The following is a 288,358-nucleotide window of genomic DNA, read 5'->3' on the forward strand; positions in this document are numbered from 1 at the left end:
TCTGGTGGTCAGATTTGGTGGATCGGAACCATAACTATGAGTGTGCATGCCCTCACGTTGCCATGCATTTCAATATTGGGCCACTGTCACATGCGCCTCCCGCTCAGATCGAGATATCGCACGATTCGACCAAATAGCCCAATGGAGACCGTCAATTGAGCCCCTTTGAAACTCTGTCGGGTGCTGATAACATTGTCTCACAGAAGTACGATTCTTCACAGTGATCACTTAAAACATGAAGCCCCTTGTATACCCTACCAGGCCTGTTAACAGCACTGTTAACGACACTAATGCACACTGGAGTCTGTTCTGTCTGTCATCGAGATTGTAATTCTAACCATTTTACATACCCGCCGATGGAGTGTACTTGGACGAAGTGACATTGACATACGACGATGTCTTTTGGGTGCTTCACTTTTTTTTTGTCGGAAACTGTATTTTAAGCACAAATACCGTGCTTCTTGCGAATTCTGTTTAAATTTTTCCATAAATGGAGGTTTCAAAACACTGGTCATTTCTGATGGGTTTATCAGGTCACGAAGATAGTAGAGAACGTCTTAAACAATTCCAACCATTTGGCATTGATTGTAAGAAAATGAAATACCTACAGCCGTCCTTATGGTCTTAGTTATTGTGTAACTACCAGTTTCGGCGCTTCAACGCCCCATAGTTGATGCAGGAGTTGTTATCACGATCCAGAAATACGCTGCTTCAATGGCCAAAATAACTGGTTAACGCAGACTGTGTAACTGTGTCAGCACTTGATGGTTGGAGTGCTGATATCACAGTTTCGAATGGTCTGCGTAACGCAGTTACGTTGGCCACTGCGTAATAACTCCTTCAGCATTAACTAAGGCCTGAGGATGCCGCACTGAAGCGCCGAAACTGGCAACTACACAATAGATAAGATCATAAGCTCAGCTGTAGGTGTTTACAATAGTGAGCGATCGTGGTCCCAAAGACCTCCAGTCAAAACGATGGACATAAAAAAAAATTGGCATTGAGACTGATGCTGTTACCGACGAGTCGGTGAACAAGATACCAGGATGGCTTTCAGGATAAAAGTCAATTTATTGCCAGCCTGAGTACGTCCTGGTGGATGGGCAGTTCGGGGTTATTCATGATTTTCTTGTATGAGTGCCTTCCATCTTCTGCGCTGTGAGGGTAGAATTAGGTGGTTGAGTTTTGGAAGTACTCTCAAGTCTAGCAAAGATAGAGTCATACACACATTTTAGATCCTGTGCACAAGCACAGGTCAGGAACGATGGGTATGAGAAGAGACTGAAAATCGAACTCCAAACTTCCGGATTTGCGGTGTGGTAGTTACTGGCGAATCATGCAATCTGTGTGCAAGTCGCATTAGACTGTTCCGTTTTCCCGGACTTAACGCTGCTTGGGTTGCAGCAGCGACTAGCACACAGACGTACCTCCCCCTGCAGGGTGTCGGCTTGCTAGCTCGTACAGTGAGCATGGGCCAAGCCGTACAGGTGAGCCAGGCCACAGACTGGAAGTCGGCGTTGCGAGAGCCCAGCGCTCATTACGGCAGGAAAGTTTTAATTACTGGCCGAGTTCCGCACTGTGGAAACACTGCCCCATCTCGGAGAGAGTCGGTTCTACGCCCGCTGCGTACAACGCGCTGCTATAGCGGCTACCGCACGCCTACTGTGCGCTTCCTCTGCGTGCGCCACAGGTTTCTCTTCTTCATACTTGTGGCGGACAACTGTCCCAACCCACAGGCCGTCAGTTTCGTGTGTCACAGATCTGAATCAACAAAATCTTCTCGGACTTTCAGTCGTGCCAGATGCTTACAACACCTGCGCTTTTTTCCAGTCGCTCGTGACTTTGCGCTGGGCAAGAGATTCGCGATAAATGAAAGCTAAGTAAGTAGCCAATGCAGTAGAGTACTCTCTGTAAAACCGAATTGGAATCCCATCAGGACCTGGCGATTTATTTATTTTCAACCCATTCAGCTGCTTCACAACCCCAGGGATGTCTATCACTATGTCCTCCATACGTGAATCTGTACGAGACTCAAACGGCGGTATGTTTGTACGATCCTCCTGCGTGAAAGATTTCGTGCTTTGACACTGGGAGTCAGTGTCCAAGTTACGTAATGTTTTAATATCAATTTTTTTGTTACGAGAGTTACTCTATTTTTAGGAAATGAATTGATACTGGCTTTTGCATCATTCCGTTTCTGTCATTATCCATACTACAGCCAAAAAGTTCATTATTACGTGTTTTTCGAAAAGTTGGAAAAGTTTTATTCTGATAATCTAATAAATTAATGTTCACTACATTTTTAGGTTCATTTTCTGATTATCTCGGTTCATACAAAGGGATAGGATGGATACTGCTTGTATAATGACGGAGGAAAATTATATACCTGACAATGGTATTCAAACAATAAAATTCTAGCTACGCTGGTCAGTCTATTACAGTTCTAGTTATAAAAAGTATAGAACTTACTTCATTTCATGATGCCGTTGGCTTGTCGAGTGGCTTCAGTTAGCAGTAAATAGGGCACAGGTTGATCTTCTTGCCATACCATAGCCAATAACAAGGTCCCACAGTACTCTTGAAGTTTTGTGAATTACTCTTGCTATATTTGTACTGTGCCCAGTAAATGCCATAGCTTGTCCACATTAAACATCCGCCGAAACAACCATTTCAGTTTTCACTGCTCAGCACTTCGGAAACAGACTTTTTGTCTCCGCACTTTCGCATAGCCACACCGGCGAATAAACGCAACCAACGACACCAACCGTCTTCTCGCAACTTCTCACTGCTACTTTTTTGGCGCGCTTGCACGCCCAGCGATAATGCATTTACAATTTATGACACACTTTGACAACAGCTTTTTCCTGACTAGGCCAGCGTGTCTACTTACGAAATGTTAACATTCCATGCGTATTCTCTTTCTTAAATAACAAATAGCATATGTAACTTGACAACATATTTACACGAATAATACAGGGTGAGTCACTTAACATTACCGCTGGATATATTTCGTAAACCACATCAAATACTGACGAATTGATTCCACAGACCGAACGTGAGGAGAGGGGCTAGTGTAATTGGTTAATACAAACCATAAAAAATGCACGGAAGTATGTTTTTAACACAAACCTACGTTTTTTTAAATGGAACCCCGTTAGTTTTGTTAGCACATGTGAACATATAAACAAATACGTAATCAGTGCGGTTTTTTGTATTGTAAAATGTTGACTACATCCGGAGATATTGTAACCTAAAGTTGACACTTGAGTACCACTCCTCCGCTGTTCGATCGTGTGTATCGGAGAGCACCGAATTACGTAGGGATCCAAAGGGAACGGTGATGGACCTTAGGTACAGAAGAGACTGGAACAGCACATTACGTCCACATGCTAACACCTTTTTATTGGTCTTTTTCACTGACGCACATGTACTTTACCATGAGGGGTACACGTACACACGTGGTTTCCGTTTTCAATTACGGAGTGGAATAGAGTGTGTCCCGACATGTCAGGCCAATAGATGTTCAATGTGTGGCCATCATTTGCTGCACACAACTGCAATCTCTGGCGTAATGAATGTCGTACACGCCGCAGTACATCTGGTGTAACGTCGCCGCAGGCTGCCACAATGCGTTGTTTCATATCCTCTGGGGTTGTAGGCACATCACGGTACACGTTCTCCTTTAACGTACCCCACAGAAAGAAGTCCAGAGGTGTAAGATCAGGAGAACGGGCTGGCCAATTTATGCGTCCTCCACGTCCTATGAAACGCCCATCGAACATCCTGTCAAGGGTCAGCCTAGTGTTAATTGCGGAATGTGCAGGTGCACCATCATGCTGATACCACATACGTCGACGCAACGTTGGGAGATCATTCCGTAGAAACGCGATGTATGTTGCAGCTGTTTGTTACAACACGCAACTGAACGTCGGAGGTTTCAAGCGTCAACTTCAGGTTACAATATCTCCGGATGTAATTAACATTTTACAATGCAACAAACGGCACTGATTACGTATTTGTTTATATGTTCAGATGTGCTAACAAAACTAACGTGGTCCCATTTAAAAAAACGTAGGTTTGTATTAAAAAACATACTTCCGTGCATTTTTGTATGGTTTGTATTAACCAATTACACTAGCCCCTCTTCTCACGTTCGGTCTGTGGAATCGGTTCGTCAGTATTTGATGTGGTTTACGAAATATATCCAGCGGTAACGTTAGGTGACTCACCCTGTATTCAGCACGACTAATAAGGCAGACTTCGCAAAACACATAGAAAATGTATGACCATCCACAGAGTTGTGGGGTTACACCCCCCATCGCGGCAAGCTCCACGGTTCGTGAGTCAGCAATGTGAATGCGTGTCTAGAAATAAACTTGTGTGTTAAACCTACTTATTACATGTGTGGCAAACGAAGGTGATGTCGCATTTAAAGAAATATATTTTTTTTCGCAAAGTAATCAAGGTTTAAATGCTACAAATAGTTTCATTCGCTTGAAGTGGAGGTAAAACGTAACGTTAACAAAAATCGTTTTAAATTTTGTTATTTGACGATATTGCTATATTTGTCATTAGCAGTGGGTGTTTTAAAAAGAATAAGAGATAATTTAATAACTAATGGATCTAAACTAAATTTTCTAATTGGTATTCTGAGAGGGGGGAGTTAATGTAGATAGCATAGACGTTAACATCAATTCACCCGCGCTGTTTATCTGGTGTAATAATAAACTCGCTCATGTGATAGCTTACTCACTCCTAGCGTTCTGAGTTCTACAATGCACGTTTACCTAAAACTCAAGATAGTAGCAACCGAGCGAAACATCGCAATAAACATGATACTAATCAAGTTTACAACGAACGGGGTTGATGTGCTTGACAGGTACTTCTGGTCGGCGTTCTTCGTCGTTTCCTCCAACCTCTACATGTGGATGCTAGGATGATTAGTTCAACACATCACGGTCAATTCTTTCCCAACCGCTATGTAATTGTTTGTTAGCTTTTTGCTTGGCAGTCACTCCGTGTAAGTGTGTAGAGGGGAGTGTTTCCACCTTGTTCCTTGTCTGGGGGGAACTAATTATGACTTCTCGTCTCTATCTTGACTGCGTAAGGCAGTCTAATTCGTACCTACTTTCAAGAGACTCTGAATTGGTTAATTTGAAACTGACGTTGTGGACACAACACATGAAGGAAAAGGTATCATTAAAATATTCATATAGTAGAACCAGAAAGTTTCACATTGGCCTGAACATCCTACTCAAGGGTCCAGTTGCAGCCAAAAATTCCCTAAGGACAACCACAGGTAAAGAGAAACAGGCATTGTTAGCAAATAATAAAACAAGTAGTGGTTATAAAGTGATGGACAACTTGCCGTTACTCTGTAAGCTAAATTTAACTCTCCACTGCATATATTACCGGAGTAAAGTTTCAGATATAAATAAGTAATCGCTCTCAAGAGAGTTTGGTCGCTTTATTGTGAGCGTCATTTCCAGTCTGTGTTCAAAATAATGAACTGCAAAACTGTGACGCGACTGCTTGCTTCATATGCCTGCATCGGAATGCGATAATCGTCGGTGTGTTCAGAACGTGCCTTCTCATTGCAATCGCTGATGTCCGAACAAGTAGAATAGGGCGGACGACGGTTGCCAGGATTCCTATGACATCGGAATGACCGGTCCTCAAGCCCGTTGTACAAGAGCGACATTCTGGTCAAAATCGACTACTCAAAGTGCATGAACCTTTTTTGCCTTCGTGTACATTAGCAACCAACCACGAGGCGAGTGTGTGTACGACGTCGATGGTGTATAGGCCGTGCCGAGTGTGGAGCTCTAAATTTACGACTGTGCTGCACTGCGCATGCGCAGAGACAACTTGCTGTTACTCCAGAAGCTAACATCGGGAGTTATAAACTATTCTGCTCGAGCAATTGCAAGTATGGACTACTATCAGCTGTATAATGGAATGATGACAATGAAAATTTCTGCCTCATCGAGACTCGAACCCGGATTTCCCAGTTATGACTAGCGGTCGCCTTACCATTTGGCTAACGGAGTACAACTCACGGCTCCATCCGAACTTCCGTATGTCGTCAAGTGCCTCTCCACACCCGTAATCGTACATCCATTATGTGTATTCCCATACAGGAGAAACAGTTTACTTGAAAATCTCTTGCCTGCTATCAGTGTATAAATATGATACTACAGTGCCCGTGTTATTCCGTATTACGATGCAAGGTTCCTTCGGACATGCGTGAAATACCGTATTAACCTGCAGACCCCGGGCAAGCGACTTTAAAGTAAAATGCCTCCACTGTACGGGAATATACATAATGTATGTACCAGTACAGATGTGGACACGTGATTAACGACACATGGAAGAGAGTCTGGCCGTAGTTCGTACTTGGATAGGCAAAAAGAAGTCAGCAAGGTAGTTCAGCGTGTTCGGTTAGAGGCTAGCACAAAAACTGAGTGAATGGATCAACGAAGAACCTAAACAGGTGTCATCGGACGTCCGCCCCGAACAAATTCAACGAACAATATAGAACAAAATGAGATTTAAAAAAAAAATGGAAAGGCAGCCGCTCGCGAGAAGCGGGAAATCGGGGTTCGAGTCCCTATCCGACACAAATTTTCATTGTCATCATTCCATTATACAGCCAATGGTAGTACACATTCGCAATTGCGATTAAGTTTCATGTCGTTAATAAGTTTTTATAATTCGGAATAACACAGGCACTGCAATATCGTATCGCGTTATAGGAATGGATTTTGTGGTTTCATATCTTTTTATTCTTTTCATGCTGTTTGTTTTGTTTTCGTGGCATATTGAGAGGTTACACAAGGTCCTGGTATGTTTTCCTACTAGTGTTTTCCTACAAGAGAGACGAAATATCTGAAAGCAAAAAATATTTACGTTTTACAGAGAAAATAATTACACTTTGCATGAATTAGAAAGTAAATAGATAAACATGTTTTAACAAAAATTATTTCAACAGTGGAAAAATGATAATGATTGGATAAGAAAAATAATTTTCCTTGTTACTTCTCACTTAGCAAGAAAACAAAATACAAAGGCTGAAACAAAAAGATACTGTTTACTGTGTCCTACATTTTGTCTGGTGTGTTGGCAGGTACATATTTCCTCGAGCAGATAAATGTGTATGTTCTGAAATGTTTGAATGACACTATTTCTATTCTTTCCCTTCTCAGCAGTGTGAATACCTAACCACACGACCTTTGACAAGATCTTCCACTACGAATTCTGCTTTGCTCATTAATAAACACTATTATCATTGCTTGTCTCTAAATTTTGTTACTATATTTCGATTTTTCCGTAAAACGGATAGTCCCTCATAACCTCGCTTTCACTATTTAAATGCTAAACTGCAAAGCAGACAGCTCTCACAACACCGGCTATTTTGGCGCTGACGAGTAAACGGAAATGACCACTCAAAACAGACAACTCAGTACGGGAATAAAACGCCAGGGGCGCTGCAGTAGACGCATTTGTCTCGAGAAGTCAATTGAGACAAGAAGGTCGGTCGTGCAAAAGGGGCTTCAGTAAGCGTCCGATGTCAAAAAACACGTCTCCTGCCAACTGCTGAAAAACGCAGCAGTTCTACCTCCTGAGACATAGAAAGCAGATAATTACTTCGTTCCTCAGAAGTTTCCCTACCTGCCTACCCGCCAGTCAACGCAAAGGAGAACATCTTCTGTATCAAAACGCCGCTTTGAGGAATAAGAAGATAATGATGAAGAAGAAGGAGCCTTTCAAATTTTCAGCTGTTGTGGGTATTTTGAGAAATTGCTGAGTTCTATGACGATAGCACCATTGTAGCTCAGATTTTGGGGTACTACTCTGCACTACCTAAGGACTTTGGTAGCTATTTTCTCTTTACTCTCCGATTTTTCTTTGAGGGGGAAATCTGCACGCTAGAGTTTTACCGACATTGAAATAAAATTAGTATTAGAAACCGGATTCGCATTCTGAAGTTTTCGTACGAACTCAACCCTGCATTCAGATGGTGATTCTAATGGTTTCGTGCGACCCAAAGGTGGGGCGCATGTCTGCCTGTTGGGTGTCACTTGGTCGACTTGCGTATACCTAACCCACACCACTTATCCAACCAGGGAAAGGGAGCCTACAGTTTAACGTGGAATCCGAACCACGTGTCGTTTAACTCCCCACAACGCTGAAAGGCGAAGGTTAGGTTAAAATGAAGGCTGAAAAACACGTGGCCCGATATTTCATCTAATGATGAACGTCGGCCGAAGAACCCGAGACAGAAGCCAATAGGCAGTTTGTCATCAAAATATCTGACATAATCGGCCGTATGTTTTGATTTCGTTGACTTAGAAGCTTAAATTTTTCACACCGTCAAGGGTCTGTAGACCTTAGTACCTGACATCAATTTCAATTGGTACCACCACGCGCTCCTAAGGAACACGGGACTTGACTTGGCAGACGGACAAAAAGAAAAAAGGCAAAAAATATTGTTGTGTGTGATAGAATTACAATTTAACGATTTTACGATTTTTTCCTTTACTTGTACTATGTAATCTATTTTTCTAACAAATATCTAGATCAACGGGAAGTACCCTATAAGTTTTTATGAGTGATTTGCGGGTATCAAATTGTGTGACATAAATGGCCATATGTTTCGACTCCACTGACTTTCACGCTTAACCTTTTCGCACCCCTTGGTATGTGACACAAATTTCAGCTGCCTACTTCTACTTATTCCCGAGACAAAAGGGTCTTAACAAACGGACGGAGAAGACGGAAGGACAACAAACGGCAAAAAAATATTTTTGCATGATATAATTGGAAATTAACGATTCCTAAACTTTTTCCTTTAATTGTTCAAATGGTTCAAATGGTTCAAATGGCTCTGAGCACTATGGGACTCAACTGCTGAGGTCATTAGTCCCCTAGAACTTATATCTAGTTAAACCTAACTAACCTAAGGACATCACAAACATCCATGCCCGAGGCAGGATTCGAACCTGCGACCGTAGCGGTCTTGCGGTTCCAGACTGCAGCGCCTTTAGCCGCACGGCCACTTCGGCCGGCCCTTTAATTGTACTGTGAAACTTTGCTTCTTATCAAATTTCATAATTTTAAACCAATGAGAGGTACACTATAGGTTTTGATGAATGAGTTTGCGAGTTTAAAATGTGTGACGTAAATGACAGTGTCTTTTGACTGCATTGACTTAGAAGCTTAAATTTTTCACACCGTTAAGGGACTGTAGTTCTTAGAAAGTGACATAAATTTCAAGTTGATATCTGTAACCGTTCCTTAGACAAAGGGGTCTTAACAAGCGGACAGACAATCGGACGAACCACTAAAAACGGAATACATCATATATGATACGTGTTCTATTGGACATCTCTGGAAGAACAGAAACCACACAGGTAATAGTAACATCCACCGAAGCCCCAAAGACGTATAGGCATACGTATTCAAATACAGATGTATCTAAACAGGCAGAATAGGGCGCTGCTGTCGGCAACGCCTATATAAAACAACAAGTGCCACTCACAGTTATGAGACCGGTTACTGCTGCTACAATGCCAGGTTATCAAGATTTAAATGAGTTTTAACTTGGTGTTATAGTCGGCGCACGAGCAATGGGACACATCATCCCCGAGGTAGCGATGAAGTGGGGATTTTCCCGTAAGATGATTCAACGAGTGTACTGTGAATATCAGGAATACGGTAAGACATCGAATCTCCGACATCGCTGCGGCTGGAAACAGATCCTGCTAGAGCGGGACCGACGACGATTGAAGAGAAGCGTTCAGCGTGACAGAAATGCAACCCTATCGGAAATTGCTGCAAATTTCAATGCTGGGCCATCAACAAGTGTCAGCGTGCGAATAATTCCACGAAACATCATCGACATGGGCTTTCAGAGCTGAAGGCCCACTCGTGTACCGTTGATGACTGCGTGACACAAAGCTTTACGCCTCGCCTGGGCCCGTCAACACCGACATTGGACTGTTGATGTCTAGAAACATGTTGACTGGTCGGACGAGTCTCGTTTCAAATTCTATCGAGCTTATGTACGTGTGCGGGTATGGAGAAAATCTCATGAATCTATGGACCCTGCATGTCAGCAGGGGACTGTTCAGGCTGGTGTAGGCTCTGTGATGGTGTGTGTTGTGTCTAGACAAGACAGCCTAGACACAATGAGAGGAAGCCGAAAGGCACGCGCTAAGGTAAAGCAGGATGGTGTGAGGTCTGAAACAGGATACGTAATGAATGCTATAAAAAAAAGTACGTAGCTTCTGGAATATTTAACTTTAATCCATCCTTCTGGTACATCTGGAGATTGTGGCGATACAAGTGAGACTCTTTAGATACATGCAATGTTACTAATGGCGCCTTGCTAGGTCGTAGCCATTCTAACTATCTGCTCGGCAAAGGAGCGAGGCTTCGTCAGTGTAGTCGCTAGCTACGTCGTCCGTACAACTGGGGCGAGTGCTAGTCCGTATCTCGAGACCTGCCTTGTGGTGGCGCTCCGTCTGCGATCCCTGACAGTGGCGACACGCGGGTCCGACATGTTCTAGTGGACCGTGGCCGATTTAAAGCTACCACCTAGCAAGTGTGGTGTCTGGCGATGACACCACAGTGTGGAGGACGTGCAATTGGAGTGATATGGGACCCCTGATATGTCTGGATACGGCTCTGACATGCAACACATACGTAAGCATCCTCTTTGATCATCTGCATCCGTTCTGTCCATGGTGCATTTCCGACGGACTTGGGCAATTCCAGCAGGATAATGCGACACCCCACACGTCCAGAATTGGTACAGTTTAAACAGTTCCGCTGGCCATGGACATGGACATTATGGAGCATATCTGGGATGCCTTGCAATGTGCTGTTCAGAAGAGATCTCCACCCCTTCGTACTCTTACGGATTTATTTACAGATCTGCAGGATTCATGGTGTCAATTTCCTCCCGCACTGCTTCAGACATTAGTCAAGTATGTACCACATCGATTTGCGGCATTTCTGCGTGCTCGCGAGAGGCCTACACGGTATTAGGCAGGCGTACCAGTTTCTTTGGCTCTCCAGTGTGTAATCCTTGACGGTATTTCATGATATCTTCAATGTGGATGCACCACAGGTCTGACCTCTTGCGGGAATCGTGCGAGATGCTGCGAGCAATGAGGAAAATGGACAGGGGGCGCATTGGAAGTAATGTACGAAAAGTTAGGAATTTGGGTTTGACGGGAAGCGTGCTCTGATAGCCGAAGCAGTTAAGGCGCCCGCTTGCGTAAAGCGGGAAATCCGGGTACGAGTCCCGATCCGGCACAAATTTTCACTTGTCGCCACTGAATTATTCAGTACTCTCACGCGTCTGACGTCGGTATTTCTCTTTCTTCGCGTATATATCAGAGTACTAGCTGTAACGTGGGCTTTACTACTCAGTGGGAATATAAATCTGTCTTTGCTACTTGACCTCGTGGGACCGCCCACATGCGCGGGGCTTGGCACGTGGCGAACGGACCTTGTCTTGTAGTGCCACAAGTCTTGTCTGCTCTAGCTAGAGTCTAGCATTAATGTCCTGGACGTGGACGGGGCAAATTCTAACGTTGCTTTACCTAATAAGCACCCTAAGTGTATTGCACCCACTACATGACAAGTATGATACTACATTCAAATTTCTTTGCCGTAGTTTCCTTTCATGCTGTTCAAACTATACTAATTTCCGAGGTGGCGTGAGGTAAATTGTTGCAGCGCCGTAGACACCAGATAGCAAGCGCGAAGCAACAGAGAAGTGGCGCCAGCAATCGCGGGCCCTCGAACGACGTCGCCAGCTATCCAGTGTGTGCGAATGCTTCCACGTAAATCGAGCGGAGCAATTTTCGCTTCCGCGAATGGAAATTGCCGCAGCAGAGGCCGTATATAGCGGCCGGAGCGAGGAGTCTCGTTGCAGCCCCTCCCCCCAGCTATTGGATTCGTTCGCTCTGCAGCATTACGACGTCGCCACGTTGTTATTGCCAATCTGAAAACTCTCCACAGCAGCAACCAGAGAGACTGGCAAGATGTACGCCTAGCTACTCAGTACGTATTCGTGCGTTTGAAGAGGAATGATTTGAGGCACATAAGTTTATAGCTTTGAGTGAGTCATTTGAATGTAAGGTAATACTAAAAAAAAAAAATCCATGTATCTGATAAGACATTTTGTCTATTTGTCCATGACAGATATTTTTAATAAGATTCTGGCTCAAACTAAAAAACAGCTTTTATTAATAGGAGTTTAGAATATTTACTGTGTTCCAATCTTATGGAAGGTCTCGAAGAAAACGACCTAATGACACATAATTAGCTCGGATACAGAAAATATCGTTATTGTGAAACACAACTGGCTCTTTGTTCACGCGAAGTAATGAGTGATATCGGCAGGAGAGCTCAAGTTGATTCCATATTTCTAGGCGTTCGACCCCGTTCCTTATAAACAGCTTCTAATCAGATTCCATAGAATATCGTCTCGGTTGTGGACTACTGGATTCGCAATTTCCTGTGGCAAAGGGAAGAGTTCGTAGTAACACGGGGGGGGGGGGGGGGGGGGGGGGGGTGGCGTGTAGTGAAACAGCAGCATATCTGGGGTGCCAAAAGCAGGTGCCATAGTCTCTCTGCTGTTCTTAATCTATGTAAACGATTTAGGAGACCGTCTGAGCTATCACAGTACGTACACACCTACTATAAAGTCGCGCTGCACTGCATGCAGATAGTCGCGAAATACTGAGGTGACAAACGTCATGAGACGCCTCCTACAATGAAGAGATAAAGAATCTGATACACTTGCCTAATATCTTGTAGGGTCCCTACGAGTACCCAGAAGTGCCGCAACACGATGCGGCATGGACTCAACTAATGTCTGAAATAGCGCTGCAAGGAATTGACACCATGAGTCCTGCAGGGCTGTCCATAAATCCGTAAGAGTACGAGGGAGTGGAATCTCTTCTCAACTGTTGCAAGGCATCACAGATATGCCCAATAATGTTCATGTCTGGGGAGTTTGGTGGCCAGCGGAAGTGTTTAGACTCAGAAGAGTGTTCCTGGAGCCACTTTATTAGCAATTGTGGACGTGTGGGGCCTTGTCCTGCTGGAATCGACCAAGTCCGTCGGAATGCACAGTGGACAGAATGGATGCAGATGATCAAAGAGGATGCTTACGCATGTGTTACCTGTCATAGTCGTATCTAGGCACACGCCCCACACCATTACAGAGTCTCCACCAGCTTGAACAGTCCACTGCTGACATGCAGGGTCCATGGATTCATGAGGTTGTCTCCACACCAGTACACGTCCATCCCCTCGATACAATTTGGAACGAGACTCGTCCGACCAGGCAGCATGTTTTCAGTCATCAACAGTCCAATGTAGATGTCGACGGGCCCAGGGAGGAATGAAGTTCCGCGTCGTGTAATCACTAAGGCTACACGAGTGGGCCTTCGGCTCCGAAAGCCCATATCAATGATGTTTCTCTGAATGGTTCGCAGCCTGACACTTTTTGGTGGTCTAGCATTGAAATCTGCAGCAATTTGCGGAAGGTTTGCATTTGTGTCACTTTGAAAAATTCTCTTCAGTCGTCGTTGGTACCGTTCTTGAAGGACCTTTTTCCAGCCCGCAATGTCGGAGATTTGATGTTTTGCCGGATTACCGATATTCACGGTACACTCTTGAAATGGTCGTACGGGGGAAGTCCCACTTCATCACTACCTCGGAGATGCTGTGTCCCATGGCTCCTGCACCGACTATAGCACCACGTTCAAACTCATTTAAATCTTGATAACCTGCCACTGTAGCAGCAGTAACCGATCTGACAACTGCGCCAGACTTGTTGTCTGATATAGGCGTTGCCGACCGTAGCGCCGTGTTCTGCCCGTTTACATATCTCTTTGTTTGCATACGCATGCGTACATCAGTTTCTTTGGCGCTTCAGTGCAATATCGACGTGGCATGGACTCAACAAGTCTTTGGAAGTCCGCTGCAGGAATACTGAGTCATGCTCCCGCTATAGCCGTCCATAATTGCGTAAGTGTTACCGGTGCAGTATGTTGCGCACGAACTGACCTCTCGGTTATGTCCCATAAATGTTAGATGGAATTCATGGCGGACGATCTGTATGGCGAAACTATTCACTCGAAATGTTCAGAATTTTCTTCAAACAAATTGCGAACAACTGTGGCCTAGTGATGTGAGTTCGTTGTTTGGAAACGTTAAGTCCTCGAATGGCTTCAAATTGTCCCCGGACAGCCATTTCCAGTCAATGATCAGTTCGGTTGGATTAGAGGACCAGTCCATTCCATGTTGTCATAACCTATACCATTATGGAGCCGCCACCAGCCTTTATAGTGCCTTCTTCACCACCTGGATCCACGGCTGCGTGTGTCAGTGCCCCACTCGATCCCTACCATCAGCTCTTACCAACTGAAATCGGAACTCATCTGACCAGGCCACTGTTTTCCATTCGTCTAGGGTCCGCTGATACGGTCACGAGCCCAGGAGGGACGCTGGTGGCGTCTGTCTCCACTGCCATTTCGCATTCAAAGTCTTTTAATTCCCGTCGTGCGGCCATAATACGAGGGCTGTCTAGAAAGTAAGTTAAGATTGATCGCGAAATGAAAATCACAGTGAAAATCAGAAATGTTTCATTTGTAACAGTTAGCTACACCTTTCAGCTACTTCTCTACGTAGTCGCCGTTCTGACTCAGACATTCGTCGTAGCGTTGTACCAACTTTCCAATACCCTCATTGCAGAAGGCAGCCGCCAGTGCTTTCCGCCAATTCTCTACGCTGGCCTAAAGCTCGTTGTCTGTGCCAAAATGTTGTCTTCATAGCCAGCGGTTCGTTTGAGCAGAGATGAAACTCAGTGGGAGACAATTACGGGCTGTATTGTGGGTAACCAAACATTTCCAATTGAAACGATGCAGGAACATCTTCATTGCCCCTGCAGAATGAGGCTGAGAATTGTCTTGAAGAAGAAACCGCACGACACTTATGTAATGTTGGTTGCATAGCTTCAGGCGAAAATTCTCACCAGGCCCTCGTACTTGGTGGGAGACACTATTTTCTATAACATTTTTAAGCGCTCACTGAGAGCTCAGGAATGAAAAGAGCGACATAATTCTACCTAGAGTCATACTAGAGACACTGCCCAACACATCTTTGCAAAGCTTTATCGGATTTTCACAGTCGTTTCCATTTCGCGACCGATCGTAACTTACTTTCTGGACAGCCCTCGTAATTTGAAATGGGTCACCAGAGTACGAATGACAGCTCCGTCAATGCACTGCCCTTTTGTATCTCGTGTAAGCGATACTACTGTCATCTGTATATGTGCATATCGCTGTCACATGACTACTGTCGCCTCAGTGTATTGTACTGTATCAGCCGCTATGTTATTTAAAAAAAATAACAAAGTAATCGTAAACGTTACTTGAGGAGATCTTTATTTTCGGGACGCATTACTGTTGGTGTGAAACTTTTCGAGAAATTGTAAATCGCTCTATACGTGGTTGAAGGAAAGATTCCGAAAGGTTCCACTGTATTACGGGAAAAAATTCCAGTATCTATTAGGTTAGTTGTAACACTCCGATTTCCTGCCAGTGCTGGTTCTTTCACCAGCCCTATGGATACACATAAATGAATTAGTTATTCTTTAATTTATTAAATGTAAGAAAGTATCGCGGATATTTAACATACAATGTAATAGGAAGTCTCAACGAATACTAACGCGGCTGTGCAAATGCAGGCGGCACATGTCAACTGACGTTTGTGTATTATCGGCCGTTTTTTAATTTCGTTCACGAGTAAACATAGCCGACCGCTGCGGCCGGGTGGTTCTAGGGGCTACAGTCCGGAACTGCGCTACTGCTGCGGTCGCAGGTTCGAATCCTGCCTGGGGCATGGATGTGTGTGATGTCCTTAGGTTAGTTAGTTTTAAGTAGTTCTTAGTTCTAGGGGACTGATGACCTCAGATGTTAAGTCCCATAGCGCTCAGAGCCATTTGAACCATTATTTGAGTAAACATAGTTTCCCATTCTGTCATGTGCAAATGTTAAAAGAATCAGGTTATAACTGGGGTGAAGAGGCAAAGGACGCATGAAAGACATTTACATTGGCGTGCAAAAATAAGGGCCAGCCGGAGTGGCCGCGCGGTTAAAGGCGCTTCAGTCTGGAACCGCACGACCGCTACGGTCGCAGGTTCGAATCCTGCCTCGGGCATGGATGTGTGTGATGTCCTTAGGTTAGTTAGATTTAAGTAGTTCTAAGTTCTAGGGGACTTATGACCACAGCAGTTGAGTCCCATAGTGCTCCGAGCCATTTGAACCATTTTTTTTTTTTTTTTTTGCAAAAATAAGGACAATATTAACTTTCACAAGAGGTGTCACCGCCAAATATCCTAGTTAAATGAAACTTGGACGCTACTTTGAAAGAACTACTACAGTATGATACAGTAGGTACCTGAAAGAAATACGAAACGAAAATAACAGAAATGACTTTTTTGCTCAAAGACAAACGTTACACTGAAGTCACTGCTATTAATAATTGTCACCTGGACATAACATAAGGCGTGACACGGTTTTTAATAGTGTGTGACCACCACAGACAGCAACGCATGCTCTGCAGCGTGTTCCGATACTCACCATAACGCACTACCATTCATAAAAATGAAGGCAGGGTGAATGTACCCCTGAAAAGACGCCCATGGGGAAGAGTCACTCTATCACACTGATGTTGACTGGTGCGTATACTGTGTTGAAAGATCTGGAGGTCAGTACACCCATGCATCACCACGCCTCCCCACCGTCCGCAGCTCGTGGTCGTGCGGTAGCGTTCTCGCTTCCCGCGCCCGGGTTCCCGGGTTCGATTCCCGGCGGGGTCAGGTTAGTCCTTAGGTTAGGTTAGGTTTAAGTAGTTCTAAGTTCTAGGGGACTGATGACCATAGATGTTAAGTCCCATAGTTCTCAGAGCCATTTGAACCATTTGAGCCTCCCCACCCCATAATATCTGGACCACCAAAACGAAATGCTGGACATACCCTCATGTGGCAGGAGCTCGGAAAGCGTAATGCATCCAGAAAAATGACGAACATGATCGTTTTGATGGTTCGGCTGTTATGCTGTGGGGACACATAATGTTGAAGTGCGTACTGACCTCCAAATCTTTCAACACAGTATACTCACTGGCCAGTCTCATTGTGACTTTGTACTTCTCCACCCTGCGCTTCTCTTCAGGAATGCGTTCTCTCCTGGTTTCATTTTTATGGCTGACCGTGCATGGCCGCCTCCAACAGCGCAGGTGGAAGAACCCTTGGAATGAGAGGACATTCTGCGAATGAAATGACCTGTCCATACCCTCGGCTTACTCCCATCGAGCACTTGTGGAATACTTAGGGTAGACATATTGCAGCACGTCCACATTCATCGACGACCATCTAGCACTTGTGAACTGCTCATCCTGTCACAACAACTCCTCGTTGTCAGCATGGGAGCGCCTTGCAGAGCATGCACTGCCATCCGTGGTGATCACACACTATATTAAGAACCTTGTCCCGTCCGTTTTAATGCGAGGGAACCACACAAACCGCGGTGGCATCAGTGTAATTATTGTCTTTGAACAGAAGTGTCATTTCTATTCGTCTCATTGAGTATTTATTTCAGTTACCCGCGCCCTTAAGTTTTGCGAGGGAATACTAATTTACTGAATATGTATGCATATAATTTTTAGTCAGAATTAGAAATAATACTCACATATTTATACACACATAATTCGAATTTCTCATAAAAAAAGGTAAGTCAGTGTACTGCACTACATAAATTCTGAAATAAAACAAAATGTACTTACTTCATTGAGAGCCTATTTTCGTCGTATGCACTGCAATCTTTACGACGACTTCCCATTGATTCCACACCTTACAGTAAGCACTGTAATTGGTAGTAACCAAACCAGTTCGACCTTCTTGAAGAAGCAGCGTGAGCCGTGCTCTCTCCCAACTATGCGTTTTCGTGAACTTCGCTGTCCATCTGTGTTTGGTTTCCTGCCCTTGGTGCGGTTACGTCGTGGTTCTTCTTCCTTCTACGTGTGGCAGCAGTGATGTGTGTCGATATTTGCACCGTGTACCATCTTTGGTTTGGTGCATATAGTTTCCGGCAAAGGGTTCAAAAAATGGTTCAAATGGCTCTGAGCACTATGGGGCTCAACATCTGTGGTCATCAGTCCCCTAGAACTTAGAACTACTTAAACCTAACTAACCTAAGGACATCACACACATCCATGCCCGAGGCAGGATTCGAACCTGCGACCGTACGGTCGCGCGGTTCCAGACTGAAGCGCCTAGAACCGCTCGGCCACACCGGCCGGCTCCGGCAAAGGGGTCTGAGTGAATCGGTCGGTTGTTGTGGACAAGGGAAGTTCTCCTCGCGGTGCAGTCGGTTGGGGCCGCTGGCAGCTCCTGTGCAGTGTCGGAGCGTGTGTGGAGCTGTCCGATCGCTACGAGCTTCGTCGTTCGCCGACTCAGGACGTCAAAGTTGAGTGGTGGTTTCAACCACGCAAACCACTTCTATTCATGTTGTGGTGGTTCGCTTCGGTGGTTTGCTATTGCGGAGGTTTTCTTGTGAGCACCACCGAGTGGTTCTACTGCTGAGATGTAGCCGCCATGCGATGCAATTAACTATTTTGGTCTACTACGATGTGAGTGCACCTGTGAATCTTCTGTCTTGTGGCCGTTAGTGTTCTGGTTATCTGCCCTGGGCACTGACGTAAATTCAGGCAGTGTTCTTTGAGCGAAGTTAACTATTACCGTGTTTCAAATTCAAGTGTACCAGCGGAATTTTCTGCCTAGTGGCCGTTAGTGTTCCGGTTACCTGCCCTGGCCACTATCGTAGTTTCAGGCAGCGTCCTTTCCTCACCTGTTGTCGCTGTCCAACATGGTGTGTAATTTTGACAGCTAATACATACTCGATTGTGGATTATCACGTTTGTAGCATTGCCGGTTTGAGTTCTCATGTACTGATTAACGGGAAGCAAGTCGTTCTGTCGGTCGGTCCGTGGCTGTCCCCTTGCTGGGTTCCGACGGATCAAGTATAGCTCGGCTCACCACCTGTCTCAACTAAGTGAATGAGGGCAGACCGACCTCCCTGGAGACCTTCTGAGTGCCACCGGTGTTTATCTGTTGTCAGCTATTTTAAATTTTAGGCTTATGGTTATTGTTTGTTTCTTAAAATTTTGCAAATTAATTTAAATTTATCTTTCAAGCTTAAACACTGCGGCCTTCTGCCTTTAAAGATTATGGTAATATATTTTGAACTTTTGAAGTTCGATTGTGGCCCTCAGCCATTCGTATTGCCCATGGCATATGTTGTTTCTTTAAATTATTTTATTGCTATCTTAATTGAATTTTGATTTTATTAAAGATTTCTTGTTGGCCTTCTGCCTTTGACGGTCTATGGTAATACATTCTAAAATTTTAGAAATTAATTGTGGCCCTCAGCCAATTGTATTTCACTTTGCGTATGTTGTTTTTTGAATTATTTTATTGCTATCTTAATTGGATTTTTATCTTGTTAAGATTGTTGGAGGCCTTCAGCCGTGAAAGAGTTGCTAAATTATAATAAATGACAATTAGAAGCAGAAACTGACTTCAACCCTTGGCCCTTTCCACAATCTTATTACCTGTTCTGCCCAGCGGGTTTAGTGGGCGTTTCTCACCGCCTTTTTTTTACTTTCGTGGGCTCGTGTTCTCCCCTGAACTGTGATTTTAAATTGCGTACTTTTTCGGTCTCGTGTTGTGTCATCTCGTATTTTTTGGCGAAATTCTCCACAGCGTCTCTCGTTTTGCTTCTATTTTTGTAGTCTTGGGACGTCACATCTAAAGCACGTGGGAGGACTTGAAAATCTCCGGTCATTTTCAGTGTTGCCTCTATAGCGGGCAAGCAGAAACTGGCTCGGAAACTGTAGTGATTACAAGAAGTCGTGCAAGATTGTCGCGTGTTTCCAGCTTCGATGGAGACTGTGAGATATGCGACTTTCATGTTGTAGTGCCGTAACATACCAGAAAAATGTCGCGGAACAGCCCTGAAACTTCTCCCCGCGACTTGTGTTCCGCGACTTTGTCGCTCGGTGTGTACGCGGCTTTAAATTGCTTGCAGACGATGCTGTCGCTTACCGTCTAGTACAGTCATCAGAAGAGCGAAATGAAAAGGAAAATGATTTAGTCACGGTATCTGTATGATGCATTAAGTGGCGACTGACTCTAAACAATATAAATAGTGAGATCCTCATCAAGAGTACTAAAAAATTCCGTTGAATTTCGATTACACGAAAAATGACGCATATTTAAAGCCTGTCGATTCAGTCAAATAATGGAGGTTACAGTTACGAACAAGGTGAATGGAAACCGCCACAAACATAATTTTGTGGGGAAGGTGAACCGAAGACTGCGTTTTATCCGTGGAATACTGTTAAACAGAATGCTTACAATACATTTGTAGGTCCTCTTCTGTAATACTGCTACGCGGTATGGGATCCTTACCAGAAAGTACTGACGGAGGAAATCGAAACAGTTTAAAGGAGGTCAACTCGTTTTCTGTTATGGTGAAACAGGAGAGATATGCTAAGCGAGTTGGTGTGCAAATCGTGAAAACAAAGGCATTTTTCCCTACAGTGAGATTTTTCACGAAATTTCAACCGACTTCCTGTTCCAAGTACGAAAATATTTTATCCTCACACACGTTCAAAAGGAGAAGCGATGATTAAAAAAAGAGTGAAATAAGAACCGGGACAGAAATATGTACATGTTCATTTTTCTAAATGCTGTTTAAGAAGGAAATGGTCAAGAAGTAGACCGAAATTGGTTCTATGAAAGCTTCGCCGAACAAGTGTGAATCACACAGTCGTCATGTAGGTGTATATGAAAGACAAAACATTGACTCACCATACACATTCATATTTCTTCTCCGATGATGATGCTGTCAAGGACGATGTTGAAGGGCAAATGTATAAGTCTGAGGTAGGTAACCCACTTAAGAAACGACAGAGTTGAGACTTACAGCCGAAAACTTCAAAGTCACTGCAATAATGTTAACTGTAAAACATGTACGGGTGCTGTATTCAATACAGTACAACTCCAGTTATGTTTGGGGGACACCACAGGCAACGAAATTTCTTGCTAGGATGTGTGCTTCTGTCTCGACATGTATGTCGTACACAAGACATTTAATATGACCACACAAGAAGAAACGGAGTCAAATCAGATGAACGATCTTGTCTTTCAGCAGTACCTCACCTTCCTATCCATCTACAGAGGAACGTATGATGCGGGTGGTCACGGGCGAAGTGAAGGTTCAAATGGCTCTAAGCACTATGGGATTTAACATCTGTGGTCATCAGTCCGCTAGACTTAGAACTACTTAAACCTAACTAAGGACATCACACACATCCATGCCCGATTCAGGATTCGAATCTGCGACCGTAGCAGCAGCGCGGTTCCGGACTGAAGCGCCTAGAACCGCTCGGCCACAGCGGCCGGGGGGCGAAGTGAACTGAGGCTCAGTTTGCACTATCACGTAGGATAGCTTCTGACAAAGCGAGGAAACACTCTTAAGCACCCTGTACACTGGTACAGTGAAGTTGGAAGGAGCCGGATACAGCTTGTAAACAATTTGACTATGCCGAAGCACAGCTCCACAGAAAATATGTCTTGATGGCTCTCTACAGCTGTTTGTATTGTGCTTTACAGATACATGAATTATGTGGCTACTAAGAATTCCATCTCTGACGAAACGCTCTCGATCTCTGAGGTAAGTAGTATTCTGGTTGTACATGAGTAGATCTGAATCCGGAAAACAAAGCATTTAGCCGGACAGTGATGTTCCATGTGGTTCCAAGCCACTTTATGTGAAACAGGGGTTTTCCCCGGAGCGGCATTTTTCCTGTACGTCAGAAGGTTAGCCCGCAGTGTGGGAAGCAATCAAAGATACCTAGAAAGATGTACGACTCACCAGGAGCAGTATTTCCAGATTCTGGGATGGGCATCCTCAAGGCATTATTTTTAAATGGCTTTAGAATGAACACATACGGGTGTGCGAAACAGAAGGACGAAAGTAACTTTCGCGTGATGTGCCAATGACGAGTAACATAATTTTCCATTGTTTGACAAGTAACATAGCTCGATGGGAGTTGAACCACACATAGAAAGAACTACTACAGTACACTGAGGTGACAAAAGTCATGTTGAGCCATGCCACCGCTATAGCCGTCTGTAATTTTTTTGTAAAGGTCTTATTTTGACCAAACTGCGGAGGTCATTGGTCCCTAAGCCTACACACTATTTAATCTAATTTAAACTAACTTACGCTATGGACAACACACACACCCATGCCCGAGGGACGACTCGAAGCTCCGACGGGGGGAGCCGTACGGACCGTGACAAGTCGCCATAGACCGCGCGGCTACCCAGCGCGGCCGTCTATAATTGTGAAAGTGTTTCAGTGAAGGATTTTGTGCACGAATAACTTCTCGATTATGTCCCCAAAATATATTGTATTCATGTCGGATGATTGGCCAAATCAGGCTCTACAGGCGATGTCATATTGTTAGCAAAGGCACTCGCGTCGGTCGTCTTCTGCCACAGACCATTAACGCCGAATTTCGTCGCACATACGTTCGTGGTACGTCCCACACCTATTTCTGCGATTATTTCACGCAGTGTTGCTTGGATGGTAAAACTCACAGCTCTATGTAAAGACCACTCCTCTCATGTACATCTACGTCTACATCGATACTCTGCAAATCACATTTAAGTGCCTGGCAGAGGGTTCATCGAACCACCTTCACAATAATTCTCTATTTTTCCAATCTTGTACAGAGCGCGTAAAAATGAGCACCTACGAGTATCTTTTGTTGCGAAGTCTGATTTCCCTTATTTTATTATGATGATCGTTTCTTCCTATATAAGGTCAGCATCAGCAAAATAGTTTTGCATTCGGAGGAAAAAATTGGTGGTTGAAATTTCGTAAGAAGACTCTGCCGCAACGAAATACGCCTTTGTTTTAATGGCGTCCACCCCAAATCCTGTATCAAATCCTTGACGTTCCCTCCCCTGTTTCGCCATAATACAAAACGTGCTGTCCTTCTTTGAACTTTCTCGCTGTAGTTCTTTAATCCTATCTGGTAAGGATCACACATCACGCAGCAGTATTCTAAAAGAGGACAGACAGCGTAGTGTAGGAAGTCTCTTTGGCAGATCTATTACATTTTCTAAGTGTCCTGCCAATAAAACACAGCCTTTGGTTAGCTTTTTACGCAACATTTTCTGTGTGTTCCTTCCGATTTAAGTTGTTCATATTTGTAATTCCTAGATATTTAGTTGAATTTACCGCCTTTCGATTTGACTGATTTATCGTGTAACCGAAGTTTAACGGATTCCTTTTAGCACTCATGTGTATGGCCTTACACTTTTCGTTACCTAGGGTCAACTGCCAATTTTTGTACCATACAGATATCTCTTCTAAATCGTTTTGCAGTTTGTTTTCATCTTCTGATGACTTTACTAGACGATAAACGACTGAAACAAATTAAGATGGATACTCAGATTTTCTCCCAAATCGTTTATATAGGTCAGGAACAGGGGAACGCCAGAAATCACATCTATTTTCTCGATGACTTTCCGACAGTTACTACGAACTGTGACCTCTCTGACAGGAAATCACGAATCCAGTAGCATAACTGAGACTGTATTCCATGAGCACGAAACTTCACTACAATCCACTTGTGTGGCAAAGTGTCAAAAGCCTTCTGAAAATCTAGAAATACGGAATCAATTTGAAATCCCTTTTCAATAGCATTACCCAACACTTCATGTGAGTAAAGAGCTTATTGTGTTCACACGAACGATGTAGTCTAAATCCGTGCTGACTGTGTGTCAATAGACCGTTCTCTTCGAGTTAATTCATAATGCTCGAACACAATATACGTTCCAAAATCCTGCTGCATATCGACGTTAATGATATGGGTCTGTAATTTGGTGGATTACTCGTACTGACGTTCCTGAATAGTGGAGTGACCTGTACCACTTTCCAGTCTTTGGGTACGGATGTTTCGTCGAGCGAACGTTTGTATATGATTGTTAAGTATGGAGTTATTGAATGAGTAGACTCGGAAAGGAACTTAACTGGTATACAATCTGTACCGGAAGACTTTCTTTTGTCAAATGATTTAAGTTGCTTCACTACTCCGAGGACATTTGCTTCTACGTTACTGATGTTGGCAGCTATTCTTGATTCGAATTATGGAAATTTTACTTCATCTTTTTTTGGTAATGGAATGTCGGAGGGCTGTGTTTAGTAAGTCTGCTTTGGCTTTGGCCTCGCGTCGTCTGTATTGAAAAATAATACCTGAAATTTGGTATTCTCGACACACTCTTGACTCTGTGGATCTCAGAATTCTGAATTCCCTAACGATTGGAATGTCGCATGCGCCTAGCTCCAACTATCATCCCGCGTTAATTCTCGTCTTGCGGCCATAATCAAGTCGGAAACCTTTTCACAGGAATCACCTGACAAGGGAACCTCCCCATCGCACCCCCCTCAGATTTAGTTATAAGTTGGCCCAGGCATAGGCCTAGAAAAACTGAACACAGATCAATCGAGAAAACAGGAAGAAGTTGTGGGGAACTATGAAAAAATAAGCAAAATATACAAACTGTGTAGTCCATGAGCAACATAAGCAACATTATGGACAATTTGAACCGAGGGGCGCCGTGGTCCCGTGGTTAGCGTGAACAGCTGCGGAACGAGAGGTCCTTGGTACAAACCTTCTCTCGAGTGAAAAGTTTAATTTTTTATTTTCAGACAATTATCATAGTTCAGGCACTCACACATAATCAACTTCGCTCTCCAAAATTCCAGGACATGTTCAGATTTGCTTGGACATATGCAGGATTTGACGCTCTACACACGGAAACATTTGAAAACGTAAAAAAACTTGTTTTGACAGAGCACAAGGAAAACTGTGCGACTGTGAAACTGTTGCATTTATTTCTTGCAGTTTGTGTGACAAACTCTTATGTTTTCATCACTTGTTTGGGAGTGTTTATCACATCCACAAGAAAACCTAAATCGGGCAAGGTAGAAGAATCTTTTTACCCATTCGCCAAGTGTGCAAGTTAGGTGGGTCGACAACATATTCCTGTCATGTGACGCACATGCCGTCACCAGTGTCATATAGAATATATCAGACGTGTTTTCCTGTGGAGGAATCGGTTGACCTATGACCTTGCGATCAAATGTTTTCGGTTCCTATTGGAGAGGCACGTCCTTTCGTCTACTAATCGCACGGTTTTGCGGTGCGGTCGCAAAACACAGACAGTAAACTTATTACAGTGAACAGAGACGTCAATGAATGAACAGACAGATCGTAACTTTGCGAAAATAAAGAAAGTAAAATTTTCACTCGAGGGAAGACTCGGACCAAGGACCTCTGGCTCCGCAGCTGCTCACTCTAACCACGGGACCACGGCGCCCCTCGGTTCAAATTGTCCATAATGTTGCTTATGTTGCTCATGGACTACACAGTTTGTATATTTTGCTTATTTTTTCATAGTTCCCCACAACGTCTTCCTATTTTCTTGATTGATCTGTGTTCAGTTTTTCAAGCCTATCCACTGTGTCAATTTATAACTAAATCTGAGGGGGGTGCGATGGGGAGGTTCCCTTGTGAGTAGTAATGACGGCTCCACCAATGCGCTGCCGTTTTATACCTCGTGAATGCGATACAATCACCATCTGTATATGTAGATATCGGTATCCCATATCGGAGTATAGAAGAAAAGGTAGAGGAATCAGAAGAATAGAATCATACTTTTATTCAAAGATAATAATAACTACACTGCAGTCACCGCGATTTGTGGTAGTCCCCTGAACAGTAGAAAAGTCAGGACATGGTTCTTAATAACGACGGACGATAATGCATGCTCTGCAAACTGCTCACTTGTCGGCTGCAAAGTTACTAAGAAGCGCTTATGGTAGGAGGTACCAAGCATGCCACACGCGCTCGGTGGGATTCAATTCGGGAGAACGGACAAGCAAGTCCTTCGATATTCTACCGTTCCAGGAGTTCCACCAACTGCTCTATTCGATACCATCTCACACTGCCATCCACAAAAATGAAATGAGGGACGCACTTGGGAAAGGGGTACAGTGCCAGGACCGAGTGTTCCGTGTTCAAAGATTTTGAGGTCAGTAAACCCATGCAACATTACGCGTCCCTACACCATAACGCCTAAACTGTACAAACGGTCATGTTCGAAAATATTCCTGGGTGCTCTGGTCATATGAGAGTATGTCAAGAATCACTAAGCAAACTGCTCTCATCCTACAAGAGCACACAACAGAGCCGTTTTTGGGCCAGTCTCTACGCTCTTGGAGCCATTGCAAATCTTTTGTTTCAAAGTCATTAGTATAATGCACTGCTACCTTATTAGATGCCTACATTTTTCACTGAGATTGTTTTATTGTTCCTTGTAATCTCAAAAATGGCGACGTGTGGTAAATAAGTATTTCGTTTTAATTGCAGAATCATCTCAAGTGTTGGTCCTTCTGCAACTGTAACTACTCTGCAATGCTTCCAGAATAAATTACGTAGCAAATTTTCAGTTGTACGCGTGAGTATAAGAAAACCTTAATGAATTATTAGACATGCGACTGAAGACGGATATGACCATTCGTACGTTAACAAACCTACACCGTTGTTTCCTACATATTTGTTGTACTCATTGGCTCATTATACCGAGAAATATGTGCAAACTCGATTGGCTTGTACACAACTCATTCGTTTACGGTTTGACAAGTGGATGAGGGTGAATCGGTTCTGTCCTCTTTTTATCATTGACTTCCGAAGTGCGTGCTGTATGCCATGGTTATATCTCTCACGGAGATTGTAATTTTACAGAGTCCCTCGTTGATAAAAAAGTTTTATTGTGGTTAACACACCTATAGCTCAACTTAAGCCATTCGTTTGGAAAAGTGTGACAAGTACACAGCTACTTGCTTTATCTGAACATTTCGTCGAGGAAAAGTGTGCGACCCAGTTTCTTTCTCGGCAAAGTAACGGCCGTAGAATTGCAACGTTCTGCGCAGTGGTAGCTATCCTTCTCGCGTGACCATCGCATCGTGTGCTTCCGTGTCTGCCAGACACTGTGTGTGTGTGTGTGTGTGTGTTACGTCACATTCTCCGTGTTCGTCACGGTCCCATTGTGGCCACCACGGCAAGTTGTGCAAAGCGAAGAGAATGCATCAGCTTTTGCAAGAAGCGCTGCAATACGTAGAGCAAAACACTTCGAAAGGTGCAAGAGGCATGTAGATGCCTCGAGGCGATATCAAGGTTAGAAAAATAGTCAGCCAAAATCAGCGCAAAGCACGTATAAAGAAGACCATCTTTTGCTATCTTGTGATGGTCGTTTCATCCCTACGAAATTGTTAAACTTTATTTTCTCGGAAACTGACGTTTGAGACCGTGGCTGCGTAAAAAATGCAAACTGATTCTTGCAAAGAAGAAAACAGCAATACGCAGCTGTTAATAATGCTATGTATTTATAGAAATAACGCTGTTAGCAGTTTCTAACAGATAAGTTCATTTTCAAATGGCTGTCACGTTTCTATTACAAGTAACGTAAACAATAATAAATATGATATAAACGTAACAACTGTCTATAGATGACCCTGTCGATTCGAAATAGGTAGCGGTATTGTTTGTGTAAATAAATACAATTATTAACAGTGGCAGGTTGCTGTATTCTTCTTTGCAAGAATAAAATGCTGCACCCAAAATCTTGCATAATCATTGCTTGGTTTTTAAACTTTAGCAGACGCTGTGTTTGCCGGCTAAGTTTTAGGAAATCAGGTGCGCCTATTATGCAGACAACTGTTGTTTATGAACGCCCAAATTTGGTGCCAGACATACGAAAATAAGTGAGAATCAATAGGCACTAGACAAGTAGCAGCAACATATTGAGTTTCGCCGAGGACACAAGTTTGACTTTCTAGTAAAATTTTTCAAAAAGATGTATCGTGTTTTTGCGTGCATTTCCAGAAAAGATGAGCATGCAGATGAGGACGGATACTTCAAAAACAACTGTAAGTAACCACAAGATATGGTTGCGAAATATTCTCGGGCAGCAAAATTATGTTTATAGATATAGTGATTCGTTAACTCGCCAAAAAAACGGATAATATTAGCATCATTTAGTTGAAGATGGCAAGATACCGGCACAGAATAATGTCAAGAGGATCTTCCTGAATCCAGTAATGTAAAAAACCACAACGACGTCAGCTGTTTTTTAGCCTACTTGCATTAGAATAATTGGCACTTAAAAGTGTTTGCATTTTACAGAACTGAATATAAGTGCCCATTGATGATGGCACAAACATTCTCAGACATCTTTGAGCATTTGTAAACAACAGTTGTTTGCATAATAGGCGGACCTGAATTTACATAATCCTCCACAATGTGTTTCCATCCTTTTGTGTCTACTATTTTCCCTCTCTGCTACTCCTTAAGCGTCATGTTAACTATTCTTGGATGCTGTGGCAGATTTCACATTAATTTGGGCCTTCGTTGCACGTTTATTTTTTCTGTTGCTTTATTTAATGTTATTTAGGTGATGTTAAGTCAGCAAATTTTACATGTATGTAAATGTTGTACATTTACTGGGAAGCAAAATAAAAATGGCTCGGAAAATTTTTCATGCATTTTCAGACAGGCAATCGAGTTTGCAACATCTACCCTAGATGCGGGTAATGTAAGTTGGGTTGCTTACCTTAAAGTGCATGAAAAATTTTCCGGGCCAGTTTCATCTTGTCCACCCAGTAAATGTATGCCACTTACAATAGAAGACATTAAAAACTAACAACTTTTGTGAAAGCTTGTTTAAAGCTTGCATAGATTGCAGCAATTCAAAGGAAACGTTTAAAAGAGACTTGTACAAAGTGTGTCTATGTGGTGTGAAGTGTCATTTATGCAAATAGTGTTATGGAAAGAATAACATGTACATGTAGTGAAATCGCGAGGATACAGTATGTATAACTGGGTCTGATTGTTAATCAGTAGATGAGCGTCCATTTTATTCCAATAAAAATTGAATATGCGATTCCATACAAATGAAACTGGTGTCCATTTGTATTCTATATCCAGCCCGACTAAACATCCTGCCATAAACAACACAACATACATTTTATTTTCAGAAACTGCCAAATTACAGCAATTCATGACTCATTTACATGGCATTAACAATTTTAATGACATTAGGAACGAAAAGTCTCCGTACAGGACTCAGCGACGCGGAAGCACTGGTAGCGAGGCCAGAGATGGCAGTATACTCCACCTCCTACATATGACGTCAGGCAGGAGAAGCTTACTTGCATACATCTTTGCCCTCCACAGATACTGGTAGTAAACCTAGGCGAATAAAATAAATTCTTTCACATGTACTTTCAGAGAATAACAAACATTTGAACTAGCATATAGTTTAAAGACTAACGATTTTTGTCTGGTGTAACAACCTACTTATCCAGACACATCCTCACATTATACGAACATTTCGTGTATTTAGTAGTTCTCTGTGCACTTCACATATCGACCAAATCATCGACTTTACTCTGAATACAAATAAATAAATACACTTTCACACACTTTAGAGTTCCAGTTTTCATTTTCAGGAGATGGTGCCCCACAGCTCCTACATATTTAAAAAAAAAAAAAAATGCCATACTGCTGCCTTGAGCTGCTGGTAAAATACACTACTGCCCATTAAAATTACTACACCAAGAAGAAATGCAGATGATAAACGGGTATTCATTGGACGAATTTATTATACTAGAACTGACATGTGATTACATTTTCACGCAGTATGGGTGCATAGATCCAGAGAAATCAGTACCCAGAACAACCACCTCTGACCGTAATAACGGCATTGAGACAAACAGAGCTTAGATGGCGTGTACAGATACAGCTGCCCATGCAGCTTCAACACGATGCCACAGTTCATCAAGAGAAGTGACTGGCGAATTGTGACGAGCCAGTTGTTCGGCCACCATTGACCAGACGTTTTCAATTGGTGAGAGATCTGGAGAATGTGTTGGCCAGGGTAGCAGTCGAACATTTTCTGTATCCAGAAAGGCCCGTACAGGACCTGCAACATGCGGTCGTGCATTATCCTGCTGAAATGTAGGGTTTCGCAGGGATCGAATGAAGGGTAGAACCACGGGTCGTAACACATCTGAAATGTAACGTCCACTGTTCAAAGTGCCGTCAATGCGAACAAGAGGTGACGGAGATGTGTAACCAATGGCACCCCATACCATCACACAGGGTGATACCCAGTATGGCGATGACGAATACACGCTTCCAATGTGCGTTCACCGCGATGTCGTCAAACACGAATGCGATCATCATGATGCTGTAAACAGAACCTGGTTTCATCCGGAAAAAAGACGTTTTGCCATTCGTGCACCCAGGTTCGTCGTTGAGTACACCATCGCAGGCGCTCCTGTCTGTGAAGCAGCGTCTAGGGTAACCGCAGCCGTGGTCTCCGAGCTGATAGTCCATGCTGCTGCAAACGTCGTCAAACTGTTCGTGCAGATGGTTTTTGTCTTGCAAACGTCCCCATCTGTTGACTCATGGATCGAGACGTGGCGGCACGATCCGTTACAGCCATGCGGATAAGATGCCTGTTATCTCGACTGCTAGTGATACGAGGCCTTTGGGATGCAGCACGGCGTTCCGTATTACCCTCCTGAACCCACCGATTCCATATTCTGCTAACAGTCATTGGATCTCGACCAACGCGAGCAGCAATGTCGCGATACGATAAATCGCAATCGCGATAGGCTACAATCCGACCTTTATCAAAGTCGGAAACGTGATGGTACACATTTCTCCTCCTTAAACGAGGCACCACAACAACGTTCCACCAGGCAACGCCGGTCAGCTGCTTTTTGTGTTTGAGAAATCGGTTGGAAACGTTCCTGATGTCAGCACGTTATAGGTGTCGCCACCGGCGCCATCCTTGTGTGAATGCTCTGAAAAGCGAATCATTTGCATATCACACCATCTTCTTCCCGTCGGTTAAATTTCGCTTCTGTAGCACCTCATCTTCGTGGTGTAGCAATTTTAATGGCCAGTAGTGTACTTTATTTGTACAACCAGTTACGTCACCTGACCATCGTCAGTTCATGGAGAATTCACAGCATCTTGTTACGACAAATACAAATGTCGTTATCGTCAGGTGATAAAACCATCGAAATATAAATTACGTCGTCAATCTATAAAAACTGTTCTAGGGAGTGATAACGTTGAAGTTAAAATTATAATCGGCGTTAACCCTGTGATCACGTTGGTACCACACCACAGGCGCCAAATGCCGACACGTCACTGAATTTTCCCTGTATACTGAAGCAAATACACATTCACATAATAGACCCTCATTTTTTGTCTGAGATAGTGTCCTTCAGGTGAATTAAAAATAATTCCCAACCTCCAGTCCTGACAAAATTCAGGAGATTTCCTTGGTTATGAGCCAATGCTGGAACTAGAAAACCCGTCCCAAGTATTGTCAAATGGGACTCCCTATGCCTCAATATTAGCCTGCCTAGCATTTGACTGAGAAATCACTGACTCTGCATGGGTCACTATTTGAACAGCGCACGGTAACTAGAGAATGAAAACTATTTAAAAAGATACGAGTGCATAAACTTAAAACTACGTTGTACACGTTTCCTTCCTTCATGTAATACGAACGCTGGCTGTAAGTCAATGACAGAGTTTCAGTAATCAGCCACATACTCATTAATTTACAGAGAGAAATTGTTTCCTATTATGTGAATTTTAGGTGTGTACATATCATGTATTTGGATGAATTTTTACACATTCCGTGAATTCAGTTTTGCTATCGAAAATATCATAATATCGGTACGAGTACCGTAAAAAAGAAAATTAAAATTAGAAGTCCTCCATAGAAACCTTTCTTCGTCTATTCTTTTTAGTGCTTACTCATTTTTTACTTTATCTGTACATTTAATTTTCAAGATTCTTCGATACTGTAAATGTAGGGCCTACCCACTGGGTGAGGCCCAAAACTTTTGCCACCTCAGATTATTTTTATTGCTGACATTCGGCTTTGGGCATTTGGCTGTGGACCAAGACGTAATTCTCTGTATTATAACATTTCGTCCTCCATTCCTGGAGGCTTTAACGACTCAGAAAGCAGTTACGGTTTAAAACAAGCTCAGCAAGCTTATCTGTTTATATGTATTCAGGCAACGGTCGGTTCGTGACATCATCAGACTGCTGACTAATATTTCGGAATCGCGCCGATGTTAATGGAGCTTGTAGTGGGAAAGAGTTGACCCTGTTCCCTTTTATTTTTTTTTGAAAAAAAGCACTAGGGCCCGCAGCTTGTGTCTTTTCTGTTCTTCTTCTGTAATGCTAATGTTGTTTTTGTCCTTTGAATTTCTATGACCTATTGCACATCCCAGCATAGTAAGGATTGTAGATCTTGCTACAACCACAGAACTAGTCAGAAAAATAAAAATGAATTTGGTGGTTCCATGGTCCCAGTGCATGATCTGCTACTGTTGATTTGCTTAAGGCGGGTGTTAATGCTTCATTTTGTAGTTCCTACGTACACTTGCTGCAGGAGCGACGGATTTTGTATACTCCTTCTGTGGCAAGCAGCGGGCTAAGTCCTTTGCAGAGAGACATATTCACGCATCTTTCTTCTTGATTTAAATACTGTGTCAATACCATGTTTTCTGAGTTCTCTGCTGATGAGATCTGTGACATCTTGTACAAATCAAAGGAAAACATTGCCTTCAGTTGTTTTCCTTTTTTTTTTTTCGTTAGAACCTCTAAACCTAACGGGAGTGTCGTGTCCTATTACCTCTTTGTCAGAGTAGCTATTTCTTCTGAAGGTATTTCTTAAATGATCGATCTCGTTCTCCAAGAACTGTGATTCACAGATTCGCTTAGCCTGGTCCATCAAAGAAGTCTTCTTTTCTGCTTTGTACGGTGAACTTTAAGGCGTAAAGTCTACAGAAAGCCCACTCACATAGATAGATACTTTCACAGAAATTTTAGTCGTCGTTCTAAGTGATGGTACTGATCCCCCATGCTACATGAAACTGGGCAGATCGCTTTTGCAGAAGCAACGAGAAAAGGCGCGCAAAATTTAAAAGAATGCAAAATCCCCAAGACAGGCAAAGTTTTGCACAAGTTGAAAGTATAGCGTGTGCTTCAATGCGAGATGCTTTTACTAATTTCCACAACGAAACTCTGTCTCGGAAACTGGCAGAAAACCCAAAGAGAATCTAATCATACATAAAGCACATCAGTGGCAAGACGCAATCGATAGCTTCATTGCGAGATAACAACGGTAAAGTCACTGATGACAGTGACACTAAAGCAGAGTTATTAAACACGGTTTTCCGTAACTCCTTCACCAAAGTAGACGAAGTAAATATTTCTGAATTCCAATCAAGAACAACGGCCAAGATGAGAAACGTAGAAGTACATACCCTCCGTGTACCAAAGCTGCTTAAATTACTTAATAAAGGCAAGGCCTCCGGTCCAGATTGTATACCAGCCAGGTTTCTTTCAGAGTATGCTGGTACAATAACTCCATATTTAGCAATTATATACAACCTCTCGCTGGAAAATTGCTCGAGTCACACCAAAGGGAAATAGGAGTAATCTGTAATCTGCTGAATTTCAGCCCCATATAAATATCGTCGATTTGCAGCAGGTTTTTGGAACATACACTGTGTCCGAACACTATGAATTACCTCTAAGAAAACGATTTATTGACACATAGTTAGCACGGATCCAGAAAATATCAGAAAATATGAAGCATAACTAGCTCTTTATACCCTTGGAGTAATGATTGCTATCGACAGGGGACGTGAAATCGATTCCATATTTTTAGATTTACAGAAGGCTTTCGACACGGTTCCTGACAAGCGTCTTCTGACATGACAGTAGGATCCATCAAACTGTTAACTATCAACCGCGCAGTGCACTACAATAACTGGTCGTGTCGAGCTCTTGTGCAGCGGCTTGCCGATGGAATACACAAACGATGAATACATCTATTTCTGGTGCTGGGTGCATCCGATAACCAAGCAGTTGCTGCTGCTCGTTCGTATGTTGCACGGCACCCTCAAAGGCGCCAGCCTGATAAAAATGTCACCTGGAGCAACGCCTTCGGGAAACCGGTGACCTTCGTCCACAAGTAATGAACAGAGGTCGTCCAAGGACTAGACGTACTCCACAAACAGAGGACGCGATTCTTCGAACCTCGGCCAAATGCCCGTTATATTGCAAGTCAGTTCCAGATATCTAAGAGGCTTGTGGATGAAGTTTCGCAAGAGGAAAAACTAAATCCATATCATTCCACCTTAACACCAGCGGTCAGTAGACCGCATTCGACAGGTACAATTTTGTGAGTGACTTTCGCACCAAGTGGAAGATCACGAGTATTTTATAAGTAACGTGATACGCACTGACGAAACTACCTTCACTTGGGAAGGTATTTTCAACCTCCGCAACAGCCAGTATTGCTCGGAAAACAACCCTATGTGGCTTTCATTCAAGCTTGGGCATAAACCTGTTGGCTTGATCGCTGGAGGGGAGCTTTAGGGCCCTTATCTACTGCCAGACAAGTTGAATGTTTCTCAGTATCGTACGTTTCTTTGCAATATTTTGCCTGACGCATTAGGAAACGTTCCACTTGGTGTTCGACGACAACGATGGCTTCAGCGTGTTGGTGCACCGCCACACTTTGGAATGAATGTGCGTAACTATTTAAATTAAGCTATTCCAAGGAAGTGGACTGGACGTGGAGGTCAAATGTTCTGGTCTCCACGTTCTGCGGAACTTAATACCCTAGAGTTTTATTTGTGGGGACAGTTAAAGAAACAAGTTTATATTACTCCACCCATGGATGTACACGACCTAACAGCTCGCGCGCATGCCACTTCAGCAATAGAGGACGCAGGTCTCTTGTGTAAGGCCCAACACAGTATGATCCAGTGAGTGGCGAAGTGTTTGCAAATGCGAGCTAGTGGCTTTGATGATCTTCTCTAAAGTGAGGTTTGCTCGTAAGTTTATATCACGGCTCTGTGGAGATAATATAAAACGAGTGAAAAACAGTCTAGATCGCAATGGTTATTTTATTTAAAATGACAGGTTTCGGCTTAGTCTTAAGCCGTCTTCAGAATAGCATGTGAAGGATAGAAATCGTTCTAGTTTCATAAAGAAATCAGTGACTTAAAATAAAGTAATACATAAAATCGAAGAGTCGTTACCCATCACCTGAAGTTGACGATGTCCAGAGCATACAGTTGACGTAAGTCCCTGAAACTGCTACTGTTGGCTACTCAGTATTGCACTATATAGATCTGGTGAGGGCGTTTTTGTGCTGTAAGTCGTCAACTTTAGCCAATGAGGAACGATTTAGATAAATTAAGTACCATTTGAAGAAGCAGTTTATCTAAAAGTGAATAATTTTAAAAAACGTAGTGCCTATAGGACAGAACAGATTGTTAAAAACAGAGAGTAATTGTAATAAGACTATTTAAAATTAGTCTCTCTTATTTCTTGTAGTACCATCTGGTGGAAATGATTTATTTAATCAGCATCGGCTATTTAATCAATAGAATGTATGTGTAGAATAAACAAATGTATTTATGCAAAATAATTATCATGGATGGTAATTATACAGTAGTTACACTATGTTCTGAATAATACCGCATTTAGTAGAACATTGGCGCACTCTTCTGGCCTGAACTTTCTATCTACGGGCGCCGTTGCCATGGAGACGTCGTAGTAAGATGGCTAGCAAGTACCAAAGATGCATATCATGGACGCATGTGTTAGCATAACGACTGAGGTCGATCGCAGCTGTCAAATATAATCAGGATGATGCCTTCTGAAGTGGAGCCAGTACAAATTTTTCTGTAAGCTGCCAATAAAAAGCTAGTAGTACTCGTAATACGGATCTGTTTTACAAAAGAACGATACTACTTGGAAGCCAATAAACCGTTATTTGTGGTGAAATTATGTCAACGTATAAAATCCGATCATAAAATAGCGTCCGATCATATAACAAAACTGGAATGCTGGTCATATTGCTATTTTATCAAAAACTGGTATTTTGATCCCGTGGCCGTGTACAAAATATAGGTTGACTCTTACACAGAAGGTTGCTGTAACCTTCTGTGTAACCAGACACTTTTTACAATGCTATTTATTTAAACAGCGCCGTTACCGGTTTCGAACCGACAGGTTCATTTTCAGACTGCTAGTTCTCGTTTTACATTTGATTTCGCCTTTTGTTTCCCCACCTGACGAAATTTCCTTGGCGTGGTGGTGCCCTACAACCAAAACAAGATGTGCGACAAGGTCTTTTTAACTGTAATTGTGCCTCACAACGATTTTTAAGTCATGTAAACAAATTATTATTATCAAAGGGAAAATGATTCGGTTACTTACGACGAAGAATCCGCGCCATGATGTTGCAGTGCAGGTTGCTCATCGTCTTGCAGCCGTGAAAACTGTATAATTCACGTTTTTGTCTATATATATGCACATAATGTAAGGCAACACTCACACACTAAGAAGATTCATCACATGGAGGTATATATACAAATATGGCGACATTAAAAACATAACAATCCCAAAGCCTTCCGCTTTCAGAGATATTTCATTATGTTCATGTATTGATGGTACAAACTTACAAAGTGCTAATGTTAAATTACTTACTATTTACAGTGAAGGAGAACTGATTAAAATTAAGATAAACAAATAAAGTAGTCAGTTATAAAGTGTTACTGCAGTGATATTACGTAAATATTATGGTATGCATTGGAACAAAAGTAAATGATAAGGGACAGATGTACATAAATAAATATCACAACTATGGACATTTTATGACATACATTGAAATCATAGTAAATGGGTTGGGATGAATGTGCATAATATAAATATTACAACAGTGTGCTTTTTTTTACTTTAAATTGGAAGGCAGGTGAATGAAACTTCTTCCCTTTAATAATAATAATTTGTTTATACCACTTAAAATCGTTGTGAGGCACAATTGCAGTTCAAAAGACCATGTCTCACATCATGTTTTGGTTGTAGGGCACCACAACCTCAAGAAAACTTCGGTAGGTGGGGAAACAAAAGGCGAAATCCAGACTGTTCGGCAGGTGGGGAAACAAAAGGCGAAATCTAGACTGTTCTTCACTAATTTTATATAGCTTACAAGATCGCTGTTCTCCGAAAATGTTACCATAAATTTTGTCTGTGAGGATAAGGCTTTACGTCAAACGTACCGAATGAAATTATTATTCGTAGCATAATGTGCACTGTATTGTAGCCCACATATTGCGTTTTTTTAACCTTATTGAAAGCAGACGATGTTTCTGTTTTCACTGCTACTTCTTGTTGGTTTTATTTGTATCATGGATGAAACAAAGTGGCCGTTTACGTCTGTAAGAAGTTAACGTTGTATCTTAATGTTTAAATAAAGCTAATAATAACAGAAAGAAAAGCACAAGATACCCCATTGTGGAGGTGTAAATTGGATAGTGTTTGATGCTTTAACTGAAAAAAAGAGAGTTTGGCACCAACGCGAGTCGAAATTCGGCAAGTCTGCATATATGTTCCCCAAGGCATTGCCTCGTGTCAAGCCCCAAAAGAAATGCTCCATCATTTTAGGCGTTGGCCCCTATCAAGAAAGAACCCAGTAACAAAAAAGTCATGAATGAAACTATCTCCGTCGCACCAGCATGTCCTAGCAAAGACTGGCGGTCGCTTTTGACGTAAGCGGGAAAGAAAATCCTGCGTGCTGACGACACATCAGTAGATCATCGAAGCACGTTTTTTCGAAAGTATGTATGAATAACCGTTGAGGGGACTGAATGTGTAAAGTGGAAGAAGCGACGTATGTCAACTGCTCCTTGCATGGATGGTCCAACTGCGAGGGGGGGTGGGGGGTGGGGGGGGGGGGGGGTTAGGAAGGCGATCCGGAGAAAGTTCGAGGAATATTGTTGGTACTATGGGTTCGTGAGAACTGCGCAATGTCGGACGTTAAGGTATTGCCAGAAATCGAGGGCTGATTTGTCTCCACCACTACCAAACAGGTAGCGGACTGCTAATCCGAGTCACCGAATAGGTCTTGGCACGCGGAAAATAGCCCATGTCCTGGAAGACAATCATTGTGGGGTAATGCTGTCAGGAGTCGTGCGTGTGATGAACGCCAACATCTGGCGGACCATATGCCAAACATTACTCGACTCGCCGCACACTAGTCGACGGCTATTGTCATGTTGCACGCCACACGTAGGACATAATGGTGATGGCGCCAAGTGGATCCGGTAGAGACGCGATTGGCAGACCTGCTTCACTGAGCTAATGGCACAGCTTCGGCAGAATGTAGAGTCCATGCTACCTGTTCTTGACCGCGTCGCACGCGTTTACAGCATTGACAGAGCCTCGCTTTTAGAGGGTTGGGTTGGGTTGTTTGTGGTAAGAGACCAAACTGCGAGGTCATCGGTCTCGTCGGATCAGGGAAGCACGGGGAAGGAATTCGGCCGTGCCCTTTCAGAGGAACCATCCCGGCATTTGCCTAGAGCGATTTAGGGAAATCACGGAAAACCTAAATCAGGATGGCTGGACGCGGGAGTGAACCGTCGTCCTCCCGAATGCGAGTCCAGTGTGCTGACCACTGCGCCACCTCGCTCGGTTCGCCTTTAGACCGCATTTCTATTAAACCTATTGGAGGGATTAGGTTTTGACACATACACTTCTATCTTGAGATGGGATAAGGAATCGTATGCCGACCACACGGGTGCATTTTTTCTTCATCCTGTATAACCAAAATAAATATTATCACCGTGCAGTTCTACCTGATTTTCCTCTCATGTGACGTCACACGCTGCAACACCACGGGTCAGAACCAATCTGCGATATCGTCATGTTGAACCTACCCGCTCGCTTTTCCACAGCGAAACGCGACGGCCTTGTGGCAAGTGGAAGACCCGCGGAGGAGCTAAAGCAGGATCTTGACAAATGGTGGGGGTAGTTCGGCGCCTCCAGAGACAAAAGAACACCCACGCTACAGCAAGCGCATTTTTGTTCCCCTCCCATCGGGAATGAGCGAGCGAGAGAGAGAGAGAGAGAGACGAAAAATAAAGGAGTAATAGTAACAGGGTGACTGTTTTCCAGATCGAGAAACGAGCCACAATTTTGAGAAACGAAAAAGGACGACAGAAGGGGAGACCGCCCGTGTAGCCGGCTGGTGGCGTGGGGTGGGTAAGTGGCGGCCCCTCCTAATTAGCGTGTATTGTCGCGCGGCCCTCTACTTTCGGCACATATTTACCCGCGGCGTCGTCGCCTTCCTGTTGGGGAATTAGAGACGCCGTCTTCATCGCTCCGCTGCGCGCGTCTGCGGCCGGCCAGGGATTACCGGCTACTCCGCTACCTGGCTGCCTACCGCCGCTTGCTTATTGATTCCGAGCGTCGGCAGTCACACGGCGAGCGACAGAGCGTGAAATGAGGCCGGGCCAGCGCGCTCTGTTTATCTTCGGTAACCACCGCCCTCGCTCAGATTACGCGCCGGGTAATTTGGCCGGCGTGCTTAGCCCGGATCTCGGCCGCCGCGGCTTCTCCCAGGTCTGCTCGATGAGCCGTGGAGACCCGCAGCCTCTCTGATTGTGCCGGTCGCTGGCTGTCCTTGCGTCCCATTACACAGAAACGTCCGGCGTCCGTTTTACTTTCGTCGTACGAAAGCCAACCGCAAGGATCATGTGTGACGAGCAATCACGCCCGTAAAATACGTGCTCGGCGTAAGCGATACTGCTAGTGTAAGCGATACGGCTAACACTAGCAGTTACACGTAACTGAAGGAACGAAAAAGGAATACGGCAATGACGTCTTTCGTGAAGGAGACAGGGGTCGGCAAACGATACTGAAGTTCGAAAGAGCTCGGGGTCGTTCGATGTGCCGCAGAGTTCGATACTGCATCGAGTGTTGCTCGAAAATTCACGTGACGTTTGACTCACGTGGTGTAAGAGCAACTGATCGCGAGAGACTTAAAAACTAAAACAAGAAAGTAAAATTGAAAACAAGCTGCAAAGATCAACATTTACATAGAGGTGACAAAAGTCACTGAATACCTCCTAACATCGTGTCGGACCTCCTTCAGACCCTGTAGTGCTGCAAGTCGACGTGGCATGGGCTCCACAAGTCACAGGAAGTCCACTGCAGAATCACTGAGCCACGCTGCCGCTATAGCCGTCCATAATTGCGAAAGTGTTGCCGGTGCAGGATTTTGTGCACGAAGTGACCTCTCGATTATGTCCCATACATGTTCGATGGGAAAGATGTCGGGGGATCTGGGTGGCCAAACCAGTCGATCGAATTATCTAGAATGTTCGTCAAACCAATTGTGAACAATTGTGGACCGGTGACACGCCACATTGTCATCCATAAAAATTCCATCGTTGTTTGGGAACATAAAAGCCACGAATGGCTGCAAATGGTCTCCAAGTAGCCGAACATAACCATTTCCAGTCAATAGTCGGTTCAGTTGGACAAGAGGACCCAGTCCATTCTATGTCAACAAAGACGACACCATCACTGAGCCACCACCAGCTTGCACAGTGCCTTGTTGACAACTTGTGTGCATGGCTTCGTGCGGTCTGCGCTGCACTTGAATCCTACCATTCGTTCTTATCAACTGAAATCGGGACTCATCTGACCAGGTTACTGTTTTCCAGTCGTCTAGGGTCCTACGAGAGGCCTCAAGTGAAGGGTATCGGCCACTTCATTTCCGTCTTCGTACATCCATAGTTGAAATGGAGGACAGTGGGACGTCAGCTGGTATAAATTTATATTAAACATGAAGAAATTCCTCCAGCTGTATTTAAGGTGTCGATTTTATTTTGGCAAGTAGTTTGAACGTTGTAACAACGTCATCTTCAGGCCCATACACTTGTTGACGTCAACTGTGTGCGGCTGATACTAGCAGTCGGTGGTGAGATATGGACGTGCTTTATTCATTCTGTCATTTTGTTTGAGGAATTCGAGTGGTGTAGATGGAAGCCTTTTGCAGGTGTCTTGATGAGAATTGTTGAAGGTAGGCCAGTAACAGTGAATGTTAAAAATTAACCCGACCTAACAATTACTCATTCGGGGCTCGTTATATTTGTGTCCAATGAAATGGCTATTGGTCATGAGGCACTGTTGTCTCGATTAAATATTGTCCATGCTAATTGCCATATTGGGCATTATTTGTCTGTGAAGGAGGAGATGGACACTTCGTCGTCCCCGTTTAGTCCGGAGACGACGGTATGAGAAATATCGTCCCCTGAAGCGTCGTGTCATCCGCAGGCGTCCTCGTATGGCACACGGATCACGTCCATATCTCACCACTGACTTCTAGTATCAGCCGCACGCAGGTGACTTCAACAAGTGTATGGGCCTGAAGATGACGTTGTTGCAACGTTGAAACTAGTTGCCAAAATAAAATCGACACCTTAAATACAGCTGTAGGAATTTCTTCATTTTTAATATAAACTTCGTTTCCGTGGTGAGAGGTAATGCTTCAAATTTAGTAATCTCGGCACACTCTTGGCACACGTTAAACAATACCACGCTGACTCGCCCTGCTCTTGCTTGGATGCTCTGAATCTCCTGTCCAACTGCTTTTACACTAATATTCGAGAATCTGTGGATTGGTTATCCTGTCCCGCACGGATTGCCGCACGCATTAGCACGTCACTTCCGTCATTCAGGGAGGCGGGCCGCCCTGGTTCGAATACGTCCGGCGCACGAAGGTTAGTGTACCAATCAGTCTCGATATTGTTGTTTGGCGGTTTCCGACGTCCGACGATAAGTATCCTCTTCGATAAACTTTCTCGTATGAGGTAACACTAAATGCAGAGAGGTGGGGTGCACGAATTCCGTCTTTGGGGGAAGGGGTGGCGACAGGAAACGTATGCAGCCAGCATATACAATGAAGAACCAAAGAAACTGGTACACCTGCCTAATATCGTGTAGGACTCCCGCGAGCACGCATAAGGGCGCAACACGACGTGGCATGGAGTCGACTAATGTCTGAAGTAGTGCTGGAGGGGACTGCCACCATGAATTCTGCAGGGCTGTCCATAGATCCGTAAGAGTACGAGGGGGTGGAGATCTCTTCTGAATAGCAGGTTGCAAGACATTCCACATACGTTCAGTAATGTTCATGTCTGGGGAGTTTGGTGGCCAGTGGAAGTCTTTAAACTCAGAAGAGTGATACTGGAGCCGCTCTGTAGCAATTCTGGACGTATGGAGTGTCGCACTGTCCTGCTGGAATTGCCCAAGTCCGTCGGAATGCACAATGGACATGAATGGATGCAGATGATCAGAGATGATGCTTACGCACGTGTCACCTGTCAGAGTCGTATCTAGAAGTATCAGGGGTCCCATATCACTCCAACTACACACGCCCCACACTATTACAGAGCCTCCACCAGCTTGACAGTCCCCTGCTGACATCCAGGGTCCACGGATTCATGAGGTTGTCTCCCTACTCGTCCATCCACTCCATACAATTTGAAACGAGCAGGAAACATGTTTCCACTCATCAATAGTCCATTGTCGGTGTTGACGGACCCAGGCTAGGCGTAAAGCTTCGTGACGTGCAGTCATCAAGGATACACGAGCGGGCCTTCGGCTCCGAAAGCCCATATCGATGATGTTTCGTTGAATGGTTCGCACGCTGACACTTGTTGATGATCCAGCATTGAAATCTGCAGCAATTTGCGGAAGGGTTGCACTTTTGTGACGTTGAACGATTCTCTTCAGTCATCTTTGGTGCCGTTCTTGCAGGACCTTTTTTCGCCGCAGTGATGTCTGAGATTTAATGGTTTACCGGATTCCTGATATTCACCGTACACTCGTGGAATGATCGTACTGAAAAATCGCCACTTCATCGCTGCCTCGGAGATGCTGTGCCCCGTCGCTCGTGTGCTGACTATAACACCACGTTCAAACCCACTTAAATCTTGATAACCTGCCATCGTAGCAGCAGTAACAGATCTAAGAATTTCGCCGGACACTTGTTGCCTTTATATAGGCATTGCCCACCGCAGCGCCGTTCACACATCTCTGCATTTGGATTCGCATGCGTGCATCAGCTTCTTTGGTCTGTATTTGGATACGCATGCTTCAGTGTACAAATGGTTCAAATGGCTCTGAGCACTATGGGACTTAACAGCTGTGGTCATCAGTCCCCTAGAACTTAGAACTACTTAAACCTAACTAACCTAAGGACATCACACACATCCATGCCCGAGGTAGGATTCGAACCTGCGATCGTAGCAGTCGCGCGGTTCCGGGCTGCGCGCCTAGAACCGCGAGATCACCGCAGCCGGCTTCAGTGTACAACTAAGCTTTAGTGTACAACTAACATTGCCAGATCCATGATAATAACATGTCGACCCTTTGAAGACATGAGTAAGTCTTCGAAAAAGAACGAGATCAATTGATGATTTTGCGAGGTACCTCTTTTGTGGATAAATTACAGCCTTGACATGTAACGAACTTGTTTTAGTTATGTTAGTACACTAAAGAATTTATAGAACGGTGCTACGGCCTACGTTAAATTAATCAAGATTGTGAAAATCTCAGAATTGGGAGAGTAGTTAGAAATGGAGATTGCATATTATCAAAGCTCCCAGCAGGCCGTAAACTGAATGACTGAGGAGAAGAAACCTCACAAAAGCATGGTGCGATCGACCAAGGCTCTAACCAGCAGATTAATAGGTACAGAAGCAGATTAGGGTGCTGTGTCAGGGGCTCGTGTAGTAATCTCGAGAGTGTTTCAGGATCGCTCCTCCAACTCCAGGGGTAGAAGCAACAAGTGGGGCATTGTGCGTCTCGAAGAGGTTTTACTGTAAATTTCAGGGAGCTTATATTGCAAGAGAAGTCAAGCAACATATCAATTCCTTCCTCAAAGACTGCGTGAAATTATCGTGTTGGTAAAGCAAAAAGTATTAGAGCTGGTAAGGTAGCATACCAAGTTTCATTCTTGCCATTTACCATTCGCGAATGGAACAGTAAAGATGGAAATTATGGAAGTGCACGCAAAAACCTGCACTGTAAAATGTCTGTTAGAGTGAAAATGTAGATGTAGATTTCATTATCCTATAAACCCACCTGTTGCAAATACGGCATAAATTGTAACCAGGTCTCGGAAGAAACACTCTTTGATAATGGCTCTGATTCAAAAAGATGGAGTAAAAATCCTGCTTCCTACTGGGAGCACTCTGTAGACGTTACTTCCATCTGAGACTTGCCAGGAGACACTTCAGCCGAGAGAAGGACTTCGACTCCAATCTCTGAGGCAGAGCAGCGTTCGGTGCAGGCCAGATGACAGAATTTTACAGCCACTAACAGCTAGCACTCTTGGGCAACGGTAATACTGTAAGTACAGTGAGCAACTGCAGTATTCGCAAATTGAAGTATAGAATGTGGACAAAGATTTCCGATTGATTTTACCACTTTCATCTTTTTAATTCAAGAACATTTATGAACAATCCCGAGCTCAACATGTGTGCAAATTGGATAGTAAGTACATGGGTGTTTCTTTCTCGCACTTCTGCCGAAGTGGGGGAGCACCTTGCTACCGTATTGGTCAGCCGCATTTCAGGCGCTCAAAGCTCAGATAAATTTCATCTCTTTGGTTCCACCAATGGTGACCAAAGGACCGTCTCAAAGATGATCATATATTGCACATTCACTATCTGTGGTTAGCAGACGACCATACATTCATTCATTTCGCAGATCTCACCAAATTGGATGTAGGGATTTATTTTGTGGGAGTGCACATGTGATGAATTAAATAAATAAATTGTCATTCTTTCCTACACTGGTATCCGGCTTCGGTGTATTAAGTGAAATTGAGTTATTATTAAAAAAATATGTTGTTATGACAAGAATAACGAAGAATGTTGTACCTATTTTCAATGTCGGGCGGTGCTGTACCCTTTCAACTTTTATATCCCACCTGGATAGGCGACTCCTGGGTCTGCTCCTGGGAAGTGCTTCTGTAATATAGGCCGGGAGTGATGGAAGCGAGTAGGAGCAGGAGAGGCGAAGCACTTCGGTACTGCATGTAACTTTAACGCTTTTAATAGAGTCAAAAACACAAGTAAATATCAAATGCATATATAACTTTGGCTAGGATGAGCACGTAGGTGTGAGGCCGTTGTGAATACCGAGCTAGTAATCTATTTCTGCCTCACCGAACACGACTCGCAGACACTTCGTTAACAGTTCTCAGAATCTCACACGAGATAACGCCAAATTCAGAGAGCTGGGGTGCACAGAAACCGTCCTGGGGTGAAGCGGTGGAAACAGGAAAGGCACGCAGCCATCCTCTAGCACCTACATTGCCAAATACAGCGTAATAGCATGCCGACGCTGTGAAGGTACGGGGAAGGCTGTATGCACGTAATATGCATGTATATACACTCCTGGAAATTGAAATAAGAACACCGTGAATTCATTGTCCCAGGAAGGGGAAACTTTATTGACACATTCCTGGGGTCAGATACATCACATGATCACACTGACAGAACCACAGGCACATAGACACAGGCAACAGAGCATGCACAATGTCGGCACTAGTACAGTGTATATCCACCTTTCGCAGCAATGCAGGCTGCTATTCTCCCATGGAGACGATCGTAGAGATGCTGGATGTAGTCCTGTGGAACGGCTTGCCATGCCATTTCCACCTGGCGCCTCAGTTGGACCAGCGTTCGTGCTGGACATGCAGACCGCGTGAGACGACGCTTCATCCAGTGCCAAACATGCTCAATGGGGGACAGATCCGGAGATCTTGCTGGCCAGGGTAGTTGACTTACACCTTCTAGAGCACGTTGGGTGGCACGGGATACATGCGGACGTGCATTGTCCTGTTGGAACAGCAAGTTCCCTTGCCGGTGTTGGAATGGTAGAACGATGGGTTCGATGACGGTTTGGATGTACCGTGCACTATTCAGTGTCCCCTCGACGATCACCAGTGGTGTACGGCCAGTGTAGGAGATCGCTCCCCACACCATGATGCCGGGTGTTGGCCCTGTGTGCCTCGGTCGTAGGCAGTCCTGATTGTGGCGCTCACCTGCACGGCGCCAAACACGCATACGACCATCATTGGCACCAAGGCAGAAGCGACTCTCATCGCTGAAGAGGACACGTCTCCATTCGTCCCTCCATTCACGCCTGTCGCGACACCACTGGAGGCGGGCTGCACGATGTTGGGGCGTGAGCGGAAGACGGCCTAACGGTGTGCGGGACCGTAGCCCAGCTTCATGGAGACGGTTGCGAATGGTCCTCGCCGATACCCCAGGAGCAACAGTGTCCCTAATTTGCTGGGAAGTGGCGGTGCGGTCCCCTACGGCACTGCGTAGGATCCTACGGTCTTGGCGTGCATCCGTGCGTCGCTGCGGTCCGGTCCCAGGTCGACGGGCACGTGCACCTTCCGCCGACCACTGGCGACAACATCGATGTACTGTGGAGACATCACGCCCCACGTGTTGAGCTATTCGGCGGTACGTCCACCCGGCCTCCCGCATGCCCACTATCCGCCCTCGCTCAAAGTCCGTCAACTGCACATACGGTTCACGTCCACGCTGTCGTGGCATGCTACCAGTGTTAAAGACTGCGATGGAGCTCCGTATGCCACGGCAAACTGGCTGACACTGACGGCGGCGTTGCACAAATGCTGCGCAGCTAGCGCCATTCGACGGCCAACACCGCGGTTCCTGGTGTGTCCGCTGTGCCGTGCGTGTGATCATTGCTTGTACAGCCCTCTCGCAGTGTCCGGAGCAAGTATGGTGGGTCTGACACACCGGTGTCAATGTGTTCTTTTTTCCATTTCCAGGAGTGTATGTTTGTATGTAATGCTTTCATGTATGCAAGGATGAGTTTCATACAGTTTACATGTTTTGTAGACATGTAAATGATTTGCATGTGTAGGATGTTCTGGATAATGGAGGAGGGGCAACACCTGTAAACAGGCGAACAAAAATACCATTTCTAGCATTGGAATTTGAAAACACTCAAAGATTCATTTTGTCCAATTTTCCGATTGCAGTCTAACCTCAAAAAGACGCAAGCGAGGCAGAAAAATCACATATGCAAAAATTACCAAACATATTCATACTAACAAATGCACATATGCACTTGAAAAGGGGAATAAATTCTCGAGACACGTTGTGCTAAGCATCAAAACATAAGTAACCGGAGCAGTTTTCGTTACTTAAATCCTAAATGACACTGTTGCAGACTTAAGTGAAACATCTAATATGATGCACGAAATTAAAATATTTAACATATTAACTAATTTGTAACGTAACTGAGGCGTGCGTGGCTCGTGTTCGTGCCATCCCGTATTTAACATCCCGTTATTGCTGTACATGTTAGTTTCAATTATTTGTGTCACTGAGTTGCTGGTTTGCCTGGGCGTGCGCGGCAGCAGCAGCGCTTGTGGCCGTCAACGTCCCTGTTACCTGCCCTGGCCGTTGATGTAAATTTCAGGCAGTGGAGTTTCCTCTTCGAGTCGTTGCTGTCCAGCACTGTGTGTCGTTTGACAGCTCTATTATGATTGGTTGTGGGCGCCAGTATCTTCTACGTTGTTCCATTGAACTCACTGTTGTGCCCTGGTCGGGTGAGGTGGAAGTTATCTTGTGGGTGGGTCCGTTGACTGTCGGTCGGTTGGGTTGTCGTCGGATCGTGAATGGTTGGCCCGACTGCCTGTCTCACGTAAGCGAGCGTTAATGTTTGAATTACAGGCCGACCCTCGAACATCTGAGTGCCCTTGGGTGTACTGCCCTACTTTTTTTAAATTTGTTCTTGTTGTTTGTACTTGTATGGCTTCTAGCCGATTTTTTAAAAATTAGAGTTCTTTTCCTCTTAAGGTCTTCAGCCTAAATTAAAGAACTGTTTCACGTAAGGCCTTTGGTATTTAAAAAAAATAATGTTATGGAGTTTTAAGTGTTAGACCTTCAGCCGATTTGAATTTAACTTGTTTACTTCAGCCTTACTAAAGAACTGTTTCTGATTATGCTTGCGTTTGAAGTTATTGGCCTTCAGCCGTTTTTAAATTAAAGTGGCTTTCAGCCGTAATTAATTCCCAAGGATTAAAGCTGTTGTGGCGTAACAAGACAGCTACGCCACACTGAAGTAGCCGAAAGGCACGCGTAATCTCACGTAGGCTAGATAGAGGTCTGAAACAGGATACGTAATGAATGGTAGCAAGAAAAGTACGTAGCTGCTATAATACTTAACTTTTAATCCGTCATTGGTTTACAACGTTCTTGATGAGACATTTCATACGATAACTATCAAACTATGTAAGGCTAATGGCGCCTTGCTAGGTCGTAGCCATTGACTTAGCTGAAGGCTATTCTGTCTCTCGGCAAATGAGAGAAAGGCTTCGTCAGTGTAGTCGCTAGCAAAGTCGTCGTACAACTGGGGCGAGTGCTATTCCGTAACTCGAGACCTGCCTTGTGGTGGCGCTCGGTCTGCGATCTCACAGTGGCGACACGCGGGTCCGACATGTACTAAATGGACCGCGGCCGATTTAAGCTACCACCTAGCAAGTGTGGTGTCTGGCGGTGACACCACAAAAGCTGTCTGTTTATTTTTAATTTTTTGTGATCTTGTAATGTTTGATCAAATAATAAAGTTGTATGTTCGAGTGTAACTGACAGCCCTTATTTTGGCCCCTTACCACAATTTATACTATCTGTCCTGTCCTGTGGGATTAGCAGGGCGTTTCAGTAATCAGTCTTAGAAGCTGTTTTATGATGGGGAAATGAATTCTTTAAAGAATCGGGGTTGGAGAATTACTATTTAGATACTATTGTGACATAGTTTTTCGCAAAGGAGTTGCAGTCGTAACGAGATGGTGATTTAAAATCTGGAACTCCTTGTGAACGTGTGACAACCAAGCAAGCCTGTAACAGTAATCTTTTCTCTTTGAACTAAGCGATCATTAGCCGAAAATAAGGTTAGGAGTACTGGGAAGGGGCTAAACGGAGCACGTTTGCTTTCCTGAGATGTAAAGAAGGGTGTTTACAGCAGCGGCGTTTCACTTTGCAAGGGGCTTATGCGCGCCGCGCGTTGAAGACAGGAGCGGCCTTCTCGAGCGGTACCTGTTCGCAGCGGCCAGGGTGAGGAACTGAGGCGTAACTCAGCGCCGCTCACAACACGCGGGGCCGGTCGTAAAGCCGTCCTCGCCGCTACGCGATACACGGCTCGCTACAAGCGGCGCACTGTGCCGCGTAGGTCAGCTCACAGCTACCGCGAAACACTGTCGGAGTGGGTCGTCAAGGGCATCACGCAGGCACTAGGCGGGTGAAAACTGGACGCTCTCAACACCGACTGGGCGAGGATTGTCCCATTTAAAGACGCGCCGTGTATGACGCTCGAATGCATCAACTAGATGCAGCCTATGCGACGAGTGTAGTCGCGATATCTGAGCACCCTGTTGTAAGACGTGTATATTTCTATTGTCAGACCACAATATTTTATTAATACGATTAAGTAGAAATAATTAATATTTGTCATTTTGGAGATAATTATGGTAGCAGAGAATGTCTGCACCAGAAAGCATTGTTGGCGGGAGAGACCGCACATTGATATAATTTTAAAAAGGGCGGGGGAGACCGCGCATTGATGCATTTTGTAATGGTAGCAGGGACTGTCTGCACCAGAAAGCATTGTTGGCAGGAGAGACCGCACTTTAGCGTTCGTAGGAAGTCAGCAGTAAGCGAAATGTGAAGCGAGTCGGTAGCAGGTCTAACGCGAGAGGTTGAAAGGAGCGGTGTGCCTGCCAGCCACCAGCTGTGATTTACAGGAGATTATACACGGATGTACAGAGACATCAGCTAACTACTATCATAAGAGGAACTAATATTATTGACCTTTTTTTCGAGAAACTCAAGACTACTGGAGGTATTTTTGCGCAATGCTAGTTGGAATATTATTGTAAAAAGTAAGTCCCATTTGAACGTTTGTAAAATCATTTCATTACCAGTAGTAAATATTTGAAGAAACGTTTTGAGAATATAATTAATCTTTGCCAGCAATATTGCATTACTGATTATAATCCATTCCAAAAACCATCAACGTAAAACTTTGCAAAATTTTATTGTTGTCAAGAAAAAGTTTAACTATGAATTACGTAACTTCAGTCAAATTAATTAAAGAATGACGTCAGCTTTGCTATTAAAGAATAACGTCAGCTTTGGTAATAAATACAGCCATTTATTATGACAGCCCACCAGCAGCTAATAGAGCATAGTAAAACAGGGTAAGTATATTCATGTCGCAGTTCGATGTAGCAGTCAGATGGCGATCCAGTAACAGTAAAAAACGTAAGGAACAGTTTTGGGTTATTGCAGGTAACGACTGAGGGCCACGACAACGGCACATTCTATGTTTCGTCGAAATAATCAGTAAATCACTTTTAATAAGCAGCATTTAAATTTGTATGCGAAGATTGCACTTTTTATTATTGAGAAAGAGAACTAATTTCAAAGGGAAGATTTCATTTGTGATTATTAAGCAAGAGATAGAAATCCTAAGGGAAGGTTTCATAGGTTATTGTAGAAGGGAAGGTTGCATAAAAAAAACAGATATAGAGGAGACGGGAAGATTTCACTGTTACAGACGGATTATAATGTGTGCTTTTTTATTATTATTGTAGCTGCAGTTTTTTTTTATTTTACCAGCTGGCTAACGATGTAGTACTGGGTCAAATGCTTACCGGAAATCGAGAAATCCTACATCTAACTATAAAAATCTGCGTCTACCCGTATGTACAGTGTGCTGTTTTTTGGGTCATCAATCTCGATGAGCGCGCCACGAATTCCTCTCCTCTGCCAGCTTCTTCATCTCAGAGTAACACTAGCAACCAACGTACTCAATGATTTGCTGGATATATTCCAATCTCTCTCTTCCTCTACAACTCCCTCTAGTACCATGGAAGTCACTCACCGATGTCTTAACAGATGTCCTGTCATCCTCTCACTTCTTCTTGTCCGTGTCTTTTATACATTACTTTCCTCTCCGATTCTGCGCAGAACCTTCTCATTCCTCACCTTATCAGTCCCCCTAACTTTCAACATTCTCATTACTTTCGTCTTTCTTCGATTTACTCTCAGCCCATATTTTTTACTCATTTCCCTGTAATTCTCCTCCACTTTCACTCAGGAAATCAGCGTCGTCATCGAATCTTATCATTGATATCCTTTCACCTTGAATTTTAAATCCACTCTTGAACCTTTCATTTCCGTCATTGCTTCTTCGTGTGCAGGTTGAACAGTAGGGGTGAAAAACTACATCCCTGTCTTACACATTTTTTGATCCGGATACTTCGTTCTTGGTATTTGTGGCGTCGATAGTTAGGATGCCACAACGTAGGTGCACGCTCTCATAAGTTGGCACTACGAGAGAAGACTAACTACGCCGACCACAGCGCCCTCTGGCCGACGCTGTGGAGCTCAGCGAGTGCCATCTTGACTTCGGTCCATTTGATCAAGAGCAGACGGCCTGGAAATATCGCTTCTACTATCGAGTGGGCTAGCTTGCTATTGAGACTTTGTATTAGTTACGTTCAGCTAAAGTTTGGACAGCAACGAGTATTTGTTAGCTTTGAGATTATACAGAACGGCCATCCTAACTTCACAGGATTAGACATTGACTACGGCTTCACACGTATGTGCTCATCCTAGCCAAAGTTACATATCCATTTGATATTTACTTGTGTTTTCGACTCTATTAAAAGTGTTGAAGTTACATGCAGTACCGAAGTGCTTCACCTCTCCTGCTCCTACTCGCTTCCTTCACTTCCGGCCTATATTACAGAAGCAGTTCCCAGGAGCAGACCCACGCGCCACCTATCCACGTGGGATACAAAAGTCTTCCACTCCTATTATTCCCTTTTGGCTCTCGTACATGTTGTATATCACCAGTCTCTCTCTATAGCTTACCCCTATTTTTCTTAGAATTTCGAACGATTTGCACCATTTTACACTGTCGAACGCTTTGTCCAGGTTGATAGATCCTATGAACGTGTCTTGATTTTTCATTTGTCTCGCTTCCATCATAAACCGCATCAGAATAGCTTCTCTGGTGTCTTTACCTTTTCTAAAGCGAAACTGATCGTCATCTAACACATCCTCAGTTTTCTTTTCCGTTCTTCCGTATATTATTCTTGACAGCAACTTGGATACATGACCTTTTAAGCTGATTGTGCGATAATTGGCACACTTGTCGGCTCTTGCTATATTCGTAATTGTGTGGATGACGTTTTTCCGAAAGTCGGCTCGTATACCGCCAGACACATGCATTCTACACGCCAACACGAATAGTCGTTTTGTTGCCACTTTTCCCAACCATTTTAGATATTCTGATGGAATGTTATCTACCCCTTCTGGCTTATTTGATCTTAACTCGTCCAAAGGTATTTTAAATTCTGATTCTAATACTAATCCGCTATCTCTTCTAAGTCGACTTCTGTTCTTCTTCTATCACATCAGACAACCCTTGCCCCCTCGTAGAGGTCGTCAAGGCACTCTTTCCATCTATCCGCTCTCTCCTCTGCATTTAACAGCGGAATTCCCGTTGCACTCTTAATGTTAACACCCTTGCTTTTAATTTCACCGAAGGTATTATAGATCAGAATCGGAGCGAGTAAGAGCCGAATGTTGCAGGTTGCACATTTTACAAATCAAGGCGCCGCTGTTACATTAGTGCTAACTGACTGTTATATATTGCAATAAAAAAGCGCGCTGTTTCTGTATTAATTTGCCCATGGCAACTTGCGTTTAAGGTCTAACATGGAATAGTATAGCTTATCATTCATTTTTGTAATTTATTTCAATAGTTAATCACCATTTAGAGACTACACACTACATCTTCATCACATGTTTTCTGATGCCGTCATTACAGACTCGGTAACGCATCGAAAGTGAGTATAGGTCAACGCAGTTTTTAGTCATTCTCTGAACAGATATTAAATATTAAAATAAATTTACAGACGTCTTCGAAAAAGAATTATCTGCGTAAATATATGTATAAACAGAACAACTTTCACTTCTGACCTGTCTTTATATTGCTGTATAATCTGCTTGACTGGAACGCTCTCTTTCAAATTCTAAAGGTAGGAGGAGTAAAATACAAGGAGGGAAAGGCTATTTACAAATTGCCCACGGACCAAAGAAAAATTTTGAGAAAGAATTAAAGTTCAGGGAGAAGAAATAAAAGCTTTGAGGTTTGCCAATTATATTGTAATTTTGTCACAAACAGCAAATGACTGGAAAGAGTAGTTGAATGGAAAAGATAGTGTTTTGAAAGGTGGGTATAACATCAGCATCAGCAAAACAAAAGAAAGGATAGTTGAGTGTAGTCGAATTAAGTTAGGTGATACTGAGGGAAGTAGATTAGGAAATGCGACACTTAAAGCAGTAGACGAGTTTTGCTATTTGGGCAGCAAAATAACTGATGATGGCCCAAGTAGAGAGGGTATAAAGAGTAGGCCGAAAAATGGAAAGAAAAGCGTTTCTGAAGAAAAGAAATTTGTTTACATCGTATATACCGTAGATTTAAGTGTTACGAATCTTTTCAGAAAGTATTCGTATGAAGTGAAGCCATATAAGGAGACATCGGCGGTAAACGGTTTAGACAAGAAAGGAATAAAAGCTTTTGAAATGTGGTTCTACAGAAGAATGCTGGAGATTAGGTGAGTATATCACATAACTAATGAGGAGGTACTGAACAGAGTGGGGAGAAAAGAAATTTGTAGCAGAATCTGACTAGAAGAAGGGATCAGCTGATAGGACGCCTCTGAGACAGCAAGGGATCACCAGTTTAGTATTCGATGGAGGAAAACGTGTGTGAGGGGGTGGGGGGGGGGGGGGGAAGCGACGGGGGTTGTAAAATTCATAGAGGGAGACCAAGAGATGAATATAGTAAGCATATTCAGAAAGACGTTTGTTGCAGTAGTTATTCGGAAATGAAGAGGCTCGACCAGGATAGAGTAGCATGGAGGGCTGCATCAAACAAGTCATTAGGCACGTCGGACATTTTGGGACATTGCAACTTGCACTTGAAAATGGCTGTAAAGCCAGAATCATGACGGTGCGAAATAAATGAATAGTAATTTACAGTTTAGTAGCGAAAATTTCATTCAAAACGACTGCATAGTAGCGGGAATGTCGCGAGTCCGCGATTGTACTTGCAAACTAGTCTACTGGCTCCCCTTTGTGGGCGAGTCGAGTCCCCTAGCACCCGACAACAGACTCAGGTGAGGAGTGGCCTGCGGCGGAGACTCAGGAGTTGAGTCCACGAGCACACGGAGACAATCGACATCGCGAGGCCCACGATAAAAGGCAGGCCGCGACAAGTACGTCACAGCACGGGACACGTGGCCCACGAGAAAGGGCCTCGATGCGACACTGTAGGTCTTACGAGTGCCAGCAACCATCTCTGGCGGGGAGCGAGTAACTATTTCAGACGAGTTTAATAACTCTTGACAGCATGTTTAAATACATGCAAGTTCTCTAAAGCATACGACAAAATTAAGATCTTTAGTGAGTACCTTTCATTTAAATATTGATTTCGTGTGGACCCTGCACGGAGCCGATCATTTACGAAGTGTGGCGGACAAGCCGACTAGTGTGACGTCACAAGTTCGTTGCAGGGTCCTTATACGAGGGTTGGATCTTTAATAATGGCAACTATTTATTTACAGCTCATACAAAATAGATATGTGTTTCAAAGTTTTGCTGACCTTCAAGGTAGTCACCAGCATTGTGTATAACCCGTTGCCAGCGATGTGGAATACAACCTACGACCAGCTTAGAGATAGAAGTGATGACACTTTCTGTAGGACCTGATCATCATTTTGCAGGACAATGCTCAAGCACGTACAGTGCAAGCTGTTATTCATTTGTTTGACTAATGGGACTGCTAAATGCTATACCACCTACTGCACTCCCCTGACTTAAGTCTTCATGATTTCAACTCGATTTTTGAACTGAAGGAAACGCTTCACGGCATTCGCTTCAAAACTGCTACAAATTTGTCGGGCAATAGACCGCACCGCTCGAACTGTCAACACAATTGGCACTGCTACGAGTATCCTACGACTTCCACATCGCTGGCAACGGGTTATACACAATGCTGGTGACTACTTTGAAGGTCAGTAAGACTTTGAAACACGTATCTGCTTTGTTCAAAAAATGTTCAAATGTGTGTGAAATCTTATAAGACTTAACTGCTAAGATCATCAGTCCCCGTGCTTACACACTACTTAACCTAAATTATACTAAGGACAAACACGCACACCCATGCCCGAGGGAGGACTCGAACCTCCGCCGGGACCAGCCGCACAGCCCATGATTGCAGCGCCTTAAAAACGGTTCAAGTGGCTCTGAGTACTATGGGACTTAACATCTGAGGTCATCAGTCCCCTAGAACTTAGAACTACTTAAACCTAACTAACCTAAAGACATCACACACATCCATGCCCGAGGCAGGATTCGAACCTGCGATTGTAGCGGTCGCTCGGTTGCAGACTGAAGCGCCTAGAACCGCTCAGCCACTCCGGCCTGCGCAGTCCCCTCAGACCGCTCGGCTAATCCCGCGCGGCGTCTATTTTGTACGGGCTGTAAATAAATAGTAGCCACTATTAAAGTTTCAACCCTTGTATCTCGTTGGCTTCACGGTTTCGGAGATGACGTCACAGAACTCGCTGGCGAGTTTAAAGCGAATGTACTGACGTCTGCTGTGTCCCCTACTCAAGCCATCACCTAGCACGCGGTCTTCAGTCCCAAATAGGCGTGTCAAATTGAGTACATGATATATCTCTTTGGGAAACTAACTTGGCTTCTGCTTACGAAGGGACAGCCTGAGAACGCTAATGTGTACCGAAACCGGTAGCCAGCGGGCGAAACAAAAATTCTGCGGCTATAAACTAAAACAAATACTGTTTCCTTTTTATTATTATTAGCATTATTATCTTTTTGTTGGTTGGTCGATTTGGGGGAAGGGGACGAAACAGAGAGCTCATCGATCCCATCGGATAAGGAAGGAAATCGGTCATGCCCTTTTTAAAGGAGCCATCCCAGCATTTGCCTGAAGCGATTTGGGTAAATTACGGAAAACCTAAATCACGATGGTTGGACGTGGATCTAAATCGTCGTTCTAACGAGTACGAGTCCAGTCTGCTAACCACTTCGCCATCTCACTCGGTATCTTCTTGGAGATGTGGTCCGTCAATGCAACTAAATAAAATGAAAAGTGCAAGCGATATATGCGATGTGTCGAATGCGGGTGAAAGAACGCCAGAAATCGGAGGGCTGGAGCATGGAAACTAACGAATACATCTCCAGGATCACATGCATGAGTTAACAGCGCTGGAAATCGCCCCTGAATATGGTTTCTTTCCCAAATACAAGAAGCGAAACGCGTATGCCAATAAACAAACTGCTTTCAATTAGTTATATAGACGAAACATACCTCCTCGAATTTAAAGCAACTAAGGGAAAGACGGAAAACAGAAAAATGACGATAAATAAAAGACTGTTCTCCGTTCTATGCCCGTTTCGCTTACTTTTATTTGGGAAGCATCCTCATTGTCCCAAAATACGTGTTTGTTGTAAGTAGACGCAGTTTGTTGTGGGATTTCCGATAAGCATTTGGCTCGGTACCACACCTACGCTTATTACCAAAGGTGCGATCGTATGGGGCACCGAGCGAGATTCGTGACGGGCTTGAGGATTTTTTTGATAGAGATGTAGAAGTAACTTCAGATGTGACGGCACCCACGCTGTTAATGTTGTATATTAATGACCTTGCACACAATATTAACAGTGACCTCAGACTTTTCGCAGGTGATGCAGTTATCTACAAGAAAGTACTGTCTGAAAGAAGCCACACGAATATTCAGCTGGATCGACAAGATCTCAGAGTGGTGCAGAGACTGGCATCTTGCTTTAAATGTTCAAAAATGCAATATTATGGACTTCACAAAACAAAAAACGCAGTATGCAGTCAGAAATGGAATCGGTTAACACATACAAACGCCCGAATGTAACCCTTTGTAGCGATATGAAATGGAGCGATGTCATAGACTCAGTCGTAGGCAAAGTAGGTGGCAGACTGAGGTTTATAGGTAGAATATTAGGGAAATGTAATCTATCTACAAAGGACACTGCTTAAAAAGTCAATCGCGCAACCCAGCCTAGAATATTACTCAAGTACGTGGGAGCCGTGGTAAACAGGATTAACAGGGGATGTTAGGATGGACAGCATGGATGGTCACAGGTTTATCTGAGCAGTGGGATTGTGTCACGGAGATGCTGATGAAACTGAACTGGCTGACACTTGAAACAGACGCAAACTACCCCGAGAAAAACATTTTAGTTTCAAAAACCAGATTTAAGTTGAAACTTCCTGGCAGATTAACACTGTGTGCCGGACGGAGACTCGAACTCGGGAACAGATTTAAGTTGGTCAGTTGATTTGGGGGAGGGGACCAAACAGCGACGTCATCGGTACCTATCGGATCAGGGAAGCATGGGGAAAGAAGCCGGTCGTGCCGTTTCGAAGGAACCAACCCGGCATTGGCCTGAAGCGATTTAGCGAAATCACGGGAAACCTAAATCAGGATGGCCGGACACGGGTTTGAACCGTCGTCCTCCCGAATGCGAGTTCAGTGTGCTAACCACTGCACCGGTTCTCTCGGTGAGGTTTAAGTCATGAATCCCTTAATAACCGTTCGCGTACGGGCCGCGAGCAGAAGATTAGACTAGTTACTGAGTGCACCGAGGCGTTTAAAAATTTTTCCCCCGCGCCATACGTAAATGAAACGGTAAGGAGCCGTAATAACTGGTACAATGTCAGCTACCCCGCACGTCTCCAAGACCGATCAAAACTTCACGGACTGCGTGACGTACGGAGGTTTTGGACGGTCCTGAAAGCGTTCTTGGATAGTGTAAGTAGTTATGGCAACCGCTCGCGACAACCGGGAAATCAGGGTTCGAGCCCCGATCCGGCACAAATTTTTATTTTTCACAAACACCTGACGTCAATCCGGATTCGTAAAATGCGAATCCATTTCGGTAAAGCACCTGGTCTCGCCTGGTTTTCTACACACATGACAAAATTCCCAGACCTATCTCCAGGAAAAAAACTGTGTTAAGGACTAACATTTCATTACTGTCTTAGTTAACGTTTAAGATAAGCGAATCCAGTACAAGAAACTCACCGCACCTATCATAAATGTAATACTTTTGAAAATAGAAAAGAAAGTAGTTAACAATGTTTCTTATTAATGGCGTTAACTGCATGTATGAACAGTTTCTCCTTTGTCGCTGAATGTGGATATCTGACGTGACACGGTTCCCTTTAATTCCTGAATGAATCGCTTCCGTGCAGCTTTTGACGATTTCTAAATCATAATGCTTAGCGTTTAATAATGTGTGTCAAATAGCGAACTGTTCAAGGTGTCATTAAGGTTGTAACCCCCCTGCGCCCTCTTCTACTTAACTAGGAAAAACGCCGATGATCACAACTATCAACGAATATTTTCAATCGATAACGGTGCATTTTTGTTTTCTTGAGCAAGGTGTCCTTACATTAAAGGAAGGCTGGAACTGGCAACACATCACCTCTGCGTATTTGAACCTATTATTAATATATTTCTTCTGCATGCATCACTTGAAAAAGAGATTTCTTGACGCCTCATATCGCCCTCATCATCAGACGCTAAGAGCAACGCCCTGTTGATGTAGTCACCTTTGCCTCTCCCACGCCATCTGTATCATTTGGTTGTATTTAATGCAATTACTTCCACTGAGAACATTTTACAATACGAATGTTCTGGGATTGCTTTTTGGTTTTTAAGGTTCCCTACCTCAGTCGGTAGAACCGGGACCCTATAGGATCACTTTGTTGTGCGTCTGTCTGTCCAACTGTTAGAAACCATTTTTCTCTGAAACGGGTAGACGGGTCAAGTTGACATTTATGTCGCATACTGAGCATACGGTCAGTGGCGGTGTAAAAACTTAGAGCTTCTCAGCCAATCCTCTCAAAAGATACGGCAATTTACGTCACTTTTGTAACATATTTTGATGCTCACGAACTCTCATCAAGACCTGTAGTATACTTCTCGTAGGTCCAGAACCATGAAATTTGGCAAGAAGCAAGGTTTCACTGTACAAGTAAAGGAAAAAGTGTGAAAGTAGTTAATTTGTATTTATATCACACCGAAAACACTTTTTTTTTTTTTTCCCACGGTCTGCCTGTCCGTCCGTTTATTAAGTTCCAATTTATGGCACATACTACGCTCTATGGTCCTTTGGTGGTGTAACAACCGTTACATTCTACGTCAATGTAGTCAAAAGATACGACCATTTATGTCACACATTTTGATACTCAGAAACTCACTCATTAAAATCTATAGGGTACTTCCCCTTGACGAAGAATCATGGAATTTGGCAAGAAGAAATGTTTCACAGTAAAAGTGAAGGAAAAAAAAATCAGAAAATTGTTAATTTATGAGTATACCGCACGAAAAGTATATTTATTTTGTCAATTGTTGTCCAGCCTCAAACTTGAAATTAAAACAATGTCCAGTTAATTTACTTTTCCTTCTCTGTGCCATGTTAATGTGTGTCCTTTTCTCTTTGATTTCCTATCCTATTTGTTCATTAGCTTTTCTTTCAGTCCAGTATTTTTTCTTTTGTTTCATATTCACATCTCTGTTGCCTCTTTATCTTTTCCTGTTTTCCCACAAGCCACCCCTCATAACCGTAGCATAAAATGCTCCAAATATATGTCTTGAGGAATTTAATTCTTCCTTACATCTTATGGCTGTTAATAAAAAGCTCTTATATCTAAATGTGTTTTGTGAGTGCAGTGATCATTTTTATTAAAAACAGTCAAGTGCATAATTTCTGTACAACCGTGATAATAACAAAAAAGGAAAGCAAAATTTTGATAGATCTACGATGTATGTCTCGCAGAAATATTACGTACACGTCATTATCCTTGTGCAGTAGTTACGATGTAATTATGAACTAATAACGAATAGCCATAATAGAGTGTATTCGCTCACTTGGAGTCTGTATATTTCTCCTCCGCCCAAAAAGGTAAAAATAAATCTCCATGTTCTGGACTGACAGGCACTATACTCCGTTTATAATAAGAATAAACCTCATGTAAACATTACACTATGTATTCTTCCGCGTTTGTTGGAACCTCATTGGACTTAATTTCATGTGGAGCGGAAGCCATGTTGTCTCGTGTACTGTCAAGCATGATAATGACAATACGTTTTATGCTGTGCATCACCCGTACGTAGACTCAACGATGATACGGGGCAACAGTTTTACCGGTGCATTTAACTTGGACAGCACTGATCCAACTAATCTCTAATATTGTGAACAGTTGTACTATAGACTTAAAAAGAGACGAACCGAGACACAACATAGCTTCGAATTTCATTTAATTTTTAAACAGAAGGAAATAATATTGGCAAAACTCAAGCAATACTCTTCTTAGATGTACAGACGGAAAACATAATATGCTCTCGATCTTAGCTAACATCGTGTTGTAATCAAAAACAACTGATGAAAATTCCTGACATTAACAAGAGTAATTTTTCCTCACGAGCTATGTGTGGCGTAAAAGCGCATTGCTGATTTCCCATATATGTAAATATTGAAGCCACTGAAGGTATTACAGTAACTCGTTTGGTAATCTCTGAACTCCTTTCATATCGGACTCCGCGGAATACGGCACATTTCTGTTCTGCCGCCCTGATAACGGGGCGATCAGCAACAGAATCCGAAGCTACCAAAAAGTCAAGACCTCTTTCATGACGTGCATTTCTGCATTTCGCCTCCGTTCTGCAGTGACGTGTCAGGAAGCTTTGTGCATTAATTCCAGTACGTTTGGAAGTTTAATGTCTTGTTATTTCTCGCGACAAATCCCTTAACTTGGCTCCAGATCAGTTCTATTGGGTTTAGATTGCAGTGTTACGGTGACACCTGTAAAAAATGCGGCATTTATACAGTGTGCTCGACGCCACGAAAATTATTGTTTTCCATTTTTCTACGATGCCTATCTCTCTGGCTTGTGTGAGACCACATCTTTCCTACAAAATAATGGGAATATTCAAATGAACAGAATTTGATTTTTCATTTTACTCCAAAAAATTTAATTCTGTAATTTTTCTGAACTTGAACAATCTTTAACAATCTTTTATAAAATGTCGATAATTAAGAATGTATATTTGCAATGAAAACCAGAATTTTGCATGCAATATGTAATCAGGAACTACAAGACATTCATTTTTCTTAAAAATTATTGTTCAGTATGTGAAAATTAACATATATTTTATGAATTTCATATTTAAATGATTTAAGTATTCAAACCGAACAAAAAAAGATTACAGATCACGTTGAATTTCGAACCGCTGCCCGCCAGCATACACGATTATCATTCTACCATGCTACTGTTCACGCCACGCATGTAACTGAAATACCTTCCCTTATGTTTACTGCTCAGTGTTTATCTAAAAACGCCAAAGCCGATTTTTCTCTGTAATCTTGTGAAAAACATCAACAACAATTTTTTTCTCTCCGGTGTTCCGAGCGCGTGTTTCACTACGAAGCAGGAAGCAATGTCATCCGTTCTCACTGTATGTACGAAGAGCGAGAGAATCAGAGCACAGGCAGCGTTTACAGACACTGTGACTGCACACGATTTTTGAAATAAAAATTATGTAGCTAAAGCATAATTAAGATAGACGTTAAAGGGCGCTAACACATCAGAACGTCTTAAAGGTTCTTTTACGGTGACACAGTAATAAGATATCTAATTCACAAATTGGACCTACTTCCAAGAGCATAACAACACCAGTGCACGAAAGCTACGGATGCTGACGAATCATCGCTTTTGTGTTTGTTTACATCAGGTTTATTCTTGTGATGAACGAAGTGCAGTACAATGAAGAGCGCGCTGAGAGACTTGAGACGGTGGTGGGAGTAGCGCTGTGGCGCCAGAAGGCTAAACGGCTATTAACTTCAGCTGGCGCCTTACACCGTGGCGCCAGCCGGATCGTGCCAGCAAAATTAGGGGATTTCCACGTACAAATTGATTGGCGCCAGACGTCTGGGCTCATTGTGAAGTGCTTGTTTCAACTACCAGGACAATGACCTCGGACAACGATCATGCCGCCGTGCAGGCTGGATTCGGTCCATCACTGGTAGGCAAGAGCGAAAGTTTGTGACGGATCTCTACTACTGTTACTGACAAAACCTCTGATCGGAAACCAGCTAACGGCGCTGAGAAAAACCTTGGTAGAATTGGCGACAAACTTATCAAAATTTCGGTCTTTGAAGTAGACGAAATTCTTCTACTTCGGAAGCAAAATAACGCATGACGGACGATGCTAGAAGAATATAAAAAAGAGGGGCAAAAAAAGCATTCCTGACATAAAGAAGTCTGCTTGCACCAAGCATCATCTTTGATTTGAGGAAGTAATTTCTGGGAGTGTCAGTCTGGAATCGAATTTTGTATGGACGTTATAACACTAACCTATATTTACAGTTCTGCAACTTAATCGTCATAGGTATTGAAATCCAAGTAATTTTATCCTTCTGCCGGATTTATTTACCGTGATTGTGCATCTAATGGATTAAAGTAACCGGACTATGTCCATCGTTTCCCGACAGATCAATGTATCGCAAGGAATACTACAACAACAGCGATTTTTAAACCAATGTTCCTCAGACTATAGTAACTATATGTGACAAGAATAACGCAAACTGTCGCCCGCTCAAATCGAACAAATAATTTCAAAGCAAACTTTAGTAATTATAGCATTTCGAGAATGGAACTAAAACTTTCAATTCTCCTTCCTTTCAAGACTCAATACGAAAATAAATTCAGACGAGAACAAACTAGCAGGGTCAACTACGAGGGTTGGAACTTTAATAGTGGCAACTATTTATTTACAGCTCGTACGAAATAGATACGTGTTTCATAGTTTTACTGTCCTTCAAAGTAGTCACCAGCATTGTGTATAGCCCGTTGCCAGCGATGTGGAAGTCGTAGGATAATCTTAGCAGTGACAGTTGTGTTGACAGTTCGAAGTGGCGCTGGCTATTGCCCGACGAATTTGTAGCATTTCTGAAGCTAATGCCGTGTTGTGTTTCCTTCAGTTTAGAAATCGTGTTGAACTCAAGAGGACTTAAGTCAGGGGAGTGCAGTAGGTGGTATAGCACTTAGCAGCCCCATCAGTCAAACAAACCAGTAACAGCTTGCACTGTACGTGCTTCAGCATTGTGCTGCAAAATGGTGGTCAGGTCCTGCAGAAAGTGTCATCACTTCTGTTTCTATGCTGTTCATTTTTGGAACACAACCTACGACCAACTTAGAGATAGAAGTGATGACTCTTTCTGCAGGACCTGACCACCATTTTGCAGGACAATGCTCAAGCACGTATAGTGAAAGCTGTCACTGATTTGTTTGACTGATGGGGCTGCTAAGTGCTATAACATCTACTGCACTTTCCTGACTTCAGCTTTCCTGAGTTCAACTCGATTTCTAAACTGAAGGAAACGCTTCACAGCATTCGCTTCAGGAATGCTCCAAATTCGTCGGGCAATAGACCGCGCCGCTTCGAACTGTCAACACAACTGTCACTGCTAAGATTATCCTGGCAACGGGCTATACACAATGCTGGTGACTACTTAGGAGGTTAGTAAAACTTCGAAACACGTATCTATTTTGTACAAGCTGTAAATAAATAGTTGCCACTATTAAAGTTCCGCCGGCCGCGGTGGTCTCGCGGTTAAGGCGCTCAGTCCGGAACCGCGCGACTGCTACGGTCGCAGGTTCGAATCCTGCCTCGGGTATGGATGTGTGTGATGTACTTAGGTTAGTTAGGTTTAAGTAGTTCTAAGTTCTAGGGGACTGATGACCACAGATGTTAAATCTCATAGTGCTCAGAGCCATTAAAGTTCCAACCCTCGTATTTATCATCACTTTGCACTGGTCTATTGGTAAACATGGATGAAGCAGTAAACTTTGTCACAGTAACGTGTATTAGTTCGTAAACTATGTAACTTTATGCACTTTAACGAGCATCTATTTAACAATGACCAAAACAGTTTTAGCATACGGGGGACCCAGAATCTATTATAATGTGCCATTGCACTTTTAATTGACTTTTATCATACACACACACACACATAGAGTGTAAATAAGCCATTATTGGGGGATAGTTAACAAACTGATGAACCACGTAGCAAGTGACACTTGGGGCCTTGGAACTGTTACTTCTGGTCAAACTTTCATGTATTCAAACGCATAAAACTTGGTCAAGATAGTATTTAATGCAATTTAATTGACTAATAATGTGCACACAGAATAAAGTAGGGGGACCCACAAGGTGCTGTACTCTATGACACATTCTTCAACAGACAGTTTTGCTAGGAACGAACTGGTAAATTTGTAAAAAGTTCACTTATTGTGAACTTTTGTGACACCTGGAACATGAGGGTGGCCCTTACACTGGTCTCACAGCCTACTTCACAAAACGTTTTTCAGGTTCAAATACTCATAGCTTCTTTAAACAAAGTTAATAGAAAATAGTATTTGGTATTAAATGGATTTAATCGCTTAGATAAACATTTGGAACTGTTTGTGGATTAGGAATAGGATCCTAACATAGGTGAAGTGATACAGGTCAGATCAGTATACCTCAGATATGTAATTCCGATAAATACCTTTATTATGAAACGTCACGAAAAACTGATCCAAGCGTAGTATTACAACAGAGTTGAGCTGGTGTGGCAACGGTGCTGGGCATAATGACCCAACCGTAACTCTTCACATAACGTAGTGTGCGAAATCTCTTCTTAGCGATGGAATTATTAATCAGAGTTTACCATTATCTGACGTAAAAAAATGCCAAACTCCATCCAGCATTCTTTCAGTAAAGTTAGCTGTAATTTTGACTCGCTCTTCCCTCCAGTTGCTTTCACATCACTGGCTGGCCAACTGACCACAGACTATCTTTGTTGCGGTAGTGGCGCTCTAGCTTCGCAGTCTCCCACGTTTCCCTGGCATGGGAAGGGGACTTCCTCCATCTTTTCCCGTCGTTTACGATTCTAAAAGCCCTAATCATGAACCAGCTATAACAAGAGAGACGTTCAGGAGGTAATGTAACATTTTTCTCAGGGCCGATTTCGGTTGAAAAAGACGCAGAATTTGTTGTGGGACATCGTGGAATATTCCCACTACAGCCCCTATAGTTTCATGTAATTCAGATAGGTGGCGGCGCTGTACGTAGCCATCGAAAGGGCGTCTGCAGCGGAGGTGCGTTCGAAGCAGAGATCTGGCGGAAAACCAGAGAATTGCAGATATCCACAGGCGCTTGCAGAATGTCTGCGGAGACCTGGCAGTGAACAAAAGCACGGTGAATAGTTGGGCGAGGCGTCTGCCACTAACGCAACGAGGTCGCGCTAACCCGTCCGATCTCCCACCTGCCGGCCGGCTGCAAAAAACAGCTGTGACTCGTGCAATGTGCGGACACTCCCATTCAAGGTGATCGACGGATTACAATCAAAAAATGGTTCAAATGGCTCTGAGCACTATGGGACTTAACATCTATGGTCATCAGTCCCCTAGAACTTAGAACTACTTAAACCTAACTAACCCAAGGACATCACACAACACCCAGTCATCCCGAGGCAGAGAAAATCCCTGCCCCCGCCGGGAATCGAACCCGGGAACCCGGGCGTGGGAAGCGAGAACGCTACCGCACGACCACGAGCTGCGGACAGATCACAATCGAATACCTCGCTGCTCGAATGGTCGTCTCTGTTGGTAATGATGACGCACCCGTCCATCAGTTGGGGTACTCAAAGCTGTGTGCCCGCTGGGTTCCTAGTTACCTAAGACCAGAGAGAGCAGCGAAGGACCATCCCTGCGGTATTGCTTGGGCGTTACGATGCTGATCGTGACAATGTTTTTGACGTACATCGTCACAGGCGAGAAAACATGGTTCCTCACTTCCAACCGGAAACAAAACGGCAATCCATGGAATGGTGCCACAACACCTCCGCTTCGAAGAAAAAGTTCAAAGCCGCACCGTCAGCCGGTAAAGTTGTGATGGCGGTTTTCTGGGACTCTAAATGGGTTATTCTGTCTGATACCCTCCCTCGTGGTGCAACGACCAGCTATGAAGTTTATTGTGTTACTATCGGAAAACTGGAGTAGCGACTTCAACGTGTTCGTCGTCACAAAAATGCAAACGAACTTGTACTTCTCCGTGACAAAAAAATGTGTGTGAAATCTTATGGGATTTAACTGCTAAGGGCATCAGTCCCTAAGCTTACACACTACTTAACCTAAATTGTCCTAAGGACAAAAACACACACCCATGCCCGATGGAGGACTTGAACCTCCGCCGGGACCAGCCACACAGTCCATGACTGCAGCGCCTAAGACCGCTCGGCTAATTCCGCGCGGCTCTCCCTGACAACGCAAAGCCTCACGTAAGTCTGCCCACTCGAAATGAGCTCACAAAACTTCTTTGGATTGTTCTTCCTCATCCAGCCTAGATCTCGCACCTTCCCACTTCCATGTGTGAATGCGCACAGGTTGCCCGGACTCTTACGGGAATCGTCACCTTAACGTGCGCGAGTAATGAGTGGATCGGCAAATATCTATTAGGTACATTACGTATGTAGATTGTGGACAGTTGGGAATCTGGGTCTCACGGGAAGCCTGCAAGGGTAAGTCCCTGCAGTCGCGCTATTCATCTATGTCCTCGGTGAGTCAGTTGGATAGAGCGTCTGCCATGTAAGCAGGAGATCCCGGGTTCGAGTCCCGGTCGAGGCACACATTTTCACCTGTCCCCATCGAGGTACATCAACAACACCAGCCGGCCGAAGTGGCCGTGCGGTTCTAGGCGCTGCAGTCTGGAACCGCGAGACCGCTACGGTCGCAGGTACGAATCCTGCCTCGGGCATGGATGTGTGTGATGTCCTTAGGTTAGTTAGGTTTAACTAGTTCTAAGTTGTTAAATGTGAACCCCCCAAGAAAAGGAACCCCTTGATAATATTATATGATGTCCCTACCATAATGACAAACGAGGAACTGTCTGAAGCAATAAGGAAGCAAAATTTTGAGAATATTGATGAAAATGAATTCAAAAGCAATTTCAAACTAAGATTTAAAACGGGACCTCGGGACCGGGATGTCGTGCATCACGTTGCCGAGGTCTCTGCAACAATGTGGAGGAAAATAACATCACTGGGCAGACTATACGTGGGTTTCCACGCAATTAATACTAGAGACTACATCGTGGTACCTCGTTGCCATAACTGTGGCGACTTGGACCACATACTGGGGCACTGCACCAGGGGGTCGGCCTCCTCCAAATGCGGTGACAATGGACATACCAGAAAAGATTGTAAGGCCACAGGTGTCTGCATCCCCTGTAAGAATCGCGGCAAGAAGTCTTGTGGAGCCACAGGACGGAACTGCCCTACCTACAGGATGCTTGAACAAAGATTGATATCACGAATAGATTATGGCTGAAAACGGCATACCATGCAGGATGCCAAAGCATAAATCCCCGAGCAAAAGGAGGAGGGATGCAATGAGAGCAAGTAGGTTCAGGAGCTTCCTGAAGTCGCTCATCAACCCAGACATTCAAGTAGTTGACAAATCTATACAGACAGAGTCCCCCACCAGGGACATTGGTATTCAAACTGAGCTCCCCTCAGAGATCAGAGCACCCTCCTCCCAATGCCGGGGGACGCTGCCGATTAAAAATCTACAACGGCAAGAGCATCCTGTGGTAGTGGCGGATAAAATCACAAAACCTATACAAGATAACATAATAACAAGCTCCACCGCCAACTCTGACGCCAAAGATAGTCCGGTGGTCAGGTTGCCACCCGTAGACCCGGTGAGGGTGTACCCAAATCTAGAGTACACAATGCAATTAGCAAGACTGGAGCAGCCGGCTACCCTGACCACTGCCTTACGTCATGTGGTCCGGGTGGGACATGAGTACGGACGAAGGGTAACCTTCTCGGTGATGGAGGCTGTGGATAGGATACAATTAAAGTCGGTGAACCTCCCCACTGACTTCGGAGCACTGCGGGACTTACTAAAAAAAGTCTTTGAAAGACGAGGTGAGAAGTTCGACCTGGACGACATTTACAATCAATCAGTAATAGCAAACGGCCGACTGGCTTATGACTGGAACAAAACCTGGCCGCATGACCATATACATACTTATTTTCCATGACGACTAGAATAAAAATCGGACAACTCAACACTCATAACAGTCGACTCGTAATGCAGGAGCTCCGAAAGGAAGTGGTGGAAAAGAGACTGGATGTACTCTGTCTACAGGAGCCGTACTCTCTGGCTGGAAAAATTGCGTTCACTGCCGCAACATGGCAAACTATCAGCAGTGGGGATATCCCCAGAGCGGCTATTCTAATAACAAACACGGCACTGCGTGCAACCCCCTTGACACAGTTCTCCAATAGTCACTGCAACGTCGTGGAGATACAATCTCCTGCCGGAATCGTTATTATCATTAATATGTACTTCCAGTACGGGGAGAGAATTGAACAATATATAGACCATCTAGTGAGTGTAGCCACGGCGTTGCGGGGACGCAAAATCATTATAACTGCTGACATAAATGCTAAATCCCCCCCTGTGGTACAGTGCCCCCTTTCTATCAGCAATTTATCGTAGATCGCTGGAAGAACGTAAAGTACCTAGCGACTGGAAGAAAGCGCAGGTCGTTCCCATTTTCAAGAAGGGTCATAAATCAGATGCGAATAATTATAGGCCTATTTCGCTTACGTCAATCTGTTGTAGAATAATGGAACATGTTTTGTGTTCTCGTATTATGACGTTCTTAGATAATACAAATCTCCTTCATCATAACCAACATGGATTCCGCAAACAGAGATCATGTGAAACTCAGCTCGCCCTATTTGCCCAAGAAATTCACAGTGCCGTAGACACTGGCGAGCAGATTGATGCCGTATTCCTGGACTTCAGGAAGGCATTTGATACGGTTCCGCACTTACGTTTAGTGAAAAAAATACGAGCTTACGGAATATCGGACCAGGTTTGTGATTGGATTCAGGATTTCCTAGAAGAAAGAACACAACATGTCATTCTTAACGGTTCAAAATCTGCAGATGTAGAGGTAATTTCGGGAGTACCGCAGGGAAGCGTGATAGGACCTTTATTGTTTACAATATACATAAATGACTTAGTTGACAACATCGGTAGCTCCGTGAGGCTATTTGCAGATGACACGGTTGTCTACAAGAAAGTAGCAACATCAGAAGACTCGTACGTACTCCAGGAGGACCTGCAGAGGATTAATGCATGGTGCGACAGCTGGCAGCTTTCCCTAAACGTAGATAAATGTAATATAATGCGCATACATAGGGGCAGAAATCCATTCCAGTACGATTATGCCATAGGTGGTAAATCATTGGAAGCGGTAACGACCGTAAAATACTTAGGAGTTACTATCCGGAGCGATCTGAAGTGGAATGATCACATAAAACAAATAGTGGGAAAAGCAGGCGCCAGGTTGAGATTCATAGGAAGAATTCTAAGAAAATGTGACTCATCGACGAAAGAAGTAGCTTACAAAACGCTTGTTCGTCCGATTCTTGAGTATTGCTCATCAGTATGGGACCCTTACCAGGTTGGATTAATAGAAGAGATAGACATGATCCAGCGAAAAGCAGCGCGATTCGTCATGGGGACATTTAGTCAGCGCGAGAGCGTTACGGAGATGCTGAACAAGCTCCAGTGGCGGACACTTCAAGAAAGGCGTTACGCAATACGGAGAGGTTTATTATCGAAATTACGAGAGAGCACATTCCGGGAAGAGATGGGCAACATATTACTACCGCCCACATATATCTCGCGTAATGATCACAACGAAAAGATCCGAGAAATTAGAGCAAATACGGAGACTTACAAGCAGTCGTTCTTCCCACGCACAATTCGTGAATGGAACAGGGAAGGGGGGGATCAGATAGTGGTACAATAAGTACCCTCCGCCACACACCGTAAGGTGGCTCGCGGAGTATAGATGTGGATGTGGATGTGGACGAAAATGGAGCCAAAGCTGAAGAAATGATAATGGCTCTCCAACTAGTGGTGGCAAACAGACCAGGAAATCCCCCCACCTACGTGGCTGGAGGAGGACAGGGTACCAACATTGACGTGACGCTGGTCACGCCAAACACAGTGAGTATTCTCCGGGAGTGGAAAGTGGAAGACAATGCCACCACTAGTGATCATAATCTGATTACCTTCATGGTTGGTGACAGAGAGTGCCGCTGGGCCATGGGGTGGGAGGTGCAAAGGAACTTTAGGAAAGCAGATTGGGAACGTCTAGCCAGAGAGTGCGACATCCCTCCATTACCGGAAGGAGACGAAGGACAAGACATGAACGTGGACGACAGAGCAGAAGGACTGGTGCGCGCAATAACAAGAGCGATTGAGGTAGCCGTACCAACCAGGAGAAGGGCCGTGGCGGCCACACCGGCACCATGGTCAGCCGAACTGCAGGAGCTACGCCAGTCAGTCAGGAGACTGAGGAAGCACTACCAGCGCAGTGTCGTCTGGTGGGAGAAGCAAAGATGGTTGCAATTATACCGGGAGGCAAAAGAGAACTTTCAAAAGGAACTACAAAAGACAAGAACAACTAGCTGGGAAAATTTCGTAACCAGTCAACTGGCCCTCGATCCTTGGGGCGTGCCATATAGACTGGTAAGGGAAAAGATTCGTTCCCCAACAATGATTTCTACGCTCAGGCGCGGGGGCGGGATGACGGAATCTTGGCAGGAAACTGCCGAGGTCCTCCTCCAGTCGCTGTTGCCTGACGATGATAGAAATGAGGACACCGAAGAGCAACGTCAATTACGTGAAGAAGACCTTCATAGGTATGAAAACGACGTGGCGGTCCTCCCTTTCTCTGAAGAGGAAGTTGCTGCCCTTATTAAGTCCCTAAAAAAGGGAAAAGCCCCCGGGCCGGACGGCATTGTGGCGGAGGTAGTGCAGTTTTTAGCCCCACAGTTAGTTGCGCCACTCACACACACTTTCAATGCATGCCTTAGGCAAGGCAAATTCCCTAAAATATGGAAAACTGCGAACGTGGTGATCATTAAAAAGGGCCCCGAGAAGGACCCTGCAGAGGCCAAATCCTACAGGCCCATTTGCCTGCTGGACGGCTTCGGCAAACTACTTGAAAAGCTACTAGCGGACAGATTGACTGCTCACCGCATGCTGCACGGGGTGAGCGACAGGCAATTCGGTTTCAGGCCGGGCCGATCGGCATCTGATGCAATCGCCCTAGCGGCCGAGGTCTGTGGCTCAGCCCCGTCTAAGTATGTAGTTGGCATCATGGTGGATATCAGTGGCGCCTTTGACAACCTGTGGTGGCCTTCGCTCTTCTCCTGCTTACGGGAGAAGGAGTGTCCAGGGCTGCTATATGGGTGTCTGAGGAGCTATTGTGAAGACCGGGAGGTATGGCTATCATCCCCTAGCGGGAAAGTCCGGAAAACTATCACTAAAGGTTGCCCTCAGGGCTCTGTGCTGGGTCCCCTTTTTTGGGACATCCACATGGAGCCTCTTCTGGAAAGTTTACAACAGAGTGATGATGTGCTAGAGGTGATAGCTTACGCCGACGACCTCCTCCTGCTGGTTGGCGGCCGAAGTCGCGAGGACATAGAACCAAAAATACAGAGAGCAATAGACATACTGCAACTATGGTGCCACAGGACCAAAATGACTATTTCACCGACCAAGTCGACTTACTTGCTACTCAAAGGACAATTGATAAGGAACCCGACCGTGAGAATTGACGGCATACCTGTTCTTAGGAGACGAGAGACACGATACTTAGGAATCATCATCGATGAAAGGTGGAATTTCGCAAAGCACATAGAAACCGTGACCCAGAAAGCACTACAATCACTAAATAATCTGATCACCATAGGACACAAGAGATTTCACCTTCCGCCTCAATTAATTAAACTCTATCACAACAGTATACTCACGTCAATAATGGGTTACGGTTCAGGAGTTTGGGCTCACAGGCTCACGAGGGTGGTGCCTGCTATGACGGTGAGGAGGGTACAAAGAAATATGATATTAAGGTCTGTGGGAGCTTACAGAACATCCCCAGGAGGAGCCCTGTTAATCATAATGGGACTCTGTCCCCTAGATATAAAGATTAGGGAACAGGCAGCCTGGTACTGGGAAAAAAAGGGGGTTATTACCAAGGTAGAAGAAATTATAGGAGCACCAGTTAGGGACAAAGGTGAGATTAGGGAAAGGGGGGTAAGCCTGTGGCAGGAAACATGGGAATTGGACGAAACTGGAAGAAGAACCTTTCAGTTCCTACCAGATGTAAGGGAAAGATTGAAAATGAAGTACTTCAAGCCAACTCGGGGATTGTTCCACTTTCTCACCGGTCATGGCCCCTATCCGACATATCTTTGTCGGTTTGGGAGAAAGGCTACGCCTGCGTGTGACTGTGGCGCACTGGAGGGTACTCCTGACCATGTGGTTTATGAGTGCCCCCTTTTCGATGATGTAGCCGGGACATTGAGACAACAATTACCTAGCACAAACACCTATGACCTTTTAAGACAGGAGGAAACATTTCACAGACTAAATACATTGGTAAACGAGGTATCACACAAAGTTCTGACAACTTTCTTGAGAGAACTTCATTAAGTAAATAGACAACACTAAATGCGACCACCGCCCCAATCCCATACCGCCGGTTCGTGGACAGGTCGACTTATAGTTGGAATCCGCCACGACCAGGACCAGGAGGACTGGGGCAAATCCCGATCAAGACACGCACCGATTTTGACATAGATTAGAAAATAGACGTAGTTAATTAGAATAGGATAGTAAGATAGGAACCTGCAGCGATAATTTAACCCTTGCCTGCCCTGTGCCAGGGGCTCGCTCATAGGGATTAGCTCTATGAGCAGGGCATCAAGTAGGTTTATATCATTAACTGGCACAATGTAACGCTGCAAGCAGTTAGTAGTAACTAGTAGTAGTAATTAGAATTATGCTAGATAGTAAACTAAGAAGTAGTCTGCCTAGTTGAAATTGTTGAACTGTCTGTAGTTAAGTCAAGGAAAATGTATAGCTGCTATTGTTAATTTAGGAATGTAGGACCCACTAATCATTAAGGTGGTGGGTCATTATTGTATAACTATTATGAAAGGAAATAAAGATTTAAAAAAAAAAAAAAAAAAAAAAAGTTCTAGGGGACTAATGACCTCAGAAGTTGAGTCCCATAGTGCTCAGAACCATCTGAACCATTTTCAACAACACCTGTCGGCAGCTGAGGGTTTCAGTTAATTATCATTTATTCCATGTGTTTGGCGAATGTAGGATGCACTCCATGGGAAGCAGTACGCGGATAATGGGGGTATTATTGACGCAGCAAGCCTTTGACTCTCATGTCGTCCAGTAGAGTGGTACCATGTGGGCACACAGGCCCTCCCAATAAGGTGCCGTCAGACCTTCTTATTGAACGGAGATTATATTAAAAATACGGTTTTGTAGCCAAAGAATGGGGAATAATATTGTTATCGGAATCCAGAATAAAACCACCCTGCTTTCAGAAATAAGAACGTGTTGCTTTCCTTATTGAACGCTTCTTGTACACAGTAAATTCATACACTTAATGTACAACATTGACTTCATAGTAATATTCAGTGAAATAACACAAATATGAAACATACAAAAGTATGAAAAGAATAAAAAATGTATGGCCGGCTGTGGTGGCCGAGCGGTTCTAGGCGCTACAGTCTGGAACCGCGCGACCGCTACGGGCGCAAGTTCGAATCCTGCCTCAGCCTGGATGTGTGTGATGTCCTTAGGTTAGTTAGGTTTAAGTAGTTCTAAGTTATAGGGGATTGATGACCTCAGAAGTTAAGTCCCATAGTTCTCAGAGCCAAGACATGTATGTGTGTGTGATATAAAGTGCTCCCAGTGCTACATCACTGATATTCAGTTTAACTTTTAACTGTGGGAAATCTGGTAAAGAAGAGAATCGATCGGTTTGTGATATGGTGCTGTACAAGGATATTAAAATTTTTGTAAGAAATTAGATAAGGCAAGAAATGGGAAGGTTCTTAGTTGACTTGCAAAACAATGACTCGAAGAAGGGGTTGCTTACAAACTTCTTAAGGTATCTTGAAACGCATCACCAACACAACAGCTCAGAAAACAAAGGGCGGTCAAAACAAAGCTGATTTCGATTTAACTATTGATATGTCGAGCCTTGTGTTGTCCGTCACTTGCAATGTCTTCTATAAGTCTTGCTGTCAAATCACTAATGTCGGTTATATTACATATTGGGTATATTACAAAACGAATGACTGTGACAATATTACAATAAAAATGACAGTATAAAAGTTTTATTTTAAGAACTGCAAAGATATTGATGGGACCTGGATGTATATACAAGCTTATGCATTTTCTGTTTTAAGAGTACTGAATACGAGTTGGTGAAAAAATTTGAATTCTTGAAATCTGTCATTTCATTTAGGTTCTCGTTTTTTATCTTTTGACCGTGGATGAAAATTTCCATCTCCTCCAAGAAGTCCATTTTCCAGCTCTTTCCTTAAGTATCCATTACTTTAAGATGGTAGTCAATTGAAACACAGTGTCCTATTAATTTTAAATGTTTCACTGTAGTTGACCCGTTTTATCAAGTCTGAATCAGTCAATGTGTCTTTAAAACTGATTTTGAAATTTCTTTCCGCATGGACAACGTAGTATTTGTTGCAATGGCTACATATCACTTCATAAATTTCGGACTTTCTCAGTTTCCGTTTTGGGTGAGAGATGTCATGGACCAATTTCGTTCTTAAGTTGTTGGTGATATCTGTGTTTTTAAACAGCTTGACTATTTTGTCTCAAATTACTCCCAAATAAGGTACAGTTACAAACTTAGGTTCTTGTGTGTTTTTGGAGACAGCTGTGTCTGTTTCATTTTGTTTTGTTGTTGTTGTTGTGGTGGTCTTCAGTCCGAAGACTGGTCTGATGCAGCTCTCCATGTTACTCTATCCTGTGCGAGCCTCTTCAACTCCGAATAACTACCGCAACCTACATCCTTCGGAATCTGCTTACTGTAGTCATCTCTTGGTGTCCCTCTACAATTTTTACCCTGCACTCCTCCCTCGAATATTAAATTGGTGATTCCTTGATGCCTCCGAATGAGTTCTCTCAACCGATCCTTTCTTTTGGTCAAGTTGTGCCACAAATTTCTTGTGTCCCCATTGGTTACGTTGTCAACCCATCTAATCTTCAACGTTCTTCTTAGCACCACATTTCGAAAGCTTCTAATGTAATTTTTGTCCGAACTGTTTATCTTCCAAGTTTCACTTCCATACATGGCTACACTCCTTGTAAATACCTTCGGAAAAGACTTCCTAACACTTAAATCTATATTAGATATTAACACATTTCTCTTCTTCAAATACGCTTCTCTTGCCATTGCCAGTCTACATTTTATATCCTCTGTGCTTTGACCATAAAAAAAAATCAAAACTGACCTACTACTTTAAGTGTTTGTTTTCTAATCTAATATCCTCAGCACCACCTGATTTAATTCGACTGCATCACATTGCGAGTTAACGAGCATTGCGCTCTCATTTACATATATGGCCGAAAGAGTCAGCCTACAGGAATTTTGAAACGAACCCTGTCGTCCAGGACCGCATGCCACAAAGGGCGCAGATTCACCACGAGATGGGGAAACGCACAGGGGTCTATTGCCTATTGAGGCCTAAGCGCTGTAGTGTGCGAGTGAGACAGACGAGAACCTACGTCATGGGGAAACCCAGTAGAAGGCTTTTGTGGCCAAGGGGACGTAGCAGTGTTAAATATGGCGGACCTAAGATTGGCCATAAAGGGAAACGTTTATGAAAACTATTTAATTCTGTAGTAATGCAGGGAATCAAGCCATAGTAATTTTAATCTGCTATCCTCCATAAATTTTCATGGTGATCCCAATAAAACTTTAATACTGATCATATCTATAATTGTTTAGGATTTATTGTTAAAGTGAAATTAACAAGTTTTGTAACAAAGACCTGAATGCTAAAATCTGAACGCTTTGGTCGATCTTAACGATCGACATTTCGTATAGAAGCGCATCATTAAAAAGACAAACGTTGTAAATATCAACTCCGTAACTTCATTTGTTTAAAATATATAGAAAATTTAAATTATCAGTATTTTTTAGTTAAGCATCAGATCATCATTTCCTCCGCACAAAACACATTGAACGATGACAGCATGACACCTTATTGAATCGTTAGGTCAATCTAAGCAAAGAAGGGAAGGCAGAAAGGTGGAAGGAGTATATAGAGGGTTTATACAAGGGCGATGTACTTGAGGACAATATTATGGAAATGGAAGAGGATGTAGATGAAGACGAAATGGGAGATAAGATACTGCGTGAAGAGTTTGACAGAGCACTGAAAGACCTGAGTCGAAACAAGGCCCCGGGAGTAGACAACATTCCATTAGAACTACTGATGGCCTCGGGAGAGCCAGTCCTGACAAAACTCTACCATCTGGTGAGCACGATGTATGAGACAGGCGAAATACCCTCAGACTTCAAGAAGAATATAATAATTCCAATCCGAAAGAAAGCAGGTGTTGACAGATGTGAAAATTACCGAACTATCAGTTTAATAAGTCATAGCTGCAAAATACTAACGCGAATTCTTTACAGACGAATGGAAAAACTGGTAGAAGCTTACCTCGGGGAAGATCAGTTTGGATTCCGTAGAAATGTTGGAACACGTGAGGCAATACTGACCTTACGACTTATCTTAGAAGAAAGATTAAGAAAAGGCAAACCTACGTTTCTAGCAATTGTAGACTTAGAGAAAGCTTTTGACAATGTTAACTGGAATACTCTCTTTCAAATTCTGAAGGTGGCAGGGGTAAAATACAGGGAGCGAAAGGCTATTTACAATTTGTACAGAAACCAGATGGCAGTTATAAGAGTCGAGGGCCATGAAAGGGAAGCAGTGGTTGGGAAGGGAGTGAGACAGGGTTGTAGCCTTTCCCCGATGTTATTCAATCTGTATATTGAGCAAGTAGTAAAGGAAACAAAAGAAAAATTCGGAGTAGGTATTAAAATTCATGGAGAAGAAGTAAAAACTTTGAGGTTCGCCGATGACATTGTAATTCTGTCAGAGACAGCAAAGGACTTGGAAGAGCAGTTGAATGGAATGAACAGTGTCTTGAAAGGAGGATATAATATGAACATCAACAAAAGCATAACGAGGATAATGGAATGTAGTCAAATTAAGTCGGGTGATGCTGAGGGAATTAGATTAGGAAATGAGACACTTAAAGTAGTAAAGGAGTTTTGCTATTTGGGGAGCAAAATAACTGATGATGGTCGAAGTAGAGAGGATATAAAATGTAGACTGGCAATGGCAAGGAAAGCGTTTCTCAAGAAGAGAAATTTGTTAACATCGAGTATAGATTTAAGTGTCAGGAAGTCGTTTCTGAAAGTATTTGTATGGAGTGTAGCCATGTATGGAAGTGAAACATGGACGATAACTAGTTTGGACAGGAAGAGAATAGAAGCTTTCGAAATGTGGTGCTACAGAAGAATGCTGAAGATTAGATGGGTAGATCACGTAACTAATGAGGAGGTACTGAATAGGATGGGGGAGAAGAGAAGTTTGTGGCACAACTTGACTAGAAGAAGGGATCGGTTGGTAGGACATGTTTTGAGGCATCGAGGGATCACAAATTTAGCATTGGAGGGCAGCGTGGAGGATAAAAATCGTAGAGGGAGACCAAGAGATGGGTACAGAAGCAGATTCAGAAGGATGTAGGTTGCAGTAGGTACTGGGAGATGAAGAAGCTTGCACAGGATAGAGTAGCATGGAGAGCTGCATCAAACCAGTCTCAGGACTGAAGACCACAACAACGGGAAAGGCTAAAAATGAAGCATTTCTAACACTGGTTAGAGAAGGAGGAAGAAACAAAACGATAGTATTGAAGTAAAGAACAAAAAAGTACAAGACAACCTTCTAAAGCAAATGTTACGCTCAGAATCTGATGATTACATTAACTTTCAATAACTTGTTTACAGTTAAAGGGGCCGATCAAAAAGTTTCCATTCGAAGGCCTTGAAGTCCAGAATCGGTATGTCAATAAGGCAAAATCGCCATGAGCATTGAGGCAATAATCCCACCGACGAACCAGGTTGAAGATATCCGTTTTGTAGAACACCATGCTCTGTTGCGTGAAGAAAGCTGTAACTGCCTGCTGGACACCCTCGTCCGACAGGAATCGTCGACCTTTCCTTTTTTAAGAGACCAAAGGCGTGATAATCGCATGGGGAGAGATCAGGAGTAAAGGGCGTATGCCACGGTGTCTCCCGCTTGAGTGGGCTTAAATTCTGCGTTACGACATTTGCGACATGGGGACGTGCCTCATGATGAAGCGGCAGCACACCTTTTCGCACCATTCCACAGCGGTTGCTTTCGACGGACGTGTTGCCCCACACGTTCTTCATTATCCGACGGATGTCTACCGGTATTTGTCCTTAGGCAGCCAAGAAATGAATAACGGTACGTCAGTCCTGTTTGGACTCATTTGGTAACAACATCATCATAGTTCACTCTTCCGATTTACCACACGCACGTAGGAAAGAGACGAATGGCACTCTAATCACTTACCTACATGTCGGTGCTTATATACCCGCATCTGAGTCGCGCTATGCTGCAGCGACGTTCTGAAACAGAAACTTTTTGATTGTCCCTTATACGTCGCCCTCACATTGGAAAAGAAGATACAAGCATGCGAAAATTTATTGTCTTTTACATGGTCCCCTAACGATAGTTCATTAAACTGGGGGTTCCTATTTAAAAAAAAAACGCAATTGATATCCGTTTGACCTATGGCAGCGCCATCTAGCGGGTCAACGATAGCGCCATCTGGCCTTCAAGCTAGACAAGTTTCGTTGTTTGTAATTTTTTCGTTTGACGCTTGTTTCGTGAGATATTTGGTCCGGTCACGATGAATGGACCACCCTGGGTATTGAAGCCATTAAAATACATAAACATAAGGATTATTTGAATAGAAAAGTAAAGACCATGAAACTCAGCGACTTACAGACCGTAGTTTTGCAGAATCGCTAAACAGTTTTTTATCTTTGACAGGACTTTGGAAAACGTAGCCCACATCGTCCGTGGAAGAACCGCAGAACTTCGATTTCTTTTTATTTTTTTATTTCATTGAATCCTCGCTTGTATGTTACCCATAGAATGTTGATTTTCTTCTTAACTTGTTCCTGCGTAGTATATGGCTGAAAAAGGTGCGACACTGCTACCATTTAGTAGCTGTCAGTGCTGTTTTGTTTTTATCGTTGATCGTAGTTTCCATAGTTGTGAGATAAATTGTAATAAAACTATTTTTCACTAAAAATATGCGGCGAAACATCGACACAAACAACGTCCGTCATTTTGTCAAATTTAGGCTGTGTACGTGATGATTTGCGTGTATGTGATATTCCGTATAATGGTGGAGGCACAATCCCAACTAACTTAAAAAAAGTAAAAAAAAATAAACCCTTAAGACAGGCAGGAAATCACACATGCAAACATCACCAAAAATATTCATGGCACATATGTACTTGAAACTGAGAAAAAATTATAGAAACGCGTTGTGATAAGCATAAAAATAAGTAACTGGTACAGTTTTCATTATTTAAATCAAATTCAAATGGTTCAAATGGCTCTGAGCGCTATGGGACTTAACGTCTGAGGTCATCAGTCCCCTAGAACTTAGAACTACTTAAACCTAGCTAACCTAAGGACATCACATATATCAATGCCCGACGCAGGATTTGAATCTGCGACCGTAGCAGTCCGGACTGAAGCACCTAGAACCGCTCGGCCACAGCGGCCGGCTTTATTTAAATCGCGAATGACACAATTGCAGGCTTTCGTGAAACATCTAATATGATGAACGAAATTAAAACACATCAAAGACGCCGCATGTGTGACAAGCACGCCAAACAGCACAGTACACGGTCAACGTAGGAGACTACTGGCGGTAGTAGAGCTGTGTTGACGGGTCGTGAGTCGTGCTTGGGTACCTCAGTCGGTAGAGCACTTGCCCGCGAAAGGCAAAGGTCCCGAGTTCGAGTCTCGGTCCGGCACACAGTTTTAATCTGCCACGAGGTTTGACACTGACAGATACCTGGCAAACATAGCAAAATTTGACAGATTGTTTGATCGTGTTAGGGTGCCTTAAGAGGCTGAGACGCAGCTTAGCTAGCGGAGGGTGGCCGGCCATCTGGCGCACCAGATCACCTGGGGGAAGCCCCGAGCGACAGGAAGCGCGTGGCAGGCCGGCTAGTCAGAGACCAGGGCAGACCAGGGGTGAAACCCGACCGGCCGCCAGGAAGCACCTGGCCGACCAGCGATCAGCTGCCCGCCCCACACCAGCCCAGTTCCGCTCACCGCACCTCGCCTCCCTTCCCCCCTGTCCACTGGTCCTGTTCTGCTGAACCACCACAGGTCTGCGGCCAGTGTTAAAAGCTTACCGTGCTGCTGCGGGCACCACCCAGCAAGGCCAGAGGATCGCCGGATGGCTGGTAGTGGTTGGCAAGTAATTATCTACGATTACATACAAACTCCGTGAGGCGTCGTACGCTTCGTGGCGGGGGGTGCCTTTCCTGAGCATGGGAAAAACGACTGCTTACACGCCTCCATACTAGCCCTAATTTCTCTTATTGTGTTTTCGTGGTCATAACGCACGTTGTATGTTGGCTGCAGTTGAATCGTTCTGCAGTGAGTTCCAAATGTCACTGCTCTACATTTTCTCAATAGTGCTCCGCGAAAAGAACGTAGTCTTTCCTCCAGGGATTCCCAACTTGAGTTCAGGAAGCATCTCCGTAATACTCGAGGGTTGACCGAACCTACTAGTAACATATTTAGCAGCCTGCCTCTAAACTGCTTCGATGTCTTCCTTTGATCTGGCCTAGTGGGGCTCCCAAACAAGCAGTACTCAAGAAAGGGTTGCAGTAGTGTTCTATACACGGTCTCCTTCACAGACGAACCAAACTTTTCTAAAATTCTCCCAGCTGATCCAAAGTCGACCTTCTGCCTTCCCTACAAACGTCCTTACGTGCTCGTCCCATTTCATATCACTTTTAAATGTTACGCACAGAAATTTAATCGATGTGGCTGCATCAAGCGGTACACTACTGATGCTGTTTTTCCTACTTATCTGCATAATCTACATTTTTATGTGTCTGTAGCTAACTGCCACTCATCACCAACTAGAAGAACTAATGTCTTCAAAACGAAATTAATGGTTGGAAGAAACAACTCCACCGAGTAATGTAGTTTAGAGGAACAATGTTTAACCACAAGGGGGGGCCCGAAGTACAAAATACCCAATGCGGATCTTATAACAAATTTATGCAGTTAAAAGAAAATACACACTGAGCCGTGTCGGCTCGTATCGATTGTGGACTGTTGATCGAATCTCTGGTTCGTTTTCCCTCTGGTCGCCGGGAGGCGCTCTTGTGCCGCGTTTTGTGACGTACGCGTATATAAGCGAGCTATTCGGCCCCCTACAGCTCCTACGAGGGAAGGTGGGGGCCAAGCTACAGTTCTTTGAGATTCAACAATAACTCATACAAATGTGAATACATCGGCGATCTCAGAAAAATGATGCGGATCCAATGACACAACATTTCAATACTTTTAAGAGAGAAGTTAATATTTCACAGTGAATAAACTTTCACACAATGAGCCTCTGAATTATCAATTTTTAATCGCTTCGTGCGATTTCAACAAACGTTATCTCAGATGAGAGCATGGCACTACAGCTGTCATCCCTGAAAGCTACATATGTGTATATTTTTTATTTATTGACTTACGACGTCTTTTGCATTTTTTCATTATAAAAATATTTGTCAAGAAATCGTGTTCTCCACATTTACACAGTAAATGAACGCAGCATGAATACCTCACATGCTGTCGTGCTAGTTTTTTATTTAATGAATAGTTTACTATTTTGCCAGTAGCTTTATTTAAATGTTGACCGCAAGTGCTGTTAAAAAACTGTGGTCAATCGCATATATCGAATATCACCTTTGTAAAAGAATGCCAAAAGACACTTCTGACAAGCAGCATAAATAATTGTTTAAAATATATTTAACGACAATTCGTTGTCATTTAAGATGAGCACACTTGCACAAGAATGCTCACTTTTTTATTTATGAGCTAACTATTATTTCTATCTATTGTAAACGTTGGGATGTAACCGAATGTTTATAACGTTTCTTTTATTTAAATATTGTTATAAGATGTTAGTTTATGGCGGGAAAGTGGTCAAATGAGTCTAATGATGTCCGTAGACTTCGTATTTATTTATGGGGATGGCCTTTTGCCAATGAGAGTTGGACTGTCGCGGAACACTGCTGGAATCAAGTGAAGACTGGACTCTTCGAGTGAAGAGCTCAAGGGAGCGATTAAGAACTTTATGTCTAGTTCTGAAAGAAGGCAGCTCTGTCTAGAGTAATGTACGCGATTCTGTCGTCTAGGTGACTGATTCTGGGCGGTGAATGGCCGCTACTATAACATCTGAAGGGACTTTTATATTTCGAGAAGGCCTGAATGTGATCCGGAGTAGGCCTCTAACTTCTTCCGCTAGTGTCACGGAACTAAGGATAGGCTGAGTATGAGTTACTATTGTCTCTATTGCGTGTGTTAATTTGCGAATCATCGTGTTGAGCTCTGAACTATTTTGAGCTGGTGAATATTTAATGCGACTGCGAAACGAAAAATCAAATGGCTCTGAGCAGTGTGGAACTTAAGCTTCTGAGGTCATCAGTCCCCTACAACTTAGAACTACTTAAGCCTAACTAACTTAAGGACATCACACACATCCATGCCCGAGGCAGGATTCGAACCTGCGACCGTAGCGGTCGCGCGGTTCCAGACTGAAGCGCCTAGAACGGCTCGGCCACCTCGGCCGGCGATTACGAAAAGGACTTTTTTTTGGCGTATCTTTGATGACTATTAAGTTGGAGATTTTTCTACAAATCTCGTAACGCTCTTAACGTAACTTTACTACATTTGACATGGAGATTTTTGTCAGTTTTTAATTGAATGTCGTAGGACCACTTCCCGTTAATCTGAGATGTCCTTTCTTGAATAAGTGTAATTCAACACATAATTCTCTGTGGACTACATCGATTACAGGCATTAGAATAGAATCCTTTTTATTAAATTATTAGCCGACCTTTGCGGCCGAGCGGTTCTAGGCGCTTCAGTCCGAAACCACGCCGCCGCTACTGTCGCAGGTTCGAATCCTGCCTCGAGCATGGATGTGTGTGATGTCTTTAGGTTAGTTAGGTTTAACTAGTTTTGGTCTAGGGGACTGACGACCTCAGATGTCAAGTTCCATAGTGCTTAGAGCCATTTGAACCATTGTTTTATTAAATCATTCATTTAACTTTTGCCGGCCGGAGTGGCCGAGCGGTTCTAGGTGCTTCATTCAGGAACCGCGCGACCGCTACGGTCGCGGGTTCGAATCCTGCCTCGGGCATGGATGTGTGCGATGTCGTTAGGTTAGTAAGGTTTAAGTAGTTCTAAGTTCTAGGGGACTGATGACCTCAGCAGTTAAGTCCCTTAGTGCTAAGAGCCATTTCAACCATTTAATGTAACTTTTATTTTGTATTTCTGTGTACGGTATTTTATTAACTCGCAATTCTAGCCAATGCATGGACTATTTGACTGCAGGATCACAGCAACAAGTTATTATTTGCAGCGAATTAGCTGCGGGGCGTGACGCCAGACGTGCGCGGCTCAACCTTTGACTACAACGAGCCGTTCTTTTGAAACAGAGCAGTGCATAGTCCCAGTATCTGAAAACGAGTAACCGCGCGTAAAGTCGCAACTCAGTATGGACTGCTATTTAGAAGTGCAACTACCTTTAGGTACCGTCGCAGACTTTCGGTTTGAAATGTTTGGGAGGCGGGCGAATGCGGAACGGACAGTCACCGGGGACGAGGAGCAAGAAAGTCGGTTGGAGGAGGCGTGTGTTGTGACGTGCCTGTGGTCCGTGTGTTGACTGATTCGCTCTCAGGGAAAAATTGCAACGGGAACGACTTTGATTATGATTAGCTGATACCTGTGTGTTGAAAGCTCATCTGTTTCCTGTTGTCAAGCTGTGTTGTGTAATCTGGTTTGCCGGTTTTAGCAGGCTCTGTTGTTACTGCCCTGCCGTTGTGTGATTCTATCTTGAGTTGTGAATTGGTGCTTTCCGGAAAGTTTGGATCCGCCGTTGGTGTGGCGTATCGCTTGTGGAGTCTGTTTGAGCCTGCGCACCTCGGTGTTCGTCGAGTGCCCTTTGTCGCTTTGCTGGAAAATAATTTAGTTGTGATCCACAGGAGTGACGATTGTGGCGATAGTTTTTTTACTCTTTGGTTGTAAGATATTTGCGGTAGCGGAGTAATTGTCGCCGTGGCGAACTTTCTCCTTTAATAGTGTTTCTCCTTGCCAAATGATACGAAACACTGTCTGTGCAGGTGGTGGTAATCTGAAGGCGGTCGCAGGTGCCACTGGTGTTGCCATGAACATGTGTGACTAACGTGCTCTTTTAATGAAGTTTTAGATTCTGATTTGGCCAGATGCGGTGCCAGAGAGCAGTGAAATTTTCTGTGTTAGCACCACTGCGTGTGGCAAGGCGAGATTCCTCACCTGGTTCTTGGATCCTGATTGGGTCCGCGGGCCGTCTTTTACTGGTATCCGACCGTCATATGGTTAACAGAACCAGGATTTCAACCCGGAAGGGAAGTCCAAAATTTTTATTTAGAATCCGCTTAAAGTATGTTTGTAGCTTGTTTATATTAATATACTTATACTTGGTTCTCACCAGTGTTTAAACTGTACGCCGGCCGCTGTGGCCGAGCAGTTCTAGGCGCTTTAATTGGGAACCGCGCTGCTGCTACGGTCGCAGGTTCGAATCCTGCCTCGGGCATGGATGTGTGTGATGTCCTTAAGTTGGTTATGTTTAATTAGTTCTAAGTATAGGGGACTGATGACCTCAGATGGCAAGTCCCATAGTGCTTAGAGCCATTTGAGCCATTTAAACTGTACCATTCTTGAAATTCTTAGTTTGTTAATCACTGTTTGGCGACGGTTGTACCTTATTCTGGACTGCTTGTTTAGCTATTTGCTAAAAATGTGTTATTGTACAATTTGACCTGTAGGAGTTTCAAGACGCTTATTTTACGAGCGCCCTGATGTTGCCTAATGGGTCAGCTACTGTTTTTGCAGTCCTTGCGTGCAGTTGGACCCGCTTGACAAGGTTGAGCGCACCGCCGATATTACCTGCCGGCATTTGGGATTCGCTGCTGCCGTTACCTTGTGTGAAGGTGTCTTTTTGGTTCAGTGACTGCTGCTTCACTGATCCGCGTGGGGCTAAATCTTTTCAGAGATCGCGTATTTTTTGCCTTTCGGGTTGAATTCCTTTCGGCGTCGTGCCGTTTCCGTACGAAGTTTCCGCTTGTCAGCAAGACCATTACTGGTCTTTGTATTTGCTTAAAATTGTCATCTCTCTCAAAGGACCGAGTTAAATATTGTTCTGTAATTTAAAATCATTCTGTTAGCTCGGGACATTTAAATTTGTTTAGATATTTTTACTAAGTTTGTGCTAGTCGTTCTTAAATTTGACTTTTAATAACCTTACTTTAAATTTGTCAGATCTCTTGAAGGATATTTTAAATTTTGATCTGAAATTTAGAACCATTCTTTTAGCTTGGCCATTCAAATTTGTTTAGACTTTTATCTGTTACTAAATTTGTGCTAGACGTTATTAAATTTGCCGTTCAAAATTTTTGGTCTGTAATTTAAAACCATTCTGTTAGCGTGGAATATTTAAATTTGTTGCAACTTTTTACCTGTTACTAAATTTGTGCTAGCCGTTGTTACATTTGGCCTTCAAAAGTTTTTGCTTTAAATTTGTCAGTTCTCTTAATAGACGGTGTTAAATCTTGGATCTGTAATTTAAAAACACTGTGTTAGCCTGGGACATTTAAGGTATCGTATTTGTTTAAACATTTTGCTGTCGTCGTTAAACTGGTTAAGTCATTGTGCCCCTTTGCATTTATGACTTTCCAGTCACAGTTTTAAGAAATGCTGATTTCAAAAAATTATTTAATTGTGTTTTACTATTGTTGAATTTTAAAAAAAAATTGTCTAGTACATGTCAATCACTTGGCAAGTAGTGAATGATGGCATAACCTGGGGCCTAGCCTTTCCATGAATTCCTGTTAACCTGGTTTGCTGGTGCTCACGCACAACTGCACTGAACTTAATTGCAAGAAACAGTCCCACTATTACAGTTTTGCAGAAAGTCTTTTTCAGAACGAGGAGAAACCAAAACACACCACAAACAATTAAAAAAACGCGTCACTGCATTTAACTTATTAACAATAATCACGATGGCACTCCCAAGTCCCTAAGGTGCCAGAACATACAAGAAGTCCGAAATACTGAGTCTGATCTTCCGAAATTGTTTCACGGCAGAAGACCGTAATACGGTCACTCCTTTCAATCAACATACGAATTTGTAAATGGCGTGTAGTGAGGTAATGGTTACAGATTAGAAAAACAACTACACCCACTTTGTATTTGAAATGCATCAGAACCAGACGAGATACCAGAAAGATTCTACAGAAATTACACGAAAGAACTTGCTCTCCTTCTATCGGCAGTTTATCGGAGCAACGGAGGGTACCTAGCTACTGGAAAAAAAGCGCCGGTCATCCCCATTTCCAAAAAGGGTCGAGGTATGGATCACATAATTATAGGCCTATATCATTGACTTCAATCTGTTTTAGAATTATTGAACATGTTTTACGTTCATGTATTATGACGTATTTGAAGAACGAAAATCTCCTCTACAAAAATCAACATGGATTCCGCAAACAGACATATCGCGAAACTCAGACCGCTCTGTTCCTCTACGAAATCCACAGCGCTGTAGCATCGGCGCTCAGGGTGTTGTTTTCCTGACTTCAGGAAGGCATCTGACACTGTCCCGCACTGCTGTTTAGTGAACAAAGTTCGATCTTCCGAGTGTTGGACCAGATTTGACACTGGATTCAAGTCTTCCTCCCAGGTAGATCTCAACATGTCGCTCTTAACTAACGAAATCAACAGATACAAATGCAATTTCGGGAGTACGTGGGCAAGCTGTTGAGAGTATTATGATGGAAGCTTTCGTAACCAATGGAAGTGTTTAGTGTTTCAAGAATCAGTATATTGAAGATTTATACCGCTTACAGGGAAAGTGGAAAAACACGATCGGTTCCTGAATTTGTCACTTTTTTGCGGGAAGAATGGTATAAGAGTTACTTGAAAACCATGCAGGAACTATATGTATTTATCCAGTCCGAGAAGACTGGAAGCTCTTTGGATTCCAATGGTTTATCTACACCTGTTGTGCATGATAATGTGTTGTGTTTTTGGTGCTTTTTCCTACTCTCTGAGCGTGATCTACTTTATATGCCAGTCAAAAATTACAACGCCCATTTAAGTGGACATACTACGCTTTTCGACATTAGCTATTTCATGACCATTCGCTCAATTTCGAAAGACGTCAGAGGAAACCAGACAATGTCTGGTGGTCCTTGTAGCCTTATCGTGCTCCTCCCCTAAAGGCTCAAAACCATAGCGGTCTGCCTTTGCCAAACTTAGACAAAACAGCAAAATTTCTCATTCTCACCACGGGAAGTGTATCGAGTGATTTCCATGCAGCTCTGGCGTGGTACATACGCATTGTATTGCGTTACACTCCCTCTACATGGCTTAGACGAAGTCGCGTCGATTGTAAAGCGTCGGACTGCCTTAGTGCACTATCTTCACTCACACAGTGAAATTTCTGTAAATGTTTCTAATAATTTGATAGAAGTCCGTGAATAAATTGACTATCTGCTCGTCATGTAAAGTACTGCTGTCTCAATTATGTCCACAAAAATTTCAGCTTCAGGATGAAACGAAATGGAAACAGAGACGACTATTCCAAGAACGATGGGACATTTCATTTCAGAAAGATTTCTGAGTAATGTCTTTCTTTTTCATCCAAAATATCTAGACGATAGGGATGTTAGAGAGTCGTGGGTGAAGGTATGCTGTTTTCGGCGAGAAATGCATAGCAGGTGCTGCAAAATCGTAAAGAGGATCCAGATCATAGAAGACGTTTCTGCTTTTGCTTAGCGTTGCAAATTGCAACCATCCACTAAAAACGGCAGAGCAGCTAGAAGCGGCGTTCTCGGAAAGATTAGGACATCTGTATCTCAACAGGAGTAACGAGGATAGACGTGTAACATATTACCGATTATTGTAATATTAGAACCAGGGCGGCGAAGCAACAATATCGCACCTGGTTTCCTCGGAAATGAGTGGTCAACAGAGCCGGAGTGGTTATATAGGGAGAAGCGCTGCCCCTACAATTGAGTGCAGTTCAGCAGCAGGAGACGGCAACATCGGGTGGCCACAGGAACTTGTCACGTAAGTATAGACAGGTAAGTCTGTGATTTCACAGACACGTCAGCTGCGGCTCTTTGCGTCTGCGGTTCTTCCCATCTGCCACTCGCACGCCTGCAAGGCTACACAAGTGCCCGCAAACTCGGCCGGATCTCTACGCTACGCATTCACGAGTCTACGCTGTGCTGCCGAGTCTACGCTGCACGTCCGCGAGTCCACGCTACGCTACGCGTCCGAGACTCTACGCTACACGTCCAGCCTTTTTAGGCTGTGCGCAGGCCATGTTGCAGGTTCAGAGCTTCAGGAAGTCGGAGGCCGCAGGCGAGTCAGCGTGCTGCGTCGACAAGAGTAGACGTACGGAGTCTACGAGCGAAGGTGCAGTGGCCAGTGGGCGTACGGCGTGGATTGAGTGGTTGCCATGCATCTGCGACTCTACGCATGTGTGACTCTACTACTGATTGGCGACTGTACGCATCCCTGACTCTACTATGCAACGGCGACTCTACGCATCCGTGACTCTTCTACTCATTGGCGACTCTACGCATCCGTGAATATGCTACGCATCGGCTGCTCTGCGCTGCGTGTCGGCCACACTTGGCAGCAGCGACTCTACCCACTCTACGCGTCTGCTACGCACTGTTGACCAAGCGGACGAAGCCTCTACATGACAGCTGCTCATTACTGTGCCCCATACAGTGCATCGAGCTACGGACACTTGGCCCCCAGTTCCGACCAGGGTTTTCGGGAGGTTTTCCTTGGTTGTAAGGCGAATGCCGGAACTGTTCACCCCCTCCCATCGATAAGGAGATAGTTCATGTAAAGATTAAATTGAGAAATAAATTGCATAAGCTTACTTTGCCTTGTCCTTCATGAATTTTTACACCAATAAAGTAATGATTGGTATTAACCATTTACTAACTACACCTGATTGCCACAGTATGCGAAGAGACGTATCGTAGACAGAAAAGAGGGGGAATGATAGAAAACATTCGTGACTCAAACACGTGTAACATAAGTACAAAGTTTGAGACTCAAAAAAGCAAAACATGCTCTTCGGCACACACGACTCCTCTGGACTGATTTCTGTCTTATATTTTACGTGCAAACAGCGTAACACTGAGGGAACTACAATGAAACTAGGCACCTCCTCGTTTTTGTGCGACTTGTTCTCAGAACACGTTTCCTGTTATTCATTCTCCGAACACTTTTCCTGCTGTTCAACGGGTCAGAGTGTATCGAAAGTCATGTGTTATCTCTGGAGTAAGTATCTGGCAGTCTGGTTGTTTCTGGTGACGAAGTACTGGACCTCAAAAAAGTTTTCCGATCTTGATCATAACGTACAAGTTACACCAAATGTTCTTATTACAAAAACTGATAAAACAGATTCTTACGGGAAATACACGTACGCACTTCTGTGTTTGCGTTGATATCGTAGTGGTGTATTTAACAGAATTTACTGCTGTGGTTAACACTATTCGACCTTCGTAAAAAAAAATTCTGTACGCTTCAAAAAAATTACTGCTCATTAAGCCAGGCTCTGTCCAGTTAGCTACTTCAGTGCACTGTCACCTTTGAGGCTCTTTATACATCATGTCTGGCTGAAGCATATTTTGCACCGTTGTGTCAATGAATTTTGCTTAGATGATATCTCCTGTTACTTACGACATCGATAAAGAAAAAGAACACATACTGCGACATGTTAAACGCATTCAGTACCCGGTAATGAAGTATTCATGTTTTAAGTTACAAAACACATTACTTGTAGGAGCCCGCCCTGTTAGCTGTGCGGTCTAACGCACTGCTTTCCGGGCGGGAAGGCGTGCCGGTCCCCGGCACGGATCTGCCCGGCGGATTAGTGTCGAGGTCCGGGGTGCCGGCCAGCCTGTAAATGGTTTTTAAGGCGGTTTTCCATCTGCCTCAGCAAATGCGGGCTGGTTCCCCTTATTACGCTTCAGTAACACTATGTCGGCGATTGCTGCGCAAACACTTTCTCCATGTAAGGGTACACCATATTTGCTCTACCACGCAAACTTTGGGGTTACACTCGTCTGGTGTGAGACATTCGCAGGGGGTCCACTGGGGGCCGAACCGCACAATAACCCAGGGTTCGGTGTGGGGCGGCGGTGGGGTGAGTGGACTGCTGTAGCCTGTTGTGGGGTTGTGTACCACTGCGGGCTATGGCGGGGACGAAGCCTCTCCGTCCTTTCTAGGTCCCCAGTTCAATACAATGCAATACATTACTTGTATAGTGCAAGGCAAAAATTTGTCACTGTGAGACTATGAAATTATCTATCTCGAATTTTAGCGTCGCGTTAACGTCCACTGAGCTTGTACTGTAACCAGCCTGCGTTTGGAATCTAGGAGTTTCTCAGACTAGTTTGAAAGAGTATTATGCAGGTTTAAATTTCCCACCGCATATAACTAGCATGGAAACAAAAATATGGATAGAAACAAGAACAGAATTTCACTATAAATAAACAGGCAGATGCCACTTCAATCATCTGTAGTAAGTCGAAGTGACGTTACGACAATTTTCGACCATGACGATATGTACGGCAGTTCGAAGAAACAGTGCGACAGAGTCTGGCTTTAAATGGAGAGATCATCCTCAAAAAACAGACATTTTTGCCCTCACTGTATGCTTGTTTCTCTTCGGGCAACAGTGTACCGTAGCTCTCTTGAGAAGCGTTCCTAATGACTGCAAAAAAAGCACAGTTCATTCCCGTTTTCATAAAGGGTCGTCTTACAGACGTACAAATCTATATCTCAGACATCGGTTTGTTTTAGAATTTTAGAACGTGTGTTATTGTCGCTTCTTGTGAAATTTATGGGGGCTGAATATTTCCTCTGTAGGAATCAACAAGGGTTCCGAAAACAGCGATCATGTGAAAGGCAGCTCGCTCTCTTCATTCACGAGACCCAGAAAACAGAAGATACAGGCCCCCAACTGGAAGTCGTCTTCCTTGACTTCCAGAACGCGTTCACACGCTTCCGCGCTGCCACGTAATGAACAGAACACAAGCGTACGGATTATCAGACCAGCTATGTGATCGGGACGAAGAGTTTATAGCAAACGGAACCCAGCATATCATCCTGAACGGACAGAAGTTTTCAGACGTAAAAGTTCAAAATGGTTCAGATGGCTCTGAGGTCATCAGTCCCCTAGAACTTAGAACTACTTAAACCGAAGTAACCTAAGGACATCACACACATCCATGCCCGAGGCAGGACTCGAACCTGCGACCGTAGCGGTCGCGCGATTCCAGACTGAAGCGCCTAGAACCGCTCGGCCACAACAGCCCGCAGACGTAAAAGTAACTTCGATTGTGCCCCAAGGGAATATTACAGAACCATTGCTTGTCGCAATATATAAAAATGACCTGGTAGATAACGTCGGAATTTCCTTGAGGATTTTAGGGAAATATACAGGAATATCTACAGAGGAGCGAGACTTGGTACGGGGAGTGGGAGTTGAACTTCAAAATAAACAAATGAAACATATTGCCAATACATAGAAAGATGATTGCACTATTGCACAACAATCACTGGAAGGAGTTACTTTCATAAAATATCTAAGAGTTTGCGCACTGAGCGATTTGAAGTGCGGTGTCCTCGTTAAATTTATTGCAGGTAAGGCACATGCCAGACTGAGATTCATTGGAAGAATCCTCGACAGATGTATTCCATCTACGAAGAAAGTAGTTTAGAAAATACTCGTTAGAGCAATACTTGAATACTGCCCGCCAGTCTGGGATACGCACCAGATAGGATTAATAGAGGAAATAGAGAAGATACAAGGAAGGGTACGATCTTTCGTTACAGCTTCATTTACCAAGCGTTAGTGTCACGGAGATTCTCAGTCAACTCCAGTGGCAGATGCTGCAAAAGAGGCGTTCTGCAACACGGTGTGGTCTACTGTTAGCGTCCCAGAGCGTACGTCCCTAGAAGAGACACTCTGCAGCGGAGTGTACGCTGATATGAAACTTCCTGGCAGATTAAAACTGTGTTCCGGACCGAGACTCGAACTCGGGACCTTTGCCTTTTGCGGGCAAGTGCTCAGAGTGACAATCTCACCAGAGTGAAAATCTCATTCTGAAAACATCCCCCAGGCTGTGGCTAAGCCATGTCTCCGCAATATCCTTTCTTTCAGGAGCTCTAGTCCTGCAAGGTTCGCAGGAGAGCTTCTGTAAAGTTTGGAAAGTAGGAGACGAGGTACTGGCAGAAGTAAGGCTGTGAGGAAGGGGCGTCAGTCGTGCTTGGGTAGCTCAGTTGGTAGAGCACTTGCCCGCGAAAGGCAAAGGTCCCGAGTTCGAGTCTCGGTCCCGCACACAGTTTTAATCTGCCAGGAAGTTTCATGTCTATGTGTTGCATACGTTTTGTAGTAAACACTTGCCGCGACCGGGATTAACTCTGGTGTGTCCAGCGTCGCGAGGCACTTTTACCTTAGAGCATGTGTGTGTATTGTGTATCGAATTGGGGATCTAGAGACGACGGAGCGGCTTCGTCCCGCCGTAGCCCTCTGTGGTTCACAACCTCACAACATGCCACAGCAGTCCACTCACCCCACCGCTGCCCACACCGAACCAGGGTTAATGTGCGATTCGGCCCCCAGTGGAACGTCCCCCCCCCCCCCCTCCTCCTCCGGGAACGTCTCATACCAGACCAGTGTACCCTAAATGTTTGCGTGGTAGAGTAATTATGCTGTACGCGTGCGTGGAGACAGTGTTTGCGCAGCAATCGCCGACTACTGTAGCCAGCCCGCATTCGACGAGGCAGATGGAAAACCGCTTAAAAACCACCCACAGACTGCCTGGCACACCGAACCTCGACACTAATCCGAAGGGCGGGTTCGTGCCGGGGACCGGCACGCCTTCTGGCTCAGAAAGCAGCGCGTTAGACCCATTCTTTCCGAGGAGATACTTTCCTTGCGACCAAGGTAGCAGGTTTTCTACATTACCCTATGAACCAAAGAATTACTCCCAATATCGAGATTTTGTGAATATAGATGATCATCGAACATCCTTACAGATTGCAAAATGTGTCCGGGCCCTCGAAGTGGACGTTAAATTAAGCCGTAGGGATCGAGAAGCGACAGCGCTAGGCAACGAACTTAACATTGCGAGGCCGTGCCACCGTCTAGTGGGAACAGCCAAGGACGTAACCGGCAGGCAGCGACCAGACGAAGGTGTCCTTGAGCTTCGCAACGGCAAGTCACGCAGTCACTCATGCCCATCATCACGATTTTCGTCTCCAGCTTCTGTGGGACCAAAACGTTGCGTCTTCGGATCTGAACTTGGTGGTGCATTGAACCCTGGCATTTCCTTCTTTAGATTTTTTTTACACATTTAATTTCCCATTTGTGAGAGTTGGACGGGCTGTTGTAGATCCAGAACCAGTGGTGAATGCATGTCAGGGTGTATTAGATTCGTACATAAGTTAGTAGCGTTTTTCCAGAAGTTTAATATACACAACAAGTAAAAATAACACAGAATTTAGCCATCAAGAATATATTTTCCTTAACTATTATAACAGTCTGCTAACACTGGGTAGTCTTTCGATTCGCGACATCTACAACTACATGGATACTCTGCAAATCACATTTAAGTGCCTGGCAGAGGGTTCATCGAACAAACTTCACAATTCTCTATTATTCCAATCTCGTATAGCGCGCGGGAAGAACGAACACCTATATCTTTCTGTACGAGCTCTGACTTCCCTTATTTTATATGATTGGAATTTCGTGAGAAGATTCCGCCGCAACGAAAAACGCCCTTCTTTGAATGATGTCCATCTCAAATCCTGTATGATTTCAGTGATGCTCTCTCCCCTATTTCGCGATAATACAAAACGTGCTGCCCTTCTTTGAACTTTTTCGATGTTCTCCGTCAGTCGTATCTGGTAAGGATACCACACCGCGCAGCAGTATTCTAAAAGAGGACGACAAGCGTAGTGTAGGCAGTCTCCTTAATAGATCTGTTACAATTTCGAAGTGTCCTGCCAATAAAACGCAGTGTTTGGTTAGCCTTCCCCACAACATTTGAGAGGTGGCATGAGCCCGCTCTCATATTTCTATCTTACGATTTTCCTCTCTAATTGCATGCAGTGAAAAGTCGCTATTACTTCACACGCAGACTTCCCACGCAGCGTCTCTCGTCACCCGGGTGGTCCAGTGACAGGCGGGATCTGCTGATCTGGAAAGGGTTAAGCCAACGGGTGTGAGGAAGTCAAGTGAATGCTTTGCAGACGCCGACATTGTCAAAAGACACGCCCGGAGGGGTCTGAAGTAGCGGCTGGGCTAGAGTTTCCGTTACTTCGCAGAAACTTAGCAAAAACACTTTCTGGTGGGCTACCAGCGAGGCGTGGGAATGACTTGTGTACCCAGGCAGTTGTGGCGGGAAAATTCCCGCGCTTTCTGCAAAATAGTAACCGTGATTGGCTTGCTCAGGGCATAGCTCCGTGATGTAGCAAAATCAGCGCAGAAATTGGCGCCAAGAATCTCCATTGGTGGAATTGTAGTGCTCTGGCAATAGAGTAGAATTTTCCGCCGGTTTTCGAGTTGCTGATTGGAACGTTTAACCACGGCCACTGTCGTGGGGGCGGGAATGTTGTGTGTTTGGCCTGTACGGGTGGTCTAGGTAGTCGGCTCTCCCCTTTCGGTCGAGGATGTCGAAGCAACCAGCCATCGCCTCCAGTACGCCAATTTGTGTTCTTGCAGTTAAGAAGACAGATTGGTAATGTATGTCCGCATCACCGGCAGACAGGGATTTTCCTAGGTGATAATCAGAGCTCAGCAGAGCGCGCCTGTTCGTCTTTTTCTAACTTTATTCTGTTTACGGTAGCAGCAATTAATGTTGGGTTGGCTATGTGTTTTCTCTTAAGATTTGAGTTGCAATTAATTGGCTCCCCATACCACTTCGTCATAATCCTCACAATCTAGTTTAGGGACAACTTCACATTCACAGCGTTTGTTTGAGTATCCAATTTGAGCCAATTTGATGTATTGTAAATGTTTCATGTGTTTTTGTTTATTATTTTGTGTTTAGTCTTAATAAATCATATTGTTATTTTGGACAGAACTTTCATTTTGTTAATCGGTAGAGCAACCCTATCATTCCTCACTATGTTAATGAAGCCTTCGTTTATTTAACTTATTTATCAAATTAAATTATTGCAGGTGCCAAACTCTCTTCTACTCCACTGGCAGGGTTGATTAGAGTCAGTTTGCGTATTTTTTTTAATCCTTGTGCAACAGCAAAAGTCGGAGTTAGAATACGGGGGGCTTAGAGCATCATTTACATACGTAGATTCTAGAAGAATTTAGTGTTAAATACACTGCTAGCCCCGGCACCTCGCACATTTTCTATGTGTTCCTTCCAATTTAAGTTGTTCGTAACTGTAGTTCCTAAGTATTTAGTTGAATTTACGGCTTTTATATCTGACTGATTTGTCGTGTAACCGAAGTTTAACGAATTCCTTTTAGCACTCACATGGATGACCTCACACTTTTCTTTATTTAGGGTCAACTGCCAATTTTCACACCATTCAGATATCTTTTCTAAATCGTTTTGCAATTTGTTTTGATCTTCTGATGACTTTATTAGTCGATAAACGACAGCGTCATCTGCAAACAACTTAAGACTGCTGCTCAGATTTTCTCCCAAATCGTTTATACTGATATGGAATGGCAAAGGGCCTATAACACTACCTTGGGGAACGCAAGAAATCACATCTGTTTTATTCGATGACTTTCCGTCAGTTACTACGAAATGTGACCTCTTTGACAGGTAATCACAAATCGAGTCACGTAACTGTTAACGATATGGGCCTGTAATTAAGTGGATTACTCCTACTACCTTTCTTGAATATTGGTGAGACCTGCGCAACTTTCCAGCCTTTGGGTACGGACCTATCGTCGAGCTAACGGTAGTATATAATTGTTAAGTGTCATGTGGTTTTGAGGTGAAAATCTCGTCAAGTAATGTTCGGAGTTCATTTTCATCCGGAAAAGAAGTTCCTTGAAGGTTGTGCTATAGAGAGCGGAAAAGGTGAAAATCTGAGGGCGCAATATCAGGTGAACAAGGTGGGTGCGAAATGACTTCCCAACCAAACTCCTGTATTGTGTTTTTTCTCAGTCTAGTAGAATGCGGGCGGGAGTTGTGGTGAAGCAGCATCACTTCACACAGTGTTCCCGATCATTGTTCTTGGGTCGCGTCTGTAAGACGTCTCAGTTGTTGGCAATAAATGTCACCAATAATGGTCACACCTCGAGGAAGCAATTCGTGGTATACCACACCGTCTCTGTTCCACCAGATGCGTAACATTACCTTTTGTGGATGCGCGCAGGTTTTTGTACGGTGAGTTGCTGCTTTCTCTGGGTTGCACCATTCCTTTTCCTTACGTCAGCACAGAGACACCATTCCTCGTCGCCAGTAGCGATACGGGATAGGAATGTTCGGCGTTGTTCACGAGCTAATTGATGACGAGCAAGTTGTACATTGACCACCCGATGATTTTTGTGATTTTAGCTTTGAGCATGCGGTACCCATACACCCGATGTTTGAACCTTCCTCATTGCATGCAAATGTCTCACAATGGTGGAATGATAAGAGTTCACCACATTTGCCATTTCTCAGAGTACATTGACAAGTATCATTGTGGATCAATGCACTTTAACGGTCTTCGTCAAACCCAGGTCTCCCTGAACGTGGTCTATAACGTCAAAACGACCCTACTTGAAACAAGAAAATCATTTTCTAGCCCTGCTCTTGCTCTGCTACACACAAGACCTACTTTTTTTTTCAAAATGGAATGCAGTAACTTTGTCACACATAACACACATGATGAGGCCACAGCGTTTATCCAGACCAGTCCCCACAGAGGAAGAGAGAGTAATAAAATTAATACTTTAATTCTGATCACAGATTGGAACTGCCAATAAAATTCCGAGTAAATTGATATCACACAGAGATCGGTTGGTCAATTAATTAACAAGTCGTCATCTTAATTACTCAACTAATACTGCTAATTTTCCCATGTCCGCAGACACTATCGAGGTGTTGTCTACATAGAGGATTGTCGATTGGAGGGGGCAGGATAAGTTTGGCATTCCCCGTTTAATTAATGTAAAAAACGCCCAAGACGGCGAAATCTTCTAACTTGGTTCCCTGACCGTTATGTCGCATCGCCGCTGATGCCACGCGGTGGCGGAGGCGTACAAACTGTCCCGCGTTCTGGGGATTCACGCCAGTTCGGGCCATCCGACTTGAAGTCAAGAACTCGGCCACTCCAGTCCGTGACAATAGCGGCAAGGGTTCTATTTTTTTTTTTTTTTTTGGTCATCAGTCTACTGACTGGTTTGATGCGGCCCGCCACGAATTCCTTTCCTGTGCTAACCTCTTCATCTCAGAGTAGCACTTGCAACCTACGTCCTCAATTATTTGCTTGACGTATTCCAATCTCTGTCTTCCTCTACAGTTTTTGCCCTCTACAGCTCCCTCTAGTCTTCTACATCTACATCTACATTGATACTCCGCAAGCCACCCAACGGTGTGTGGCGGAGGGCACTTTACGTGCCACTGTCATTACCTCCCTTTCCTGTTCCAGTCGCGTATGGTTCGCGGGAAGAACGACTGTCTGAAAGCCTCCGTGCGCGCTCTAATCTCTCTAATTTTACATTCGTGATCTCCTCGGGAGGTATAAGTAGGGGGAAGCAATATATTCGATACCTCATCCAGAAACGCACCCTCTCGAAACCTGGCGGGCAAGCTACACCGCGATGCAGAGCGCCTCACTTGCAGAGTCTGCCACTTGAGTTTATTAAACATCTCCGTAACGCTATCACGGTTACCAAATAACCCTGTGACGAAACGCGCCGCTCTTCTTTGGATCTTCTCTATCTCCTCCGTCAGACCGATCTGGTACGGATCCCACACTGATGAGCAATACTCAAGTATAGGTCGAACGAGTGTTTTGTAAGCCACCTCCTTTGTTGATGGACTACATTTTCTAAGCACTCTTCCAATGAATCTCAACCTGGTACCCGCCTTACCAACAATTAATTTTATATGATCATTCCACTTCAAATCGTTCCGCACGCATACTCCCAGATATTTTACAGAAGTAACTGCTACCAGTGTTTGTTCCGCTATCATATAATCATACAATAAAGTATCCTTCTTTCTATGTATTCGCAATACATTACATTTGTCTATGTTAAGGGTCAGTTGCCACTCCCTGCACCAAGTGCCTATCCGCTGCAGATCTTCCTGCATTTCGCTACAATTTTCTAATGCTGCAACTTCTCTGTATACTACAGCATCATCCGCGAAAAGCCGCATGGAACTTCCGACATCTTAGCAGATGTCCTATCATCCTGTCCCTTCTCCTTATCAGTGTTTTCCACATATTCCTTTCCTCTCCGATTCTGCGTAGAACCTCCTCATTCCCTACCTTATCAGTCCACCTAATTTTCAACATTCGTCTATAGCACCACATCCCAAATGCTTCGTTTCTCTTCTTTTCCGGTTTTCCCACAGTCCATGTTTCACTAGCATACAATGCTGTACTCCAGACGTACATCCTCAGAAATTTCTTCCTCAAATTAAGGCCGGTATTTGATATTAGTAGACTTCTCTTGGCCAGAAATGCCTTTTTTGCCATAGCGAGTCTGCTTTTGATGTCCTCCTTGCTCCGTCCGTCATTGGTTATTTTACTGCCTAGGTAGCAGAATTCTCATTACCTTCGTCTTTCTCCGATTTACTCTCAAACCATACTGTGTACTCATCAGACTGTTCATTCCGTTCAGCAGATCATTTAATTCTTCTTCACTTTCACTCAGGATAGCAATGTCTTCAGCGAATCGTATCATTGATATCCTTTCACCTTGTATTTTAGTTCCACTTCTGAACCTTTCTTTCATTTGCATCACTGCTTCCTCGATGTACAGATTGAAGAGTAGGGGCGAGAGGCTACAGCCTTGTCTTACACCCTTCTTAATACGAGCACTTCGTTCTTGATCGTCCACTCTTATTACTCCCTCTTGGTTGTTGTACATATTGTATATGACCCGTCTCTCCCTATAGCTTACCCCTACTTTTTTCAGAATCTCGAACAGCTTGCACCATTTTATATTGTCGAACGCTTTTTCCAGGTCGACAAATCCTATGAAAGTGTCTTGATTTTTCTTTAGCCTTGCTTCCATTATTAGCCGTAACGTCAGAATTGCCTCTCTCCTCCCTTTACTTTTCCTAAAGCCAAACTGATCGTCACCTAGCGCATTCTCAATTTTCTTTTCCATTCCTCTGTATATTATTCTTGTAAGCAGCTTCGATGCATGAGCTGTTAAGCTGATTGTGCGATAATTCTCACACTTGTCAGCTCTTGCCGTCTTCGGAATTGTGTGGATGATGCTTTTCCGAAAGTCAGATGGTATGTCGCCAGACTCATATATTCTACACACCAACGTGAATAGTCGTTTTGTTGCCACTTCCCCCAATGATTTTAGAAATTCTGATGGAATGTTATCCATCCCTTCTGCCTTATTTGACCGTAAGTCCTCCAAAGCTCTTTTAAATTCCGTTTCTAATACTGGATCACCTATCTCTTCTAAATCGACACCTGTTTCTTCTTCTATCACATCAGACAAATCTTCACCCTCATAGAGGCTTTCAAGGTATTCTTTCCACCTATCTGCTCTCTCCTCTGCATTTAACAGTGGAATTCCCGTTGCACTCTTAATGTTACCACCGTTGCTTTTAATATCACCAAAGGTTGTTTTGACTTTCCTGTATGCTGAGTCTGTCCTTCCGACAATCATATCTTTTTCGATGTCTTCACATTTTTCCTGCAGCCATTTCGTCTTAGCTTCCCTGCACTTCCTATTTATTTCATTCCTCAGCGACTTGTATTTCTGTATTCCTGATTTTCCCGGAACATGTTTGTACTTCCTCCTTTCATCAATCAACTGAAGTATTTCTTCTGTTACCCATGGTTTCTTCGCAGCTACCTTCTTTGTACCTATGTTTTCCTTCCCAACTTCTGTGATGGCCCTTTTTAGAGTTGTCCATTCCTCTTCAACTGTACTGCCTACCGCGCTATTCCTTATTGCTGTATCTATAGCGTTAGAGAACTTCAAACGTATCTCGTCATTCCTTAGTACTTCCGTATCCCACTTCTTTACGTATTGATTCTTCCTGACTAATGTCTTGAACTTCAGCCTACTCTTCATCACTACTATATTGTGATCTGAGTCTATATCTGCTCCTAGGTACGCCTTACAATCCAGTATCTGATTTCGGAATCTCTGTCTGACCATGATGTAATCTAATTGAAATCTTCCCGTACCTCCTGGCCTTTTCCAAGTATACCTCCTCCTCTTGTGATTCTTGAACAGGGTATTCGCTATTACTAGCTGAAACTTGTTACAGAACTCAATTAGTCTTTCTCCTCTTTCATTCCTTGTCCCAAGCCCATATTCTCCTGTAACCTTTTCTTCTACTCCTTCCCTTACAACTGCATTCCAATCGCCCATGACTATTAGATTTTCGTCCTTCTTTACATACTGCATTACCCTTTCAATATGCTCATACACTTTCTCTATCTGTTCATCTTCAGCTTGCGACGTCGGCATGTATACCTGAACTATCGTTGTCGTTGTTGGTCTGCTGTCGATTCTGATTAGAACAACCCGGTCACTGAACTGTTCACAGTAACACACCCTCTGCCCTACCTTCCTATTCATAACGAATCCTACACCTGTTATACCATTTTCTGCTGCTGTTGATATTACCCGATACTCATCTGACCAGAAATCCTTGTCTTCTTTCCACTTCACTTCACTGACCCCTACTATATCTAGATTGAGCCTTTGCATTCCCCTTTTCAGATTTTCTAGTTTCCCTACCACGTTCAAGCTTCTGACATTCCACGCCCCGACTCGTAGAACGTTATCCTTTCGTTGATTATTCAATCTTTTTCTCATGGTAACCTCCTCCTTGGCAGTCCCCTCCCGGAGAGCCGAATGGGGGACTATTCCGGAATCTTTTGCCAATGGAGAGATCATCATGACACTTCTTCAATTACAGGCCACATGTCCTGTGGATACACGTTATGTGTCTTTAATGCAGTGGTTTCCATTGCCTTCTGCATCCTCATGTCGTTGATTCTTCCGCCTTTAGGGGCAATTTCCCACCCCTAGGACGAGAGAGTGTCCTGAACCTCTATCCGCTCCTCCGCCCTCTTTGACAAGGCCGTTGGCAGAATGAGGCTGACTTCTTATACCGGAAGTCTTCGGCCGCCAATGCTGATTATTTATCAAAATTTAGGCAGTGGCGGGGATCGAACCCGCGACCGAAGACGTTTTGATTATGAATCAAAGACGCTACCCCTAGACCACGGGTCTGCAAACTAAGAGTTACACCTGCAAATTCTGTAAGGTTGACTACGCTGGCCTGTTCGTGTACCGTGGAGATGCGCTGTAATTCGCTGACAGAGTTCCTAAATATTCCGGAGAGCAGCCTCCCACCCCCCCCCCCTCCCCCATTTCCGCAGTTACCGCCGTTTTGTGGCAACTGCTGTTTACCATTACCTTATGAGCTGCCTTGTGTCAACCATCCTCAAGTTGCTCGACATGTTTACAATTACGAAGCGCTCAGCAATTACGATGGTTGCGTCTGAGCTGTCGTTACGTTCGCTCTACGAGATACCGACCCTGCAAATCGATGTACAGCGTGGTAAGTTCTGACGTTTGACCTCTGTTAGTGTGAGCGCTTTCTTGACCCATGGCAAGCTTCTTTGTTACAGTGATTAAACCATATTGCTCTCCTTCTAAAACTGGTCTTTACACTGAAGATATTATGGTTTGTGTGAGCTTTTGTTCTTTTGGCTTGTCCTGCAGCAAGTCCGTTGCTCATTTAGCGGCTGCTTTATTGTGAGCGACACTTTAGGAAACCTATGACAGGGCTACCTCTGATTTATGTGCCCATCTCCCAACAGATGCATTGTCAGATGATACTGACTTTCATTGGTCTGTAGCTTCCCTGCTGTCTCTTTACTCAGTTCTTTACTAGGCGACGGAACACCTGCTGTCAGAAACGAAGTCCGACCCCTGGAGAGAGGGTCAGCAGGTGAGTGATCTCATAGGGTACAGTGATAGTCGGTAAAATTAATTGAGACACTTAAGAGCCGAGGTGACCCAGACGCTAGTCATAGCTACAGCTATTCATCCAATCAACCAACACACGCAATACAAAGTTTCCAGTCACTCGCGAAGTGGAAACCACAATGCAAATCAGAAATGTTTTATTTGCAACATTTAGCTACATCTTCCAGCTACTTCCCCATATAGTAGATGCTCATCAGTACCAACTTCCCAAAACTTCCGTCACAGAAAGCAGCCGCCTGCGCTTTCCGCCAATTTCTTAAGCTGGTCTGCAGCTCATTACCTGTGCCAAGCTGCTGTCCTCATGGCCAGTGGTTCCTGTGACCAAAGATATGAGATCAGAGGGAGCCAAGTCGAGGACGTTTTATTTGTGATCAAACATTTCGTACTGAAAACGCTGCTGGAGCGTCCTTGTTGCACGTGCAGTGTGCGGTCGAACATTGCTACGACGAAGATCATGCATGTCAGTTATGCTATGTAGGTTGCATAAAATCAGGCGGAACCCTCTGAAGAAATCGGGTGACAGCAGTTGGCGCGAGATTCTATTGCTCTGGGCATGTACAGGTGCCCACTGTGCACTTATAACTGAAAAGTGCGACGTGCTGCGATCGACAGGCATGTTGGAGAGAACTGCGCAACGCATCTGTGCAAAACTTCGTCGTATTTTCAATGTGGTTTTAATTTCGCCATGGTTTCGGAGCTTGAAATCTGTTAGACTGCAGGCAGCGTGATCCCCGTAAACTATTTTTATTTATTATAAAAAAATCTCTGAAATAACAATGATGTATGTAATTACAGCTGCCATGAAGGTAACGAACGAGAGTGATCAGGTCTTACGCATATTTTTTAATTTAAATCAGCTTAAAAGATACATATTCGCATTTGTCTGCTTTCAGTGAAATGCACACTGCTTTTCCTTTTTAATAAGCCATTCTCGGCTGATGCAAACATCTAATGAATTTATCTTCTTTCTCGCGTGCCCAGTTAAACCTTTGAGTGCTTCGCCGTATTTCTAGGGCCCCAGAAACTCCTATGATATGTATATATTTTTCGCACTAACATTACATTGTCTTCAAACCATTACATTCCTCAAGCAAGTCACTCTAACAACAATAGACGAAATAGTGGACGAAATCTTTCTGTGGTATTTTCGTTTAGTTTATTATTCATATACAAGAACAGACCGAATATTGCACGCGAACTGGCATGAATGTAGCACGTAATATTTTAACACAATTTCAAATGTGTTAGTGAATTAAGCGATGCGGTGTTTAAAGGGGAAAAATTTACGCAGAATAGGTACATCAAAATAATAAAGCTTGAAGAGTCACAATAATAATGATAATAATATTTAAAATAAAGTAAAATAAATATATATACTACTATTCGTCCATCTGGCGGAGTCCAAAAGGCACGCGCTACTGGTTTGTTGGTTGGTTGGTTTGGGGGTGGGGGCAAAACAGCGATCTCATCGGTACAATCGGATTAGGGAAGGATGGGAAAATAAATCGTCCTTGCCTTTTCAAAGGAACCATCCCGGCTTTTGCCTGAAGCGATTCAGGGAAATCGCGGAAAACCTAAATCAGGACGGCCGGACGCGTGATTGAACCTAGGTCCTGCCGAGCGCGAGTCCAGTATGCTAACCACTGCGCCACCTCGCTCAGTCACACTAATGGTCTGCTACACTATGCAGCACTCGTAGATCACAAATATTGTAATTTATCATTCTGAACTACACTGCAATACAACACTGTACTGCACAACTGGGTTCGTCGGTTGTCTGGATGGTTAGCCCCCCCGTACACTGAGGATTCATAGGGGCAGCACGAAAGGTGTAGAGATTGAGTGATGGCTGTCAGGGTCTCAAGATATCCTTTCTCGTTCTGCCTGAGGGTCAGCTCATCACTGCTTCCGGAAGGTTGTTGTAGGTGGATGTTCTGCAATGACGCGCATCGTTGTCTGGACGTATGATCTCTTCTTGGTTGTCTATGAACCATGTAACCTTGCAGTTCATAAGCTAATATTTTACCTGTGAGCGTGTTCAGCGTATGTAGCAGTTCCTCATTCCTTGTTATGTGACAGCCTGCTGGATTACCAAAGACATTCCTGTCCTGGTCTGTCATATTTTATCTAATGGCCCTGACGATGCGATCCGGGGTGCCGATTGCTCCATCTTCACAAGTATCTACGGTGCGCTGCCGTATTTTTGGTAAGTACCTGGGATATGGACATGTCCTGACACGTAGTACGTAGCTCCCCAGGTCGGAAGAAAGTACTCTTTCTTTCATGTTAGGAACTACTAGGTTTTTCTCCCATTTTCTGTCCTGTCCCGCATTTCTTGCCATGCTCTATCAATGCATACCCTTGTTCTCTTATTCGATGTGCCTCTTGCGCTCAGTATCTCCTTTACCTTATCATATTCGCATTTTTTGAGCCAATATTGTTCATCTCTCTTTCATATGGCTATGTCTAGAGGTAGAAAGGCTAATATCACCAAGCGGCGGCTCATGCGTGAAACAGGCGCAGTACACTGCTCTGCGCTCGGCTTACGGCCTGTGCTGTCCCTAACGTCTTTATTGGGCTTGGTAGCAGTTGAAAACTTCTATGGCCACTTGTTGCTCTTTTGTTTAGCATTTTAATGCTCCTCTGGCAGACGATTTCTACATACGCATGAAAGTTTTGCTTTATGTGATGTTAATTACAAGGTAACTACATTCTTTTTTTCAGAGGTTGACCATTTTTCTGATTGTGGGTTCCTCTGTTTTGATACTTTTCGCTTTAACAATATTGTTCCCTTTAGTAATATATATATTGTTTTGTATGCCGCTATCGTTTGCTTTCTATGCACTAGTTACCCTAGTCTTTCAGGAACTAGCTTACTATTTTCTTCTAATTTAGCCCTTGCATTGGCAGATACAGTAATCAGCAGATTGTCTGTATAGGCGATGCAGCCTCTAGTGTTTTTTATACACTCCTGGAAATTGAAATAAGAACACCGTGAATTCATTGTCCCAGGAAGGGGAAACTTTATTGACACATTTCTGGGGTCAGATACATCACATGATCACACTGACAGAACCACAGGCACATAGACACAGGCAACAGAGCATGCACAATGTCGGCACTAGTACAGTGTATATCCACCTTTCGCAGCAATGCAGGCTGCTATTCTCCCATGGAGACGATCGTAGAGATGCTGGATGTAGTCCTGTGGAACGGCTTGCCATGCCATTTCCACCTGGCGCCTCAGTTGGACCAGCGTTCGTGCTGGACGTGCAGACCGCGTGAGACGACGCTTCATCCAGTCCCAAACATGCTCAATGGGGGATAGATCCGGAGATCTTGCTGGCCAGGGTAGTTGACTTACACCTTCTAGAGCACGTTGGGTGGCACGGGATACATGCGGACGTGCATTGTCCTGTTGGAACAGCAAGTTTCCTTGCCGGTCTAGGAATGGTAGAACGATGGGTTCGATGACGGTTTGGATGTACCGTGCACTATTCAGTGTCCCCTCGACGATCACCAGTGGTGTACGGCCAGTGTAGGAGATCGCTCCCCACACCATGATGCCGGGTGTTGGCCCTGTGTGCCTCGGTCGTATGCAGTACTGATTGTGGCGCTCACCTGAACGGCGCCAAACACGCATACGACCATTATTGGCACCAAGGCAGAAGCGACTCTCATCGCTGAAGACGACATGTCTCCATTCGTCCCTCCATTCACGCCTGTCGCGACACCACTGGAGGCGGGCTGCACGATGTTGGGGCGTGAGCGGAAGACGGCCTAACGGTGTGCGGGACCGTAGCCTAGCTTCATGGAGACGGTTGTGAATGGTCCTCGCCGATACCCCAGGAGCAACAGTGTCCCTAATTTGCTGGGAAGTGGCGGTGCGGTCCCCTACAGCACTGTGTAGGATCCTACGGTCTTGGCGTGCATCCGTGCGTCGCTGCGGTCCGGTCCCAGGTCGACGGGCACGTGCACCTTCCGCCGACCACTGGCGACAACATCGATGTACTGTGGAGACCTCACGCCCCATGTGTTGAGCAATTCGGCGGTACGTCCACCCGGCCTCCCGCATGCCCACTATACGCCCTCGCTCAAAGTCCGTCAACTGCACATACGGTTCACGTCCACGCTGTCGCGGCATGCTACCAGTGTTAAAGACTGCGATGGAGCTCCGTATGCCACGGCAAACTGGCTGACACTGACGGCGGCGGTGCACAAATGCTGCGCAGCTAGCGCCATTCGACGGCCAACACCGCGGTTCCTGGTGTGTCCGCTGTGCCGTGCGTGTGATCATTGCTTGTACAGCCCTCTCGCAGTGTCCGGAGCAAGTATGGTGGGTCTGACACACCGGTGTCAATGTGTTCTTTTTTCCATTTCCAGGAGTGTACTTTGAAGCTGGTTCGGTAATGGCTCTATGCCAACATCCCAGGACTCTGCACCACAAACAGAGCCCAGTGGGCAGCCTTTGCTGATGTCTTTCACCATTGTCTTTGCAGGAGATTCTAACTGCACCTTCCTGTCTGCGTAATAATCTCGTGGGCTGTTATAGAGACACCTTTGACAGTTCGTTTGAACAGGGCAGGCCACCAAAAATTATCAAACGCCCCAGCTACATCAGTCATTATGCCTAAAACATGCTTGTCGCTTGAGGTGTTCACAATATTCATTGCCTTGTAAACGATGGATTTCAGCTATCAGTCGTCCTTTTGAAATTTTATTGGCAGATCTAGATTTCAGCTAGAAACTAGCCACTCTCAATGCACTATCATTTTTGATCATGCATGTAATGCCTGTTGTCGGGCTTCATCCACAGTTCATAGAATACTCCGACCAACAGGCATTACATGCATGATCAAAAATGATAGTGCATTGAGAATGGCTAGTTTCTAGCTGAAATCTAGATCTGCCAATAAAATTTCAAAAGGACGACTGATAGCTGAAATCTATTATTTACAAGCCAATATAAGAGTCGCTGCGTGCAACAGCCTTCAGAATGGATGGTAACCTGATGAATATTCACTGTGTTACTATCGCATCTTCGCTGAATTTCCCTTCCTAAAACTGTATTGCAGGAGGCTCCTTCCTACTGCTTGTCTGTGGTCCGTCAGGGGGCGGCACAGAAGGTTTTCCAGTACTTTGCCTAGAGTATTTACCAAACAAATCGGCCTGTAAGATCTCATTTCTCTTGGTTCTTTGTCTTCCCCTTTTCTTTAATGATATTCGAGATCTTTCAGATTCTGGCTACCTGCTTTTTGTACTGCTAGCGCCGGAGCGGAGAGGGCGTGAACTTCCTTTGACGGTTCACTAAAGGTTCGTTTGAGCAGTTGCCAGCGGGCTCGTGAGCATGCGTAGAGCTGAATTCGCGTATGAGAAGTGTCTTCCTCCCGTTTCTGGCTACTTGAAGCGTGGCTGTTTGCCGTATGAGCAGTAGCAGCAAGTAGCCAGAAGCTACCCGTAAAAATTTTTCCGGCGCGCCCAAGCTGCCAGTTTCGCGCATGCGCAGAGCAAGCTGAGTTATGGTCGGGGCGGGGGGCGGGGGGTGAGTCCTTCTCCACGTGATTCGTGTATATGTTTCGTGATATTGTTGGTCTCTTCCTTTACAGCTCCCACGTCAAATGAAAACAAAACAGATTTCTGTGGCCGGGAGCCATTAAGTGAATTACTATACAATCTCATAATCATGAAAGACCAAAATAAGTTAGTAGTTTCAATTTTCTGATTTTATATATTTTCCACGTTATTAGCAATCAACCATTAATGTCTTAATGAAGCTATATCTGTCAGTTTTGTAGAGAAATTTGCTTCTATTAATTTGCTTGAAACGAAGTGTTTCATTCCGCTTTATTGGCTCCTTTCAACTTCGTTCAATTTCAAGTGCAAATTTTCATTTCCGGGACGAATGACATTATACCATAATAAAGAACCAAACATGAGAATAGAGTACCGGACCTCCAAGAAAATTGGTATCACGAAAACCACATAGAAAAGCTGAACATCAGGTACTTCAGAGTGCATCTGGACACAGAAATGTGCAATTAGAGCGGAATGAAGCATTTTAGTGTGGTTTATCAAATTTAGATGCTGCTGGAGTAGTGTCTGATGTCCTGTTCATTTTATGACACTGTCAGATCTCTTAATGCTATCGTACGAACATACGTAAACATTGACTTCAAGCTGACGAAGTAGGCAAATTTGGTCAGTAGTTTTGAACTAAATACTTTGTTCCAAATATATTGACAACTGTAGCAGAATTTACAAATCTGCCTTCTGTGAAACAGTGTTTTTCGATCACAAGACTCTAGGCCTGAAGCTACACTCCTGGAAATGGAAAAAAGAACACATTGACACCGGTGTGTCAGACCCACCATACTTGCTCCGGACACTGCGAGAGGGCTGTACAAGCAATGATCACACGCACGGCACAACGGACTCACCAGGAACCGCGGTGTTGGCCGTCGAATGGCGCTAGCTGCGCAGCATTTGTGCACCGCCGCCGTCAGTGTCAGCCAGTTTGCCGTGGCATACGGAGCTCCATCGCAGTCTTTAACACAGGTAGCATGCCGCGACAGCATGGACGTGAACCGTATGTGCAGTTGACGGACTTTGAGCGAGGGCGTACAGTGGGCATGCGGGAGGCCGGGTGGACGTACCGCCGAATTGCTCAACACGTGGGGCGTGAGGTCTCCACAGTACATCGATGTTGTCGCCAGTGGTCTGCGGAAGGTGCACGTGCCCGTCGACCTGGGACCGGACCGCAGCGACGCACGGATGCACGCCAAGACCGTAGGATCCTACGCAGTGCCGTAGGGGACCGCACCGCCACTTCCCAGCAAATTAGGGACACTGTTACTCCTGGGGTATCGGCGAGGACCATTCGCAACCGTCTCCATGAAGCTGGGCTACGATCCCACACACCGTTAGGCCGTCTTCCGCTCACGCCCCAACATCGTGCAGCCCGCCTCCAGTGGCGTCGCGACAGGCGTGAATGGAGGGACGAATGGAGACGTGTCGTCTTTAGCGATGAGAGTCGCTTCTGCCTTGGTGCCAATGATGGTCGTATGCGTGTTTGGCGCCGTGCAGGTGAGCGCCACAATCAGGACTGCATACGACCGAGGCGCACAGTGCCAACACCCGGCATCATGGTGTGGGGAGCGATCTCCTACACTGGTCGTACACCACTGGTGATCGTCGAGGGGACACTGAATAGTGCACGGTACATCCAAACCGTCATCGAACCCATCGTTCTACCATTCCCAGACCGGCAAGGGAACTTGCTGTTCCAACAGGACAATGCACGTCCGCATGTATCCCGTGCCACCCAACGTGCTCTAGAAGGTGTAAGTCAACTACCCTGGCCAGCAAGATCTCCCGATCTGTCCCCCATTGAGCATGTTTGGGACTGGATGAAGCGTCGTCTCACGCGGTCTGCACGTCCAGCACGGACGCTGGTCCAACTGAGGCGCCAGGTGGAAATGGCATGGCAAGCCGTTCCACAGGACTACATCCAGCATCTCTACGATCGTCTCCATGGGAGAATAGCAGCCTGCATTGCTGCGAAAGGTGGATATACACTGTACTAGTGCCGACGTTGTGCATGCTCTGTTGCCTGTGTCTATGTGCCTGTGGTTCTGTCAGTGTGATCATGTGATGTATCTGACCCCAGGAATGTGTCAATAAAGTTTCCCCTTCCTGGGACAATGAATTCACGGTGTTCTTATTTCAATTTCCAGGAGTGTATTTCTCAGTTTGTGTTTACATCTTAAATTTATAGAATGCCATTCTATGCTAAATTGTAGAGTGGCAGCATACCGTGTTTTATCGTTTTAACTACTCACATGACTTTTTATTTATTCCTAGAGTACAATATTAATTGTCAGTTGTACAGTTTCTTTGCCTCACAGACAACCTTGTTTTTTTTTTTTTTACGCATGCTGAAAATAGTCATGAAATTTGTCCTTTATTCTGGTGTAAGCAAGAAATTTGTATTCCATCTTACTAGCTTTTTGCAGTGCTGTGTAGATGTAAACCTGACAGGAAATGCTACAGAACAATATTGCAGAGTACGAATTGAAAGAAAAAAATCTGTCAGAGTCACCACATAGCAAAATGTTATGGTACTTTGAGCTGTGGAGTCTAGTTTTGAAATGAATAGTACACCAAGAACTGCTTCCTTACTTGCATCCCTTATTTGGGTAGAATTGATAAAACAATTGCTCCAGTTACAACTCCATAGGTTCTCTCAACAACTTGCCGCAGGCCTGCACATGGTAACGTGATGCTCCATCACGCAACGATATTCCACACAGAATTGCGACGAAAAGCATATGAGCAGAGCAAGCAACAAGCACGGGCTGCCTACGTCATCGTGGGTGCGCATGTACGGTACAGCCTGTTGTCTGGTGCTGTCTGGCAACTGCTCAAACTAACCTTAAGAGACCGTCAGCCAGCGTAACAAGGGGGAACACAAGCGAATGGAACGGAACACGATCCAGTGCCGTTAGCTCAGGCGCGCCTAGCGTTTACACCAGAGAGAATTCTCGTTCGCTGTAGCACGTTCAGTTCGGCGTAGGTGGGATTTTAGCGAGAGGCGGCGGCAGCTGGCAGATTGCGACGGTCCAGCGTCCGCTACACACAGTAGCGTGTTTGCCGGCCCTACCTGCTCCGTGGGCGCGGTGTCGGGTTCCGCTGGCGGGCGCGAGGCACGTGCGCAGAAGCCTGGCCGGGCCGTCTCGTAACGCGATAATGCGGACGCTGCCCCTCTCCCCCTCCCTCTCGCAGGCAGCTCGCATTCACGTCGGCACGGACGCCCCACACTGTATCCCGTCACCACCTTATCCCATTCCATGTAATTCCCGAGCTCAGCAAAGCGCATCGCTTTTCCCTAAAACTCCTCGGAAAAAAAAAGGTTCAGCTGCCCTCTAACGGTGCCTATCTACAGCCACAGCGCCATATGTACTCCGCAAGTGACCTTACGGTGTGTGGCCGAGGATACTTTCTGAACCTGTATCAGAACCCCCTTTCCTATAACACCTGCAAATGGTCGGCGGGAAGAACGATTTGTTGATAGCCTTCGTCAGAAACTCAATGTCTCTTAATCTACCTTCTTCGACTTTTCGTGAGATAAACGTAGTAGGAAGCAATATATGCTGTGCAAAAAAGACATTTCACTTTTTGGAAACGTTGTAAGTGTCAAATGTTGTTCAAATGTGTGTGAAATCTTATGGGACTTAACTGCTAAGGTCATCAGTCCCTAAGCTTACACACTACTTAACATAAATTATCCTAAGGGCAAACACACACACCCATGCCCGAGGGAGGACTCGAACCTCCGCCGGGACTAGCAGCACAGTCCATGACTTCAGCGCCCCTGACCGCTCTGCTGATCCCTCTCTGCGTAACTGTCTGCCAATGCGATGTAGAAAAAATGGTTCAAATGTCTCTGAGCACTATGCGACTTAACTTCTGAGGTCATCAGTCGCCTAGAACTTAGAACTAATTAAACCTAACTAATCTAAGGACATCACACACATCCATGCCCGAGGCAGGATTCGAAACTGCGACCGTAGCGGTCGCTCGGCTCCAGACTGTAGCGCCTAGAACCGCACTGCCACTCCGGCCGGCTGCGATGTATAAGTTTGAAACTTGGCTGAAAGGTACCTACAACCTTCTCCTATAATCCAGAATGAGATTTTCACTCTTCAGTGGAGTGTGCGCTGATACGAAACTTCCTGGCAGATTAAAACTGTTTGCCGGACCAAGACTCGAACTCGCGACCTTTGCCTTTCGCGGGCAAGTGCTCTGCCAACTGAGCTACCCAAGCACGACTCACGCCTCGTCCTCAGGGCTTTACTTCCGCCGGTACCTCGTCCCCTACCTTTCAAACTTTACAGAAGCTCTCCTTCGAACCTTGCAGAACTAGCACTCCTGTAAGAAAGGATATTGCGGAGACATGGCTTAGCCACAGCTTGGGGAATGTTTGCAGAATGAGATTTTCACTGTGCAGCGGAGTTTGCGCTGCTATGAAACTTCCTGGCAGATTAAAACTGTGTGCCCGACCGGCTGTGGCTAAGGCATTTCTTCGCAATATCCTTTCTTCCAGGAGTGCTATTTCTGCAAGCTTCGCAGAAGAGCTTCTGTTAAGTTTGGAAGGTAGGAGACGAGGTACTGGCGGAAGTAAAGCTGTGAGGACGGGGCGTGAGCCGCTCTTGGGTAGCTCAGTTGGTAGAGCACTTGCCCGCGGAAGGCAAAGGTCCTGATTTCGATTCCCGGTCCGCCACACAGTTTTAATCTGCTAGGAAGTTTCTCCTATAATGGTGGAAAAGGGTGTCGTCCTGCGACGTCACTTCCGCGCTCGGCAACCTTTTAATCGGCAAAGTGTCGACGTATGCGAAAAAAAAGCCTCAGCTCACAAGTTCATGTGAAGTGTCATGTGCGTTAAGTATGTCACATTGGCGTCAAATTTCAGCACAATTCCGCCCAATGCCATCGTGGACGTGTCACGATATGGGAATGTCGTTAGACGCCGTCTTACTGACATGTGACCCCTTCTTTTGACGCCTCGGTGATGAGGATCAGAAACGCGACGCGGTTTTCTTATGCTTGACCAAGGAAAACATTTCAGACACACCGCTCCACAGAATCGATACGAAAAGCGTTCAGGACATGGAATAAAGAGTGAAATTACAATGAAATCCAGACCATTAGCTGCTTACAAACGTTGATAAATAACAACGGGGACAACTGAAAATATGTGCCCCGACCGATATTGGATACCGGGATGTCCTGCTTACTTGGCAGATGCTCTATCCGACTGAGCCATCGAGGACACAGAGGATAGTGCGACTGCAGGGATTTATCGCTTGCACGCTCCCCGTGAGAACCACAATGGATCAAATGGCTCTGAGCACTATGGGACTTAACTTCTGAGGTCATCAGTCCCCTATAACTTTTTTTTTTTGGTCATCAGTCTACTGACTGGTTTCATGCGTCCCGCCACGAATTCCTTTCCTGTGCTAACCTCTTCATCTCAGAGTAGCACTTGCAACCTACGTCCTCAATTATTTGCTTGACGTATTCCAATCTCTGTCTTCCTCTACAGTTTTTGCCCTCTACAGCTCCCTCTAGTACCATGAAAGTCATTCCCTCATGTCTTAGCAGATATCCTATCATTCTGTCCCTTCTCCTTATCAGTGTTTTCCACATATTCCTTTCCTCTCCGATTCTGCGTAGAACCTCCTCATTCCTTACCTTATCAGTCCACCTAATTTTCAACATTCGTCTATAGCACCACATCTCAAATGCTTCGATTCTCTTCTGTTCCGGTTTCCCCACAGTCCATGTTGTACTGCAGACGTACATCCTTAGAAATTTCTTCCTCAAATTAAGGCCGGTATTTGAAATTAGTGGACTCTTGGCCAGAAATGCCTTTTTTGCCATAGAGAGTCTGCTTTTGATGTCCTCCTTGCTCCGTCCGTCATTGGTTATTTTACTGCCTAGGTAGCAGAATTCCTTAACTTCATTGACTTCGTGACCACCAATCCTGATGTTAAGTTTCTCGCTGTTCTCATTTCTACTACTTCTCATTACCTTCGTCTTTCTCCGATTTACTCTCAAACCATACTGTGTACTCATTAGACTGTTCATTCCGTTCAGCAATCGTTTAATTCTTCTTCACTTTCACTCAGGATAGCAATGTCATCAGCGAATCGTATCATTGATATCCTTTCACCTTGTATTTTAATTCCACTCCTGAACCTTTCTTTTATTTCCATCATTGCTTCCTCGATGTACAGATTGAAGAGTAGGGGCGAAAGGCTACAGCCTTGTCTTACACCCTTCTTAATACGAGCACTTCGTTCTTGATCGTCCACTCTTATTATTCCCTCTTGCTTGTTGTACATACTGTATATGACCCGTCTCTCCCTATAGCTTACCCCTACTTTTTTCAGAATCTCGGACAGCTTGCACCATTTTATATTGTCGAACGCTTTTTCCAGGTCGACAAATCCTATGAAAGTGTCTTGATTTTTCTTTAGCCTTGCTTCCATTACTAGCCGTAACGTCAGAATTGCCTCTCTCGTCCCTTTACTTTTCCTAAAGCCAAACTGATCGTCACCTAGCGCATGCTCAATTTTCTTTTCCATTCTTCTGTATATTATTCTTGTAAGCAGCTTCGATGCATGAGCTGTTAAGCTGATTGTGCGATAATTCTCGCACTTGTCAGCTCTTGCCGTCTTCGGAATTGTGTGGATGATGCTTTTCCGAAAGTCAGATGGTATGTCGCCAGACTCATATATTCTACACACCAACGTGAATAGTCGTTTTGTTGCCACTTCCCCCTATAACTTAGAACTACTTAAACCTATCTAACCTAAGGACATCACAAACATCCATGCCCGAAGCAGGATTCGAACCTGCCACCGTAGCGGTCACGCGATTCCAGACTGTAGCGCCTAGAACCGCTCGGCCAGTCCTGCCGGCTGAGAACTACGTTCCCAACTTAATGTCCACACGCTACATTCGTAGTGCCCCTGCCCACTATATACAATAAGGAGCGTCGATGAAACCATCCCTCCGGTTTGGGCGTTCAGCAACAGGGCGATGTTCTTCACAACTTTCAACACTGCTGACACCCTCGGACGATGAAACTGTGAGGCGATTGTGGTGCTGCAACCCCACTGAATGTAATCTGACTGCTTCAGAATGTAGCGCGACAGCAATTCTTGCTCTGATATACATGACGGAACCACTAGGGGCCGTTCAAAATCATTCGACGAAATCTGAACGCGATCCAAAACAGCAAAGGGTGTTTACGCCTTATCAACCCTCCTGCTTCACGCTCTCCTATGGCGTGATTACGGAGAGGTGAAACATTGACACATGCGTGAATAAAACGACAACAGGTACCTCTAAGACCCCCCATTCGGAAACACCTGTGTGTCGTCCAGGCACGTTTGCTCAGCGCGTTAAAAATGTAGCTGTCACATACTTGCGCACCCATTCAGGTAAGCGGTGCCTCGCGGCTGCTCTAGCGACTGGGTGCATGCAACACTTTCGACACCACTTAGGTGGTGCAGAATTGTGTTGATACACGGTACCAATTTGACATTATTAACCCACCTAACACTTCAAACGAACTTCTGAGCTCTTGCCATTTTTTTCACACGTTTCCATACCTTGAAACTTCCTGGCAGATTAAAACTGTCTGCCTGACCGAGACTCGAACCCGGTACCTTTGCCATTCGCGGGTAAGTGCTCTACTAAGCACGACTGACGACCCGTCCTCAGAGTTTCAATTCCGCCAATACCTCGTTTTCTACCTTTCGGGCACCGGACCGCGAAAGGCAAAGGTCCCGAGTTCGAATCGCGGTCCGGCCCACAGTTTCAGTCTGCCAGGAAGTTTCATATCACCGCACACTCCGCTGCAGAATGAAACTTCCGTTCTGTCAACACCCTGCTGTTTCAAATTTCGCCAAGCTCGAGGGTGATAACACAGGGTACCACACTTTTGCAACTTTACATAGGAAGGTTGCAGGCACCGTTCAGCCATATTTCAAACAAATGCGTCTCAGTGCGAGATAATTATGAGGTTTCTAAGAGGTTATACTTTTTTGCGCAGTGTATTGGTTGACTCTTGTAGGAATACACGCTCTCAAAATGTTAACAGTAAAACACAGAGTGATGCACAACGTCTGCCACTGGAGCTGGATCAGCAGTTTCGTAACGATTTTGCGTTTATTAAACGGACCTTTTACAAAACGCAATGATCTTCTTCAGATCTTTTCTGTTTCATCATTCCTGTCTGGTAAGCATACAAGGCTGAGGAGCAATACTCAAGCATCTGTCAAACGATGGCTTTGTTAGCTGTGTGTTTTGTGCTAGACTGCACTTCCTGACTTTTCTTCCAAAGAATCTCAGTCTGGGACCTTAGTTACCTATAATTTTGTGTAATCGTTCAACTTTAAATTGCTCCGTATGCATACTCTCAGATATTTAATGGATACGACTGCTTCCATTGATTGTTCTGCAATATTGTGGGTCTTTCTGTCTACTTATGTGCAATGCGACGTTTTCTTATTAGTTTCTTATTTTTACTTTTTTTACTCAGTAGTCTTGGGTTTCACGCGGCCGCCATAAATTCCTCTATTGTGCCAACCATTCCATCTCAGAATGGCAGTTGCAACCTAGGTCCTCAATTATCTGTTTGATGTATTGCAACTCTGTCATCCTCTACAGTGTTTACCCTTTGCAGGTTCCTTTAGTACCATGGCAGTTATTTTCTAATGTCTCAACAGATGTCCTCTGATCCTGTCCCTCCTTCTTGTCAGTGTTTTCGACATATTCCTTTAATCACCGATTCTGCAGTGAACCTCCGTATTCCTTACCTAATTTCAAATGCTTTGATTCTCTTCTGTTACGCTTTACCCACAGTCCATGTTTCACTACTATAGAGTGCTGTGCTTCAAATGTATGTTCTCAAAAATTTCTCCCTGAAATTAAGGCCTACGTTTGATACTAGTAGACTTCTCTTGGTCAGGAAAGCCCTTTTTGTTAGTGCTAGTCTGCTTTTCTGTCCTCCTTGTTCCGAACATCACGGGTTATTTTCCTACCTAGGTAGCATAATTCTTTAATTTCGTGTTCTTCGCGAACCCGAATTCCGATGTTAACTTTATCGCTGTTCTCACGTCTGCTACTTCTCACTACTTCGGCCTTTTTTTCTGTTTACTCTCAATCCATATTGTGCACTTACTAGACTGTTCATTCCATTCAGCAGGTCCTGTAATTCTTCTTCACTTTCTCTGACGACATCCATGTCATTAGCAAATTTTATCGCTGACGTGCTTTCACCTTGAATTTAATCATACTCTTGGACATTTCTTTTATTTCCATCATTGCTTCTTCGATGTATAGAGTAAACAGTACGAGTGAAAGACTGCATTCCTATCTTACCCATTTCTAACCTAAGCACTTCGTTCTTCTTCTTCTAGTTTTGTTTTTCTTTCTTGGTGGTTGTACATGTTCTGTATTACTCATCTGTCCTTATAGCTAGCTTCTATTTCCTCAGAAATTCGAGTATCTTGAACCATCTGTCGAACACTTTTTCCAGGTCGACAAATGCTATGAACTTGCCTTCATTTTTCTTCAATACGTTACGTTTGTTGCTACTGAAGGTCAACTATCAGTCCCTGCACCAAGTGTTGATCCTTCGCAGGTCTACCTTCGTCTTTTCGAGGGTGGGGGTGTGGGTGGTGGGGGAAGGGGTCGTGCAGCAACTGTTGGTGGAAAATTGTTATTATAGCTGAGTATTTATTTCGGTCACAGTTGCGTAATTGAGGGTATTACCGCTTTTTGCCATTAAGGATCACCTTCAGATCTTTTCAGCTAGTTACGGTATAACAAGTTAAGTTCGTCGCCTTTTATGACTGACGTTGAATTATCCATTTTCTCCCACTCACCACTGACCACAATGCTTTTTGATTCTCATAGTAGTAAACGATAGTAGTAGTAAATGATTCTCATAGTAGTAATCACGTCCATGCATACACAGTACTCTGTGTACTGCCCATTTTTCTAGCGGTTGGCGACCAGCCTTTACGGCTCTTACATATTCCAGTATTGTAATTACCTGTGCTTGTCAGGAAGAGCGATGTCTGTATCGATGGCACATGAAGTGGCTTTATAATGCACTTATCCTATGATTTGAAGATGGCAATAAAACCTTGCCGAAAGTTGTAATCTGCAGGGCAAAAATTATTGAACTACATGAAAAAAAACCTAAATTAGTTACAAACTACGGTGTGAAAACACTTTATTGTCCGCCCGGTTAGCCGTGCCGGCCGGGGTGGCCGAGCGGTTCTAAGCGCTACAGTCTGGAACCGCGCGACCGCTACGGTCGCAGGTTCGAATCTTGTCTCTGGTATGGATGTGTGTGATGTCCTTAGGTTAGTTAGGTTTAAGTAGCTCTAAGTTCTAGGGGACTGATGACTGCAGATGTTTGTCAGTCCCATAGTGCTCAGAGCCATTTGAACCATTTGGTTAACCATGCGGTCTAACGCACTGCTTTCCGGAGTGGGAAGGAGCGCCTGGTCCCCGGCACGAAACCGCCTGGCGGACTTGTGTCGAGGTCCGGTGAGCCGGCCAGTCTGTGGATGGTTTTTAGGCGGTTTTCCATCTGCCTCGGCGAATGTGGACTGGTTCCACTTATTCCGCCCCAGCTACACTACGTCGGCGATTGCTGCGCAAACAAGTTCTCCACGTACGAGTACACCACCATTACTCTACCACGCAAACATAGGGGTTACACTCGTCTGGTGTGAGACGTTCCCTGGGAGGGGGGGGGGGGGGGGTCCACCGGGGGCCAAATCGCACAATAACCCTGAAAGAGTGGTTCGGTGTGGGGCGGCGGAGGGGTGAAGTGGACTGAAGTAATCGTCGTCGGGTTGTGGACCACTGCGGCTGCAGCGGGGACGGAGTCTCTCCGTCGTTTCTACGCCCCGGTTAACATACAATAATATACACACCTTATTCAACATGGATATATCAATACAGATATCTGGATTTAGGTTATGACACGTTCGATATGCCTGCCATCATCGGCGATGATGTGGCGCAGACGAATCGAAATGCTGCAAGACCCGCTGAAGTGTTGGAATATCGATGCTGTCGATGACCTCTGGAATGGCTGTTTTCACCACAGAAATGTTTTTGGAGTTATTGCTGTACACCCTGTCTTCAAAAAAAAAACCACACAGAAAGGAGTCAGATGTGTTCAGATCCGGAGAATATGGGAGCCAATCTAGACCCACGCCAGTAGCCTCTGGGTACCCCAGAACCAGAATGTGGTCCCCAAAGTGCTCCTCCAGGACATAAAACACTCTCCTGCTTCGATGGGGTCGAGGCCTTGCGTAAACCACATTTTGTCGAAATCAGGGTCACTTTGGATAATGGGGATGGAATCATCTTCCAAAACCTTCAAGTAATACTCGGCAGTCACCGTGCCATCAAGGAATATCGCACCGATTATTCCGTGATTGGCCATTGCACACCACACAGTCAACCGTTGAGTGTGAAGAGACTTATCGATCTGTTAATGCGGATTCTCAGTCCCCAAATTCTCCAATTTTGCTCACTGACGACTCTATCGAAATGAAAGTGGGCTTCGTCGCTAAACCAAACCGTACTGATTCCCATCAAGCCCCGCGGTCAACCGTGCAGTTTGAACGTCCCAGCACAAAGCATTCAGAAGTTATGACGATTTTATTTCATATAGTTCTATAACTGTCACCCTGTAGATGTGTGTCAGCTGCGATCCGGCCAGTAAAACTTTGTGGAAAGGGATAAAGGCAAAATAAAGGTACAAGAATGAAATAGTTTCTTTTTTATTTCTGGGTTTATTTACCTATATTTTAACAACTGATTGCATTCTTTTGTGACATACTCGTTTTATTGAACACAACATAATATTGGAAAATCTCTCTACATTTCATCCTTTTAGTGAAGATGACTCGCTGAGGTAGCCATTGGGTTAACGCTTCCTTCCACGGATTCGGGGAGGCGAGCCTGTTCCGGATCGATGAGGGCTGGTGAGGCGACCTGCTCGGATTTGGTCTGTAGACGGTTTCCACAACCAACTATGTCAATACCGGACTGGCATCCATAGCCTGTATCAGATACACGGTACACAAACATTTATAAAAATTTCTCACTCTTCAACGTGAGATTTATTCTACACGCAGACAGATGGGGTGCACAGATTCCACCCTCCATGGTTGTGGTGGATTCAGGAAGAGCCACCAACTACGACTAACAGTGCCACAACCCAAATAAGAGTGCTGACCCATTACAGGAACCGGAATAAGCTATCGAGGAGAAGAGGAAGAACAAGAAAGAAGAAGAATTCCAATAAGAACGTGCATTCTGCAGATTTCGAAGCCATTTACACTTCAGAGCACAACAGATCGCACAGAATAAATAGTTTAGCATACGACACTGAGATGACAAAAATACACTAATGGCCATTAAAATTGCTACTCCACGAAGATGACGTGCTACAGACACGAAATTTAACCGACAGGAAGAAGATGCTGTGATATACAAATGATTAGCTTTTCAGAGCATTCACACAAGGTTGGCGCCGGTGGCGACACCTACAACGTGCTGACATGAGGAAAGTTTCCAACCGATTTCTCAAACACAAGCAGCAGTTCACCAGCGTTGCCTGGTGAAACGTTGTTGTGATGCCTCGTGTAAGGAGAAGAAATACGTACCATCGCGTTTCCGACTTTGATAAAGGTGGGATTGTAGCCTACCGCGATTGCGGTTTATCGTATCGCGACATTGCTGCTCGCGTTGGTCGAGATCCAATGACTGTTAGCAGAATATGGAATCGGTGGGTTCAGGAGGGTAATACGGAACGCCGTGCTGGATCCCAACGGCCTCGTATCACTAGCAGTCGAGATGACAGGCATGTTATCCGCATGGCTGTAACGGATCGTGCAACCACGTCTCGATCCCCGAGTCAACAGATGGGGACGTTTGCAAGACAACAACCATCTGCACGAACAGATCGACGACGTTTGCAGCTGCATGGACTACCAACTCGGAGACCATGGTTCATGGCTCTGAGCACTATGGGACTCAACTTGTGAGATCATCAGTCCCCTAGAACTTAGAACTATTTAAACCTAACTAACCTAAGGACATCACACATATCTTTGCCCACGGCAGGATTCGAACCTGCGGCTGTAGCGGTCCCGCGGTCGGAGACCATGGCTGCGGTCACCCTTGACGCTGCATCACAGACAGGAGCGCCTGCGATGGTGTACGTTTTCCACGAATGGCAAAACTTTTTTCGAATGAATCCAGGTGCTGTTTACAGCATCATGATGGTCGCATCCGTCTTTTGGCGGCATCGCGGTGAACGCACATTGGAAGCGTGTATTCGTCATCGCCATACTGGAGTATCACCCGGCGTGATGGTATGGGGTTCCATTGGTTACACGTCTTGGTCACCTCTTGTTCACACTGACGGCACTTTGAACAGTGGACGTTACATTTCAGATGTATTAGGACCCGTGGCTCTACCCTTCATTAGATCCCTGAGAAACCCTACATTTCATCAGGATAATGCACGACAGCATGTTGCACGTCCTGTACGAGCCTTTCTGGATACAGAAAATGTTCGACTGCTGCCCTGTCCAGCACATACTCTACATCTCGCACCAATTGGAAACGTCTGGTCAATGGTGGCCGAGCAACTGGCTCGTCACAATACGCCAGTCACTACTCTCGATGAACTGTGGTATCGTGTTGAAGCTGCATAGGCAGCTGTACCTGTACGCGCCATCCAAGCTCTGTTTGACTCAATGCCCAGGCGTATCAAGGCCGTTATTACAGCCAGAGGTGGTTGTTCTGGATACTGATTTCTCAGGACCTATGCACCCAAATTGCGTGAAAATGTAATCACATGTCAGTTCTAGAATAATATATCTGTCCAATGAATACCCGTTTATCATCTGCATTTCTTCTTGTTGTAGAAATTTTAATGGTCAGTAGTGTATACAACCTAAGCCAGAGGCTATATAGTCTAAGGCAGTGGCCGTCGAACTACGGTCCGAGGGCAGTAGGTGGTCCGAGTCAAATATTTGTGCGGCTCGCTATTCTCAGCTGTCTTTTATAATAATGTGCGTCTGAATCCTAAAAGTCAACTAACACTAGAAGCTTCTTTAAAGTGTAGTTTTCCTGCTCAGTAACAAACACAAATATTTACAGAGATGGCAAATACTTTCTTGTTCGTCTCCCAGTGCTGACAAGACTGTGCATTTATCGTAGTGATCAGCAGCTAAGTGTAAATTTCGTGAATCAGTATTGCAGAGACGGTCATATTTGAATGCGGTACACATTTGTAGCGAGGAATATTAAATTAAACAAAGGCAGTTGTAGTACAGGGCAGGGAAAAAAAAACGAAACTATAAGTGTTTAGTACACATTTGTGACGCTGTCTCGTATTGTATAACCCACTGAAATATGAATACACTTACCGTTATTAATCGATTAATCATACGCTCACGCAGGCAACACAACAGTTCGTCAAGATATCAGTGGGGGCGCTAATGACCGTAGCAGTTTTGCGCCCTAAAACCAAAACAAAAAAATAAAAGAAAGAAATCACTGTCTCACAACTTTGTGGTCGCTGAGGGTGTCGGCGGGCAACGTATCTCGCCCTTATAGTAGCTAGTCTCATAACTAACTAATTACTGTAGGTTACCAATTAATACCAATATCGGTACATATGCATTCAGAGGTGCCCTCCCACAATGTCAGTATTGGTTCTTGAGCAAAAACAGTTTGACGACCGCTGGCCTAAGCAGTTTGCACAATAAACATCTAATTTTAGCAGGTTTGCCAATATACTGTACAGTATATTGTATAGCTTTGAATTTTATCTATAGACAATCAGCAATAGTGCACCTTTTGAAATACTGCATAATTTTACACTGACCACCCAGAATATTATGACCACCTACCTAAAGGCCGGTATGTCCACCTTTGGCAAGGATAACAGGGGCGGCGCGTCATGGCAGTGAGGCCTTCGCAGGTCGCTGGAGGGAATTGGTACCACATCTTCACACGCATGTAACCCAATTCTCGTAAATTCTGGGAAGGGGGCTGATGAGCTCTGACGCCACGTTCAATCACAACCCAGATGTGTTCGAGCGGCTTCAGATCTGGTGAGTTGCGGCTCCAGCACAATTGGCACTCGCCATTGTGTTCCCGAATCACTCCATCACACTCCTGGCCTTGTGAAATGGCGCATTATCTTGCTGAAAAATGGTACTGCCGTCGGGAAACATGATCGTCCTGAAGGGCTGTACGTAGTTTGCAACAAATGTACGATACTCGTTGGCCGTCATGATGCCTTGCACGAGCTGCATTGGTCCCATGGATGCCAGCTTGTCTCCGTCCCGCAATACAGGTGTCAAGGAGTTGTTCCCCTGGAAGACGACAGATTCGCTTCCTCGGCATGATGAAGAAGGTATCAGGAATCATTTCGCGCGACGAAAGATCCGTACCCAAAGACTGGAAAGTTGCACAGGTCACACCAATGTTCAAGAAAGGTAGTAGGAGTAATCTACTAAATTACAGGCGCATATCGTTAACGTCGATATGCAGCAGGATTTTGGAACATATATTGTGTTCGAACATTATGAACTACCTCGAAGAAAGTGGTCTATTGACACACAGTCAGTATGGGTTTAGAAAACAACATTCCTGTGAAACACAACTAGCTCTTTATTCACATGAAGTGTTGAATGCTATTGACAAGGGATTTCAGATCGATTCCGTAATTCTGGATTGCCGGAAGGCTTTTGACACTGTACCACACAAGCGGCTCGTATTGAAATTGCGTGCTTATGGAATATCGTCTCAGTTATGTGACTGGAATTGTGACTTCCTGTCAGAGCGGTCACAGTTAGTAGTAACTGACGGAAAGTCATAGAGTACAACAGAAGTGATTTCAGGCGTTCCCCAAGATAGTGTTATAGGCCCTTTGCTGTTCCTTGTCTATAAAAACGATTTGGTTGTTCACAGATGACGCTGTCGTTTATCGATTAAGAAAGCCACCATAAGATCAAAACAAACTGCAAAACGGTTTAGAAAAGATATCTGAATGGTGCGAGAAGTGGCAGTTGACCCTGAATAAGAAAAGTGTGAGATCATCCATATGGGTGCTAAAAGGAACTCGTTAAACTTTCGTTACACTATAAATTAGTCTAATCTAAAAGCAGTAAATTCAACTAAATACCTAGTTATTAGAATTACGAACAACTTAAATTGGAAGAGACACATAGAAAATGTTTTGGGGAAGGCTAACCAAAGACTGCGTTTTATTGGCAGGACCCTTAGAAAATGTAACAGACCTAGTAATGATGCTGCCCACACTACGCTTGTCCGACTTCTTTTAGAATACTGCTGCGCGGTGTGGGATCCTTACCAGATAGAACTGACGGAATACATCGAAAAAGTTCAAAGAAAGTCAGCACATTTTGTATTATAGCGAAATAGGGTAGAGAATGTCACAGAAATTATACAGGATTTGATCTGGACATCATTAAAAGAAAGGCGTTTTTCGTTGCGGCGGAATCTTCTCACTACATTCCAGTCACCAGCTTTCTCCTCCGAATGCGGAAGGAACGATCACCACTATAAAATAAGGGAAATCAGGGTTCGTACGCTACACGAGATTGGAACAATAGAGAATTGTGAAGGTGGTTCGATGAACCCTCTTCCAGGCACTTAAATGTGATTTGCAGAGTATCCATATAGATGTAGATGTAGATGCAACGATCTGCCACAGCATCAACGTCCAGGGTTGACCGTCACCTGCCCATTTCAATGTTAGTTGCCGAAGTCGTGTTGTTAACATTGCGCATGCCTGCATTGTCGACTGCGGAAGCCCTTCGTTAGGAGTGTTCCGTGCACTGTGTGTTCAGACACACCTATACTCTGCCAAGAATGTTAATTCCACCGTTCAGACACACTTGTACTCTGCCCAGCATTAAATCTGTTGTTAGTTCCATCACAGTTCGCCTTGTGTTTGTTTTACCAGTTCCCCAGCCTACGACGTCCGACATCTGTAATAGGGGTGGCCGCCCAACCCCATGGCGTTAGGACCTGGTTTCACCTTGGTTTCGCTACATATTGAAGAGACTCACCACAGCACTCCTCGAACACCGGTAAAGTCGTGCAGTTTTTGCGTCATCAGAGTCTGTCCTCAATCGAACTCAGATAGACCGTGCGCCTTCCGCAGTCTAACGAAGGACAGCACTCTCACTAATATTTCATGCACCGTGAGTGAGTCTGACTAACTGTCATTCATCACCAGGTGATGCTGCTAACTCCGGGACGGATTCATATCGATAGTAGGTTGGTGATCATAACGTTCCGGCTGACCAATATGTCGACAGTGTAGGGGCCGATTAAGACGCCGACCGCTGTTAACACTGATTATTATCTTGCATACGATACAGAAAACTACATCACCGTGACAAGAGACTGTCCGCCTTGCTGAGGGACGCTGTGCGTAAGCGTCTGAATATGCAAGTTGTTTTAGTCTTTGGGCTTTACACTTCCGCTGCAGTAAGTATCAAGCTGCTCAAGCTGCTTGATGTATTCTGTGGCGGTGGATGAGTAGTCGAATTCATTTGTGCTGTTGCACACAATCGGAAGACAAGAACGTCTTCCCTTTCTGGTGCGGCTGGTCCCGGCGGAGGTTCGAGTCCTCCCTCGGGCACGGGTGTATGTGTTTGTTCTTAGGATAATTTAGGTTAAGTAGTGCGTAACCTTAGGGACTGATGACCTTAGCAGTTAAGTCCCATAAGATTTCACACACATTTGAACATTTTTTTCTTCCCTTTCTGGAAACAATATACATAAGTGATTTGTGTGACTGAAGGGTCGAATACAGGCGTGAATAGACTCAGACCTGTCCAACTTCCTGATGCCGGTGAGATCAGGGAAAACGAACACAGCGTGCGACCAGAAATTTCAGTGGTAAACATAGCGCCCTCCGGAAAACTGGGCTTCCGCGAGGCCACACTGTGTTTGTGCAGAGACAATAGCCCAATGTCCAGTGTGCTCTAGAAATATATATCAGAAGTAAACATATTTTATATTACAATAATATTTTGTCCTCTTTGCAATGCTGTGGAATGAAGTGTGTAGACCGAAGCAAAGCACATGCAACACAATACACTTTTAATCCTAACACCGGAAAAATCCACTTTCTACATTGTATTAGGTCATCAAAACTACTGATATTCCTGGATGTTTTCCATGCTCTAGAATGGCTCTTGAGTCTACACTCTTACAATATATAGGTTTTCGACGTTTATGTGAAGTAAAAGGTTGTTTATGCTACTGGTTGACTGAAACAACAGGTTTTATTAGCTTTAATTAAGTTCTTGTGTTTCGGGGAGAGAATGGCGCGAAGCCTGATCAGCTAACTGTCTTTATGTGTGTGTGTGTGTTCCGATTAGGCACTCACTCACCGCTGATTTACGGCTGTGCGCTCGCCGACAGTCTTCGTTTCCCCGTAGTCTCTAGGCCTAAGATAAGTGACTTCTGTACCTCAACAGTCACTTTACATAAGTAATCGACAACTGTCGCCAAGCAACAAACAGAATAGTGACGTCGAAACACGAAACATTTCGCATCCTGACTGCTTATAAAGCCCTATTTTCACCTGGTAGCAGAAAGTGGATTATTTATTTCGGCATACTTCGCAAACGCACCGATTAAAGAACATACCTAAAGTACCACAGAGTCCCGCGGGTATACAGCCCGCACTGCAGCACTTGGAACGCTAACAGTTTAATTAAAATGAGGTGACAAAATTCATGGGGCTGCGATATGCACATATAGAGACGGCGGTAGTATCACCTACACAAGATAGAAAAGGACAGTGCATTGGCGAAGTGCATTTCTTCTCGGGTAATTCACACGAAAAGGTTTCCGGCGTGATTATGGCCGCACGACGGGTTTTAACAGACTCTGAACGCGGAATGCTAGTTGGATCTACATGCATGGGACATTCCATTTCTGAAATTGTCAGGGCATTCAATATTCCGAGACCCACAGTACCAAGAGTGTGCCAAGAATGCCAGATTCAGGCATTACCTCTCACCAGGACAGCGGAGTGGTGAACGTCTTTCACTTATCCAACGAAAGCACCAGCATTTGCATAGAGTTGTCAGTGCTAACAAACGAGGAACACTGCGTGAAATAACCGCAGAAATCAATGTGGGACTTACACGAACGGATCCATTCGGGCAGTGTGGCGAAATGTGGCACTGATGGGTTATGGCAGCAGATGACCGATGTGAGCGCCTTTGCTACCAGCTCCACATCACCTGCAGCACCTCTCCTGGGCTCGTGACCATATCGGTTGGACCCTAGACGTTGGAAAACCGTGGCATGTCAGATGACTTCAATTGCCAAGACCTGATGGTAGGGTTCGAGTGTAGTGTAGACCTCACGAAGCCATTGACCCAAGTTGTCAACAAGGCACTGTGCAAGCTGGGGGTGGCTGCATAATGATGGGGGCTGTGTTCACGTGGAATGCACTGTGTCCTCTGGTCCAACTGAACCATCATTCACTGGAAATGGTTATGTTCGTCTACTTGGAGACAGTTTGCAGTCATTCGTGGACTTCCTGTACCCATACAACAACAAAAAATGGTTCAAATGGCTCTGAGCACTATGGGACTTAACATCTGCGGTCATCAGTCCCCTAGAACTTAGAACTACTTAAACCAAACTAACCTAAGGACATCACACACATCCATGCCCGAGGCAGGATTCGAACCTGCGACCATAGCGGTCATGCGGTTCCGGACTGAGCGCCTAGAACCGCTAGACCACCGCGGCCGGCTCCCATACAACGATGTAATTTTTATGGATGACAATGCGCTTTGTCACTGGCCCACAACTGTTCACGATTGGTTTGAAGAACATTCTGAACAATCCGAGCGAATGATTTGGCCACCCAGATCTCCCAGCATGAATCCCATCGAGAGATCAGTTCGTACAGAAAATCCTGCACCGGCAACATTTTCGTAGTTATGAACGGCTATAGCGGCAGCACTTCTGCAGCGAATTTCCAACGACTTGTTGAGTCCGTACCATGTCGAGCGGCTGCACTACCCCGGGCAAAAGGAGGTTTGACACAATATTAGGAGCTATCCCATGACTTTCATCACGTTAGTGTTTAACCAGCCTGTGCTATGAGCACAGGTTGTCGTAAGCGTGGATAAAATGTGAAGGGATGTTCTTATTACAAAATGGTTGGCAGAACGTCCACCACTATTGTGCCTTCCTTCGATGGTCGGAAAACCCACGGCGACGTTTAAGACAGCGGTCGCAAGGCCCACGGTCGGCGTGTCCACGACAAAGGCGTGGAACGACGCCACCTCTCAAGTCTAGACTGAGACCCATATTGAGGAGATAGTCCGTCAGTGGCGCCGCCGGCGCCTTACCTGGGGCGCTGCCGCAGGGCACAAAGCTGAGCCCTGAGGAGGCGCTGCTGGCAGCTGGGCCGGCCCAGCTGCTTCCGGCACGCGCCAGCCACGCCGCTTCCGGCGGCTCGCACTCGGCACGCACGCCGCACGCACCCTCGCCTCGCCGCCTACCTGCCGGGCCGCCCTTCGCCCTTTGTCGCCGCATCTGCCCTGCGACCCTCCAGACAGGCTGCGTGCAGCCCCACCGGCAGATGTAAGACGCCCAGCTCCGCCCCTCCCCTGACGCACCCCACGCACTTTTCCGGTGCTTGCTTCTGGAATGCCCCTTGTGCGCTGCCCGAGTTGTTCCAGACCTTACCTAGGGAGGAAACGTCTTGGCACAAGTAGCTGAGCCGATAAAAGCCGCTACCACAGAGCGGAAGTACCTACCCCGACAGTCCATTAAAATTGCTACACCAAGAATAAATGCAGATTATAAACGGGTATTCATTGGACAAATATATTATACTAGAACTGACATGTGATTACATTTTCACGCAATTTGGGTGCATCGGTCCTGAGAAATCAGTACCCAGAACAACCACATCTGGCCGTAATAACGGTCTTGATACGCCTGGACATTGAATCAAACAGAGTTTGGATGGCGTGTACAGGTACAGCTGCCCAAGCAGCTTCAACATGATACCACAGTTCATCGAGAGTAGTGACTGGCGTATTGTGACGATCCAGTTGCCCGGCCACCATTGACCAGACGTTTTCAATTGGTGACAGATCTGGAGAATGTGCTGGCCAGGGCAGCAGTCGAACATTTTTTGTATCCAGAAAGGCTCGTACAGGACCTGCAACATGCGGTCGTGCATTATCCTGATGAAATGTAGGGTTTCTCAGGGATCGAATGAAGGGCAGAGCCACGGGTCGTAACACATCTGAAATGTAACGTCCGCTGTTCAAAGCGCCGTCAATGCAAACAAGAGGTGACCGAGACGTGTAACAGATGGCCGGCTGATAACGCCATATGGCGATAACGAATACACGCTTCCAATGTGCATTCACCGCGATGTCGCCAAACACCGATGCGACCATCATGATGCTGTAAACAGAACCTGGATTCATCCGAAAAAATGACGTTTTACCATTCGTGCGCCCAGGTTCGTCGTTGAGTACACCATCGCTGCCGCTCCTGTCTGTGATGCAGCTCATGGGTAACCGCAGCCATGGCCTCCGAGTTGATAGTCCGTGCTGCTGCAAACGTCGTCCAACTGTTGGTGCAGATGGTTGTTGTCTTGCAAACGTCCCCATCTGTTGACTCCGGGATCGATACGTGGCTGCACGATCCGTTACAGCGATGCGGATAAGATGCCTGTCATCTCGACTGCTAGTGATACGAGGCCGTTGGGATCCAGCACGGTGTTCCGTATTACCCTCCTGAACCCACCGATTCCATATTCTGCTAACAGTCATTGGATCTCGACCAATGCGAGCAGCATTGTCGCGATACGATAAACCGCAATCGCGATAGGCTACAATTCGACCTTTATCAAAGTCGGAAACGTGATGGTACTCACTTCTCCTCCTTACACGAGGCATCACAACAACATTTCACCAGGCAACGGCGGTCAACTGCTGTTTGTGTATGAGAAATAGGCTGGAAATATTCCTCATGTGAGCACGTTGTAGGTGTTGCCACCGGCGCCAACCTTGTATGAATGCTCTGAAAAGATAACCATTTGCATATCACAGCATCTTCTTCCTGTTTGTTAAATTTCGCGTCTGTAGCACGTTATCTTCGTGGTGTACCAATTTTAATGGCCAGTAGTGTAATTTCGAGGCTGGATTAGTAAAAAATAAAGCAAATGCGGAACACTGTAACAGCTGAGTCTTGCGGAGGAGCGCCTCTGAGGATGTCCAGCGCAGTCCTGGACGAAACATCAGGAACGGAAGAGTTTCTTGGATCACGACCTCACATCCCGAAAGGTTTACCAGCAGCTATGTCATCCGGTCGTGAAAGCCTTCATTCAGAGATAGAAGAGATTATTAGAGTACTAAAAACAAGAGTCCTCGGAGAAGACGGCACTATGTGCGAGATCCGGAAACTCAAAGAACAAAACACAAGAAAATCCATGACATTCTCACAGAAATATGGAATACACAGAAAATTCTACAGCGATGGAAATGTGGGTTGATTCACTCGCTCCACGAAAATGGCGACAAGGCAGACCCTAATACACTCCTGGAAATGGAAAAAAGAACACATTGACACCGGTGTCTCAGACCCACCATACTTGCTCCGGACACTGCGAGAGGGCTGTACAAGCAATGATCACACGCACGGCACAGCGGACACACCAGGAACCGCGGTGTTGGCTGTCGAATGGCGCTAGCTGCGCAGCATTTGTGCACCGCCGCCGTCAGTGTCAGCCAGTTTGCCGTGGCATACGGAGCTCCATCGCAGTCTTTAACACTGGTAGCATGCCGCGACAGCGTGGACGTGAACCGTATGTGCAGTTGACGGACTTTGAGCGAGGGCGTATAGTGGGCATGCGGGAGGCCGGGTGGACGTACCGCCGAATTGCTCAACACGTGGGGCGTGAGGTCTCGACAGTACATCGATGTTGTCGCCAGTGGTCGGCGGAAGGTGCACGTGCCCGTCGACCTGGGACCGGACCGCAGCGACGCACGGATGCACGCCAAGACCGTAGGACCCTACGCAGTGCCGTAGGGGACCGCACCGCCACTCCCAGCAAATTAGGGACACTGTTGCTCCTGGGGTATCGGCGAGGACCATTCGCAACCGTCTCCATGAAGCTGGGTTACGGTCCCGCACACCGTTAGGCCGTCTTCCGCTCACGCCCCAACATCGTGCAGCCCGCCTCCAGTGGTGTCGCGACAGGCGTGAATGGAGGGACGAATGGAGACGTGTCGTCTTCAGCGATGAGAGTCGCTTCTGCCTTGGTGCCAATGATGGTCGTATGCGTGTTTGGCGCCGTGCAGGTGAGCGCCACAATCAGGACTGCATACGACCGAGGCACACAGGGCTAACACCCGGCATCATGGTGTGGGGAGCGATCTCCTACACTGGCCGTACACCACTGGTGATCGTCGAGGGGACACTGAATAGTGCACGGTACATCCAAACCGTCATCGAACCCATCGTTCTACCATTCCTAGACCGGCAAGGGAACTTGCTGATCCAACAGGACAATGCACGTCCGCATGTATCCCGTGCCACCCAACGTGCTCTAGAAGGTGTAAGTCAACTACCCTGGCCAGCAAGATCTCCGGATCTGTCCCACATTGAGCATGTTTGGTACTGGATGAAGCGTCGTCTCACGCGGTCTGCACGTCCAGCACGAACGCTGGTCCAACTGAGGCGCCAGGTGGAAATGGCATGGCAAGCCGTTCCACAGGACTACATCCAGCATCTCTACGATCGTCTCCATGGGAGAATAGCAGCCTGCATTGCTGCGAAAGGTGGATATACACTGTACTAGTGCCGACATTGTGCATGCTCTGTTGCCTGTGTCTATGTGCCTGTGGTTCTGTCAGTGTGATCATGTGATGTATCTGACCCCAGGAATGTGTCAATAAAGTTTCCCCTTTCTGGGACAATGAATTCACGGTGTTCTTATTTCAATTTCCAGGAGTGTAGTTACATAGGCATCTCATTATTACCGGCAATCTAAAAAAAATTCCCTCCAAACATTACTCAACAGACTACAACCACAAGCTGATACAAAGATAGGTGGATAACAAGCAGGCTTCAGAAAAAGAAGGTCCTGTACTGAACAGATTTGGAACCTGCGTACACTCCTTAAGATCAGTCAGTCACATTTGTGGACTTTAAGGAGACCTACAGCTTCACAGACAGGTAGACTCTCTTTGAGAGGTTAGAAGAATATGGAACAGATGGAAAAACTCGAACACTCGTACAAAAGACGCTTACAGACACCACACGCAAAATAAAATTTATGAGAGAAATCTCAGACCCATTCGAGAGGTCAGACCGCTTTTATTAAACATGGTCTTGCTCAAAATTATCAAACAATGGAAAGAAAAAGTAAAAAGAATTCAGTTAGGAAGAACGTCTACTAACAAGACGATCATAAAATGCCTGGCACTTGTAGACGACTTGGCAATACTCAGTAACAATACACAAGAATCACTGGAATACTTACAAGAAGTCTCTGCTGAAACAGGGCTACAGATATCATATAAGAAAACACAATACATCGAAAGAAAGAACAACAACGAAGCTATGTACACAAAACGTGGAAAGGTTAACAGCGCGGAAAATTGAAATATCTTGAGAAATATATACAAATAAGAGGATCAAACAACGCATCCAACATAGAAAGAACGAAAAATTTTAGAAAGCGTACAAAATGACATAGGAGCACTACAATAAAAGAAATATTTCAAGACAGGCAAAATTCAGGCACTACAATACAGTTGTACTATCTGAAGCACTCTAAGCATTACAGAACACCACGATCGGAGTGTCAGGCATCAAAGAGTCGAAAACAAAGGAAATAAAAATCCTCATACAAATTTTTTGCAAATGGATGAAGAGAATGGATGAATTACACGAACGCACAGACAAACTCACAGACATGATCAGAAAACGCAGACTAACGTTCTATGGACACACACAGAATGAACAACAACAGATTCACAAAGAGGGTTTTTGATGCAGTAAACAATTCAATCAAAGAAACCAATTGGTTTCAAGGAACAGAAGAAGACCTAAAAAAACAGGGATCAGTACTGAAATAGTAAATGAGAAAAATTTAGAGACAAAATTATGACCAAAAAATCTGAAGTAAAAGAAAGAAGAAAAACTGGTACAATATGAACAGAGAAAAGAAAACAGGAACACAGCCAAGGAATGAAGAGGTTTTGGGAAGAGAAAAAGAAGAAGGAAACGAAGAAAGAATAATCAAGCAAGATTCATGTTAAATACTGTCCTGGAGGCAAAAATGTGTAGCACTAATAATAATAATAATAATGGTAATAATAATAACAATGCCGGGTTTCCGGGTTAGATTCCCGGCGGGGTCAGGGATTTTCTCTGCCTTGTGATGACTGGGTGTTGTGTGATGTCCTTAGGTTAGATAGGTTTAAGTAGTTCTAAGTTCTAGGGGACTGATAACCATAGATGTTACGTTCCATAGTGCTCAGAGCCATTTGAACCATTTTTTAATAATAATGGAACACTGTAAAGATGGCACACAACTGGAAATGTGTGCACATTCATCCGCCCCGCTTCGTAAAAAAGGTAATCGAATAAATCCAAGTAATTACGGGGCCATCTCTCTACGTCCAACTGTTTACAAGATAATCTAGAGTTCTGCTGAGTAGAGCTGAAGAACAAGCTGATCACCTCATTCGAGAAGCGCCCAACAGCTATTCAACCTAAAAAGTATTCTGCGAACAAGAGCTCTAAGAAGCCAGAACACTGTGGTGATATTTGTCGACTCTGAAAAGGCATACGACTCGATACACAGAGAAATATTATTTAGTTACTTGAAACAGCTTGGAATTGGGAAAAAAACCACTAACAGATACCACGTCGAAAGTCTAGTTCTTTGGTGAAATTCCTGATCAATTTGAAATTAAGTCAGGGGTCAGACAAGGAGGTGCATCCTCTCTAATCCTCTTCAATATCGTAATGTCGTACTGGAGAAAATAGTGAATACCTGGGAAGGGGCTCTGAATTTGGAAGGGAGAAGAGGAATACGCCGTGGAAGGGAAAGACAGAATTTGGAAATCAAGTGTTTAGCTTTAGCCGACGACCTCGCTCTCTTAGCCAACAAATGTAAAGATGCTCGAAATACGCTTGACAGTCTTCATGAAATCACAGAAATAACGCGTCGTCAAATCTCCTATGGAAAGACAGAAAAAGTGGAATACAGGCACGGAAGTCAGAGATGCATGGAAGTAAACCATGACCAGATTAAGAGGACAGAGAAATTTAAATACCTTGAGGAATGGATCCAGTCCAACGGACTGGATAAAGAAGCAAACACTGGAAGAGGAATAAAACAAGTCCTGGTCTACAAGCTAATACAGAACAAGTACAACGAACGGGCGTTATCCCACAAGACCAAAATCAAACACTGTAACTCGGTAGTAGAGCCTGAAGGACTGTATGCTTCGGAGTGTCTTATTGTAAATAAAAAAGGGGAGTTCCAAGAACTCGAAAGGGAAGAAAGGAAGTTCCTGAGGGAAGTACTGGAACCACAAAAGACTACTGATGGGATTTGGAAGAAGAGAAAAACGAAGAACTCTACAAGTACACTGACAAGTTCACGGACACAATGAGGAAGCGGAAGTTGACATTCTACAGACACGTACTAAGAACTGATGAATGCAGACTGACCAAAAGTATCTTCAGTCACACTGTGGGGGTAAAAGTTACATCCAAAAGGGAATATGAGGTGAAGGGAGCAGCGGAAATTGCAATTATGCCTCAGATAGTGCAGAATAGGAGAGAGTTCAGAAGCAGAGCTAACATTATAAAATCAAGGGAAACCACAAAACATAAGGCCCTGACGGGTCATTTCCGAGGAAGAGAGAAAAAAAAAGAAGCGGACGAATGATACGTTCCTGCTAGGAGAAGAGAAGAAAAGCAAAGTAATCTTAAGTTATTTGCGGTCCATAGTCGGCCAAATTCAGAAATTAAAAAAAAAAGAATATGTTGGTGATAGTGCTGTATGTGTTCTACACAGTTCCCCCCCCCCCCTCCACCCCCTCAGTACAAGGCCCAGAATATCCGTACAACCAAGTAAACTGCCTGAAAAGTCCTTCTTTGGTACACTTAAGAGGTGGCATGAGCTCCCTCTCATATTTCTATCTTACTCTGAGTAATTCGATTTTCCTCTCCAATTGCATGCGGTGAAAAGTTGCTATTCCTTCACATGCGGACTTCCCATGCAGTGTCTCTCGTCACCTGGGTGGTCCGGTGACAGGCGAGTTCTGCTGAGCTTGAAAGGGTTAAGCCGACGGGTGTGTGGGAGTCGAGTGGATGCTTTCCAGACGCCGACATTGTCATAAGAGCGTGAGCGACACGCCCAGAGGGGCCAGAAAGGGCGGTTGGGCTAGAGATTCCGTTCCTTCGCAGAAACTTAGTGAAAACCGTTTCTGGCGCGCTACCAGGGAGGCGTGGGAATGACTTGTGTTCCCAGGCAGTCTTGGCGGGCAAATTCCCGCGTTTTCTGCAAAATCGTAACTGTGATTGGCTTGCTCAGGGCATAGCTCCGTGACGTAGCAAAATCGGTGCAGAAATTGGCGCCAAGAATCTCCATTGGTGGAATGGTAGTGCTTCGGCAATACAGTAGAATTTTCCGCCGGTTTTCGAGTTGCTGATTGGAACGTTTAACCACGGCCACTGCCGTGGGTGCGGGAATGTTCTGTGTTCGGCTTGTACAGGTGCTCTTCAAAAGGTCGGCTCTCGCCTTTCGGTCGGGGTAGGTTACAAGACTGAGCTCTCGCTGCTCTGTACAGCCTGCCTTCCGTTGGCTGTCTAATATACTTTCATTTAATTGTAACTGTTTGACGAAATTGCTGAAGTTTTGACTTCAACGTAACTTTCCGAGTATAGTTGGCAATTGAGCACTCTGCGTACAAGCGGCCTATGTTGTCCGTCTTGAGCAGTTTTGGCTAAAGTTGACTGTATCGGAGTTACTGTGTGACTTCGCTTGTTAAAATCTATCACGGTACCGTCAGTGATTGTGTGGCGGGCCTTCTTCGTCACCCTCAGAGGCGCATTTGTATTGATAGGAAGTATTTCGTCTGGAACAACCAGACCAGGATAATTTGTTTCGGGCTATACTCGCCACATTATCATCACCACGACGGGACGTCAAAGCAACCAGCCATCGCCTCCAGTACACGCGCCTGTTCCCGTCTTTTCTTACGTGGTTCTGTCTTGGTTGTCGATTGCCTGAGTTCTCACTACTGTAGCAGCAATTAATGTTAGGTTGGCTGGGTGTTTCTCTTAAGATTTGAGTTGCAAGGAATTGGCTCCACATACCACTTGGTCACAAACGTCACAAGCTAGTTTATGGACAACTTCACCTTCACACAATTTATTTGAGTATCCAGTTTGACGTATTGTAAATGTTTCATGTGTTTTGTTTATTATTTTGAGTTTAGTCATAATAAATCAAATTGTTATTTTGGACAGAACTTTCATCTCGTGGATCGGTAAAGCAACCCTTTCATTTCTCACTACGTTAATGAAACTTCCTTTATCAAATTAAATTATTGCAGGTACCAAACTTTTTTCTACTCCACTTGCAGGGTCGATTACAGTCAGTTCGCGTTTCTTCTTAATCCATGTGCAACAGCAGAAGTCGGAGTTAGAAAAGGGGGGGCTTAGAGCATCATTTCCGTATGAATATTTTAGAAGGATTTAGTGTTAAATACACTGCTAGCCCCGGCACCTCGCACACTATGTGATCAAAAGTGTCCGGACACCCACAACAACATAATTTTTTCATATTAGGTGCGTTGTGCTGTCACCTATTGCCAGCTACTCTGTATCAGCGGCCTCAGTAGTAATTAGACATCGTGAGAGAGCAGAATGGGGCGCTCCGCGGAACTCGCCGACTTCGAATGTGGTCGGGTGATTGGGTGTCACTTGTGTCATACGACTGTACGCGAGATTTCCGCACTCCTAAAATGCCAAGGTACACTATTTCCGCTGTGATAGTGAAGTGGAAACATGAAGGGACACTTACAGCACGAAAGCGTGCAGGCCGACCTCGTCTGTTGACTGAAAGAGACCGCCGACAGTTGAAGAGTGTCGAAATGTGTAATAGGCAGACATCTATCCAAACCATCAGAAGGCATTCCAAACTGCATCAGGATCCACTGCAAGTACTATGACAGTTAGGCGGGAGGTAAGAAAACTTGGATTTCATGGCCAAGCTGCTGCTCATAAGCTACACATCACGCCGGTAAATGCCAAACGACGCCTCGCTTGGTGTAATAAGGCCCATAAACATTGGACGATTGAACAGTGGAAAAACGTTGTGTGGAGTGACGAATCACAGTACACAATTTGGCGATCCGATGACAGTGTGTGGGTTTGGCGAATGCCCAGTGAACATCTGCCAGCGTGTTTAGTGCCAACTGTAAAATTCGGAGGCAGTGACGTTATGATATGGTCGTGTTTTTCATGGAGGGGGCTTGCACCCCTTGTTGTTTTACATGACGCTATCACAGCACAGGCCTACATTGATGTCTTAAGCACCTTCTTGCTTCCCACTGTTGAAAAGCTATTCGGGGATGGCGACTGCATCTTTCAACACGATCGAGCACCTGTTCATAATGTACGGCCTGTGGTGGAGTGGTTACACGACAGTAACATCCCTGTAATGGAATGGCCTGCACGGAGTTGTAATCTGAATCCTATAGAACACCTTTGGGGTGTTGTGGAACGCCGACATCGTGCCAGGCCTGACCGACCTACATCGATATCTCTCCTGAGTGCAGTACTCCATGAAGAATGGGCTGCCATTCCCCAAGAAACCTTCCAGCACCTGATTGAACGTATGCCTGCGACAGTGGAAGCTAGCTTCAAGGCTAAGGGTGGGCCAACACCACATTGAATTCCAACATTACCGATGGAGAACGCCACGAACTTGTAAGTCATTTTCAGCCAGGTGTCCGGATACTTTTGATCACATAGTGTATGTTGTTAAACTCGCGCGTCACATTCGCACCTTCGAGTTTGGCGAACCAAGATACCCATTTTGCACCTTGCCTTCTTGTGTTAGGTTCGTATATTGATAGCAACAAGTCTTGTCATCCATGAAGATTTATTTTTCCAGAAAAGAATCGTTTGCTTACTAGTCACAGCAGACACCATCATGTCATTCCCTTTTGTTGTGGAGGCAAGGTGTACGGGCAAACTTGAACACACTTTTCTCTTCTTCAAAACGTTCTGGAGAATGATTTGCTTACGAGTGGATATGTTCAGCTTGTTGCTCCATTGCTCCGAACGCCGCGGTGGACGTGTACAAGACTCGGTGTTCTACCAACGAGCACATAGTATGCTCTGCGCTCGTTGGTAGCACACCGCGTCTTGTACGCGTCCACCGCGTCGCTCGGGGTCACAGCAGCAAGTTACAGCACTTGAAGATGGGCGTGTAAGAGCCCAAAACCGGTCGCGTGTTACATAAAAGAACCTTACAACGGTAGCGGTATTTTCAGCCTCTGGTATAATGCTCAGTTGCGGATGTTCCTCCGATGGGGCTCTTTGTAGATCCAGAGAGTGTGGTGGCCGGGGGAATACGGTAAAATCCTGCTGCTCTCCGGACCACGCACGTACGCTGCGAGCTATGTGATGCGTTGCATTGTCCTGCTGGTAGATGCCGTTGTACCGAGGAAAAAGGAACTTCATGTAGGGGTGGACATGATCCTCAAGGATAGATGCATACTTTTGTTGATCCATTATGCCTTACAGAATAACGAGATCACCCAGGGAACGCCACGAAAATATTCCCGAGACCATACCGATCCGACGGTTACTGCACGGTGTTTGCTTCCAAACGTTTCACGCCGTAAACGCCAACGGTCATCTGTCCGATGGAGCATAAAACGTGATTCGTTTGAAAAGGTCACCTGTCCACTGTCAGTGGAGGTCCAGCGGCGGTAATGGCGATCAAATTCCAGTTTTCGTCTCCGATAAACAGCAGTCAGCTTCGGTGCATGAGCTAGGCGCGTGTTGCGGCGGCCCGTACGCAGGAACATTCGCTGAACGGTCTTTGAGAAGGCACAGTTTGTAGCCTCTTGGTTCATCTGCGCGATCAGTTGCTCAACAGTTGCCCGCCTATCCGCTCTTACACATCTCCGCAGCTGTCATCTATGGCCCGTGGTGCACCACGGTGCAGGTTTTGGATAGCGCAGTTTCGCCACGCATGGTTTTCTTTACCCATGGTGGCACGCGAACAGTTTAGAAACTTCGCGCTTTCAGAAATACTTCCACCCTTGGTCCGAAAGCCTATGATCATGCCCTCTTCGAAGTTAGATAAATCGCTCCGTTTCTGCATTACATCAGCGACTGCACTGTTTTCCGTATCCCCGCGAAACATTTTATGTAGTTTGCACTTTCCGTCCGTGAGTGGTTATTGCACACTGACGTGGAACGTAAGCACTGGTCACAGTAATGTAACTCGACCGTTTGCATTCTCTTTCCAAGACATTATCCGTTCCATTAAACTGCTCTTCCAAGTTTTTTTTCCTCTCTGACTGAACTTGAATCTCATCGGCAAACCTCGAATTTTTTATTTCTCTGAACTTAAGTTCCCATTTCCACTTTCGTCCATGATTTCCTTTACTGATTGCCCAGCATGTAGAATGAAAAACATCAGGCATAAGCAACAATCCTGTCTCATTCCCTTCTCAACTACAGCTTCGTTTTCATCTCCTCTGACTTTTACTGATTCCTGTTGGTTTGTAAAAAAACCTTTCGCTCCCTGTCCCTGAGCAAAATTCTACCAGCAAGCTTCCCCTTTCATTCTTTTCTGCCAATCCTTGTCCTTCTACTATTTTTCCTTCTCTTGCTTTTCATACTGCCAAAATCCAGTAACTCATTACAATTAAATTTTCCTCTCTCTCAACTGTCTGAATAATTTGTTTAATGTCATCATACATTCTTCTAATCTCTTCATCATCTACGGATCTAGTTGCACATGACCTACTGTGCTGGGTATTGGCTTCCACGCTATTTTGTCTGCGATAATGTGTTCACTATGCCGTTCATAGTTGCTTACCCGCATTCCCACTTCCTTACATAGTATCAAGCCTATTCCTGCATTACTCCTATTTGATTTTACATACTGACCTGATAAGAGCTGTTCTTCCTGCCACCGCACTTCACTAATTCCCTTTTTAAATTCTCTGACGTTTCTACCTGATTAAGAGATCCAGCGCTCCTCGCTCCGTGCTGTAAAATGTTAGTTTCGTTTTTCTTCATTATTATTCAATTCATCGATATTAACTGCAGAGCGTAAAACCAAGTATAATTTCTTACAGACTTTATGGGTGTGCGATATGACAGAATCGGCATTGTATTGCAAAAACAAATACGGTATACGAACCGACCAAGAAGATCAAAGAGTATCCAGATCGACAAAGGAAAAAAAGGGACTCACTCACAATGTCGGGAGTATGCCGCATGCCCTGTGCATGTCGAATAACCCGACAACCCATCAGTACCAGGGTCAAGGAACATAAACGGTGTTATATGTAGCCACTGATGGAGAAGTTAGCTGTGGCGGAGCACGCACTGTACGAGACCGATTACATAATAAAATTTTCCGACGCGCAGGTCCTCCTTATGGACTGGTTAAGCGAAGCCTTTGAAAGTCATAAACATGAAAAAAATTTGAACGAGAAAGAAGAAAACTTCAAGATAAATGGATCCTGGATTCCCGCGCTGCAGCAAACGACCGTTGCAAGTAACAAGAAGAGAATCAGAGGGGTAATGACCAGGGAAAAGGCACTCAGACGTTATCGCGTCAAGTACGTATACACAGTCAGTCCAAAGAGTTTCGAGAATAGGTACATAAAAAGTAGAGATAAGTTAAGATAGTGGTTTTATTTCTTCAGGCGTTCTACATAGGTCTCCCACCTGAGTACATCTGTAAGGTGTATCTACATCTGTAAGTTGCTCTCTATTTTGTTTCTGTCTGAAATTCAGCCCAACTTTACAGAACCTAATATGAACTGAACAGTAACTGATCTGAATGCAGCTTGACTTTGTACTAAGTGCGCAACGGAAGTAAAACAGTTATCTGGCCCTAACCAAAAATTTCCACTTACCTCGCGTCTTGACAACATTGTTGCAGATTTATCGAAAGCACAACAGCGTTTAGCAAGCAGGCAGCGGCTACGACAGATTTCTGTTTATAAATACATATTCAAACTGTTGCATGTGGTAATGCCTAATGACAAACAATGGGGTGGAGATTGTAACTATTCCTATGAAATAGATTTGAGAATGAAATATACAGGGTGATTCAAAAAGAATACCACAACTTTAAAAATGTGTATTTAATGAAAGAAACATAATATAACCTTCTGTTATACATCATTACAAAGAGTATTTAAAAAGGTTTTTTTTTCACTCAAAAACAAGTTCAGAGATGTTCAATATGCCCCCTCCAGACACTCGAGCAATATCAACCCGATACTCCAACTCGTTCCACACTCTCTGTAGCATATCAGGCGTAACAGTTTGGATAGCTGCTGTTATTTCTCGTTTCAAATCATCAATGGTGGCTGGGAGAGGTGGCCGAAACACCATATCCTTAACATACCCCCATAAGAAAAAATTGCAGGGGGTAAGATCAGGGCTTCTTGGGGGCCAGTGATCAAGTGCTCTGTCACGGGCTGCCTGGCGGCCGATCCATCGCCTCGGGTAGTTGACGTTCAGGTAGTTACGGACAGATAAGTGCCAATGTGGTGGCGCTCCATCCTGCTGAAATATGAATTGTTGTGCTTCTTGTTCGAGCTGAGGGAACAGCCTATTCTCTAAAATCTCCAGATACTGTAGTCCAGTTACAGTAGCACCTTCGAAGAAAAAGGGACCAAAAACTTTATTGGCTGAAATGGCACAGAAAACGTTCACCTTAGGCGAGTCACGTTCATACTGAGTTGTTTCCCGCGGATTCTCAGTGCCTCATATACAGACATTGTGACGGTTGACTTTCCCGTTAGTGTGGAAAGTTGCTTCATCACTAAACACAGTCTTTGAAACGAAAGATTCACCTGTTTCCATTTGAGCAAGGATAAAATCACAGAAATCGATTCTTTTAATCTTATCAGCTGCTGACAATGCTTGAACCACTTTCAGACGATAAGGTTTCATAACTAACCTTTTTTGTAGGACTCTCCATACAGTTGATTGTGGAATTTGCAGCTCTCTACTAGCTCTGCGAGTCGATTTTCCTGGGCTGCGAACAAATGCTTGCTGGATGCGTGCTACATTTTCATCACTCGTTCTCGGCCGTCCAGAACTTTTCCCTTTGAACAAACACCCATTCTCTGTAAACTGTTTATACCAACGTTTAATACACCACCTATCAGGAGGTTTAACACCATACTTCGTTCGAAATGCACGCTGAACAACTGTCGTCGATTCACTTCTGCCGTACTCAATAACACAAAAAGCTTTCTGTTGAGCGGTCGCCATCTTAGCATCAACTGACGCTGACGCCTAGTCAACAGCGCCTCAAGCGAACAAATGTACAACTAAATGAAACTTTAAAGCTCCCTTAATTCGCCGACAGATAGTGCTTAGCTCTGCCTTTTGTCGTTGCAGAGTTTTAAATTCCTAAAGTTGTTGTATTCTTTTTGAATCACCCTGTATATTCACAAAGACATAGTAAAGCTTCGCGTGATCTTCACACGTAACATGGATATGAATAATAATATGCTTAATAAAGTAAGCAATAACTTTAATATAAAGGTACAAAGTTAACAGAGAATTACTTTAAAGATGAAACAGCTTAATCAATTAACACCCGTTTAAATGCAACCCTACCAATCAACTCGTCCAAGTTCTGGTCGGCCTTCCGTCGCCTTACCGGAACTAAACCCTCCCCCTATTATCCTCTTCTCCATGATGATCACCCTTTCCCTGACTCCCTTAGTAAGGCCAATCACTTTGCCTCCTACCTCTCCGATGTATTTTCCATCCCCGATGATCCCCAGTTCGATTACTCCCTCTTCCCAGATATCCGCGATCGAACTGACACCTCTTCCCCTCCCCTCGCTCCTGGTTTCCAGTACTTGGACGACGTTACACACACGGAACTCAATGCCCCTATCACTACACAGGATCTCATTGATACACTCTGCACAAAACGCAACACCGCTCCTGGTCACGATCGTGCCACCTACCGTCACCTTCGTGAAGCTCCTGTCTCTTTCCTCTCCACCCTGGCCAGGCTCTACAATGTAGTCCTGTCCACCGGTTACTACCCCGACCTGTGGAAAACCTCCCGTATCCTCATGTTCCTTAAACCTGGCAAACCGCCGTCCGCTGTCTCCTCCTACCGTCCCATCAGCCTTACCTCGGTCTTCAGCAAGGTACTAGAATCTATCCTCACCCGCCGCATCCACCAGCATCTCCGCCAGCACCGCCTCCTTCCCGTCACCCAGTGTGGCTTTCGGCCATCCTTCTCTTCCGACGATCTTCTCCTTCACCTCACTCATCTCCTTTCCGAACAGCTTAATTCCCGTCGCTCCGCCATCTTCCTCTCACTTGACCTCGAACGCGCTTATGACCGCGTCTGGCATTCTGGTCTCCTCTTCAAGCTCCAAACCTTTGCCCTTCCCATTAACTACGTCCGTCTGATCGGTTCCTTTCTCTCCCGCCGTCCTTCCTATGTCACCATCCATAACACCGATTCCTACACCTTTTTCCCCTCCGCCGATGTGCCCCAAGGCTCCGTCCTCTCCCCCCTTCTGTACCTTTTGTACACGGCGGACATGCCGCCGCCGTCGCCCCCCGTCCACCTCCTCCAGTTTGCCGATGACACCGCCTTCCTCGCCCTTGCCCCCACCCTGCAACGCTCCCAACGCCTTCTCCAATCCCATCTTGACCGGTTCACCGCTTGGTGCAACCAGTGGTTGCTCAAGGTCAATCCCTCCAAAACCCAGGCGATCATTGTAGGCAAAACCACCCCTTCCTTCCGCCTCCTTGATTTCTATCTCACCGTCTATGGCCGTCCTATCGCCCTCACTCCCACCCTTAAGTACCTTGGCGTCACCCTCGACCGTCGCCTCTCCTGGACTCCCCATCTCCAGACACTCCAAGCCAAGGCACGTTCCCGACTCCGTCTCCTCAAGCTCCTTTCCGGCCGCACGTGGGGTCTGGACCCCTCCACAATCCTCCACACCTATAAATCCCTCATCCGCCCTATCCTTTGTTACGCCCATCCAGCCTGGATCTCCGCCCCCCCTACCTTCTATAAATCCCTCCAAATCCTTGAACGCCATGCTCTCCGCCTTGCCTATCGCATCCGTCTCCCCTCCCCCACGCGGATCCTGTATGATCTCATCCCCTTCCCCCACCTCCTCCTTTTCCTTGAAAGGATACGTATCCTGTACACCTCACGTAAACTTGATCCTCCTCACCCGCTCATTTCCCCGATCCTCTCCCACCCCCGCCCGCTGCCGCGCCTGTATTCCCACGTCCCACCCGGTCTCCATCTCTCCACCCTCCATACCCTCTCCCAAGGTGGCTTCCGCCAGCTCCCTCTCCCTGATGATGTCCTCGTCCCCTCCATCTACCCCTCCTATCAACTTTGACCCTGCCCCGCCCCCCACTTCCCGTGTCCTTTCCTTTCGGCACCCTCCCTCCCTTCTCTTCTCTTCCCTTCTTTTTCCATCTCCCTGTCCCCTCCCTTCCCCCTCTTCCCCCAGGCTTCCTCTCCCCCTTCCTCCCTCCCTCCTATCTCCCCTGCCCGTGGCATCTCTGCTCTCCCCTCTCGCTCTCCCACTCCCCTTCCTCCTCCTCCTCTCTTGGCAGGTCCCCGGACTCGCACACGTATAGTGAACATTCGCGCGCCGGAGATCGTCGCCTTCTGTGTCTCGTGTGTGTGACGTCGTATAGTGTTTTTGGTGTCCGCCGTCCCACTCCTACGTTCACTTGTGCCGTCGGACTCATCAGTGTTTTGTGCGCCATGCCAACGTGTTTTCAGTGTTGTTATCGTCACATGTGAACGACTCCGTGTTTTTTTTATGTCTCTGTGACCTCTCTCTTTTGCCCGTCACTTTGTTCATTGTCATTCACCATGTTTTATACTCTTGTAAACCGCTATGGCTGAAGAGCAGCGTAGTGTGCCGCTGCCAGCCTACCTGAGTTGTACAGGTTTTAAAATAACAATAAAGTAAAAAAAAAAATCAATTAACACACAAATCCAGGACTCAATGAAGCGGGGTGGTCTTTCTCTCAGCTCTGAGCAAGTTAACTAGCTGACAATAATCATTAAAGCTACGCAGTGCCGCAGTCTTACCTCAAAATTCTTCTCTTCAAAAATAATGACATTATTCAAAATTTATAATCCTTTCATTTTTCAATGTGTCCATCATACCCATGCTTGCTGTCCTTTCTTCACCTAACAGATACCATCACAAATCCACACTGAACTACTAAATACGTCCATTACCTACCACACTTCAACTAAAAATGTATCAGACTGCGCAGAGGCAAAGACTGTACCACGACAAGACCAAAGATTGGTTAACAGTATCGTAACTTGCTCTCTCTCTGACGTGCGCGTCGATAACGTACAAAAACCATATGACATGACCACCTTACACATCTACAACGCAACTGTCTGAAATGTCTTTCTTCTACATCTACATCTACGTGATTACTCTGTTATTCACAATAAAGTGCCTGGCAGAGGGTTCAATGAACCACCTTCATGCTGTCTCTCTACCGTTCCACTCTCGAACGGCACGCGGGAAAACCGAGCACTTAAATTTTTCCGTGCGAGCCCTGATTTCTCTTATTAAATCGTGATGATCATTTCTCTCTATGTAGGTGGGTACCAACAGAATGTTTTCGCAATCGGAGGCGAAAACTGGTGATCGGAATTTCATGGGAAGATCCCGTCGCAACGAAAAATGCCTTTGTTTTAATGATTGCCACTCCAATTCACGTATCATGTCTGTGACAATATCTCCCCTATTTCGTGATAATTCCAAACGAGCTGCCCTTCTTTGTACTTTTTCGACGTCATCCGTCAGCCCCAGCTGATGCGGATCCCACACAACACAGCAATACTCCAGAACAGGGCGGACAAGCGTAGTGTATGCAGTCTCTATGGTAGACCTGTTGCACCTTCTAAGTGTTCTGCCAATGAATGGCAGATTTTGGTTTGCTCTACCCACGATATTATCTATGTGAACGTTCCAATTTAGGTTATTTGTAATTGTAATCCCTAAGTATTTAGTTGAATTTACAGCCCTCAGATTTATGTGAATTATCGCGTAATCGAAATTTAGCTGATTTCTTTTAGTACCCATGTGAATAACTTCGCATTTTTCTTTATTCAGGGTCAATTCCCACTTTTCGCACCATACAGGTATCCTATCTAAATCATTTTGCAAGTCGTTTTGATCATCTGATGACTTTACAAGACGGTAAATGATAGCATCATCTGCAAATAATCTAAGACGGCTACTCAGATTGTCTCCTATGTCGTTAATATAGATCAGGAACAATAGAGGGCCTATGACACTTCCTTGGGGAACGCCGGATATTACTTCTGTTTTACTCGATGACTTTCCGTCTATTACTACGAAATGTGACCTGTCTGACAGGAAATCACTCGTAGGTTAAATTGGCTTGTATGCTGACCCATCCCTCTCTGAATTTCTGTACTTTTCGCTGTGTAATAGACTTGTCTTGGTAACATTATGTCTCGGCATCCGTGATGACTTTTTTGCAGAAAAGAATTGCGCGCGTTTTGCATTTCAATCAAGTAGCGGCAGGCGTTCATGCGTCGCTGTTTTTGTTCGGAAGCTAAGGTGTACGGGACGAATATTACACACCCTTTTCTCTTCTTTAAAATATTCTGGAGAATGTCTTGAAGACTTGATTTAGAGATGCTGCTCGACTGAAATTCGTGACTCAACAACGATAACACTTTGGATACGCACACCCACTACTTAACGCTGCCTCCTCATAACCGATTGGTCGAATGTACATCTGTTGTTTACAGTTGTTAGTTCAGGCTGTTATCGTAGTTACTGCGATGACGTCGCTTTTACGCCCGGAAAAAAACAGTCTCACAATTTTTTGGACGGACGGTGTGATGTGTGAGCGCGGGCACGACTCCGGTGCGTCATCAGCAACGGAACGCGAAACATCAGAAAAATCATCAAACAGACGTCGGCCAAATTTCCCGAGACGAAAACCAGCAGGCAGTAGTTAACAAATGGTACCGGAAGTCTCAAATGGTTCAAACGGCTCTGAGCACTATGGGACTTAACATCTGAGGTCATCAGTCCCCTAGACTTAGAACTACATAAACCTCTACTAACCTAAGGACATCACACACATCCATGCCCGAGGCAGGATACGAACCTGCGACGGTAGCAGCAGCGCGGTTCCGGATTGAAGCACCTAGAACCGCTCGCCTACAACGGCCGGCCGCGGAAGTCTCAACAATTCTGTAAATCTGAAACTGTTGGCAGCACTCCGGGAAATGACCGTATCAGCAACATGAGTATTTCGTACGTACATACGAGCTAGGAGAGGGGGATGCTTCATGCAGTTTTTTGTGGTGTCCAAGACAGTCGAATGTCTCCTCTGTACTTCCAGTACTGTTATAAAGTTATTACTAAATTTATGTAGCATTTTAAATGTCTGCTGCATGTGTCATCTCAAGCGTTACAAGAACACGTAAATTCTATCCTTCACGGGCAGCAATGTCTGCCTTCTTGATTGTCAACCTACCAGTTTACTTGTATTAACTTGTGTTTACCTTATATGTAGTTTTCAGTACCTGTTTAAATGAAATAGCCTGGGATAATATCCTCCTCCAGGTGCCTAATTTAAAACGATACCACACTGCACGCTATTCGCTCTCTGTTAACCTGTAATTTCGATTGCGTACTTTATATAGTTTTAAACTATTTCAGATACTTATACAAAAATCTTCTGTGGAAAATTACGCTTTCTGTTAATTAAATTGACGTAATGAGACACTAAAAGCGGAACTATTAAAGCGCATGGTCTGCTTCACAGGTAATCGGACACCCAAAAACTGTACGTCAGTACCAGTTCATTGCATCACAATGTCAAAACCGATTTGCGTGCGTATTCGCCAATTCAGACGTAGAAGACAACCCACAGACCACAATATGAAATTAATCACATCCAGAACACATCTACAATAATAATTATTAATTAATTTTAGTTTGAAAATATTTTCTACAAAAAGCCACACTTCTGTCCTCATTATAGCACATAATGATGTTCTACGTTTAAAAAAAAAATGGAACATATCATTTTCTGTACAAATTGACAATGCTGTATTTATTTTACCTCATATACCTATCAGACATCAGCTAATTAAAATTTTATTGAAAACGATATTCTGAAATAATAACAGGCAGAAAAGTGTTTAACTTTTCGTAGAAAGATAATAGTAGTTACAGTTTGGATATATGGTAGCTTATTGAACACGTGTGTTAAGATAGCTGTTCAGCTTTACTGAGAACATAGAAGGTTGCCTGATGCTAGGGGTGTTTTCTGAGTAAGGACTACAGACACCTTGTGTTGCTTTGTCTCTAAAATGCACCAGTGTTATTTTGATAGCGCTGCGACAGACTGCATCTTGCAATGAAATCTTGTTTTGTAGTCAGCACTTTTAAGTGCTTAGTGTTAGAAACCTGAAGTAAAACATAATGGATCACATTTTACTCAACCTATAGCACTATCGCCGGGGAAAATTCTGAAAAGACCATTGGAAGCGCAAGTCTGCCCTGGGAGGTGTTTTCGACGATAATGTCACAAGTTTTATTTAATTAATGAGGTATGCATCACCTTACGCTCTGAGCAACGACTTTTTTCTATAGTATGATAAAATATTGAAATCTGTCATTAGTTAATGTACGAGGAACGTTCGAACAAGATTTGTGTTGTTTCACAAATGCGACTCACATTCCAGGCCCGTCCTCTCGTAGGGCGATGAAAGCGGAATGGTAGTTGAAGCTTGACGCATTGGACATTCTGTTTCGGAAATCGTTTGGGAATTCAATATTCTGAGGTCCACAGTGGCAAGAGTAGGCAGACAATACCAAATTTCAGGCATTATCTCTTACTATGGACAACGCAGTGGCTGACGGCCTTGACTTAACGACCGAGAGCAGTGCCGTTTGTTTAGAGTAGTCAGTGCTAACAGACGGATGGTTCAAATGGCTCTGAGCACTATGGGACTTAACATCTGAGGTCATCAGTCCCCTAGAACTTAGAACTACTTAAACCTAACTAACCTAAGGACATCACACACATCCATGCCCGAGGCAGGATTCGAACCTGCGACCGTAGCGATCGCACTGTTCCAGACTGAAGCGCCTAGAACCGCTCGGCCACACCGGCCGGCGCTAACAGACAAGCAACACGGCGTGAAATAAAAGCCGGAATCATGGTGGGGCATGTCTCGAACGTTTCCATTAGAACAGCGCGTTGAAATCTGGCGTTAACGGGCTCTAGCAGGAGACGAACGACATGAGGATCTTTGTTAACAGCATGATATCACCTGCAGCGCCTCTCCTGGGCTCGTGTCTTATCGGTTGGACCCTAGACGACTTGAGAACCGTGGGCTGGTCAGATGAGTCCAGATTTCAGTTGGTAAGAGTGTAAGATGGCAAGAACTATGCCCCTTACATGAAGTCATTAAAGACAACCGAACTCACGTTGAGCGAACAGTAGGGCTGAACAAAAATGACTGACAAGGCACAATGCATCTTGTAGAGGGTATAGTATGGACATATTGGAATAATTAATGATGGGTGATGGTTTTAAAGTAATTCATGTGACATGAAAACTTTGTGGAAATGCATCGATTTACTGGAGGCTAGTTTATCCCAGGGAAGTACTCAGAGTTGACCGTGGTCGAGTGGCGGCGCGCAGCTGGGCAGCAGCGAAGGGAAGCGACAATAGGCAGCTTAGGGCGGCTCAAACTCTGAGAAAGTGGTAATGGGACTCGGCCTCCAGCTGCCTTAAAATAAGTGACAGTGAGGGGGGGTGGTTGACCCCTTGCTGGTGTACTGGGAAGCAGACGGACAACTTGTACACCTGTTGATAAATGTCCGTCGTCCCGTTTTCAGTGAAACATGCGAGAAAGCCGCGCAAAGCTGCGGTGGAGCGGTCAACAGAGGCTAAAATATGCGTGTTCGTGACTATAGCAACTTCACTCTGAATTCATAGTCCGCAGAATCTGAAGTGAATCAGGTGAAGAGCGACAGAATGAAATACCCCTGCCTCTGATGGGAACATATGACTGAGGAATTTGAAGTACTCTCCTGGGAGTCAGAATTCCAGAAAAATTGGTGTTTTATGCAGATGCTAACCTTGATGGGTGGCCTGGGAGGAGCTAAATAGCAGAAGTTGAGAGGAAGGGAAATTTAGTGGGAATTTGTTCACTTCCCAGAGCAGGCATTGGGGTCAGCACTGGGAAGCAACACATAATTAACGCGTCTTGCGCTGCAATTGGCGTAAGCGATTTTTCTGGATGGGAAACCAAGGCTAAGAGTGGACTGGCAGAAGTCTCTGTAGAGGATCTCCGTTCCCTGCTTGCCTAGAGTGCGGACATGGCGCTCTTTAGTCAGCTTGCCTGAGAGAGAGTGAGCATCTCTGCAGTTTAGGACTTAGCAAACGGAACGATTGAGCTTGGAGATAGAAAGTTTTCGCTCAGCTATATACTGAGCAAGATAGCTACGAGTGAATAGACGAGTGCAGCCTTGCAGCACCATGAAGCCGGCCGACGTCCACACAACGACGACGCCCCGCCATGCCCAATTCGGTGATATTGCACCCGCTCCAGCTTGAGTTAGGCCACTGATTAATTTGTTGGATCATGTCAGCAAAGTTTCCACGAAGGTTTCATGGGCTGTGTATTGTAGAATTCTTCTTGCACTCCACTTTATGCCTGGGTCAGTCGACAGGAATTAATTTTGATTTATCGCTCTTTACTCCACGTAAACGCAATTTATTCCCAGCGCCTGTTAGGAGAGTCATGTAATGCGATGATTGAAGGTCGTGAGTTAAAATAAATGTGTACTAATCGACTGCATCTGTTTTCAATCAAGTAGTTGAAATCCCAAGTCACTTTCTTAATTAATTTTATGTTCAACATTTGCATCTGGTGTTCAATAGCTGAATATAACATCAATGTACACCCCTTTTTAATTAAAAGGAGTCAATTCTGAATCAATTAATGTCAACACTGCCACCGCAGTTCAATCAGGAGTCACAGGGCCTTATTACTTTCTTTGCATTATCCGATATTGCGGCAGTTTTGCACTCTTTGTTGATCTGTTAGCCAATCAGCTGGGGTGAACACATGCCAAAACCAGATAAGTGACGGGTGGGGTGTTACAAGAGCTCACGGTATTGTTTGAGTGTGGCACAGACCCCTCGGAACCTTGGACGCAGGTTCTCAACCAGCCACTGTACAAGCTGGTGGTGGCTCCGTAATTGGGTGACTTGTGTTTATAAGGAATGGACTAGGTCCTCTGGTGCAACTGAACTGATCATTTACTGGAAATGGTTATATTCGGCTACTTAGAGACCATTTGCAGCCATTGTTGGATTTAACGTTTCCGAAATACGATGAAATTGCTATGATGGACAATACGCCATGCCAATGGGCCGCTATTGTCCGCGATTACTTTGAAGAACATTCTGGACGTTTAGAGCGAATGATGTGGCCGTCCAGAATCCCTTGAAACATTTGTGAGACATAACCGAGAGGTCAGTTCGTGCAGCGGCGTTTATGGACGGCTATAGAGGCAACATGGCTCAATATTTCTGCAGGGGACCTCCAACGACTTGTTAGGTGCATACCACGTTGAGTTACTGCACTTTTCCGGCGAAAAGGGGGGGATCCGACACGATATTAGGAGGTATCCCATGACTTTCATCATCTCAGTGTACAGACAGGATGGAAGATGAACCGCATAGTTTTTATTGAAGCACGGAGTCAAAACAGCAGATATTCGTAAACATTTAACTCTGGTATGTGCTCAGGAAGCTCCTGCACAAATGACTGACTATATCTGGATGTCTGTGTTCGCTAGCGCACCGAATCTGCACGCAAGAACGTAAGTACTGGTCGTCCGTCGACATAGCGGTCTTCGGGGCAGATGGAGATTGTGTCAATAGCAGGGTGTACCCTGACACTCTCACACGATTTAGACGCCGGATTCAGCAGAGGCGGCAGGGAAAGTGCTCACAAGGTTTGCTCCTTCAGCGCGACAATGTGTGACTCCTTACCAGCAATGCCACAACTGCGAAGTTGACATCACTGGGTTCATTTTTGTGCCACACCCACCATGTTCTCCGGATCTCGCTACATCTGATTATGGTTTATTCGAAAGCACGAAGGACGTCCTGCAAGGTTAGAGGTTCGGCACAACGAAGAGCTGCAGGCAGCTGTCTACGAGTGGGTGGGTAGCACCCCCAAACAGTGGTTCCGTGACGCAATAGTAAAGTTTCCAGGAAGGTGGCAGCCGTGCATTGACGTCCCTGGGGAAGTATATTAAGAGAGCCCTTGTATAATGACTCAATTTAATTAAAAAATAAGGTACAGAAAACTGCTACTGAAAATAATTTACGAAGGCCCCTTGTATTTTTACGAATGAAAATGCTAAATGAGAGTCGAAGACGAATCTTTTACTAACTAGGAGCATTTGCCTTAGGTTTTCACCAACCGAGCATTCTCGCAGGTCCACGTCGAAATTTTAGTGACACCGAAGATACCCACATTGTGCCTCACAATATGACATGCTAAGGTTCTTCCAAGAGGGATATGAGATGATATTACAGGAGGAACGGATATGATGAAAGATTGTGGCTTATCCTGCCTTAGTGGTATGTGTCAGCTGAATTAAATTCACTGGACTGAAATGGGCGGAAGAAGGAAGGAAGGAAACTGGGCTTAACGTCCCGTCGACATCGAGCTCATTCGAGACGGAGCACAAGCTTGGGTCGCGTCAAGGATAGGGATGGAAATCGGCTGTGCCCTTTCGGAGTAACTGTCCCGCCATTTGCCCGGAGCGATTTAGGGAAATCACGGGAAACCTAAATCTGGATGGCCGGACGCGGGTTTGAACCGTCGTCCTCCCGAATGCGAGTTCGGTGCGCTACCCTCTGAAACGGACGGAGTGATTGGGGATATGTTCTGAAAAGCTCCTACCACCAGGGCCTCAGAGCTTCTGTAAAGTGGCCTGCACACGCTCAATGTTTATTGACAATACTAGTTTATCAATCTTTCCGTATATTGAAGCAACCTATTCACCATCAATATTATTGTATGTAAATATTTTCAGTTGGCAACGCGATCTGACAGAGTTAAATATCGAAAAACACGTGCCGCAGTTATATTAGTTGTAACACAAAACAACAACAAATAGGAGACTGCTCAGGACATTGTTGAAAAACACGAGCGACTTGCCACGTGGTAATTTACTAACTGTCCGCCTGCTTAGCTGAGTGGTAACGTGATTGCATACGATGCAGCGGGTCCGCGTTCGATTCCCTCGTGGACTAAGTGTGTTGTCCTCATCATCCTTTAATCATCACCGAAACGCAAGTCGTCCAGTGTGGCGTCACCTGTACTAAGACTTGCAATTCGCCGGCCGAACTATGCGGATGGGGCCGAGGGACCATCAATGCCACACTATCATTTCATATCTAAGACGCCCTGCTAAAGCCGCAGGACAGGTAGTTTAAGTTGTGGAAAGGGGCCAAAATAAGCGGCTGTCAGTTACACTCGAACATACAACCTTTTATTTGATCAATCATTACAAGAGACAAGAAAAACTAAAAAAACACAGTTTTAGTTTTGAAACGACTGAATGCTCCGTACGATCTCATGCCTTAAGGGCATGACCATCTTAATTTAAAAACGACTGAAGGCCAATAACTTAAAGCTCAACCAAAATCAGAAATTTAAAAGGCAAAGCCTTATGTTGAAACAGTTCCTTAATTAGGCTGAAGGCCTGAAGAATCTGACGCCTTAAGGGTAAAACAACCTTAATCTAAAAATCGTCTAGAAGCCATACAAGTACAAAAAGCAAGAACCAACAAGCAAACGCAGTACACCCAAGGGCGCTCAGAAGTTCCGAGGGTCGGCCTTGAATTCAAACACTAACGCTCGCTTAGGTGAGACAGGCAGTCGGCCCAACCATTGTCGATCCGACGACAACCCAACCGACAGACAGTCAACGGACCAAGCGACAGGATAACTTATCTTTCGTTCCGGGATCGGTGAGCCACGGAACTCGTAGCAATGGAAACAGCCCCTCACAGTCCGACCGCCCGTGGACGTCGCCAGGCACGCGCCACGGAGACTTCCTCTCTGCTCCACGCCAACCGACCAACTGCCCAGGCCCAGAAACGGTGAAAGGACCAGATATATATCGGCCGATGAGACGACCAACCAACGGTCGTCCCGCTCCAATCTCCCTCCGTCGGACAGTTCATGTGTGTCGTCAGCGGTCGGCGAGCACTGGCTGTCGGCGCCTCAGCGGCGCCCGCCCCCGACTTCACTGCTCGTCCGTCTCCAACTGACTGCCAGACACACGAAGATCCGGAAATACTATCGGTCGCTCCAGAGATGGTAGGCAGGAAATACTTATCGATACCCGCTGCTGCTGCCGCTCACAGACAAGTAAGGCGGGAAGTTAGTGACGCCAGTACATGGAATAAGAAAACGAGACGGTAGTACCGTAATATAAGATGACAAACAATAAATGGGATAAACGCGAGCCGTGCACGGCTCAATATCCATTTACTAACTGACATTAAAATCACATTCCAGGACGATTTCATTAACTATTTGCGGATCAGCCCTGGGTCGTACGAAAAATTATTAATGTCGACAAGTATAGAGAAAAAATTTCGTTAATGTAGCATCAGTCACCGTCTCCGAGAGATAAAGAGTAACATCAAGACCTCTGTCGTCGGACATGTCAAATGGTTCAAATTGCTCTGAGCACTATAAGACTTAACATCTGAGGTCATCAGTCCCCTAGAACTCAGAACTACTTAAACCTAACTAACCTAAGGACATCACACACATTCATGCCCGAGGCAGGATTCGAACCTGCGACCGTAGCAGTCGCGCGGTTCCGGACAGAAGCGCCTAGAACCGCTCGGCCACACCGGCCGGCACGGACATGTCATACGAAAGCTTGAAGTTTAGTTTTGTAATATCAGCAAACACAGTTACAAAAAATTATATGGAAAACAATGAAGTACGAGGTGTTTTCAATAAGTAATGCAACAATTTTTCTGTGAAAGCAGGTTGGTTCTATCCAGGATTTCAGTACACCATATTACTACCCACTCTTTTGGCTACAAAACTCTATTTTTCAACATAACATCCGCTGTGTGCGACAGTAATGCGCCACCATAGTCTATACGTGCATGGTAACACTCTGCTAGTCGACATCAGTAAACTCCCCATCGTCCACGTAGTGCTTCCCGCGGAGTACATCCCGCATTGGGCCAAACAGATGTAAGTCGGAAGGTGCGCGATTCGGGTTGTAGGGTGGATGAGGCAGAACAGTCCAGTGAGGTTTCGTGAGCTCCTCTTGAGTGTGTAGACCTGGGTGAAGCTTTGGGTAATGGAGAAGGAGAAGTTCGTTTGGATTTTTGTGGCGACGAACACGCTGAAGTCGGTTCTTCAATTTCCTGAGGTTAGCAAAATACACTGCAGTATTGGTCGTTGCACCATGAGGGAGGACATCAAACAGAATAGCGCCTTCTGAGCCCCAGAAGACAGTAGCCATGACTTTACTGGCTGAGGGGGCGACTTTGAAATTTTCTTCGGAGGAGTTGTGGTGTGGCGCCGCTCCACGGACTGCCGTTTCGTTTACGGTTCAAAGTGATGAACCCGTGTTTCGTCGCCTGTGAAGATGCTCAACAAAAAATTGTCACGATGGACGTCGCACAAATAATACACTACTGGCGATTAAAATTGCTACACCACGAAGATGACGTGCAACAGACGCAAAATTTAACCGACAGGAAGAAGATGCTGTGATATGCAAATGATTAGTTTTTCAGAGCATTCACACAAGGTTGGCGCCGGTGGCGACACCTACAACGTGTTGACATGAGGAAAGTTTCCAACCGATTTCTCATATACAAACAGCAGTTGACCAGCGTTGCCTGGTGAAACGTTGTTGTGATGCCTCGTGTAAGGAGGAGAAATGCGTACCATCACGTTTCCGACTTTGATAAAGGTCGGATTGTAGCCTATCGAGGTTGCGGTTTATCGTATAGCGACATTACTGCCCGCGTTGGTCGAGATCCAATGACTGTTAGCAGAATATGGAATCGGTGGGTTCAGGAGGGTAAAAAGGAACGCCGTGCTGGATCCCAAGTCGAGATGACAGGCATCTTATCCGTATGGATGTAACAGATCGTGCAGCCACGTCTTGATCCCTGACTCAACAGATGGGGACGTTTGCAAGACAACAACCATCTGCAATTTGACGACGTTTGCAGCAGCATGGTCTATCAACTCGGAGACCATGGCTGCGGTTACCCTTGGCGCTGCATCACAGACAGGAGCGCCTGCGATGGTGTACCCAACGACGAAGCTGGGTGCACAAAAGGCAAAACGTCATTTTTTCGGATGAATCCATGTTCTGTTTACAGCATCATGATGGTCGCATCCGTGTTTGGCGACATCTCGGTAAACGCACATTGGAAGCGTGTATTCGTCATCGCCATACTAGCGTATCACCTGGCGTGATGGTATGGGGTGCCATTGGTTACACGTCTCGGTCACCTCTTGTTCGAATTGACGGCACTTTGAACAGTGGACGTTACATTTCAAATATGTTACGACCCGTGGCTCTACCGTTCTTTCGATCCCTGCGAAACCAGGATTTCAGCAGGATAATGCACGACGGATGTTGCAGGTCCTGTACGGGCCTTTCCGGATACAGAAAATTTTCGACTGCTGCCCTGGCCAGCTCATTCTCCAGATCTCTCACCAACTGAAAACGTCTGGTCAATGGTGGCCGAGCAACTGGCTCGTCACAATACGCCAGTCACTACTCTTGATTAACTGTGGTATCGTGTTGAAGCTGCATGGGCAGCTGTACCTGTACACGCCATCCAATCTCTGTTTGACTCAATGCCCAGGCGTATCGAGGTCGTTATTGCGGCCAGAGGTAGTTGTTCTGGGTACTGATTTCTCAGGATCTATGCACTAAAATTGCGTGAAAATGTAATCACACGTCAGTTATAGTATAATATATTTGTCCAATGAATACCTGTTTATCATCTGCATTTCTTCTTGGCGTAGCAATTTTAATGGCCATTAGTGTACTTCGTAGTTCCTTACCGTATTCTGTTAGGCGGCGAGGAACCCAGGGGGCAAACGCCTTTGAGTATCAACAGACAAGTGGTGCTTGAGTATGATCCGTCGATCACCTCGAATGAGAGTGTCCCCACGTTCCAACAGTGCAGGAATCACAGCTGTGTGTTGCCGGCCGGTACTCAGGGGACGGAACAGGTTTGCGCGGTTTACTGTCCTTTTGTTCACTGCGAGATTTCCGTACACATTGTGCATTTGGCTACGAATATCTTCGATGCTCTGGTTTCCTGCCAAGAGAAATTCAGTGGCAGCTCTCTGCTTAGAACTCACCTTCGCTACAAACGCCATTTTGTAGGCTACATATAGCGCCGCCACCTATCAGAACTTCATGAAACTATAGGGGAATATTTCACGATGCCCTCAACAAATTCCGCATGTTTTCAACCGAAACTGACTGAGAAAAAAGAGTGTTGCATTACTTACTGGAGGCACCTGATGATTACATCTGTGTCGCAAGGGTACGTTTAGGTAATTAATGTAGAACATTTTTTTACGTTTAGTGATAATTTGGTGAAACTGCATTTTGCAGACCTCTTATTACTCATTGAGGGTATATGAGGTATATTGCGACGTGCAACTGTTTTTCTAAACTGCTCTGTAACTCATCACTTGTACTCTAATTCAAATTAATGAAGTAAACAGTGTCGTAGAGAATCTCCCTCTGACAATCTTAAAGTGATATATACAATGATTACCTTTGCAAATGCCTATTAAATCAGTCACTCGTTGACCACGATGGAACCGAAACAGAGGACGACCGAAGAAAGGCAGAAATACTGAATTCAGTGTTCCGAAACTGTTTCACTGCGGAAAATCGTAACACGGTCCCTGACTTCAGCCGTCGCACGGACGCCAAAATGGAAAATATTGAAATAAACGATATCGGAATTGAAAAACAACTGCTATCACTTAGTAGCGGAAAAGCATCCGGACCAGACGAGATACCCTTAAGATTCTACAGTGATTATGCTAAAGAACTTGCCCCCTTTCTATCAGCAATTTATCGTAGATCGCTGGAAGAACGTAAAGTACCTAGCGACTGGAAGAAAGCGCAGGTCGTTCCCATTTTCAAGAAGGGTCATAAATCAGATGCGAATAATTATAGGCCTATTTCGCTTACGTCAATCTGTTGTAGAATAATGGAACATGTTTTGTGTTCTCGTATTATGACGTTCTTAGATAATACAAATCTCCTTCATCATAACCAACATGGATTCCGCAAACAGAGATCATGTGAAACTCAGCTCGCCCTATTTGCCCAAGAAATTCACAGTGCCGTAGACACTGGCGAGCAGATTGATGCCGTATTCCTGGACTTCAGGAAGGCATTTGATACGGTTCCGCACTTACGTTTAGTGAAAAAAATACGAGCTTATGGAATATCGGACCAGGTTTGTGATTGGATTCAGGATTTCCTAGAAGAAAGAACACAACATGTCATTCTTAACGGTTCAAAATCTGCAGATGTAGAGGTAATTTCGGGAGTACCGCAGGGAAGCGTGATAGGACCTTTATTGTTTACAATATACATAAATGACTTAGTTGACAACATCGGTAGCTCCGTGAGGCTATTTGCAGATGACACGGTTGTCTACAAGAAAGTAGCAACATCAGAAGACTCGTACGTACTCCAGGAGGACCTGCAGAGGATTAATGCATTGTGCGACAGCTGGCAGCTTTCCCTAAACGTAGATAAATGTAATATAATGCGCATACATAGGGGCAGAAATCCATTCCAGTACGATTATGCCATAGGTGGTAAATCATTGGAAGCGGTAACGACCGTAAAATACTTAGGAGTTACTATCCGGAGCGATCTGAAGTGGAATGATCACATAAAACAAATAGTGGGAAAAGCAGGTGCCAGGTTGAGATTCATAGGAAGAATTCTAAGAAAATGTGACTCATCGACGAAAGAAGTAGCTTACAAAATGCTTGTTCGTCCGATTCTTGAGTATTGCTCATCAGTATGGGACCCTTACCAGGTTGGATTAATAGAAGAGATAGACATGATCCAGCGAAAAGCAGCGCGATTCGTCATGGGGACATTTAGTCAGCGCGAGAGCGTTACGGAGATGCTGAACAAGCTCCAGTGGCGGACACTTCAAGAAAGGCGTTACGCAATACGGAGAGGTTTATTATCGAAATTACGAGAGAGCACATTCCGGGAAGAGATGGGCAACATATTACTACCGCCCACATATATCTCGCGTAATGATCACAACGAAAAGATCCGAGAAATTAGAGCAAATACGGAGACTTACAAGCAGTCGTTCTTTCCACGCACAATTCGTGAATGGAACAGGGAAGGGGGGATCAGATAGTGGTACAATAAGTACCCTCCGCCACACACCGTAAGGTGGCTCGCGGAGTATAGATGTAGATGTAGATGTAGAAAATAGTTTTGTGTTAAACGATTACTTCAAAATTTGAATCTGAGGTATGATACGCAGAAAATCGAAACGACAACATGAACAGTTCACACTAACGCCTTTTAGCTTGTGAGACCTGAGTTTCTCCTAGCGTATACAACTTTCAAGTAACTTCCGAGAATTCAGTCAGCGACCGCCGATATTTCGGGGAGAGAACACCCCGCCATTTTCAAGGCAAACTGCAACGGACAGCCGACATATATGCAAATTTAAAATCTCGGTTCTCGGAATGATGCAGGAAAGATAACACACACACACACTGAACAACTAGTGCCACCAAAGATTACCAAAGTCAGAGATATCGATAGTGACACAGCGAACTCGCATATGAGGTAGCATTGAATCTGTCCCTCTGTTTTTTTGACAAGGGAGAGAGCCGGATTCCAAACAGAGTTGAAACAAAAACCTCCATCTCGGTTAACGAGATTGCTCGCTAATTTAATCTCAACTGCCTCCTTAATAACACTGTCCCAATAGCTGGAGGTGCATGCCAGTACTTCGGTGTTATTATATAACATGGGGTGACTAGTATCCAAGCAATGTTCGGCAACAGCAGATCTACTCGACTGCTGTAATCGTGTGTGCTGTTTTTGCTCAGCACATCGGTCCTCCACGGTCCTGATAGTTTGAGCAATATATGCCATGCCACAGCTACAAGAAATGCGATATACACCCTCCTTACGCAGACCAAGATCATGCTTAACAGAACTCAAAAGCACTCTAATTTTAGATGGAGGTCGGAAAACACATTTCACATCGTATTTCCGTAAAATACGACCGATCTTGTTGGAAGTGTTTCCTACGTAAGGCAAAAAGATAGTAGACTTAGGTGTCGACGCAGAATTAACATCAATCACCCAATGTACAGTTGGTCGATAGCGCAACACACGTTCAATCCGTCTATCACTATAACCATTCTGACGAAACGTAACTTCAAGATGGGCCAGCTCAGCTGGCAAAGTCTCAGCGTCGGAAACGACATGTACCCTGTGTACCAAGGTACGAAGTACCCCTTCACGCTGAGCCGGATGGTGACAACTATTAGCCTGTAAGTACTAGTCGGCGTGAGTACGTTTCTTGCAGACTGCGTATCCCAATGATCCATCATCCTTCCTCCTAACAAACACATCAAGAAAGGGAAGGCAACCATCCTCTTCCACCTCCACCGTAAAACAAATGTTCGGGTTGATCGAGTTCAGATGTTCTAGGAAGGCATTCAAATTCTCCGTACCATGAGGCCAAACAACAAAGGTATCGTCAACGTGTCTAAAGAAACAGGCGGGTTTCAAAGGTGCCGACTCCAATGCACGTTCCTCGAAGTCTTCCATAAACAGATTTGCGATCAGAGGAGACAACGGACTACCCAACGAAACTCCATCTGTCTGCTCGTAATACTGGTCATTGCATAAAATGTAAGTGGATGTCAACACATGCCGAAAGAGATTAGTTAATTCAGCACCAAACCTAGCCTCAATTAAACGCAACAAATCAAACAGAGCAACACGAGTGAAGAGAGAGACCACATTGAAACTCACTAAAATATCAGAGTCATTCAACCGCACTCCCTCCAAACGACCTACTTGTGGTCTCAACAGAGAAGCAAGATGCTTAGCTACACGATATGTAGGAGCGCCGATATTACTCAATATAGGACGGAAAGGAACCCCTTCCTTGTGAACCTTCGGAAGGCTCTGCTAACATGTGAATAGAGAATATTGTCAAACGGCCAATATTTGACCTCACATGTTCAGTACGTATTGACAGCACCAAGAAAAAGTTGTGCGACGCAAACGAATATTGGTAGGTTGTGTTTCTATATCTGAAAGATGATTTCTATTAAAAATTCGCGCTAGTCGCGTAAGATTGGCGCTAGTAGCACCACAATGAGGATGCAAATCAGGTTTGCTTTAAATACATGCTGTAATTGTTGTATGTTACCTGTGAGGTTGGACGTGGTGAGTTGATGTTAGTAAAGACGCTTTTAAGGGGACAAAGACTCCATTATCAACACCTCACTGCATGTGAACGATGTCGTGTAGTAGGGTTACGAGAACCTGAATGTTCTTCCTGCAATACTGGGCAAAGACTTACAGGAATGTAGCCACTGTACATGATTACTGGCAGCGGTGGTCACGAGAATGTACGGTCGCAAGAAGACCGGGCTCTGGACGGCCACGTGGCACCATCAAGAGGAAAGACGATCGTGTTCGGCGTGTCTCTGGCGCATCGTACTGCATCTGAAATAGAAATCTGAGCAGCATCTGGCGCCACCGTGACACAACGAACTGTTACAAATCGGCTACTTCAAGGACAGCTCCGAGCGAGACACCCTGTAGCGTATATTCCGCTGACCTCAAACCACCACCATTTGCGGCTTCAGCGGTGTCAAGCGAGAGCTCATCGGAGGGCAGGGTGGAGGTCTGTTGTGTTTTCTGATGAACTGTGGATCTTCCTCGGTGCCAGTGACGGCCGTGTGTTGCTCAGGAGGAGGCCAGGTCAGGGCTTGCAACCAAGCTATGTGCTAGCCACGCTGATCCTACAGGTGGTCGGGAGTGCGATTTCGTATGACATCAGGAGCGCTCTCGTAGTTGTCCCACACACTCTGACTGCAAATTTGTACGTCAATCTGGGGATCCGAACTGTTGTGCTGTCGTTCATGAACAGTATCCCAGCGCGTGTTTTCCAACAGGATAACGCTCGCCCACATGCCGCTGTTGGAACTCACCTTGCTCTACAGGGTGTCGACATTTTGCTTTGGCCAACTCGATCACCAAATCTGTCTCCAGTGGAGCACATTTGGGCCATCATCGGGGATAACTCCAGCGTCATCCACAAACAGCATTAACTGTCTTTGTATTGACGGACCAACTGTAGCTGGCATGGAACACTGTCCCACAAGCTGACATCCAGAACTATTTCAACATAATGCATGTACTTTGCATTCTTGCGTTCAACATTCTGGCGGTTACACCGGTTATAACGTACCAGCATTTCATATTTGCAATAGCATACTGTATCTCGTCCTTCCATTAACCTGTGTTCTTGCAATGTTAATCACTTAAATATGTTACCTAGACGAATCTATTCCTGAAAGTTCATTACTCTACATGAATTATACACTCCTGGAAATTGAAATAAGAACACCGTGAATTCATTGTCCCAGGAAGGGGAAACTTTATTGACACATTCCTGGGGTCAGATACATCACATGATCACATTGACAGAACCACAGGCACATAGACACAGGCAACAGAGCATGCACAATGTCGGCACTAGTACAGTGTATATCCACCTTTCGCAGCAATGCAGGCTGCTATTCTCCCATGGAGACGATCGTAGAGATGCTGGAAGTAGTCCTGTGGAACGGCTTGCCATGCCGTTTCCACCTGGCGCCTCAGTTGGACCAGCGTTCGTGCTGGGCGTGCAGACCGCGTGAGACGACGCTTCATCCAGTCCCAAACATGCTCAATGGGGGACAGATCCGGAGATCTTGCTGGCCAGGGTAGTTGACTTACACCTTCTAGAGCACGTTGGGTGGCACGGGATACATGCGGACATGCATTGTCCTGTTGGAACAGCAAGTTCCCTTGCCGGTCTAGGAATGGTAGAACGATGGGTTCGATGACGGTTTGGATGTACCGTGCACTGTTCAGTGTCCCCTCGACGATCACCAGTGGTGTACGGCCAGTGTAGGAGATCGCTCCCCACACCATGATGCAGGGTATTGGCCCTGTGTGCCTCGGTCGTATGCAGTCCTGATTGTGGCGCTCACCTGCACGGCGCCAAACACGCATACGACCATCATTGGCACCAAGGCAGAAGCGACTCTCATCGCTGAAGACGACACGTCTCCATTCGTCCCTCCATTCACGCCTGTCGCGACACCACTGGAGGCGGGCTGCACGATGTTGGGGCGTGAGCGGAAGACGGCCTAACGGTGTGCGGGACCGTAGTCCAGCTTCATGGAGACGGTTGCGAATGGTCCTCGCCGATACCCCAGGAGCAACAGTGTCCCTAATTTGCTGGGAAGTGGCGGTGCGGTCCCCTACGGCACTGCGTAGGATCCTACGGTCTTGGCGTGCATCCGTGCGTCGCTGCGGTCCGGTCCCAGGTCGACGGGCACGTGCACCTTCCGCCGACCACTGGCGACAACATCAATGTACTGTGGAGACCTCACGCCCCACGTGTTGAGCAATTCGGCGGTACGTTCACCCGGCCTCCCGCATGCCCACTATACGCCCTCGCTCAAAGTCCGTCAACTGCACATACGGTTCACGTCCACGCTGTCGCGGCATGCTACCAGTGTTAAAAGACTGCGATCGAGCTCCGTATGACACGGCAAACTGGCTGATACTGACGGCGGCGGTGCACAAATGCTGCGCAGCTAGCGCCATTCGACGGCCAACACCGCGGTTCCTGGTGTGTCCGCTGTGCCGTGCGTGTGATCATTGCTTGTACAGCCCTCTCGCAGTGTCCGGAGCAAGTATGGTGGGTCTGACACACCGGTGTCAATGTGTTCTTTTTTCCATTTCCAGGAGTGTATTTTGATGCTGGGATTTTTTTTTCGATCAGTGTGTGTTGAGGGCCACCAGCAGTTGCAGTATTGACAATTCGACAAAATACCCCCTCAGACAGTCAGTATACTGACAGTTTGATAAATTTATTGAACGTGAGACTGCCCATTAATGTCTCACGAAGTGCCATTTGCGGTCACAGCAGTAATGTACTCTTAGCAACGTGCGACACGCGACTTTCTGATCCACGGATTTAATCGGAAACGTTTGCTGGCGGACCCTGTTTAATCCCCTGCATTGCTGCACTTTCAAATCAATAGAAATATGGGTCGCCAGTCTCGCTTTGCCTCTCGACACTGTGTTAGTTCTCACAACTCCAAAGTCAATAATTAAAATCCATGTAGTTATCAACGCCTTCAACTGGCTACTAACAAATTTCACCGGTAATCGGCACAACAACACAACAGGAATAAGTTCAAAACCAATAAGGAAAGAGTAACACTAAAACATCACACTCAAATTTGCACGAGAATTAAATTTGTTGGCATGAATTAACCGCAGCAAGTCCGTCACTTATTTGCAACATCACTCAACTAGCTTTGACACCACACTCTACTCTGAGGTCCCTCCCTATACCGAATATGTCCTCGGTCACTAATGCGAAATACTCTCTGACAACATGAAACTACCTAAGATTCTCTCAGTCTTGCGTACTGGTCTAACAAGCAGATCACAAAACAATCGGGATTTTTTGTAATTTTTTTTACACTGACGGAAAAAAATCGCAACATCAAAAAGTAATTAATGTAAAGTAATGAAATTTCGGTAATACGTTTGTCTAGGTAATACATTTAAGTGACTAACATTGCAAGATCACCGGTAAATGTACGAGTGAGATAAGCTACTGTAAATGTGAAATGCTGGTACAATAATAACCAGTGTCACTGCCAGAATGCTGAATGCAAGAACGCAAAAGTTTACGCATTGTGTTTTACAGGCGTCAGTATTGAGTCTGTGGAAGGAGTTCTGTGACTTCTACACTTGGTCGGTCAATACAGGGACGTTTAATGCTGTTTGTGAATGACGCTGCAGTTGTTGTCTGATGATGCCCCATATATGCTCAAGTGGTGACAGATCAGGGATCGAGCAGACCAACACAACATGTCGGCAATTTTTAGAACATGTTGGGTTCCAACAGCTATATGTGGGCGAGCGTTATCTGCTTGGAAAAAACATCCTGGAATGTTGTTCGTGAACAGCAGCACAACAGTTCGAATCACCAGTTTGATGTACAAATCTACAGTCAGGGTGCGTGGGATAACCACGAGAGGGCTCCTGCTGTTATTCGAAATTGCAACCCAGACCATAATCCCAGGTGTAGCTCCAGTGTGTCTAACATGCACACATTTTGGCTGCAGGCCCTCAGCTGGCCTCATTCTAACCAACATACGCCCACCACTGGCACCGAAGCGGTATTAGGTTCCATCAGGAAACACAACAGACCTCCACACTGCTCTCCAGTGAGCTCTCGCTTGACACCACTGAAGGCGCAAATGGCGGTCGGTCGGGGTCAGTGGAATACACGCCACAGGGCATTCCGCTCGGAGCTGTCCTTGATGTATCCGTAACGATCCGTCGTGTCACTGTGGTATCAATTGCTGCTCAAATTGCTGTTGCAGATGCAGCACGATGCGCCAGACGCATATGCCGATGACGACGGCCATCCCTCTTGGCAGTGCTACGTGGCTGTTCGGAGCCTAGTGTTCGTGAGACCGCACATTCTCGTGAGCACCACTGCCAGCAATCTTGTTCAGTGGTTCCATTCCTGCCAAGTCTTTCTACGATATCGCAAAAGGAACATCCAGCTTCTCGTACCTCTATTACACGTCCTTGTTCAAAGGCAACGAGATGTTGATTATGGCCGGCCGAAGTGGCCGAGCGGTTCTAGGCGCTACAGTCTGGAACCACGCGACCGCTACGGTCGCAGGTTCGAATCCTGCTTCGGGCATGGATGTGTGTGATGTCCTTAGGTTAGTTAGGTTTAACTAGTTCTAAGTTCTAGGGGACTGATGACCTCAGAAGTCCCATAGTGCTCAGAGCCATTTTTTGAACCATGTTGATTATGTCGACCTTGTCGCCGTAAATGCGTTCTTGACTAACATCAACTAAGTACGCCCAGTCTCATAGGTAACTAACGCTCTCGACTGTTACGGCGTGTATTTAAAGCAAACATAATTTGCATCCTCATAGTGGCGCTACTAGCGCCACCCTTGTACGACTGGCGTGTAATTTGTGTACACATCATCTTGAATTTGTGTACGTATCATCTTGAATTTGTGTACATATCATCTTGAATTTGTGTACGTATCATCTTGAATTTGTGTACGTATCATCTTGAATTTGTGTACGTATCATCTTGAATTTGTGTACGTATCATCTTCCAGGTGTAGAATCACGCCTGCCAGTTTTCGTTTATATCGCACAACAACTTCTTGGTGTTCTGATTTCTTGCTTTCCGTCAGTGTATTTTTGGTACTTGAAGTTAAGTACTCCAATATCAATCGGCAAAAGCTGGTCAATGCAACTCTCAAAAATTCTCGAGAAAATCGACTTTGAAGTTTTTCGATGGTTTTTAATACGTTAAATAAAGGTCGAGTTTTGGAGAAGTATGATGGCTCTGTGACAGAATTCTCCTCTGCCACAAGGGGTGCTTGGATTCGATTCACAGCGGATTCTAATTTTTAAACGAAGGTGCATGTTCTGCGAGCATTTCCGTGAAGCGTGAAAGATACAAAAATATGGAGAAAAATAGGTAACTTCTGTACCGATCGTTATTTTCTTTGTTTTTTTTCGTTGAATTCGAATGTCTGTCATTTAAATATAAAATTCGCGAAATGTATGTCATTTAATACTCATATAATTGTCCTTTTTTATGACAAATGCACGTCTTCTTATTCCCAATTACACATCACGCAGAAAAATCCAATTTTCATTGCAAACACAAATTCTTAATTACCGATCTTATATAAAGGACAAGCGGAGAACCCCAGGGTTGCATAGGTATTTATTTATAGCTGTTCGTCCACGCTCTTACCACTAGCGTCAGACCTTGTGCTTAATGTTTATGACGTCATATCTCGTGAACTATATGTCGTACAATAATATAATACGGTGGGTACTTTTAGCGGACTGTGTGGATACAGTCTACAAAATTTATTGCGAACAGAGTTAGTAGCAAACAAGTAATAAATTTAAACGTCACTCATCATGCGGCAGTTTTTCACGCATCTCCTGAACTGTGTGTGTACAATGAAAACATTTTTCATTTACGTTCACTAGTATATGTGCACATTGTCTGTAAAATGTGAGTGGCCGTGCGGTTAAAGGCGCTGCAGTCTGGAACCGCAAGCCCGCTACGGTCGCAGGTTCGAATCCTGCCTCGGGCATGGATGTTTGTGTTGTCCTTAGGTTAGTTAGGTTTAACTAGTTCTAAGTTCTAGGGGACTAATGACCTCAGCAGTTGAGTCGCATAGTGCTCAGAGCCATTTGAACCATTTTTGTAAAATGTGTCGCGAATACAGTTTACTTGTAAAGGAGTAATAAACTAAAAAGTCATACCTCATGCGGTACTTGTACTGCATTAACAGCAGAAGAGTAGTGAACGTTTTTCCTTTCATCATGTTGTAGGGGTTGTCAATGAGAAGAAATTTCATAAAGGTTCGAAATGACGAGTGAAGTTCTTTGGAAGTCGTTAAACACACACACACACACACACACACACACACACACACACACACACACACACACACACGTAGATACATTCATTTTTATGTTACGTACTGATTTTTAATCAAGTTTATTTAAATTTAGCCGGCCGGTGTGGCCGTGCGGTTCTAAGCGCTTCAGTTTGGAACCGCGTGGCCGCTACGGTCGCAGGTTCGAATCCTGCCTCGGGCATGGATATGTGTGATGTCCTTAGGTTAGTTAGGTTTAAGTAGTTCTAAGTTCTAGGGGACTGATGACCTCAGAAGTGCTCAGAACCATTTGAACCATTTAAATTTAAAGAAAAATTAACAGTGCAACTTAATTTTTCCATCATTATGTTTTTTGTATGGTATGAGTACTTTTACTTACAGACCAACAATTACAGTGGTGCACACATTATACATCTGTGACGTTCCAGGTTTCATACTGATTTAGTTCAGCTTTTAACCAGAGGAGCGTCCGACAGCACAGTCATCGCCCACCGCGCACGCGCGAAAGTCCTTCCTGCGGCTCCCAGCAGGGGACACTAAGCGCACCGCTTTCATCCATCTGCGAGCGTCTTCCCGCGCACGCGTATTGCTTGCCCCTGGCCTGCTAGATTTCGACGCCGACCCACAATTGTCGTCTGTCGCGACTTGCAGCAGTGACAGCAGCAACTACCACTAACTGAAGGTGCCAAACAGTTGCATCGATGATATATTTTGGGATTTACTCCAATACGATCCGGCGACAAACCCGAGAAATGTATTGCAACATAGTTGTTGTTTTTGTGGTATTTCTAGATAGCTTGTTATCAGAGTCTGTTCCTTTATGTGACTGTCCCTTGAACAGAGTTCGTTAGTACTTGCTTATGCGGGTTAGTTCATCAGTTTAACTACTTGTGAAAAAATGTATGTTACATTTAAAGACACAAAAAAGAAAGCGGGAATTCACTGAAATGCAATAAAGAGCACAGGTTAAATAATAATGATTTCTGGTCACTCATGGTTAGTTTGAATAGAGTGGAATTTTCTGGTGTGCGTGTTTTATTCTTGAGACATAGAAATATGGAATAGAATGCAAAGAAATTTGTTTTTTTTGTTGTTGTTGTTTTTCGGAATGATACGGACAGATGTTCTGAACATTGTTATTATAGATTTGCCAGCTCACCGAGGCAGCATATTTCCTGGTTCACTACATGATAGTGTCTGAGAGTTTAAAATGGTTTACTATTGTAGAACCAAGGCACCCCACGTGACAGATGAGCACATTACCAAAGAACACCACCACTTGTCGAATGAGCGATCTTGCATTAGCTTATTAAACATGGTCTGAAAACTTCGAAGTAAATTTGCTTGAGAATTTTCGAGAGTTGGATCGAACTGCACTATCGGACTAATATTTGAGTTCTGAACTTCAGGATTTGCCTTTTAGTTCTCTTGTAAATAACTTGATTGATGACGAAAGGTCAGCTGCTCCCGACTTCAGGAATACGCAACGAAAACACCATTTCCGCCCCAAAGTGCCCACGACTTCTACACGCCATGGGGAGTATATCCTTAACATTCTTCCCTATATCCACATTTCAAATGCCTCCGCTTCTTATCTAATACTCGATAGAGCAGGACACTCAAGACGTAGCATCGAGGTAGACGAGTGCAGATACTTATGTCAAAGCTAGTCAGAACTATCTTCATTTGATGGAAAGAACTTCTGGGCTGTTCGATACTGCGACGAATTTCACATAAGTCACAGTTATTCTTGATTTGGCAGACCAAATATTTATGCGATGAAGGTTTTTCGATTTTATCATTCCCAAATGCAAGAGTTTCCTGAATTTCATCTTGACTTCTGCTGACAACCATCCATTTTTTGTCTTCTTGGCGTTTAAACATAACTCCATAAAATTTCTCTCTTCAGTACCACTGTTTAGCAGTTCTTGCAGATCTTCCAGCCTGGCTGCAAGTTAATATCATCAGCGTGTCTGATGTTATTTATGATCATTAACCTCCATTCACTGAAGCTTTCCATCAACAGTATCTCAGAAATCTTTTCAGAATATGACGAGTGTTTCAAAATGAATATCGGGGTTTCAAGGAAAAAGCAATTCAAACAATTTTGTTCGTACACCTGCGCGCACGCTGTGTAGCCTATAGACCACGGTTTACGTGTCAGCTGTGGAAACGAAATGTTGCTGTAGGAAGATTTTCTGGATAATATCGTCTTCAGTAATGAATCGACGATTCGCCTAAGTGTAAATGTGAAAACAGGTAATGTGTGGTAAGGGGGTCAACAAATTCCTGTGAGATGGTACAGTTGTAACAAAACTCTAAGGGGCTCCGAAACGCCCTATACTTGCAATGTTAAAATAACGCTTATAAATTACATCTTTCCTCACAAAGTATTTGAGGTAGGAAGTTGAACTTTTTACAGATTATTTATTGGAATATGGGTTACAACTTAACACAGGGATTTTACAAAATTTTAGTTCAGTTATTAAAGATGATTTTTTTTCAATTGTAATGAAAATTCACAACATTTTTTTGCAATTTTTTATTTATATATTCAAAAATATACAGGTTTTTGGAAAAAGGCTGTGTTATATTATGCAGAAGGTACTGTGTAACATTTACTGAAAGTTTGAAACAAATATGTTTGTAAGGTCCTTAGAAAACATGTAATTAGTATGAGAAAATAGAAGTTTTGGGAATCGAGCGACAAAGACTAGATTAACTTTTTAGTGCATTCCAGGTCCATAGGATGGATTATCTTCATCCTCTGCAAACTCCTCCTCCAGCTTCCTCTTGTTCCTCCTCCTATTTACTCTTGCTTGTATTTCTAGACTCTTTACAGCCCTGTCTGCAGCCCGAAGGCGTTCCTTGTCTAAAGCAAGCATCGCTCGTTGTTGTGTTCGTAGATTTTGCTACCATTTTCTTCAGTTGCAGTTACTGCAACACTGTTCCAAAAGGTGGTCATGTATGAACACTTATCACATTTCAGTTGTATTTCACTAGCAAGTCCTACGTGCTTTATTATGGAGAGTTCCAGACCAACTTCACTACAATGAATACATCTTACACAGTTTGAAAAAATTCCTTTGAGAACCGACATATCAAATATTTCATTCACATCCGATTCGCCCATGAAACATTCATAGTTTTCACTCATTGAACCAAGCTTCTTCTGTGAAGTATTTTCTTTCCCACTTTGACTGCTATGGGCAGGTGTACTTGAGAGGTTAGGTTCACTCACTTGGTTATCGTCTTTATTGTTTACAGTAATAACACATACCTTTGGTTTTCGAACATTTCTCCTTTTCTTAAAAGCCTTCAGAGGATTTCTAATAACTTTACTTTTACTCATTATTATACTTCAACAAAACAGAGACTCAAGAAACAGAATTAATTACGAATATTTTCGAGATAACGACAGAGTAAATAAACATGAAACAATCGACAATCACACCAGCGATATATATTGCACCGTCACAGGTTAGCCACAACACATACTTTATCTCACATCACTAAAATGTACCTGATGAACACGGACGTTAATAATAACACCATTTGACAGCAGTTTAACAGCGCCACAGTGGGTCACGCCCATGTAGAACACATTTCAAAAAAAATTTAAAAATAGTTGTAGTCTTCGGAATTGAATAAATTATATATCTATTAAAAGGTAATAGTCTGCAGATTCAGAAAACGCAAAAAAGTAAAAATTGAACTTTTCATGATTTTGAGCCTTTCCGGAGCCCGTTAAATTGAATGTTTTCTGTGCCCTATCCCGGTGGAAAGTTTATGGGCCTTTCTTTTTCGGTGAAGCAACTGTAACTGGCGGTTCTTACTTCGACTCTCTAAAACTATGGCTCTTTCAGCAGTTGGCAAAACCACGTAACTATATTTATCAACAACACGGTGCGCCGCCTCACTGACATAACTCAGCATGCGATTCGTTAAACGGCTTCGCACGCGACCATTGGATGGGCAGCACGGGGCGGATGACAGAACTTATTTCGCTTGGCCTCCATGTTCAACCTATCTGACGTCAGGCAATGTTTACCTTTGGGGGTTCATAATGGTGCTGTATGTGCCTCCGCCACCAGCTGATCCACCTGATTTAAGAAACAGAACTCAAACAGCTGTTGCAACAATTACTCCACAAACACTGATCAAGATTTGGCAAGAACTCGTTTATCGGCTCGACGTGTGCGGCGTGACGCATGGTGCTCACGTTGAACACTTTTGAGAAAAACTGAATTGGTATGTCATTGTATTATTTACAAATGTAAGTTTAAGTATGTAAAGGAAAATGAAAACCTAATAGTCTTGGGGGACTGGAATACAGTTGTAGCGGATGAGTAGAAGAAATGGTTACCGGAGAATATGGATTGGTACTAAAAGTGAGAGAGGAGAAAGAGTTATTGACGTCTGTAATAAATTTCAGTTAGTAATAGCGAATACTCGGTTCAAGAATAACAAGAGGAGGAGGCATACTTGGAAAATGCTGAGAGATACGGAAAGATTTCTGTTAGATTACATCATGGTCAGGCAGAGATTCCTAAATCAGATACTGGATTGAAGGCATACCCAGGAGCAGACACAGACTCAGATAACAATTTAATAGTGGCGAAGAGGAGGGTGACGTTTAGGAGATGAGACAAGAACAATCAGTACACAAAGAAGTGAGATATGGAAGTACTAAAGGCTGAAGAGATATTCTTGAAGTATTCTAAGGCTACAGATTATGCGATAAGAAATAGCACAATAGGCATTTCAGTCAAAGAGGAATGGGCATCTTAAAAAAGGGCAATCACAAGAAAACCATAGGTACAAAAAAGGTAATTGTGAAGAAACCATTGGTAATAGGAGAAATACTTCAGTTGATCGGTGAAAGGCCGGCCGCGGTGGTCTAGCGGTTCAGGCGCTCAGTCTGGAACCGCGCGACTACTACGGTCGCAGGTTCGAATCCTGCCTCGGGCATGGTTGTGTGTGATGTCCTTAGGTTAGTTAGGTTTAAGTCGTTCTAAGTTCTAGGGGAGTGATGACCACAGATGTTAAGTCCCATAGTGCTCAGAGCCATTTGAACCATTTTTTTTTGATCGGTGAAAGAGGGAAGCACAAAAATGTTCAGGAAAATTCATGAATACGGAAATACAAGTAGCTTAGGAACGAAATAAATAGGAAATGCGAGGAAGCTAAGACGAAATGCCTACAGGAAAAATGTGACGAAATCGAAAAAGAAATGATTGTCGGAAAAAGTGACGCAGCGTATAAGAAAGTCAAAACAACCTTCGGTGTAATTAAAAGCAAGGCTGGCAGCACTAATGGCCGAGTGCACCAACCCCGGTCAAAAAGCATGATAACCAGAGTCCCGCGATTATGGTTAAAAGTAAATCGCGTTCAAAATGTTTCTGCAGTGCACCAACGTTAATCGCTGGTCAGCAAATCGTCGTCAGCCAACTGTGCATTTGACCGCGGTAAACTCTCTACATTGCAATGGAACGTGCCCTGGCGACGCAAAGATGTTAGTAAACATGAAATTGCACAGATAATCGTTGGTGCCACATTCTATCTTTGCTGTTTTTTCCGTCGACAAGCAGAAGTGTGTGTACGTACCTCAGTACCTATTTCTGATCTGTTGGTTTCTTTTTTGGAGAATAATGGAAAATAAAAGAAGAACACTGAATTTCTCGAAGTACGAGATAGATGTACTTCTTGAACTGGTGGGTGCAAATGCATCCGTTCTTGAAAATAAGAAAACCGACGGCTGCAACTTAAAAGAAAAACAGGCTATGTGGTCCCATGTGGAGGCGCAATTTAATTCTACTCCTGGTAAGTTTATCCATAAATGAATAACTTTTCTAGGTTCATCGTAAACATAGGATACGGCACACACTGGCTTTTAGTTTGAAATTTGAAACTGTTATTGGCGTACCACTGAAATACGTGATAGGACTATGTACATTTACGGTTTGAATTGTTTTGTTTGTTTTAAATTTAAAATCCAATGCCGTGCTACTGTTAATTAAATATTACGTGACTAACGGAAGCTTTTATGTTGAAAATTGTGAACATACGTTTCTCACTTAGCCCTGTGCCGTATTCTTCATATATGCCTACATCACATTCTTTTTAATGAACTGATATGTAAACAAAAGCCATATACACATCTTAGATTTTTATTCCAGTTATAAGTTAAGAGACTCAGAATGCAAAATGGACTTACGAATGTAAATAATATAAGAATTAATTTATGGTACTACAAACTACAACATTTATTTAATTTCAGGTGTGACAAAAAGATCCTCTGACAGGCTGAAAATCTTTTATGAAAACATGAAAAGAAGACTTCGAAAAGACCTTGCAGAAGAAGTAAGTGTATAAAACAGGTGGGGGGAAGCCTACCCAAAAAACCAGATCCATGATCGGGCTAAACCATTAGAAATTGTTGGTTCCTCAATGAAACCGTTAACAAATGCATATGATTCCGATGCACAGTTTAGCATGATTGTGGATGCTGTCAACATGGAGTGCAGTGCAGTGCAGTGATAACACGCCACCTGCTTCAGTTGTTGAGTTAGCAGAGTGCATACAACCTAACACTTCCCACACACCTGTCGTAATACAAAGTAAAGAGACACCAAAGAATGTTCTGGTGGATGTCACCCAGCTGCAATATGTTTCACAGTCTCCTGATCAACCCAATGAAAACATTTGCACGACGAAAAATAAATGGCATCGTCGCAGGATGCCTGCAAAACCAAGGCCATCAGGTTCGGGAACAGTAATCGAAAATGTGTGCAAGAAGAGAGTGGAACTACTGGAGGCCCAATTACACATGATGAAGGCAGAGCACCAAAAGGAGCTGAGGATTAAAAATTTAAAGATTCTGGCCCTGAAAGAAAAACTAAAATACTGGAAGAAGAAAAATGCCAGTGACACGTGACTTTTTTTTTTTCCTGTGACAGTGAATTTTTGTAATTTTTTGTGTTGTGTTGTCTTCTATCTAATGTATTAAAGTTGACTCACAGTTCAAATTTTTCTCTGTGTTTGTCCTGTTAGTGATACTGCTACTATCCTAGTTGTTGTCTGTCTAATATCTGCTTACAGCTTATTTGATCTGGACTAAGTTTCATCCAATCACGTAAAATTAGAATTACTTCATATATAAAAACAGATTAGCAACACTGCAGTTTACACAAGTAAGCTACATGTGAGTTGCAGGCCTGCAGCCACAACGTCAGGTGCCAATTTCTACTTAAATGACTTAACAGTGAGGTAGACTGTTAATGAAACAAAACAATAGTAATAAAGCATCCTTGTCACTCTAACTTTGGAATAAAAATATGTGCTGTAACAATTTTATACGTGAGGCCCAATGTTATCATGTTTTGCATTGTTTATACCAGAAATATCATAACATATTAAATTATGAGGGAAAGTGCTCCAAATCATAATTTTGTGTGAGCCATTTTCCGTGCAATACTCTGCACCTGATAATGTTTATAATGGGAACCTATATCTTTTATGACAATACAATTTGAAGTGAGGCATTTTGAGAAATACATTGCTGTGGTTGTTTCTCTTTTCTGCAAAAGTAAGAATAGCATATGTGGCTTTCCTAGCCACGCCACGTGGTAATGTGTGTGGTGGAAACCTGTAACTTTTATCATAACAGTATTTGTAGAGAGGCATTATTGAGTAATACATTGCTAATATGGACAGTAGTGAGATTAGCATTGTTTGGCTTTTCTAGCAATACTCTGCACCTGTTAATGTTTATAATGTCAGCCCATAACTTTTATGATAACAAAATGTGTAGCAAGATATTTTCAGAAATGCATTCCTAAGATGGGTCACTGTTTTCTGCTATAGTAATCATAGTATGTGTGGCTTTATTAGCAACACTCTGCACCTGTTAATGTTTATGATGGCAACCTATAACTTCTGCCACAACTGTACTTGTAGTGAGGCATTTTTCTGTGGCACTATGCAATGACAAGGAATTCCATTCTGTACAGGTGAGCATTAAATATGTGAAAAAACTGCATCAGCATCAGTGACAGAGTGAGGGAGGGTGTTTCCCTCAGTAATAACTAAAAGTGTGACACTTCGTACCATCAACCCACAGCATTACGGTTCTGCTTTCATATCTTCCGAAGTAGCACACTCCTAAACTAATTATAGCTCTTGCACTGATCCCCAAAGTATTAGAGATTGCTGACAAAATTCTATTGCCTTTTGTAGCAATGAGAACTTGTTTTTGGTGGCAATTTCTAAACACAAATTTGTCTTCAATTTCATGTTTTTTTTATACCATACAGTTGTAGATAATATTGTGTAAAGTGCTGCTACATGCATGACTGACTAGAATTAAAACGTAATTCAATTATTTGCACAACCTTATAGCCACACACACTTATGTTTGAAGAAAATCATGTTGTAAACAAAGAGTAGTGAATAATACGGAAACAATTTAACAAATAAACATTCCCAAACTGACATTTTTTGTTATTACACAAATGATTATTTATTTTGTGCCTAAGTGTTTACTGCATATTCACAAGTTTAAGCTAATATAGGTCATAAGACTGCATTAATACTGATCAGAAGTGCAGTAAAATAATCTCTAAACCGAAAGGTTCTAATAATAAAGAATGTGCTCTTTTAATATTGCAAAACTGTTGGACATTCACATATTTGTTGTTACAGGAGAAAATTTAAGAGATGTTTAGGATCTATAGTGAACGTAATACAGAAATATCCATTATATTTTATTCCACTCGCTTTTACTCTCACACTCTCTAAATGTAATGAGTCATTTGTTCTCAAATTTAAGTACATACCCAGAAACTGAACATGTATATAAATAACAGAGTACTGCATTGATTTCACAACCAATGTGATGCAAGAAATATATCTTTAATAATGAATTATCAACAGTTCCACACTAATAAAATATCTCAGAAAAGCAGCAGCTGGGTAATTGTCTGTAGGCAGCACAGCCTCTCCCTGGCACGCTGAAACCTCAAATTTCGCATCACACACTGAGTTCAGTGAGTACTTTTATGTTCGCTAGACAGCAGAAACAAAATAGATTACATGCTGAAATAATCTGAAAATTTGAAAATACGGCGAAATCCCATAACTATAATCATAATTTTTCATTACGAACAACGTCTGAATTTATGTTAGATTATCGGAAATGTTCATTAATTATAGCATGGTGAACTGCTCTTCCAGGTAATGTATCATCACGATACATCTGCTGTCCAGGTAGCACTGTCTTCAATATTGGGGCCTCTCTCATCACGTAACTGATTTAAAAGTCGAGAAATTTCAGGATCTTCTGGTGGTTCTTCACTGCTTGTACTCCTCGCAATATTATGCAAGACAGCCGTACCCACAATTATTGACATTGATTTCTGTGGATTACATCTTATTCCTACAGATAATACGGGAAATCTTCTCTTCCACATACCATATTTTCTCTCAACAGTGTTTCTAGTTTTAATATGAGACCTGTTATATCGATGCTCTGCTTCGTATTGCGGATTTAAAAGTGGAGTTAACAAGTAGGATCTACATGCATAACCACTATCTCCCAATTAGTAACCTTGTGGTATTTCTCCGTTTTCAAATTGAGCTCTGCGAGCGCAGTTGAGAAATATGGTACTGTCGCACACAGAGCCCGGCCATCGAGCGACAATATCTCTTATTAACAAATTGTGATCACTAAAGGTTTGACAGTTAAAGGAAAAATATGATTTCCTATTGCGGAAAAGTCCTGCATTATGTCCTCCAGGAGACTGAATTCTTATATGGGTACAATCCAAGGTACCAAGAACGCCAGGAACCATACATCACAGAGCACACTTCTTCTCTTGTAGGAAATTTTATAAAGCGAGGAGACAGTGATGCTATGATGTCTGATACATCACTGATGATTTGTTGTGCTGTTGTACGATGTACATTACTGTTGTCCCCAATAAGAATGTTGAATGCACCTGTTGCATATCCCCTTAAAGTAATCAAAAGTCTGTTTATCGGAGAAACAGGGTTACTCCGATCAGTAGGAAATTCTAACCTATCATTAATTTGATTTAATAACCACCACACTGTTTCTTTTGACAGACGAAATCTCTCTTCAAACTTCCTGTCACCATAATCTTCAAAAGGGTTTCTCCTTTCCACAATCACTCCAACACGATTTCGGTCACGATTTAAATGGCCAAGGTATAACAAATCTTCTTCAATGCCATCCATAACATCAAAACGCGTATGCGTATGCTTCTAAAACCACGGTTATGTCGAGAAAACCGGGAAAGAGCCCCGGTTAAATCTAACCGCGGTCGATTCCCTCGTTTAATTTAGATCTGTGTTGGTGCACCAGAATATTGCGCTGAACACGGTTATATATCGACTTAACCGCGGTTAACTGTTAATCGAGATTGGTGCACTCGGCCCTAAGGGTGCAACTGGAATTCCACTGTTAAATGCAGACGAGAGAGCGGATAGGTAGAAAGAGTATGCTGAAACCCTCTATGAGGGGGAAGATTTATCGGATGCGATAGAAGACGAAACAGGAGTCGATTTAGAAGAGATAGCGGATCCAGTATTAGAACCAGAATTTAAGGTAGCTTTAGGGGACTTAAGAGCAAATACGGCAGAAGGGATAGATAACATACCAACAGAAGTTCTAAAATCATTCGGTGAAAGTGTTAACAAAACAACTATTTACATTGCTGTAGAACGTATGACTCTAGCGTAATGCCAACTGATTTTCAGAAAAATGTCATCTACACAATTCCGAAGACTGCAAGAGGTGACAAGTGCGCTAATTATCGCACAATCAGCTTAACAGCTCGTGCGTCCAAGTTGCTGTCACGAATAATATACAGAAAAATGGAAAAGAAAATTGAGGATGTGTTACATGATGATCAATTTGGCTTTAGGAAAGGTAAACGTACGAGAGGCAATTCTGACGTTACAGTTGATAATGGAAGCAAGACTAAAGAAAAATCAAGACACGTTCATAGGATTTGTCGACCTTTAAAAAGCGTTCGACAGTGTCAAATGGTGCGAGATGTTCGAAACTCTGAGAAAAATAGGGGTAAGCTATAGGGAGAGACGGATAATGTACAATATGTACAAGAGCCAGGAGGGAATAATAAGACTGGACGACATGAGCGATGTGCTCGGATTAAAAAGTGTATAAGTCAGGAATGTATTCTTTCGCCCCTCCTGTTCAATCCATGCATAGAAGAAGCAATCACGGCAATAAATGGGAGCTTCAAAAGCGGGATTAAAATTCAATGTAAAAGGCTATCAGTGATAAGATTCGCTGATGACATTGCTGCCCTTAGTGAAAGTGAAGAAGAATTGTAGGATCTGTAAATGGAATGAACAGTCTAATTTGGATTGATAGTAAATCGGAAGAAGACAAAAGTAATGAGAAGTATCAGAAGTGAGAACAGCGAGAAACTTAAAAACATAACTGCTGATCACGAAGCACACAAAGTAAAAATGTAAATGTCGTGTGACTAGGGCCTCCCGTCGGGTAGACCCTTCGTTGGGTGCAAGTCTTTCGATTTGACGCCACTTCGGCGACTTGCGCGTCGATGGGGACGAAATGATGATGATTAGGACAACACAACATCCAGTCCCTGAGCGGAGAAATCCCCGACCCAGCCGGGAATCGAACCCGGGCCCTTAGGATTGGCAGTCTGTAGCACTGACCACTCAGCTACTGGGGGCGGATAGTACACAAAGTTAAAGAATTCTACTAACGGGGTAACAAAATAAACCATGACGGACGGAGCAAGAAGGATGTAAGAAGTAGATTAGCACAGGCAAAAAGGGCGTTCCTGACCGAGAGAATTCTAGTAGTATAAAACGTAGGCCTTAATTTGAGTACGATATTCCTGAGAATTAGCTTAGTAATCACAATTTCCTTTTTTAAACGTAAGAACATTCACCGGTATACTTGGGAAGGCAGGGAACCAGATCTGTCATTGACTATATAACAACAGATAAGGAATTCAGGAAGGCTGTGAGGGACACACGTGTATTCAGGGGATTCTTTGATGACTGATCATTATTTAATCTGCAGTGAAATTGGGATTGTGAGGCCGAAAGTGCAGGAGGTCAGGTCCATATGTAGGAGGATAAGAGTGGAGAAACTTCAGGATAAGGAAATCAGGCACAAATACATAACAGCGATCTCAGAAAGGTACCAGTTAGTTGAATGTAGTCAATTACAGTCATTGGAAAAGGAATGGACAATGTACAGGGACACAGTACTAGAAGTGGCTAAAGAATGTCTTGGAACAGTAGTGTGTAAAAGTAGGATGAAGCAAACAGCTTGGTGGAATGACACAGTCAAGGCAACCTGTAAAAGGAAAAAGAAGGCGTATCAAAAATGGCTACATGCTAGAACTCAGGTAGACAGAGAAAGTTATGTTGAAGAAAGAAACAAAGCCAAACAGATAATTGCAGTATCCAAGAAGAAATCTTGGGAAGACTTTGGAAACAGGTTGGAGACTATGGGTCAAGCTGCTGGAAAACCATTCTGGAGTGTAATTAGCAGCCTTCGAAAGGGAGGTAAGAAGGAAATGACAAGTATTTTGGACAGGTCAGGAAAACTGCTGGTGAATCCTGTGGATGCCTTGGGCAGATGGAGGGAATATTTTGAAGAGTTGCTCAATGTAGGTGAAAATACGATCAGTAATGTTTCAGATTTCGAGGTAGAATGGGATAAGAATGATGATGGAAATAGGATCACATTTGAGGAAGTGCAGAAAATGGTCAATAGATTGCAGTGCAATAAAGCAGCTGGGGTGGATGAAATTAAGTCGGAACTCATCAAACACAGTGGAATGTCAGGTCTTAAACGGCTACACAGGATAACTGAAATGGCCTGGGAGTCGGGACAGGTTCCATCAGAGTGGACAAAAGCAGTAATCACACCATTCTTTAAACACGGAAACAGAAAAGATTGTAACAACTACAGAGGTATCTCTTTAATCAGCGTTGTGGGTAAAATCTTCTTAGGTATTGTTGAAAGGAAAGTGCGAGTATTAGTTGAGGACCAATTGGATGAAAATCAGTGTGGGTTTAGGCCTCTTAGAGGTTGTCAGGACCAGATCTTTAGCTTGCGGCAAATAATGGAGAAGTGTTATGAGTGGAGCAGGGAATTGTATCTATGCTTTATAGATCTAGAAAAGGCATATGACCGGGTTCCTAGGAGGAAGTTATTGTCTGTTCTACGAGAATATGGAATAGGAGGCAAACTTTTGCAAGCAATTAAAGGTCTTCACATGGATAGTCAGACAGCAGTTAGAGTTGACGGTAAATTGAGTTCATGGTTCAGAGTAGTTTCAGGGGTAAGACAAGGCTGCAACCTGTCTCCGCTGTTGTTCATATTATTTATGGATCATACGTTGAAAACAATAGACTGGCTGGGTGAGATTAAGATATGTGAACACAAAATAAGCAGTCTTGCATATGCGGATGACTTAGTTGTGATGGCAGCTTCGATTGAAAGTTTGCAAAGTAATATTTCTGAGCTAGATCAGAAATGTAAGGACTATGGTATGAAGATTAGCATCTCCAAAACGAAAGTAATGTCAGTGGGAAAGAAATATAAACGGATTGAGTGCTAAATAGGAGGAACAAAGTTAGAACAGGTGGACGGTTTCAAGTACTTAGGATGCACATTTTCACAGGATGGCAACATAGTGAAAGAACTGGAAGCGAGGTGTAGCAAAGCTAATGCAGTGAGTGCTCAGCTACGATCTACTCTCTTCTGCAAGAAGGAAGTCAGTACCAAGACTAAGCTATCTGTGCACCGTTCAATCTTTCGACCAACTTTGTTGTATGGGAGCGAAAGCTGGGTGGATTCAGGTTACCTTATTAAACAAGGTTGAGGTTACGGATATGAAAGTAGCTAGGATGATTGCAGGTACTAGTAGATGGGAACAATGGCAGGAGGGTGTCCACAGTGAGGAAATCAAAGAAAAACTGGGAATGAACTCTATAGATGTAGCAGTCAGGGCGAACAGGCTTAGATGGTGGGGTCATGTTACACGCATGGGAGAAGCAAGGTTACCCAAGAGACTCATGGGTTCAGCAGTAGAGGGTAGGAGGAGTCGGGGCAGACCAAGGAGAAGGTACCTGGATTCGGTTAAGAATGATTTTGAAGTAATAGGTTTAACATCAGAAGAGGCACCAATGTTAGCACTGAATAGGGGATCATGGAGGAATTTTATAAGGGGGCTATGCACCAGACTGAACGCTGAAAGGTTCATCTTAAATGATGATGATGATGATGATGATTCCTGAGAATGCACATTTGGAGCACAGCATTGTACGGTAGTGAAACACAGACTTTGGCAAACCGGAACAGAAGAGATTTGAAGCTTTTGAGATGTGGTACTACAGAAGAATGTTGAAAATAAGGTGGACGTATAGAAAATGAGGAGATTCTCCACAGAATCGATGAGGAAAGAATCGTATGGAAAACACTTACAAGGAGAAGAGGCAGGTTGACAGTACATATGTTAAGGTATCGGGGAATAAATTCCACGGTACTAGAGGGAGCTGTAGAGGGCAAAAAATGTAGCGGAAGACAGGAATTGGAATACTGAGCCGTGCTGCGGCTCGCTACTCGACCGAATAGTAGCGGCTTCGGTCAAGAAATACCATCATCACGACCGGGAGAGCGGTGTGCCGACCCCACGCCCCTCCGCACCCTCCACTGAGAACGACACGGCGGTCGGATGGTCCCGGTAGGCCACTCGTGGCCTGAAGAGGGAGTGCTGAGTGCTGCGGCTCGCGTTGGTGCTGTTTGTAGGTTTCCACCCTCTGTTGGAGGCCAGACGGTATCGTTTAGTTGGTATGGTTGTGATTGTCTTCTTCTCGTGTTGACTGGCACCACTCGGTTTCACAAGCGTTGCCTGTCCATTGCCTGTTCACTAGTGGCAGCAGCAGCGGTTATCGATATATAATAACTGTTGCCCTATCTTTTGGGCGACGTCGTTGTTTGTCTGGGTTGTGAGACTGCGTCAATTTGGTTGGGGACTCAGGAGGGAGCCAGGTCCGCGCGGTGCAAGAACACGCCGGGACCACTGGTGATGCGCATGGACTGCCGGACGGAAGGGCTGTGGTCACGAGGGTGCACGGCCTCGTCGTAAACCAGATCCTGCAGGCTTTAAGACGAGTGCATTTCAATTCAAGTAGAGAAACCTTCACCATTGTGACATCTGGCGATTCTCCAGTGACTTGGGTTCGTGTTGCTGCTCGTAGTGTCGCCGAGGGAAAGAGCAGTGAGTGGAGTGCTTGGGGAAAGCGGATCTGATTAGATTTCCTCGACTTCTTGTTACTATTTATTGCGTTCAACTTGTTACAATTTGTTAAGTTCCACCAGCGGTAATTTTTCTTGCCTGGTGCCCGCTAACGCCGCAGTTACCTGCCCCGGGGGTTAGTCTATGCATCGGCAGTGTACGTTTACTCGCCTTGCCGCTGCTGTCCGGTAAGGCGTGTAGTTTTGACAGCTTTCTTGATTGTCGGCCGTTTCTGATTCTTCTACTCTGGTGGTAGTGATTGCTTTCTCGTTCCGGGCGCTCTAAGCACAGTATTCTGGGGGCGTATTGCAGTCCACCAGTTCCAGCTTTGGCGTGTTGTTCCATCGCTGCATTTGGTTTATTGGACTTCAGGTAGCTTCGGCAAGATTATCACTAGTCGTTCCTTAGACTGCCACTAGTCTGAGTTACCATCTTCTACATCTACATCTACATCTACATCTATACTCCGCGAGCCACCTTACGGTGTGTGGCGGAGGGTACTTATTGTACCACTATCTGATCCCCCCTTCCCTGTTCCATTCACGAATTGTGCGTGGAAAGAACGACTGCTTGTAAGTCTCCGTATTTGCTCTAATTTCTCGGATCTTTTCGTTGTGATCATTACGCGAGATATATGTGGGCGGTAGTAATATGTTGCCCATCTCTTCCCGGAATGTGCTCTCTCGTAATTTCGATAATAAACCTCTCCGTATTGCGTAACGCCTTTCTTGAAGTGTCCGCCACTGGAGCTTGTTCAGCATCTCCGTAACGCTCTCGCGCTGACTAAATGTCCCCATGACGAATCGCGCTGCTTTTCGCTGGATCATGTCTATCTCTTCTATTAATCCAACCTGGTAAGGGTCCCATACTGATGAGCAATACTCAAGAATCGGACGAACAAGCGTTTTGTAAGCTACTTCTTTCGTCGATGAGTCACATTTTCTTAGAATTCTTCCTATGAATCTCAACCTGGCGCCTGCTTTTCCCACTATTTGTTTTATGTGATCATTCCACTTCAGATCGCTCCGGATAGTAACTCCTAAGTATTTTACGGTCGTTACCGCTTCCAATGATTTACCACCTATGGCATAATCGTACTGGAATGGATTTCTGCCCCTATGTATGCGCATTATATTACATTTATCTACGTTTAGGGAAAGCTGCCAGCTGTCGCACCATGCATTAATCCTCTGCAGGTCCTCCTGGAGTACGTACGAGTCTTCTGATGTTGCTACTTTCTTGTAGACAACCGTGTCATCTGCAAATAGCCTCACGGAGCTACCGATGTTGTCAACTAAGTCATTTATGTATATTGTAAACAATAAAGGTCCTATCACGCTTCCCTGCGGTACTCCCGAAATTACCTCTACATCTGCAGATTTTGAACCGTTAAGAATGACATGTTGTGTTCTTTCTTCTAGGAAATCCTGAATCCAATCACAAACCTGGTCCGATATTCCGTAAGCTCGTATTTTTTTCACTAAACGTAAGTGCGGAACCGTATCAAATGCCTTCCTGAAGTCCAGGAATACGGCATCAATCTGCTCGCCAGTGTCTACGGCACTGTGAATTTCTTGGGCAAATAGGGCGAGCTGAGTTTCACATGATCTCTGTTTGCGGAATCCATGTTGGTTATGATGAAGGAGATTTGTATTATCTAAGAACGTCATAATACGAGAACACAAAACATGTTCCATTATTCTACAACAGATTGACGTAAGCGAAATAGGCCTATAATTATTCGCATCTGATTTATGACCCTTCTTGAAAATGGGAACGACCTGCGCTTTCTTCCAGTCGCTAGGTACTTTACGTTCTTCCAGCGATCTACGATAAATTGCTGATAGAAAGGGGGCAAGTTCTTTAGCATAATCACTGTAGAATCTTAAGGGTATCTCGTCTGGTCCGGATGCTTTTCCGCTACTAAGTGATAGCAGTTGTTTTTCAATTCCGATATCGTTTATTTCAATATTTTCCATTTTGGCGTCCGTGCGACGGCTGAAGTCAGGGACCGTGTTACGATTTTCCGCAGTGAAACAGTTTCGGAACACTGAATTCAGTATTTCTGCCTTTCTTCGGTCGTCCTCTGTTTCGGTTCCATCGTGGTCAACGAGTGACTGAATAGGGGATTTAGATCCGCTTACCGATTTTACATATGACCAAAACTTTTTAGGGTTCTTGTTTAGATTGTTTGCCAATGTTTTATGTTCGAATTCGTTGAATGCTTCTCTCATTGCTCTCTTTACGCTCTTTTTCGCTTCGTTCAGCTTTTCCTTATCAGCTATGATTCGACTACTCTTAAACCTATGATGAAGCTTTCTTTGTTTCCGTAGTACCTTTCGTACATGATTGTTATACCACGGTGGATCTTTCCCCTCGCTTTGGACCTTAGTCGGTACGAACTTATCTAAGGCGTACTGGACGATGTTTCTGAATTTTTTCCATTTTTGTTCCACATCCTCTTCCTCAGAAATGAACGTTTGATGGTGGTCACTCAGATATTCTGCGATTTGTGCCCTATCACTCTTGTTAAGCAAATATATTTTCCTTCCTTTCTTGGCATTTCTTATTACACTTGTAGTCATTGATGCAACCACTGACTTATGATCACTGATACCCTCTTCTACATTCACGGAGTCGAAAAGTTCCGGTCTATTTGTTGCTATGAGGTCTAAAACGTTAGCTTCACGAGTTGGTTCTCTAACTATCTGCTCGAAGTAATTCTCGGACAAGGCAGTCAGGATAATGTCACAAGAGTCTCTGTCCCTGGCTCCAGTTCTGATTGTGTGACTATCCCATTCTATACCTGGTAGATTGAAGTCTCCCCCTATTACAATAGTATGATCACGAAACTTCTTCACGACGTTCTGCAGGTTCTCTCTGAGGCGCTCAACTACTACGGTTGCTGATGCAGGTGGTCTATAGAAGCATCCGACTATCATATCTGACCCACCTTTGATACTTAACTTAACCCAGATTATTTCACATTCGCATTCGCTAATAACTTCACTGGATATTATTGAATTCTTTACTGCTATAAATACTCCTCCACCATTGGCGTTTATCCTATCCTTGCGGTATATATTCCATTCTGTGTCTAGGATTTCGTTACTGTTCACTTCCGGTTTTAACCAACTTTCCGTTCCTAATACTATATGCGCACTATTTCCTTCAATAAGAGATACTAATTCAGGAACCTTGCCCTGGATACTCCTGCAGTTTACCAATATTACGTTAACTTTTCCTGTTTTTGGTCTCTGAGTGAATTGAATGCAGCTCTGCGCTGCCTATCTCATCATTCGCGAAAGTGTTTGTTGCCAGACCTTCACAGAGGTCGATTGCTGGATCCCCGTCTATGACTGGTTTTCGCGTTTTATTACTGTATTATTTGTTACCATACCTTGTAATGCCTACATTAAAGGTTATGTATGTCTAGTTATTAGTTCCGGTCGCCTTCTGGAATAAATCTAACAGTGTAAGGGTTGTGTTACAAGGTTACCATCATCTTATTTCATCCGTTTGGTGGTCAGTTGCTTGTTTCTTTTAAAATAACCTTTGCTTGTATTCGCTGTTTCACAGCAGGTTTCTAATTTTTTTTTGAACAGTTGCCGTTTGTATTTTAGCAGTAAGCCTTAAAACCTTATTTACTGCCATTCATGGCGTCTGATACCTTGTGCTGTGTTTGTGGCCACTTACTTTTGAATATTTAGACATCTGTAAGTCGTAATTGCAGCGAGTTCTTAAACATTCTTAATTTTTTGCCATTCTTGTCGTGTAAGGCCTTCAGCCGTGATCACAGTGGCCTTTTTTTTTTTTAACGTTGTCTGTATCTGTATTTTATGGTGATTGCTAATTTGTAACGCACTGAAAACACAATTATGTACACAGTTGTTCATTCCTTCATTAAAACGTGTGGTATTTTTTTATTTATTGTTGAATCTGGAATTACTGTTTCAGAAATAAAAAGGGTGTAACTGTAAAAGGCAACCTGTAGTAACTGATTACGGCCCCGTTCACAATCGTAACCGAATCCTGCCTTTCCTTGACAACCAGGTTTCAAATATATACAGCAAATAATTGATGACGTAGTTTGTAAGCGCTACTCTGAGATGAAAGTATTGGTGCAGGACAGGAATTCGTAGCGGGTGAGAAGTCTGATGGTAAAAAAAATCTGATGGTAAAAAAATACCATTAACTGAAACTTTCGATCAAGAGTGCATCGGAAAATCCTTGCACAACAGATACTGAAAAGTGATGGGGAGAGAATGCAGTCCTAGAGAGCTCCTTTCGTAATCGATACTTGTTCTGACAGCTGACGATCGACATGCCCACCAGCGCTTTAGTTCCAGTAATAATTTCCAGTCAGTCGGTTGCCACAACCATCTAGCCCCGTTCACGTAACATATGCATGAGTCTATCACGCTGAACAACCTCAAAAGCACTCGATGAAACGTTAGAGGTAGCAGCAATCCATTATAATACGACCCGACAGCGTACATCTACATCTACATACATACTTCGCAATGCGCCATACGGTGCGTGGCGGAGGGTACCTCGTACCACAACTAGCATCTTCTCTCCCTGTTCCACTCCCAAACAGAACGAGGGAAAAATGACTGCCTATATGCCTCTGTACGAGCCCTAATCTCTCTTATCTTATCTTTGTGGTCTTTCCGCGAAATATAAGTTGGCGGCAGTAAAATTGTACTGCAGTCAGCCTCAAATGCTGGTTCTCTAAATTTCCTCAGTAGCGATTCACGAAAAGAACGCCTCCTTTCCTCCAGAGACTCCCACCCGAGTTCCTGAAGCATTTCCGTAACACTCGCGTGATGATCAAACCTACCAGTAACAAATCTAGCAGCCCGCCTCTGAATTGCTTCTACGTCCTCCCTCAATCCGATCTGATAGGGATCCCAAACGCTCGAGCAGTACTCAAGAATAGGTCGTATTAGTGTTTTATAAGCGGTCTCCTTTGCAGATGAACCACATCTTCCCAAAATTCTACCAATGAACCGAAGACGACTATCCGCCTTCCCCACAACTGCCATTGCATGCTTGTCCCACTTCATAGCGCTCTGCAATGTTACGCCCAAATATTTAATCGGCGCGACTGTGTCAAGCGCTGCACTGCTAATAGGGTATTCAAACATTACGGGATTCTTTTTCCTATTCATCTGTATTAATTTACATTTATCTATATTTAGAGTTAGCTGCCATTCTTTACACCAATCACAAATCCTGTCCAAGTCATCTTGTATCCTCCTACAGTCACTCAACGACGACACCTTCCCGTACACCACAGCATCATCAGCAAACAGCCGCACATTGCTATCCACCCTATCCAAAAGATCATTTATGTAGATAGAAAACAACAGCGGACCTACCACACTTCCCTGGGGCACACCAGATGATACCCTCACCTCCGATGAACACTCACCATCGAGGACAACGTACTGGTTTCTACTACTTAAGAAGTCTTCGAGCCACTCACATACTTGGGAACCAATCCCATATGCTCGTACCTCAGTTAGGAGTCTGCAGTGGGGCACCGAGTCAAACGCTTTCCGGAAGTCAAGGAATATGGCGTCCGTCTGATACCGTTCATCCATGGTTCGTAAGATATCATGCGAAAAAAGGGCGAGTTGCGTTTCGCAGGAGCGATGCTTTCTAAAGCCGTGCTGATGCACGGACAGCAACTTCTCCGTCTCAAGAAATTCATTATATTCGAACTGAGAACTGCTTAGAACATCAACGCGCTTGTACTGTAAGCGGAAGCGAAGACCCCGCGGCGGCGTCGTGTGTGGCACGGCGCGTGTGTGTGGAGTGCCGTGGCGCGTGGAAGCGGGGCGCTCGATAAAACAGCCGGGAGCGCCTCCACGTCCCCGCTCGTCGCTCTGGGGGCCGCCTAAACGCCCCCATATTTCGCGGCACGCAGGCCTGCAGACCGAGGAACGATACCAGAGGCAGCTTTACGAGGAGGGCGCGCGCGAAAAATGCGCCCGGGCGGGCGCGGGGAGGGGCAGGGGGGGGGGTGGGGCGCCGCCAGCTCAGGCCTGCGCTCCTAATGATTGCCGCTACGTCACGTGACACTCCTGGGCATCCTCGGTTACGGTGCCAATGCGTGACGCACAAAATGTAGCTGCAGGTCACGTGAAGACCTATGCGAAGTCTCAGGGGTGAAATTCCTGTGACTGTGTAGTTTAGACGAGAAATCTTCCCACTATCAATCACGTTGTGAGGACAGGTATTACCAATACATCAGCTTAATAAGTCACGGTTACAAAATACTGATACACATTACCTATGCAGGATTGTAATCACCAACAAATCTACCCAAAAGACATGAATATCTACGCTGTAGCGATCACAGAAATGAAAATGAGAATGAGAGGTAAAAAGTATGTAGCCGATTAATTACGCTATATAATGAAGTCGATTAAAATGAAAGACCAAGCAAAGGTGTGGCATTACTCCTCCGTAAGAGATAGAAAGAAAGAGATCAAAAATTGCGTACAGATAAGCGAAAGACTGGAACTGCGAAGAGGCAAGGCCACCACTATAAGCGTATTTGCACTAGAAGCAGAAAAAAGGTCGAGTCTAGAACCTTCTACGAAAAACTGCAGTAGGCTATAGCGCTGCCGGCCGGGGTGGCCGAGCGGTTCTAGGTGCTACAGTCTGGAACCACGCGACAGCTACGGGCTCAGATTCGAATCCTGCCTCGGGCATGGATGTGTGTGATATCCTTAGGTCAGTTAGGTTTAAGTAGTTATAAGTTCTAGGGGACTGATGACCTCAGCTGTTAAGTCCCATAGTGCTCAGAACCATTTGAACCATTTTGCTACAGCACTACTGATCAAATAATTATGATGGGTGATTTCAATGCCAGAACAAGAAATATCCCAGTTCGAATATTAAAGGGCCATTTCGAGTACCGACATGTAATGAAAATCGAAAAGATACTAAGAGATTTTGTCACTTACAATGATCTAAAAATAAAAAAATAACATTTTAGGAATAGAGCTATACATAAGTATACTTGGGCCAGTAGAGGTCTTCGACCAGTAATTGACTACATTTTGGTAAATAATAAGCTAGCGGGTCAAGTAAGGGATACAAGAGTTTATAGACGACGATCAGATCATTTTCTACTAATCTCCAGAACAGATGTTTTTGCGAAATGGAAGAAAATGACGAAAGATCAAAGCGTTTATAAAGTATAATTGCGTGAAGACGACAGCGTTAGAAATCTTTACCAAATTTGATTAAACAAAGAGCTAGCAAACTTGCAGACTTAAGATAATATAGAGGAAGAATTGTAAAATCTAAAGAATGTGACATACAGAGTGAAGCGAAATTCGCGCACTCGGGCTTCGCAGCGCGACGCCTCACAGGCCAACGATAAAAAAATGTCTCTCACAAAATTTCGTCCGGTGAGCACATTCGGCAGTAAAAGGACGTTAAAGAGTGGCAATCTGGTAACACTGTAACCACATGTATGGTAACTATCTCTGTCACCATATATTCCTTGTTCTCTACAATTGGTGCAGTAGACAGAATTTTGTGTTAGCATCCAGGAGGTCAAGGGTTCGATCCTGCGTTAGGGCGCACTTTTTTTTTTATTTGGTAATTTCATTCTGACATTTCCTGCTGTAATATGCACCGTTTCGTAGGTCAGATGTATCGTAAATTTACGACATTTTGTACCGCTGAACATAACAAACATGTGGTTAGACAAATAAGAAACAGACAATTGAAACAAATAACCTGTCAGAATAACTACAAAATCAATATCAGTTTCGAGATGTTAAAGATGATAGCACAATACAGTAACACGACATCTACTTGTCATTTATGCTATATGTAATATGAGCGCTCAGATGTCCTACATTAGCAACCAGTGACAACAATAATGTCCATATTAATAACCACATGAGCTTCACAACAAAAACAGATGCTCAAAGTGACCTCCCTGCACGTCCAAACTGTTGTGGATTGGCAGGAGACCAACCCACTAAATTGAGAGGAAGCCGAAAGGCACGCGTTTAGCTCACGCAGGCTGGCGTGAGGTCTGGAACAGGACAAGGATATTAGAACTTAGAAAAAAAGGAGGTAACTGGTGGAATACTTAACTTTAATCCATTAATGTTGAACGTAACTCTTGTCTGTACATTCTTTACAATATCAATAGCAACTGAATATGGCGCCTTGCTAGGTCGTAGCAAATGACGTAGCTGAAGGCTATGCTAACTATCGTCTCGGCAAATGAGAACGTATTTTGTCGCTAGCAAAGTCGGCTGTACAACTGGGGCGAGTGCTAGGAAGTCTCTCTAGACCTGCCGTGTGGCGGCGCTCAGTCTGCAATCACTGATAGTGGCGACACACGGGTCCGACGTATACTACCGGACCGCGGCCGATTTAAAGGCTACCACCTACCAAGTGCGGTGTATGGCGGTGACACCACACAAACATTGCGCAACCCGCCGGGTCGTACAGCTCGGGACGCTTTGCAGCAAAGCTGCGTCCACAGTAATGAACACGCGCTACCAATTCTTCCATATTCGTAGGCGGAGTAGAGTACACGTGCTCGACCAGGTGTCCCCACAGGCAGAAACCCATGGTATTTATCTCACGTGAACGTGGTGGTCATACAACTGGACATCCACGTCCGAGTCATTTCCCTGGAAATGTTCTGTCCCAATACTGTCGCATATTAATTCCAGAGTGTGGAGATGCAACATCATGTTGGAACCATATCTTCTGCCGAACATGCAGTGTAACATCTTCCAGTGCATCAGACAAATAGATTGAGACGAATGCATATCTTCGTGCAGTCAACCAGTCAGGCAACATGTATGGGCCCAAACACCTATCGCCCAATATTCCGGCCCAGATGTTGATACCAAACCGAACTTGATTTGATATTGCAGACACCCTCACGAGTGAATGCTGCTTCATCCGACCATATTACGAAGTCATCGTTGGCTTCCTGTTGTCATTGGAACCATTCACAGAATCGCATCCAGTTGTAACGTTGTTACTTTAATTTGCTATGAAAGCGGTACTGATGGACAATAAAAGCGGTTTAAAAGCTGTGAGCTGTCTGGGGAAGTTAATCTTGCATTACTGAGCAACTGTTTCACCAGGTATCCTGTCTAGCTTACCTAATTCCCAACCAGACGAACATTAATTATAATCTTTTAATAGTCATACGACAACTGGTGATATATGTATATATATATATATATATCACCATATATATATATATATATATCACCATATATATATATATATATATATATATATATATATATATATATATAAAAGAGAATTTAAATAAAAAGAAATAAATCAGTTTATATTTGGAAATTTATTTTAACATTGATCATTGAAATTTCAGCATATTAAACGTGAGTCATAACTGAGCTGGTGCCTTATTTAGGACTGTAAAAATGTGAGTTTGTAATCTTACGGAACACATCAAATATGGAGCCAAGACTGGGAGACTGCATACGACACTGCATTCATAAAACAACACACAAAGAACGTTGAAACATATGCAATAGAAAATTAACCACTACCAACCGATTCAATTTTCACCCAAAGAAGTTACGTTCGTAGCACAATCCTGTCCGTCATATAATTACCACACACTGGTATACTAAATTCATTCTAACTCTCTGTGAAATCTTCCCAAAAAGAATAGCTGAGGGCTACTTTGATGATTACACCACATGCTTCACGTGGTCAACTTGGTTTACACAAAGCGTGTAACTCCACAATAATTTTGATAATTAAAATAAATTACATCGAAACGCAATTTACAAAAGAAAAACCTCGAACTGGTTACTAACGTCTTACTATTAACCTGATGGGTCAAACAATTATATAAGCACGTGGTAGTGGTCTCACGAAGTACACCCCACGTGGGTTGAACATAAAGAAAAGTTGCTATATTGAAAAATACTGCCAAGACGAGACGTTATAATCTCACGCACATTCGCATTTAAGATACATGAACTTAGTTAGAGTTACTGATCAACACGTGGTTCCACTTTACTCACAAAGTAGTGACAAAGCAACTACCGGAATATATTCTGAACTTCACACGAGAATTACACTGCGCTGCAATTTAAGATAACATTAGATATTTTAGAGCTAAACCTGAAATAAAGGTGATTAAATTTTCAGTTAGGCTGAACTTAAGAAATCCATTGTCCTACGGACTTAGCAGACACGCGCTTAGCCGGAGATCTTACCACTTCAGACGCTCGCCACGGACAGACTGCCGTGGTTCCTACCTGAGGGGTGCCTCACAAATACCCACGGAAGTGGCCAGAGGGGCAGCTTCCTATACCAACATGACAACGGACGGCCAGGACCATGCTAAGAATGGAAACCTCTCTGCTTTTAGAAAGCGTAGCTACCTGTTCCGACGTTGGTCCTACTGTTCTCTAGCAGACAGGCTTGTCTGCTACCCTCAAGCATGCAACTAGAAACACATTTGCTCATTCATCCTCTCACACAGAAGGGAAGGGGGATGACATTGTCTTATCATATACAGTATACAAAAGAAAGCGGATGTAGGTTCCGTATGAGACTGTGTGACATGAATTACATATAAACTGTGTTTTAAAGTGTAGTAGTGTGACAGATCGTTCTTGTTTATGTGTAAAAGTAACACGTTCCACTACTCAGTCTCCTCCCAGATAGTCAGAAACGCCACAGTAAATTTAGAAGAGGAATTTATGCCGTAAATGACAACAGATTTAAGAAATTAAACATGAAAGGAATCCAACAGGACCTTTCACAGTGTTGGCGATCTGCAGGATGCAGGTTTTGCGTGAAAGCATAATGATAGGGGTTCAGTCCGTGCTCGTGCAGCACGTTAACGACCGTGCATTGCGAGACACGCAGCTGCCTTGCTACGCTACGTGTACTTCGCTGACGTTCTTGGTGTATGACCTCCAGAATAGCTTCCTCAGTAGCTGGAGCATGGCGAGTCCGTGGGTGACCTCTGTCACACGATGGTGGAGGAATAGAACCTGACACCCGAAGGCGCAGCTCCAGACGACGAAACACATTTCTATCTGGATGGTGTCGACGAGGATACCTAGCGGCATATTCACGAGTGGCAACACCTTCCCGGTTATCGGATGCACCAAGGACCAGAAGCATATCGACGTATTCATCGTTTGTGTATGCCATACGTCTGCCACACTGGTTTAGTGGATTACAATGAGAAAATTCTATACGTCTACGTACGTGCGTTGGAGTCGGTCGTGGGCACTTTACTTCGCTCGCAGCTAGTCCCTGTCTGGTGGACAGCGCATACAGTATAAACACGCCGTCAGTCCTGCACGCTGTTCCATCTGACGCGAATTACCTCGCTGACAGATATTGTTCTGTATGATTCATCCCGACTCCGCTAATTGTGAAATGTTCAGTTTCGAATTACACTTTTTCCCTAATCGGAATAGACGTGATGTTTCCACAGTCCCATCGATAGAATAATAGTAATAATAATAATAATAATAATAATAATAATAATAATAATAATAATAATAATAATGCTAACGCATTGAGAAACGTACTAAACAGCATGCCGTTACCAGACTGAATGTTGAAAGGCATAACGCATTCAAATAGTAACCGAGTTTGGACCTTATTCGCAAACCATGTCGTTTGTCCTATTGGTAACGTAAGCCCCTAACGATACGTAATGTACCTGAACGAGGCAAGAATAATACTTGGTATTGGTTCAAATGGCTCTGAGCACTATGGGACTCAACTGCTGTGGTCGTCAGTCCCCTAGAACTTACAACTACTTAAACCTAACTAACCTAAGGACATCACACACACCCATGCCCGAGGCAGGATTCGAACCTGCGACCGTAGCAGCAGCGCGGCTCAGGACTGGTGCGCCTAGAACCGCACGGCCACCGCGGTTGGCTAGAGCACTAGAGGAGAGCACTAGAGGAGAGTCCAAAGAAAACAGGTCTCGCATTTAGTAGATGTAGTGGTGTGAATAAATTCGTGCCCACAGCGTGGAAAGAGCTTCTTTCAAAGGTTACTTATCTTCCATTTCCACGATTGTAGTATGCAAGTGCAATCTTTTCCAGAGGACCCGCTGCATTCGCTGTTGACGATTAAGATAACCAGATACCATACCACCGGAAACACATTTAGCAAATAAAAAAGACATGCCTTGACCCAGGATCGAACCATCGACATTCTGTATGCTAACCCATAACTCTATCCGCTGCACCAACTGTAGTGCACAACCAAAATGTGATGTCAGAGATAGTTACCATACATGTGGTTACAGTGTTGCCAGATTACCACTCTTTAACGTCCTGTTTCTGCCGGATGTACTCGCCGGACGAAATTTTGCGAGAGACATTTTTTTCATCGTTGGCTTGTGAGGAGTGGCGCTGCGAAGCCCGACTGCACGAATTTCGCTTCACCCTGTATATAGAGTAGCAGGAGAAGCTCTCGGTAAAAAGAAAAAGAATAAGAAAAAGTTAGGACCCAAAAATTTGGAACGAGGATGTAAGAAAAGCTGTTAAAAAAAGCAGGATGCATATGTAAAATTCTTAGTCAACCCCACAGGTGAAAAGACGAAATCGTATAAGAAGAGACGTAATATTGCTAAACGTGTAGTAAGAAAAACATACGGAGAATATTGGGATAGGTTTATTCCTAAGAGCGAGAATGATGAAACTTCCTGGCAGATTAAAACTGTGTGCCGGACTGAGACTCGAACTCGGTCCGGCACACAGTTTTAATCTACCATTAAGTTTCATATCAGCGCACACTCCACTGCAGAGTGAAAATCTCATTCTCAGCGAGAATGATGTTCGAGGGAGGCAGCAAATGGCCTATTAGGTTTTAAAAACTTTAAACAAAACAGAAAAACAGAAGGTACAAATAAACAATGTTGAAGAAGAAAAATGGGTAAATTATTACAAATGATGATATACCAAAAGAAACTGAAATTGCATCAAGGGGTTGGATGAAATACAGTCTGACAGAATAAAAATCTGTCTTAGCATCACTTAAGAACAGAAAAGCGACAGGCAGAAATGGTATTATTGCTGAATTGCTAAGACATGGAGGAGTGGTGCTACATCTACGACTGCTACAATCCTTAAACGAATACTGGAAGAGCAAGAGTATCCCAAAAAGACTTGAAGATTGGCTGATTTATACCAGTTTTTTTAAAAAAGGAGACAAAAGTTTATGCGGCAACTACAGAGGAATAAGTTTAGTAGACTCTGCACAGAAGATATATGCTAAGATTTTAAACACAATACTTAAAAACATAGCAGAAGTAGTATTGCATGACGAACAAATGGGTTATAGAAAAGACGCTCTACCATAGATGAAGTTACTATTTTACAACAGATAATACGGAAACACAGACAATATAATGAAGAAACAAACATTTCTTTTATTGATTTTAAAAAAGCTTTCGACTCTGTCAACAGAAAAAGACTTTGGAAGATAATGACGAATCGCGAATATCCGAAACATCTAATACATGCGATAAAAAGTTTATATCAGAACACAACTATCACTCTAGATCTCAATGGAAAAATAACTGTCGAGGTACCAACCAACAAAGCAGTATGGCAAGGCTACTGTATCTCCCCAACTTTGTTTAACGTTTACATGCATGAAATAATGCATATGTGGATAATGGAATGACAAAAAAGTATTTACCTAGACAGCTTACTTTATGCCGAAAGTGCAAAGATACTGGCAGATAACGAAGAGAACCTTCGGAAAGGAATTTACTTACTGAAATTTGAAATGGAGATCGCCTTCATGGCAAAACAACACATTAGAAGAAAAAAGTGGTATATCAAAAAATTTTTGGAGCAAGTAAATCAATTATCTAGGATGTGAGGTGACACGTGGCTACTGTAAAGATATACAAATTAGTAAATTTTAGCCAGGTATTTGGGACAATTAACAAAAACCATAAAAACAAAGTTAAGTAACATACTCAAATTCTGCTAAACTATTGCAGTCCCAACACTACTCTATGGAAGCCAGAACCGCAAAAAAGCCATATTCACGCACAAGAAATAAAATTCCTGAGGCGAGTTAAAAGTTGCTCAATAGGAGACAAAGGAATAGAGATATTAGAGAACTAAAAATTTTTACTCTAAATTGTAAAATTATAGCGTATAGGAGAAAATGGAACGAATGCCTAGAAAGAATGGAAAGTGACAGACTCCCCTTAAAAGACAGAAATAGCAAGTGCCAAGAAAGAAGAAACAGAGGAAGACCCCGGCAACGATGGGTACTGTAACAGGGAATTTCGCCTAATATTTGAAGAGAAGAAGAAGGAGTGTAATCACTAGTAGAAGCTGAACTTTGGGAAGATCGTTTTGCGTTCCAGAGAACATACTAGATGGTATCTGCCTGCCTTTACCGTGCACTTGAAAAATGTACGTGTACTAACTGTGTTGGAGTCCTACGCTTGCAAATAGGCAACCACTTGACACCGTTCCGATACCACATGCCTACTAGCAAGCGCAAGAGTAGCAGCGTAGAGTGCCAGCAGGCGCCTACGACTCTTGTCGCAGATTGTCTCTGTACAGGTACATTTTTAGAGTTCTTCACAAAAGTAGGCGGTAGGCACCAACGGTGTTGCCGAACTTGGGGTCTGAGAGGTATTCCTTTGCTGTTCTATTAATGCGTGTGTCAATGTCGCACGCCTTCATGATGACGCCACAGGAGGTCAAGAAACAGTATCGCTGAAAAAAAGCACAATCACTATTTGCTGCTTCGGATCGCGTTCAGATTTCGTCGAATATTTTTGAACGGTCCCTAGTAGTGTCGTGCTGTGCAAAAGCACAGAAACTGCAGTCGCACTGCACTCCCAACTGGTGCGATCAGGTTCAACAGGGTTGTTGGCCCACGAGCTCCTTAGAGAAGAGTTGAATCACCCATGAGGTGGGGGTGGGGAAAGGGGTGTGGGGTCAGCATTGCCAAAGGTTGTTAATAACGTCACCCTGTTGCTCATTATACTGCGACCGCGAAATCTGTGGGAATCAGCAACCCAAGGAAAGGGGCGGTTTCATTGACGCCCTTTATGCCAGCTCCTAAGGCGTTTTCGTGTTGATTCTGAGCGGCGGTGTGTCTGAAATGCTCGCCTCGGCCATCCATGAGGAAACCGCGCGATGTCAGCGCCGGGCATTGCGGTTCTGACGTCAGTCGCAGAGGCGTCAAAAGAAGGAGCGGAATATGAGTAAGAAAGGGGGTCTGAGAAAAATAGGGGTTAGCTATAGGGAGGGACAGGTATTATACAGTATGTACAAGAGCCAAGAGGGAGTAATAAGAGTGGACGACCAAGAACGAAGTGCTCGGGTTAAAAAGGGTATAAGACAAGCATGTAGTCTTTCGCTCCTACTGTTCAACTCGTACACTGAAGTTGCAATGACGAAAATCAAATTAACTTGTACAATGCTACGCAAGGCGGGTGGCCTTGAACGAGTTTCGATCGGCCGCCGCTAGGCCTCGGCGGATCGCGCTACGGTTTTAACTGTGCGCGATCCGCTGGAAAGCTCTACTTCCGGTGCCGCCATTGCCCTACTGAGCGGGCTTACTTCCTGCCACGCCCTGATAAGCTTATCGCTATGACGTCAAGGGACTGTATATCTCTCTCGAGAGAGAACAGCATGCTCATTCGACTCGAGGCAGCCGCACGAAGCACACAGCCATGCCGTACAGGAGACTGGACAACAAGAACTACTTCAAGGACCTATTACCTTTGTTGGTTGCAAGATTCAATTTTCTTGTACAACTACAGAGGTAGTTAGTGGCAATTCGTGGTTGACGATTGCTATATTACGAGGAGGTGACTCTCCGCTTGGAGGACTTGAGAGTTATAATCAGAGAGATATAATATCTTTTCGTACTTTTGCAATTGGAGTATTACCAAACAGGAATTATGGTGAAAGGATATCAATGATACTATTCGCTGATGTTGCTACCCTGAGTAAAAGTGAAGACAAATTACATAATCTGCTAAATGGAATGAACAGTCTAATGAGTACAGAATGTGGAATGATAGTAAACTGATAAAACGAGAAGTATCAGAAATAAGAAACTTAACATCATGATTGAAGTAGACGAAGTTAAGGAATTCTACTACGTAGGTAGCCAAATAGCCGATGACGCATAGAGCGAGGGGTACATCAAAAGCAGACTAACTAAGGCAAAAAGATCATTTCTGGCCAAGGTAAGTCTACTAGTATCAATCATAGGCCTTTGTATATGGAAGAAATTTCTGAGAATGTACATTTGGAGCACATAATTGTATGGTAGTGAAATATGGACTGTGGGAAAACCGGAACAGAATGGATGAAATTGAGATGTTGTGCTACAGACGAATGTTGAAAATTAGGTGGACTGATAAGGTAAGGAATGATGAGATTCTACTTAGAATCGGAGTGGAAAGTACTATGTGGAAAACACTGACAAGAAGAAGGGACAGGATGATAGAACATCTGTTAAGACATCAGGGAACGACTTCCATGGTACTAGAGGGAGCAGTAGAGGGCAAAAAGTGTAGAGGAAGACCTAGATTGGAATACATCCACAAATAATTGAGAGGTTGGGCGTTGAGGACCGGCGGTGTGAGTCGATATTCTCACGGTATGACGCGTCCACGTGGTGAAATTTGTTGTCAATGTGATATCATTAATCCATCACACACCTCAAATGAACTTTTATACTCTGGCTACCCTGCTGCTTGAAGTGTTGCCGAGCCGAGGGTGACATCGCAGGGGGCCACGCTTTTGTGCCATTACAGAGGAAGGTTGTAGGCACCTTTGAGCCAAATTTGAAACTGCTACGTCGCAACGGGATACAATTAAGGCGTTTCGAAAAAGTGATCGTCTAATTATGATGTCAGTGTAGGTTAGTGATCTACTGGATATTGTCGGAAGCTCCATAAGGTTGTTTGCAGATGACGCGATCGTCTACAGGAAGGTAGCAACGGCAGAAGACTCTGCAGGAGAGACGTTCAGTAGCTCGGTACGGGCTTTTGTTGAAGTTTCCACAACATACTTTCACCGAGGAGTCAAGCAGTATATTGCTCCCTCCTACGTATACCTCGCGAAGAGACCATGAGGATAAAATCAGAGAGATTAGAGCCCACACAGAGGCATACCGACAATCCTTCTTTCCACGAACAATTCGAGACTGGAATAGAAGGGAGAACGGATAGAGGTACTCAAGGTACCCTCCGCCACACACCGTCAGGTAGCTTGCGGAGTATGGATGTAGATGTAGATGTAGACTAGCAAACTGCAAGATGACTTGCAAAGGATAATTATTGGTGCAGGGATTGGCAGTTTACTCTGAACGTAAATAAATGTAACGCTATAACGTACGCCGCATAAACAGGCGATGAAGCACACCGCCTTATATCTACACCATGTGATCAGAAGTATCCGGACACCACCAAAAACATTCGTTTTTCATAATAGGTGTATTGTGCTGCCATCGACTGCCAGGTACTCCATATCAGCGACCTCAGTAGTCATTAGACATCGTGAGAGAGCAGAATGGGGCGCTCTGCGGACTTACGGACTTGGTCAGGTGACTGGTTGTCAGTTGTGTCATACGTCTGTACGCGAGATTTCCACACTTCTAAACATCCCTAGGTCCACTGTTTCCGATGTGGGAGTGAAGAGAGTGAAGTGGAAACGTGAAGGGACACGTACAACACAAAAGCGTGTAGACTGACCTCGTCTGTTGACTGACAGAGACCGCCGACATTTGAAGAAGGGTCGTAATGTGTAATAGGCAGACATCTATCCAGACCATCACACAGGAATTCCAAACTGCATAAGGGTCCTGTGCAAGTACTATGACAGTTAGGCGGGAAGTGAGAAAACTTGGATTTCATGGTCGAGCGGCTGCTAGTAAGCTACACATCACGCCAGTAAATGCCAAATGACGCCTCGCTTGGTGTAAGGAGCGTAAACATTGGACGACTGAACAGTGGAAAAACGTTGTCTGGAGAGACGAATCATGGTACACAATGTGGCGATTCGATGGCAGGGTTTGGGTACGGCGAATGCCCGGTGAGCGTTATCTGCCAGCGTGTGTAGTGCCAACAGTAAAATTAGGAGGCGGTGGTTTTATGGTTTGGTCGTGTTTTTCTTGGAAGGGGCTTGCACCCCTTGTTGTTTTGCGTGGCACTATCACAGCACAGGCCTACATTGATGTTTTAAGCGCCTTCTTGCTCCCCACTGTTAAACAGCAATTCGGGGATGGCGATTGCATCTTTCAACACGATCGAACCCTGTTCATAATGCACAGCCTGTGACGGAGTGGTTACATGACAATAACATCCCTGTAATGGATTGATCTGCACAGAGTCCTGACCTGAATCCTATAGAACACCTTTGGGATGTTTTGGAACGCCAACTTCGTGTCAGGCCTCAGCGACCGACATTGATATCTCTCCTCAGTGTAGCACTCCGTGAAGAGTGGGCTGCCGTTCGCCAAGAAACCCTCCAGCACCTGATTGAACGTACGCCTGCGAGAGTGGAAGCTGTCATCGATGCTAACGGTGAGCCAACACCATATTGTGACGGAAGGCGCCACGAACTTGTAAGTCATTTTCAGCCAGGTGTCCGGATACTTTTGATCACATAGTGTACTTCTACATACATACTCCACAAGTCACCGCATGGCCGTTGGTGGAGGATACCACATACCACTAATAGTAACTGTCTTTTCTGTTCAACTCGCAAATAGAATGACGGACAAAACGACTGGCTATACACCTTCGTACGAGCCCTAATATCCCTTACTTTATCTTGGGGGTCCTTATGCGAAATGTACTTTGGCTGCAGTAGAACGGTTCTGCAGTCGGCCTGAAATGCCGGTTCTCTAAATTACCTCAGTAGCACATAGAGAAAAGAATATCTTGTTCCATCCAGAGGTTCCCATTTGAGTTCTCGAAGCAGTTCCATACTACCTATGTGCTAATCGAACCTACCGGTGAGAAATCTAGCATCAAGTCTCTGAATTGATTCGATGTTGTCCTTTAATCCAGTCTGGCGACCATCGCAAAACGCTCCACCAGCACTCAAGAGTGTCGCATTAGTGCTCTATGTGTCATCTTCTTTATATATGAGCCAAACTTCCCCAACACTCTCTCAATAAAACGAAACCGACCATTTGCCTTCTATACTGTCAACCTTACGTGCTCGTTCCATTTGGTTTCGCTTAGCAACGTTACACCTAGATATTTAATCGACGCGACTGTGTGAAGCAGCAAACTACTGAAGTTGTATTAGAACACTGTAGGATTGTTTTCTCTATTATTCCGCATTAACACTTTCCACATTTTGAGCAATTTGCCATTCATCTCACCAAATATAAATTTTGTCTAAGTCATCTTGTATCCTCTCACACTCACTCAACGACTACACTTTCCCGTATACCACAGCATCATCAGCAAACAGCTGAAAATTACTATTCATCCTGTCATTTATTTATATGCAGGAGGCTTTTGACTACATATCTCACAAGCGGCTTGTAATCAAATTGCGTGCTCCTGGAATATCATCTCAGTTAAGCGACTAGATTCGTGATTTTCTGTCGTAGAGATCACAGTTCGTAGCAATTGACAGAAAGTCATTGAGTAAAACAGAAGTGATTTCTGATGTTACCAGGGTATTATTATAAGCCCTGTATTGTTCTTTATCTACATACACGATTTACGAGACAATCTCAGCAACCGTCTTCGGCGGTTGCAGGTGACGCTGTCGTTTGTGGCCTAATAAAGTCATCAGAAGATCAAAACCAACTGCAAAAGGATTTAGATAAGATATCTGCCTGCTGTGAATATCGGCAATCGACACTAAATAGTGAAAAGTGTGAGAACTGAAAGGAAGCCGTTACACGACAAATCAGTCAAACATAGAAGCAGTGAATTTCAAAAGCCAAGATCACACAAAATATTTTCTTTTCAAGACAACCGGATGTCACCTCCACGTCTTAAACATTTTTTTGTAGTAAATCATGTTCATTTTACACTGAACATCAAGCACAAGATGTCAAGTTGCGTAAGACTCAACACATTATAAACTTTTGTTTTATCCCCTTTTCATCTTGTGCATGAGGTTCAGAGTAAAATGAACAAGTATTACTACGAAAATGTTTAAGACCTGAAGGACTGCATGCACTATGCTTGTACGTCCTCTTTTGGAGCATTGCTGCGTGGTGTGGGATCTTTGCCAGATAGGATTAAAGGAATACATCGAGAAAGTTCAAAGAAGGGCAGCATGTTTTGTATTAACGAGAAATAGGGGAGAAAGTGTCATCAGAAATGATAGAAGATTTGGGGTGGACATAATTAAAACAAAGACGTTTCTCTTTGCGGCGGGACTTCTCATGAAATTTCAATCACTAACTTTCTCCTCCGAATGCAAAAATATTATGTTGACGTCGAGCTAAGTAGGGGGAAACTAGCATGATAATAAAATAAGAGAAATCAGAGATCGCACGAAAAGATACAGGTGTCCGTTTCTTCAGCGCGCTGTCCGTGAGTGGAGCAATAGAGAATTATTGTAAAGGTGGTTCGATGAACTCTCTGCCAGGCGCTTAAGTGTGATTCGTAGAGTAGCCATGTAGATGTATATGCAAATACAGAGGATAAGAGCGCTCCTGTCACACTTCCTTGGGGCACTCCTGATGAACTCTTGTCCTTGATGAGGATAACGTACTGGGTTCTATTCCTGAAGAAGTCTTCGAGTCACTCACATACGATTACACTTCTGTCGACAAATTAGTGGAAACAGTTACTGCCGTCAAATACACCACAGAAACCAGCCGGTGCGGCCAAATAAAACAAACAACAGACATAGTCCGTCAAATACACCACAGAAACCAGCCGGTGCGGCCAAATAAAACAAACAACAGACATAATAGTTGGCAGCCTAAGATACATAAGAAGAATTTTAAAGAAATTCCACGAAATAAGTGACGAGACACTCGATAGACCTACTCTTGAGTACTACTCGTTAATCTAGAAAGCTTACCAGATTTCATTAATAGAGGAGACAGAGAAGATCCAACGAAGAGCGCCACGTTTCTTCTCGGGATCGTTTTCTCGGGGCTAGGACATTATGAAAAAGCTCGACAAGCTCCAGAGGCAGAGGCTACGAGGGAGGCGTTGTGCATCACCGAGAAATGTAATAGTGAAATTCAGAGACAGAGAATGTTCCGGGAAGGTCGGGCAATGCATTACTTCCTCCTACACACGTCTTGCGTAATGACCTCGACGGGAAAATCAGATAAATTGGAGCTAATAAGGTGGTTTTCATCAATGAAAGTCAAGAAGCAGATTCCATATTCCTAGATTTCCAGAAGGCGTTTGTCTCAGTGCCTGACGGTAGGCTTTTAACGAAGGTTCGAGTATAGGGAACCGGTCCTCAGAAATTGAGTGGCCCAAGGACTTTTTAAGTAATAGGACCCAGAACGTCGTTATGGACGGCCAGTGCCCATTGGAAAGAAATGTATCGTCAGGAGTGCCCCAGGGAAGCGTGATGGTAATGATACCGTTGACAGTGCCACTAAAGCCGAGTGAGACAGTGAATATGGTTTTCCAAAATTCCTTCTCCAAATAAGACGAAGTAAATATTACAGTAATCGAATCCATAACTGTCGCCAACATGAGTAACTTAGGAGTTGGTATCCTCGGTGTAGCGAAGCAGCTCAAATAGTTTATTAAAGGCAAGTCTTCCGCTCCATACTATATACCAGTTGTGTTCGTCTCACAGTATAGTTCATATAATACCTCAATACTTAGCAATCGTATACAAACACTCGCTAGGCGAAAGATCCGTTACCTACAGGATGCAAATTTGCACAGCTCACAACTCTTAAGAAAGGAAGTTGGATTAATCCACTGGATTACAGACCCATATCACCAACCTCGATTTGCAGTAGAATTTTGGCGAATATACCGTGTTCGAAGATCAAGAATTACCTCGAAATAAAAAAAACGATCTATTGACACATAGATCCAGAAAATATCATTCTTGTGTAATGCAACTAGCACTTTATTCGCGTTAAGTAATGAGTGCTGTCGACAGGGAATTTCTGATTCCATGTTTCTGGGTTTCCAGACGACCTCTGATTCCTTTAATCACAAGCGTCTTTTAATCAAGTTCCATGAAGTATCATCTCAATTGTGCGACTGGTTTCGTATTTCCTGTTAGAAAGGTCAGAGTTCGTCTTAAATGACGGAAAGTCATTGAGTAAAAATAAGTGATTGTTTGCAGATGTTTCTGCCATTTACTGTCTAGTAATGTCATCGGAAGATCAGCACGAATTCCAAAATGATACATTATTGTGGGAACAGTGGCAATTGACAGTAAATAATGGAAAGTGTGGTGGCGTACTGATGCACACTAAAAAGAATCAGAAAATTTCAGTTACACGATAAATCAGAAAAATCCAAGGGCTGTCAATTCAACTAAAGGCCTAGAGGAAACAATTACGAAGAAACTGAATTTGAACGAGGGCAGAGATGATGTTGCCGGGAAGGCGGACCTTAGGCTGCGTTTTATTGGCAGGACACCTAGAGGATGCAAAAAATAGCCTAACGATTTTCCATCCTCTTCAAGAATACTGATAGGGAAGCCACCCAGGTAGGATTGACTGAGGACATCTAGAAAGTTCAAAGAAGGACTGTTCGTTATGTGTTATCCTGAATTAGGGGAGAGAGTGTGACGGATATGGATAAGTGAGCTGGGCTGGTAATAATTAAAACAAATGCGTTTTTCGACACAGCAAGACCTCTCATCAAAATCTTCAACTCTCTCCTCCGAATGCACCCACCTGCGTAGGGAGAAAGCATTATCGTAATAAAATAAAATAATCAGAGCTCGCACTGAAAGATTTAAATGTTCTTTTTCCTCGCGCGCTGTACGCGAGTGGAACAGTAGAAAAATAATTGTGGAAGTGGTTCAATGAACCCTCTTCCAGACACTTTAGGCTCAACTGCAGAGTGGCCATGTGGCTTTAGATACAGACTGCTGTTGTCCTCTACACAGGGCGTAACTAAATTCCCTTTACGGACCTTGAAGACAGTTTTCTTATACCAGAACAAGAAAAAGATGTCTAGAAAATGTGGAAATTAAAATGCGTACCTTAAGAGCTATGAATACTTTTTCACCTTCGATACTGTGAAACACATCTCTCCTACTGTACCTCTTTGCTTCCCATTTTTTAGGAAAAGGTGGTAATCAAAACAATAAAAAATGTCCACTAAATATGGGCTCTACAACGCACGGCCTATGAACACTTCCTCATCATGGTAGCAAATATAAGCAAGGTAGAGCCCAAGTTTGCCGGGTTTTTCTTTCTTATTTTGGTCCATATTACCTCCTTCCACGGTATGGCAAGCAAAGAGCTTGCAGAAGAACAGATGTCTTTCGCAATGTCGAAGACGAACAAGGGCATATAGCTCGGGACAGGAAAATTTCGCGAAAACGATAACGCAAAAAATTATGGCGTTTAATGAAATATTGTGAAATCAGCCATTTTCGTAAAGGTATCGCGAAATTTGTAATTTTGCCGTATAAAAGTGCTATAAATCTGAGGACAGTAATCCACTAGCATTCGTAATAGATTGTTATTGAATGTTAAAACTTCATTTTGACTTCTAATCTCCTCAAGGTTGAGTTTCATATATAATCGTAAATTGGAATTACATTTCCTGTGTAAACAACTTTAATGTGACGACAAAAATAGCACCGAAATTAGCAAAAATAACATGGAATATGGCAAGAAACCAGCGTATTTGCCAAAAAATATCGAATTTTACAAAAGAAACACCTCCGAATTTGTAAAAAATAACACCCAATGTATCAAAACAACACACCAAATTTCACTAAAAAATAACACCAAATTTGGAAAGAAATAACAAAAAAATTTCGCAAGGTAAAACAATTTGGAATAAAACAGAAGTGGCAAAAAAGACACAATCTGGCAGGAGATAATTTCGAATATAGCAAAAATAAGCACAGGATTTGGCAAAAAAAGAGCCCAAAATTTGGGAAACAAACACTAAACTTGGAAAAAAACACCAAATTTTGCCATAAAATAAGGCAAACAAATAACACAAAATCTATATAAGAAAACACTTGCTACCAAAATGCACTAAAAATAACGTCGAAAATGGCGAAGAAATACCACCTAATATTTCAAAAAGAACACTAAATTAGGCAACGAAGTTAGTGGATTTCTAAAAAAAAAGAAAAGAAAAAGAGAAAAATCCACTGTATTTGGCAAAAACAACGAGTTTGGCCGAATATTATACAAGATGTGCCAAAAAGGACACTGATTTGTCAAAAAAATATCACCGAATTTGGCAAATAAAACACGAATTTGGAAAAATATTAGCGAATTTGCAAAAATAACAATGAATGTGACAAAAATTAACACCCGATGTGGTAAAAAATAGAACCAGATTCGGCCCCAGAATAAAACGATTTTTACCTGTCGCTGCTCATAGCTCTTAAGGTACGTGTTTTGCAGCCCACGTTTACTAGACTTTTTTTCTTGTTTAGGTCTAAAGGACCAGTCTTCAAGGTCTGTACACATAAACTATCTGACGGATAGGGTGAGTAGAACTCTAAAACTCTGCAGCAGTGCAAACTACGTCAGGAAGGGGGAGGGGGGGGGGGGGGTGAGAGTGCTCTTGCGCGAAGAATTGTACGGAAATATTTTCTAACTGTGAATGAACAATACAGAGTTCGTGTTGCTAGGAACGTGACTGAAGACTGCAGCACAGAGGCGGCCTCCTACCTCGCACCCTTCACAAAGGGCTGCGGCATCGGCAGGTGTGGCTGCGTGCCCCTGGCAGCTCTGAGCGGCCGCGGGCTATAGGTCTCCGGTAATCCGCAGCGTGTCTGCGCGCGCACGCAACTTCCGCACACCCACGCAGGTGCGTGCCCCCGCCTACCTGTGCGTCCGGAATTCCCGTTCCCAGCGGGGGCCGGACGCGCATTCTGGCCTCTCTCTCTTTGACCACGCCGCCTCCGGCCATCCCTCGCGTCTCTAATGACTCTCACGTCGAAGCTATGTTAAGGTCGACACACACAATGGTCGCGAACGGAACAAGTGCCCTCAGATATTTGAAAAATGTCATACTACCGCGTAAGCTGACATGTAAGCTGACATATGAGGTAAAGTGCTAGGAATTTTGCATGAATTGTATATTACAGCTACAGAATGGTAATTAAAATTACTTAAATTCTCCTACTCGATACACTGTATCAAAAAATCTCATGAGAGAAGCTTGTGGTACACAAAATGATTAAACAGAGAAAATTTCGTAGAAATCTCTTGAATAGTTTCTGAGAAAATAGTACATACATTATTTTTTGAAAATTAAATTTTTAAATTCCATAACATGCTTGTTGTTGTTGTTGTTGGTGTGGTCTTCACTCCAAAGACTGGTTTGATGCAGCTCTCCATGCTACTCTATCCTGTGCAAGCTTCTTCATCTCCAAGTACCTGCCCGCATCTCGTGGTCGTGCGGTAGCGTTCTCGCTTCCCACGCCCGGGTTCCCGGGTTCGATTCCCGGCGGGGTCAGGGATTTTCTCTGCCTCGTGATGGCTGGGTGTTGTGTGATGTCCTTAGGTTAGTTAGGTTTGAGTAGTTCTAAGTTCTAGGGGACTGATGACCACAGATGTTAAGTCCCATAGTGCTCAGAGCCATTTGCACCATTTGAACCCAGTACCTACTGCAACTTACATCCTTCTGAATCTGCTTACTGTATTCATCTTTCGGTCTCCCTCTACGATTTTTACCCTCCACGCTGCCTCCAATACCAAATTGGTGATCACTTGATCCCTCAGAACATGTTTTACCAACCGATCCATCCTCCTAGTCAAGTTGTGCCACAAATTTCTCTTCTCCCCAATTCTATTCAATACCTCCTCATTAGTTATGTGATCTATCCATCTAATCTTCGGCATTCTCTTGTAGCACCACATTTCGAAAGCTTCTATTCTCTTCTTGTCCAAACTATTTACCGTCTATGTTTCACTTCCATACATGGCTACACTCCACACAAATACTTTGAGAAACATCTTCCTGACACTTAAATCTATACTCGATGTTAACAAATTTCTCTTCCTCAGAAACGCTTTCCTTGCCATTGCCACTCAACATTTTATATCCTCTCTACTTCGACCATCATCAGTTATTTTATAGCCCAAATAGCAGAACTCATTTACTACTTTAAGTGTCTCATTAAGTAATCTAACTCCTTCAGCATCACCCGACTTAACTCGACTACATCCCATTATCCTCGTTTTGCTTTTGTTGATGTTCATCTTATATCGTCTTTTCAAGACACTGTCCATTCCGTCCAACTGCTCTTCCAGATCCTTTGCTATCTCTGACAGAATTACAATGTCATCGGCGAACCTCAAAGTTTTTATTTCTTCTCCATGGATTTTAATTTCTACTCTGAATTTTTCTTTTGTTTCCTTTACTGCTTGCTCAATGTAGAGATTGAATAACATCGGGGATGGCTACAACCCTGTTAAATTTATATAATCCAAGGAACTTAACAGTAAATGTGCAAATTTCATCTAAAGCGTGGTATAAAATTTCATTGCCGTATCTTCAAAATTGTGGAATTGGTGCAGCCTTAAAATAGTGTGTGTTTTTCATGAAAGTCCCTCCTTAGAGTAGGTGTTCGACACGTCGTTGAGATTTATGCTGGAGCACTGCAATTTGCAGTTTTTCCGAGCGGTTCTGACGTGTCGTAGGCTTCACATGTAAAAAGAGAAGGCGAATGTAATATGAGGGAATATTCACTTTCTGTGTTGGTTTGAGGTCCTCATATTTTTTTTAAATAAGTGCTCATTTTGTTCATATGAAATGACTGTCTCCTTGTGAAGGTAACTGAACACAGGATAAAAAGACAGCCATTTCATATGAACAAAGCGAGTAGCAGATAAACAACCAAAGTGAATATTCAGAAATGGTTCAAATGGCTCTAAGCACTATGGGACTTAACATCTGAGGTCATCAGTCCCCTAGACTTAGAACTACTTAAACCCAACTAACCTAAGGACATCACACACATCCATACCCTAGGCAGGATTCGAACCTGCGACCGTAGCAGCAGCGCGGTTTCCGACTGAAGCGCCTAGAACCGCTCGGCCACAACGGTCGGCGAAGTGAATACTCCCTCATGTTATATTATCCTTCTCTTTTTGGCACAGGATGACCGCAGCACCTTTCAAGACTTCACAGAAGAACTTCGTTATATAGCGTGCTTTAGTTAAATTGCCATGGTTCACTGAAGATTAGGTCTGTACCTTGAAACATGTTGCTTCATTAAATAATTTAAGCAGTCAACAAATTTTGTGACTGATAGCGGTCTCCGAGAAACATTTGCAACGTTTTATTGCTAGAGGAATGCTAAGACCAAACTTATTGCAGAAACAGGGGAAATCTCTGAGCTACGATATGTGTCATCATTTACATTATTTCTCAAGTCAACATCCCTTTTCTCAACACATACTAATCGTACAGGGGTGAATAAGGTACCCCCCGAAAGATTTTTTTACCAATTTCTGACAATGCATGCCGATTTTGCGCTACAACTAACTGTTTTTGGAAAATTTTAACATAAAACCAAAAGGGCACCATAAATGCCCAGCTTCATACCTATGTTTCTCGGAGTTAACTAATTAATCACGAATAAGAGATTCCATTTTCATATTATTGCAAATATCATTTAATTTGTTTCAAAGGACTTACTAAATGGATCATCTGTCTACAGCCTTGTCAGAGATAGCAGCCCTGACACTGCAGTAGTTCATTATCTCTGCCATCGTACAAGCTGACTGTTCTAAACAAATATATTTTCTGAAACGATAAACATATTTGTCAATGTCGCCTTGAATTGTGATTTACCTATTGCTACTACGGTCTAACGTGATTACTGCAACTGACAATATCTGTCGAGTTAAAGTCACTACTGTTTATTGACAGTCCGTGATGCCTGCCCGTTGTAGAAGCCTGGACAAATATTCCGGACGCAAAACACACATTTGGACACAAGTATGCATCGTAAATTCATTATTATTATTTCACGTCGTACGGATCATTTTAAAGATATTTTCTTTCCATTCCCACATCTTTTCTTGTCCTACGGACTACACTTACTTCAAATACTGTCATTATTTAAAACTATATAATTATTGGATATAGGTTCCCCCTTTTATGCAAAATACTGTTTTTTCTTGATACCCAGACATGTTTAGGCGCCTCTGTGCCATAATCAGTGAGTTTTATTTATTAAGAATCTGGATTTTACATTATATGGTTTCGCAGGACCATCCGCATAGCGTCCTGCACTGATAGCTTGTCGTGTTTTGTTGCGATGATCCTTCTTCTTTCGCGTTCTGTGGGCAATGGACGACGAGAGGGTTAGAATACACAACATCGAAAACACTGCTTTTTGCGAAATAAAAAGACGTTTGTACAGTGGCCTCTGGGTACTCCATAGCCAGAATGCGGTCCCCAAAGTGCTCCTCCACGACATCAAACACTATCCTGCTTCGATGGGGTCCAGCTCCGTCTTGCATGAAACACATCTTGTCGAAATCAGGGTAACATTCGATAATGCGGATGATATCATCTTCCAAAGCCTTCACGTATTTTATTTATTTATTTACTCGTCAACCAAATTGAGGAGCAAATCTCCAAGGTCATGGAACGTGTCAGTACATGAAATTACAACATAAGCGTAATAATAGATAAAAATAAATGTTCATGAACCTTAAAAAAGTCTGTCCATAAGTTTAAGTAAACGCTATCAGCAATACAATAAAAATCAGCTTAATTTTTCAAGGAACTCCTCGACAGAATAGAAGGAGTGACCCATGAGGAAACTCTTCAGTTTCGATTTGAAAACGCGTGGATTATTGCTAAGATTTTTGAATTCGAGTGGCAGCTTATTGAAAATGGATGCAGCAGTATACTGCACACCTTTTTGCACAAGAGTTAAGGAATTCCGATCCATATGGAGGTTCGATTTCTGCAGAGTACTAACCGAGTGAAAGCTGCTTATTCTTGGGAATAAACTAATATTGGTAACAAGAAACGACAATAAGGAATATAACTATTGAGAGGCCAATGTCAAAATATCCAGACAGGTGAACAGAGGTCGACAAGGGGTTCGTGAACTAACACCACTAATTGCCCGAACCGCCCGATTCTGAGCCAAAAATATCCTTTTAGAATGAGCGGAGTGACCCCAAAATACAATACCATACGACAATAATGAATGAAAATAAGCAAAGTAGACTAAATTTCGTGTCGAACGATCGCTCACTTCTGATACCGTTCGAATAGTAAAAATGGCAGTATTAAGTCTTTGAACAAGATCCTGAACGTGGGCTTTCCACGACAGCTTACTATCTATCTGAACACCTATAAATTTGAACTGTTCAGTTTCACTAATCATATGCCCGTTCTGTGAAATTAAAACGTCAGGTTTTGTTGAATTGTGTGTTAGAAACTGTAAAAACTGAGTTTTACTGTAATTTAGCGTTAGTTTATTTTCTACAAGACATGAACTGAGGTCATGTACTACACTATTTGAAACCGAGCCAGTGTTGCACACAAAATCCTTTACTACCAAGCTAGTGTCATCAGCAAACAGAAATATTTTAAAGCTACCCATAATACTAAAGGGCATATCATTTATATAAATAAGGAACAGGAGTAGCCCCAACACTGATCCCTGCCCCCCCCCCCCCCCCTTTCCACTTGACAGTACCCCACTCAGACCCCACATCACTGACGTTATCAACATTGTGAATAATGACATTTTGCTGCCTGTTGCTAAAGTAAGAGGGGAACCAATTGTGAGCTAGTCCCTGTATTCCGTAATGGTCCAACTTCTGGAGCAATATTTTGTGATCAACACAATCAAATGCCTTAATTAAATGAAAACAATATGCCAAGCGCTCGAAACCTTATAACATCCACGAGACAAATTTTAGCTACAGTGCGACGAGAGGAAATTATGTCTGTAACAATTGTAATCATTATACATTCGAAATATGAAAAGATATTGAAAACGATGATAAATATTAATTATTTATATAATATTCTATGATTTAATTGGACATATCGATGTGTATCATACAAAGCCAATGATATGATAATTGTAAATTCCTTTTATGATCTGCGTTTGTCTTCCTTTTTTTTTTACCATTTGTTGGTTGGCTTTTGTAGGTTGCGGACGCATATCAAACTGAGGTCTGTTAAGAAATTGTAATTATTTGTTAATTATTACTTGAGAATAGAGTTCATTATTATAAATATGAGTGAATAATTATTTGTAACTTTAATTCCTCTCTCAGTAAGCATTATCTGTGTTAATTATTTCTTTCCGCTGCAGGAGCGCAGCCATTGATGATAGCGATTTGTATCGCGTTTTTGTCTATGTTTTCCTTAGAAACAAATCAAATGTTTGCTTGATGAAGTCTAAATAGTGCACAATACGAAAGTAGAGTTTATAGAGTTTAATAAGTACGTCAAATACTTATTTGCTCTAATAATAGAAAGTCTCTATCAATTGTCTGCCGCCATCTTAACAATTATCTCAGCGGCGAATTCAAATTACGCAACTCTGCAGGTATAAATGTCGAACGTAATACAAATGTGTAAAAACAAATGTGCAGCGGTGGTTCCGAACTCATTTTAATGAAAATAATTCGAATCAGATTGGTTCTTTAAAAACAGTGCTCATAGCACGATCGTTATAACAAACTTTTCTAGCTGATGTATGGAGCCGAGATTAATTACGCACGAGTTGCGAAGAATATTGTTTCAGGTAACATACGTCAGTGTTGTGCGCGGCTGATATTCGGTGGTTTCAATGATCATTTTGCTCAAGATAACTGTTTCCATCATAATCCATAGTTGTATAGAATCTGTTGTATGAACTGTGATTTAGTGCCACTTACACAACTTACAGACAACACTTTAACACGACGTTAACTTGGAGTTCTTTAGCAACTTGACCAATTCTTTAGCCGGGAGAAAAATTATTTAGTAATTACTCAATGTAATAAAATAAGATTATCATTTTCATTTACAAATTAGTTAAGTACCAAACCACTGAATAACACAGCGAACGCCACAACCTTTTGTTTAACCCAACCAGTACCCCACAGAGAAAAGAGAATATAGCATTTTCAGTTGTTAAAAGACTTCTAAAGCCGAACTGTACATTTGATAGCAAATCGGGTGATATAAAATGATCAATCATCCTTACATTCATAGCCTTTTCAATAACTTTTGCAAACACTGACGGCATATAAATAGATTTAAAATTATCTACATTATCCCTTTCTCCCTTTTTATAAAGCGGCTTTACTACTGAGTACTTTAATTGCTCAGGAAACTGACCATTCCTAAAGGAAAAATTACAAATATGGCTAAATACAGGGCTAACATGTGCAGCACAGTACTTTAATATTCTGCTAGACACTCCATCATAACCATGAGAGTCCTTAGTGTTCAGTGATTTAATTATTGACTCAATCTCCCTCTTGTCTGTATCACAGAGGACTATTTCAGACATCAATCTCGGAAAGGCATTTGCCAAGAAAGTTACATCATTTCCTGTAGAAACTAAATTTTTATTTAATTCACCAGCAGTGCTCAGAAAATGATTGTTAAATACTGTACATATATCTGATTTATAAGTAACAGAAATATTTTTACTGTGAACTGACTTTACATCGTCGACCTCGTTAAGTAGTCACTGTGCCATCAAGAAATATCGCACCCATTATTCCGTGATCGGACATTGCACACCACACAGTCACCCTTGAGGGTTATGATACTTCTCGATCGCGAAATGCGGATTCCAGTCCCCTAAATGCGACAGTTCTGCTTATTGACGAACCCATCCAAATGAAACTGGACTTCTTCGCTGAACCAAACAATGCATGCGCATATTAATTCCCATCATGCCCCGCGTCCAACCGTCCAGTTTGAACTTCCCAACGCAAGCAGTTCAGAAGTTATGACGAATTTATTTCATATAGTTCAATAACTGTCGCCTTGTATAACCAATATTACACAAAGTACATAAAATATGTGTGTGCAGTGCCCACAGGAAGCAAAAGAAGGAACAGTCACGATAAAACATGACGAGCTATCAGTGCAGACACCATACAGACGGCCCTGCAAAACGATACGACGCAAAATCCAGTTTTTCAGTAAGCAAAACCTACTGATAGTGGCGCAGAGGTGACGAGGTGACGAAACATGTTTGGGTAACAAGAAAAAACAGTGTTTTGCATGAAAGGCGGAGCCTACATCCAATAATTTTGACTGCAAAAACGAAAAAAAAAAAAAACAACCAAGAGCTGCAAATATAAAAGATGGAAACTGTAAAAGTGGGAAAGATTCGCACGAGTCCCCAGGTTAATTCGTTACACGTCCTCTAAAGACGTTTCACCTCCCTGGTATGGCGCAGAAAGCACGTTCGTCTTAAACTAAGCAGTGGTGTAGTGGTGCTGTAGCTTGAAAGCTGCGCCGCTAACAGGTTTGAACAGAGGTAATCCCGGGGCTGCTTGCGCTGACACGCCAGGGTGGACTCCCCCCTCCCATCCATCTCGTAAACCACTTAAGCCCAGCTCCGCCACCCCCTGTTCAGCAGAAGGGACGAGAACGGCGAAGTCCTCTTTCGGATTTCCCAGTAACCACCTTTACAGGTGAATGAGATTCGTGTCGACTCTGTGACAATCCCTTTACCTTTCCTTGCCCTCAAAGCACTATGTTCTGTGGCTCTTGACAGCCTTGGTGGGCGAAGTACGATCTACTGGAGGAAGTCCTACTGCTGGAGGGGAAGCAGCTGGTCGACGGTCCAACTGCTCCAGCGAGTCGTCACCCTGTAACACCGGGACATCTCCCACCACGAGACGAAAGACGAGCTATGAGGAGTGACAAGGAGTTACAAATATTGTACAAATGAACATTCAAACAGAGAAGGCATTCTCCGGTAGTAATCTGTGGCGACGACTGCCCTTGAAACCAGAATCTGCTCGGTTTCTGAAGGTTCGTTTGAGCAGTTTCCAGCGGGCTCGTGAGCATGCACAGAACTGAATTCGCGTATGAAAAGTGCCTTCTCCCGCTTCTGGCTACTTGACGTGTGGCTGTTTCCCGTATGAGCAGTAGCAGCAAGCAGCCAGATGCTAGAAGGAAAAATTTTTGTGGCGCACCCAAGCTGCCAGATTCGCGCATGCGCAGAGCAATCTGAGTTATAGTGGGGGGATTCTCCGTGTAACCTGTGTATGTGGTACGTGATATTGCTGTTCTCTCCTAGTTTACAGCCCTCTCGTCAAATGAAGGAAAAAAAGAAAAAAACAGATTTCTGTGACCAGAAGTCATCAAGTATACTAATATACATTCTTATAATCATGGAAGGCGGAAACAAGTTGGTAGTTTCAATTTTCTGATTTGGTATTATTTCCATGTTATTAGCGAGCAACCATTAACTGTCAAAATGAAGTTATTTTTGTCGGTTCGCTAGAGAAATTTACTTCTATTAATCTTTTCCGCCGAGGTAGTCAATTTATTTGAAAAGAAATGTTTCGTTCCATACTACTGCCTAGTTTCAAGTTCGTTCAGTTTCAAGCGTACATTCTGCCACTAATGGCATTACATTGTCAGATGCTGTATGCCTACGAACATACGTAAATATTCACTTGAAGCTGACTTAGTAGGCAAATTTGGTCAGTAGTTTTGAATTAAATACTTTGTTTCAAATATAATGACAGCTTTAGCAGAAGTCTACAAATCTGCTTTCGTGTTGTCTGTAGCTCAACCGTGCCTAGACGGTCAATACCGCGGTTCGATCCCGTCTGCATTGTTACTTTGTGACAGGAAGGGCTCTCAACAAGGGAAGTGTCCAGGTGTCTCAGAGTGAAACAAAGCGATGTTGTTCGGACATGGAGGAGATACACAGAGACAGGAACTGTCGATTACATGCCTCATTCAGGCCGCCCAAGGGCTACTACTGCAGTGGATGACCGTCACCTACGGATTATGGCTCGGAGGAACCCTGACAGCAACCCCACCATGTTGAATAATCATGGCGAGGTCCATCCTTGCAACCACAACACCATGCCGTGCGGTACAGATCGGCCCAACAACATGCCAAATGGACCGCTCAGGGTTGGCATCACGTTCTCTTCATCGATGAGTGTCGTATATGCCTTCAACTAGACAATCGTCGGAGACGTATTTGGAGGCAACCCGGTCAGGCTGAACGCCTTAGACACACTGTCCAGCGAGAGCAGTAAGGTGGAGGTTCCCTGCTGTTTTGGGTGGCATTATGTGTGGCCGATGTACGCCACGGGTGGTCAAGGAAGGCGCCGTAACGGCTGTACGGTACGTGAATCCTATCCTCCGACCAATAGTGCAACCATATCGGCAGCATAATGGCGAGGCATTCGTCTTCATGGACGACAATTCGCGCCTCCATAGTGCACATCTTGTGAATGACTTCCTTCAGGATAATGACATCGCTCGACTAGAGTGGCAGCGTGTTCTCCAGACAGGAACCCTATAGAACATGACTGGGATAGATTGAAACGGGCTGTTTATGGACGACGTGACCCACCAACCACTCTGAGGGATCTACTCCGAATCACCGCTGAGGAGTGGGACAATCTGGACCAACAGTGCCTTGATGAACTAGTGGAAAGTGTGCCACGACGAATACAGGCATACATCAATGTAAGAGGACGTGCTACTGGAGATTAGAGGTACCGGTGTGTACAGCAGTCTGGATCACCACCTCTGAAGGTCTTGAAAGGTCTCTGTTGGATTCCTTTCATGTTTGATTTCTTAAATCTGTTGTCATTTATGGAATAAATTCCTCTTCTAAATTTACTGTGGCGTTTCTGACTATCTGGGAGGAGACTGAGTAGTGGAACGTGTTACTTTTACACGTAAACAAGAACGATCTGTCACACTACTACACTTTAAAACACAGTTTATATGTAATTCATGTCACACAGTCTCATACGGAACCTACATCCGCTTTCTGTTGTATACTGTATATGATAAGATACTGTCATCCCCCTTCCCTTCTGTGTGAGAGGATGAATGATCAAATGTGTTTGTAGTTGCATGCTTGAGGGTAGCAGACAAGGCTGTTTGCTAGAGAACAGTAGGACCAACGTCGAAACAGGTAGCTACGCTTTCTTAAAGCAGAGAGGTTTCTATCCTTAGTATGGTTCTGTCCGTCCGTTGTCATGTTGGTATAGGAAGCTGCCCCTCTGGCCACTTCCGTTTGTCTTTGTGAGCCACCCTCAGGAAGCACGCTCGGCAGTAGGCAGTTGCTGTGGGACCGTGGCGAGCGTCTGAAGTGGTAAGATCTCCGGCTAAGCGCGTGTCTGCTAAGTCCGTAGGACAATGGATTTCTTAAGTTCAGCCTAACTGAAAACTTAATACCTTGATTTCAGATTTAGCTCTAAAATATATAATGCTATCTTAAATTGCAGCGGAGTGTAATTCTCGTGTGAAGTTCAGATTATTTTGCGGTGGTTGCTTTGTCATTACTTTGTGAGTAAAGTGGAACCACGTGTTGATCAGTAACTCTAACTAAGTTCATCAATCTTAAATGTGAATGCTTGTATGATTATAACGTCTCGTCTTGACAATATTTTACAATATAGCAACTTTTCTTTATGCTTTTCTTTATGTTCAACCCACGTGGAGTGTACTTTGCGAGACCAGTACCACGTGCTTATATAACTGTTTGACCCATCAGGTTAATAGTAAGACGTTAGTAACCAGTTCAAGGTTTTTCTTTTGTCAATTGCTTTTCGATAGAATTTATTTTAATTATCAAAATTACTGTGGAGTTATACGCTTTCTGTAAACCAAGTTGACCACGTGGAGCATGTGGTGTAATCATCAAAGTAGCCTTCAGCTATTCTTTTTGGGAAGATTTCACAAAGAGTTAATATGAATTTAGTATACCAGTGTGTGGTAATTACATGACGGACAGGATTGTGTTACAAACGTAATTTCTTTGGGTGAAAACTGAATCTGTTGGTTGTGGTTAATTTCTTCTTGCTTATGTTTCAACGTTCTTTGGGTGTTGTTTTGTGAATGCAATGTTGTAGGCAGTCTCCCAATCTTGGCTCCATATTTGATGTGTTCCGTAAGATTAAAATCTCACATTTTTACAATCCTTAAACAAGGCACCAGCTCAGTTATAACTCAGGTATAATATGCTGAAATTTCAATGAACAATCTTAAAATAAATTTCCAAATATAAACTGATTTCTTTCTTTTATTTAAATTCTCGTTTTTATAGATATATTACCGGTTGTTGTATGACTGTAAAAGATTATAATCAATGTTAGTCTGACTGGTAATGTGGTAAACCTAGACTAGTTACCTGGTGAAACAGTTGCGCAGTAATGCACGGTTAACTTCTCCCCAGACAGCTCACAGCTTTTAACCCGCTTTTATTCTACTATTAGCACCCGATTTCAGCATAGCAAATTCTTGTAGCAATATTACAGTCTCACTGTATGTTGGTACAACATGCAATGTGTGGTTTTCATGAGCAACAAAAAGGGTGGAAATGATGTTTATGTTGATCTATATTCCAGTTATCTGTACAGATTCCGGAACTCTCGGAACTGAGGTGATGCGAAACTTTTTTTGATGTGTTTAGGACAAACAAGCAGAAATTTCCGAACAAGGTACACAGAACACGTATGAGCTGTAACGAGTGACCGCACACATTCCTCTTTCGCAGAACACCTAATGAACAAAAATCACAACCCCCTTAATACCGAAAGTGATCTACACATCCTGAAATACAGCAAAAATTTACACCGAAAACTAACAAGAGAAGAAAATTATTACATACAAAAGGCTATAGTGGAGGGAAAAAACGTAATAAACGAAAACACAACACTTTGCAACAATACTCTCTTTACCGCTCTAAGACAACTGATACAGGACACAGAAAGTGTTACGTTCATCACGTAGATGTAGATGAACAGGAAAACACACATACACAGTCATTCCCTATCAAGCACAGGGACATAAATACGGAAAAACAGAAGCCGCCAGAACTCCCGCTACAACTTTCATAACCTTTGAAAGGTGGCTACACTGTGCCACTGCGCCAGAGAGTGCGCCAAAGAGTACTATTAAGCCGCCTCCACAGTGCGCGTTAGGAGATCGTAGCAGTCAGTGCTAGTAGAGAGCTCGTAGAGGACAGTGCGTGTTAAGAGTCGTGCCGAGATGTGCTAGTGGGCACTGCTTGTCGTGAAGTCGGAGCGAGATGTTGTAGTAAAGAGTGTTGTTCCATGTCTTATGCAGTTATTTGATGGGAGAGATAGCAGATGTTATTGTAATGAGTGCATTTCGTCAATATATATGAAGGTAAAACTTACAATGTTCTTTTATTGGTTGTGTATCTGAAATAATGTGTCACTACAGGTTCAGTCAACAAAGCATCTGGCTTGTGTTCTTGGATTAGAGTGTAATTGTGATATTCTTGCGTAATTATAGTTTTTCTAAATTTCTTTTGTCACGTCAGTATAGTTGGTATTTAAAAATTCTTGTCTTGTTGGAAAAGAACCGTGCCAGATGTGGGCGTTGAGTCACACTCCCACATACAGAACAGTTACTCTTGTGCTTGGATTTTGTAGGTTTTATAGTTGCTGGGGACTTAATTAATTAATTGTGTTTACGAAATCTACTTACATTGTTTGTTGCAGTCAGATAGCGTAATAATACTAGTCAGGGCCAACCGATTACGAGACTGCGTAATCGGACATACAGCTACATAAATCATTTTCAATCAAATTTATTTAATTAAGCCCCCATGCACGTGGCGACCGCTGCTTCGGATCGTCCCTTGGATTCTTCTGATTGTGAAAATTGTAGATTGTAGTATTGTTGTAGTAATTTGTAGTTTAGTAATTGTGGTCCATTTTGCATGTGTAGATTTGGTAATTGTCATTCTTCTAATGGTATTTTTTTTTCTCAGAATTAAATTTGTTGTCTTGTCAACGGTTTGACAATTTAGTGCAATTATTTCAATTGTTCGATTGATCGTGTTTGAGGGAAACATCTAGTGTGAATAGTATTGTTGGAGATAAAGAGTCACGGTGTGTAATTTTCGTACAGTGACGAATCTTTCATATATTTTGTAAATGATTACGCGATCGATGAAAAAGACAAAAATGATGAATAGTGAGAACGAAATTGTTGACATGGCGAACTCGCCAACACAGGACAACTGTATGATGAATAATGGAGTTGAAAATAATTTAATAAGTCGGGAAGACAGTCTGGAACCATTTCAAAATTTTTCTCTATCGGAAAATTCACAGAATCTGAGATTAACGACAGAAGATTCTGAAATAGTATCGAACACAGATAGCCTTACAGCTGTGACGAAGGAAGTTAGTTTTGCGGGAGATGTTAGGGGCGAAAAGAATTCTGAACAATTTAACATGGAGCAGTTGATGAGTGTAATATTAAATTTTCAATCTGAATTAAAAACTGATATGGGAACAATTAAAACTGAGATGGGAACAATTAAAACACAGATGGGAACAATGGAAACACGGATGGGAACAATGGAAACACGGCTAGGATCTGAATTTAAAACAGAGATGGGAACTTTGGAAACACGGATAGATTCACGAATAGGGACATGTTTCAAAAATATGAAAGATGAATTAAAGAAAGAAATCAGGGAAGAAGTACAACCGATTCTGAATTCTCACAATAATAGATTAATTGCAGTAGAAATCAGACAAAGGGAACAGGATAGAGAACAGGAAGAAAGAGATCGCGTGATAGTACAAAAATTTTCAGAGTTAAATTTACAACGTGCAAACGATAAGGAAGAAATATTTGAGAGAATCGAAGGATCCGTACCAAATGACAGATTAAATAACCTAACACAACAATATGAACAGCTAGCTACCAAATGTGACAATACTGAAACCCGAGTCGCGACACTTACGGAAGACGTAAATAAACAGAAAGAACAATTTGGTGACTTATCGGAAAGAGTGGAGGAAATTTCAGATAAACTGACAAATCTTAGTTTACATGGGGACAGAGATTCGGATGATACAGCCCCATTACCATTTGCAGAAACCGAAGAGTATCAGAACATAAATAAGCATGTTGAGAATCAGGGAAAATTTAATGAACGCGTGAAAAGAGAAGTTGAGGCATTACGGAAGCAAGTCAAGCAGATCGAAGGCGAAATTGTAGGAAAAGATAGCAGAAGAAATTTAGAATCACAGGTAGCAGAAGGGTTTGAAGAAAATAATTTGTTTCATTTACGGGATGCAACAAGAGAGCGCCAGGCGCGCGAACTTTACAGTAATCGACATTCGGACCGGGACAGACGCGGTAGGTCTTTGTCGCCACGAGGCGAAAACTTTGATTATAAACACTTTTTGACTGTCCGGAAATTTAAGATCTTCCGCAATTCTAAGAATGACATACATCCATGTGCATGGCTAGATCAATTTATGTACGCACTTCCACCAAATTGGCCACTAAGTCACAAACTAGAATTCATGTGTGGATATTTAGAAAACGAACCGGCGACGCGGATGCGCGCACTCATTAGAGATTGCAATAATTTAAATGATTTTTATCATGCATTTCTATCGGCATATTGGTCCGAAAACACGCAGGACAGAGTTAAACACAGTCTTATTATGCAGCGTAATTTCAAACAGTCTGAGTTCCGCACGCCGGCAGAGTACTTTGAAGACATGATTCGGAAGAATCAGTTCCTGTCCAACCCTTATAGCCCGACTGAATTAATTCGCATTTGTTTAACTAAGCTGCCACAATCCATAAGACAAATTGCTTTGGCCGGAAGATGTAAAGACGACATTGAGACTTTTAAGACTTTGTTGCAAGAACTTGAGTATGACAACGACGACGGGACCTCTTGTAACTTTTTCAGTAACAGTATTTACAATAGATTTCCAGAGAAAAGAGATAGTGATCGGAACGGGCGTTATGTGAGTAACTTTGAGAACGATAGACGTAACAGACAGGACAATAGATACCAGCCCTATGACAATAACAGACGTTCTAACAGAAATTACACAGACAACTATAACAACGGTAATTCGTATCGGAACGATCAATCATACGGAAACAGTAATCGGTATTATCAAGACAGAAATTATTCAAACAGTAATAGAAATTCTTACTACAGAAACAATCAGGGTAGTAGATACAACAATAATTTCAGAAATGACAGTCGAAATTACACAAGAAGTAGTTATGCAGACAGACAGGAAAACAGAAATTTTAATAACAGACACAGCCAAGAATTTGCATCTAACAGACAGGAAGGACCTAATTGGCATCCTTCACGTGACAGAACTTCTGAGAGACAAGTGCAAATTGTTGAAATTGATCCGCGAAATGACACGAATACTCAAAGACGTGACGCAAACAATCGACAATGACTTGTAGCTTCGGCTTCTGGCAGCAATATAGACGGTTCAGAAAGTAATGACACTACGACTTTATACTACGTACGCCTGGAAGACATGAGAGACATTTTGCTAGACGAAAAGGAAAATAATGTAGACGCATTTTTACATCCTGTTATTGAAGTATGTATGGGTAAGAATACGTTCACTGCAGTATTAGATTCTGGGAGCCCATTGAATGTCATTAGTGAATCAGTTTTTCGTATATGTGTAAGAACTATTGCTTGTCCTGTGTTACCTATTTCTAAAACTACAATTCGAGGTGCGATTTCTGGAAAAAGTGTGGAAGTCAAACAACAGACCAACTTAAATTTCATTTGTCAAGGATACGAATTTTCTGCTAATTTTATTATTGTTCCATTACTCAGTACACAAATTATATTAGGTATGGAGTTTCTTAACGCACATAAGGCAATTTTGAACTTTAAAGAAGGAAGTGTGAATTTGACTGTTGCCGGAATGCCGAAATGTTTGAAATTTTTCGAGTGTTTAACAAGATCTGAGTCAGATACAAAATGTTTAAGGTTTCTTACTTCTGATGTTTTCGTTGAGCATTATGACGACAATGTGTTTATTCATGATAATGACAACAGATACAGAGACGCGATGGATGATATAATTAATAGCGAAGAACTAATTAACGAAAAGGTTAAGAAAGCTGAAGTGCCAGATGACGTTGCAAGAGAAGAGCTGCACCACATTTTGACTTCACATGCTACAGTGTTTAGTCATCACACAGGAACTATACAAGGCTTACAATATTTATTTAAAGTAAAAGAACACACACCATTTCGCGGGAAAACGTACGCTATTCCTTTGGCTTACAGAGACAAGGTTAAGAATGAACTTCAGTACATGTTAGATCAGGGCATTATTGAGCCTGCAGTCAGTCCTTATACTAGCCCATTACACGTTGTTCTTAAAAAGGATGGGTCAATTCGTTTGGTTCTGGATTCCAGACAGATAAATAACATCATCATTCCTGAAACTGACCGCCCACAAAATTTAGATGAACTTCTTCAACATTTCCATGGAATTAAAGTTTTATCCACGATTGATATGCGCGCAAGTTTTTGGCAAATAGAACTCCACCCTGACTGTAGGAAATACACCGCTTTTTTAGCCTTTGGTAACTGTTACCAGTTTCGGAAATTACCGTTTGGACTTACTGTATCTTCAGCAGCATTTATTCGTAGCCTAAATGAAATTTTACCTGTTTGTCTTCGTGACAATATTACTTCTTATGTTGACGATATTCTTATTGCTAAACGTTCTTGGAGTGAGCACAACAAAATTTTGGACTCATTATTACGTATCTTTGCAAAAGTTGGCATGACAGTAAACTTGGAAAAATCTGAATTTGGTCGTTCTCAGGTGAAATTTCTCGGTCACATTATTTCTACAGAAGGTATTCTTCCTGATCCAGAAAAATTAGATGCTATTCGTAATTATGCTGTTCCTACTACAAAACGTGATGTTCGTAGTTTCCTTGGTGTCTGTAATTTTCTTCGACGCTTTGTTAAATTGGACGATTTGGCCACACCTCGTTTATGTGAACTATCCGGAAAGAAATCTAATTGGTGTTGGGATGAGGAAGCTCAGTCAGAATTTGAACAGCTTCGTGATGCTTTAGTTGCTGCTCCACTTCTTTCACATCCGGATTTATCTAAAGAATTTTGTTTGGCGACGGACTCATCATACAAGGGCCTAGGTGCACATTTATTTCAAGAGATAGAAGAAAACGGCGTTGTAGTACAGAAGACGATTGCATTTGGAAGTCGTGTTCTTTCTAAATCCGAAAAGAATTATTCGATTACGGAACTTGAAGCTTTGGCTGTTGTTTGGGCCTTTACAAAATTTCGCACATTTTTGTTTGGCAGACATACGAAGGTTTATACCGATCATCGAGCTCTGGAATTTCTTATGTCAACAAAATTAACTCATGGCAGATTGTCACGATGGGCGTTGTACTTACAGGAATTTGACTTTAGTATTGTTTACATACAGGGTTCTTCTAATATTGTTGCCGATGCTTTATCACGTGCACCTATGGGTTTGAAACAAAGTGCTGAAGAGGACTGCAAGGAAAACAATTATTGTTTGATGTATATTCAAGGTGTTGCGTTTGAGAACTTTATTTCGTCTTCGCTCCAGGACATCGCTAAGGAGCAAAATAAGGATCCAATCTGGAAGGACATTAAGGAGAAGTGGAGGAGAAAGGAAAGCGTAGCGATTAGACAGCATTATTTAGTTCGCAATGACATTCTTTTTAAACGAAGATCGGTCGACAACTCCGTTTGGTTAGTTTGTATTCCTGATGAGTGGGTCAATAAATTGATTTGGTATACGCATCTCAGTTATGCACACTTTGGTCCCCGAAAATGCTTTCACAAATTACGAGAAAATTGTTACTTCAATAATATGGAAAAACGTATTCGATCTGTTCTTGCCAAATGCAAATTATGTCAAATGGCTAAGCCTCCAACGATTTCTCACAGAGCACCGTTGTTTCCTGTCATTCCAGCGAAATTAAAGGAGATGGCTGCAGTCGATTTGTTTGGTCCAGTGGTTCGTTCTACTAATGGTTTTGCGTACATTTTCGTAGCAGTGGAGTTGACGTCAAAATATGTGTGTTTTACACCTTTACGCAAAGCAACAGCTCGTTCAGTATCTAATGCTTTTATCAAACATTTTCTTAAAGAAGTTGGTCATGTTGACAAGGTTATATCAGATAATGGATCACAGTTTCGTTCTAAAATTTGGCTTCGTACTCTACAGCGTCGTAAAATTAAACCAATCTTCATCTCACTTTTTCACCCTCAATCTAACGCTTCAGAGAGATGGATGAAGGAAATCAATAAATTGTGTCGTCTTTATTGTCATCAGAATCACAGAACTTGGGATCAGTATCTTCATATTTTTCAAAACATTCTGAATGAACTTCCTAATGATTCAACTTCTTTACCGCCTATACTGACATTAAAAAACAAAGCACCGACAAATCGCATTTCTGAAATCGTTCCATTTCCGCCTTCACGGAAACTGCGACATTCTGAAGTTGTCAACCTGCCTCTAAAAAATATTGCATCTGCGGCTGCTAGAAGAGAGAAATCAGCGAAACGTCCTGGTCGTTTAAAAACTTTTTCAGTTGGTCAAAAGGTATTAATTAAGTCCCACCGTTTGTCTCACAAAGGAAAAGGCTTGTGTCGCAAATTTTTTCTGCTTTATAACGGTCCATATAGAATTCGCAAAATTATTCATGATAACACTGTTGAAGTAGAAACTCTTAAATCACGACGCTCTAAAGGAATACATCATATATCAAACGTTAAAATTTTTGTGGAATGACATACTTTTGAGAAACCAACAGCTAGATGTAAACATGCGGAGAGTACAAGGATACCGCGCTGTGTTTTGGCGGCGGCACATACTCAAAGCAACAGTCAAGTCTGCGCGCCGCACAAGGCCGTCGTTGACCGCGAACAATAGCTTCCTACGTCACGCGCCTACAGCTGATCGAGCGCTCAGTGCGAATGCACTGACAGCCGTAAACAAATACACAGTCTAATTTCTCCGACTAAATTCAGTATAAAGCTATAGTGACTTGATGAATTATGTTATTAACATTCAGTATTTTTCAGGATACGGTTGTATAAAATATTTAAGAACTTCAGGTAAATTCTGTGTGTCTCCGACGTTAAGAGGACTTGCTATCGAGAGATTTTCAGGAAGAATGTAATTTCGAAGAAGAAACTAATAAACTAAAAAGGGTAACTATTAATTGAGTTCATTTTTCAGGTAACATATTTCCACTTAGGTACGTACTTTAGACGTAATTTGCTGCTCGCGATTACGTGATTCATACTTTGTGCTAAATTTTATGTTCTATGAATTTACTTGTGAAGCGACATGCTTGCGTACATTTACTGATTTTGACAATTATTATTAATGAACTGGGTTGTAACTTGTATATATTATGCATCGCTTGGCTGCTATGCTTTTTCACTGATGTCATATTTTTCCATTATGTGCCTGCTGTGCTTATTTATTTAAATTATAATTGTTATCTGATTAATTGTGCTGACTGTGATTATGTATGTATGTTGTACTTTGTTATTTATCTGCTTGCGCCTTCATGTTTACTTATTAAGATTACATATGAACATTTATTTGCTTATGCTGATATGTTGCTAATGACCTGTTTATTACGTAAGATATATGTTGCTGCTTTTTGTATGGATTACATATTTACACATTTCTGTTTTGTTGCCATAACTGCTCTTTAATTTGGTGTATAGAAATGCTGATATACTGTGTATAAACATAGAGTTTAGGTCACACTATTGGATTAATTATAGATTGTTTGCTTGGCAGAGCCTCGCTGTAAGAATTGTGCTGCATCCACTTGTTGACATTCTGTTCTCTACTGGGATATTTACTCGCTATTGCATGTTTTGCTTACGCTCAGTGCCTTATATTTTTAAGATAAGAAAATTAACTGCTATAATTCGACGAACGACATTAGTACAAGAAAGTCATAGAAGTCACATGAGCTGAGGTTTTATGGAAGCTGTATACATTTATGCTAATAGGAAGGAAGCTAACGACATGACATACCAATACTAGGTTTAGACCATTAATAGTTATTACACTGCATTTTCGTGAGCATTTGAAATAGGAAGTGACACGTGACACAAGAAATACTCCACATGTTTGCTTCTGCTATGATTCTTGAAGTGGTGTACACACTGTGGAATATTATGATCATTCACACTCCGTAATCGTACTTAATTACTGAGAGTTATTCGAACTAAGTCTGTTAGAGGTCAGGTATGCATTTCTTTTATTTAATGATGGACAAGGAACCAAAATGTATCTTATAATTTATAATGAGTAGAAAATTTGGGTCAGATGGATTACACAGAGGTTGTGTGTGGACACTGTGTCTTCGGATTGTATGGGATGCTGAATTGAAGTTGCATTAGGATTTTATCTGTACTTGTTCGAGGAGACTGACTAGAGGAAAGAGTTGTGTTGGAAGTGAAATGATATTGGTGCTGAGGTTTATATTTATCGACGTATTATTGAGGTATTGAGAGTATATGAAGTTTATGATTATTGGAGTTTTTGTGGACAAGAGGTAAGGTGAATGATATTGATGATAAGAGTTATATGTATCGACGTATTGAAGAAGTATTAGTGACGTATTGAGATTAAGTTGATGATTATTGGAGTTTTGGTAGATAAGAGGTAAAGTAAGTGAGGAGCATATTTTTTTTTGTTGGTCTATGGAACAAGGAGGATGAAGAGAGCAGACTAGAACACTAAAATAGAAGGAAGATAGTCTATACACACACTTTGTTAAATCACTAAGCAGTATATACTTTTTTTTTGGAGAGAGGAAGTAATTGCATATCTTGGCTCGCTGACAGTTGTTCAACAACAGTACATTTTGATCTGGCTTGGCAAACATTGGTCTTGACATGATGACTATGACGTTGACTAACTATTATTGACTATTATACATTGCTGCCAGTACTACTTAATACACATGATGAACATCAGATTTGGACAGAATTACATTAACACTATTCAATTACACAGTAGTACTTAATGTGGATGAAGGATGAGTGAGTGTGTTCTGTGTGTTTTCCTTTACTAATCCTAACCACCTATCTCCTAAATATTATTTTATTTATTTGTAGTGGCTTGCACTGACACCCATGAATATTATAGGTTTACTGGTATTGTGCATTGTAATAGTTAATAGGACAATTATCTGACATCATTTGTGTGTTTGTTATGATTTGTATGTTACTGTAAAAGCATTTGTATGTGCATTCAAACTATTGTTCATGCCTGGACTATCTGATTAGTGAAGATAAATATTCTGAACTGTTACTTGCACTTTTCAACATGATGTGTGACATTTGGTCGTGTTTAATTTCTGCTGATGAACTGTGTGATCAGTGATTGTAAAAAAAAAAAAAAAAAAAAAATTATGGACTGTTATTTGTACCTTTTCTACATGATTGGTGCCACTAGGACATGTTTAATTTCTGCGCATAAACTCTGATGAACAGTGTGATCAGTGCTAGTGAATTTTATCGAACTGCTTCTGCTGAGAGAGGTGACTTTTTGCTGTCTGCACCTACTCAACATTGCTGGGTGCAACTGATGAACTGTTTCTACTGAAATGAAGTCACTTGTTGGTGTCTGCACCTACTCAACATTGCTGGGTGCAACTGATGAATTGTTTCTACTGAAATGAAGTCACTTGTTGCTGTCTGCACCTACTCAACATTGCTGGGTGCCTCTGATGGACTGCTCCTACTGAAATGATGTCACTTGTTGCTGTCTGCACCAACTCAACATTGCTGGGTGCCACTGATGAACTGCTTCTATTGAACTAATGTGACTTGTTGCTGGGTGTACCTGCTAAACTTTACTGGGTGCAACTGATGGACTGCTTCTACTAAAAAGATGTCACCTGTTAGTGTCTTTTTTTTGTATAAACTAATCATTGCAAGCATTTTATGTGAAAATTTGTATAAACTGATTTTTTGTATATTGTGTAAACTATTATGTAAAGTCACATGTATGAAAAGAAGTTGTATTGCTTACTGTATTTCATATATTAGGTTAGTAAAAGGTCAGTGCAAAGCCAAAATTTTTAACTAATTATGTGATATTTAGGTATTAATATTATCTTTTATTTTTGTCTGTATTTTTCTGGACGAATTTGGTGGTATTTTCACCACCAATGCTGGCAAAAATACCATCAAATTCTGGCCTGTGGAGGAGGGGCATATGAAAGGTGGCTACACTGTGCCACTGCGCCAGAGAGTGCGCCAAAGAGTACTATTAAGCCGCCTCCACAGTGCGCGTTAGGAGATCGTAGCAGTCAGTGCTAGTAGAGAGCTCGTAGAGGACAGTGCGTGTTAAGAGTCGTGCCGAGATGTGCTAGTGGGCACTGCTTGTCGTGAAGTCGGAGCGAGATGTTGTAGTAAAGAGTGTTGTTCCATGTCTTATGCAGTTATTTGATGGGAGAGATAGCAGATGTTATTGTAATGAGTGCATTTCGTCAATATATATGAAGGTAAAACTTACAATGTTCTTTTATTGGTTGTGTATCTGAAATAATGTGTCACTACAGGTTCAGTCAACAAAGCATCTGGCTTGTGTTCTTGGATTAGAGTGTAATTGTGATATTCTTGCGTAATTATAGTTTTTCTAAATTTCTTTTGTCACGTCAGTATAGTTGGTATTTAAAAATTCTTGTCTTGTTGGAAAAGAACCGTGCCAGATGTGGGCGTTGAGTCACACTCCCACATACAGAACAGTTACTCTTGTGCTTGGATTTTGTAGGTTTTATAGTTGCTGGGGACTTAATTAATTAATTGTGTTTACGAAATCTACTTACATTGTTTGTTGCAGTCAGATAGCGTAATAATACTAGTCAGGGCCAACCGATTACGAGACTGCGTAATCGGACATACAGCTACATAAATCATTTTCAATCAAATTTATTTAATTAAGCCCCCATGCACCTTCTCGCAGTATGCGATGCATTTCTCGAGACACACTCGAACAGGAAGATGGCATAATGTTTTGGATCTCGAACAAGGTGCGAAAGTTATGTTTCTCTGTGTCTAAAGTAGCTGCAAGCCATCCAACGAACGTGAGTACATGACAGACTACGTAACAACCTAGTGCACACCAAAACTGTGTCCACAACACACCGCCATCCCAATTGTGTTGCGCTGAAATACGTAAGTTCACTGTTTTGTATTTGTTTAGTAGCAGCCACTCAAGCAGTTGCAGATGACTTGATGTATGCCGAGAAAAACGGCAAAAAAAGCACAAAATGTGCCGGAAATAGCGGCGACAATTGTAAAATCATGCTGTGATGTATAGTAAATACAGTATTATGAAATTATTCACAGAAACAATATTTGGAACAAAGTAGCACAAATATAGAATCTTGCTTTTCATACTGTTGACTGGAATACTCTCTTCAAGTTCTGAAGGTGGCAGGGGTCAAATACAAGGAGGGAAAGGCTATTTACAGTTTGTACAGAAACCAGATGGCAGTTATAAGAGTCGAGGGGCATGAAAGGGAAGCAGTGGTTGGGAAGGGAGTAAGACAGGATTGTGATCTATCCCAAATGTTATTCAATGTATACACTGATCAAGCAGTAAAGGAAACAAAAGAAAAGTTCGGAGTAGGTATTAAAATCCATGGAGAAGAAATAAAAACTTTGAGGTTTGCCGACGACATTGTAATTCTGTCAGAGACAGCAAAGGACCTGGAAGAGCAGTTGAACGGAATGGACAGTGTCTTGAAAGGAGGATATAAGATGAACATCTACAAAAGCAAGACGAGGATAATGGAATGTAGTCGAATTAAATCGGGTGATGCTGAGGGAATTAGATTAGGAAATGAGACACTTAAAGTAGTAGAAGAGTTTTGCTATTTGGGACACAAAATTACTGATAATAGTCGAAGTATAGAGGATATAAAATGTAGACTAGCAATGGCAAGGAAAGCGTTTCTGAGGAAGAGAAATTTGTTAACATCGAGTATAGTTTCTGAAAGTGTTTGCATGGAGTGTAGCCATGTATGGAAGTGAAACATGGACGATAAATAGTTTGGACAAGAACAGAATAGAAGCTTTCGAAATGTGGTGCTACAGAATAATGCTGAAGATTAGATGGGTAGATGACATAACTAATGAGGAGGTACTGAAGAGAATTGGGGAGAAGAGGAGTTTGTGGCACAACTTGACTAGGAGAAGGGATCGGTTGCTAGGACATGTTCTGAAGCATCAAGGGATCACCAATTTAGCATTGGAGGGCAGCGTGGAGGGTAAAAATCGTAGAGGGAGACCAAGATATGAATACACTAAGCAGATTCAGAAGGATGTGGGTTGCAGTAGCTACTGGGAGATGAAGAAGCTTGCACAGGATAGAGTAGCATGGGCAGCTGCATCAAACCAGTCTCTGGACTGAAGACCAAAACAACAACAACATAGAAGCTTAAACATGGCTACAGCAAGAACTGTGCAAATGTAATATATGGAATAAAAACAGCCACCAATTGGGGAAGGTCAAAAGCCCTTGACCTAGGTTTCAAACCATATAAATGGACCTCTTTCAGAAGTCTTGCTACGTTTTACGTTCTGATCATGACATGTCGCCAATATTTTAATTACAACTAAACCTACTGGCGGCACATTATGATCAGCATGTAAAACGTAGCAAGGCTTCTGTAGAAGGCCCATTTATATGGGTTGAAAACTAGCTCAAGAGCTTTCGACTGTTACTTTCCGCAACAGGTGGTTGCTTTTATTCCATATATTAGTGCACGTATAATAATGTTTTATAAGGATGTTATTTCTGCGTGTTTTAGAATTAAAAAACCCACTGATGATGGCGATATTCGTTGCTGAAACTAGTTTGGGGGAATAAATAAACAAATAACAAAAGATTTTGTATCAAGGCGGACCCACAATCTCATATTCTTGTTTTTGTATATAAACACGGACCACTGGAAGAGTTCCAAGAAAAAATTATATCTAGCAGCATTTTGGATTTCACAAGTGGTTCCTTCCTCTGATTTCAGCCAGTTAGTGGTCGGTGATTGCTGTCCGTCCTTAGATGAGGTCTACCTTGTCTTTGTTTATGTGCCGTTGTTCCTTCGCGTTTACTCTTCAGTCACATCGCTAACAGTTGACAGACATCTTAGGATCTTTGGAACGGTTGAAATGTCCGTGATGGATTTGATACTCAGATGGCATCCAATCACTAGTCTGCGTTCGAAGTCTCTTAGCTCCTCTGACCACCTCATTCTAATGATACAGCATCTCTACCGGCAACAAAATATTCCTCGCATCCTTTTATGATTGCGGATCCGTCACTCGTGTCATCTGGTGGTCAGTTCCGCATTACGTAGAGGTGTCCGGATACTTTTGATCAAATAGTGCAGATAAAAACTTGAAGCAGGGATGCAGTACATCTCTTGACTGTTCATCGTCTACGTGGAACACTTCATGCAATATCAACGAGTCACAATTGCAGTTGGTGAACTCCTACAAATATCTGGTTGTAACAGTTTGTAGGAATATGAAATGGAATTGTCACACAGGCTCAGTTGACGAAGCAGGTGACAAGTTTCGGTTCATTAGTAGAATACTTGGGAAATGAAACCAGGAGATTGCTTAAAAGACACGCGTGCAATCTATCCCAGAATATTGCTCAAGTGTGTGAGGGCGTACCAAATAGGACTACCAGGGGATATGGAACGTGCACAGAGAAGGGCAGCACGAATGGTGTCAGCTTTGTTTGACGCTTGGGAGAGGGTCACGGAGACCCTGAAAAAACTGAACTGGCAGACGTTTGTAGAAAGACGTAAACTATCCCGTGAAATTTGACGTTATAAATAAATTAGCCTCTGGCTGCAGCGATAGTTTGCAGTTTCTTTATTATGTACATGATCTTTTTCGGGACTACAAGCCCCATCTTCAAGTGCTCCTTTTCACTTTATATTTTTGTTTTGCTTTGAAAATGACAGTACAGTAGCGCATATACAACAGAGTTACTCGCAAAATACGATATTTCAGTGCCTGTACTATTCCGAATTACGATGCAAAGTTCCTTCGGGCATCCATGCATGTCCGAAGGTACAAGCACTGCGGTGACCATAGCTGTTATCAAACACATTAAATGTCTGCGAATATAGGTACCCATCAACTGTGTAATGGAATGACATCGATGAAAATTTGTGCCGGATTGGAGCTCGAACCAGGATTTCTCGCTTATCACGAGGGGGAAATCCGGGTTCGAGTCCCAGTCCGACACAAATTTTCATCCATGTCATTCCAATCTACATCCGACGGTGGTTCATATCCGCGTCTGCGAATACAGTTAATGAATTGCTTGTACAATGTGCGTCTGTTGTATTTGACGGCGAGTTCCCTTCTGGGGAGTTCATCAGCCTGTTGGAGGTCTTTTAATTCGACGCCACTTCTGCAACTTGCGCTTCGATGATCATTAAATGATGATGAGGAAAACACACAACGGAAGTGGTAAAATCATAAATAAATGAAAAAATGAACGGTCGCCAGCCAATTAGGCACATTAATTTGGAAATATATATTTGAGAAAATTGGATATTAGTTTTTGAAGTTACTTTTGTTGAGATTTCCCTTTGAATAGCAAACAGGATGGAAAATGGCACAGTGCACTCTGTACTGCGTGTAGCAGCAGTTACCAGTAACACACACACCAGTAAATTATGGGGAGTAAGTTTGCACCGAGCTCATACTAATGACAGCCACACTCAAGAGCATTACTTAATCAAATACTGAAACGTCACTCCATGAAGTGCAGAACTAATTTTGGACATGTGGGGCTTCTACGAGGCGTGTTTTTTAAGTAAGTACCGTTTTGAAATTTAAAAAAAAGACGTGCTAAGATATCTCAATAATTTTATTTTTACATGAAAGCCTGTACCTTAATCTAAGCACTGACGCCATTATAGTCTGATGCTTCCTTGTTTACGTTGTTTACTGAGTGTTTAAGATGCCTCCGATAATCGTGAGTCCCACCGACTGTGAAGTACGGGCTGTTATGAGATTTCTTAGGGCTAAAGGCCTAAAAGCGATCGATATTCATCATGAGATATGTGCAGTTTACGGAGAAAACATTATGAGTGATGGAATGGTAAGAAAGTGGGTGAGAGCATTTAAAGATGGCCGCACAAATGGGCATGATCAACAACGGAGTGGGCATTCTTCGGTCGTTAATGAAATTTGGTGCAGGAAGTGGACAATAAGGTGAGAGAAAACAGACGCTTTACGATTTCCTCCTTGCGGGATGACTTTCTTAATGTTTCTCGTAGTGTTTTGTATGGCATTGTAACCGAGCACTTAAATTACCGAAAATTGTGCGCACATTGGGTACCGAAAATGTTGACGGATGTGCACAAAACGAAACGATTAGACAGTGCATTGACTTTCCTTGAGCGGTATCACAACGACGGTGATGATTTCTTAAGCCAAATTCTTACGGGCGATGAAACATGGGTGGCCTACGTCACACCAGAATCAAAGCAACAGTCCATGGAAGTTGAGCAAGGGAATCGTTTTGCTGCAAGACAATGCCCGTCCGCACGTGGCGAATCAGACCAAAGATCTTATCACATCTTTTCAATGGGAAACTCTAGATCATCCTCCGTACAGCCCCGTTCTTGCGCCCGGTGACTACCATCTGTTCCTGCATCTGAAGAAACGCCTGGGCGGTCAGCGTCTTCAAGACGATGACGAAGTCAAAACAGTGGTGATGCAGTGGTTAACAAGTCAGGCGGCAGACTTCTATGAGGAGGGTATTCAAAAACTGGTACAACATTAAGACAAGTTCCTCAATATTGACGGAAATTATGTAGATAAGTAGATTGAGGTACAGGCTTTCATGTAAAAATAAAATTATTGAGATATCTTAGCACGTCTTTTTTAATTTCAAAACGGTACTTACTTAAAAAAACACGCCTCGTATCTTGACTGGCATGAAAAACAAAAATAAAGATGAATAACATTTTAAATGCACTGTTTAAGCTCGTCTACATATAGCTGTTTTCCTTAGTAACAGTAATAGTTCATTTTTTCTTAATAGATGGAGAATAATGATTTTTCTGGAGACTAGAAATCTACTCTATAGGAAACAGCATGGGTTTCCAAAAAGACGGTCGTGTGAAACCCAGCTCGCGCTATTCGTCCACGAGACCCAGAGGGCCATAGACACGGGTTCACAGGTAGATGCCGTGTTTCTTGACTTCCGCAAGGCGTTCGATACAGTTCCCCACAGCCGTTTAATGAACAAAGTAAGGGCAAATGGACTATAAGACCAATTGTGTGATTGGATTGAACAGTTCCTAGATAACAGAACGCAGCATGTCATTCTCAATGGAGAGAAGTCTTCCAAAGCAAGAGTGATTCCAGGTGTGCCGCAGGGGAGTGTCATAGGACCGTTGATATTCACAATATACATAAATGACCTTGTGGATGACATCGGAAGTTCACTGAGGCTTTTTGCAGATGATGCTGTTGTGTATCGAGAGGTTGTAACAATGGAAAATTGTACTGAAATGCAGGACGATCTGCAGCGAATTGACGCATGGTGCAGGGAATGGCAATTCAATCTCAATGTAGACAAGTGTAAAGTGTTGCGAATACATAGAAAGATAGATCCCTTATCATTTAGCTACAAAATAGCAGGTCAGCAACTGGAAGCAGTTAATTCCATAAATTATCTGGGAGTACGCATTAGGAGTGATTTAAAATGGAATGATCATATAAAGTTGATCGTCGGTAAAGTAGATGCCAGACTGAGATTCATTGGAAGAATCCTAGGGAAATGCAATCCGAAAACAAAGGAAGTAGGTTACAGTACGCTTGTTCGCCCACTGCCGGAATACTGCTCAGCAGTGTGGGATCCGTACCACATAGGGTTGATAGAAGAGATAGAGAATATCCAACGGAGAGCAGCGCGCTTCGTTACAGGATCATTTAGTAATCGCGAAAGCGTTACGGAGATGATAGATAAACTCCAGTGGAAGACTCTGCAGGAGAGACGCTCAGTAGCTCGGTACGGGCTTTTGTTAGAGTTTCGAGAACATACCTTCACCGAAGAGTCCAGCAGTATACTGCTCCCTCCTACGTATATCTCGCGAAGAGACCATGAGGATAAAATCAGAGAGATTAGAGCCCACACAGAAGCATACCGACAATCCTTCTTTCCACGAACAATACGAGACTGGAATAGAAGGGAGAACCGATAGAGGTATTCAGGGTCCCCTCCGCTACACACCGTCAGGTGGCTTGCGGAGTATGGATGTAGATGTAGATATGATGGGGACACATAAACTAGTTAAAGATCTTTGGCAATTGCAATAGTAAAGATTAGCTCTAAAAGCTAATCACTCACTTAAATTACTTTGGAAGACAACAAGGTAAAACACTGTGTTTAATTAACTTCAAAAAGGAACCTTTCATGATGGGTATCAAAACTACAACTTCTTTGCTTCTAACAGTACTGCCGTAAATCTGTTCATTAAAGATTTATATGTGCTTGAACTTTAACTACCTGTGAAGCAGGTATTCTTTGCAATGATATTTACACAATCTTGCACTGTAATCCTACAAAACTATATTTTATAATAAACTAAGGATACTTTAGCAAAAGACTATCCAACTTCACTTTTGTGGTTTTACCTTTTAAATAATTAAGGTTTTCACTTTCCTATTAATTGAATTTTTTTTACTTTAACTTGCTACCTTAACAATTTCACTAGGAGTAGTTCATTAACAAAGCATCCAAATGCTACTCTTACTTTAACTTTTACTACTTCTTTTGCTTTAGACAAAAAAATCACTTTTATGCATATGAATGCAAGAACTGTTCATTTAAATCAGGATACTCGGTTTTAGTAGCAATAGGTGAGGACCCTGCGTAGGTTCGTGACCACGACAGAAGTTATGGTTCCAGCCACGAATTTATGTTTTATGTGATTATTATTGAAACAACACACAAATTAACTGGTCGATGCCCATTCACATTACTTAGCTGGATGTATGAAGTTACTGAAGCAGTGCCGAAGATTGGTGCAGGCGACATGGCGGCTAACTACGGCTCTTGATGTGCGAAAGCTCTATAAAATCTCTTCTTGGCGTCGGATTTTCAACATATTAGAGCCTTTCTATTTTTCCATGAATACCAAAGAATAGCCAGATTCATATCCGAGACAAATTCCTTTTAATCCACCTGAGACTCCCTGATAAACCTGCAGGACAGGACAGGTGGTTTAAATTGTGGAAAGGGGCCAAAATAAGCCGCTGTCAGTTACACTCTAACATACAACTTTATTTACTAGACCAAACATTACAAGAGCCAAGAAAATTTTTAAAAAGAGAAATACACAGCTTTAGTTTTGGAACTTAATTAGCGGCTGAATGCGTCGTACAATCTCAATCCTTTAGGGCAAGACAATTTAAAAACGGCTGAAAGCCAATAACTTAAAGCTTAACCAAAATCAGAAATTTAAAAGGCAAAGCCTTATCTTAAAACAGTTCCTTAATTAGGTTGAAGGCCCAAAGAATCTGACAAATTAATTTCAACTTAAATTCAAAATCGGCTGAAGGTCCAAGACTTAGGACTCAATAACATTAATTTTAAAAATGCCAAAGGCTTATGTAAAACAGTTCTTAAATTAGGCTGAAGGCCCAAACCATCTGACGCCTTAAGGGCAAAACAACCTTAATCCAAAAATCGGCTAGAAGCCATACAAGTACAAACAAGAAGACGCGGAACACCCAAGGGTGCCCAGAAGTTCTGAGGGTCGGCCTAGAATTCAAACACTGACGCTCACTTGGTTGAGACAGGCAGTCGGCCCAACCATAGTCGATCCGACGACGACCCAACCGACAGACAGTCAACGGATCCACCGACAAGATAACCTCCGCTTCACCCGACCAGCACACAACAGGGAGTTCAATGAAACAACGTAGAAGATAATGGCGCCCACAACCAATTATACGTTGAGCTGTCAAGCCACACACCCTGCTGGACAGCGACAACACGATGAGGAAAATGCACTGCCTGAATGTATGTCAATTGCCAGGGCAGGTAACCAGAACGTTAACGGCCACAAGGCAGAAGATTCCGCTGGTGCATTTCAATTAAAAATAACCAAGTACAGTTGAACTCCACCGGAGGGTGGCTAAAATTTGCCAACTTAAAAACACACTTTGTTGCTCGCAGGAATATCCCAACAGCCGACAACGAACTCCAAACAACACAAAGTGAACAGTCGTGACTTGCTGGTAGATTAAGTCAAAACTCAACTTTCATGTCCAGGATCGGTGAGCCACAAACCTCGTAGCAATGGGAAGAGCACCACACACTCCGCCGGCCGGTGTGGCCGAGCGGTTCTAGGCGCTTCAGTCCGGAACCGCGCGACCGCTACGGTCGCAGGTTCGAATCCTTCCTCGGGCATGGATGTGTGTGATGTCCTTAGGTTAGTTAGGTTTAAGTAGTTCTAAGTTCTAGGGGACTGATGACCTCAGATGTTAAGTCGCATAGTGCTCAGAGCCATTTGAACCATTTGAACTACACACTCCGACACTGCATAGAGGCCGCCAGCGGGCCCAGCCAGACTACGCGCCACGGAGATTTTCTCGCTGCTGCAGCCAACCGACCAACTCCCCACACACAGCCCAGCAGGAAACTACAAGCACCAGGCCAAAGATAGTCCAAGGCGCTGCTTCCACCCACAGAAAGAGAGGACAACAGCATAATCGCGATAACCGCGGAAGACTAAACACCGAATAGCAGCCAATGTTTAATCCAACCCATAGCATGAGCCAGCCACGGCTCACCACCTTTTACATCGCGCCATGCCACTTTCTTTGCGGAGGGACTTCCCTACAGCGTTTACATGTTACAAATACAAGTGCCCTAAGCATGAACCAGCTTTTAACAAACATACTCTTTTTCGTAAACATATTCATATTATAATAATTTAAAATCTGAAACTATTTTTTTGCTGTTTTTCATATACACATTAAAAAACTCTAATTTTATTGCCATGCATCAAGGAGCTTAAACAACACAAAATACACACTTCATAAATTGCAGATACACAGTTACAAAAAATAAACCTACTCCTAATCGAAATAAGTGTTACAAATTGTCTACGAGTAATGCTGTTTTTTATATATACTTTGCTGTAAAGTAATATTGTAAAAAAAATAGTAAAAAGGCGCATCTGAAGATCGGTCTGGTAATCCCGGAATCGATAATGTAATAAATGGTTCAAATGGCTCTGAGCACTATGCGACTTAACTTCTGAGGTCATCAGTCGCCTAGGACTTAGAACTAATTAAACCTAACTAACCTAAGGACATCACACACAACCATGCCCGAGGCAGGATTCGAACCTGCGACCGTAGCGGTCGCTCGGTTCCAGACCGCAGCGCCTAGAACCGAACGGCCACTCCGGCCGGCGATAATGTAATAAAGAAACTGAAAAAGAACCCTGCGGTCAGAGGTTAATACATTTAAAGCTTTCACTAACCACACGACTACGTTCCCATCTTCCAACACGATGAAAAGTTTAAGTGTCCCGTGAAAGTGTACTTTCAAGTTTGAAGAACCAACTGTAAGTGACGAATCCCGTAGGGGTCGCGAAGACACCGTTAGTCTAATTACAGCGCACACAGCGGCGTTTAAACAGTTATTCTTCCCGCGCTCCATACGTGAAGAACTGCTCCAATGGAAAATACCCTCTGTCACTGTTCTTTGCGGAGTATAGATGTAGATGCAGGCTTGGAAAGGAGTCAATGTTCCTCTGGGAATAAGCCTGGGAAGCAAATAATACGTGAACACTTTAGTTTACAGGTTTTTATTGCGGCACATGATTCGGGGATGTAGTACATGCGTGGTGGAGAATAGGCACATTTTTCTGCTCATGTACAAGACGACATCTAACGCTCCGAAGGGGTTCGAGAAGAGCGGGTCGAAAACAGCGTGTACCATGCCCGCTCAATCTCTAATCCTCTGGTCTTCTTTTTGTCTGGGGGCATCTCTAAAGTGAATTGGAAGGCACCCCCGTTGAACTGGTTGAAGAATGGGAGCAGCAAATTGTAACAGCCTTCTCAAGATATATTATATGATGCGGGAGCATTTAAAAGAATTCCTATCTCAGTACAGAGTTCCATACTACATCCAAATGCGAGGACGACACGTGCAACACCTTGTTGAATTACACAGAAACGGTGATTGCTAAAGTGGTATTTCGTTTCATATTAAGGTACGCCACGTGTGCAACCGGGACTTAATCAAGAAGCTTATATTTCAAGTACATTTGTACTAAATAGTACAACGTTTCATGCTAAAGCCAGTGGTGGCGTGCAACCAACCATTCGCAATTACCTCTTACTGGGAAGTGTTTGCTTCTACAGGCGTATTGTTTCGTTCGTTTCAGTTTTCGCTTACGGCCCTGTCTATTAAACAAAATTCGAACTGGTATCCACAGCCTTTACGAATTAATAAACCTATGCCATTGTTTTCCTTTCATAGCTAAAATTTATTTTCCATATATTTGAAAAAAAGGTCAGAAACTATGTTTCTTTGTAATAAATAATACACTTCCACTAACAAAAAATTTTAAGCTGATTGATTCTGAAAATCAAGGAAGTCCCACGAACCTAACTAGGTATGGGACACAAGACCCATGGTTTCATGTGAAACTAGGATTTTAAAAGTTAAATTTCTGATTTTAGAATGAGTTTATAAGGATGGAAATTACGGAAAAATGTACGAGGGTTATTGGGAAAAGTAAGGAACGATCGGTCACGAAATGGAAAATACAGTGAAAACCTGACGAAGCTCTGCACGGATGCGTTGGGCACTGTCTCTAGTATCCCCCTCGATCGCACCACGTCGCTCTTTTCAGTTCTGAGCTCACAGTGAGAACGTAAAGATGGCTAGAAATTAGCGTCTCCTGCCAAGTATGAGGGCCTGCCGAAAGATTTCGCCTGAAGCTACGCAATCCACACAACGTAACTGTCACGCGGTTCGTTCTACACTCAATTCTCGGCCGCACTCAGCAGGGGCAATGAAGATGCTCCTGCAGCGTTTTCGATGGGAAGTGTTTGATCACCCACAATACAGCCTGTAATTAGCTACCCCTGAGGTTTATCTCTGCTCAAATGAACAGCTGGCTATGAAGACAATATTTTGACACAGACAACGAGCTGCAGTCCACAGTAGAAATTTGCCGAAAAGCACTGGCAGCTGTCTTCTATGACGATGGAATTGAAAAGTTGGTACAACGCTACGACAGATGTCTAGGTCTGAGTGGTGCCTGTGTGGAGAAGTAGCTGGAAGGTGTAGCTAACCGCTGCGAATAAAACAGTTTTGGTTTTCACTGTGGTTTCCATTTCGCGACCTATCGTTCCTTACTTTCCGAATAGCTCTCGTATAACAAATCAATACCGAAACACATTTATTCTCCTGACAATGAACATAAAATGTCACACACAAGTTTTCAGCATAACATTTGAAGATTGCTTTGACATGCTACACACCAATGTTTTTTTTTACATTCTGTGACTTTTCTGGGGAACATACGCCCCACTACATACAAACTATGTACAGACCAGCCATATTACTGAGTTGTGTAGTAGTGTTTCAAAACAATGTCTATGATGTATAAGAGAACACAGTTAGTTACTTCTGACATTCTTGGACTGGAGAAGATGGTGATTTCATGTGATTTTTATGAAACAGACACATTATAAGCACGCCGCCACATTTGATCGCTCATAGCCTTGTATATATATCCACACATTTGTCTCCGAGTTCCGAAAAACTTCTAGTTACATGCTAGCACTAAACAGATATGAGATATAGATGTCCCAACGCTCAAAAGTGAACATTACTTTAGTGGGACATATGGATCCCATGAACCGCGAAAGGGTTAATAGACAAAATTTCATTGGTATGATAGCTAATTGTGGGAGATGTACTGACTTTCATCTATCAGAGTTAGGAGAAAAAATAACTTCGTAACAAAACTACTTAATACTAACGATCGAGTAATTATTCAAGAAAGCGAAGGCACAGGTTCAGAGGGGAATATGTAGGGTGAATCACAGCAGCACCGACAAAAAAATTTCGGAAGACGTTCAGGGATATTGTCAACGTATATTGGTGAAAAGGGACCCATGATCTCCGGCGGCTTGTCACGGGCTAACAATGTAATTATGATTTATTTGGTATTTTATTCCACTTACTTATTTATCAAATTTCGTGGGACTACGCGAGGCAAAATTGCGTGGTGACGGAACGAGTCAGTACATAGTTTACAGAAAACTGACCAGAAAATTTACAAAGAATTGAGGCATTAATAAATCATGAAAATACGCGAGTAAATAACATGTTACAGAGAAAAGTTCTGACTACTGCGAGAAAAACAGAAGCGAAGTATTTCAACCTCGATTTGAATTTTTTCAGTTGTGCTGGAAGCCTACTAAAACTGAAACCTGATGAATAGTGCACACCACTCTCAGCAATGCTTACGGAAGTGTCAATGGAGTTAACGGGCGATTCAAAAAGAAAGAACAGATTTAAGTTGTTTATTACAGATAAGTTATAAAAGGTAGGCTCAAAATGGCTCCAAGCACTGACTTAACATCTGAGGTCATCAGTCCCCTAGACTTAGAAACTACTTAAACCTAACTAACCCGAGGACATCACACACATCCATGGCAGGATTCGAACCTGCGACCGTAGCAGCAGCGCGGTTCTGGACTGAAGCGTCTAGAACCGCTCGGCCACAACGGCCGGCTGTAAAAGATGGAACACATTAATGGATAGACGAACGTTCAAGGTTTTGACACAGCTATGATGTTGTCTGTTTGTAGCAAAACGGCGACTGCACTACAAGAGAAATCATTTTGTGTGTTGGAATCTGCGCGAAATCGATCCATTGTTCAAGTGGAACGTGCATTTCGCCGTCGATTCAGCAAGAATCCGCCTCTGCACAGGCAGCTTTATGACTGCGGAAGTTTGTTGCGTATGCAAAGGAAGAGCAGTGGTCGGCCAAGCACTTCTGATGGAAGTGTCGAGCGTATCCGGGATGCGTTCACACGGAGCCCTCGAAATTCGACAGGATGGGCAGGCCTGGAATTCATCTTCCTGGAACGACGGTGTGGTGTGTTCTGAAACTACGCTTACAAGTTGCAATTACTGCAGCAAATGCGGCCCGGCGACCATAAGAGAAGGTTCTCCAGGATATGGCGAAGGACACTTTTTCCCAACGACTCATTTTTTCGGAAGAATCGACGTCTCATTTATCTGGTAACGTAAACAGCCGTAATGTAGGGATTCGGGGTGCACAAAATCCTGGAGTCATCGTCGAACATGAAAGGAACCTCTGTTTCTTTTTACAGAGTTTATGGACCTTTCTTTTTTGCGGAGGAAACTGACAGGAATGTCATACTTGGACATGCTGTAAAATTATTGTTTCGGTGCGTCTTTATACTGACAACTTCAACCCACGAGGTGGGAAACAAGATGTTATTCTTAGCTTTTAGTCTCCCATCTTAACAGATCTCAGAACTAGCGATTTTTTTGTGGGAATGCATAAAAGACAGAGCTTTCGTCCCACCCATGGTAGCTGCTCTTCAAGGGCCGCGAAATCGAATTGCTGAAGATGTCGATTCAATAAAAAGGGACCTACTGACTCTTATGTGGAATGAAATGGACTACCGTTTCGATATTTCTCGAACAACGCTTGGGTGTATGGTACAGTGTATGTGCGAACATAAGACTTTGAACCTCCCTCTATGCAGTGACATGCGCAGTGTCTTTCTATCCTTCATAGTACGTTTGTAATAAACAACAGAGTTCTGTTCTTTCATTTTCAACAACCTATACATCATTTTTCCCATCTAGTGTCCACTGAATGAAAGCTGCAGTTTGTTCCTAAAGAGTCACTGTTGTCAACATCAGATCCCTCGAAGAAATACTCTTATTAAATAGAAGTTTGTAGCGTTTTTGTTTTGCGTGTTGGTATTCCGGCCGATACGGGTGTGTTTATCGATTGTCGTTTTTAATTGTGATTCACTGCTGCTATTTGAGTGTATTTACTGTCGTTTGCTCATTTATAGAACTTGAGTGGAGCTGTGGACGCTAGAAAGTAGAGTGCCAAGTGGAGAAATCGGAACATTTCCAACATATTCTTCTGTTTGAGATAAATAGAGGCGTCGCATCAGCGAGGGTAGCTAGAAACATTTGTACTTTAAATGGGGATAATCACATTGGACAGAGCAAGGCATGAAAATGGTTTTCTCGTTTTAAGGCGTATCGTTTTGACATCAATGTGTAACACTTTCATGCCTTTCATGCCTTTGAACATTTATTATTGTCTATATACTTGCTTTTATCTTTATTCAAATTTATATGTACGGGATGTATGAATTAATTTGTTTATTTTGCTGTATAATCAATTATGTATATTATGTAAATATCGCTGAGTAATCACCGAGGGAATGTTAGGGAAACGTTAGGTTTTTGTCAACGAATAAGTATCGTTGGAGTAGCGGCGTCTCTGGACGCTGGAGGATGTTTGTTACGTCAGAGCGCGCGCTACACAGAGAGAGAACTCTGGTGCGAGACTTGGTGAAGTGCGGACGCATGGATGGCGTGCACTGTACTGGAGGAGTAATTGTTTAGCGGCATGTGGCAAGTGATGAGCGTGGGCGGTGGAAATATTGGCTGCAGCAACATCACGAACCCGCCACGCCAATATCACTGCCAATAACTCCCGTGCTCGCTAATTATCATGGAAAGGAGCCAGCAGCAGTATCGTCGTCAGCGACTTCGTCACGGCGAGAATGGACTGAAGTAAGATTGCTGCATCACAGCTTATTGTCAACTAGTTTTGTAACGGCGTTACTCAGTTTTGTGGTGTTTTGCGAGTGAATAATTACCATAGTTTAATCAAAACTGTTTACCCGTGATTCTCCTAAAATCATTCACCAAGTAGGTTCCTGTCCTGTCCTATTGTTACAATAATCCGAGTACCGTCTATGAAAAAAGAAAATTGCAGTGCCAGTTAATTTCGCTTATGAAGTAAATGATTCAGTTAGATTAAAGATTTTGAACTTAAAGCATTCAGTAATTTCAGTCTCACTAACTTTTTAATTTGAACTTAATCTAATTGTTGCAAATAGTAAATCAACTAATCAAATTAAAATGATTCCTGGCACTATGAACAAAAGCACTAACTAGAATTAATGAGTGAGTGGAAATATCAGTGATTATTGTAATTTTTTGTCAGTAAAGTTCTGGTTCACATTTCGACTTGCAGTCGTGCTAAAATATAATAATTACCTTTTGATACAGTATTTATCAATTTCTACTTCCCTGTTCAGAAGTCAATAGAGTTTCTTTTAATTATTTTTTGCCATTTTCCAAAATTCATATGAAAATAGTAGACGTTATTGTCAGGTAGCGCCATCGTCACGTACAACAGTAAGTAACCATTAATCTAAGTGTTATTTTGTATGTTTTCAAAATTTCAGCTCTATTAGCTAATGATATTTCGATTGCAAACTATTTTCTTTCTCGCTTCATTACGTAAATGTTTCATTTGTTTTTACTAACGTGCGTGCAGCCCTCAGTTGCCGCGCGTGTTCGAGTAATTCTTGAGACTGACTGTTCGGTTCATTAATTCACCTACCGAACAGAAATTTTGCCCAATTGGGCTGGCGACCGTATTTCTTTTAGCTATAATTATTTCAGTAACTCTTATTATTGTGTTCCGATCCACGTGGTACCCCTTGTCGTTGGTACAGTATGTGAATGATAGCACAAATCTTTCTAACAACCATACTAAATTTTACAGCAATTAAGTAGGCGGAATACGTTGTCCTAGAAGGCGTCTTGTTGTTAACCTCCCCCTCATTTATCGACTTTATATTGAATCTTCGGAACGATAGCCATTTCAAAATTTTATTCCAATTGTTTAGGCACATGCTTACACGGTCATATATTTCTAACAATGCCGAGAGAAGGGAAGGGGGAGGTTACAAGTGACTCTCCACGTTCAGGAAGACCTCCGGGGTCTGATTAAGATCGTTTAAAGCATTAATCCAAATCGATCCACGTCATTGTACTCGAGAACCGGCAAATGTGATGAACTGTGATCATTCTACCATCATGCGACATTTGCATGTGATAGCGAAGTTCCAAAAATCGGGTGTATGAGTACCGCATGCCCCGCGGGATTAGCCGAGCGGTCTCAGGCGCTGCAGTCATGGACTGTGCGGCTGGTCCCGGCGGAGGTTCGAGTCCTCCCTCGGACATGGGTGTGTGTGTTTGTCCTTAGGATAATTTAGGTTAAGTAGTGTGGAAGCTTAGGGACTGATGACCTTAGCAGTTAAGTCCCACAAGATTTCACACACATTTGAACATTTGAACGGTACCACATGCTCTATTCACAAAAAAGAAGTTGATGCATCTCTACTTAATCGTCATCAATTGGCTCGTGAACAACACCGCCCATTCCCATCCTGTATCGTTACTGGTGACGAAAAATGGTGTCTTTATGATAACGTAAGGAAAGGAAAGAAATACTTGTGTCCAAACAAAGCAGCAGCTCCCCGTACAACAACCTGCGCTCATCCACAAAAGATACTGCTGTGCATGTGGTGGAATAGCGACGGTGTGCTGTTCTACGAATTCCTTCCCAAGGTGTAATCGTCGCTGCTGATATTTACTGTTTAGAACTGTGACGTGTTGCAGAAGCAATCTAAGAACAACGAACAGGTATACTGCGTGAAGTGATGCTACTCCATGACGACGCCCGCCCGCATTCTGCTAGACTGACAAAAAACACTTTACAGTAATTGGGTTGGGAAGTCATTTCGCACCCACCTTATTCACCTGATCTTGCGCCCTCAGCTTTTCAACTTTTCCTCTCCCTATCGAACAGCCTGCAAGGAACTTCCTTTTGGGATGGAAATGTGCCCCGAATATGGCTCTACTTCTTAGCCTCAAAGCCACGTGATTTCTACAGTACTGGCGCCGAAGAGTTAGCCCAGTGTTGGCAGACTGTTGTAAACTACGAAGAAGAATATATTATTGAAGACAGAAGTCTCTTTACGTATATCTGATGTGTTCTTTAAACTCATGGAAAAACTCTACGAACTTATGCACCAACCTAACATTTGTTTTATTTAAATGAAACTGGTTTCAGTGACAGAATTCACCATTTTCAGGCCCTCTCCAGCATAGAGTTATCACGATTTCAGAGAGCGTCATTACCATATCTCCAATAAGAGGAGCACACATCATCGGTGTCTGCGGAACTATAAACGATAAATTTGACATTGTAATTCTGTCATAACAAAGAGATTGGAAAAGCCATTATACAAAATGGTCCGAGTCTTGGAAGTAGTATAAAATATGAACATCAAAAAAAGCAAAGCAAGGTTAATGGATTGTAGTCGAATCGAATCAGGTGATGTTGAGGCAATTAGATTAGGAAATGATACATGAAAAGTAGTAAATGAATTTTTCTATTTGGGCATTAATAACTGGAGATGACCGAAGTGGGTATAAGACATATACTGGAAATGGCAAGGAAAGCGTTTCGCAAGAAATCTGTTAACATGGAATATAAATACATGTGTTAGGAGGTCTTCTATGAAGATATTTGTGTGGAGTGCAGCATTGTATGCAAGTGAAACGGGGTCGATGAGCTGTTCAGAAGACAAGAGAGCTTTTGAAATGTGATGCTACAAAAGAATGCTGACAGTTACATCGCGGAAGTAGTGGAGCAACAAGGACATCAACCGACTCTGCATTGTTCCCAAATTAATTCAAGATGAGGGCTCCAAGATGGCGGCAATAGATGTGACTACATCGCAATGACGTCCTGGCGGGAAGTTCTAATTTTGGAGGTAAAATAGTTCAATTGGGCTACCTCTACTAACCTAAGTCATCTGACCACGACCTCTTCCTTGGAACTGGAGGGAAAGTTTGGGTGGGAAAGAAGGTCAATCAGGGTACCTCTACTGACCTAAGAAAATGGCAGGAAAATTTTGGTGGGAAAATAGGTCACTTGGGGTACCTCCACCAAAAAAAATGTGTGTGAAATCTTATGGGACTTAACTGCTAAGTTCATCAGTCCCTAACCTTTCACACTACTTAATCTAAATTACCCTAAGGACAAACACACACACGCATGTCCAAGGGAGGACTCAAAGCCCCGCCGGGACTAGCTGCACAGTCCATGACTGCACCACCCTAGACCGCTCGGCTAATCCTGCGCGGCTTACTTCCACTAACCTGTCATCCAACCACACCGGCCACTGTGGCCGAGCGGTTTTAGGCGCTTCAGTCTGGAACCGCTAGACTGCTGTGGTTGCAGCTTCGAATCATGCCTCGGGCATGGGTGTGTGTGGTGTCCTCAGGTTAGTTAGGTTTAAGTAGTTCTAAGTTCTAGGGGACTGATGACCTCAGATGTTAAGTCCCACAGTGCTCAGAGCCATTTGATTTTCATCCAACCACCACCTCTTCCTTGGAATTGGCGGAAAAAGGACTCAGCCTGTGTTGGATAGGATGGATGTAAGTCTTTATTTTGCATGCAGTTTTTATTTAAACAATTTGAGTTGGCATAGGCAATAGCTCCATGCAGTGTGTTCACCACGAGGTCCAGAGTCCAACTGACCTAGTACACAGTACTTCTACCAGAAGACTGTGTCGTTCCCATGGTAGTCTAGGGAAAAATGGTGGGAAAAAGACTGAGTCTCTGCCCAGTTGCTGGATAGAGGATGGAGTGTACTTTCACTTATTTTTTCAGTGTGAAGTTGGGACAACTTATTTACAGATTGATTTCACATAGTTTATTTATTACACTGATACGAAACACTCACCCTGATATGCTTGGGGTCACAGTAAATAGCCTACAGACCTGCACGCTATTCGTAAATCACCGAAATAATGCAATACACTGATGTACAGACAAGCAAACAACTCGTAAATTGTCCAAATAATACATGTATAATGCTCTGCAAACACGCTCACTGATTGTAAACGTTTGAAAAAATGCATTGCACAGCCTACAGACCTGTAAACTACTCGTAGATCACCAAAATAATGCATGTAAAACCCTCTTCAGACACGCTCACTAATTTTAAATTGTCGAAACAGTGGATTGCGCAGACCACAGACCTGCAAACTACTCGTAAATTACCTAAATAATACAGTACATTGATTTACAGACACGTTCACTACAAGTAAAATTGGTAAAATAATGCATGTATAACACTTTCACACTCAGCCAAAAATAATGCAGTGCAGAAACACTCGGTGCATGTAAAAACTCTTTCGAATAATCGTTAAGTAATTCAACTGCAATCAGCAAACTGTTCCTTACAGACACCCCAAGGCACTCATGCTGAGACGGCGTGAGCATGTCGGTCCAGCCTGTGAGATGCTTCTGGGCCAAGTGCACGTGTTGCTGGCACGATGCCTTTGTACCTGCGGTCCAGCAAAGACGTAATTGCCGAGTGAGAGAGATGTTTGCCTGGCGACTCACCATCGCAAGTGCAGCTAAAAGGTTGTCAGTGTTATACTGACATCACAAGTCTATGTAAATAAGAGCCAAGTGTCCCTCTGGACATGCTGTAGAAATCTTTTGCAATGCTTCCCAGAATAACACACGATGCAATCTTCCTAGCGATCCTATGGGGATAGCCCGTCCATTATGTATCAACCCTTCCTAGAAATAGTAAAGAGCCGCAGAAATAGTTAATGGTCGCTTTTGTTGTTGCTGTAGGAGCTTTTGTGATATCTCAGCTTGTCTGTGTGGAAATTCTTGTCCTAGCAGGACCTGTTTACGATAAAAGCCCAGAATAACGCCGAACGCATTCATCCTGATGGTCCTAACGAGGCACCCCGTCCATCACGTGTTACCCTTCATGGAAATCGTAATGTCATGCTTTCAACAAACGTCTCCGAAACGGTAAACGTTTCTTGTACAGATCGCCATATTGCACTGACAGCAACACAGTGGTCTACAGATCGTCAAATACGTAAAGACATTTACTCAATTGCACTTCTCTGCCACTGAGGACGGAAGCTTGAGTATTACAGCGTGAAATCGATCTCCAACTCGGCTATATATCACCATGTACCGTGTTGGTGTAGTAAACATACAACTCGTATCCTGCGCCATACAAAATCGCCACTTCTGCATCATGCATATTGCTATCGACCAAAAGACACACGTACATACACTGCAAAGACAGACAGCATAAGCACATGCACCATATATACTCCTGCAGCACTAGATATTTCCCGCAAGGTCAGGCAGTCATCCACTGCAGCCGATGGTCACAAGTCATCCACCCCCGCATACACAGTAGCCCGACGCATGACCAGAGCGCCCTCAGCGGACCGAGGTCACTCTCCAAACTGTTGTTCAAAGGCTGGGTCGGTTCGCCTCGGCACAAAGGCGTTACTGTTCTGGTCCCGTGTTGCTTGCTTGCTTGCTTTCTACACACATCTCCAGACTCAGGGCTTACAAGAACATATATATTATTACATGGTTTGTCAGAATATCATACCATTTTCGTGGTACTCCTCGATATCAAGCACATAGGAATATTGCTTGCATAGCAGTTCACTTGCGCAGTTTAATTCCGAAGGTATTGACTGGAAATTATTTCTCTAGAAACTCGAAACTCTAGCGAGGTGGAGCATGCTGTAAACTACTGAGTAACTAGAAACTTACCTCGTCTGCAAAGACTTTTACGTTAAAACTCGAAAAAACTAGAGGAAACTGATATTTCCACTCGAGAATACCGATGTCGGTGATATAACAGATTCCAAATCATCCTCATAATTTAGAAAGTCAACTAAGGTATTTCTCATGTCTAGAGAACCAGCAAATGCGTGTTCCACCCGTCTTTCAACTGCTAGATGCACACAATACTGACCACAATTGATGTTCTCTCAACCAAATAAAGATGGAAAATGTGCGGAAGCAGTCAACCAGAAAATTTACATGGGAAGGAACAATGGCCCAGCGCAAACACACTTCCATATCGAGTCTTCTCAAATTTCCAGGTGGAACACACACGATCACGAAGACTGTCCAACACATAATGAGTATTAGTTCGCTATTCAGCCGTCTAGAGGACGACACAGTCAGGTTAGGTACATTCCTGTACCCCAACAGGCCTTTCCATTTCGACAGATTCTGCTGTGAATAATTCCCGCCACAGGGCACCGCTGCTGCGCGCCACACACACCCAGAGAGAATCGTCCTAGGAAACCGGCTACATATGTGTTTTATCACTGTGCTTACAATTAAATATTATGTGGTGTCACCGCCAGACACCACACTTGCTAGGTGGTAGCTTAAATCGGCCGCGGTCCATTTAGTACATGTCGGACCCGCGTGTCGCCACTGTGTGATCGCAGACCGAGCGCCACCACAAGGCAGGTCTCGAGATACGATAGAGCACTCGCCCCAGTTGTACGACGACATTGCTAGCGACAATACGGACGAAGCCTTCCTCTCATTTGCCGAGAGTCAGTTAGAATAGCCTGCTGCTAAGTCCATGGCTACGACCTAGCAAGGCGCCAATTGTAACAGTGCATGTATCTTACGAGTCGCATTTGTATAGTCAAGAGAGATGTATCACAAGGAATAAATAAAGTTAAGTATATTCCAAAGCTACGTATTTTCTTGATAGCAGTCATAACTTATTTTGTTCCAGACTTGACGCCAGTCGGCGTGTGTGTACGCGTGCCTTTCTTTCGGCTACTTCAGTGTGGCGTAACAGTCTTGTTACGTCACAACATATTACGATGGAGGTCTCAATTGGACGACATTCGACAATGAGTGAAGTATCGTTAATACACCCTGCTGACAGCTGTGGCTCTGGAAATAGAAATATCTGTAACATTCTTTTCCAAGTAAAAAAAAAAATCTTCCATTCCCTTTGCTATCACAGTATTCCACATCAAATCCATACCTTCCTTATGATTGGACATAGTCATTTTCTTCGCACATATCGGAACACATACATATACTTCATAAGCCTGATGCTCAAGGTGAACCTGTTACGCATCTCCTACTACTAACTATAATACTTCGTCAGTAACTGATTACTGGTGATACGAAATAATACTGACCGAAAATGAGCGATGTGTGGACACGTCTCATTAGTTTTTCTTGCGAGTGGTACCACATTGTCTTACAAAGAGAAACGTAACAATCTTGTAAGCCACCAAATGTTAAAAACACGGTCGCAACGACTATGTTACTGTCACAATCGGTCTTGGTTCTACAGGTGCTCACAAGTATAGCTAACTATAAATTCACGTATCGCATTATCTCCAAATGCAGTAGTTTTTCCAGACACATACTGTGACACTGAATATGGACGATGATCGCTGGAGTGTATAGCATCAGACCAACAGTGCGGTTACACGTCGCCTATCTCTAGTGCTACGCTTTCTGTTAGAAATGCTATCTGTGATTTGGAATCAAGTCTTTCCATTCAACCACATACTTGCGTTCGGTCCTATGGAGAAGTCTTTTAATGACGCAGCCTCAATTATTTGCTGGGTGTATCCCAATGTCCGTCTTCCTCTACTGTTTTCACCCTCTACAGCTCCCAATGTCTTAACTGATGTCCTATCATCCTATCCCTTCTTCTTGTCTGTGTTTACCATATTCCCATATATTCCTTTCCTCCTTATTCCTTACCTTGTCAGTCCACCTAATTTTCAACATTCCTCTGTAGCACCACATTTCAAATGGTTCAATTATCTTCTTTTTTGGTTTTCCCACAGTCTCAAGGCTGTGCTCTAAACGTACATTCTCAGAACTTTGTTCCTCAAATTAAGTCCTATGTTTGATACTATTAGACTTCCCTTGGCCAGGAACGCCCTTTTGCCTGTGCTATTCTGCCTCTTATGTCCTCCTTGCTCTGTTTGTCGTGGGTTATTTTGCTGCCTAGATAACAGTTCCTTAACTCCATCTGCTTCTTGATCACTAATATTGGTATTGAGTTTCTCGCTGTCCTCATTTCTGCTGCTCGCCATTACCTTCGTGTGAGTATTTCTGTACTTATTAAGACTGTTCATTCCATTCAGCAGATCCCGTAATTGTTCTTCTCTTTCACTGTGGATAGCAATATCATCAACGAATCTTATCAGTGATATTCTTTCACCCTCAGTTGCACTCCTGGACATTTCTTTTATTTCCTGCCTTGCTTCTTCGATGTAGAGATTGAACAGTAGGGGGGGGGGGGGGGGGGGAGGGGTGATAACTACAGCCCTCACTTTAACTCTTTTCAACCCGAGCACTTCGTTCTTGGTCTTCCAGTCTTATTGTCCCCTCTTGGTTCCAGTACGTATTGTATGCTACCCTTCTTTCCCTATAGCGTACCCCTATTTTTCTCAGGATTTCTCACAACTGTCTTTCTGGTACCTCTACCTTTCCTAAAGCCAAACTGATCGTCATCTAACACACCCTCAATTTTTTCCATTCTACTGTATATGATTCTCGTCAGCAACTCGGATGTCTGAACTGTTAAGCTGATTGTGCATTACTTCTCGCACTTGTCGGCCCTCGCAATGTTGGAAATTGTGTGGATGATGTTTTTCCTAAAGTCTGATGGTATATCGCCAGTCTCCTACATTCTACACCCCAACGTGAATAGTCGTTTGTTGACATTTCCTCAATTGGTTTTAGAAATACGATGGAGGGAAATGCGTGTTGGGGGAGGCGGGAGGGTGCAGGCAGGCATGCAGAAACTGTAGAGGGAGACTAAGAGATGAGTACGGCAAACAGTTTCAAATGGATGTAGGTTGCAGTTGTTATTCAGGGATGAAGAGTGTTATACAATTAGAGCAGCGTGGAGAGCTGCATCAAACCAGTCTTAGGACACAAGACCGCATCAGTCCAATTATTTGGAGCTGTTTCTTTAAGAACTTCTCTTTGCTTTTGCGCTGTTTGGATGTCCTGACGCACAATGACCAGGTCGTTTTCTAAGCCATGTTCGTAATACTGGTTCCTCCTAATTTCATCGGCTCGTGAATTTTATCGATGTGTAACTCGGCCTCCAGAGGTATATGGCGTCAGCAATGCGCAGACGCAGCATGGCTGGACCGCCGAGTCAGGGTTTGGGTGTAGTGTGTGTGTGTGTGGGGGGGGGGGGGGTTAGGCAGGGGGGGAGGGTGAGGGACCAGAGCGTCAGCTGTGCCAGATGTGGGGCCGGCCCGTTTCCGCAAATCGGGCAAAGCCCAGTCCGGCCGAGCAGATGGGCCACGCGCCAGCATCCGCACAGCCCCACACCAGAGACCCGTCCGCATCTGCCGCCGTGGCACCCCCGCCGTAATGCATTCTGATGCCGGGGGAGCTCGCGTCCCGCCTGCCTCCACAACATGGTAGCGAGCCAAGTCCCACGTGCGATCCAGAACTGATTTATTTATGCAGCATGAAGCGACAGTCCAGTTTCTAGCAAACTTTATGCAGAGGATCTGTTTCATGACGATCAGTCTGTTTAGAAAAGATAAAGGCAGCAGAGAGGCAGTTCTGATGTTACAGTTGATAATGGGTGCTGGACTAAAGAAAAATCAAGATGATTTTATTGGATTTGTCGACCTGGAATAGAAGGGAGAACCGATAGAGGTACTCAAAGTACCCTCCGTCACACACCGTCACGTGGCTTGCGAAGTATGAATGTAGATATAGATATTAAGGTGTTTGATAATGTCAAATGGTGCAGGATGTTTGAAATTTTGAAAAAAATTGAAGGTAAACTACAGTATGTACAAGAGCCAGAAGGGTACTATACAGAATGTACAAAAGCCAATAAGGAATAATAAGAATGGAAGACGAAGAAAAAAGGATGTAAGACAGGGATATTGGCTCTCGCCCCTACTGTTCAATTTATACATTTACATTTACATCTACATGGGTACTCTGCAAATCACACGTTAAGTGCTTGGCAGAGGGTTCATTGAACCATCTTCACACACGCTATTATTCCACTCTTAAACGCCACGCATAAAAAACTGTGACAACTATGTCATCCCGTCCGAGCTCTCATTTCCCTTTTTTTTATGATGATCATTTCTTCCTACGTAGGTTGGCGTCAACAAAATATTTTCGCACTAAAATTTCGTGAGAAGATCCTGCCGCAACAAGAGACACCTGTTTTTAATTATGTCCACCCCATGTGCGTGTATCATGTCCATGACACTCTTTCACTATTTCTCGATTACAAAAAACGTCCTGCCCTTTTCAGAACTTTCTCGATGTACTCCCCTAATTCTTTCTCTTAAGGATCCCACACCACGCGACAGTAGTCCAAAAGATGACGCGTAAGTGAAACTTAACATCAGGATTGGTGATCGCGAAGTAGATGAAGTTAACGAATTCTGCTACCTACATAGCAAAATAATCCATGACGGACGGACCAAGAAGGACATAAAAAGCAGGCTAGCACTGGCAAAAAGGGCATTCCTAACCAAGAGGAATCTACTAGCAACAAACATAGCCTTTATATTGTAACAACAACGACTCTTTACTATTGTATATATAAGTAATTCTTTTCATACGATTTTTCGATAAATTTGTGTAATGGATTTTCTGATTTCATTTCTTTTTGTTTCATGCCATTATGTTAAGAAAATTGTAAATAAGTTTCAATGTGAATGTTAATGTTTATGTCAAATGTCAAGTAATATTGTAATAGAATTGAAATGTAACGAATGTTGAAACTGTTGTAAGATGTTTAAAATTGTAATCGTGCGTCTGGTCCATACGTAGGCAATGTGTTAGGATATGTAGAATGCAAAACCTCGGGTGAATACCCGGTCTGTCAGGGAGCGGTGAAAGGTGGATGGCAGGCGAGCACGGGGAAATGCGCACGGGCACTGCACGGCACAACGGGCACAGTAGTAGTTGGAGTTTGGCACTGGTTTGAGCAATACCTTCCGGAGTGAGGCGGCTCTCCTGGAAGACATAGCTTCACTGAGCCTCGGTATGCTGTTCCAACGCCCACACAGCATGGCAAAATTCCATAGGCACTAAATGGAAAATTTTTGCGACGCTAAGAAGAATTAAAGTGCCGATACATCAAGAGCCATAGCTGTGGTTGTATGTGTGCTCTGTGCCTCGCCGTCTCGCCGCCCGCCAACCGCCGCATCGATACTAGCAGGTTGAAACTTTTAGTACTGTATTCGTGTGGATCAGAGAGTGAACTGTGTTTGTTTGGTGCAATAATAACCTAAATTTTACCAGAACTTTTCCATCATTTAATTATCCTCACAACTAACCTAGACAGGATTCTTTCCAAATGTTGTGCAATCCGAGTGTCCCGAAATGAAAATTAAAAATTGTGTTCATAATAATTATTTGCAGAACTAGCTATATTAGAATGGTGTTTAAGGAAATGTTTTGTTAATGAACCAGTAAATGAATAACGAAGGTCTAACGAAGTTGAAAGATAACTTTAGTATCGATATAGTAATGAAGTTTATTATTTCGAGACAGATTTAAAGGCATTTAAATGAGTAGTAAATAAGATGAAAAGAGTAGTAACTTATATACCGGAAATCTTGAACGCATAATTAATTCAGTAATCATTTTTTCAAATACAGCGATCATAACAGTTTCAGGGTCCCCCCCCCCCCCCCCCCCCCTCATTCATTTGAATTCTGAAGTGTTCTAAATTGGTTTGACCAGCAAAAGTTAAAGTCAATATATAAGTCAAAATTTTTCAGTGTTTTATCTTTATCAAAATTGATATTTTGTGTGTGGCACGAAGGTGCAATTTCTAGGATAAATTATGCCCGATTTTAATCAAATTAATAGACAGATAAAGTTTTGTAGTATACATTATAGTGTAGTGTTATGTAGTCATGGTTTTCCATATCAGTACAGAACGTGAAGCTATCAGTTCAATAGATTTTTTGGTTCTAAAATTCTACTATATTATGTAGTGTTACAACTTGTTGTTTTGCATGAATATATACCAACTTCCGCAGGGAAGAAACTCAGTTAATGCCTAATTAGGCTGGCGACCGTATTATTGTCACTTTGGCAGCATCTTCTGGGTTGCTTTTGATCCATCCTGACGTGTAATTGCATTTCGAACATACTTGACGGATCGTTGTTATTACAGAGTGGATGTAAATCTGATTTGCCACCATTCAGGTACACGCGGTCGATATCTATACGAAAATCCTTTCTCATAAGGTGAATCACGCTCACTTACCATAGCACAGGCTTTAACGAGTACTGTGTCAGGGATTACAATATGAGTAAGGAATTTCTGAGAATGTACGTTTGGAGCACAGCATTGTATGGTATTGAAACACGGACAGTGGGAAAACCAGAACAAAAGAGAACAGAAGCGTTTGACATGTGGTGCTATAGACGAACGTTGAAAATTAGGTGGACTGACAAGATAAAGGTATGAGGTGGTTCTTCGGAGAAAGGCGAGGAAAGGGATGTATGGAAAACCTTGACAAGAAGAAACGACACGAGGATTGGAAATCTGTTAAGACATCAGAAAATAACTTCCAAGGTACTAGAGGGAGCTGCAGAGGATGAAAACTGTAGAGGAAGACAGTGACTGGAATTCATTCAACAAATAACTGAGGGCGTAGGTTGCAAGTGATACTCTCAGGGGGAGAGGTTGGCACAGGAGAGGAATTCTTGGCATCGAACGAGTTGGAGCAGTGGTTACTACACTGGACTCGTATGCGGGAGAACGACTGTTCAAATCCTCGCGTCAGGATCCGAACCTGAAACTTTTACTCACGGACTACGCTAGACAAACGCGCCTTACTCCAACCGTTGCCTCTTCTCCTACCTGCCAAACTTCTCCTACGTAACTTGAGGAAATGGCATTCCAGATAGAAGAGATATTCCTGAGCAGTAGCCACAGCCAAGAGGATTTCTTCCAGAATGACTTTCTACTCTGCTGTGAGGTGTACGTTCATTTAATACTTCCTGATAGATTCCAACTGCCAGATCGGGATTCGAACCTCGCTCGTGAGCCGTGTTGCGATGGCTCAGTCGGAGAGCGACTGCCTATGAAATACAAAGGTCCCAAGTTCGGATCCCGGTCTGACAGACAAGTAGTATTATGCCAGGAAGTTTCAAACCAGCGCACATGCCGTTGCAGAGTGAAACTCCATTCAGGAGCCAGTGATGATAAGTTCAGATTCTTGTTAGAGCCTCTTCAGCCAAGATATAATGGAACTTATTGGTTCAAAATGGTACAAATGGCTCTGAGCACTATGGGACCTAACTTCTAAGGTTATGAGACCCCTAGAGCTTAGAAATACTTAAACCCAACTAACCTAAGGACGTCACACACATCCATGCCCGAGGTAGGATTCGAACCTGCGACCGTAGCGGTCGCGCGGTTCCAGACTGTAGCGCCTAGAACCGCTCTGTCACCCCAGCCGGCAGGAACTTATTGGAGTGTGCAGTTGTGTAAAGAGGAATTTAATAGTATTTGCTATTCTTTTTTTTCCTTATTTTCAGACATCATCTGATGATGAATTTCTAAGCAGTCTAATCCAGTGAATGCCTTTCCCATCTGATCATGACAGTTAACCATCGAAGCGCCTAGTGGCTGAAGTAAAAGCTTCGTGACTAATACAGCATTTACGAGTACTTTTAAATTTTGACAGTCACAGAGCTCAAAACTTCGTCCATAATGGATCTGACTGCCAATCATCTACCTGGTTTTGGAAGCTCCTGTCGACATACTTTTTGTCCGTCTTTGAAAATTAAATCAGCATTTTTAAACTCCGTCTCATGTTGACTCAGCTATAAACCTTTTTGTGGCCTGGCTGCAAAACATTTGGAAGAATTTGTTTAAAGACCTATTATCTTTTAATACATTTTTCCTAGAGTAGTAGTGGTGTATGTACAACACTTAACTTCATCCGTCGTATTGACCTTTGGCTGCAATTATATAAGCGGCTTTTCACAGCTTTTGCACTTCATTCTTACCTAGCACTACACGTTTTTACACAAAAAAAAGTGTTTTGGGGGAGGCTTAACGCTAATTTGCATCTACATCAGTGTGGGTTTGGGTTTCGGTCGTTAAGTGAATGTCAAAGTCGTCTCTGAAATGACAATTACGGCAGTTACACGATTAGTGAAGGAGTTAATTAATATCTGGCTGCATGAAATCGATTTTGATGTTGGATTCGTAATTGGATTAAAAAGAGACGCTAGTTCGGTTTTTCAGCGATCTTGCTGCAAGAAACTGCCAATACTATGGAAAGGCACGAGAAGTTTTTTCATCCGTCTGAGAATTCAACCAGAACAGATTAAGTTTCTTCTCAATACAGGTAGTGGTGTGAAAAGGAAGAAAGATGCTATAACACGTGAAGCCAGTGAAACTACACTGCTCTTTTTTGGGCAGTGATGATACATATTCGTCTGCACAGTAGATGTTGTATGTTGCACAACGATACGTTTTAATTCCTCACATTTTTCGTAATTCATATGTGCGTTTTTTGAGGGAATGAATTCCGCTCTTCAGCTCAGATATTGTCAATCCACACATGTTCAGATCTCGTAGGACGGACTCAAATGCAGCAACACTTCACTGCTGGTTGTGTAGTCAACGTCACTGAATTACCACAAACATCTACATACAATCAGGTGACAAAAGTGCGATATGCACATATGCAGATGGCAGTGGTATCGCGTACACAACGTATAAAAGGGCAGTGCATTGGCGGAGCTGTCGTTTGTATTCAGGTGATTCATGTGAAAATATGTCCGACGTTATTATCGCCGCACGTCAGGAATTAACAGACTTTGAAGGCGGAATGGTAGTTGGAGTTAGACGCATGGGACATTGCATTTCGAAAATCGTTCGGGAACTCTATATCCCGAGATCCACAGTGTCAAGAGTGTGCCGAGAATACTGCATTTCAGGCATTACCTCTGACCACGAAGGACACTGTGGCCGACGGCGTTCACTTAACGACCGAGAGCAGCGGCGTTTGCTTAGAGCTGTCAGTGCTGACAGATAAGCAACATTGCCTGAAATCGCCGCAGAAATCAGTGGGACGTACGGCGATCATATCCGTTAGGACAGTCCGACGAAATTTGACGTTGATGGGCTATGGCAGCATACTATCGACGCGAGTGCCTTTGCCAACAGTACGACATCGTCCGCAGCGCCTCTCCTACTCTAGTGACCATACCGCTGGACCCTAGACGACTGGAAAAGCCTGGCTTGGTCAGATGGGTCCCGACTACAGTTGGGCCGGCCGGAGTGGCCGAGCGGTTCTAGGCGCTACGGTCGCAGGTTCGAATCCTGCCTCGGGCATGGATGTGTGTGATGTCCTTAGGTTAGTTAGGTTTAAGTAGTTCTAAGTTCTGGGGGACTGATGACCACAGATGTTAAGTCCCATAGTGCTCAGAGCCATTTGAACCATTTGGACTACAGTTGTTAAGAGTTGATGATAGGGTTCGAGTATGGCGCAGACCCCAAGGAGCCAAGGACCCAAGTGGTCGACAAGGCACTGTGCGAGCTGGTGTTGGCTCCATAAGGGTGTGGGTTGTGGTCATATGGAATGGACTGGATCCTCTGGATGTTTGGCTACTCGGAGATATTTGCAGCCATTCGCGAAGGTCGTTTTCCCAAACAACGATGGAATTTTCATTCAAAGTGGTTGTGTCTGAACACATTTATGTTTTCTTGAAAACAGATTTTGAAATTTCTGCCTGTTTCCCTACACAGTAGCAGGAAAACTGTTGAGTTTTTCGGTATCAGTTCGTATGTTGTGGACTTGTTAGGAATCTGTCATCTAAATCTGTTAGAACAACCTGAAATACGCCTCCATAAAATAAAAAAAACTAGATCTATGTTAAATGAACAGATTTCGCTAGCCCTAGTTATTTTAGTAATCTGAGAGACATTTGAAATTTACTTCTTGCATATGTTAATTTAGTTAATACTCAGATGTCTGACACTACGTGGTAAACTGTATATTTCATCATATGATGTTAAGCTACATCTGTGAAGTGTTTGTAATATGTATAAACAAATGTGCACCTTGAGTGATGTAACATGTGACGACAGAAAGGGTAAACCAACGTCTGCTGGTGTTTAAAGGTTAAAAATGTTCTTCCTTGATTGTTCAGTAAGTTTTTCACTGTTTTACTGCAATTCCTCACCATATTTTCCCCAGTTGATTGATGAAATTAAAACCTCCTCGTAACAGGAACGTAAATTGTTCAAATGGCTCTGAGCACTATGGGACTTAACATCTGAGGTCATCAGTCCCCTAGACTTAGAACTACTTAAACCTAACTAACCCAAGGACATCAGACACATCCATTCCCGAGGCAGCATTCGAACCTGTGGCCGTAGCAGCAGCGCGGTTCCGGACTGAAGCGCCTAGAACTGTTCGGCCACAACGGCCGGCGGAACGTAAATTTTACCTCACGTAAGAGCAGAAGTAAATCATGTATTAAGGCGATTTACACTTGACGATGGATCTACAGGTTCGGAAATGCATCGAGTAATTCAATAAAACACAACAAAATTGCAAGTGAAGAAGTTTTTATCAACATTTCCAGTATACTGAATGGAGTCACATTCACAGACCCAAAAATGAGAAAAAAAGCAGAATCTCGCGAAATGACCTTGAGCAAAATCAGGAAATTCGAGGTAGTATTGAAAATTAGCGACAGTGGTTCTTCCTGCGCACCGGTGGCGAGTGGAAAACGATAGAGGAAGTGGTGGTGGCGGCACCCTTCGCTTCTTCTTCTTCTTCCTCCTCTATTTCTTCCTGAAACATTTCTGCTGATGCAGGTCGTTCACAGACCTTCTCCAAGCTTCTTTTTTCTCCTACAGTCTATAATATAGCATCTTCTCCCATTGCAGTCTCTCCATCTTTTTCGTGGTCTTCCAATAGGTCTTCGTCCAGATTTTCTCCATTCTACGGCTCTTCTCGGAAATCTTTCTGGTCCCATTCTTTTAATGTCACTAATCCATTTAAGCCTCGTATTCTCCACTGCTTCTTTTAGGGGCATGATTTGCATGGTATTTCTTATTGTTTCATTACTTATCCTTCCGTGCTCGGCCTACCCAAGGTCTCTCGTAGAAAGCACATCTCTGTTCCTTGTATTCTGCTCAGATCTTTGTCCAAGTCCAACATACTGATCCATATTTCAGAATTGTGCAGATATTGTGGCTTGTACCTCATGATATTTTCTTTGACAGGTATATTCCAATTTCTGATTATGTCCGATGTACAATAATAAAATTTCTAACTCCTTCTGTTCTCTCTGAAATTTTATCCGTGATGTTTCGTTTCTTGGTTAATTTACTTCCTAGGTACTTGAAAGCATCCTTATTTCCAGTGCCTGCCTCTTCAATTACTCTCTGCCAGGAGTTTAGTTGTTCTACCAGTTTCTGCTAGTTTTCTTCCCCAGATCGTCACATTATATGCGTATGCTATGATTTTCATATCATCTGCTGTTGACCCTTGGCGAACTTTCTTATGATGCCGATGGCTACATTAAAAAGCATCGACGAGGCCACACTTCCTTGCCGAAGGTCACCGTCTGTTGTAAACCATTCCGATTTTTTGCCATCTATTATAACATAATTCAGGCATTTTTTGTACATTTTTCTGAATCTCAGTTGCATTCTTTTTGACAATGTCGGTCTCTTTAGATCTTGTAATATCTCTTCGCTTCTAACAGTGTCATAAGCCTTCTTTAAATCCATGAATGCAACTAAGATTCCCCACCGCACACCCTTTTCACTTTATATGCAGTTTATATGGCATAATATTTTAATTAATTTTATATTGCTTACTGTTGCGAGCACGACAGATAAAATACGATTTTCACTATTAGTTTCTGCAGTTGAAAATATTTTAACTTTATGCACGTTGACCTGTTATGTGGGGATACGCACAACACTGAAAGATTTCCTGCTGTGGACATACGATCTTTAATTTGCAAACCATTTTTATGTAACACTGGTCCGGATTTTTAGATATGGAACATGGTATCATTACTGTAACTAATTATGAAAAAAATGCCCTTCGCTACTTTCATCCCTTAATGCACAAAGAATTACTCTTATTACCTGTACGGAAGTTACAGTATGCTATGTTCACTAAACGTAAAAGCTGCAGTGGATTTCTTTTAATATGGAAGACTATTAACTGCCACGACTAACATGAGAGCATGAAAAAAATGAAATTTAGTTATTATGCTATTAGCCAGAACAGGTTTTGCACAGCAGTCTGATCACGCACAAGTAAAACTTTATCACTCATGAATTATTTACGAAACTGATAACATAATAGCTGCTGCCCATGTCCTCCTGAAAATGACATAATAAAATCCACAATTTCCCTCTGAAGTGTCCAGGAAGCTGAAAGAGATAATTTTAATGTACCGTTACCTGCCCGCTATATTGCGGGAAAACTGCTTTCATTCAGTTTACTTTGAATTTGCCGCGGCAGCGGCTCCCGCGATCGCTGCACGACTCTGTGTCATGAAAAATTCCTAACATGCTGAAAATTGCTAAGAATATGGAATGAAATATTGGGCAAGCTAACAATAAACTATTGCAGGTAATAATTTTAACAATTTCTATATTCAGAAAATCAACATAAATTTAAAGTACACACCTTTTACAAATATCAACATCCAATGGCGTCTTTCTCGATCAAAGGACAAACAAACGCTACCTGCGCATTCAAGCGAGCGTCACAGGCTCTTGCAACTTAAACGGCTACAGGAAGACAGAGAGAGTAATGTTTTAACCTCCACTATTTATAGGCAATTTAATAAGCATCTTTGTAATTATTTTTCACTATCTGCTTTGATACATACAATCGCCAACCACGGGCGTTATTTGTGAAATATAAAAAAGCACTCCATCGTCAGGCCACGAGTGGCCTACCGGGTCCATCCGACCGCCGTGTCATCCTCATTTGAGGATGCAGATAGGAGGGGCGTGGGGTCAGCACACCACTCTCCTGGTCGTTGCGATGGTATTCTTGACCGGAGCCGCTACTATTCGGTGGAGTAGCTCCTCAATTGGCATCACGAGGCTGAGTGTAGCCCGAAAAATGGCAACAGCTCATGGCGGCTGAATGGCCACCCATCCAAGTGCCGGCCACGCCCAACAGCGCTTAACTTCGGTGATCTCACGGGAACCGGTGTATCCACTGCGGCAAGGCCGTTGCCCCATTTGTGAAATATAGATACATAAATATTGCACAAACATAAAGAAATGAAAAATTATTTCCTTTTATACGAGGGCTATCCACAAAGTACATTACGTTTTGGAATTAAAAATAAATAAAGTATTGGAAATTTTTTAAAATTATATACAGATGAAAGCCACACTTAAGTACTACTTTTCTACATAGTTGCCACTTAAATTAAGGCACTTATCGTAGCGATGGACGGGCTTGGAAATTCCTTCGTCGTAAAATTCGGCCGCCTTCGCCTTCAACCACGTAATGACTGTCTTTTGGGACAGAAAAGGTGTGATTTTTGTGGATTTCCTGGAAAGAGGCACTACAATAAACTCTCAAAGGTATTGCCAAACTCTGCACAACCTCAGAAGAGCAATACAAAACAAGCGCAGGGGAAAGTTGGGCTCAAAGATCTTGCTGATTCACGACAACGCCCGGGCCCACACGGCAAATGCCACTCGTGAAGTTCTCGAATCTTTAAAAGTGGGAGTTGTTTCCTCATCCGCCGTACAGTCCCGACCTGGCACCGAGCGACTTCCACTTATTCCCAGCAATGAAGAAGTGGTTGGCTATGCAGCGTTTTGATGACGACGCACAGCTTCAAGAAGAGGTAACCACGTGGTTGAAGACGCAGGCGGCCGAATTTTGCGACGAAGGAATTTCCAAGCTCGTCCATCGCTACGATAAAGTGCCTTAATTTAAATGGCAACTATGTAGAAAAGTAGTATTTAAGTGTGGCTTTCATCTGTATATAATAAAAAAAATTTCCACAACTTTATTTATTTTTAATTCCAAAACGTAATGTACTTTGTGGATAGCCCTCGTACATAATCTACAACCATTCATACAGTAATGAAATAATAATAATAATACAGCTAAATGTTTTTTTTATATCCTACCGATTTTGTAAATGTCTTGCCAGGAGACGTCACAGATGTCTTACCCAAATTCCAACCTCTTTTGTATAGCCTTCCTGGCTGGGAATTCACCAAAAGTTCATCTTCCAGGTGGAAGTTCTTGTTTTTTTTTTCTCTTAATTGTGATCCTATCTTATTCCTGATTTTTCTGTGAAGTTATCGCCCGCTACACACGGTAATTGCCTTGTGAGTGCGAAGGCCACCTGCTTCCCGCGCCCTCGGACAACGAACTCTGCTCCGGCGTCACGCCGGCGCCAGGGGGACAATGCGACCCCGCGACCAGTGGCAGGCAAGCCACCGGGCTGGGCTGGTAGAGCGGCGCGTTCACACCGCGACGCATTGTCTCGGCGCTGACGACACTCGTAATGGGGGCCGGCGGGGACGCCTTCTTTGTTGTGCGGCCGCGCTGTTTGCACACACAGTCGCACAATGACCCGCGCGCTGCATGACGGGAATCCACGCCGCCACCCGCCGCTCCGCTAGTGCCTGTCCACTCGTAGCGCACGCTTCAAGGCTTAACCGGCCATTGTTCTGTTTACACTTTCATTTACACTCCAGCATCCAGTGTTTGCGGCAACGCGAGTTGAATGATTTCCAGAATGAGTCATTCTGCAGAGGAGTGTACGCTATAAAGACGTGTCCTGGCCGTTTTAACTTCACGTAACCTCCACGACCATACTCTGTAAACCAATGTGATGTGCATGGCAGAGGGTACTTCCCATTGTTACAGTTATTACGGCTGTTTCCCGTTACATATACGTATGGAGCGTGAGGAGAATGATTGCTTAACCCTTTACGCATAGTGTAGCTGATCAGCTACAGACTTCATTTCTTCGTAGTATTCTATTCTAACATTTTCTAACAAATTCGTTATGTAGTTAAGTGTATACACTCTACTGAAGCTGCTAAATGCTTCAAATGGCTCTGAGCACTACGGGACTTAACATCTGAGGTCATCAGTCTCCTAGAACTACTTAAACCTAACTAACCTAAGGACATCACACACATCCATGCCCGAGGCAGGACTCGAACCTGTTACCGTAGCGGTCTTGCGGTTTCAGACTGAAGCGCCTAGAACCGCACGGCCACCACGGCCGGCTGCAGCTGCTAGTAGTTCTTCACAGCGATCGTAAATGGCGGGATGAATTGAACCAGTTCGCCAGTCAGCTATGTGGATGTGCTGCCGCACGTGTGTTTTGGCGGAAAGTAGAGACTTTTTTTGGTGTTTGTGCACTGATTTGTGGCTTTGAGAATAATTTTTTTATTTTGAAAACGTAGGTAGATATGGTGTAGACACGTAATTCGAGTGTCTTTACGATAGATTTGAAATTGGGTCTGTTTTTGCGTTTGTAGCGATTGTCAACAATAAGGCTTTGTTAATTTAATTAAAAATATTTCAATATTTTTTTCGTAATGTAGGCACTATAAACTAAACGTGGTAATTTTTACAGCTTGAAATAAAAAATAAAGCATTTAAGGGTTAAATACCTCTCTGCGCGTCGTAATTAATCTAATCTTTTCTTATCCACAGCAGTGATGTGTAGGAGGCTGTGCTATATTCTTACAGTAATTATTTAAAGCCAGTACTTTAAATTTTGTAGATAGCCTTTCTGTGGATAGTTGGTATCTTCTAATGTCTGGCAGTTCTGTTTTTTCAGCATCTTGGTAACGCTCTGCCTCGGATATAAGCCTGTAACTATCCCTGCTGCCTTTCTCTGTATATGTCCAGTAGCCCTGCTAGTCCAACACATGAGCAATACTCTATGGCGTGTCTCACGAGTGATTTATCAACAATCTCCATAGATTGCATTTCCTCAGTATTCTATCAACCAAACTTTACCACCTGCCTTGAGCCTATGTAATCGTTCCAAAGTGTTACACCTGCACTGTTGACACATATTCCAACGGTTACTTGTTGTTATTATACTCATAGGTTACTACGTGTATTTCGTTTAGTGAAGCGCATAGTTTTACATTTTTGAGCGTTAAAAGCAAGTATCGAATCTCTCTACCATTTTGAAATCTTATACAGATCCAGCTGAATGTTTGTGTGCTTTTTTTTTTCAGACAGCGCTTCACTATGGATAACTGCATCGTCTGGAAAAGTCTGACGTTAGCGTTAATTTTGCCTCAAGTTCGTTAATATGCGACATGATCAGCAAGAGACCGATCTCACTTAGCCGGCCGAAGTGGCCGTGCGGTTCTAGGCGCTGCAGTCTGGAACCGCGAGACCGCTATGGTCGCAGGTTCGAATCCTGCCTCGGGCATGGATGTCTGTGATGTCCTTAGGTTAGTTAGGTTTAACTAGTTCTAAATTCTGGGGGACTAATGACCTCAGAAGTTGAGTCCCATAGTGCTCAGAGCCATTTGAACCATTTTGAACCGATCTCACTTCCCTGGGGCACACCCATATTTACTTCTACATCTGTCGATGACCCGCCATCAAAGATAACATCCTGCGAACCCCCTACCAGGAAAAAATCGCTTGATGCTCCTTAGGATCGCAAATTTGATAATAGGCGTGGTGTGATATTCGTCCAAGTGCAGTTCTAGTTCGAGAAACAGGGCGTCTTCCTGACTGCCTCTACCCATGGCTTTAAAGACAGCATGTGGGAAATGTGCGAGTTGGGGTTTCCCACACCAGTTTCGGACCAGACAAGAAATCCACTGAGTTGACGAAAGCCATCGGATAAAATCGTATCGGACCACCTTTTGCTTGGCGTAGTGCAGTAACTCGAGATGGCATGTACTCAACAAGTCGTTGGTAGTTCCCTACATAAATATTGAGTCACGCTGCCTTTACAGCCGTCGATAACTGCGACAGTGTTGCCAGTGCAAGAGTTCGTGCACGAACTGTCCTCTTGATAACCTCCCATAAAAGTTCTATGGGATTCAAGTCCGACGATCTGGAAGGCCAGATCATTCACTCGAACAGTCCAGACTGTTCTTCAAATCAATCGCGAACAGTTGTGCTCTGGTGACATAGAGCATTCCCCTCCATAAAAATTCCATCGTTGTTTGGGAACATGAAGTCCATGAGTGGCTTCAAATGGTCTGCAAGCTCAGTTGCACCAGAGTACACAGTCCAATCTCTGTAAACGCAACCCACACCATTATCGAGCCACCACCAGCTTGAACAGTGCCTTGTTGCCAACTTCGGTCCATGGCTTCGCAGTGTCTGCGCCACATTCGGACCCTGCCATCAGCTCTTACGAACTGAAATTGAGACTCATCTGACCAGGCCACGGATTTCAAGTCCTCTAGTGTCCAACTGATGTTGGCACGAGCCCAGTAGGGGATCGCGCAGGCTGTCGTGCTGTTAGAGCCACGCGGGGTAGCCGTGCGATCTTGGGCGTCTTGTCACAGTTCGCGCTGCTACCCCCGTCGGAGGTTCGAGTCCTCCCTCGGGCATGGGTGTGTGTGTTGTCCTTAGTCTAAGTTAGATTAAGTATTGCGTAAGACTAGGGACCAATGACCTCAGCAGTTTCGTCCCATAGTCATTACCACAAATTTCCACAATTCCGTGCTGTTAGCAAAAACACTCGCGTCGGTTGTCTGATGCCAGAGCTATTAATGTCAAACTCTGTCTCACTCTTCTGATGGATAGCTCCTCATGCGTGCCACACTGATTTCTGTGTTATTTCAAGCAGTTTGGCTTGTCTGTTAGCAATGACAACTCTATGCAAACGTTGCTGTTCTCAGTCGTTATGTAAAGGCCATCGGCAGCTGCGTAGTCCATGGTGACAGGTAATGTCTGAAACGTGGTATTCTCGGCACACTCTTGACTCTGTGTATCTCGGAGTATTGGATTCCCTATCGATTTCCCAAATGTAACGTCTCATGCATCTAGCTCCAGCTACCACTGCACGTTTAAAGTTTATTAATTCCCGTCGTGTGGCCATAATCACGTCAGCAACTTTTTAACTTTTTCACACGAATCATTTAAGTGCAAATGACAGACCCACCAATGCAATGCCCTCTTATACCTTGTGTCACGATACTAGCCCCATCTGTATACGGTATGTGCATATCGCTGTACCATGACTTTCGTCACATCAGTGTAAGCTCACACAGACAAAATACTATTGAACTCCCTTAAAGCAATGATGGCTTTGGAGCACTCGAGGTGGTGTATAACTGGAACCAAGCAGTTCTTCAACCCTCCACCAGCGACGCAAGTCATGGGATGATGTGGTGTGTACTTGCTAGTTGGTTGTATGAGATTAGTGCAGTGAGATAGGCTGATGTGGAAACGTGACAGAATGGCTAAAAGGAGCTATGTTGTTTCGGCGTGTCCATGAATACGCCCTGAATTAAGTTGCCCGATTTGTTGGTGTATCAATGTGGTCTGTGCAACATGTCCAAAAGGAATGGCGAGTAGCACGCTTTGTCATTGACTATTGCTTTCAAACCTGACAAGACTGCTATCAGTGAAAGGAGTTCCCTCTCAACCAGTTTACGTGGGGAACTGGAATGGTGAGGGTAGCTGACTGGAGACGTATACTATGGTCCGACAAATCGCGATTGTGGCCATTTTTTTTAAATTTGCTATCAAATTGTCTGTGTAGTCTGTCATCTGCATTCGGTCAAAAAATAGGCCAGAGTGGAAGTGAGTTTGAGCAGAGTCAGCCACAGGCAGGCACGAGTGTTACGAAGCAAAATACAGCCAACAGGCATTGTAAAGCAGAGCCAGGTGGGGACAGCATAGCAACATTGGATGCTAGTCCAGGGGTTCCCAACAAAATTTTCTCGAGGACCCCGTCATCGAGCATGATTGGTACCTTGTCATATCACAGTACCAAGTACCTAAAAAAAAAAGCCAAATTAAGAGTCTTTTTATACGTTTTCTATTTTTGGTACTTAGAAAAAACATTGACATATTCATTATTGAAAAAATATTGAGCCATCATTGTTATTGTTAAATTTTTGATTATTGTTCAAAATCTTTCTCTTCAAATCTGGGTGTTTAGTGTAACTCCTTAAAAAATAAAAATTGAGTACGAACTGAAAATGACACGAAAAAATAAAAACTAAGTGTACTGGTCTTGCGCTGCTAATGCAGGAGTGCACACTGCACTCGCATTCGGGAGGACGACGGTTCAATCCCGCGTCTGGCCATACTGATTTAGGTTTTCCGTGATTTCCCTAAATCGCTCCAGGCAAATACCGGGATGGTTCCTTTGAAAGGGCACGGTCGACTTCCTTCCCCGTCCTTCTCTTATCCGATGAGACCGGTGACCTCGCTGTTAGGTCTCTTACCCCAAAACAACCCAACCCTCATGCAGGAAGCGGCCAAAACAAAAAATCTGATATCATACGAAATATATTTTTTATTGTATATCTTGCGAACCCCTCTGGCATAGCTCGCGGACCACCTGTTGGGAACCACTGTTCTAGTGGAAGGACAGATGCCTTTCCTCACATAAACGAACATAGTCTGGAGTGTTAAAGTACTCATCCACTCGTGCACTAAAGTATTCTCTTCTCCATATCACAGCCTACACGACGAGCCAGTGACACCCTGGAATGCACTCTGGGATCCAGTGTTCGACTACAGGGTGGAGCAGCCTGTCGTGAGTGACGAGAGAGCAGGGAACCGCCCGCTCGCCGGAGGGAGGGCACGGATGTCGTCAGCTGCGCCGCAGAGCTGTCATGGCGGTCGCAGCCGGAGGCGTCGCTGACAGCGGCATTCGAGTGACACCTCGCTCGGCCCCGCTCATTGTGCTGTCTGCAATCCTGGGCGTCTGGACGCCTACGTCAAGATGTTCCTGATGTATTACGGCCCTCGGCTGGAATAAACAAATCTACTGTCGTCTCATTTCACTCTCTTTGGTAGATAGTCAATGGGTCATCTAAACCCTGTCTGTCGTTCCATCTGTTAAGAACCCTATTCACAGGAACGTTGTAAGTAGGCTGTTTAGGTTTTTTTATTGGTAACGCCACCTCTGTATGAAAATCACTGGCTGTGCTGTGTGCAGTCTGTGGCTGCTTTGCATTGTTGTAATACTCGCCATTGTAGTGTTGGGCAGCGGCAGCTGGATGTGAACAGCGCGTAGCGTTGCGCAGTTGGAGGTGAGCCGCCAGCAGTGGTGGATGTGGGGAGAGAGATGGCGGAGTTTTGTAATTTTTCATGAACTGCTATATTTATATATGATGATATCAAGATAAATACATTGTTTGTTCTCTATTAATATCTTTCATTTGCTAACTATCCCTATCAGTAGTTAGTGCCTTCAGTAGTTTGAATCTTTTATTTAGCTGGCAGTAGTGGCGCTCGCTGAATTGCAGTAGCTTGAGTAGCGAAGATTTTTGTGAGGTAAGTGATTTGTGAAAGGTATAGTTTACTGTTAGTCAGGGCCCACTCTTTTGTAGGGATTATTGAAAGTCAGATTGCGTTGCGCTAAAAATATTGTATGTCAGTTTAAGCACAGTCATTTGTAATTGTTCAAAGGAGACGTTTCATAACGTATTAAGCTGAAACTTACAAGAACTCATCCACATACTTTGCCGTGATCTACAAACACAATTAGGTATCATGTGATAGGTTGCACTTCGTATTCAGGGTGAGTCACCCGCTCGATATATTTCGTAAACCACATCAAATACTGACGAACCGATTCCACAGACCGAACGTGAGGAGAGGGGCTAGTGTAATTGTTTAATACAAACCATACAAAAACGCACGGAAGTATGTTTTTTAACACAAACCTACGTTTTTTTTAAATGGAACCCCGTTAGTTTTGTTAGCACATCTGAACATATAAACAAATACGTAATCAGTGCCGTTTGTTGCATTGTAAAATGTTAATTACATCCAGAGATATTGTAACCTATAGTTGACGCTTGAGTACCACTCCTCCTCTGTTCGATCGTGTGTATCGGAGAGCACTGCAACATACATCGCGTTTCTACAGAATGATCTGCCAACGTTGCTCGAAAATGTCCCATTGGAAACGCGTCGACGTATGTGGTATCACCATGATGGTGCACCTGCATATTCCGCAATTAACACTAGGCTGACCCTTGAAAGGATGTTCATAGGACGTGGAGGACGCATAAATTGGCCAGCCCGTTCTCCTGATCTTACACCTCTGGACTTCTTTCTGTGGGGTATGTTAAAGGAGAATGTGTACCGTGATGTGCCTACAACCCCAGAGGATATGAAACGACGTACTGTGGCAGCCTGCGGCGACATTACACCAGATGTACTGCGGCGTGTACGACATTCATTACGCCAGAGATTGCAATTGTGTGCAGCAACTGATGGACACCACGTTGAACATCTATTGGCCTGACATGTCGGGACACACTCTATTCCACTCCGTAATTGAAAACGGAAACCACGTGCGTACATGTACCTCACCCCTCATGGTAATGTACATGTGCGTCAGTGAAAAAGACCAATAAAAAGGTGTTAGCATGTGGACGTAATGTGCTGTTCCAATCTCTTCTGTACCTAAGGTCCATCACCGTTCCCTTTGGATCCCTACGTAATTCGGTGCTCTCCGATACACACGATCGAACAGAGGAGGAGTGGTACTGAAGCGTCAACTTTAGGTTACAATATCTGCGGATGTAATTAACATTTTACAATGCAACAAACGGCACTGATTACGTATTTGTTTATATGTTCAGATGTGCTAACAAAACTAACGGGGTTCCATTTTAAAAAAACCTAGGTTTGTGTTAAAAAACATACTTCCGTGCATTTTTGTATGGTTTGTATTAAACAATTACACTAGCCCCTCTCCTCACGTTCGGTCTGTGGAAGCGGTTCGTCAGCATTTGATGTGGTTTACGAAATACATCCAGCGGTAACGTTAGGTGACTCACCCTGTATATGAATAAATAAAGGAGACTGACGTCACATATGTCTTGTAAATAACTGTTAACGCTTATTGCATGAAAGGTGACGGAGTGGCTTTATTATAAAAACGGCGTAATGGATGATTACCTACAGGTTCGTTTGAACAGTTACCAGACAGCGCCATACAACAGGCTGTACTGCGCATGTACACCTACGATGACGTAGGCAGCCCGTGTTTGGTGCTTGCTCCGCTCATACGCTTTTCGTCGCATTTCTCGTGGAATTTCGTGCGTGGAGGGGCATCACGTGACCATATGCAGCCCTGCGGCATGTTGTTGAGAGGACATACAGAGTTGTACTTACAGCAATTGTTTTATCATATCCCACTTACATAAAGGATGCAAATAAGGAAACAGTTCTTCGCAAAATATCATTTCAAAATTAGACTCCACAGCTCGAAGTACCATAGCATTTTGCTATGGGGTGAATTTGACAGATTTTTTTTTAAATTCGTTCTCTGCAATGTTATGTTGCATTTCCAACAGGTTTACATCTACACAGCACTGCAAAAAGCTAGTAGGATGGAAAAGAAATTTCTTGCAAAAAAAAAAAAAAAAAAAGAAACAGTTTCTTGTGTAGCTTACACCGGAATAAAAGACAATAAATATCATGACTATTTCAAAATGTGCAAAAATTAACAAGGTTGTCTGTGAGGCAAAGAAACTGTACAACTGACAATTTATGTTCTACTCTAGGATTAAATATGAAGCCATGTGCGGAGCTAAAACGATAAAACACGGTATGCTGCCAGTCTACAATTTGCCATAGAATGGCATTCTATAAATTTAAGACGTAAACACAAATTAAGAAATAACTTCAGGACTAGAGGAAGTACTAGACAAGTGCCTTGTGATGGAAAAACACTTTCACAGAAGGCAGATTTGTAAAATTCTGCTGCAGCTGTCATTATATTTGAAACAAAATATTTAGTTCAAAACTACTGACCAAATTGGCCTACTTCGTCAGCTTCAGGTAAATGTTTACGTATGTTCGTACGTATATAGCATTAAGAGATGTTACAGTGTCATAAAAGGAAACTACTCCAGCCAGAATCGGAATTTCATAAACCATACTCCAATGCTTCATTCCGCTCTAATTGCAGATTTCTATGTCCAGATGCACTCTGAAGTACCTGATATTCAGCTTCTCGTGTGGTTTTCGTGATACCAATTTTCTCGGAGGTCCAGCACTGTATTCTCATGTTAGTTTCTTTATTATGGTCTAATGTCATTCGTCCCAGGACACGAAAATTTGCACTTCAAATTGGACGAAGTTGAAAGTAGCCAATAGTGCGGAATGAAACACTTCGTTTCATATAAACTAACTGCCTCAGGCGAAAAAAATTAATAGAAGCAAATTTCTCTACAAAACAGATAGAAATAGGTTCATTAAGAGGCTAATGGTTGATTATAACGTGGAAATAATATAAAATCAGAAAATTGAAACTACTAACTTATTTTGGTCTTTCATGGTTATGAGAATGTATATTAATTCACTTGATGTGGCCTTGCGGTTCTAGGCGCTGCAGTCCGGAACCGCGAGACTGCTACGGTCGCAGGTTCGAATCCTGCCTCGGGCATGGATGTATGTGACGTCCTTAGTTAGGTTTAAGTAGTTCTAAGTTCTAGGGGACTGATGACCAAAGATGTTAAGTCCCATAGTGCTCAGAGTCATTTGAATCATTTCACTTGATGGCTCTGCGCATGCGCACGAGCCCGCTGGCAACTGCTCATACGAACCTTATACTAGTAGAGGTTGGAACGCCAGTGGAGATGAAACGGCAGGCAGAACTCAAGCTTTGGGTGGAAGGCCCGCACAGGTGATGGTCTTGCTTAAACACAGGAAGTAGCTAGATGGACGTCGTGGCACCTGAGCTCTGGAGCACAATAGGGTGACGGCCGGCCGCTATTGTAGTAAGGGCCGGAAGGATAACCGGATAATACTTCCGAACGCTGAAAATCTTGGACGCAGGTGAGAGGAACGAAGAAGCGTTACCTCGGAAACCAAGCAGGCTGGGTTATCTCCAAGGATTTTTACTGTGAATCGTACCATTGTACGAGTACAGGTTTTCCCCCGCAAACTTTCCGCGCTGGACGGAAGAATATTCGATGGTTTCGGGAATATGATTCGTTTTCGGAATTACGATGGTGGGGAGCCAAGCCTTGCTGGGAAGCCAGCGCTGGAGAGACGAGGTCTTCCGTTGTGAGCGCCCTTGTGCGACGGTCGCTCGATATCAGATTTTGTTGGTACAGACGGTCTCGCTGTCTTTGCTCTCAGTAGAGTTTATAGTTAGAACAGTTAGGAACTGCACTGTTGCGAACCTATACGATTCCGAACTTCACCTCCGGGTTAGAAGTCGTCGTTGAGTACACAGCGTTCAGTAATTGAGAGCACTCCCTCTGTCTATACTTACGTTGAGACGTTATCTGAACTCTGTCCTTGAGGTTGGAGTTCGCGTTTCTCGTCTGTAGAACACAGAGAGGAGAAGACAGTATTAGAGTATATTAGTCAGAGGACCGCCTTCTACCGTCCTAGTGTTTGAAAGAGTTTATTTATAGCTGGAGTTCTTCCATCGTCGCAGACGAGTACGAGAACCATCACTTCGACGCACCGGACGCAGTACATACGGTGATATCGCAAATTGCTTCGGCTCATTAGGGCTACAAAAGCTAAACAGCTGTGACCACGTTAGTTTATTTCCACTGAGGTTCCACACCACCGTAGATCATCTTTGAAAGTAGTGTCTTCTAGTGTTTGGTATGTAGGTGATGTCAGTCATTTCGCGTTATTGATATTAGACCGCGCACACATAATAAGGGTCAGAGTTGGGCTATTGATTAGTAATTTTACTTAGGAAATGTAAACTTTGTAATATAAATGTTTTTGTTTAATCTACAATAAACATATAAGCAGGAACAACGTTTATCATGTCCTTAGGTTAGTTAGGTTTAAGTAGTTCTAAGCTCTAGGGGACTGATGACCTCAGATGTTAAGTCCCATAGTGCTCAGAGCCATTTGAACCATTTTACTTCATCATTCACGTACACGACCAATGAAGAGTGCAATCGCACTATAATGTTTTGTCCGCATACAATGTCTGTTTCTACAATCGAAACTGGACAGTCGGGAGGTAGGGATCAGTGACTAGTGGTCGGTTTTCGTGTACGAGGGCACGGATAAAACGTTTAAATTAATATGTGCATGGTATCAATGTGAACTGCAGAACGACACTGTAGACTGTGCAATCATTCCTGGATGAACTAAGGCAAATTTCGCATGTACACGGGATACATAGCGGCCAGTCACATGTGAAACAAAGAGAGTCCACGATGGTGAATTGGAATTTTACGGGGACTCAGTTTTGATGTGAATATGCGATGAACAGTGTCGTGTAGATCAATGAAAAGAAACTATTTCATTGGTATCACGGAGTAGGACATCGTATAAACGTATATAAACCGTAAAAACGTCATTGCTGAGAGTTTCCGTTTGTGTACACTCTCCAACTGCAGTCCAGTGACATAAATCCCACCTCACTTGCGATAGTTCAGAAATCATCTGGAGACATTATTTTCAATGCAGAATCGTCAATTAGCAGCATCGAGTGTGATCGTCGCCACTCTCTCTTTCTCCGAATACTGTAGCGAGGTGACATGCACCCAAACGGAGATTTTTTTGAAACAGGCTGTAAATAGTATCAGGCTTTCTCTTCGAAATTATATGTGTGTCCAACTGTAATACTGCAATATTGACGCACTGCCGCGAACTGCCGCATCTTTTGAAAATACGTGTCACGCAAGCTCCCATTCATTCAGTGCATATGCCATGTTCCGCAGATCCTGGTTACTCACGTCATTAATGATTTGAATTGTGATGTGGGTAGATTTGTAAATCACCATTACAAAGAGTTCATCGGAAGCAACAATAAATCGATCTTTTTTCTGACTGTGCAGTCATTTGTGACAGTTGACGATCAGGTGGCTGTGGATTTTGTTTGCAATATTACGCGAGTTTCAGGCGCGTCAGTGTTTCTCGGGCGACTGAGTGCTTATCTGGGTGCATGCATATTTATTATTCAACAACATTAATTTTACATATTTCTGAGAACTACATTTAATGTCAGAGAATGACGTTTCTCTAATTTTCTCGAAACTGCTTTCTGCAGCCTTAAGTGTAGGTACAGAGTGAGGATATGACCACAGCTTTATTGATTTCGAGATGGATGCTAAGTTAATTCCATACTTTTTTTGCCTCAGAATCTCACACGTGGACTATCCCGTTAGCGTCCCTTCTAAAGTGCTACCTCCTCGACCCCCATCCCTTCACGCCAACAAATTTTGAAAATGAGTTCCTATTCTCAGTTTGTTTCTCAGGACACCCTCTATGACCACCAAGAATTTGTCGGTATAGTTTTGTTCTACTCACAAGGGAACCTCCCCATCGCACCCCCCTCAGATTTAGTTATAAGTTGGCACAGTGCATAAGCCTTGATAAACTGAACACAGATCAATTGAGAAAACAGGAAGAAGTTGTGTGGAACTGTGAAAAAATAAGCAAAATATACAAACTGAGTAGACCATGGGCCACATAGACAACATCATGGAGTGTGGGTGCTCAGGGGCGCCGTGGTCACGGGGTAGCGTGAACAGCTGCAGAACGAGAGGTCCTTGGTTCAAGTCTTCCATCGAGTGAAAATTTTACTTTCTTTATTTTTGCATAGTTATTATCTGTCCGTTCGTTCATTGACGTCTCTGTTCACTGTAATAAGTTTAGTGTCTGTGTTTTGCGACCGCATCGCAAAACCGTGCGATTAGTAGACGAAAGGACGTGCCTCTCCAATGGGAACCGAAAACATTTGATCGCAAGGTCATAGGTCAACCGATTCCTCCACAGGAAAACACATCTGATATATTCTATACGACACTGGTGACGGCATGTGCGTCACATGACAGGAATATGTTGTCGACCCACCTAACTTGTACACTTGGCGAATGGGTAAAATGATTCTTCCACCTTGCCCGATTTAGGTTTTCTCGTGGATGTGATAATCACTCCCAAAAAATGATGAAAACATAAGAGTTTGTCACATAAACTGAAAATAAAAAATTAAACTTTTCACTCGATGGAAGATTTGAACCAAGGACCTTTCGTTCCGCAGCTGCTCACGTTACTACGAGACCACGACACTCCTATGTTCGAGTCTCCTTGATGTTGCCTATCTTCCCATGAACTACTCAGTTTGTATATTTTGCTTATTTTTTCACAGTTCCACACAACTTCTTCCTGTTTTCTTAATTGATCTGTGTTCAGTTTTTCAAGGCCTATCCACTGTGACAACTTATAACTAAATCTGAGGGGAGTGTGATGGGGAGGTTCCCTTGTCAGTATATAAAGAGATAATATTAGGCTCATCTGAATTAATATAGCCTCAACTGTCTTTTCGAAATCTACACGAGTTTGTTGCTATCAGTATGGAGGTCCATGTTATTGACGTTATTTCAAGTTACCTGTTTGAATTTCTTAAGACGAGTACAAGCAACTGGGCGAATAATTGATAATCACTAGGACAGACTAGCCGACTGTCCAACCATAATTTGTTAGTCTTCACTAGCAAACATCAGTATACACGATTTATCGATTTATAACTCATTTCTTATGAAAGAAATGTCTTAACGAGCACGAAAATATAGAAGAATACACATTTCACACCCAGCTATCGTGGAAAATATTTCGCGCCACTGAGGTTACGTTACTGTATACTCAACACAGATTCACTTATATAAAATCGTTTATGAGGATAATGTAATTCACAAGACTACTTATTTAAGAGACACTTACTGATTATATCCCGGACAGTAAAAGATGGCTCGCCTCCGTTGTCAATCGAAAATAATTTAAGAGCTCACTCACCTGGAAAGAGCAGAAAAAATGTTATTACAATACGGTTACTAAACTGGAATGTGACATGAAATATATATCTACTACATACTAGAAAATACTGAAATAGAGTTTTATATCTTCTTTTTATTTTAGTGAATGCCTTCTTCAATACATACAATTTTTTTGTACCGAGCGCCACCGTGATTATGTTACAAACTTTCAAGGGTGATAGAGGACAAATGTATGAATCTGAGGTAAGCGATCCAGGTCCGGAAGATACCGATCCGACAGTTATAAGCGCAAATCGTTCTGATACTTCTGTCACTGGAATTTGTGTATCGGTATTATTATTGTTGTTAAGATATCCCTCTTATTATACATCAACGGATTTGATTCCAACATAATGGAGCCCCATCTCACTTTGGACTGAGGGTTTGTGAGCACGTGGATCAGATATTTCCTCAAGTCTTGTGTGCGAGACGCCTTCCAAGACTAAAGAGGATCCCCTGGTAAGAATTCGCCCTGCGTGCAACACTGTTCAAACGACGGCAGGGATACTAGAACGGGTACGACTGAACTTTGGGCGATGTTACAAAGCCTGCATTGACGCTGGGGGACCCCATTTTGAACAACTGTTAGATTAGATTCGGTTACTACTTGTTCCATAGATCATGAATACGACACTTCGTAATGATGTGGAACGTGTTAGGTTAATAAAAGGGGTCTATACAAGATATTACATTTCACAAAATATGACATGACACTTAATATTTTTAATATTTTTTTTTTTTTTGGGGGGGGGGGAGGTTGGGGAAACTACCCACTGGTTATATCCAAAAATTAATCTAATGAATAGAAGGAGTTGCCATTAAGAAATTCTTTTAATTTCCTTTTAAATGCTGTATGGCTATCTGTCAGACTTTTGATGCTATTAGTTAGTGACCAAAGATTTTTGTGGCAGCATAATTTACCCCCTTCTGAGCCAAAGAAGTTAGATTTAACCTTGAGTAGTGAAGACTATCGTTTCTCCTAGTGTTGTAGCCATGTACACTGCTATTACTTTTGAATTCGTTCGGATTGTGAACACCAAATGTAGCTACTTGTGAAGCTTGTGCAGATAAACAGAATTCATTATTAGTATACCGTATACCTGAAGAAGGAACAAAAGTCGATAGGGAAGAGACAGGGGACCAATTATTAGAACCAGAATTTAAAAGAGCATTGGAAGACTTAAGGTCAAGTGAGGCAGAACGGATAGATAACATTCCATCAGAATTTCTAAAATAACTGGCGGAAGTGGTAACAAAACTGCTACTGATGTCGGCGTGTAGAATATATGAATCTGGTGATATACCATCCGATTTTGGAAAAATACCATCCACGTAATTCCGTAGATTGCAAGAGTTGACAAGTGCGGGAATTATCGCACAATCAGATTAACAGTTTATGCATCCAAGTTGCTGATAAGAAAATATACAGAAGAGTGAAAAGAAAATTGAGGATCATTTACCTGACGATGAATTTCGCTTTAGGAAAAGGCACCAGAGAGGGAGTTCTGACGACACGGATGACAAAGGATACAAAACGAAAAAAAAAAATTAAGACACGTTCACAGGATTTTTCGATATAGAAAAAGCGTTAGACAACGTCAAATGGTGTAAGGTGTTCGAAATTCTGAGTAAAATAGGGAGTAAACTATAGGGAGAGACGGGTAATATACAATATGTACAAGAGCTAAGAGGGACTAATAAAAGTGGAAGATCAAGAGCGAAGTGCTCGGATTAAAAATGGTGTAAAACAGGGATCTAGTCTTTCGCCACTATCGTTCCACGTAGACTGAAACGTACCATTTTTTAAGAATGAGCTGTAGAGGGTACAGTACTTGATGGTGTAACTGTATAAATATATGTCTCATTTCAGTAATATGTGAATAAACACTAGTTTTATTCTGATAAATTAGGAAATACTTAATACTCGAAATGCGTCGTGCTTAGCAAGTAAGAAGTGATTGACAACGAAAATCGGTTATTGCCTGTGAGAAACGTCACACAAACAATCGTACAATTTCCCACAACCTTTATATGCAACGTATGTAGTAGAGTTTTTAATGAAATTCGTTCAATGCTATACGTCCTATAAGTATTGGGTGACCTGAGAAAATTTAGGCGGTGATCTAGTTCACTTTTGTGTGAGTCGCTGTACATTTTAAAATCACTGTTTTAGGCCTTCACGTTTATTTTATGCCAGCTAAATTTCTGCATAAGAGAAGTACGTATAAAATATATACGTCTAAAATGAAACCGAAAAGGCAAAAGAGCAAAAACTAAAGAGAGAACCATAAATGTCTAACATGCAATCATCCAGAATCTTTAATTAGTAACAACTAATTTTGGACAGCTGATGTCAGAAGATTCCCAATACGTCTGAAGAAGCGTGCAAGGCGAGAACAAACGCGCCTCACACGTATAATCTAAGGAGTATGCTACAAAAATTAAAAAAATTAACCTTTTGCTTTTGTTGGGTGCGCCTGTTACATCAAATTAAACTTTTACAGCTAGCCATCCACTTTTTAATCCGCTTTAGTTTCGAAGCAGTGGCTTTATAGCGATCATTTTTAGTATATGTTATGGTAACGTTTGTTCACGACCTTTCGGTAACGTCCAATACGCTGTTCTTGATGTTCCTTTCAGAACTTTACTTAACATGTCACCAATTGGTTCAAATGGCTCTGAGCACTATGGGATTTTACTACTTAAACCTAACTAACCTAAGGACATCACACAACACCCAGTCATCACGAGGCAGAGAAAATCCCTGACCCCGCCGGGAATCGAACCCGGGAACCCGAGCGCGGGAAGCGAGAACGCTGCCGCACGACCACGAGCTGCGGACTGTCACCAGTTGCTGAGAGAGTGATTTATGCCTACTACATTGAAGCAAATGAAGTATCGTTCAAACGATAGTGTTTGTTTAAAGATTTTCTATGTGATGTCTACATTTTTCTTGGGAATACCAAAAGCACTTTCTCGCACAAATTGTTCGCATAAATATCTCTCTTCTTTAAGGCTTTCAATTATTCAAACTGATATGCTTCTTTACCCGCTGAGAGGCATCCGATAGCTGTTTTAATGCAATGTTACTGTAATAGAACGATATACGCTGTATTATCATTTGTCTGCTGTACCATCATAAAGTACGTGTTCTCCCACCAAACGCAAGCCATTTCTTTCTTTCAGTCTGACTGCAGCTAGCGCCTAAAAGTAGGCAGCACAGCAATCACAGCGTTCGTGACGGCAACACGACCATGACACTCGATAGTTTTATTTTTTATTTCAGTTTCTGAATCAGGATTCTAGAGTCTCGATCTCGCAACATTTTGAACTAATTACCTTTTGCGTTAATCCGTTCTGTTATTCCAGTAAATCAGCATAAACCGGTTCATTGGTAACTTCGGTTTTATTCTTCCCTTTCTCTATGAGTCACGCTATCTGCTTTTCCCTGATATTCATTAACTGTATGTTATCACGTTATTCCTTTCTTCCCACCTCTAGCCCTTTCTCTTGTCTCCATAGCTCATAACGTTAAAAACCTGTCTTCCTCTAATTTGTAATTTTGTTTTTTCAGTTGTGAATGTGAACTGTGTGTGTTTGTGTGTGTGTGGGGGGGGGGGGGGGAGGGGGGGGGATGCCACTATACCCTTTTAGTTGTAAATAGCACGCCTATAGAAATATATGTAAAATAAAATATGTAGAATGCCTGATTAGAGGTAAGGGAGGACTTAATGGCCCTGATCTTAGGAGTTAAATGAATGAATAAGACTAAAAGCATTGGAAAATGTTAAGAACCAAGTTCCACAGAAAAAGCAGTGGAGTCAACATTTTATGCTCCATATTCTTACATTGTTTACTATGAAAATTTTCAAATACTTACCTGCTACTTTTTCTAAAGAATTTTGAGATTAGGGGAATACGGGAAAAATAAAGATGGTTTTTTGACCAGTTCTCTGTACCGTAAGGATTCACAATATTTAAATTTCCGCAGATAGTTTCTCACCATGTCATCTGCTAAACCGAAGTTGCAAACTGAAGTATCCAGAATATCAAGCCGAGTTATTCTCCCCGTCCTCTACGAAAAGTGAAGCAGGGTGAAGACATATATATATAGGGGAATAAACGATGACCGACGTGTAGTACAGGGACTCACCGAATTCCAACGCGCTTGCAACTTCATCTCAGTCGCTCTTTAAAAAAAGTGAAAATAGCAGGAGACACCCAGCTTACAAGCAAAATAAAAACTGCATATACAAGAACGGAAAGTTTGGAACGTATCAAAACGGTAACATAACGTTCAATAGCAAGAGAAACCTGCTATTTTACTCACGCTCGGTAAATGCGGCGTATGAAAAAAAAAAGGTTCAGTTGACTTTGTAGAGGGACGTAGTGTTTGACTGCAGTTGTGATATCTGTACGTTAATAATAAATAAATTACAATAACAGAGCACTCATGAATACCAAAGTCTTTGCGCTCAACCATTTACAATTAAAGGTTCAGTAAAGTGATGACACAAGAATTCGAACAGTATTTCGCTTCAGCAGTTACACAATAATCTACTCTCAAAACTAGGCACATTAATATACCTCAGAACTTGCTCTAAAATACCTTCGTATAACATATTTTCCAAGATTATATTAAACAGAGCAGAGACAACACTGAAAAGTAACTCATGTGAATATGAAGGTGGTTTGATTTTCGAAATTTGTGGTAAGGTCTTATGGGACAAAACTGCTTAGGTCATCGGTCCCTAAGCTTACGCACTACTTAATCTAACTTAAACCAACTTATGCTACGGACAACACACAGACCCATGTCCGAGGGATGACTCGAACCTCCTACAGGGGGAGCCGCGCGGACCGTGACAAGAAGCTACCCCCAGGCGGTGGTGGTTTTAGGAAGCGCAGATCATGTTCTGAACATTTAATCTGAAGCCAATCATTTGCCACAGATTACTGTATTCAAAGGACGTCTGTTGATTTCCAAAAGACAACTAATTCCGTTGACAGAACTACAGATAAAATAAAACCATATGAGTGGAAGCAGGTAGATGCCACTTTCTAATTCCTTGAATAATGCGCCTGAGTGGACCGCAGGAGAAGATAAAACGCTCTCTAAAGTTTTACGCATAGAGTAGGAGGTATTTATGGGCAGTAGTTCACACAGCGGTGCGATGCCCAATGTTTAAACTGACTACGAATTTGTCGGCTGGGCTTTGATTTTCGCAGACGCCACAAGGTCCTTTTTAATTTAATTTTATTCCGCTCAATTTTAAACGTTTAATTATAAAATTTAAACATATTATATATACGTAAAATACATATACACAATCAGTTACGATTAGTGCCCTTGTAAGTCAAAAGGCTATAGGCCGCCACATTGCAGCACACTGGTAATATTTTACATTAGCCAACACTGTCTAACAAGCATAATGTTTCTATACTCTCCGCCAATGGGAGTAGCGTCAGCGTCGTATCGCGAGTCACAGCGCTTGTAGTATCGCATATCATACACTCCTGGAAATTGAAATAAGAACACCGTGAATTCATTGTCCCAGGAAGGGGAAACTTTATTGACACATTCCTGGGGTCAGATACATCACATGATCACACTGACAGAACCACAGGCACATAGACACAGGCAACAGAGCATGCACAATGTCGGCACTAGTACAGTGTATATCCACCTTTCGCAGCAATGCAGGCTGCTATTCTCCCATGGAGACGATCGTAGAGATGCTGGATGTAGTCCTGTGGAACGGCTTGCCATGCCATTTCCACCTGGCGCCTCAGTTGGACCAGCGTTCGTGCTGGACATGCAGACCGCGTGAGACGACGCTTCATCCAGTCCCAAACATGCTCAATGGGGGACAGATCCGGAGATCTTGCTGGCCAGGGTAGTTGACTTACACCTTCTAGAGCACGTTGGGTGGCACGGGATACATGCGGACGTGCATTGTCCTGTTGGAACAGCAAGTTCCCTTGCCGGTCTAGGAATGGTAGAACGATGGGTTCGATGACGGTTTGGATGTACCGTGCACTATTCAGTGTCCCCTCGACGATCACCAGTGGTGTACGGCCAGTGTAGGAGATCGCTTCCCACACCATGATGCCGGGTGTTGGCCCTGTGTGCCTCGGTCGTATGCAGTCCTGATTGTGGCGCTCACCTGCACGGCGCCAAACACGCATACGACCATGATTGGCACCAAGGCAGAAGCGACTCTCATCGCTGAAGACGACACGTCTCCATTCGTCCCTCCATTCACGCCTGTCGCGACACCACTGGAGGCGGGCTGCACGATGTTGGGGCGTGAGCGGAAGACGGCCTAACGGTGTGCGGGACCGTAGCCCAGCTTCATGGAGACGGTTGCGAATGGTCCTCGCCGATACCCCAGGAGCAACAGTGTCCCTAATTTGCTGGGAAGTGGCGGTGCGGTCCCCTACGGCACTGCGTAGGATCCTACGGTCTTGGCGTGCATCCGTGCGTCGCTGCGGTCCGGTCCCAGGTCGACGGGCACGTGCACCTTCCGCCGACCACTGGCGACAACATCGTTGTACTGTGGAGACCTCACGCCCCACGTGTTGAGCAATTCGGCGGTACGTCCACCCGGCCTCCCGCATGCCCACTATACGCCCTCGCTCAAAGTCCGTCAACTGCACATACGGTTCACGTCCACGCTGTCGCGGCATGCTACCAGTGTTAAAGACTGCGATGGAGCTCCGTATGCCACGGCAAACTGGCTGACACTGACGGCGGCGGTGCACAAATGCTGCGCAGCTAGCGCCATTCGACGGCCAACACCGCGGTTCCTGGTGTGTCCGCTGTGCCGTGCGTGTGATAATTGCTTGTACAGCCCTCTCGCAGTGTCCGGAGCAAGTATGGTGGGTCTGACACACCGGTGTCAATGTGTTCTTTTTTCCATTTCCAGGAGTGTATATCCTCTTGTTAACCGCTTCTTCGGCTCGAGTGTGGCGCAGAATGGTTG

The sequence above is a fragment of the Schistocerca serialis genome, chromosome 2, assembly GCF_023864345.2.
Source record: "Schistocerca serialis cubense isolate TAMUIC-IGC-003099 chromosome 2, iqSchSeri2.2, whole genome shotgun sequence".
Lineage (NCBI taxonomy): Eukaryota > Metazoa > Arthropoda > Insecta > Orthoptera > Acrididae > Schistocerca > Schistocerca serialis.